The sequence below is a fragment of the Armigeres subalbatus genome, chromosome 1, assembly GCF_024139115.2.
Source record: "Armigeres subalbatus isolate Guangzhou_Male chromosome 1, GZ_Asu_2, whole genome shotgun sequence".
Taxonomy (NCBI): domain Eukaryota; kingdom Metazoa; phylum Arthropoda; class Insecta; order Diptera; family Culicidae; genus Armigeres; species Armigeres subalbatus.
In genome coordinates, this window is record NC_085139.1 from 89,010,145 (window position 1) to 89,298,502 (window position 288,358).

Below are 288,358 nucleotides of genomic sequence, written 5' to 3' on the forward strand. Positions count from 1 at the left end.
TTACATCCCCACACTGGGACAGAGCCGCCTCGCAGCTTAGTGTTCATTAAGCACATCCACAGTTATTAACTGCGAGGTTTCTTAGGCAGGTTACCATTTTTGCATTCGTATATCATGAGGCTAACACGATGATACTTTTATGCCCAGGGAAGTCGAGACAATTTCCAATCAGAAAATTGCCTAGACCGCACTTGACGTTTACACATCGACTTCAAGGGTGGTAACCTCACCACCCGTCGATCGCAAGCTATGATAGTAACCTAACGGTCCGTATCATAATGTCACGTTGGAGACGAGCGCCCCGAGAACAACCACCGCGCATGAATCGCAATGACCTCTATATCTACATACGGAGGTCCCCGCAGGTCACTGCATCACAGGTGCCCTTACTGCATTCGTTGGTTTTGTTCAAGACGCCACCACCACGCTGCAGTTTCGACATAATCTGTTGAGATGTTGTGTTCACCGCATTCCATTTAACTTCCTCCCGGCACATCCTCTCGACGAGGTTGTCCGGGGTTGTATCCATACCGCTAACAAGCAGCATGACATTGCGTTCTACCTCGAACCGCGGTCTGTGGGTCCAACGACCTTTGACTGCGGTGTCCCATGCTCTTTGCCATTTGAGCAGCGAGGCTGCTCTCTTGACACGTCGCACTTGCAACGAGTCCCTTTCGTTGTAGCACTCCACATCTTCCTCTAGGAGTATGTCAATCGGCATCATCCCAGCTATAACGCACACCGCCTCATATGATATGGTGCGATATGCGCTCGCAACACGTAGGCAAATCAGCCGGTGTACTCTGATCAGTTTCTTTATATTGTACTCGGCCTTTAGTGCTACGGCGCATGCCGGTACGCCATAGCGGCTGATAGACAATGCAACGCCCGCTATCAACCGACGCACTTGACTATGGACCGCCGATCTGTTGGACATCATTCGTGATAAAGATTTTATCGCCAATGAAGCCCGCTGACATGCATAATCTACATGGCTCGTAAAATTGAGCTTAACGTCGATCATCACGCCCAGATGCTTAAGAGACCTCACGGAGTTAACTGTGCAGGTCCCTACTCTTATCTTCGCTTGCTGAAACCCATGGCGGTTATGCACCACCACGACTTTCGTCTTGTGATGTGCAAGGGACAACCGCCTCGAGTTGAGACATTCCTCCACTCTGCCAATCGCGTATGAAGCCTTCAGTTTGACTTCGTCGAGAGTGTCTCCTGCTACCTCCAGCATTACGTCGTGCCTTCAATCTTCACACCGGCCGGGAGACTTAAGCGTAATACTCCGTCGTACATAATATTCCACAGAACCGGTCCGAGGATCGATCCCTGTGGCACACCCGCAGACACTACGATCGGCTTTTGACCAGCATCCGTGTCGTATATCAGCACCCTGTTCTGAAAATAACTTTTCAGTATCCTGCACAGGTAATCCGGAACTCTCAATCGGTGCAGGGAGCCAGCAATTGCTGCCCAGCTAGCATTGTTAAACGCGTTTTTTACATCAAGTGTAATCAACGCGCAGTACCTAATACCTCTTCTGTTTAAACCTCTCGCTATCTTGGCCGTATCCGTTACCGCTCGAATTGCTTCGATGGTAGAACGGCCCTTACGGAAACCATACTGGTTGCTGGATAAGCCACCAGCACACTCTGTATAAGCCGACAATCTATTCAGGATGACCCTCTCTAGCAGCTTCCCAGCTGTGTCGAGTAGGCAAATTGGTCTGTATGCCGAAGGGTCCCCCGGCTGTTTGCCAGGCTTCGGTAATAGCACCAATTTCTGCCGTTTCCATCGATCTGGGAAGTTTCCTTCGTCTATGCATCTCTGGAGGCAGCTCCTGAACATATCTGGATTGGCAAGAATGGCGTGTTTAAGGGCCAGGTTTGGAATACCATCCGGGCCTGGCGCCTTATTGAGCTTAAGTTTTCTTGCGGCTACGATAAGCTCTTCGTTAGTCACTAGCGGTACCACGTCAACTGACTCGTACGGGGTAGCGGGCCAGTCCGATGGTTCATGTCTCGGAAACAATCCCTCTACTATTCCGGCTAACATCTCTGGGGATCTTTCAGGAGGTGTGCTATTGGTCCTAGACATCACTATCCTGTATGCATTCCCCCTTGGGGTGTCATTCGCCATCCTGCACAGCTGTTCAAAGCTTGCTTGCTACATTTAATCTCGTAGTTCAGAGCTCTGCTCGCTGTCTGGAATACCCCACGTCTATCGAATCGCTCAGCGTCCGTTCTAGCGCGTCGCAACCTTCTTTTAGCTCTAAGACAGGTTCTACGAAGGTTGGCAATCGTGTCAGACCACCAGTACACTGGTTGTCGATTTCCTGGGGGCTGGGTCTTCCTTGGCATCGCTATATCACAGGCACGTGATAGTACCTCCGTCAGTTCGTTACCGCTCAGTCCTGTAGTCCTACTTTCCCAGCGCAGCGCCTCCTCCAACAGTTCTTGATTGAAGTGTGAGGTGCGCCATCTGGGATCAGTTGCACCACCCCTTCTCGTCGTAGTTTTCCGGGTATACTCGACCATAAACGTACCTCCTGATGGTCGCTAGAAGTATGACCCTCGTGGACCATCCATCCTGGTTCTTCAGTCCATCCTGCGCTGCAGAAGGTGACGTCGTTACATGAATCACCGCTCGGTCCTCTAAACGTTGGCACTTGACCTTCATTCAGTAGAACTACGTTCAATACCGCTAGTGACTCTAGCAGGATATAACCTCCAGCGTTAGTGAACCGGGAACCCCAGTCCACTGCCCACGCATTGAAGTCACCTGCTACAACTACTGGTTTAAGGCCAGTTAGTTTCGCCGCAAGAATATCAACTACCCTAGTGTACTGCTCTATACTCCATCTAGGAGGACAGTAGCAGCTACAAAAGTAAACTCCGTTTACCTTTGCTATGACAAAACCCTCATCGTCGGGAGAAGATATTATCTTATGGATGGACAAGTACAAATTCCCACCATACCGGACTTGTCCGCAATCCAACTGCTGTTCCCAGCAGGGATGCGATATGGGTCGGACAGCAAGGCAACATCAGCTTTACACTCGATAACCGACTGTTGTAGCAGCAGTTGGGCCGCCTCGCAGTGGTTCAAGTTTAGCTGTGTTACTTGCATGTCTGGACCCTTCTAGAGGCCGGACAGGCCTGAGCACCGGTGAGATGCCTGTTGTCTGCTCCCGGAGGACAGATCAGACATGCAAGATCGGAGGACAGATCCCGGTGCAACCTGGCAGGTGCGAGCCTGGTGGTTTTCGGCTCCGCACCTACGGCACAGCTTACTACGGTCAGGTCCCTTACAGTCATAGGATTTATGACAGTGGCCAAGGGACCTGTAACAGGCCTGATTGGGTTGGCTTGTGCTCAGCGAGCACACCGACCAGCCCACCTTCAGTTTTACCTTATCCAGCACTTTCTTGGCCTCGGCCATAGGTTCTTGGAATGAGGCAACCTGCATTCCCGCAAAGCCTTTGCGTAACCGAATCGCGGATTCCTGGATCTCGACATTGCACTGCTCTTTCAGTGCGTCTACCAGGTCTCCGGCTTCGGTTATTTCATCCATGCCCTTGCACTGGATGTTCAAGACTGGGCACAGGGCTCTAACCTGAACCCCGGCACCCAGGACCTCCTCCGTCAACTTTTTATACTCGGAACTCTTCCGAGTAGCATCCCGCTTCAAGACGAGAATCATCTCGCCTTTGCGCGTTCTTCGGACGCAGTTGACATCCCCTCCTAGACTAAAAAGCTTCTCGGTGCCTCTCATTCAGGCTTGTAAAATGTAATCTGCATGTCATTTGACTAAATTGTTCATAACTTTCTTTAGAAGCCAAATTTATTCCATAATTTTAGATGTACTCATAACGCTTGAGTAGGGCTATATTTTTGTCCAAGAGTACATTGCTCTAAATATAACATCTGAGGTTGGAGAGTGAAAACTCCCCAAAATGTCACGTGTCATTTGACATAATGTCATTTAAATGACATTTTGCCTCTCACGCCCCAGATAACATATTTATAGCAATGTCTTGATAGACACAGTTGTAGTCACATTTAAGCGCTATAAGTTCGTCATAAATCATAAATTGATAGCTACCTTCTGGAAAAAGTTCTGGGAAAATTATACAAACGAATCCAAATGACATTTTACAACACTGCTCTAATTATCTTTAGGACTTCGGCATAGCTTTTATCGTCAGTCTTGACAATAATCGCTTCGCCTCTGTCCTTCCGCTTGTCGCTGCCATTGGAAGGCGCACCCTTTTTCACACGGGCTCTACCCTTCTTAGCAGTGACCTGCTCCGCACCTTTGGTCGCACTCCTTGCGGCCTGCTGACGACTTCGTTTCGCCTTTCTTGGATTCACGACCTCCGTCCATGGCAGGTCTTCCTCCCGGCGATCCTCTGGTATCATCCTTGGTGGAGGTACCATTTTCCTCTCGGTCTTATCCACTCGAACCTTCTCGACTGTCCGTACCGAGGCTTTATTAGCTACTTTCGAGTCCGCCTCCTGCGTGACCTTACTTAGCTTAGGAGTTGCTCCGCTAATTGCCATACGCCGTTAAATTTTTGATTTTGATGTGATCATTGCTGTTGGGTCCCCCTTGCGGCTGCTGTCGAATCCTGCTGGTGTAGTCGCCTTCGCGATCCCATGGTTATTTATACATACCTCGTGGCATGCACGGAGGCCATGCGAGGGTTGACACTTTCGTGTTCAGAGCCAGATCAGCGCTAGTCAGGAAGGAGCATCTGAGCCTACTCCCACTCAGGTACCAGCTGAGCCACAGGATTGTACCGCGTGCTACAAGGCCCGCCACGGTTTTAGGGGACGGAAGACAGCCTGGCCATTAGCCCATTCGCCGTTTCAGGTCGGTGTCACCCGGCCTTACTAAGAGAATAGAATAACCAGACTACCAGCCCTCGCGTTCACAATATTTCAATATCCAGATACAAAGTCCAATAACACGCAACCAGTACACCATAATCAGGGTCTTACTGGTATCAACCCTGATGTGCCAGTGGCACTCCCAGGGCTTGTGCTTTTGAAGCGGCACACAGTCGCTTTGATAGAGTCTGCTTACGGACACTTGTAGGAGGAACTAATAAGCTTGATTTATGCACATTCTACAAATCGATAAATTATCTGAAATCTGAACACGTTTTTATTAAGTAAAGTTATTTATCACACAGAACTGAATCCGATTTGAATCCACGGGGCCCTTTCAATAGTAAACATCAATATAAACAATGCTAATGGTTTTTTCTGCACATAGTAAGCACACTCAGTGACAGTCGAATGAATGAGTTGGTGCAGCAGTCGTTTGACTATGTCATTCTATGTTTTGAATAATCATGTTTGTCAAAATTCGGACTGAAGTTGCTTCATGAAGATGAATATTTTATGCTCTGAAAAAGTTCAATTCATTACCGAGGTCTCGGTTCTGAGCGCTTGGTGGCGAAATGTCAATTATTACTGAGCACTCGGTTAAACACTACACAGAAAAAAATACCGTGGTTAAAATTACTATTTTGTAGACTACGCTCTGCTTTTAAAACTACCATGAAATTTCAGTTAATTTTACCATGGTTTCAGAGAAACTTACCACTGTTCCAGTTCACGTGACAACATTCCACAAGGGCCACATTTGATTTTTACTGCGCGCATGGTAAAATCAAACGGGTTTGTTATCTGCTGAAAATCGTCGGTGCATATTCTTAAAATAACCCTCGGAATGGTAATTTTGACTGCAATATTTGTTTGCGTATACCGATTGATCTGCAAAAAAACTGACTTCGGTTATGAGAAATACCAAATAAATTCCGTCGCGGTCCGTGACCGAAAAAGGTAGTTCGGTGAAACGAGCTGCTGAAGAACACAAAGCTCCAAGGAAGACTCTTGCCAAGTACCTGAAGCTCAACGAGAGCACTCCCGGCGCCAGCTTGGAGATGAGTTTGGGTTGTTACGAGCATGTTTTCAACGCGCGGCAGGAGGAGGAATTGGTTAACCACATTTTGGATCTTGAAAAACGATGCTACGGAATTGGTCCTCGTGATGTGCGCAGCCTTGCGTTTGAGCTAGCGGAGCGCAGCAACATAAACCATCCGTTCAACCGAGACACCGAACCGGTTGAACACTGGCCGGTTGGGATTAGTTTTATGGCTTCCGAACCAGGCACCAGGAACTTTCTCTCAGGTTTGCAGAACCCACGTCAGCTGCTCGCCTTCAAGGATTCAATCGAGTTGCTGTTGAAAAAATTTTTCGGTCTCCTTAAGAAAACAGGAAGCCCACAAAAGTACACCCCGAGCGGAATATTTAATGTGAACGAAACTTCAATTTGCACAATAACAATGAAAACACGATTGATTATTTATTTTTACTTAATTTATGCTTCTATGAACTACAAACCAAGAAATCACTGGTTCTGGCGCTACAAGGAAATAAGAAAGTTGGCGGAATAACATCAGCGGAACACGGAATCATGGTAACGGCCTGCTTGACCATGTCAGCGAGCGGAATTTTCGTCCCACGAAGGCTTGAAGAAGGGCGCCCCATCGGAAACATTATTCCATTGCATCAAAAGTGGATGGATGACGGGTTTTGACTTCGACAAATATTTCGATCACTTCCTGAAACATACTCGACCAACTGAATCGAGCCCGATATTGTTGCTGCTTGATGGTCACAGCTCACATACCAAAAACATAGTGTTTTTGGAAAAGGCAAGTCGGAACTACGTGACTGTTATCATAGCTTCCCGCCGCACTGTAGTCACCGGATGCAACCCGTTGGACGTAACCTTTTTGGGGCCATTATAGACACATCTCTCCAGGGCAATCGACAAATACCTTAAGCCTTAAGGAAAATCCAGGCAAGGTCGTTCCCGTAAATGAGCTGAGTGAACTTTTTGGAAAGACATACATTAAAACATGCAACGCAACAATCGCAATTAACGGATTTGCCAAGACGGGATTGGTTTCCCGGAACAGGCAAGTGTTCAGTGACGATCTTTTTGCACCTGCTGATGTTACCGACATCGACCTTTCATGCAGCAACCCGATTACCGTCAACGGCACATCAACTGGAGATGGCGTCGAAGCTTGCGGATCGCCTGACAAAGAAAACGACGAAAACCTGATGGAACTCAGCAGTTATGAATCTGTGGATTCGGTTGCTGCAGTTGATGATAAAGAAAACTGTCCGCCTGGAACCTCGAGTGCTTCATATGAAGGATTTGCAATTTCTTCAGAGGCCATACATCCGCTACCCAAGACACGAACCCGGAAGGTGACCCGACAGAGGAAAGAAAAGGCAACAGTGCTCACATCAAGCCCGTACCGTACGGCTTTGAAGGAGTCCCAGGCATCGAAGGATATAGAAACTATCAAGAAAGCCAACAAGAGACGCCAGAAACCCAATACAAAGCAATCTACGAAGCGCAAACGTGTAGTTGATGACGACTCACTTGAAGATTTCTTATGTGATCTGTGCGGCAAATGTTTCCTTCTATCTGAGCATGGTAAGGGGCGGAACAAGTGTGGTGCATGCCATGCTTGGTTTTACGAATGTTACAAAGATGAATGTCCAACGTGTACCCACTAATCGGCAATGATCCGAAGGTGACTTGACTTTTCTTTAAATCTAGTATGAACTTTGTAGTGAAATGATTGTTTTGTTATCGTTGAAGTTGCGTTTGTTTTGTTTTGCTTTTTTGAATAAAAAGACGAAATCAAGAAAACCAATAATTATATTTCAATCCCATGACACGCTTTTCACTAAATAATGATTCTCCATTTGCAAGGTGGACAATTTTTCCATACAGAAACCAGAACCGTAAACTTCCAGGGTTCACAGATTCAACCGCTGAACGTTGAAAAATGAAGGAAATTGTCAATCCTCCCCGCCATGTCACAATTTTTGTATGAGAGCTCAAAAAACAGTGGTATTGACCATCACGTTTCCTCGCTCCTTATGCGTGACATGATTTATGGACGATCCCAAACGACCATTTTTTACGTTGCTCAATATTTGAATGACACTTTTGCAGGGTTCGGATTTCTCACTCACTCACGCGACAACTGATCACTCCACCATGCATTTTATCCGGATAAATTACAGTGCGATAAACTCCGGCACAAGCGATGGTGCGAAAAATTGTTATCCTTCTTCCCATGTTTCGCGAAAATCAAATGCCGCTTGCTTTGCCTCTCCAAGCTGATTGAATCTGACGATGCGCCACGATAAGCAGAAGGTTCAATACAGCAGTTTTCCCATCGCTTTCAATCAATTTATGTGGTGGCGTGGTTTTAGTGGGCGCTCTGAACATTTTAAAATTGTTTTGGGTTCGAATCCTGATGCGGTCCTAAATTTTTGTAAATATGCTTGTAAAATTTATCTGATGAGGCGACGAGAAGGAAAATTTGTGGATTAAAATTAAATTATCCGGCGATCCGGCGCTCACGAATTTATCACCCGCCATTCTATCCGGATAAAAATGTTGTGTGAGAATACTTCCTCACAGGGGGACCATGAAAAATCACACTCCGCTAAATGGATTAATTGCAGGTTTTTATTCATATGAGTGAGAATTCCGAAGCCTGTTTGCCATCCATGGAGAAAGAACTTCTGCAGCGTTGCCAAGCGATTATGATTTGGACTTTGAAGTATGTTCGTCTCGGATCTACCTATCAACCCAGCAAACAATGGCGTCGGTTGCACTCCCGCGGTACTGATACGCTAGAGGAGGTAGATCCGAGACGAACATACTTCAAAGTCCAAATCATAATCGTAAAAAGCTGGTCCTGAAAAGAGTCGATTTTCAATCCACAATGCATCTTTCGAATCATTCACGTCACAGCAATCAAACGTTAATCCCAACCTTGCGTTAAAAATTCATTGCTGCTGCTGTCCGACGGCCGCACGATGATTTTCCGCTAAGACGCTATAAATAAATGTGCAGCACCGCCAGCACGCCTAAAAAGAACAGATTTTCTTTCCACAAAGCGCTTTTCTAATCACTGATAGAAGCGAAACGATAGTCTGAGCATTGCGTGGATATTTCTCTTGAGTACTGCTATTTTCGGCGACGGCCTGCGCATTCTAATCCATAGTTTTTAATAGTTGGGGAAAATCTTAAAGAGTTCGTCGATTGATTGATACCAAAATCTCGAAAATCGTTACTTTTCGTTAAGGTCTCAAATTTGAATATGCAGAATTACCTCCCTATCTTCGCAAAGGACGTAATCCTACGTCAAAAATTAGCCCCCCCTAGAATTTGTCGTTAGTTACGCCAATGTCTGAAACCATGGTAAAATTAACTGAAATTTCATGGTAGTTTTAAAATCAGAGCGTAGTCTACAAAATAGTAGTTTTAACCACGGTATTTTTTTCTGTGTAGTGTTTAACCGAGTGTTTAACCACCGACGAACCGACGTGTCACCCCATAGAAAATAATTCAAATTTGCTGCCCACGACGCCATGATGAAAAATCATCGAACACTACCGCCACTCCTATAATGGCTCGCGAAGTTTTCGTAGCTCAGCCACCAACCTACGTGTATTAACATTGCAGCGGAGTTGTGTCTTAGCACATTTGACAGGAGCGATCGCCCGCTAAAGCGAATGACCGTTAAAAAGCGTGAGACAATCAGAAAGCGCCAGTGACACGTCGGTTCGTCGGTGGTTTAACTCAGTAATAATTGACATTTCGCTACCAAGCGCTCAGAACCGAGACCTCGGTAATGAATTGAACTCTTTCAGAGCATAAAATATTCATCTTCATGAAGCAACTTCAGTCCGAATTTTGACAAACATGATATTCAAAACATAGAATGACATAGTCAAACGACTGCTGCACCAACTCATTCATTCGACTGTCACTCAGTGTGCTTACTATGTGCAGAAAAAACAATTAGCATCGTTTATATTGATGTTTACCATTGAAAGGGCCCCGCGGATGCAAATCGGATTCAGTTCTGTGTGATAAATTACTTTACTTAATAAAAACGTGTTCAGATTTCAGATAATTTATCGATTTGTAGAATGTGCATAAATCAAGCTTATTAGTTCCTGCCACAAGTGTCCGTAAGCAGACTCTATCAAAGCGACTGTGTGCCGCTTCAAAAGCACAAGCCCAGGGAGTGCCACTGGCACATCAGGGTTGATACCAGTAAGACCCTGATTATGGTATACTGGTTGCGTGTTATTGGACTTTGTATCTGGATATTGAAATATTGTGAACGCGAGGGCTGGTAGTCTGGTTATTCTATTCTCTTAGTAAGGCCGGGTGACACCGACCTGAAACGTCGAATGGGCTAATGGCAAGGAGTGACCACGTCTCGCAGCCGGTTGTATACCAGGAGCTCAGTTCGGATCACTATCCGGTGGTGGCGGAACTGGGCTCCTCGGTCAATCGGCACCAGCAGTTACTGCGGAACTACCACCGAGTGAACTGGCAGCGGTTCCAGCAGTGCGTCGATAACACCGTCGACTACGAGGTGCGTCCGGAGACGCCGGAAAGTATCGACCGCCAGCTGTGCGCTATCGAGGAGGCGATCACGGCGGCCCGAGAGCAACACGTACCGACGGCTCGGCAGGTAAGCAACTCCTTAAACATCGATACACTCACCAAAGATTTGATTCGATTGCGGAATGTCACTCGCAGGCAGTTTCAGCGTACTGGACTGCCTGAGCTTAAGGCACGCTGCAATCGAATCACAAAATTATCAAGGCCAGAATGGTGGACCTCAAAATAACGACTTCTCGAATAAGATCCGCACTCTCCCAGATTATGCTAAGCCGTTCTGGAAAATGACCAAAATTCTAAAATCCAAGCCTCGGCCCATTCCACCTTTGATCCCACTAGACAATAATGGCTCTAAGGATCGCTTGATAACTCCTGCAGAGAAGGTCGCTGAAATAGGTCGTCACTTCGTCAGCTCACACAATCTTGGGCAGAACATCGTCAGTCCACACGAAGCAGCCGTCAACGAGCATGCTAACAACATCCATTTGATTCCCAACGACTTCTCGGAGGAGTTGGAGATCTTAGCTGGCGAATTGACGGCCTATATCAAATCATCGAAGAATATGAAGGCCCCAGGCTTCGACAGCATCCTGAATCTCGAGCTCAAACACATGAGTGCGCCGTTCTTTGAGCACCTCTCGCTGATCTTCAATCAGTGTCTCCGGTTCAGCTACTTCCCATCGGCCAGGAAGTCAGCGAAAGTCATCCCCATCCGGAAGCCTGGGAAGGATCCTTCCTCACCCAAAAGCTATCGTCCCATCAGCCTTCTCTCAGGATTATCCAAGCTATTCGAAAAAGCTATTCATCACCGGTTACTTGAGTCTGCCGAAAATCTCAACATCTTGCTCGAGGAACAGTTTGGTTTCCGACGCGGTCGGTCAACTGTACACCAACTGACCTGAGTTACCAACGTCCTCAGACGGAACAAGTTTGTCTCGAAAACATCCGCCATGGCCTTACTCGATGTCGAGAAGCCATTTGACAATGTATGGCATGATGGCCTGGTGTACAAACTACAACGCTACAATCTTCCCAGCTACCTGGTGAAAATCATCAACAATTACCTGTCGGCAAGGACATTCCGGGTCTCAATCAGCGGAGCGAGTTCCAATGCGCACAACATCGTCGCAGGCGTTCCCCAGGGCAGTATCCTCGGGCCCCTGCTTTTCAATCTGTTCACCTCCGACATGCCAGAACCTCCAGAAGGCGGCATTCTGTCTCTGTTCGCAGATGACACATCCATCGTCTACAACGGTAGAGTGATCAGAGCGCTAGTGGCAAAACTCCAACGAGGCCTGGATGCCCTGACAGAGTACATTACCAGCTGGAAGATCTGTATCAACGCGGCGAAGACCCAGGTCATCATTTCCCCCCACTCCAAATCCCCTAAACTTGTTCCGCCTGGGGACTATAAAATCATCCTCAATGGCACGACTGTGGAATGGGCCAATGAGGCCGACTACCTTGGCTTCACCCTCGATAGCAAGCTAATTTTCAGGCAGCAGGTTGACAAAACGGTGACAAAGTGTAACGTCTTGTTGAAACTACTGTACCCTTTGATCAACCGCCGGTCGTCATTGTCCCTGAAAAAAAAGCTTGCTGTCTACAAGCAAGTCATCCTCCCTGTGATCGAATATGGCATGCCGGTCTGGGAGAGCTGCGCTAAAACCCACCACCTCAAACTTCAACGGGTCCAAAACAAATTCCTGAGGATGATCCTCAACACCCCTCCCAGGACAAGAACATCCGAGGTCCACCGTCTGGCCGGAATAAAAACCTTACATGAACGCTTTGGTGAGTGTAAAGAAAGTTTAGGGTCCGTTGCTTGCACTCGGACCAACAAGCGCTTAGGGCGCTAGTTCCAATCTAGGTTATCAAATTTGAATTGTAAATATTAGTGTACATAGTAGTTAGGTTATCAAATTTCACAAACAAATCGATGCCTCCAAAAGGCTAAACTGTAAAAATAGAAAATAAGTTTCATTATATAAAAATTACATTAAAAAAAGAAATACTCATAACCTAAGATGAAGGGCCAGAAGGCTAAGCACTTTAAATGTAAAAATCACTGTGAAAAACAAAAAGATTAAAATAAATGGATTATAAATAAGAATAAAGTTAAAATAAAAAAAAAAGCTCTCGGTTGAAATTTTATTTTACCGTTTAAAATCAGTAAAAATATTTACCGAGCTGCAATTCTCGATCTAAGTGTGTACGTTCCCTGATTAGATGCATCGATAAAACACGAATTAATTTATTTTATATATAAACTACTATTCATCAATTCTTTTCAGAGGAACCCGTGGGGCTGAGATCAATGAGTAGATCAACTCATAAAAATGGTCAACGAAAACTGTAAAACACGACAGCCACACAAATTTTCAAAATCTCCAACATGATTGGTTTTACGAGAGATTCTACGCCCCTATTTCGGTTCCTTTTTGCCGCCTTTCTCGTATACAAAAACAAACTTTCAGGGTTCGGATTTCTCACTCACTCACGCGACAACTGTTCACTCCACCATGCATTTTATCCGGATAAATTACAGTGCGATAAACTCCGGCACAAGCGATGGTGCGAAAAATTGTTATCCTCCTTCCCATGCTTCGCGAAAATCAAATGCAGCTTTCTTTGCCTCTCCAAGTTGTTTGAATCTGATGATGCGCCACGATAAGCAGAAGGTTCAATACAGCAGTTTTTCCCATTGCTTTCAATCAATTCATGTGGAGGTGTGGTTTTAGTGGTCGTTCTAAACATTTTAAAATTGTTTTGGGTTCGAATCCCGTGGCGGTCCTAAATTTTGTAAAATTTATCTGGTGAGGCGACGAGAAGGAAAATTTGTGGATTAAAATTAAATTATCCGGCGATCCGGCGCTCGGGATCTCCACGGCACGAGCAGCTAACAGACTGCGCTCACGAATTTACCCGCCATTCTATCCGGATAAAAATGTTGGGTGAGAATACTTCCTCACAGGGGAACATGAAAAATCACACTTCGGCTTAATTGGCGCTTTGATGTTGCATGAAGAAGAAGAAGCAGAAAGACGATAATCGACAAAACAACCTCCGAAGACGAGGCTTGAAAACTCTATTCCGAGGGCCGGAAAACAACGTAAGAGGAAGTGGAACCTTATTAATCCAGGGATGCGCCTTAGAAAAAGAATATCTAACGCCTGATTACTAAATTAACATGCTTTTGCTTTTATTCGCCCTTTGGGCTTATTGTGTAATTTATAGGTATGTACATGACGTCATATCAAAAAAGGGTACTTGCTGTTATAGGCATTGGCCAGCCTATGATACGGATCCGTAGAAGGTTTGGGGTGCATGTCTGATGGTCTCTGTCCGCGGTGTATGGGACACGATGTTGCCGGGGCCTGCGGACGGCTGATTGGTCGTATAAAGCTGATTTTGCCGGCAGGCGACTCTTAGGGCTGATGACAGGAAATATGATGGCGGGTTACACGGTGGGCAAGACGATGTTGTGGCCGGGACTTTCACAGTGATATAGTTTCCACGGGATAACAAATGGCGGCTACAGTTTCTTCCACAAAGGCCTTCCAGGCAATGGCGGCTCGGTTGTATGGCTTTCAGGACAATAGCTTCAATATTTGATCTGGACAAAGGGCCAAACAATGGCGCGGCACACAATCGATCTTCACTCGCGCCAAAATTGTCCTTCAGGTGTCCGGAATTATCGACAATTTTACCTGGATGGACCGTGGGAATTTGTTGAGCAGCCTCTTGCAGTGGAGATTTTCAATGTGCGCGGTCTTAACTGTCCGTGGATATAACTTGTGTCGTCGGCGGGGACAACTAAACCTGCCCAGTTGACACGGAAGATAAAAAAGGCCCTTGTGTGGACCTTCTACATGGCATTAATAGCTTCTCTATAATGACGTAATGCAACTTACTACCATCTAAGATAATTACCTTCTTTTTTCTGAATAAACTTCTTTAAATAGCGATTTATAATAACTAGCACTTTGACCGTATTATTATTTAATAAGAATAAATCACAGAAATATTAGATTAAAAACAAAAATCGAAAAAAAGTGCTGTTTTTCAAGATCGGCCCGATTTTGAACGAATATCGGGTGAATTTTTCAGGCCGGTTCACATGTGCAGCACTTTTTCGGTTTTTGTTTTCGATTTTAAAAATAGTTAGAGGCTTAAAAAATATGGATTCTTTGGGAAAGTGGACCTTAAATAAGCCAAAGTATCGACTGAGACATTAAAACGAGATACAATTTTTGACGGGAAAGGTCAGATTAATTCGCGAAGTCGAAGCAAATTCTGCTCTTCCCTCCTATGGGAAATCCCATTGCTATCTGTCAGAGTTTGAGTGAAACATGGCCGCCATCTCCTCCTCTCTGTTGCTCTACTGTAAAACCCCATAAAGAACTGTCATTGTTTGTGTGAAGAATTTTGCTTCGACTTCGCGAATTACAAAAAAATTATGACCCAATGGGATTCGAACCTAAAACATCAACAAAAATAGCAATGAGAACGAATTTTATAGTCATGCTACCAGGTTAACTGCATGAAAGGATCAAGTTGTTTATTCCATAAATGCTACTCTGTTTGCAATTGGTGATGGCACGAAAAGGAAAAGAGGAGAAACGCGACCGATTCACTTGTAGGATGAAATAGAACTCGTTTATTCAGTTTTTTTGTGGAGAATACAAAATGTATTGGAGAGTTTGTTTAGGGATGACTATTTTTATAAGGATGATATTACAGTAGGGGTGGTAAAGGAGTTAACAAGCTTTAATATCAAATCAACTTTTCTCGGCACTGCAGTGCACTGGTAGTGAGGGAGAAATGGTTATATCCCATCACACCTTTTTTCCTTTCCCGCAAACTGATTTCTCGGCGAAATTCAGCGCGAGGGAGCATTCCCTGCTCATGAGAATGAGTGAGAATTACGATCCCTGCTTGAAAGGAATACAACATTATTGATAATGTTCTGAAGCGTTTATACTGTTGAAAAAAATCCATTTGGCGAACTCAATAAGGAAAAAGGATCTTCACATCAATAAAAAAGAAAATACAATATTGATCCGATTTTGTCACTCCCCGATTGTATCACGTTTTCGGCCCGATTTTATCACGTTTTCGACCTGATATTATTCCAAAAATAAAAATAAATTTTAATCGTTATTTTTATTCTTGTAAATAATACCATAAATTGTTGTTGAATGATTTCTGAGTGGTACTTGTCAAGAATATTGTAAGCCTTTCCGACAAAAAATACGGGTTCCGTTAATGTATTTTGCCTTTCCAAGGAATAAACTGATTCATATGTTCACATGTCCTATTTTATCACCCCCAAATTCACCAGATAGGATGATAAAATCGGGATATTACTGTATAACAAACCAAGAATATTAATGCTATTATCTATTTATATCAAGGATATAGGTACGGATTGGATAAATACTTCAATTTGTGCAACGTTAGCACTACTTTACTTTCTTTGATACTGTTGATACAACTTTAGCAAGAAAATCGTTTCATCGATGCCAATCTCCGCACTGTACAAGCTTTTAACTCTGATTTTCACCTTCTGCAGGATCTCCTTCTCCGGCGGCGTCAACGTTTCCTGTATTTCCGCAATATACTCCTCCGACTCACCGCGGTCCTTCATTGCCTCCACGATGCTGTCCAGGCGCTGACTTTTCTCAATCAGTCGTTTGTTAACCGTCTTGTCGTGCGTCGAGCGGGTGATGGAGTTGTACAACGCTTTGTAGCAAATTTCCAACAGCATGGAAACAATTTGCGTCTGGTTCACGTAGAACAGAAAGAAAGACTTTGGGGCACCGGCATTTCCGCCGCCCGTTTTGCGAAATGTCTGAATTTGGAGGAAGTTCTCTTCCAATAACTTGTAGGTTAGCTGTTTGGCTTCCTTTGCAGGGATCATCGCTTCCTTCTGGATGTCTTCCTGCTCGATGTATTTCTTCATCCGAATCACCCGAAAAATTCTGGCGGCTTTCGAGCCATACTTTTCGGTGATGATGTTCTCGATGCAACTCCATGTGAGTTGTTCGAGGATTTTCTTCATATTGACCGTGTATTGGCCACCTCCGGTGTCACCGAATTTACTGACAAAGTTTACCGATTCGATAACGGCGACGTACTGATCAAGAAATTTGATCATCTCCAAATTGTTAGACTTTTTCTCACAGAGTTGCTTAAGTTCTACCATTGGAATCGGATTGGAAACCATTTCCCACGGTTTGGTCCGGGTGTACATGAGTTGAAAGAGGTATTTGAGGCACTCCCCGGCGCTAGGATCGATGAGTCGTTCTGCGGCATTGACAATGATCGAATCACGAAAATCGAGATGAAACTTTTCCAAATTGACCAACCAGTGAATGCCTTCATCGGGAGCTTTAGTAGATTTACCTTCCTGGAGATCCAACAGCTTGCGAAGGTCTAGTTCTGGCATTTGGAAAAGATTCGGGCTTTCGTAATCTAACATCACTAGTTCGTTTGTGGCATCGATCGGTTTGGAATCCGGTGCACGGATGAAGTAATTTTTTGCGACCAGATCGCCAAATTTTTCGCGAAATTTAGTAACGGTGTTTTTGTCTTTCACGTCGGAAATAGCGGTAGCCTTGAGAATTACATAGGAAGCCGTTTGGCAACCGGCCCTTAGCAGTTCCTCCGTCAATGTGGCTGATTCTGGGCCGTACTTGGTCTGGATTAAATGCACGAATCGGGGATAGCGAAGAACCATCAAGACCTTCTCGTAGTCCAGGATGTATTCGGTGACTGTGCCGGCCTTGTTCGGTTGATGGCGTGCAAGTCCGAATTTCATCAGAATGGCAAGAGCCTTGCAAACCTGGGAACGGTATTAAATGTTTAGGAATGAATCGGATCAGTGGCAGATTAAAAAACATACCTCAGATTTGGATAGTCCAGTGCTTTTGATAACCATCGAAAGGGTCTTAGCGACGGCAGAGAAAAGATCATCCGCCACCATACGCACAACATCGCCAAAGTGTTGCTGCAGTATGCAGGAACACAGCTTACCTAGTTGGATCGACATTACGGGATAAAACGGTCCTGTATCCTTAGGTGATCTGATGAGCAACCGAGCATACACAAATTAAAACACGTTTTCAATAGGATGTTTGAATTTTCCAAACATGCAAGCAACAATCTTATTTACTGCACATATTTACTGGCTCATGCACAGCGTGAGCACTGAACTGATCAGCCGGCGACGGAGAAGTTTGATGACAGTAAAGCTGTCAATTGACGGCTTTATCAGCTCAGCTGCATGCAGCTGATTGGGAAGATCCATTAATTACGTAACGCAAAAATTGGGCATTTTCAACTCCCCCTCCCCCCTATGTCACACTTTTTGTATGAAACGTCTGAAAATTTTGTATGGATCGTCACACTTTGGCCAACCCCCCCTCCCCCTCAAAGCGTTACGTAATTTGTGCACGCTCCCATTTATGAAACTTTTCGGGAACAGACCTATGCACGCTCGGCTTTTTTTTATACATTTCTTCTGAGGCATTATAATATTATATTATAAAGAGTTCGCATTTTCGGGAATTCTCTTTACTTTTACAGAATTTTACTTTATATTCAACAGTCAAATTTAAAAAAGTATATATTTTTTGCTTCGAAAACAGTATAGGATGGAATTGAAGGAACAAACCAATTAAAACGATGGAAACCAGTTTACTCATCTGGTGAGTAGAAATACATGAGCGTGTGTAATCAGATGAAAACAAATATTAAGGTCACACGCAGGATTACTATTTTCTGTTTTGTTGAATGTCCATACAAAGTTTGAGTGCTTCAATATAAAAAATACAATGGCAGACGAACGGAATTTCCGTTCAACTTATTACGAAAAAGTGGGCTGTAGGAGCGTGGAAGAGCGGAAATCTCTAGAGATCCTACTGAAGGACAAACCACTGAATGTACTTAAGTTGAAGCAGTTCTGCATTCGGTTCACCGTGCCCAATATACATCGCAATGTATTGTGGAACTTCCTGCTAGGTAAGTTTTCTTTATATGGCATATTAACAATGGGCCCATTCTCAAATTATTTGCGCGTAGGAGAATCATAAAAAAATTATAAACCTTCCCTACAGAAATTTACAAAAGGGTGATCTGGGCTTGGACAATATCAATTTTAGTATTTAGCTACTTAATTTGTAATGGGTACTCAAAATCTAATTACTTGTTTAAGGTGTCACTCCGGCCTATACCGATTCGTGCAAATACGTCATGACCCAACGGGAGGCAGTGTACGAGGATCTGCTACGGGCTTTGCACGTGATGCGAATAGTCGACGATAAAACTCCAAAGCAGAGGATTTTGCACGCGATGTGGCTATTGGAAACGAAACAGCTATGTCTGGGATATGACCTGAATGTAAGGATCGTGTTTAAATCTTAATGTTCTCCAATAATGCTCATAAGCTGTTGTATTCTTGTATTCTGCAGCAAGAGAGCTACTTCAGCAACATAACCGAGGTGTTGCTGCAGATCTTCGAAAACGATATTGAGATCTACTGGATGGCCAAAGGATTCCACGAATACAGTCAGGAGATCCTGGAGGAGATGGGAAAACTGTCGGATTTGACTGGTACGATTTTGGAAAAAGAGGACCACGGTTTGTACATTCACCTGAAATCGTGCGACATATTGCCCGCGCTTCCGCTGGACAAGTGGTACGGGTCGTTTTTCGCGGGTGTCCTGTCAGAGTTGGCCATCATCCGAATATGGGACAAAATCTGCGGAGGATCAATCAAAATAGTGATATTTGTGTTGATCGAAATACTACGTACTCTGCGAGGAAAAGTGCTTCGCTGTATGAATTTGAAGGCTTTGCTAGAATGTTTCGAAACGGTAAGTGGATATTTTCTACAGACCACCTATTTAGGCTTTAGCTAATTAGTCACGATCCCGTTATACACCTTTTGCACTAAATAAGTTAAGATTAACTATTTCTCGCAATAATTGATAATTTTTAACCAACCCTCTTCAAAATGGGGTCTAATCTACGAATTGCACCATAACAATACTAGTGCTACACACAAAAACAAATTTCATTTATGAGTGTTCCATTTAGCATAAATTGTTTTTAAAATCAATTTTCAGATTAAAGATGAGCAAGAAACAGCCGACCTGATTGTTAATAAGGCAATCGAGCTGTGGCAGCAGAATAAAGGCCACAACGAATTCATTCTCCAATCCAAAGTGAAGACTCTTATATGAGGTCATCCAGTTCATAGTACTGATGTAATTTAGTAGGACGTATATTGCTGTACTCGTAAGTATGTTATAAAGCTTAAAATATTATAAGTTACAAATAGTAAGGAATTATACGATTTTGTTCAAACTTTCTGACTATTGATGTGTTCCCGATGACGTTGATCCATTTCGAGCTGCTTCACCCGAGTGTAGAGGGCACTTCCCACCAGCACCACAATATTGGACGTCCACCAGAGAATTGATTTAACTTCGCTGAACCATGTTGTAGCTAGCACAGTCTGGGCACAGGCCTTGGCTGTTCCGGAAATGTTGTGCGTCAATGGCGATGTCACCTTGATCTGCAGTGCTGTAACGTAACCAATTGCGAATCCGCATATTCCTCCAATAGTCATCACACCCCAAAACCAAGGTTCCGCCAGGTGTTCGTAATCCATCACGACCTGAAGTTCTCCGTTGATCAGCATCAACGGTATGAATATGATGGCCGAATAAACATTATTGTAGTAGCTCAACAGCCACACCTCCTGGTTGACAAATTGCAGAGTGCGCTTGGTGTAGATCGAATAAAGTGACAAACTCAACGAGCCCAATACCCCGAAAATCGTTCCGATTAGTGAAAACGATTCCGTCAAACTTTCCTGGTCGACACCGATCCAAAAGCCGACCACAATCAGTAAACAACACAGCACTGCCTTTCCGCTGGTCTTTTGCGCCAGCAGCAGATAAGTTAAGACCACATTGAAGACCGTGGTCAACGACCGGCCAACATAATAAAATGCCACACCGACGTACTTCAAGCAGAGGTTGTTCGTTGCAATCATCGCAGTAAACAAAAGCGAAAGCGGCAACACCTTCCGTATTACTTCTTTGCTCAATGGGTTCCCATCTGGAACGCTGAACACCTTGGGATACCTACGGCTAAGTGCGCTCATTACAAAGCAAATGCTCGACGAGGTCAACACCTGGAACCACGTTACGAACAGTGGAGCATCCAAATCCAAACCACTCAACAGAGCTTTGTTCACGAACACGGTCAGGATAGAGATCACCCTAAAACCAAGTAATAACATTGCTATTCTGCACATAAAGTCCGAAAAACTTATGTACTTACCAGTATGCAGCGACCACCGCCAGTATCCGTAGATACTTTGTAAAAAGGTTTTCCTTGTCGGTTTCCAGGGGTTGATACATGATTCTAGTTTCACCGATTTAGCCGGGCCGGATATAGTTGTACAGCTGATGAATAATACTGAGGCAATCGACTGCTATGGACTTAACCACAAGCGTCTTCTTTTTCCACGATTCTTCTTCTTTTCGCTCGAAAAAATGACATCCGCTGCGGGCCGATGAACATTTGAGTGAATTCGGAGCTTTTAGTTCATCGGATGTTCACGTTAATGTTCATTTTTTGTCAACTTTGCCCTCAGATGAGGTTTTCTTCTTACTGAAAATCGACGCGTGACGTCATCGTGGTTTAGTCCATAGCGATAAGCGACGTAGCAAAGACATCATCGAACATATACAAGCGAAAAAATGGTTTGAGATTGTTGATTGTTTATGTCTTGAGTAAATAACAAAGAGGTCTCCACCGTATCGACGAAATGTTTCAGATCAGCTGATTAGTTCCGTCAATTGACAGTTCTACACGGAGAGAAGCTCGCAGTTTCCCGCATATGTTATTTACTCTCCTTAGGGTCCATCCACAAAGAACGTCACGCTCCTAGGGGAAGGGAGGTTCTGAGAAGCGTGACGACTCATACAATTTTCTTAGAGGTTTAATACAAAAGTGTGACGAAGGGGAGGGGTTGAAAATTGGCAATTTTGCGTGACGTACTTTATGGATCTTCCTTATTGTATACTCCATTGCACAGTGACGTCACACACGACTTTTGACAGGTACTGGTCCTGTTGTTTACAGACGACTTTATTTTAATTTTGAGATACTTCTATCATTATTTGGATTTTCTGATCGTTAATTACCTATAGCTTATCGATAATTACCAATATTTGAATGCGGAATGTACGGAATGTCTTCAACATCGTGAAATACGCAGATTTAATTTGGATCAAAAAAATTCGAAGTCCGAAACGTAAACAACAGGACAAGTACCTGTCAAAATAGTGAGGTTAGGTTTGTCGCGCGCAATGACCTTTATTGCGATGAGCTTGAAATGGATCATTCCAGGGGTCTGATGTTTTGGTAGTGTTTTCGTAGTGTAGATGCAGTCTCGTTTCTTCTACTTGTCGTTTATGGAACTGTCAGTGTGGAACGCACCTATCTCTTTCTTTCCCATGATTCTTCTTATGGCTGTCAGTGCGGAATTTTCTATGTTGGCTACGAAATGAACCGTGGTGGAGGTATACAAGTGTCAGTCTCGTGGATCATTCATCATCTGAGAACCGTCATCAGCAGAGATGCCAGATTTGAAGACATGTCTTCAATTTGAAGACATTTGAATCTCTGTGAAGACATTTATTACGTGAAGACATTTTGAAGACTTTTCAAAATATTTGAAGACTTATCTACTTATTTGAAGACACTTGAAGACAATCAATAAGCCAGCGAATAGAAAATACAATTTCATTACTTATAAGCTTATGAATTCCGCGACCTTTATGTAAACTAGGTATATAAATATTACAAAACTTATAATAGTCTTTGTCTCGAGCGATAGATTCTAATCAAACATAAAAAACATTCACACTAGCCGGTTGATAACTGCAACGCATTTAAGATCTCATACACTTAACTATGAGCTGTGCGCTGGTGAAAGAAATCCCGATGGTAGCATTCGTTTGTATTTTTCTTGGCGGCGTCTTTAAAAAGGTATTTCGATCATTTCGGAACGCAATGACCTATCTAATTTGCGGCAAACATAGACTAAATTCTTCTATGACTAGATTTAATCTATTCAACCTTTGAGCTAGAACCAGTTTTTTTCTAATTTCATTCTGAATGGCATATGCATACCATCATTCCACATTCCGGATATTTAATCCGCCGGGAAACTCTTTGAATTTCCCGTAGATTTTTGAAAGACTTTTCAGTGAAAATTTAAAAGAATTTTTCGTGAATTTTATAAAGAGAATTTCCGATGAGGAATTGAAATTGAAAATTCAGTTAAAATTATCGTGGAAATCTATATACATAAAAATGAATTTCTGTCTGTCTGAACCTTATAGACTCGGAAACTACTGAACCGATCGACGTGAAAATTTGTATGCAGAGGTTTTGGGGCCGGGAAAGGTTCTTAAGATGGTTCGAGACCCCTCCTCGCTTTGGAAAGGGGGGCTCCCATACAAATGAAAGACCAATTTCTTCATATCTCGAGATCTAAGCGAAACGAAGTTCGTCGGGTCTGCTAGTTTATAATAATTTCCGTTAAAAAGAAATAAAGGAAATACTCCAAATATTAAACGGGAAATTCTTCTTAATTTCCACAAGTTTTACTGAGCTCCCACAAAAAATCCCTTTTGATTTCCACAAGAAATTTGCCGCAATTTATTCTCATAGAAAATTCTTACGAATGTCGACAATTGAAATTGTTTTGCCATTCCACTAAAAAGCTCAAAATAATTTTCTTAAAAATTGTTTTGGTGTTAAATAGATATTTCTCAGATCTTCCATGGTAAATTACTACAGGAAAATGTTCGTAAAAGAAATCCGGAGGAAACACACACCTTCGCTAAATTCCTTTGGTAATTCTTCAAGAAATATCTTTGGACATTCTTCCAGTATTTTATCTGAGAATTCCTTTATAAATGTCTCCAAAAAATCGTTCTAGTGTTGTTTCTGAAATTCCACCCAAATTTCCTACACGAATTTGTCCGTAAGTTTCAGGAATTTCTCCGAAAAATCCTCCAGGAATACCTTTGGAATTTCTTCTAGGAGCTGTAAGGTCGTCCGAGAATTCCAGCGAAAGAACATCCAAGAATTCCTTCGGAAGATCCTCCTTAACTACTCCGGTAGTTCCTCCACGAATTCCTCCAGCAGTTCTTTCAGGAATTCCTCCGGAAGTTCTTCCAGAAATTCTTCCGAAAGTTCCCCCAGAATTTTCAAAAATTCCCGCTTAAGCTCCTCCACTGATCCCTCCGGAAGTTTCCCCAGAAATTCCTTCGGAAGTTTCTCCAGGAATTCGTCTGGAAGATTCTCCAAGAGTGATACCGAAAGATTCTATATGACTACGGAATTTCTCTGGTATTTCCTCCAGGGTTTCTTTCGGATGTTTCTGCAGCTATTTCTCAAGAAGCTCCTCCTAGAATTCATCCATAACTACTTCCAAGAATTCCTCCGGATGTTTCTCTAGAAATTTCTTCAGGAATTCCATCGGATATTCCTTCAGTAATTCCTAAGGAATATCGTTCAGAAATTTCTCCAAAAACTCCCTCCGGAATTCATCCCGAAGTTCCTATAGGAATTCCTTCTTAAGTTTCTCCAAGAATTCCTTCTGAAAATCCTCAAGCAATTCCTCCAGAAGTTCCTTCAAAAATTTCTCCAGAAGTTTCTTCTGTAAATCTTCTGGGTGTTCCAACAGGAATTCTTCGGGAAATTTCGTCTGGATGTTTTTCAAGTATTTCACGGTAAATTTTGAAACCTTACAGGGTATTCTTTAAAAATAAATTTGGAAGAATTCCACAAGGAAGTTCAGTTAAAAAATCCGGTGGAATTTTAACCAGACTCAGTATGAAATCCAGGGGAAAATCGTTATACACTATTTCATGAAAATTTTATAGAATATTCCCTTGAATTTTATCAATTTGAATGTTTAAAAAAATAAACATTATTCCTCATCTTTAAAACAAGGACATGATTGAATTTACAAACCTATTGGATTTTGAAATTTCTCGCTAATACCCGCATAATAAAAAACAACATGTTATATGGTCAGAATCATTATTACGATGTAAGATATAGCTTCACAGTTTACGTTGCGGTTATCGAATACTTTTAGATCGATTCAACCATAACTGCTCGACATCATCACTAAATGTCAGCATATAACATGCTGTCTCTAAAATGTTCTTTATTTCCTGCATTATATGTCAACATTTTATCATACTGTTGAGCGAAAATTTTGCACGCGAAAACAGACGATTTTTATGGTGACATAACTTAACAACCCATTCAACATAATGTTATTTGTCAAATAACCGTACCACAAACTGTTAAAACTTTATATGAGATTGTTCATTTACAGTTGTCAACAGTAAAGGATACTGTTGTCGACCGCACGGGAAAATATCCATGTACAGTTTGTAATTATGCGGGTAATCATAATTTTTATATTGAAGACATTTGAAGACATATTTAAACGACTGTGAAGACATTTGAAAATATTCACTGGCATCCCTGGTCATCAGAATAAAACAAGACAAAATTTTCAAAACGACTCATCTGCTTTTGTAAACAAAGATTCAAACGACGATTTGACGAATCTGATAGCTCTCCCACGCAAACCAACACCATCAATAGGTAGATGAAGGATTCCGCTACCTGTTGATGGTGTTGGTTTGCGTGGGATAGCTATCAGATTCGTCAAATCGTCGTTTGAATCTTTGTTTACAAAAGCAGATAAGTCGTTTTGAAAATTTTGTCTTGAAAACAACCATCATCATCATACCAAAACACGGATTGACAGTTAACTGAATGTTTTCGATTTTTGATTTTTCACGCTTGGATTTTTTCTGTGCTGGAACTTTCGAATAAAAAATTGTAATTACACAGAAAATTTTATGAAGTTAACTAATTGTGAAGGATACGAGTGTTGAAGTCGGAAGATCTATACCATTAAAGCCATGGCAAGCTGGGCCAATCGTCCACCGATCGGAGATGGTTCTTTCTCGGGCGCCTCCAATAACAACCCCGCCTCGGTTCGAAAGAAGTGGAATCTTGAAGGTAAACGAGTTTCTCGGCGATGATCTCATATTCATCTCCGATTTCGGCGTCAATGTTGATTGATTTGTGTAATTGACTTTCATTGCAGATAAAAAATCCTTGCGGAATCTAAAGTACCATTTCGCCGAGGACGGGTGCTCGGAAGTTCAGTACACGTTGGCGAAACAGCTATTGGAAGAAAACGCTGAAACCGATCCGGCTCACAATCATGCTCAAGGTGTGCACTGGTTGCTTCGGGCCGCTCAGCAAGGTCACGAGCAAGCGATTGGTTTGCTCAACGATTGCTACCGGAGCGGGCGCGGAATCAACGAAGCTAACGAGGAAGATGTGAGAAGTTGCTTGGCGATGAGTCCCGGAGAACGATCTGCACGGCGTGCGGCACAGGAGCTGTTCGCCTCTTTATCCAATGGTGAGGAGTACGTAACAGCGGCACAGCTCGAAAAACGTATGCGCGAGATTTACAAGCTGGATAAGAAGCGAAAACGTACACGACCGGATGGGGCGGAAGCAGGGGAGGATCGAGTTCAAGCTAGTCCTGACAGAAATGGTTCATTTAGTGGTAGCCGTCTGAATCGAAGCTCTGGGCAATTTCATCCGGTCAATCATATTTCGGAGGCCAATCTGTTGTCAGCGGCTGTGAACTATTCTAACGGAAGGTTACCTTTGGTCAGCAATGCTTTAACGCTATCCGTGCCAAACCCTCAGAGCTTGGACCACGTGCCTTGCTTCCACAGGCCGTTTTTCCATCCGATAATGTTTTTCTCGCTGTTGTACCACCGATTGTTAGCAATGATTGCAGGATTTCCTGGTTCCGGATTCAATGGACTACAACTAGTCCTACTTTTGGTCGCTTACTCACTATTTGCGAGTGAAAACTTGTTCACATTGGTGCCCGTAACAGCGTTTTATGTGAGTTTGATTGTGATGGTTTTGTGCAGCTTCAAAATGCTGAAATCCAAACACGATTTCATTGATTTTCGTATGTGGTCGGGATTGTTCCTGCGGTATGGCGATGAGCATCTCAATACGGATGACTCGGAAAACCAGTTTCTTCGCAACAATCTTCGGCCGTATCTGTACTTTTTTGTGGCGTTCTTCGTCAACATGATGCTCCAGCCTAACATCAACGATCAGTGGCTACCATTTTCGGAAATCACCGTGGTGGCGTTCATGTTGACTTTTGTCACCATGCTAGCATTCATGTACACCTCGCGGGGTCCGTTTCCGGACTATTTGATCCTGTTCTCATTCGGGCTAAACGTGCTGGCCAAGTATCCGTACGAGATGGATTCGGTCGTGACGACCGGGTGGCGGTTTTTGGATTTGAAAGTTCCAGCCTTCTCAACGTTCGTCATTGGAAATGGGATCGAGTTCTGTTTAAACTGTCGAGCGTTGCTGTACCTGATCATCCCAGCGTTTCTGACCTTCATTGCACGCAGAAATAGCTGGCGCGGAATTTACCAGTATCTGATTCCGCACTGCGTGACCCTGGCGTGGCTGCAGATCTGCATCATCGGTTCACAGTCCGCAACGATGTTCGGTTTGGTAAGTGCTTCTTTTATATTAAGTAAACATTTATAAATGACGTAGACTTTGTGACTTTCGGTACATTCAAAGTTAATTGCCTATATGCCGGGTATTAAGATTGGAGGGTAACCGCCCCTTCGATGGGCTTTGATCCCACGACCCCAGTAACTGGGGACAAACGTTTGAGAGGACACCGACTTTTTGGCATACACATTCTCCAGAACGGTCCAGATTTCCTTTGCCGTAGTTTTCTCGCGTATTAGATCCAGAAGGTCATCATGAATGAAGGAAATAATTACGTTCGCTGCCTTGTTATCCATTTTTTGAAACTTTGCTAGTTCATCCGCAGCTACTGGTGGGTCCATGATTGTTGCATCTAATAGCTCAACGGACTTCAGATATCTCTCCACGCGAAATTTCCAATTTTCATATCCAGTCCCGGAAAACGGAACTATTCCGTGAACTGTATCCTTTCAAATTAAAAAGGGTGAATCGAATTTGACATATGCTATGAACTTAATTTAAAATAATTAGGGGGATTCACTTACCGGCGTAGTTTGCTGTGTATCTGTTTATAGAAATGTTTCATAGGCGATTTGAAATATGTCCCTTGTGATTGATTGTGAAACATTTCTATAATCAGATACGCAGCAACCTACGCCGTCAAGTGAATCCCCTTAATATCTTGGTAGCCATGGAGTAGAGTTATGATCTTTCCCGTTACCAACGGAGATTTTAAGGTTGTTTATTTTTAAATAACAAGGAAATTCACACATCAGTATTTTCTTTATTACTAACCATTCTTCTATTTCAGGCATTCGCTAGTTGGGGTAAGGTCGTGCCCTAATTAGCGAACGATCACTGTAGCGGTTTTGATACGTTCATTGGTATCAAAATTGAACCTTTACGAGTTCGTCAGATGCAAATTGAACGATGCCGCGCCTGTAATTTTGAATCGTTCTTGTTCTACGAACAATCCGAGACTCCGTGCGGGGATTTTTTCATCGAATTTTAACACCGGACGATGCACAAACGTTTTCGTAACCAAAAATATCCCCCTATGAAAAATTTGAGCTATATCGGACATGATTTAGGGTTGCCCAAAATTAATCTTTTTTTTTCTTACAAGGGGAAAATTTTTTTTTTTGTTTTTGATGCCAAAGGACTCAAAATTCATGAAACTTAAGGAATTATTTTTTTGAAGAAAAAAATCGACTGTTTTGAGGCTTTCTTATATGGCGAAAACAATTTTTCATCGAATTTAATTAAACTGGACGTTACGCAAACATTTCCTAAGCCCTAAAATATGCCCCTATGCAGAATTTGAGTTCCATCGGACATGATTTAGGGGTGCTCAAAATCTTGCCATCAAATTTTTTGAAACTTTGAAAACTTTTGAGATCAGATTTACGGAGGAAATTGTCAGATTGCTAGGCAATGTTTATTACATTGAGGTTTATTTTTACGCCGTTATCATTACGCGGTACCGCATGAATTCAATTCAATTCAGGAAAACTGATAATGTAGAAACACGATTCATGTCATTGCGGGACTTTGGACTTTTTTTAACGGAATTTTTTTATCGGATTTTAGAAATAACACGATTTTTCACGTCGGTTTTTTTAACAACGCGGTTTTGATTTACATTGAAAAAGATCGACGTAAAAAAAAACTTTTGTGAAATGATCTTAAGTGAAATCTTGATTTGTAAAATAAATAAGTAAAGGAGTTTGAAAAGTAATTCAAGAAATTTCATTAAAACTTTTCAAAACTTTGATGAATCTTAGGCACCCCTAAATCATATCCGATTGGGCTCAAATTTTGCATGAGGTCATATTTTCGGGTAATGAAACTTGTGAGCAATGTCGTTTTTTGAAATTCGATGGCAATTTTTTTCCCATACATTCCATTGGCACCCTATTCAACACATACATGCCGACGGATTCGCACGAAACTGACGTGGTGGTGATAAGCTACCTCAGGCTACCACGCCCTGAGATCCACGTCAGGTTCGACCGGTGTTTTCGAACGCTGCCACAAGTTTTGTCCATTCCGTCTTTGTATCCTTCACGTGGTCGAAGGGGTCACGTAGAACGATTATTTTAACACAAGCCTTCCTATATCCTTTCGTGCTCCTACAGCCAACAGTGTGTCCTTTGAAACCAAATTTCAATATTCCTAATCATCCCTGTGAGATATTAAATTTGATTTTTTACACGGGGGATGCGTTCCGTGTAAAAAGGTTTTCAGATCAAAATTCGATTTTTTTCTTGTTTGCCATTCGATGCCAAATGGAGCAATTTTGCAAAAAGGCTAATGGTAGGATAGGAAGAAACGTAAACTTCTTTTCTGATAAATTCGTTACATTATCTTATTGGGACTGTACAACGATAGTTTAGTCTACCATATTCAATTTCAAAACAAATAGTAACTTTTATAAATTTTAACCACATTGAGTTTTAGTGAACACTCTTTTGAATTATTCAGATCATGATATTCAATTGTTTTAAAAGTAACATCTATTCGTTTCAGGTTCGTGGCGCGTTAGGGCTTTCGGGATTGCTGCTCTTTCTGCCTCTGTTTGGCATAGTGACTCTTCTGATCCCGGTGTTTGCTGCAATCGAGTGGCTCTCACTTACCGATTCCACGGTTCGCTTGTGGTCATCAATAAGTGCAGGTATTGTAGCGATCCTCATTTCGTTCTACATGGCAGCATCGAGACGAACCGAGAAGTATATCACGTTCCTGCAGATATCGATTTGTGTTGTGGCGACCGTTTTCCTAACCCTGCCCCACATGATGTCCAACTTTGAAACGCTCCATGCCGCGGAAGCGGGACTGTACGAATCGAGTACCATTTCCTCACCAGGTGGAGCCGAAAGTCAAAACATGCCACCGAACAGCCTAAGCTGGGAATCTTACTACAAATTTTGCCATCAGCCGGCTTGGGATCGTTTGGGGAACAAAATAAAAACCCAGCTAAGGTGCGCTCATCTGGACGGTACTGCCGTACGTTGGGAGGGCAATGTAGTCGATCTGGAAATAGTCAGTCGAAAAAATTGGCGAGCGGATTTCATCCAAAGTTATGTACCAAAATTTCTAACAGATCGTGTCGCGTGTTTCTACGGTGAACGTGTTGAGCCTGAGTGTGGCCCAGTTGAGGACCCTCAACACTGCGAAGAGATGAAGAGCTTCATGCAACAGCAGTCTCGCTGCCACTTGGACAAATGGACCACCTACGAGTACGAACTCAAAGTACGCATGCCGTCGTTGGGACTTCTGTCGAAACCAGCGGAGATCGTCCTGAAGGCGCAACACGCGTTCGGCAACTTCACCCAAGGTTTGAACAACAGCGACCGGATTTGGTTTATAGGAATACTGCGCAACTTCCTGAAGCCAACATCACCGGTGCACGGTCACGGGACCGGCGATCCTTCCGACAGTGGCAACTTCGATAACGATTTGCACATGGATTTGGGCGATGGTTCAGGAACGAGCAGTCGATCTGATCGGAGTAATATGCGCTTGGGGCGGAAGAATCCGCTGATTGAACTGCTTTCGATTGGCTGCATAAACTGTCAGAATCGCGATCTGTCGGCGATGCACATGTCCGAGGGATTGAAGGTGAATGCGCGGATGCGTGATTTGCTGCGTGGGATCAAGTATCTCTTGAACGTAATGTTCAACCCGTTGGTGATCTTCAAATAATCTGAGTTTTCTCGTCTTTTGCTGCGGCGATTGGCATAACTATCATTTGATGTTAAGTTTTAGGTGAGTTTAACCCATCCATGTCGTACTGAGAGTTTCATACTGATTTATTTTAAGCAATTAAGTTAGATTTAGCATGCGAGAAAAAGGATTGCATTTACGAGTGATAACTTTAATTTTTATGAGCATTCGACATGCAAGAAATGCTGTGAGCAAGAGTTAACACATAATATAGAAATAAATCAATAACTATTTATTATAGCAGCCTTTCACTTTTTTATGATCTAATTTTGTCTACTGTTTTAATTCTGTCTACCTTGCCATAGAATCTAACTGTAGTTATGTATGATATTGAAACCGAATACAATAATGGATGTCTATAAAACAGTAGATTTTCAAATCATTTAAGAAAGAAAACGATGTATTTTTTTCGGATAAAAAAGAGAACCTGATAATTATTTATTGTACAACATATATTAAACTTCGTGTATTCTATAGAATACTTATAAGAATTCGTCAGTCAGTCAGTCAAATTCGATTACGCCTAAAACTATGCTTTTTAAACATAACGTTATTTTAGAAGCACAATGGGGCTACTACAGTCACTTCACATTTATGAAAAAATGGCAGTTATGATGGCTTACAAATTATCTTCCATTAGATCACTCAGTTTTGTTCTGTGCGTTCTTTTCTACCTGTAGAAGTCGAAATGTTTTCGAAAAGTATTTCCACCGGACATTTTAGAATTTTGTCCGGCCCTCGTTATTTCACGATTGTTTAATTAGTTCAGCTTAACTTTTTTCATAATTGTGGAGTGACTGTATCTGACATAGGTTTCAAACTAAGTAACAATAGAAAGCGTACTTTAAGCTGTGCAGGTTCCCTTAATAATCAAGAGACCTTCAACGGACAGCCGGTGCCGCTACTAAAAGCAGTTCAACAGAACTCGATCCGAAAGGTTTCGAGCTACTACTTAACATGGTAGGTATAGATCCTTAGGTACTCTACTATCGCACTTGGTCTACTGGGAACGCTAAAATAGCCCACCGTTGTACTTTGCGAAGGTTTCATCCCAGAAGCGAAGCCTTTCCGCTTCGGGATTGATGCGTGCCGCCAACGTGGACGTGATCTCCAGGTAAGGCAGCTCATCCATTGTGTGCGGTATAACGGAGGGCCAACGTGTGCCGTTTAGTGCGTCTTCCTCACCGTACGGGGTTGGGTTGCTGAAATTGGCCAGAATTAATAGTACATTAATATATTGATGGCATTAAAAATGATTTAATCATATAACAAGATAAGAAATGTTTGTAAGAGGCAGACGAATGTGATACGAGATTTTCTTTTGTTTAGCTCCGCATCAAACCGCTGGTAATTAACGCTGAGATCGATGAGAAGTTTTTCAATGCTTCGGAAGATGAAACAAAAAGCAAATGCCAGGGTCGACGTTGCACCTGAACAGATGAAGCACACTATGCAGTTATGCTATGTTATGCATAGCAATATAGCATAACATATTTTATACGTCGGTGCCGTCGAAGTCATATCGCACGATGAAATACCCAATTAAGCTCAGTCTTGTCGCAGATTGTGGATTGCAGCAGAAGTTTATTATACGGCGATTATTGTATATGTAGGTAGATATATAATAGACGAAAACAATGCTACTTGTTAGTTTTTTGGGTTTTGTCTGTACAATTATTTATCAACTTTTAGCAGGACGTAACTTTCAAAAAGTGTCTTAAAATCAGTTTTTGCTCTAAAAATATCTTTTCGTAAAATCCCTATAACTTTTGAATGTGTGGATGAAAAACTTATATGAAAAAATGCAGCGAAATCGATTGATCCAGTACTGAGCACCAGACACCAGACACTTTCGAATAAAAAATTGCACATATTATATTGTTCAGTAGTTTGTTTAACTAACGCTATTTACAACGTATAAACATTTAGAAAGAGTCATAAATGCTGCTTTTAGCACATAGTACAATAACAAGAGACAAAGTGAAGTGAAGAAGTTTCTAAATAATAAGCAACAAAAAAGAGCTCTAGAGCGATAAAATGTGAAATATATTCGACACAATAGTCAGCTTGTGAGTGCTTATAGATATAGACAGTCGAGTTGAAGTCCAATAGCCATTTATCATTACATATATCGTGTTAAAGTGGAGGAAGAAAATTGAATGTATGGGGATTTACCTCAAGTTATTCTTTATGATATTTATTATTTTTATTATTATAATCTGATAGACTATAAGAGATAATTTGGAGTGGGTTATTTTTTATTCAGCACTAGCAGACCCGACGAACTTCGTTTCGCCTAAAATTGATTTATTCTCGGATTAGTTCTCGAGTTATGCACAAATTTGTGTTTCATTTGTATGGGGGCCCCCCTTTCCAAAAGGGGGATGGGTTTCGAGAGGGGGATGGGTTAAGAACCTTCCTCGGCCCCAAAAACCTGTACATACAAATTTTCACACCAATCGGTTCAGTAGTTTCGGAGTCTATAAGGTTCAGACAGACAGAAATTCATTTTTATGTGTATAGATTGGCTGCTTTTATTCGAATATTATACAGCTTGCGCCTAAAAGATGAAGCTCACAGAATTAAAATTTTTAGTTGGGCACGTTGCTTGGATTTGCAGCCATTTTAGCAAATCGTAAGTCGGCCATATTGAATTCCAAAATGGTGCCAATCACCAAATTCCTGGTCCTTCTCATCCAATCTATTCCGGCAATACTCTTATTGCATGGGGTTTTCGATTTCACAAAACGGAAGACTATTCCAAAATGACGGTTCCCTTTGTTCTCGTTCCGAAACATGTTGGGTACATATCTGTCTAAACGTACTGATGTTTTCTTCATTGACATTTAGTGCCCTACCCTTGCCAGCAAAAGATGTTTCACCAGTGACGACAGCGACAATCTTCCTCTATAGATTATATACTCGATTAAGTTAAGAAAATTATTTTGAGCTTTTTAGTGGAATGTCTTCACTTGTCATAAGACGAGTTTGTACAATCCCATTGAATTCCACCACTTAATTGTATCTTGACAGATACGTATTTCAATCTCGACGTACTTTACTCGACTTATAAAAGTACTACGCTCGTTCCGCTTGGATGCCGTTTTGTTAAGAAAATTATTTTGATCTTTTTAGTGGAATGTCTTCACTTGGCATGTGACTCGACTGTTGTGGTCGAAATACGTATCTGCAAAGATTTCGAAATAATTGGTGGAATTCAATGGAGGTTACTTAACTCTTCTTAGACGGTTCAATATATTCCACTAAAAAGAGCTTAAAATATTTATGTCATGTCGATGTTTGTCAATAAAACAACCTAGCACATAACCTCTTAAACTTGTGTTTATGTTTTGTGCTTCTGCTGGTTTCGCTTCTGGGACTGGCTATATTATAATCGAAAAATGAGTCGCAAATGTAAATTTTATTGGTGCAGCAATCAACAAGGTCACGGCATTTCCTTTTATCAGTTCACAGTTGGCACAAAAATGTAAGTTTTTTCTTGCCATTGAATATACAAAAGTTTCTTACAGAACCTTTTTATAACGCAGGTGTAAAAATGTTGTTTTTCGGAAGCAACACAACTGTTTACTGCAGAAGGACCGCAAGCATTAAGGAACAAACGTATTTGCTCCGATCACTTTCCTCTCAATGTATTCAAAGAAAGAAAGAGGTAATGTTTGCCAAACATGAATCATACATTCTAGTCTAAGTTTGAATTGTACATTAATGTTAGTTCCAAACGCCTACATATGAAGGAAATTCCATGAAGGTCGTCATAACGAATTACTTCCTGTCGGGTAATTAACATAAATCAGGTGAAAATTATCTATTTCAACAAAATATTCTTTTTACTTTATATTCAGAACAACATCATGTCATTACTTGGAGGAAGAAACCGTAGAGTTCACTGAAGGAGACTTGGATTATTTAGAATGGCAGCAATGTACACAGGCCCATGTCAATGTTGACTCCAACAGTTTGGACAGGCGGAAGACAAGCATAAATCTCTTTATTCAGCGCATGGGCGTAGCCAGGATTTCGAGAAGGGGGGCGAACTTTTTTGGTCTTCTAAATCGTAGTTTTATAGTAGTTTTATAAAAACACATGAATATTAACACATGAAACCAAATCGAAACAATAATGGATTTAAAAATGCGTGATTTATTGCTCATCAGATATTTTTAAATAAAGTAAGAAAAATATTAACGAACTTAGTATTCAGAAAGAATATAAAATCGGCTATAACAATTATTATAAAAATCCTGCATTCTTCCATAAGTTTAAGAAAACTAGAACCATGCATCTGAATTTCTAAACAAATCCTCTCTGAAATAATATTTATTATAAAATAGGCAGAAAAATCATTATGCAAGCTTTCTCCAGGAATTCCTTCGACAATTGCTCCTGGCATTCTATCCGCAATTCTATCAGGGATTCTTTAGGAATGCCTCCAGTAACTTCTTCGGCAGTGTCTTCAGGAATTCCACCATAAATTTTGCCAGGAATTGATCCCAAAATTCCACCATTATTTACTCCAAGAAAATCTTCACGAACTTCTTTATAAGTTCTGCAGAATTCCCTGCAATAATTCAAATAATTTCGTGCTGTTTCCCATAATTTTTAGGAATAAGAATATTCCGTGGAAATTCCGCAGAATTGCCAGTAAACATTCCTGAAAATTTCACGAAAAATCTTCGAATTTCTTGTGTAAATTCCATAAAATTTTCCGTGAATTGTTTCGAATAATTTCTTGTGAAAATTTCAAAGAATTTCTCCAGGAATTCCACCGGAATACAGAATTTATGAGCATGAGCATGAGCATGAGCATGATGACCGTACAATTCGTAGTTGCTACTCCGTGATTGATCAGAACAAGCAAAATTGCACAGAGAACCAACAGATGAAGCCGGGACTAGCTTGTCATCCTCAATGTGCACGTTTCGAGAGTTCAAAACTTATAAGAATCAATAACGGCGCCGGCCACGTCCTTACGGTCATCTGGGAGAGGAAGGAATGTGAGTGTGACATCCGTTGTTACTAGAGACCGAGTATACCTCTGCATCTCCACGGTTGTCACAGGAAGGAATTTTGTTAGTGGGTAGGGATGTATTGTTACATAAATCTGGATTCACCTTGGTAAGTGATGCGATCTATGTAACACTTGAATTACATTAAGTCTTCCGGCAGCTGGCTGCCGAAAGAATACAATAAAAATATTGTATACTTGTGTATTTAAATTTAATCATACGTTGATCAATTATGACTGTTTTACCTAGATAGTGAAGCTTATGTTGGATTAACTCAAAACTGGAACGGTTTATCCCGAATATTAGAATGGAATAGTGAAGTCTCAACTCTGTAACATTTTGCATAAGACACTCAATATTAATTAATCAGTAGACCTTGCTAGCTACGTATGAAATTTCACATGCCTTGTTTCAAAATTGAATGGAATTTACTGGTGTACTTTCATGATCGATTACCGAAGCACTCACTTTAGTTCCACGAAACTTTAGAGAAAGATATTCTATGTTGGTATATGCTTTAGTTTCAATCATTTTCTATTGCGCTTAATGACAAGTAATTGTATTGTTATATATGTACCGGAACTCAAAATAATTTTGTAAATCAAACGTTTGTAACTCTTACGTATTTTATTGCTGGATAGATAATTTGAAATGCGATTTTTAACCTTCAGTGTCAATCAAAGTCGCTTATCAAATAACAAAGCCATTGCGCGTCCGTATTTATTATTTTGCTATTACGTTTAATTGACCAGCTCACAAGGGAAAAGATCAAAATAATTTGAAAGTGTATGATTCTTGAAAAACTAAGTCGGTATGTGGGGGCCCCAAAATGTACAAAAAAGGTGGGTTTTGGTACATAAGATTTGTGGGGGCCCGGGGCCATGGCCCCCCGCCCCCCATAAATCCGGCCCTGACCTGGTATATGTACTGTCACAACATCTTTAACCCACTCATCCCCTGAACGACCCCAAAGTTCATCAGTAGTTCCCAATAAAGATTTTTGTTGATACAATTTTTATACAAATTCATAGATGAAGATGAATGAAAAGAAAATATATCATGGTAAATGATCAACCGATTATTGATTTTAATTCACAAAACAAAAGTTAACCTCTGTCATTAGTTCTTCACTCATCCAAGCTAAATTATGAGCACTTGATCATTTATTTATGATTATTAAATTGTTTTTCTCTACCTTGGTGTAAATGCTAGTAAGCCTTATAGGTTTCTGTTACCATTTTCAATTTTTTGCCCCTCGTACGCGATCTCGATCACTCGATAATCCGTTCAATATCGAGTAAGGGAGAATTCACTAAAAAAGTTTAGAAGTTAGGATGTGTCCTAATATAGAAATAGAGATATATTGCAACCTAAAAAAAAATATTTATATAAAATTGAAAACTTGCGCAAACATTTCAAAATAAACTGGACGCAAAATGTGTTTGTTTCTAAACTTAAGTCGTCCTTAATTCAAACCTAAACAACCCTGATTTTAAATGAAGTACCTAATCTTAATTTAATACTGTAATATTGTAAAATTATTGTCCAGTATGAAAATTTCCGGATATAAAACTGATGAGTTCTTATAAGACTCTAATTTTAGGTTATTTCAGAAAAAAAAAAAAAAGAAATAACGGAGGCAATGGATCAACTATGGGAAATGTAAACTAAAATATGTTTCCTACCAGGAAGAATATAAATAGAAGAGATAGCTATATATGTGATTGTGGAATCGAAATCAACTCGTGATTGGTCTACTTTCTCATAAATGTACCTATATGAATACAGATGCATGAGTAATCAGGATCAGGCTTGTAAAATGTCATCTGCATGTCATTTGACTAATTTGCTCATAACTTTCTTTAGAAGCAAAATTTCTTCCATAATTTTGAATGTACTCATAACGCTTGAGTAGGGTTATATTTTTGTCCAAGGGTACATTGCTCTAAGTATAACATCAAAGGCTGGAGTGAAAACTCTCCAAAATGTCACGTATCATTTGACATAATGTCATTTGAATGACATTTTGCCTCCCACGCCCCAGATTACATATTTACAGCAAAGTCTCGTTAGACAAAGTTGTAGGCCCATTTAACCGCTATAAGTTCGTCATACAACATGAATTGATAGCTACCTTCTGAAACAAGTTCTGGGAAAATTATTCAAACGAATGCAAATGACATTTTACAACACTGATCAGGATCATCTCTTTCCAATGTTCTAAGAACGAGATATTTACATATGTGCATATCAAAATAGAATACTAAATACGAAAGAAAATATTTAAAACATAGATAAAAATTATACTTAATAATCTGCACCGAGAAAACGTGCAAATGTCTCAATCGGCCCTTAGAAACAGCGGCAACCACGATCACGCTCGAATTCAGGCCACGACGAATAGGATTCACTAATATTTCACAGCCTTCAGATCATTCTTGATTCGCCCGCTCTATTTCCTTGAATTTCGTCGTATCCTGTAGAAATACATGATCGTGGGTTGGTGACTCGTCAGGATGTCCGGTCGACGGGGTTGCAGCGGCAGCAATTTCGACCATCTTCAAGCCAAGCCATATCTCTTCATGTGTTGGTACTCGGCCGAAATTTTGGTTTTCCGCTGTTGTCAAATCGAAAAAAAATCTGACGCGTGAAAAAAAACGTCTGCGTCGCAGCGCAGCACACTACGATTTCTCCACCGGAATACAGAATTTATACCGAAAATGAAATCAACAATGGAATTTTCGGAGGAATTCCTAGATTAATTCGCAATGAAATCCTGAAAGCATTCCGGTGGAAACTTTAAGATTTCCACTGGTAGATCCTCCAGGAGTTTCTCCGAAAATTCCTCCTGGAATTCTTCCAGGAGTTCCACCGGCATTTCGACCAAGAATTTTTCTAGGATTTCCTTCGAGAATTATTCCGGTAGTTCTATCGGCAGTTCCTCTGAAAATTATTCCGGGAATTTCGGCAGAATTGGAATTTATTTAGGCTTCTTCAGGAATTTATATAGATTTTCCACCAGAAGCTTCTCCGAGAATTTCTCTGCGAGCTCCTCAGGGAATTCTCCGGGAGGTCCTCTGATGATGATGATGGTCCAGCTACAAACCCCAACAAAGGTTTCAGCTAGACGAGATTTGTCTATAAGATGAATTCTCTTGTTTTCGAGAATGCTTCTGGTAGTTTCCCCGGGGTTCCTTTAGAAATTCTCCCGGGAGTTTCTTCACAAATTCTTTCAGAAAATTCCTTCAAGAGTTTCTCCGAAAATTCCTCCGGGAGTTCCACCAGAAGCTATTCCAGGAAATTATTAAGGCCTCTTTCAGGAAATCATTTAGGCTTTCTTCAGAAATTAAGCTGGAAATTCCCCGAAGTTCTTCTTATAGTTTCTCTGGGAGCTCATCCGGGAGGTCCTCTAGGAATTCTTCTAGGAGTTCCTCCTGAGATCTTACGGGAGCTCCTCCGGCAGTTCCTTCGGGAATTCCTCCGGGAGATCCACCAGCAGTTTCTACGAGAATCCCTCCGGGAGATTCACCGGCAGTTTCTCCGGGTGTTTCTCTGAAAAGGAATCCCGGGGGATTTTCTATAGGAATTTCCGGATAAATTATCAGAGGAATTCTCGGAGGAACTACCGGTGGAACTTCTGGAGGAATTTATTGAAGAACTACAGGAAGAATTTCCGGAGGAAATCCTGGAGGAACTCTCGTAAGAATTCTAGGATTAACTCCCAAAGGAACTTCCGTAAGAATTCCAGGAGGAACTCCTGGAAGAATTCTTAAAAAAATCTCCCAGAGGAATTCCCATAAGAACTCCCAGATAAATAATCCGATGAACTTCTGGACTAATTTGTAGATAAATGCCTAAAGAAATGCTAAATGAATTCCTGGAAGAAATCCTGATTGAATTCCCGAAGAAACTACTGGTGGAACTTCAGAGGAACATCCGGTGGAATATCCTAGAGAAAGAGAAAAAATATTTATGAAGGAACTTCCGAAATCCCATTTCCCGTGAAATTCCTGCCAAATAGCGTCCAGGAATTCCCTGTAAAGTTCGTGGAGGTATTACCGGAGAATTTCTTGGAAAAACTCCTGGAAGAACTCCCGGAGGAACTCCCACAAGCACTTCCGGAGGAATTCCCACATGGAAGTCCTGAAATAATTCTTAGAGAAGTTCCTAAAGGAATTTCCGAAAAAATATCTGAAGGAATTCCCAGAAAAATACCAGAAGGAATTAATGCAGAAATTCCCAGATGAAATCCTGAAAGTATTCCCAGATGAATTGCTGGAGAAAATCCCTGCGGATTGTTCCGAAGAAATTTCTGGAAGAACTCCTGGCAGATATCCGAGTAAATTCCGAGTGAAATCCGGAAGGAATTCTAGTACACTTCCGCGGAAAATCTCCCGGAGAAATTCCTGAAGGAATTCCTGGAGAAGTACCTGAAGAAACTCCCGAAAAAATACCTGTAAGAATTTCTGGGGAAATTACTTGGACGAATTCCAGGAGAAATTCATAAAAATATTTCTAGAGGATTTCTTGAAGGATATTCTGAAGTAATTGCGAAAAGAATTCCAGATTGGAATGCTGGATGATTTCGCTATTGAATGTTTGGAGGTATTCCCGGAAAATTTCCTGGAAGTAATCCCGGAGGAATTAAAGGAAGAGTTCCGAGAGGAATACCCGGAGAAGTTCCTAGAAGAATTTCCGAAGGAATTTCTTATAGATTTACAAGTGAAATTATGGAGCTAAATCGGAGGATTTCCGTCATAAATTTTGAATTTCCTAAAAAAAAAATTAGTGGGGGGTTTCTAGATAAGGAGGAATTACAATTATATGATAAGGATTTTCGAACGATTTTCAGAGGAATTTGTGGATAACTTTCCGGAGGAATTCAGAAGTTCCCAGGGGAGCTTCTAGAAGGATTTCAAGGAGAATTTTTGAGCCCGAAATGTTTCGAATTGTTTTGAACTTTGATATATTATGGATCCAGGTTTTGGGAATCTTTTGAATTTCAACCACCTATTTCTGTATATGATTAGATCGTAAAGTGCTCATGTTTGAGGGAATTCATTTCAGTACCCGTTCAATCTTTCCACAATTTAGGGGGGGGCGACGGCCTCACAAAATAAGCCGGATCCGGATATGCCACCAGATTACAGTTATATCGATTCTCAATCAAGCGGCATTGAAATCTCGAGATTTCACACACATGATTATAATTCATCGATTGAACTAATTACAAACAAGCTTCTTGGCGTGTACTGTGACCCATCAATGCTCGTCACTGATCGTTGGTGGCAAGGTATCTCAACTTCAGCTTTGGAACATTCATATACTGTAGTAGCACGCTCAAAAACACCGAAAGTCTGCAATCGTCGTCTCTATAACGATTTACTCTCTCCATCATCCACTACGTATGGAGACGAGCGAGTGGAAGTTGAACATCAAAGTCCTTCACAAACATCTCCAATATCGATGCCGATGCCCTTTGGTGAATCGGGTATTTAAAAAGCGGACCTCACAGCAGTAAATTAAACAACAGTAAAAGAGACTAAGGGTCGTGGGTTCGATTCCCATTTTTAGAATTAATATCTTCCATATGAGTTTTCAGAACATTGTAAATTAATGTCCAAGTCGGGTGGTTCAATCCCCAGAATATAGGCAATTAACCGACCAACTCGTCATGCGATAACAAAAAGTTAAGAAGCTTACAAAATACGTCCGCTGTAAGTGATGTTGAGTGGTATAAAATGAAAGTGAAAGTGCGAAGCAACAAAAGATATTTTAGTTACTAGATAAAGATTGTCGCTTCGGTTCCCTTTGTTCTGCTGTCCGAAACATGTGGTACATACCTGTCAAATCGTATGGATTTTCCTTCTTTGACATTTAGCTCCCCTATCCTCGCCAGCAAAAGATGTTCCGGACAGCGACGACAGCGACAATCTTTATCTAGTAACTAAAATATCTTTTGAAGCAACGCTATTCAATCCATGAAAGAGGAGCTGAGATCTGTGAAACGTAAACAATTGTTCTTTTCAAACCAGGCAGAACAACGGCGATTCAAAAGCTCTATAAGAGCAAAAAACAAAATCAGCCACCTTCGGTAAGCATTGAAAACGGCAAAGCAATTGAAAAACGAGAACGAAATTCTTGGTGCAAGGGCAAGGCGCAATCCAGTAATCCTGGATTTCATAAAAAGTTCAACACGTAAACCAAAAGGACGGAGGTACAATGCGGTTTCCATGAAGTACGTACAGATTCGACTTCAAAGTATGTGATTCTGCCCCACAAGAGTTCAGTTTATAAATACAACAAGCATGTAAGTCCACAGCCAGGAATAAATTCAACACTGCTCAACGCTGTAAAGAAAAAAGTTAGTGAAATAAAACAAAAAAGAATAAAATTGTAACCCTAACTTGTGATGGCATGTCTATTAAAAAAGACCTGTCATACAGCGCGAAGGTAGATATTTTCCATGGTTTTCAGAAGGCGTATTGAAAGGAACGATTATCGCATTCTTGCTACAGAGGCACTTGTTGTCATGGCAACTGGGATGTATTCGAAATTCAAACAGGTGAGATGAGATACTTCTGCACTTATCATATTTTGACGTAAACTACGTCTAAGGGGAAGACTCGGATACAGGGTGTAATGAAAATTTTAAAATTAAGGAACGTCACGAAATCATGTAAGATTTGTAACATTGATAGGTCTTTTATCTTTTAATGGATTTTAAAGATTTATATCGATTCACAAACTGTCTACCAATTTGTTAATAGTATTGAAACTTTTGAATATCAACGCTATACTATTGAAAATTTTAGCTCTTTCATGCATCATGCATTCCCTATACAGCGTTCCAATCCTTGGTAATTGCCTACTTTTAGGATAATTATTAAACTGGGTGTATGAAGGGGTGGCTCAGCTGCTAGACATTGGGGCCCCACTCCCTCACAGAGTGGGAGATGCTTCTAAAGCTGGGTAGTAGTGTCGGTGGGATTGTTCCTTCTCTTCTATATAGAGCGGAATAATTAGTTCAGTGTACTATATTTGGTTTTACGTAGTTTACGTCGAGCGGTCGTGTCTTGTATACAACCCTATTTTTTTTCCTTATACAACTGTTGCTTTTGTATATCCCGTAGGATATTACTTGGCTTACAATAGCCTAGAAGGTAAGCGTCTATTTCAGCCGTTGAAAGCATCGAGTCACGCTGTGGTAAAATGTGGATTAATTCCGTTGGTTATTACAATGGACCAATGCTGCGCTAATATGAAAATGGTGCATGAACATCAAACTTCAAGAGATCCAACTATAGTGACGATCGACGGAAATGAAAACCTTATTATGTACGACTCACCTCACCTGATAAAAAAACACCAGAAACGCGATAGTCAAGCACAATTTCGTATTTGGGAAGCATATTGCTTCGTATGGTTACTCTCAGTGAATCTTCTGCAATCGGAAATGGTCATTATGTTGACACGTGTGAACCTCCAGATGCAGCTCTTGATAAGGCAAAATTTCTCGATATGCACGACAAGCTGTTCGACGTTTTCAATTCGAAGGATAAATACTGCGATTCTCTCCAAGAGAAGAGAAAAGAGAAACTCCAAGAGAAACCGCTGTTAGAAATATATAAATTAGCCACTCCCAATAAACCAAGCGCTAAATCAATTCTTAGCTACTAGGGTCTTAGCTACCGGGTGAGATTGCTACCTATTGGATTGCTCAATATGTAGAAGTCAGGTATAGAAAACAAAAAACAGTAGCATAACCCCTTTCCTAAATGCCCTGTACAACCTCTATCAGGACCTTGATCAGGACCCATCAGTGTTTAGCGCAGAGGTGTGATCCTTCCGTGGTGATCCATGGTGGTGAAACATGATCCTCTCCGGAGGTGCAAACCTGATCTGTCCTGTCCTCCATGTTAGGAGTTGCTCACAACAGCGTCTGTTCCCCATATTAGGGGCGGCTGATTATCGTCCGAGTGCCACCGAGGAACTCTAAACTAAACTGTACACATCATGCTGCATCGTATCAGCATCGAGAAGGCAGCCCCTTCAACGCGATGTAGATAACGCAACCCTGGTAAGGTAGCCTACCGAAGATTCTACAGCTACCAAGAAAGGCAAAAAGTAGAGCAAACGGATCAATTCAACGGCAACAGACCCGGCAACGAATAAAGAACAACGATTGGAAAGTCGGATCTTGGAACGTGAGAACTTTGAATGAAACCGCATGTGTTGGGCTCCTGGCTCGTGAGCTGCAAAAGGTCGGCGTTAGTGTGGCAGCCATCCAGGAAATACGGTGGCCCAGAGCTGGAGAACGTGAATTCCGGGCGGTGGATCCCATAGCGAACACTTCATTCAAGTACCACATCTACTATAGCAGGGGTGACAGAGCAGAACGAGGAGTTGGCTTCATGATCTGGAAGCAGATGAAGCGTATTAGGGCCGATGCCCACGTAGCGTCTTTTCAACGCTGCGTGCACACGGCGTTAAAAGGACGCATGTGTGCATCGGGAAAAAGCGGTAACGCAACGTCGCCGCACCGATGCACACCTGCGTTTTTTTCAACGCCACGTGCACGCAGCGTTGAAAAAACGCTACGTGGGCATCGGCCCTTATCCGGTGGAAGCCGATAAGCGACCGCATTTACGTGTTGAAAATGAAAGGCAATCCCGGTCGACTGGATGCAAGGTATCTTAGTGAAGGTGCCCAAAAAGGGTGACCTGACTGTATGCGATAACTGGCGAGGCATTATATTGCTGTGTACCGTTCTCAAAGTTCTGTGCAAAATTATCCTAGCCCGGATTGAGGAGAAGATCGATGCGACTCTCCGGCGGCAGCAGGCCGGATTCCGTGCCGGAAGATCATGTGTGAACCATATTGTCACGCTCCGCATCATTTTGGAGCAGGTCAACGAATTCCAAGAGTCCCTTTACTCGGTATTCATTGACTACGAAAAAGCTTTCGACCGTCTCAATCACGAGAATATGTGGGGCGCCCTGAGACGCAAAGGGTTTCTTGAGAAAACCATCGGCCTCATCGAAGCACAGTACGAGGCCTTTTCGTGTAGAGTGCTGCACAATGGGGTCCTGTCCGACCCTATCCGGGTTGAAGCTGGTGTGAGGCAAGGATGTATTATATCACCGTTACTGTTCCTCATCGTAATCGACGAGATTCTCGTAGATGCAATTGACCGGGAACCATACCGCGGTCTTTTATGGCAGCCTATAACCATGGAGCACCTAAACGACTTCGAATTGGCTGATGACGTTGCACTCCTCGCGCAACGGCGCTCTGATATGCAGAGTAAGCTCAACGACCTTGCCGAGCGTTCCTCTTTGGCAGGTTTAGTCATCAACGTCAACAAAACCAAATCGTTGGATGGAAACACGGTGACTCCTTCCAGTTTCACAGTAGCCGTGCAACCAGTGGAGAATGTTGAAAGCTTCCAATATCTTGGTAGCCAAATGGCGTCGGACGGCGGTACCAAGATCGACATAGGCGCACGGATAAAGAAAGCAAGAGCTGCCTTTGCGCACCAAAATACGAATTTTCAACCCAACTCTTTTTTTTTGACAAAAGGTCATTTAACCCTATAAAAACTGGTATTCAATGAATAACTTTACATTTTCGAATTTTTGAGGTCAACAATGTTCTAAAAAAATATTAAGCACATAAAAATACAGCATTTTGTTGGTAAATCTCGATTTTTCTTCTAATAATTGGAATTATTGTTATGATTTAGTAGGTGAATGCTGTATTTTTATGTGCCGAATAAGTTTCTAGAATATTGTTGACCTCAAAATTCGTCCATGTAAAGTTATTCATTGAATACCAGTTTTTATATGGTTAAATGACCTTTTATCTAAAATTGGGTCATATTTTGTTCGTTTCAATAAATAGACCCGTAGTGTCTTTGACAAAGTTTAATTCACTTCTAGGTGAATTAATCAACAATAAAATTTTCTCAAATGTTACCCCTTGATGTATGCAACATACTTGCTGAACATACTATGCCATTTAAAACACGATTTCATACCGAAAAAGCTGACGATCACGTTTTTCGGCATTTTAACCACTTACACTGTGCGCTGGAGGAGCATTGTCACTGCCAGTCGGAAAACCGCCACGACACATCACCATCTTTAACAAGCCGTCGAAAGTCGCCCCGCTGGAGGGACATTGCAACTACCAGTCGGTGAAGCCACCACCCCACATCGATATTGTCGACAAGCTGCCGAACGTTGATCTGCTGGAAGGCCATCGCCACTACAAGTCCAAGAAGCCATCGCTAGCGTCTGCTCGTGGGCCAAAAAAAATGCCTGCCGAAAAGCCGATACACCATCGTTTCGACCCGACGCGGTAGAGGATGACGACGAGGCGCCCGAACGAAATACGTTAGCATGCCCGAACACCACACAAGTACTCTCTAAATCATATCCTCTCATAAATTTAATGCTCCCTAATGGGATAAATAAAAATTGAAAATGTCGACATAATTTGGTGATTTCTGTAAGAACGCAATCCCTCATTAAATCTTTTGGTTCGTTCCCATGCCCAATTCGGGTGTTCAAGACTTGGTCTTTTGTAGTCCGCTCTCAATAAGACGACCTCTACCTTGTTTTTCTTCCACTTCGTTCGGTAGAACTGGTTGGATCATTCCTACGCATATTCAGCTCCTAATAGCTCCTGCCAAGGTAAGTGGTAGGTGGTGCAATAGATAACAGTGCTAATTACAATGTACGACCTTGTGATCGACAAAATTCCTTCTGAACTGCCGAGTAGTCTACGTAGTCAAACGAAATTTACTCTATACAAAACTCTGATTCTACCAGTGGCCCTTTATGGAAATGAAGCATGGACGTTAAAAGATGCCGACCGGAGAGCTTTCGGGGTTTTCGAGCGAAAAGTGCTGCGTACAATACTCGGAGGGAAACTCTTGTGTGTGGCGCAGAAGCATGAATCATGAGCTGTATCAAGTATACAAAGAAGAAAATATTGTGAATCGTATAAAATACGGCAGACTTCAGTGGGCTGGTCACTTAGTGCGAATGTCGAAAGAAAGAATAGCGAAAACAATATTTAACAGAGAACCAGATAGAGGCCGGCGACTTCATGGAAGGTCATGAACATGCTGGCTGCACGCGGTGGAATCGGACCTGGGGACCCTGAACGTTCGTTGAAACTTGAGGAACATCGCACAAGACCGACGATAATGGAGCTCTACAATACGCCAGGCATAAGTGTATCGACGCTGTAGGTATCGTGTATCCAGGTAGGTGATCCTTCCACCAGCACCGGATTTGGTCCCCGTATGGCCAATTACTCGCTTGTGTGCCGCTTTCTCCTTATCGGAAAACGCACCACGTCGTGGATCGACTTAGTCCACCGGCAGCCATCTTGGCCGCCCGCTCAATCCAATCTACCTCGAGCATCCCGCCATTGCTGGCCAGCCCTACACACTATATACGAAACACGCCACGCAGTAAGTGACAATAAAAATTATTATCAAATAGTGAAATCGCGGTGTAGTGTTTCTTTGTTCCTTTATCAGCAGAGTAGCGTGGCTGTGACCAGAAGTTAAGGGTACACCTGTGGTGAGACCCTTCTGACCAACGTCACCCCCGAAAGATTAGTATTGTTGGACAACAAATGCACGAACACGGATTTCCGGATAAACTTTATTGTCAAGGTTATCGATGATATCGAGTGATATACGAAGTTCGAGTTTCAGAGGCATTATCGAGTTTCATGTGTGGGCCCTCCTTAGCCGTGTGGTAAGACGCGCGGCTACAAAGCAAGACCATGCTGAGGGTGGCTGGGTTCGATTCCCGGTACCGGTCTAGGCAATTTTCGGATTGGAAATTGTCTCGACTTCCGTGGGCATAAAAGTATCATCGTGCTAGCCTCATGATATACGAATGCAAAAATGGTAACCTGGCTTAGAAACCTCGCGGTTAATAACTGTGGAAGTGCTTAATGAACACTAATCTGCGAGGCGGCTCTGTCCCAGTGTGGGGATGTAATGCCAAGAAGAAGAAGAAGAAGAAGAAGAAGATCGAGTTTCTTCTGAAACGCGCAGAGGGTTACGGCAAGGTCTGATGGTCATGGTTTTTCGTGCCTGCTATTTAACATCGCTTTAAATGGAGTATGAACACGTCACCGGCAGCCATCTTGGCCGCCCGCTCAATCCAATCTACCTCGAGCATCCCGCCATTGCTGGCCAGCCCTACACACTATATACGGAACACGCCACGCAGTAAGTGACAATAAAAATTATTATCAAATAGTGAAATCGCGGTGTAGTGTTTCTTTGTTCCCTTATCAGCAGAATAGCGTGGCTGTGATCAGAAGTTAAGGGTACACCGGTGGTGAGGCCCCTCCGACCAACGTCACCCCCGAAAGATTAGTGTTGTTGGTCAACAAATGCACGAACACGGATTTCCGATTCCGGATAAACTTTATTGTCAAGGTTATCGAGTTCGAGTTTCAGAGGCATTACCGAGTTTCATGTGTGGGCCCTCCTTAGCCGTGTGGTAAGACGCGCGGCTACAAAGCAAGACCATGCTGAAGGTGGCTGGGTTCGATTCCCTGTGCCGGTCTAGGCAATTTTCGGATTGGAAATTGTCTCGACTTCCGTGGGCATAAAAGTATCATCGTGCTAGCCTCATGATATACGAATGCAAAAATGGTAACCTGGCTTAGAAACCTCGCGGTTAATAACTGTGGAAGTGCTTAATGAACACTAATCTGCGAGGCGGCTCTGTCCCAGTGTGGGGATGTAATGCCAAGAAGAAGAAGAAGAAGAAGAAGAAGATCGAGTTTCTTCTGAAACGCGCAGAGGGTTACGGCAAGGTCTGATGGTCATGGTTTTTCGTGCCTGCTATTTAACATCGCTTTAAAGGGAGTATCAACACGTCGTAGACGAAGTACTTGAGGCTCAAGAAAGGACAATGTTAGCCACCCACCACGAGAATTCGTCTACTTGGCCTCCGATAATGATACCAGCAGAGAAATTCGGAGACGCATCATGGCAGGAAATCATACGTACTTTGGACTCCGCAAAATGCTACGATCGATAAGAGTTCGCCGCCTTACCAAACTCACTATCTACAAAACGCTCATTAGACCGGTAGTTCTCTACGGACACGAAATGGACAATCCTTTACTTTTTACCAACAAATTCTTCTCTTTTCTATGCAACAGAAAATATATCGATGGTTTTGATTTACTTGGATTTCCAAATTAAAGTGGTTTTTTTCCACGTTGTAGGGGAACGGTTCGCCACTTCATCTCATAGCTCCTATTTCCATCCTATCAAAAACAAAGCAATGGAAAGGAATTTGGTTTGTTTATTATTTTTGTGATTTTTTTCAGCAGTGAGCACGCATGTTGACAAAAAGAATCGAAGAATTTGGTGCCGTATTTGTTTAGCGATGAGATGGATATACGCTGAGACCTGAGACGAGACCTGCAAAGACGCTGCTTCTTTTCTCTTGTTTTGACACTTGTTCTTCTTTTCATCACAGTTGACCATCGAGTTTCAACTGTTTACTTGACTATTTCACCTAAGCCCCAGGTGGACCCTTCTGAGCACAATAAAAGTGTATCCAATTCACGAAATAGTAAATTCATTTTCATAAGGATTTTTATACCGGGAACAAAACACAGGTTTATTACTGATTATTAACAAGCTAAACGGAAGGTTTGGAATACTCGTTAAAGTAAAAAGTCTTGGTAAAACAAAATGATGTGGAATATTTTATTTGGGATACCAATACTTTCACTCAAAAAGCTGCTGGTTGCACCTGACAGTTCGTGACAGCAGTTGACTGGCAGCAGCCTGAGACGAGACCTGCAAAGAGGAAAAATGTAACTTCAGCTGCTGCCAGTCAACTGATGTCACGACCTGTCAGGTGAACCCAGCAGCTTTTTGAGTGAAAGTATTGGTATCCCAAATAAAATATTCCACATCATTTTGTTTTACCAAGACTTTTTTACTTTAACGAGTATTCCAAACCTTCCGTTTAGCTTGTTAATAATCAGTATTAAACCTGTGTTTTGTTCCGGTATAAAAATCCTTATGAAAATGAATTTACTATTTCGTGATTGATACACTTTATTGTGCCTAAAGGGTCCACTAGCTTAGTGAAATAGTCAAACAGTTGAAACTCGATGGTCAATCAGATGAAAAGAAGCAATGTCAAAACAAGAGAAAAGAAGCAAGCGTCTTTGCAGGTCTCGTCTCAGGCAGCAGCTGAAGTTATTTTTTCCTCTTTGCAGGTCCCGTCTCAGGCTGAGACGAGACCTGCAAAGACGGCTTCTTTTTCCTTGTTTTGACACTTGTTCTTCTTTTCATCACAGTTGATCATCGATTCTCAACTGTTTCCTTGAGTGTTTCACCTAAATCCCGGGTAGAATTTTCTGAGCGCAATAAAAGTGTTTGCAATTTACGGATTTATAATCTTATTTTTAAAGAGATTTTCCTATCGGGAATAAAACACGTATTCATAACTGTGCAATATTAAGCTGTCCGGCTATTCTAGAATACTTTTCAAAGTGAAAAAGTACCCTTAAAACAAAATCATTCGGAATACTTTTTGAGGGATACCAATACTTTCACACAAAAAGGTGCTGGTTGCATCTGACAATTCGTGACAGCGCTTGCTGGTTGCAGATGAAGTTACATTTTTTCCTCTTTGCAAGTCCCGTCCCAGGATATACGTACAATGAGATGGAGATCGGAACAGTTCCCCTACGTATCCGGCGCGTATAAAACTGGGTGTACATCATTGGAAAGGATCATAATCACTATCCTTACATATAGATGAATTTTTTTTTCATATTTCACATCATTACAGATATGACTATTTGTAAGAGGGACAAAATGGATTTATATTTTTCTGAAGTTTGAAAAGACAAGCATACAACTAGTCTACTTCTCCGTGAAACGAATGTGACGTATGTTTTTTCATTAATTAAAAATGTTTTACAAATGCGGTTTTACATCTGAGCCATCACTGTACGGACAATTTTTTGACACATTGTACGATAAAGGAAACAAATAATTATTGAGGATACATATGTTAGATAACGACGAAACAATAAAAAAGGCAAAAAATACTACGACCCGTTAAATTTTTTTGTATAGAAGATCTTTTATTATTATTATTATAATCTTTATTAATGAGGTTTTCAGCCCTAGGCCAGTTCACCTCAATATAGAAGATCGGTTCCAAAACTATTCAACAATGTTCAACAAAATATTCGCATCAATATAAATATGAAGTTACTTAATTGTTTTGGCTGTGAAAAATTGAAAGGTGTCAACGACCCCGCCCAAACTCGTTCGCTGTTGCATCACCACACCTCAATGAGAATTCGTTTTAAGGGGAACTTACCGAACCAGGTCCGTTAATATTTAATGTCTGTCGCGAATTGAGAGCGATCCACTGATATGGATCACTGTCACTCTTGCTCTCGATTGCAGATCTTATTTTTCGCGGTTAGCCATATAGTGTTCGTAATGCTTATCACATACTGTGAGATCATAATCTGTGCGTTAGGGCACCAAAAATGAAATTGTTTTTCTTAATTCAAAAGCAAACTGTAACTCTGACAAACTTTTAAGAGATCCTATTTAAGATACCACCACACCACTGACTTATCGTTCATATAAGCCAGTGTCATGCTAGCCGCTTTGATCGATAACATGAAACCACTGAACCAAGACTAATATGTGTTAATATGGGACTGTTTTCATAATCTTTAAACTCATTCTCATGCTATTTCTTACAACTTGATTTCAACTAAACCCAGTTTTTCGATACAGAGGTTGTAACATTCGAGTCAGTTCGAGTAATTGCTGAGTAATTGCAATAAGCTTTTTAGTAGCGTATCTCATTGCTATGCTGTTTCAATTAGTTTTTGGCTAAAAATTGACAGTTTTTTTTAAATAAAATGCAGCCTAATGCAAATTAATGGAAATTGACTGGAGATAATTGAGTCTACCTCCCAAAAGTGCTATTTCCACCTCTCTAATGTGCTTTTCTCATTGCATTATTTAAGTAGCAAAATAGCCGTTAGAAGGATTAATATGATACTTTTTAAACAGCAACATTTACTGTAATTCAACTACTCGCTGTTGTAATACTTAAAAAAAACACGCAAGGGCAGTGAAAAGGGGATTCATCCGAAAGTTGGCCTAATGATTGCTGATGGTTCGTCGACCAGTAATGATAAGTATTAATGAATATAAACGACCGTATGTAGAGGTAGGCCCGCTTCACGCACTCGGGTATAGGCTATGGTACTGGTAAACTCGATCGCTCGAATTGCTGTCGCGGAAAATGTCACTTTATATGGCTGAGATGCAGGCGATCAACCGAGCCAAAACGTACGCCCGTTCGTACACATATTATACCATGTGACAATAGTTAACGATGATTAGCAAAGGGTGATGCTATATAATATGCCTTTTGCACAGAAAATAGGAAATTGAAGTAATTTTGAACGAATTTATGAGCGGTTTTCTGCTTGATAATAAGCCCCTGATGTTATAAAGACTGTTTCTGGGTCAGCGAGTTGCAAAACATGTAAATTACGTAAAATATAAATTGTGGTCTGGTATACGTAACAATAAGCAAATGAGATACTCAAAACAGTTTTGCAAAATTCCTGCTGGAAATAAACGATGCGGTGGAAGTTTGAGTATGAATTGTAACCTAACCATCAGGTTTCGGTTTCCGACATGCTAGTGTTCTAGATTACACTTCCGCTGAACGTTCAAATCGTTATGAAATCAAAACGTACTAACATTTTTGGAAATAATGGTTTGGTTTAAAAATTAATGAAAACAAAACTAAACTCCACAACTAAAAGTTGCTTCGAACACTAGTAATATGTTTTCATCATAATTTCCATTCTTTTAAGTAACGGTCTGATATCCTGCAAGCTGCCTGTCAAACGCTTTGATCTTATCTGTTTTTCAATACTGATTAATTGTTATATAATTTGCTGGTTTACGTTATAAAACCAATGTGTCTATAGGCATGTATGCTCTATCTATGATCGAAGTGAATGCGTAATATGTATAATAATAATAGGGGAGACTGGGGAGACTTGATCCCCTTTTCTGATTTCCGATGTATCACAGCCAAAAATAAAGAAACATACGCGATTTCCGCATAGACTCTCTAAGAAACATAGTATTTAACTTTACTGATATACGACAGTCCTTAAATTATTGTTGTTATTGATACACAATCGATTTCTTGGAATGCTATAAAAAATCGACTTTAAAACTATTCGGGGGAAATTGATCCTTCTCCAAGAACTTGCTTTGATAAAATTAGAAAAGTGGCCTCAGATTTTTAAATATTTTTCCTCCAAAATACGCGGAATTTTCGAATTGCTGTGCGTATACATGAACGATTTTTGTTATTAAATTGATCCCCTTTCTATGATATCTACGCAGTAAATAATTTTTCCCTCCAATCCTTCATCAAATCTGTCAAATCTACAAACAATTAGAAGCCTGGGAACAGATTCATATATTTTTTAATTTTTTTGCCAAATTTTTGTATGGGTGACTAATGGGGGATCAAGTGTCCCCATATTGAGACAATAACTTCAAATCCAAATATCCTAAAACTTTGATGGAATGTTGACATTTTCATCAGTACAGATCATTAAGCATATTTATGGCTTTGTGCTGTGAAAAAACGAAAGCAAATTTTGCGTAGCCAATAAAAAAATCTTTAAGAAGGTCAAAACATACAAACCGCCCTGCAGAATAAATAAGGTTGTCAATCCAAAAATAACTCACCACATAAAGATCATTTGTCTATAGGGATCTATACTAAAAAATACGCTAGAACAAAACTACTTTAGTTCTCGATAAAACAAGGGGTTATCAAGTCTCCCCGGGGATCAAGTCTCCCCACCTTCCCCTACATATTTAATGAGTAACGATTTTGTATATCCGTAAAGCCGTCTAGTAAAGGCTTTGATCTAATCACCGATTAACTGTTACATAAAATATTGGTTAACGTTACAAAACGAACGTCCATAATCTATGTAAACAAATATGCTTAGATTCTTCACATACATCAAACATTGAACCGCTGGTCCACGTGCCCACAGATGCTAAGAGTCTTGGCCTAAGACACCGCAATCCTCACCTACTATGATGGTGCCAAACTGTATACGACCCGTCAAGCCAACGCTCAAACTTGTTTGAACGGGTTTGAAGGCCTTCGTGCTTCCGTCGCATTATTGCAAAGGCAAATGGTAAGTGCCATTTGTTATCCGTTTATTCAAGAAGAGAAAATTGCACGCAATTGTTCAGCGTGTGTACAGAGCTGCATTGAATACTATGGTGTTGAGATAGGTGGTTACCAGCACATAACATATATGCATATGCATTTTTGCCGTGTAATGTGGTCCTTCCTATAATTCCGTTCTTCGATTGTTGTTACACAAAGAGTGCATTATGAAACTTAGAGTTTGTTCTATGACGTCTATCTGTTTTGTGTTACTAGTCGTAACGTAATACTGAGGAGAATAGTTTAAAATCTAAGATTTAAAACACATCTGTGTGGTACACTCAACCCTCTTTTTACGGATTTTTTTATACGTCACTTCGTTTTACGGCTTCCTTTTTACGGATGGTGACGTAATAAGAATTGTTAAACATTATTGACATCTAAAGATGAATATATAAAAAGGCACTCTTAGAAACCCAATGAACTAAGAAATGTGCATCCAGAACCTGTGCATCTACAACATTTGCCTTCAACAATTGTTTCCAAGAATTTTCTGGAGTCTACTCGCGTAACTTAAGGTCTGTTATCTCTCTTTTTTTAATGGCTCATGTCCTTTCTAATCCATAGAATCAAATTGGATACGCCTTCACTGTTCCGTTTCAGGTCATCCAAGAACTCCTTGGAGTATAGGCCTTAAGTTCTACACGCGTATCCGAAGGGACGATATCTTATTTCATGCTCTTTTTGGCGTTATGAACCAAATTGGATACGTCTTCAAAAGCTGTTCTTTTCCAGGTCATCCAAGAATTCCTTGAATTTTAGGCTTTGAGGTTTACACGCGTAACAAAAGTTCTGTTATTTCTTTTTTTAAATGGATCACGCCCTTTCTAATCCATAGAATCAAATTGGATACAACTTCAATAACTGTTCCGTTTCAGGTCATCCAAGAACTCCCTGGAGTATGGGCCTTAAGTCTACACGTATTACTAAAAGAACTGATAATTCTTATTAAAAATGGTTCATGACCTTTTGATCCATGAAAGCGAATAGGATACGCCATCCACAACTGTTTCATTCCAGATCATCCAAGAATTCCCTGGGATATAGGCCTTAAGATCAACACGCGGAACCAAAGGCCATTTGTCTCTTTAAAGAATGGTTTATGCATTGGCGTAACTAGCTCCGATGTCTAGGGGGGCTATAGCCCCTTCATCTTTTTTCTCTATTTTGAGTTTCTTTTAAAAAATTCTCGAATATTTTACCACCTCATAAAGTTTTCTTGTGGTAAATCCGGTCCAACCACCAGGCAATTGCGGATCAAACACGCTCATCCATATTCTCTTTTCTTGAATACGTACTTTCTGTTGTAGACCACAGTATCGAAGTGTATTTGTTTACCTGCCGATGATTGCTACAACGAATCAAATTGATAGTGTATGGCTATTGCATCTAAGTGTAGTAGCGCTCGGCTTTGTCCCGCACATCCAAAGGACAATATGTGATGGATCACTGTTAGGTTCCCAACGAGCCAGTGAATATATTTGCATATTTCTATAAATATTTTATCTACCTAAAATGATTCCGATGGGAATCTCCAGACATTTCGACGGTATTCCTCTAAGCATACCGAAAGGAACCTTCAGGGATTCTGAAGGCAATCCACCAGGGATTCCAACAAGAATGTTCCAGGGATTCCAAATCCTCCCGGGATGTCCACGGGAATGTTCCAGAAATTCTGAAGGAAATGTCCCAGAGACTCCGACGGGAATGTTCCAGGGATTCTAATGAGAATCTTCTAAATATCTTCCATCCTCCAGGAATACCGACGGGAATATTCCAGAAATTTGAACGGGAAATATTTAATGGATCCAATTAGAATGTTCTAAAGATTCTGAATGGAATCCTTCAGAAACTCCGACAGGAATGTTCCAGGAGTTCCAACGGAAATGTTCCAGAGATTCCATCGGAAATCCTCCAGGAATTCCAACGTGAATGTTCCAGGGATTTCGTAGGCAATGTTCCAGGGATGTAGAAGCAAATCGTCGAAGGATTCCGAAGCAATCTGTCGAGGGATTCCGAAGCAAATCGTCGAGGGGCTCCAAATTAATCAGGGATTCCGTAAAGAATCCTCCAATGATTACAAAGGGAATCCTCCAGGGATGTTGAAGCAATTCGATAAGGGATTCCGAAATAAATCATTGCAGGAGTCCGAACTAAATCTTCGAGGAATTCTTAAGCAAACCATCGAAGTATTATAAAACAAATGGTCAAGGAATTCCGAAGCAAATCTCCGAATGATTCCGAAACAAATCTTCGAACGACTCAGGAGGAATTCCATGGATTATGAAGGGTATCCCCCTCAGATTCCCAAGTGTATCCCTCAACGACACCAAAAGGAATCCAGTGTGGATTTCGTTTGGAATACTTCGATGATTCTGAAAGTAATTCTTCAGAGATTCCAATGAGAATTCTTCGTGGATTCTGATGGCAATTCCTTTCGGATTGTGATGGGAATTGTGGAGATTATCATGCTGCTAGGCAAGCGGTAGTCTGCTGATTATCTGTCACTACAGTCCGTGATGTCTTTGACTGCTGGCGAGTACCACGATTGCTTCGATTGATATGTTGGTGGCACTCCGTTGTTGTTCATATCAAGTTTACTTGGATGCTTTCAAATCAATTGGATATTGCTTTTTCATAATTAACACCAAGTGCAATTTTACTACCACACAGAAATCTTTCTCAGGAATAGGCAACAAGCTCATTTGTCTTCCATTATGATATTATTTATTATTTTATTATGATAGCGTGAATATGGGAGATAACTTCTTTGTCTTCGAACTTTTTCAGTAATTTATTATGCATGTTGAAAATTGATATCACTGCTAACTAAGTTTTCAAATTCTAGGGGGGCTATTTTTTCTAGGGAGGGCTAAGACCCCCCCCCCCTCCCCTAACCCCCTCCCTATTTACGCCAATGGGTTTATGTCCTTTTAATTCATAAGGCCAAATTGGATAACCCTTCCGCAAATGTTTCGTTCCAAGGCATCCAACGTTATGGAAACATCGGAACATCGTGCCACTCAGGTGCACCAATTGCAGTCAGACAACGTGGACGACCCAAACTGCTAGATCAGCAGTTTGTACATTATAAATAACCCGCGAACGCGTGGCGCGTTCTCTTTCCTTTGGCAGCTTTGGACAATCACCGGTGGTGCTGTATTGTGTTAGTATTATTAATAAAAGTGTTTTAGAGTTACTAAGTCTTTTAAAAAGTGAATCCATATCACGATTCCCATTAGTGGTGTCAGAAGTGGGATCGTGCGGTGTTTAAAAAGTGGTAAAAATCCCGTCGCACGCGATCCTGCAACAACGTGATCATCAAACCCCTCGGATGTGGATATCGTTTACGCGAGTAACTCATTTTTATTATCTTTTATAAAATAACCCCTAAAACAATGCCAGAGACCAGACAGTCAGAGATTGAGGCGCTGAAGGCTGAAATTGATCAGCTTAAGGCATTGGTGACGTCGGGAAATAGTAGTAAATTTACTATCCCCGATCCCATCAAGAACCTATCGGAAACCTATCGGAGTTTTCCGGTAGTAAGAAAGAACTTTCAAGCTGGCTACGGGAAGTAGACGAGCTATATGAAATGTTCAAAATAAAGGGGGCCAACGGCCAGCCCGATTCACTAAGCTCTATGTATATTAGAGCGATCAAAAATAAAATAAGAGGAGACGCTCGCGCGATTGTATGCGCAAATGGCGATCCTGATACCATTGTTGGTATCAAACAGATCCTGTTAGAACAATACGGTGATCGATTTGACTTTGCGACAAATGTGTCGACACTGTTTAACATTAAGAAAAGTGATAAAAGTCACCTGAAATTCTTTAACGAATGCAAGGAGATTAACACAAGACTTAAATCTAACTTGAATTCAATCCCATCACAGGAAAGGAAATCATAGATATACTAACCGTTACTCGATATCTTGACAATATCGGAGAACCTTTATCCGCTATCATTAGATTATCCAAGCCTAAAACCTTAGAAGATGCATACGAGTCAGTGTGTTTAAACCAGAACGCGGAAATTAGATCTAGACCCGCGAAATCTCAATTCAACAAATTTCCCAACAAAAGCAACGGCCCCTCGAGTAGCTCCCTAAGCAGCATACAAATTGAAACCCCATATAGGAATCCGATGCAAAAACAACAATTTAAATCAGAGTTCCACGCGAACGAAGTAGACGTAGATAACGATGACGACGACGATGACGATGAGGATGACAATGTGCAAGGTAGAACGATGCAACCCAACGTGTCAAATTTTCACTTAGAGGAAGACGATCTCCCAACAACGTAAACAATTTTATAGGGGAGGGAGGGGCAATATGCCCTAGCTAAGCATAGACTGCTTTAATGCCTTAGCTATAACGATTTCCATGGGTGTTTCTACCTCACGCAACAGTTAAACAATATAGCTAGCTGATGCCATATTAAAATTAGAAAAAATCTCAATCATATTGATAATATTCACATTTCAAAAAAGTGGTGATATTTCGTTGCCGGAAAACTCATGAGGCAAAACGCCTTTTAGCAGGCAGCTCTTAGGGAACAACGTACCATGCGTCGGCACATCAGCATTCTGGTATGGACAGTGCATGGAGACGCGAGTACATTGTAGGATAGTTCCACTAGGGCGTTTTGCCTCGCCGAAACGTAAGATGTTTCATAAACATGTGGAAAACTTCAGTTTTTCCTACATTCCTATCTAGTATTTTGACACTTTTTTCGCCTAACCTACATAATTCCACGTCTATTTTTATTAAGGCTATCTCAAACATGGTAAATATAAGTAAATACCCGAAAGTCATTTTGCCCCCGAGGGGGGGGGGGTCGTTTTGGGGCCTCTTCACCTTACCGTTTATTCGCTACAAGTCTAATGAAGGGATATTGAATTTCTTGATAGACACTGGAGCGAATAAATCGTACATTAATCCGGAGCATGTGTTAAAGTGCCAGGAAACTAATCGACCCGCAATAGTGACTAATCAAAATGGTACATTTGTTATTGATAAAGTATTGCATGTCAATATGTTTCCTAGAAGCTTTGATAAAATTCTACCGTACCACGTATTCAAATTTCATAACTTTTTCGACGGTCTTATCGGATATGAAAATTTGGCTACTATGAATGCCAAAATCGATACCGGTAGCCATGAACTTTCGATTGGAAATATAAAATATCCTTTAGATAAATACTACCCAAGTTCCATGAACTTTCAGGAACAAACGGAAACCCTCATAGAGATACCGACTACTGCAGACGGGGCATTTCTCATTGAGGAAGAAATTAATTTGACGACAGGTGTCACATTACGACCTGACCTTTATGCGGCTAGAAATAATCGTACACTTGTTTACTACTAGGCAAGCCAAACTGGAGAGATTAAAACCTTTTGAGAATGAACGTTTCTTTCTCAACCAACATGAAACTTTTCCGCAGCTTAACTTCCCTGCAGAACATTTGAATAAAGAAGAGGTTAAATTATTAGCCAAAACTCTTCGGCCCTTCAAGAGTGTTTTCTTCCATGATGGACAGAAATTGGATTTCACCCATCAAGTAAAGCACAAAATAGAAACCGGTGAAAGTAACCCCATTCACCAACGAACTTACAAGTACCCATACCATCTACGGGAAAAAGTAAGTGAGCAAATTCAGAAAATGTTGGAGACTGGAATCATAAGAGAATCCTCTTCTCCATGGACTTCCCCGATTTGGGTTGTCCCAAAGAAAACGGATAATTCAGGTATGAAGAAATATCGTGTAGTTGTAGATTATAGGAAACTGAATAAATTAACGCCAGCAGATAGATATCCTATACCCGAGATCAGCGAGATTTTGAACTTAAGTCGTTTCTCGGAACAATCTCCTACTACAGAAGATTTGTACCAGGATTTGCAAAAATTGCAAAACCAATGACTAGCCAACTTCGTGGCAAGAATAAATCAATTAATACCAATCCTGAATATGAATCTGCCTTCGCTAAGTTAAAGGATATTATGAGTACAACACTACTCTTGAGTTATCCAGACTTTAACGAACCGTTCATACTAACTACCGACGCATCAAACTATGCTATCGGCGCAGTATTGACGCAAATGGTAGATGGACGGACACGAAAGACCAATTGCGTACCTTTCGCGAACACTAACAAAAGCAGAGGAAAAGTATTCCGCAACTGCGAAAGAACTTTTAGCTATCTATTTCGCTGCAAAGAAATTTCGACTATATATGTATGGTAGAAGTTTTACTATTTACACGGATCATGAGCCATTGACGAAGGAAATTAAATTAACAGATGCAACAGGACGAGTAACTCGTCAACGGTTATATCTGGAGCAATTCGATTTCCAATTGGTTTACAAGAAAGGGAAACAAAACGTGGTAGCCGATGGATTATCTCGAATACCTCACGTGGATGAATCTGAAATAAATTTACAAACCATTTTAGAAAACGAAGTACATGAAAACGATCCTATAAACGGGTCGGAAATCATAAATAAATTTAGAAATCAGCTCATCATTCATATTACCATTAACAGAATAAAGTCCCCTCACATTTATTATTTTATCTTTTCAGGTTATAGTAGACATGTATTCCACCAGGAGGAATATACCGAAGAACAACTATTAAATATTCTTAAAGCTCATTTATCTCCACAAATAACAAATGGAATCTTTGCCTCACCTAATATTGCAAAATTGTGCTCTAAAATTCTAGATAAACATTTCAAGGGAATGGGAGTACAATTCTGCAATCTTAAGCTACCAGATCTAATTTCTAAAAAAGACCAAGACGAATTTGTTCGTAAGAGTCACAACTTTAATCATAGAAGTTGGAAACGGACATATGAAGAGATTCGTCAATCAGTCTACTTCACAAACATGTCTTCAATTGTTAGGACCTTTGTAAAAAATTGCTGGGATTGTAAGTACGCTAAATATGAGCGTCATCCCTTTAAAATTCCACTCACACGTAGAATTTATGAAAGACCGTTAGAAAGTCTATTCATGGATGTCTACGTGAAGGAAAATAAAAAGTTTCTATCAATTATAGACTCCTCTTCCAAATTAGCACAAATTTACAAAATCATTAACGAAACTTCGGAAGAAATCATTGAAACGCTCATCAACATCAAGCATTTCAAAATTTTTAGCCTACCGAAACAGTTGACTTGCTATCGAGCCACTTATTTCTGCAGTCAAAATTTTAAGGAATTTCTAGAAACCCATAGTATTGTCGTTCACTTTGCTAGCAGTAGCAACAGTATTGGCACCATCGAGAGCTTCCATAATACACTATTCGGAATGTATATTGTATATGGCCAACCGCAGGAAATTCGACCAACTTTCACTTTACCAAGGACTGTCCATGACGACTGCCCTTTACAACGACACAAAACATGCCACAACGAATTTTGCACCGAGACAAATAGTATTTGGAAACTCGACGTCATTAGACTTACAGGACATTAACCTAACAAAACAACGCACTATTATGACAGCAAGAGACAATATTGTTTTGGAAGCTAACAAAGTTAATTCTAAAATTAAAATACACAAAAAAGACTATGAGGATATCGGAGACGATAAGGTTTTAGTGAAGACGAAGGGAAAAGCCTCTCCTTTTAGCAACCGATATAGACTAGTAGATATCAAAGAACAAAACGAAAAAACAATTACGGACGCAACAGGAATCAAAATTCATAAAAAGATACAAAGAAGTAACAAACTGATTAAAACTGGCTTTCCGACTTCCTTACAGATTATGTCTTGGTATACTGACGCAGACGACTCTAACGGATTTGCGACTACACGATGTAAAACAGAATCCAATCATAATGATTCCCTTAGGAGAAGCTAGGATCAGTAACAGCTTTTCAGAATAATGCATCCGATAAACCTTACCACCATTGAATCGACAATAGATGTGTACAATAATGTAGCCCAAACCGGAAAGCTTAATCAGACCTTTTCGAGTTATCTATCAGGAGAAAAATAGGCAGAATTAATCTGTTGTTCAATAGAATTAGGCCACAGCGAATCAAACGATGGGAATCATTAGGTAGAGCGTGGAAATACATTTCTGGAAGTCCAGACGCCGACGATCTTAAAGTCATAAACCCTTCTCTAAACTCCTTGGTAGATGAAAATAATAAACAAATTCAGATAAATCACTTGTTTGAGAAACGTATGAGAAACTTGACAAAAACTTTCAATTCACTATAGGATAACGAGCAGAATATGGAAAAAGTAACATTCGATAGTTTAGACTCTTTGAATTTCATATTTGAGATTGATGAATTATTATACTATTTAGAGATAATTGAAGAATCTATAACACTAGCCGGACGAAGCATCCACCCTGAAGAACTTTCGGTTATTCGGCATAACCTCTACGATAACGGTTTTCGATTGAACTCGGTCGACGATATGTTGAACATTGCTAGCGCATACGCAGTATATAACAACGAGATGTTCATGTATATACTCAAAATACCAAAAATCAAGGATGTGCAATACAAAATTGGTTTGATTGAACCCGTAATTTCCAATAATTTACGAATTCATCTCACGGCACAATTTTATATTGAAGGACAGAACGCATTTATGTCAAAAAACCCGTGTCCAAAAATGAAAGATCTCTCTATATGTTCCTCCAGCAACTTGGAACCGCCTACGGAGTGCATTCAACAATTAGTTTCAGGACAACACACAGCCAAATGTCCTATGGAACGAATTTACGAAGCTAAAACTATTCGTAAAATCACAGAAGGCAACATCATGGTTACAGGATCCAACATTACCCTTTCATCAAATTGTTCATCCGAACGATTACTCAACGGATCATTCCTCATACAATACTCCAATTGTACTGATAAACAATATCCCGTTACAGCATCTGCAAGAGATGCATTTAGAACACAGAAACCAGATAGATCATCTCAACTTAACTACGAACAATCTGCATTGGAAACTACATATGTTTGGATGGTTAACCTCATTATCAACAACAGTTATAATCATATGTATCCTGGGCCTGATCATAGCTATCATCTTTAAAATATTTAGTTGGAGAAAACATCTCACACTTAACACAAAAGAAGATATTCATATCAATTTCAGCCTAGCAACTGATGGATGTCCTGAGTCAAGAGATATACCACTTATCCCACGTCAATAGAAGAAAGCCGAGGACGGCTTTCAAACTAAAAGGGGAGCCGTTATGGAAACATCGGAACATCGTGCCACTCAGGTGCACCAATTGCAGTCAGACAACGTGGACGACCCAAACTGCTAGATCAGCAGTTTGTACATTATAAATAACCCGCGAACGCGTGGCGCGTTCTCTTTCCTTTGGCAGCTTTGGACAATCACCGGTGGTGCTGTATTGTGTTAGTATTATTAATAAAAGTGTTTTAGAGTTACTAAGTCTTTTTTAAAAAGTGAATCCGTATCACGATTCCCATAAGTCAATAATTCTCTGGATCACATTACTTAAGATCTACACGCATAGCCAAAAGTCTCTAATAACATAATTGAAACAGATTTTACGATGATTTGTTTATCGGCTTTATCGGTCAGTTCTACTCAAAGTATGAGGGAGTAGATAATCGAAAGATAATTGAAAAGCATTAAATTGAAAGCCGTTAGGCAAGTAGATTCACTCTTCGATTGTTGTGCTGTTCAACAGATGGTCTTCATGCCCCCCTTTCACACTCTATCGTTTCATACTTGTTCACGCCCTAGCGAACGGCTTTCAATCGGATGATTTTCAATTGTCTTTCGATTATATATTCCCTTATACTTTGAGTAGAACTAACCGATAAAGCCGATAAACAAATCATTCGTCTCTAATAACTTTAAAAAAAATGATTGATGACCTTGTGATCTATAGAAAAACAATGGATAGGTATGTCTTCAACAGTTGTTGCATCCCAGTTCATCCGAGAATTCCTTGAAGTATAGTCCTTGAGCACCTTGAGTGTTGTTAGCTTTTTTATTCGTTAATGCTGTTTGTGATCCATAGAATTGAATTGAATGAGCGTCCATCCAGAGATAGATTTTTCGTTACGCATACTTGCACTAAATGACACATGAATTCAATCCATACCCTATTTGGCTCAAATGATTGCTACGAGCTTGTTGCATTTCTGAACGGAGCAAACGGATCTTTGGTTACGCGTATTGGCCTTAAGGCATGTAACTCAATTCTTATAATTCTTGAATGGCTTGAAATGGAATATGCATTCAACTTATATCCAATTTGGTTCAAATAACCACTAAGAGCTCGTGCATTTCTAAATGGAGCAAATAGATCTCCGGTTACGCGTATTGACCTTATGGCCTGTATTCTAATTCTTGGAATTCTTAGATGGCTTGGAATGGAACATGCATTCAGTTTATATCCAATTCGCTCAAATAATCACTAAGAGTTGGTTGTATATCTAAAAGGAGCAAATGGATCTTTCGTTACACGTATTGACCTGAAGGCCTGTACTCCAATTCTTGGAATACTCGGATTACCTGGAATTGAACGCATGTTGAAGGCATGCCAAATTTGATCCACGAATCGCTTGGAATATTGATGTATGGGAGTATTTACCATATCAAAAAAAAAAATAAATCGATAGATGTTAGTGTACGCGTGTTGGTCTGAAGGAACTCTTGGAAGACCAAGAACATGTGAAATAACATCTCCATTTTTGGTCTTTGTATTGCTATTATTATGTGTTGTATTTAAAAGTGTTCAAAGATCAATGAATTAAGTAAAAAAAACTCGTAATTTAAGCAAAAATTATTTTTACGTCATATTATTTTTAGGTCCCCCCAATAAGGGTTGAGTGTATTGGTAATAATATTAGGAAACACTAAAATATTAAAATAAAAAAGGTAATTTCAAGCATGGTTTCTGAAGTTATCGTGCATACCAAGGTTGTATATTTAAATTTATGCATCGTATCAATATTTAATAATAACAATTAACAAGATAAATCAAAGACAAGATTGGAAGAATACCTCGCCATGTTCATGGCACCGAGTCCGAGTTATATAAATTTATCCACACTATTGATAAATTGACTGTACCTACCATCTGGGTATGCCTCAGACGACAAAGTACACTCGTCCCAATACTTTCGGATTTATATGAATGTTACCTTTCTCGTACACCTAAAGTGTACATAAAGGCTATGGGATCTCTTTGAACTTTGCATTAATCGACATCACTCGACGGAAAGTTCGATCGTTTGATCCCATTGAAATCAAACCAGTTCTGTCCTTGTGTTTTGAAATTGTTTTAAAATCACTGCTCTACATTTAAAAAAAATTAACAAATGTGAATTGATGAACATAATGCTATTCAACCTGCTTGCTAATGTAATTTTCTTATTACATTTTATGATGCACGAGAAAGGCTCGATCACCGCTAGGTGGAACAATATATTTTTTTCATTTATGCAACGATTGTTCGACTGTTAGGGAGTACATATTTTCTAAGCTCGTGAGACTAATTCAATGTCAAGGTTAACCTAACCTCAGCCTAACTAAAACGCTTTGCACCGTGGACCAAGCAAAGACAAACTTGAAAGCCAGCTTGGACCAGCAATACATCATTCATGGAATATAGGTATTGTGTTTGTTCCGCATAATGGAGAATTGAATTGAATTATTGGTACTATTAACACGCCAAATACCGTGAACATAAAATCATGGGAACTAAATTTTCAAACAGCTGGTTCTCAGACGTCGTTTGACCGATTTTAACAAATCTTTCACGGATGGATGCCTTACCCAACTCATCTAGTTTCATACTGTTGCGAACATCATGATCGCCATAAGACACAGAGCAAAATGTATTTTTCTATCTCAGGCGACCAAATGAGAGTATGATGGGTTCTTTGATCTACTAAACTAACTACTCTAAGTCTAAACTCTAAACTAAAATTTCTAAATTGCCAGGGAATTAAAATTAGTGAGATTTTTGTAGCATGCTTTTCATCCTTCGCGTTTCTATTTAGAATAAGAGGGGCAGATATTTACGTAAACCTCACGTGAAATCTCTCATTGAAATTGAGAAATTACAATACTGGTTGAGTTATGTTTCTAGGGATGCCCTTTTTCCTATAGGTCTCTAGAAGGGCTATTGGTTTTGTATCGAGCGTAGTTGACCTGGTAGACCCATCTATCCAAACTTGAGCATACAAACTGAATACGGTTTGAGAAACCTAGAAAATGTGATTTAGACAAAATTTAGTTGAATATCATACGGATGAGCTCTACGGACTTGCGTGAACATGATCGATTGCTGATCTTTTGTGTTGTGCGTAGTTGACCTGGTAGACCAATTAATCCACCTTCTATCAAAAATGTTGCATCATTGAAGACAAATCAAAACAAAACAAATTTTCAAAAAATTGATGTTGATCAACACTTACATGCGAATACAATGAATAACTTAGCATGGTCGAATTTTTGAGGTCAACAATGTTCTAGAAACTTTTTCAGCACATAAAAATACAGTATTCCTGTATTCAATGGAAAAATCATGACAATAATTTCCATTTATAGAAGGAAAAACGAAATTTACAAATAAAATAACATATATTTCAAGGTTGTTAGTAGCATATTCAAAATATAAGCTTCAAATTTGTCTGTTCCAAGTGCTTTTTCATTTGTATCCTCGTCAGATATTTGCAGCTGATGGAAAATCATCAATTTTTATAATCTTAATTAAAGTGATGTTTAACATCTGAATGATAGTTCACCATTTTACAATATTCATCCATCTTCTACACCGCGAAAAACCGATTACGGGGCATATAATCAGAATGTCGGTCGTTAATCCGGTGAAAATGGTTCTCGATAGCGATCCGACGGGGGTAAGAAGTTGAGGTGCGCAGCAAGAAAGATGGGTCGAACACTTGGAAGACAATTTGCGGATCGTCCGTAGCCTGCGTGGATGACAACTAACAGACATGAATCGAGTTTGATGGAGACGACTTTAGGCTTATAAAGTCTGAATAAATTATAATAATAGTCATATTTTTTAGAGTAACTTGATTTCAAAGTCCATACATCTATATTTCACTAGGAAGAAAGACGTTTCATATAAATATACAATTTATCAGCTCCATAATCGTTTGAAAGACGGCCTAACTTCTAGCCCATACTTTCTGACCACTTTTCGTAACGGTCTCATCGCTGAGTAACACCATACGCAATTTACGGTATCAGGCCATTTGGTTGAATGGCGTTTGCCCAAATAGGTAAAAAGAATTACCTTACCATGAGTAGTGAGAATGAGAAATGAGAACTGAAAACTGAGAATTATTTAAGAACTGAAAACTGGAACTGAGAATTGAAGATTGAGAAATGAGAATTGAGAAATATAAAGTGATAAAATGAGAAATGTGAAATAATAGAAGCGAGACATAAGAAATGAGTATTGAAAAATGAAAAAATAATTATTATTTCTTCTTTCTTCATTTTCGTTCTTCTTCTTTCTGCATTTTTCTTTCTTCGTTATTTCATCTTTCTTCATGTTTCTTCTGCTTTATTGCTTCGTTTTTTCGTTCTTGCTGCTTCCTTTTTCGTTTTTCCTTTTTCCTTCTTTCTTTTTCCTTCCGTTTCTTCCTTCTTGCTTTCATCTTCTCCTTTCTTTCTTCTTTCTTCTTCATTCCTCCTGTTTCCATTTTTCTTCTTCCTCTTCCATATTCCTTCATTTTCGTTCTTCTTGATTTTTTTCGTTCTTTTTCTTTATGCCTTCTTTCTTATTCGTTAATACATCTTTCTTATTCCTTAGTTTCTCTTAATTATTTTTTCTTCTTCCTTCTTCCTTCTTCTCTCTTCCTTCCTTTTCACTCGCGATTTCGGGGGCACACCACTCGATACGGAGGCGGCGCACAACTGTCATTTTTGTTGATTTAGCTTTGCTGCGTCGTCAGCATGCGTAAAAAAATAAAAATGACAGTTGTGCTTTGCTTTTTGTGCCCCCGAAAACGCGAGCACTTTGAAACAAGGATTCCGTGAGGAGTGACCTTAATAAGGAAACATATTTCAATTACTTGGTCAAATGGCGTTTGGTTAAATGACCTTTTTGACAAAATGACATTCTACCAAAAGACCCTATATACGAATATTGATGCAAGACTTATTGAGTGTCATAAGACATATACGTATTTAATCTTTTTTTTCTCTCAATGCTTCACCAAACTACGAATTCATAAAATATTCAACTAAATACGTACAGGGCATCGTTTGCTTCTATTGCCGCGGATATTGTGGGAGTCCCAGATATCCGGTTCAAGCTTTAGCTAGCAACGGTGGCTCTTCTCGACCTTCTATTCCCTGAGTAGTTAGTACGAATAAGGGCGTCCTTGTGAAGTTTTGCTGTACCTGTTATGAACAACTAGTACATCCCATTCCCTACACTCACTTAAGAAACTTGCCTTGCTTCAGAAGTGAATCCTTTTTGTAGTACTATTCTTCGTAACAAAAAGGGCACCATTACGGAGCATGAGATCTGATCAAATTATTCGTATTGCTACTTGACCAACACCCCCAGCCGGGTGAGGGGTAGAGGATGACTCACACACACACATAAGACATATACGTAGCCATGCAGGCCGCAAAATGCCAAATGGAAATGAATAAATAAATGAATAAATCTATATACATAAAAATAAATTTCTGTCTGTCTGACCCTTAGACTGGCTTAGACTCGGAAACTACTGAACCGTTCGGCGTGAAAATTTGTATTCAGAGGTTTTCGGAACCGGGGAAGGTTCTTAAGATGGTTCGAGACCCCTCTTCCCTTTGGAAAGGGGGGTTACTATACAAAATGAATTTTAATTTCTTCATAAAATGAGAATTAATCACCAATTTTTGCATGTGAAGGTTTTGGAAGGGAAGATGTGTTTCTGTTGTGGTTCGAAACTCCTCCCTCTTGTGGAAAGAAGGTCTCCCTTGAAATGAAACAGAAATTTCTGCACAACTCGAGAGCTTATCAGAGAATAAATCCATTATAGGCGAAACAAAGTTCGTCGGGTATGCTAGTAAATGAATAAATTAATAAATAAAGAGATTAATAAATAAAAAAATAAAAAAATAAAAAAATAATAAATTAAAAATTAACAAAATAAAAGAATAAAAAAAAATTAAAAATAAATAAATTAATTAATAAATCGATGAATAAATAAATAAATAAATGAACAAATGGAAATGAATAAATTAATAAATTATTCAATAAATAAATAAATAAAAAAATAAAAAAATCAAAAAATTAAAAAATAACAGGTTGAAATCTAAAAAAAACCTAATAAATTAATAACTTGATGAATAAATGAATAAATAAACGAACAAATGAACAAGTGAATAAATGAATAAATGAAAGGGAGTCTCCCTTCCAAATGAAACAGAAATTTCTAGGCGAAACAAAGCTCGTCAGATCCGCTAGTAAATGAATAAATTAATAAATTAATGAATAAATAAATAAATGAGCAAATGAATAAACTAATAAATTAATAAATTAATTAATAAATTAATTAATAAATAAATGAATTATTAAATAAATGAATAAATGAATAACTGAATAAATGAATAAATGAATAAATGAATAAATGAATAAATGAATAAATGAATAAATGAATAAATGAATAAATGAATAAATGAATAAATGAATAAATGAATAAATGAATAAATTCTTCTTCTTCTTCTTCTTCTTCTTGGCATTACATCTCCACACTGGGACAGAGCCGCCTCGCAGCTTAGTGTTCATTAAGCACTTTCACAGTTATTAACTGCGAGGTTTCTTAGCCAGGTTACCATTTTTGCATTCGTATATCATGAGGCTAACACGATGATACTTTTATGCCCAGGGAAGTCGATACAATTTACAATCCGAAAATTGCCTAGACCGGCACCGGGAATCGAACCCAGCCACCCTCAGCATGGTCTTGCTTTGTAGCCGCGCGTCTTACCGCACGGCTAAGGAGGGCCCCTGAATAAAATGAAATGAATAAATTAATAAATAAATAAATGAATAAATAAATAAATGAATAAATGAATAAACGAATAAATGAATAAATGAAATGAATAAATGAATAAATAAATGAATAAATGAATAAATGAATAAATGAATAAATGAATAAATGAATAAATGAATAAATGAATAAATGAATAAATGAATAAATGAATAAATGAATAAATAAATAAATAAATAAATAAATAAATAAATAAATAAATAAATAAATGAATAAATGAATAAATGAATAAATGAATAAATGAATAAATGAATAAATGAATAAATGAATAAATGAATAAATGAATAAATGAATAAATGAATAAATGAATAAATGAATAAATGAATAAATGAATAAATGAATAAATGAATAAATGAATAAATGAATAAATGAATAAATGAATAAATGAATAAATGAATAAATGAATAAATGAATAAATGAATAAATGAATAAATGAATAAATGAATAAATGAATAAATGAATAAATGAATAAATGAATAAATGAATAAATGAATAAATGAATAAATGAATAAATGAATAAATGAATAAATGAATAAATGAATAAATGAATAAATGAATAAATGAATGAATGAATAAATGAATAAATGAATAAATGAATAAATGAATAAATGAATAAATGAATAAATGAATAAATGAATAAATTATAAATGAATAAATGAATAAACGAATGAATGAATAAATGAATAAATGAATAAATGAATAAATGAATAAATGAATAAATGAATAAATGAATAAATGAATAAATGAATAAATGTATAAATGAATAAATGAATAAATGATAAATGAATAAATGAATAAATAAATAAATGAATAAATGAATAAATGAAAAAATGAATAAATGAATAAATGAATAAATGAATAAATGAATAAATGAATAAATGAATTAATGAATTAATGAATAAATGAATAAATGAATAAATGTATAATTGAATAAACGAATGAATGAATAAATGAATAAATGAATAAATGAATAAATGATAAATGAATAAATGAGTAGATTAATAATTATCTGAAACGAGACCTGCAAAGACGCTATTTCTTTTCTATTGTTTGAACACTTGTTCTTCTTTTCATCACAGTTGACCATCGAGTTTCGACTGTTTCCTTGACTGTTTCACCTAAGCCCCAGGTGGGCCCTTCTGAGCACAATAAAAGTGTATCCAATTCACGAAATAGTTAATTCATTTTCATAAGGATTTTTATACCGGGAACAAAACACAGGTTTATTACTGATTATTAACAAGCTAAACGGAAGGTTTGAATACTCGTTAAAGTAAAAAAGTCTTGGTAAAACAAAATGATGTGGAATATTTTATTTGGGATACCAATACTTTCACTCAAAAAGCTGCTGGTTGCACCTGACAGTTCGTGACAGCAGTTGACTGGCAGCAGCTGAAGTTACATTTTTCCCTCTTTGCAGGTCTCGTCTCAGATAATTATTAATTGATAAATTGATAAATTAATGAATTATTAAATAAATAAATAAATAAATAATAAATTAATAAATTGAAAAATAATAAATTAATCAATTAATAAATTGATAAATTAATAAATTAATAAATGAATAAATGAATTAATAAATTAACGAATTAATGATTTAATGCAGCGGTTCTCAACCTCTTTCTTGAGAGGTACCCCTTCGAATTTTTGTATTAATTGAGGTACCCCCTCTCGAAAGCAGGCTTCCAATCCTCTTGAAAACATAATTCCGAGCCCTTTGAAGGGAAGCTCCTCTCAGCTATTGAATCCTTTTAAAGTAGGCTTTCGCGCCTCTTTTTATTAAAGGCTCTGAGCCTCTTGAAAGCGGTTTTCAAACCACTTGAAAAGAAGCTTTCTTTGCATCTTAAAAGGACGCTTCTGAGCCTGTTGATAGTATGCTTCCAAGCCTCTTGAAAGGAGGCATCCGAACCACTTGAAAGTAGACCTCCGAGTCTCTTTAAAGCAGGTTTACGAGCCTCTTTAAAGAAGGCAACCTAACCACTTAAAAGGAAGCTTTTGAGTTTCTAGAAAAGAAGGCTTTTGAGCCTCTAAAAAAGAAGGCTTTTGAGCTTCTTGAAAGAAGGCTTCCGAACCTCTTGAAAGAAGGCTTCCGAACCTCTTGAAAGAAGGCTTCCGAGCCTCTTGAAAGAAGGCATACGAGCCTATAGGAAGGAGCCTTCCGAGCCTCTAGGAAGGAGGTTTCCGAGCCTCTATGAATGAGGCTTCCGAGCCTATTGAAAGGAGGCTTCCGAGCCTCTATGAATGAGGCTTCCGAGCCTCTTGAAAGGAGGCTTCCGAGCCTCTTGAAAGGAGGCTTCCGAGCCTCTTGAAAGGAGGCTTCCGAGCCTCTTGAAAGGAGGCTTCCGAGCCTCTTGAAAGGAGGCTTCCGAGCCTCTTGAAAGGAGGCTTCCGAGCCTCTTGAAAGGAGGCTTCTGAGCCTCTTGAAAGGAGGCTCTGAGGCCTCTTGAAAGGAGGCTTCTGAGCCTCTTGAAAGGAGGCCTGAGCCTCTTGAAAGGAGGCTTCTGAGCCTCTTGAAAGGAGGCTCTGAGCCTCTTGAAAGGAGGCTCTGAGCCTCTTGAAAGGAGGCTCTGAGCCTCTTGAAAGGAGGCCTGAGCCTCTTGAAAGGAGGCCTGAGCCTCTTGAAAGGAGGCTTCCTGAGCCTCTTGAAAGGTGGCTTCCTGAGCCTCTTGAAAGGAGGCTTCTGAGCCTCTTGAAAGGAGGCCTGAGCCTCTTAAAAGGAGGCTCTGGAGCCTCTTGAAAGGAGGCTTCTGAGCTTCTTGAAAGGAGGCCTGAGCCTCTTGAAAGGAGGCCTGAGCCTCTTGAAAGGAGGCTTGAGCCTCTTGAAAGGAGGCTTCCAAGCCTCTTGAAAGGAGGCCTGAGCCTCTTGGAAGGAGGCTACTGAGTTTCTTGAAAGGAGGCTTGAGGCCTCTTGAAAGGAGGCCTGAGCCTCTTGAAAGGAGGCTCTGAGCCTCTTGAAAGGAGGCTTCTGAGCCTCTTGAAAGGAGGCTTCCTGAGCCTCTTGAAAGGAGGCCTGAGCCTCTTGAAAGGAGGCTTCTGAGCCTCTTGAAAGGAGGCTGTGAGCCTCTTGAAAGGAGGCTCTGAGCCTCTTGAAAGGAGGCTTCTGAGCCTCTTGAAAGGAGGCTTCTGAGCCTCTTGAAAGGAGGCTGAGGCCTCTTGAAAGGAGGCTCTGAGCCTCTTGAAAGGAGGCTTCTGAGCCTCTTGAAAGGAGGCTTCTGAGCCTCTTGAAAGGGAGGCCTGAGCTCTTGAAAGGAGGCTTCTGAGCCTCTTGAAAGGAGGCTTCCTGAGCCTCTTGAAAGGAGGCTCTGAGCCTCTTGAAAGGAGGCTTCCTGAGCCTCTTGAAAGGAGGCTCTGAGCCTCTTGAAAGGAGGCTTCTGAGCCTCTTGAAAGGAGGCCTGAGCCTCTTGAAAGGAGGCTTCTGAGCCTCTTGAAAGGAGGCTTCTGAGCCTCTTGAAAGGAGGCCTGAGCCTCTTGAAAGGAGGCTTCTGAGCCTCTTGAAAGGAGGCTTCTGAGCCTCTTGAAAGGAGGCTTGAGCCTCTTGAAAGGAGGCTCTGAGCCTCTTGAAAGGAGGCTTCTGAGCCTCTTGAAAGGAGGCTTGAGCCTCTTGAAAGGAGGCTTCTGAGCCTCTTGAAAGGAGGCTCTGAGCCTCTTGAAAGGAGGCTTGAGCCTCTTGAAAGGAGGCATCCGAGCCCTCTTGAAAGGAGGCTTCCGAGCCTCTTGAAAGGAGGCTTCCGAGCCTCTTGAAAGGAGGCTTCCGAGCCTCTTGAAAGGAGGCTTCCGAGCCTCTTGAAAGGAGGCTTCCAAGCCTCTTGAGAGGAGGCTTCCAAGCCTCTTGAAAGGAGGCTTCCAAGCCTCTTGAAAGGAGGCTTCCAAGCCTCTTGAAAGGAGGCTTCCAAGCCTCTTGAAAGGAGGCTTCCAAGCCTCTTGAAAGGAGGCTTCCGAGCCTCTTGGAAGGAGGCTTCCGAGCCTCTTGAAAGGAGACTTCCGAGCCTCTTGAAAGGATGCTTCCGAGCCTCTTGAAAGGAGGCTTCCGAGCCTCTTGAAAGGAGACTTCCGAGTCTCTTGAAAGGAGGCTTCCTAGTCTTTTGAAAGGAGGCTTCCGAGCCTCTTGAAAGAAGGCTTCCGAGTCTCTTGATTGGAGGCTTCCGAGCCTCTTGAAAGAAGGCATTCGAGCTGCTTGGAAGAAGGCTTCACAGAGGTGGAGAAGGATGATTCTAATCATCTTGCAACGAAGCAACCGAGCTTTAGTGAAAAAAAAATCATTTTGTTCATTCGACGCTTTGTTCGATTGATCAATTGTTCCGCAGCCCTTCATACATTGTCCTGGTTGTGGAAGGCAGGATTCAATTGGGATTTATTGATCGCATTGCATATTATGTACAAAATAAATTTGAAATAGAAAATACGCAATTATCAAAACTTTAACAATGAGTTTTGATTGGAATTGTAATACGTCCGCCATTACGCATTTTTGTCCGAGGTACCCCCAAATGCCGGCGAAGGTACCCCCTGGGGTACATGTACCCTAGGTTGAGAACCGCTGATTTAATAAATTAATGGATTAATGAATTAATGAATAAATGAATTAATGAATTAATGAGTTAATGAATTAATGAATTCATGAATTAATGAATTAATGAATTAATGAATCAATGAACTAATGAATTAGTTAATTAATTAATGATTTAATTAATTGATGAATTAATTAATTAATTAATGAATTAATGAATTAAAGAAAACATAATAAATGAATAAGTAAAGAATTGAATGAATGAATGAATGAATAAATTAATAATGGAATCAATGAATGAATCAATGAATGAATAAATGAACAAATGAATAAATGAACAAATGAATAAATGAACAACTGAATAAATGAACAAATGAATAAAATCATAAATTAATAAATCAAGCCGATAGTGCACGCGGTCAGGTGCGCGACTGCACTATTCTTCGTATAAGGACGCGGAATGTACAATCATCTATGCTATGCTAAATTAATAAATGTATAAATAAATAAATGAAGAAACAAAAAAATGAATAAAAAAAAATTTTAGGAGGTGAAAAAAAAATTACAATCAGTACATTTAAAGTTAATTGCCTACATATATGTCGGGTATTAGGCCACCCGGGTTCGAAAGTGGTTACCTCCAATACATTTTTCAAATAAAAGTGTTCCACATAATATACATATTCACATCTTAGTATAAACAACATTGTAAATTAATGTCCAAGTCGGGTGGTCCAATGCCCAAAAAATAGGGAATTAACTTGGCTTGATTCGAAATAAATAAAATTGAGAACCGCACTATTGGGTGGATAGGCCTATTATTCACATTTAGTTAAACTCGTTTTTAAAAGCCCGTCCAACGCAATGTTGCGAGCAAATCGCATAAGTATAAGTGCCGGAATAGTAATTTCGGTTAAAAATAAGTGGCAGAAAAATAGTGAAAACGTTTGTGCACATACACACACATACACAGAAATCTCCTCCATTCGTCGAACTGATTGGTATATTACAAAATTATATTTAATATATGGCCGGGTTTCAGCCAAACCGCACCAAGCGGCTATTTGACTGACTTGCGATATTTTGTTTGTTAAAGGAAAACGGAAATCATTTCATGTCAATTTATACCTACATTTATTGTAGGATATCTTCAGTTATAAGATTGAGAGATATTTGATTCAATTTGAGATCAATTGAATCTGCTAAACGAAAGTTTGGGCAGAAAAATGGGACATTTTTGGTTGACGCTTAGTGTTATTTGGCAGAACCCCAATATCCTTTACTCGTAATTAGTGTACGAGAAAGGCAAATAATACAAACATTATAATTGAATAATACATTGATAAATTTCCTAGAAATAAAAAAAAAACGAAAAACATATGTTAAAGGAAGGGAATGATATGTAACAATAATAAAATAAAATATATTTACAGTCAAAGCTGTTCCTATCAATCTCGTTTCGTGAAACTCTGAAAGTTCAGAAATCTTAGCAAAGAAAGTAATCTTACGTCAAAAGTAACTGAAGATAATGGACAAATTAAACAAATCAGATAAACAAGACAATTTAGACAAATTAGATATTAGATATTAATATTTTTTCATGTTCTTCTTTAAACGAGCAAAATACCAGAGGACAGTGAAAACGTCGCATGCGATTCAACAGAACTCCGACCATAGACAAAAACAATCGCGATATGTCAGGACAAAATGCACTCGCTTCTCTATAAACGGTTAGTAACCCAAAGGTGCGCAAAAGGTTAGCTACTTGTACATTAAGCATGCGTTAATTTCCCCACATTAGCGCCGTAGCTTATGGCGACTGATGGGAATGTGTTTTATTACACTTACCCAGATGCGAGCCCGCTGCGATTGCAGTAGTTGAAATTAACGCGCGATCATTCAAATCTCTTGCTTTTGTGGCAGTTTCAACATACTCAAACCATGCAGCTTCAAACGCAATTGTATTTGGCGTTGTAGGTCAGTAACCTACTCGCACTAAAAGAACAATTAATTTGACTCAAATCTATTATGTAACGATCAAGATCAGACACTCAAACCTTTAGGATTTCTCAATTTTGCATACGCGTTTGTTTTTCGGAAAACTTTTAAGCTGCAGAGGCGCATAATGGTTATCCAAAATTCAAAGCTAAAGGGTGATTATCTAATCGAGCTCGGCTGCTGATCGGTAGATAATTTAAGATACTGCTTTTATGTGACACAGCGGACAGAGTTGTAAAAAAAGCAATAAACAAGTCGTGCCGAGAGGTTAGCGGTACAACTTACTGTTTGGGACACAAGTACCGACAGTGGACATCGTACAAAATATTGCAGCTTAAAATTGGTACTTACCCATATTTGGCGAAGTTGGTCCATAACCGAGTCATCTTTTTCATGGTTTGCAGCTCTGTCGATGAATTGTCGAGCCGAATATTTAGCACACCGAACCGGAACATATAACCCAGCTCGTCGCCATGACAAGCACCAGGCCAATCGATGCCCAATATCCGCTTGTAGATACCTAAAGACCCATCATACGCGAATCGATAAAGCCAGGTTGAATCGCTGCCGGATGCTGCGGCATTCAACCGCGCTAAATCTGTGATACCATGCAGGAACATGATGTCGGACATCATCTGTGGAATCATGGAGAAAAAGATCTCAACGATAACGTACGAAGCAAACCTGAATTCTCAACTTACATCCATCATGTTCTGAATTGAAGAGTTTGTTATATGCTGATCACCCAGATAGAACTCTCGGATATCCTGTGCTACAAGTTCTCCCTTCTCTGTATCTCGCTGCACGTTTAGATTTAGTGGAAGCATTCGTTGGAAGTCACCGTCAATACTCTGCAGCAGACTTGGATCCTTTCGCAATCCTGAATGAATAAATTACAATCATTTCGCATCAATCAAGACAAATAAATACGCGTACTTACGCCTTAAAAACAGCATAGCTTCATGAGAATTAAAACCAGTGATCAGTGGAACAGTGTTATAATTTCCACGTTTCATTATGTCAATCGGATCTTCGGCTATCAGTGGTTCCTCATCGGAAGCATCGCTTCCAGTCCAGTTCTCTACTGACGGAACAAACGGCAGCCCGATACTTCTCTTTACGTCGTCTTGCGTAATCGTCTGTGAGGCTGCATTGACAATCTTCTGTGGTGTAGCGTTGCGCAAATAACTCAGCAGCTCATCAGTGTTATTAGTGAAGCAGCCAAGTTTTTCACCAAGAAGGAACCCTCGTTCCTTAGGGTTTCGTGCAATCGCCCAAGGATTCAACGCTGACCCACTTTGCGCGATTGCCTTGTGAAATAATCCTTTCGCCAGTGGAGACATCATCAGCAGGTGTACGGAAACCGAACCTGCCGATTGTCCAAAAATCGTAATGTCCTTAGGATTACCTCCGAATGCAACAATGTTGTCGCGTACCCATTTCAGCGCCAATATCTGATCTTTGACACCAGCGTTTCCAGAAGCGTCCCTCCCCACACTCAAAAACCCAAGTGGGCCCAAGCGGTAGTTGATTGTCACCAGTACGACCCCCTCTGGAACCAGGTAATCGGGACCGTACAGGAATGAGTTTCCTGAGCCGAACGAGAAGGCTCCGCCATGTAACCACACCATCACCGGGAAGTTTGGATTGCTGAAAACGTAATATTTTATTTAAAAACTGATCTCCCTCAAATACTTTTAAAACATACTAATCGCCAACGGGTAGATCAGGTGAGTACACGTTCAGAAACAGACAATCTTCGTTTCCTTTGAAGTTGTCCAAGATCATGCTCCTATGCGGACAAACGGATGCTTCCCGCAATGCATTCTTGATACCCTTCCATGGCTGAGCAGGGAGCGGAGCCTTGAAGCGCAGTTTACCCACCGGAGGTTGTCCGTATCGGATACCTTTGAAGGCGAAAAATTCCCCCCGACCACCGCCTTTAACTTTCTGCACCAGACCTTCGAGAGCTCCCATCCGTGTCAGCACTATGGCACGTGGTCCCCGTTGCTTTGGAAGTAATAATGCATGAGAATAAGATCGCGTTCCGACCATGGAAGGAAATGAAGGATGCCTACCCGAAACGAGTTGACCACTTCCTGAACGAATCCCATCGTAGTGCGTGGAATGATTCGCACCAGAGAGTTCAGCGAATCCGACTCGCGTGCGATGCCGGCGAACGTTTTCCATGCTCGTGTTTCCTGGAAAAGGAAAGAAATTGTAAACAAATTAGTTCAGAAATTGTCGCGCGGGACGGGCAAAGCTGGGAGAATCTTAAAAATTTAATATTAGGATGTAATGTAATTTGTAATGGGAATAATAACAAAACACACACAAACCCTGATATCATATTTGATCGAATAAGGTACTTAAGAATACCATTTTTATTTTCTTTGACCTAGAAGTTTATTCTAACTTTGTCTTCATCTGAATCTAAACTGTGACAAATCACCATGGTGGGGCCGAATTTAAATTCCTCCTAGTGGGGACCGAAATCCGCCCATCACTGGAATCCGTCCACCCCACGATAAATAACAAAACTTGATGGATTCGAATGCAATACATTTAATTGGCTTAGGTCAATATTATATATTCTTATGTTTGATGAAATTTTTTTCGACCATTGAAATGGAAAGTAGGCCTTTAAATTGAAATGACAAACATATTAAAAACAAATCACTCACTACACAACAGACACCACAATTCGGGTGCCGTTTTTCATAGTTTGATTAGTATCCTTTTGAAAGCGTATGTTTATCAAGTCCTACAGTGAAAAGTGTTCGATCAACGGAATTTCAGATACATGGACCTCTATTTAAGATAAGATATTATAAGATATTTTAATAAAAGTGTTTTGTAATTTTTATACAGTGCATTTGCTGCATCCCAAAAATGGAGCCCTTTTTTACAAGCGATTGCTGAGTGTGCGTTATTTGCATTCGAATTGTATTTGTTAGAGGCAAATACATAAGTGTTTGTGAGTAGGTACGGATTTTGGTGCCACACTACCAGACGGCTACCAGACTCAGCGAGAGTATCAATTATAACCAACCTTGCGTCTCCATTGAACTAAGTGATCGCGTAGAAAACTGTGAAGAGATTTAAGCGCTGTGAATCGACGAACCCTGTTGTAGTGGTGAACAAACATTAGATACGGGTAGATACTGTTCCCATTTACATCTGACGGTAACCAATTCAACACCAAATTTTCGCGACTTATCTGAATTTGTAAACAAAGATTCAAACGTCGATTAAATGTGATAGCACTCCCACTCCATCCCAAAACAACACCACCAACATGTAGCAGAAGTCTTCACATACGTATTGGTTTGCGTGGAAATGCTATCAGCTTCGTCAAATCAACGTTTGAATCCTTCAGACTGCGTTGTGCTCTTCTACTATGCGGTTGTCTGTTCTCTTTGCTGAATGAAGTCTCCTATAAGATCACGTTTCCACGCTCAGAAATGAGCATTACAAAAACAAATGGAAAGGGGCGTCTATGAATTCTCCACTTCCTTCTAAGAAACAAATTTTCAAGACCGTCCTGCCAAAGCCCGAAAAATAAAAGGAAGTTTGAGCCTAGTACGCAGTTCTCAAGGAAAAAGGTCAAGGAAAATTTGATCAAATTACCAAAGTAATTTTGACAATTCATAAAAGTAGTCCATAAAGTAGGCGAAAAAAATATGTTTTGTGCTGTCACTAAGGAGGTAGGTAATTGTAAATAATAGCTGCAACCTTTTTTTTTCTAAAAACAAACATCTCTTGTAGCAATGTTGGAGCAAATTCATTACGAGGACTTCTGAAGGAACACTGCTCCTCTGAAGTGAACGGATGTGTATTCCTCCTCGTTCGTATCAACGTTGATTGAGGAGCCTCTCTGGGATACTTGCCCTCCATGAATCCTGGATTAATATCTGGATAGTGAAAAAAAAGCATAAGTAACAAGCTGGATTGATTGGGCTAATAAATACCCTCAGCGCCCGTTGTATTGTCAGATGCTTTGTGTTCGACGTCAAGGATGTGGAGATTGTAAAGTTTTCGTTCGGCTTCCAATGCAATTCAACCATGTGTTCAGTAGACCTGTTCTTGTCCAGCTGAAGCCATATCCACGGCCCATGCGAGAACTTCCTTGGATCTAAAAAGCCAGCTCCGTAAATGGAAACCTCCGAGAGAGTGAACATGACTAACCTAGAGCGGCCACCTTCACTGGTTAATTAACGCTTTGCCGAGCTGTGTGTCCGACGGTTTCAAGCATGACATGTAGCGAATACGCCTCAGATCTTTTCTTATTCGCTGTAATTGATGGCACAATGGTTGAGTTTAACCGAGTATCCTAGCCGTTTCACTATTTTCTCATAAATGATTATTTCCGTACAACGTCAGCGGAAGAATACCTATCACTTTCTTCATATTATTAGCTTTTTGCTGCATCCCATTATGTCTAGCTGACAACGATTAAAAACCCGAATGAGTTACGTTCAGTTTCGGTTTCAGTTTTGCTCTCTGAACGTTGGACTCTTCACTGAATCACTGCCGATGTCCTCTTGATTTTTGCAGACAGGACGATACTTCTACTACATACTGTTTGCTCAAAATGCAACCCCAGATGCTTGAGTTTCGTTGCATCCAGTGCTTTTTATGTGAGCCATTAGCCTTGCGTTCTTGTTCGCGTCATTCAAGGGGCTAGGCCACAGAAGGGGTTTGAAAATTGATTCTTTCGTTTTAAATGATAAATTATAAACTGAAGTATTCGAGACAACTGGTTTTATATCCGAGAACACTTTCTTCGCAATATTTTGAGGTATAAAAACATGAATTCTATCGTTAGTCACGTTTTCCTGAAAACCGTGTTTTTCAGGTCGGCCGAAATTAATTCATAAGAAATCATTGAGCAGTAACCCTACTTTTTTCAGGAAAATAATTAGACCTTTGCGCCAATTGAAATTTTATCAGCTGCTGAGTGTTGATGAATCATTTTCAGCCAGCGGATGTGGCGTAGGGGTGTCATGCAGTTGAAGATCAGCGGCGTGGATCGGCGTGAACTTATTTAATGTCTTAGAAATTCTCCGGGAGCAACTCCAGAAGACTAACTAATAATCCCTCTGGAAGTTCCTCCAGGGTTTCGTTCAAAAATTGCTTCATGAATTCGTTCGGAGGACTCAAAGGACTTTTGGCTGGAAAAACTGGGAGAAATTCTGGAACAGTTTACCTGGGAATTTCTCGAACAATTTAATTAGGCGTTTGCGGGGTATTCTTGGAAAACAAAAATCCGAATTTCTGGAAAAAAAATCCTGGAGCAATTTCGGTTAGAACTCCCGGAAGGTGGGTTGAGAATTTCTTTGAGAAATTCATGAGGGAACTTTTGTAGGAACTTCCTGAGCGATTCCTATTGGAACTCACGAAAGAATTCCTGGCTGATCTTTCGGAGGAGTTCCTGAAGGAAGTTTCCAAGAAACTCTTGGAGGGAATTTTCCGAGGAGCTCCTAAGGGATTTTGGAAGAAATTTCGGATGATTTCCTAGAAGAACTTCTAGATGAATTCCTGCAAGAACTTTTGGAAGAAATTCTGAAGGAACTTTCCGAGGAATTCCAGGAAGTTGGTTAGTGGGTTTTGACTGTGACATTTGTAATTTTAATTTTTAGATAGGTTTTCGAAAACGTTGATGATGAATTAAAATGAAATGAAATGAAAACGTTGATGAAACGTTGATGATGAATTAAAATTGAACACGCAATTATCCTTGAAATTCTTCCGAAAGAATTCCTGGTTGATCTCGAGAAAGTCCTAGAGGAAATTTTAGAAGGGTTCTTGGAATATCTTCCGGAAAATGTCTAAAGGAAGTTCCGTACGAATTCTAGGAGTAACTTCTGGAGCAATTCCTGGAGCAACATTCTGAAGGATAACTTTTGAAACAATAACTGGTAGATTTCTTTGAGGAGTTCCTGAAGGATCTTGAGGAATTCTTGCCAGAACTTCAAAAAAAAACCCTAGGGGATCTTCCGCAGAAATTTCCAAAGAAACTTTCGAAGGAATTCTAGAAAAAACCTGTCAGGAGAAATTCTTGAAGGAACTTCCGGAAAAATTCTGTTGGAGCTCCCGGAGGAATTTCTAAAGGAACTTCCGGAGTATTTCTATATAATTATTATTCGTTTGCTATTGAAATACCTGAGCATGTTATGCCTCAAGTATTCTGCATATAAGTTTTTGGTATTATTTTTTGGTATTTTACCTATTATGCAAGGCTTTTTATTTTTTTAAAGTTTTTATTTCTGCAGCTCGGCAAAATTCCGCACAGCCGTGCGCCAGCAAAATAAAAATTCCGGCAAAAATAAAGTTAGTCAGCTGATTTTCGGTAAATATTTTGCTGATTTCCAGCAACTATGACAGATATCTCGACAAAAAACATGTTTGCTGGGGTGCTGGGGCACGGCTGTGCGAATCTCGGTAAAAGTTCTACATTTTGCTGAGATCCCGGTAAAACAAGTTATGTGTGTAGTTCATACCAATTTATGTTATCGAGGTTGTCGCTCCTGCTCGGGTTTAGTTTCTTTAGGAATTCCTCCGGAAGTCATTTGAAAATTCCTCCGGAAGTACTTTTAGGAATTCCTTCGGAAGTTACTTTAGGGATTCCTCGGGAAATTCCTTTAGGAATTTCTCCAAAAGTTCCTTAAAGAATTCCTCCAGAAACTCTTTCGGAAATTCCACCAGAATTCTTCAGGTATTTCCTCTTGGAGTTTCTCAGAAAGTTACTTCTGGAACTATTCCGGAAATTCGTTCATGAATTTCATCGGGAGTACCTCCAGGAATTCCTTCAAAAGTTCGTTCAAGAGTTTTTTCGGAAGTTCATCCAAGAATTTCTCCGGAAGCTCCTTCAGGAATTCACCAGAATTTCATTCAGGAGTACACCAGAATTTCATTCAGGAATTCCTCCGGAAGTTCCTCCAGGAATTCCTCCGGAAGCTCCTCCAGGAATTCCTCCGGAAGTTCCTCCAGGAATTCCTCCGGAAGTTCCTCCAGGAATTCCTCCGGAAGTTCCTCCAGGAATTCCTTCGGAATAATGGAGCAGCCTTCAGAGCACTTCCTGGTGGAATTTACGGAGGAATTTGTGGAAGCATTTCGGAAAATTTCTATTGCTTTAAATAAGCTCACGACGACCCACGCCGCCGCGCGCCTGCTGACGATTACCAACGGCGTGACGCCGCTGGCTGAAAATGATCTATCATGCCACCGCCGATAAATTTTCAATCGGCACACAGGTCTACTTCCTTCTTTCTTCTTCATTTTTCCTTCAGCATTCTTGCTTCTTCCTTCTGCATTCTTGCTTCTTCCTTTTCCTTCTTCCTTCTTACTCTTTCTTCTTTCTTCCTTCTTCCTTTTCTCCTTCATCCTGTATCTTTCTATTTCTTCTTCTTTCTTCCTTCTTTCTTCTTTCCTTCGTCCATATTCTTTCTTCCTTCTTCCTTCCTTATTTTTTTCCTTCTTCCTTCTTTTATTTTCTCCTTCTTACATTCTACTTCTTCTTCCTTCTTCTTTATTCCTTCTTCTGTTTTCCTTTTCTCTTCTTAGAAGAACGTCCCGAAGAATTCCTGGAAGATTTTGGTGAGGAATTCCTCCTGTACGAAAGAATTCTTGGAAAAGCTTCCGAGAAATTCCTGAAGGATCTTCTAATGAATTCCTGATAGAACTTCCCAAGCAACTCTTGGAGGAATTTCCCGAGCATTTCTTGGAGGAACTTTCCGAGTTATCCAAAAGAAATTTCTAGAGATACTTGCGGAGGAATTCCTGGAGAAACTTCTGAATCCATTCCTGGTCGATCTGCCTGAACGATTTTCGAAGGAAATCCTGAAGGAACTTTCTAAGAAACACTTATAGGAACGTCACGAGCAATTTCTCCTGATTTTCTAAGAAAATAACTGGAAGAATCTCAGGAGAAACTCTTGGGTGAAGCTCTGGAGAAAATTCAGGGTAAATTCGAACGAATTTCTGAGGAATTGGCATACGATACTCTACTGGCATTTCCAATTTTTGTGTGGATTTTCCTGCGGGAAATAACGGAGGAACTCACAAAGAAGATCTGAGGGGAAATTCAATTGCTATATAGAGTACCCAATCCCCACTACCTGACCTGTAAAGAGGTCGATAATGAACGGTTTGCTAGTTACTGCTACCGTGCCGCATGATGGCATTTCAGGTTCATAGGCGTCAATGACAGTACATGGGATCGCGACCGGACATTCACTGCCGAATTGCCAGAAACCATCTGCGATAGTACCGGCGAATTTATCTAGAAGTTGGGCAAGTGGTGTGGTTGAGTCAGTGTCTAACAGCAAGAAAGGCTCGGCTTACGCACGAGAAATTCGAGACTCTAAAACTTACGTCTATTGAAAATTATAGCAATGGAAGGGGCAAATCAAGACGACATCGGCTATGCAGGCGTTTAAAAACTTGAAAGGCCTTCAGGTGGACGATTTTCTTAAAATGCAATACGTCATATTCTCATTGGGAACGATAAGGCGTCAATATTTGCGATGGATATTCCAAACAACCAATAGTGGCAAATACTTGGACTTTGCATTATTTCTCATATATCGTATCTGGAGAGCAGTGCGTACAATCTGCATTACTTTCGACCATAATCGATCCAGCCGTTCTGGATCTCATCAGAAGAATTAGTCTTATCTTTAGTCGAACATTACACTTCAAGAACCTACTTGTGCACGTCTCGTTTTATTCAACCAGCTTTTATCACTGAACAAATTCCCATACTATTTAAATGTGTCTTAATTTGAGTTTGGCAGTTTCAGGGCAGCAGGGACTTTGTCCAAGGGCTTGACGATCCCTCCCAGGCCATCTGCGAGTTGTGGCGCCTGCCTAGGATGTGGTGGGGTTTGACAGTGGGCCCTGTTAAACCTCTATAAAAAGCTGCATGTATCCGCAAGTAGGCTCCGCCAAAGCGACCGTGTGCCGCTCAAAGCGCACAAGCCCAAGTCCTGGTGTTAGGTGGGACGCTAAACAGCCCTGACACGACGGCCCTCCGGCGAGACAGGAGGTTTGCGCAGGCCCAATAAGCCGCCTGGAAAACCAATAATTACGAACAATATAAGAGATAATGCGACTCGATATAATCGGCAAAGACCTAGGCGACGAATAAAGGATCACGATTGGAAGCTTGGAACATGGAACTGCAAGTCGCTAGGTTTCGCAGGTTGCGACAGGATGATCTACGATGAATTACATCCCCGCAACTTCGACGTCGTGGCGCTGCAGGAGATTTGCTGGACAGGACAGAAAGTGTGGAAAAGCGGGCATCGGGCGGCTACCTTCTACCAAAGCTGTGGCACCACCAACGAGCTGGGAACCGGCTTCATAGTGCTGGGAAAGATGCGCCAACGCGTGATTGGGTGGCAGCCAATCAACGCAAGGATGTGCAAGCTGAGGATTAAAGGCCGTTTCTTCAACTATAGCATCATCAACGTGCACTGCCCACACGAAGGGAGACCCGACGACGAGAAAGAAGCGTTCTACGCACAGCTGGAGCAGACATACGATGGATGCCCACTGCGGGACGTCAAAATCGTCATCGGTGACATGAACGCACAGGTAGGAAGGAGGAAATGTATAGACCGGTCATCGGACCGGATAGTCTGCACACCGTATCGAATGACAACGGCCAACGATGCATAAACTTCGCAGCCTCCCGCGGAATGGTAGTCCGAAGCACCTTCTTTCCCCGCAAAAATATCCACAAGGCCACATGGAGATCACCTAACCAAGAAACGGAAAACCAAATCGCCCACGCACTATGGGGGATCCCCATACAAGCGAGCGGTCAAAAATAAAATTGGACTTTTAAAGTGATTTTCCACTTAGTTTTAGCTGTGTATGGTCGAAATAGCATGAATATACAATTTCAACCCCCCTTTGGGGATCGTCTATGAATTACGTAATTATTTTTTCATAGGTTCGATTAACGTGACAAAGCAAACCTATTTGGGAAGTTGAAATTTCGTGCGTTTTCTTAAGGAGAAGGAAGGGGCTGTACAAAACTAAGTTCAGCAATTTATGGACATTATGGCGGCGATCATGTTAAATGACATTAATTTCATGACATTCCGTGATATTTTTTGTTCTCACTCTCATGCCTCACAATTTGTATTTAGAACAATTTGTTTGACAAAGTACTAGGATCTGAAGGATCATAAAGCATTAAATGTTAATCAAATAATCAGAATTGAAAATAACTTTTGAAAAAGGGTATTAGCAAATTAGAAATCGCAATCCCATGACATTTTACGTGTACAAGTTATTCAAAAATGAGATTAATATATTCTCAAAAATGTGGACATTCATTGTGGAATGTAAGAATGCTCCATTCTTCCGAAAAGCAAAATTCTTTTAATTTAAATAACAACACTATTTGAATTACTTTTGATTTGTTTTCATGATTTCTACAAGTTATATACAGCATCATTCTTTTTCTGTGTCAAGGTTTAAGTCTTCAATGATATTTTCTTCAATTCCATCAACGATGGAAGATGAGATAAATTCATCTAAAGTATTAGAAGATAAAGAACTTTTGAAAATCTTCAAATATTACAAAATTACGCATGGCATAAGAATAACTAAGTGAAAAATTTTTTTCCAACGTCTCCTCGTTATCCAAATCGAGCTTAAAATGGATCTGATTCATGTAAGGCACGAAGGAAAATGTCAACATTTGCCTCTCTTGATCATTTTCTTGCATTATGAGTTCTAAATTTCTTCAACTGTTTATATTGACTTTCCGCTGGTTGTTCAGCCAGTGAACCTCAAAGTGTAGATGAGTGAATAAATATTTCCCTACCATTAGCCAGACATTCATGAACACTAGCAGGAATTTCATACGCTCCGTTCTAACTAAGATATTGTTCGTCTTTACTTTTGCAATAAACATGTCGGGAATTATTGATTCCAGGAGATTTATAAATATTTACATATTATGAAATCTCATATTTAGTTCTCCATCAGTAGCTAATGAATAGCTCAGAAAATTAGGTTTAGAGAATGACTCAAACCACTCAAGCCCCAAACGCATTTCAGCGGAATGGCGACGGAAACGGTAAAATTTGACAGGAAATATATGAGCGAACTGTTAAATCCTTCCGTTACCGTTGTGCTGCATTGCATTGGGGGTTTTATTCATTTACTCCTTTGAAAAGTTAATTAAATGAGCTCAAATGGTTATAAATAAAGTCGAAGTTATTACCAATAAATGTATTTTGACCATACCCTTTGAGCGCATAGTTCAGTCTGACCCATTTTCAATAGGAAACGATGGGACTAGATTTCCCGTCGAATGAAACTTGTTGCGAGAAAATCGGACACAAATAAGTGTCTAAATGGCGATTGCGTTCTTTTGCGCACATACATACAGACGCGCATGCACACACATACAGACATCACCTCAATTCTTCGCGCTGAGTTAGTTGATATATACCACTAGGGGTCTCCGGGCCTTCTATCAAACATTCGTTTTTGGAATGAGCATTAACCTTGGAGTACGAGAGAGGCAAAACACGGTAAAAAACCCATGAAAAAAAATCAGAGTGACTTAACTCTGTTAATTGCAAATACTGGAAAGACATTCTTTCGGGCCACTTTAGTCGAAGCTTTGTCCTTGATGTGTACCATAACAGAACCTGGGGACTCCTGAGGAAAAAAGTTCTTCACTATCAAAGTTGAAAATAGCGTCGTTTTTGGAAAAATATTGCTTCCGCATTTTTTCAATTTTTTTCACAGTGTAACCATTAGTTTTTGCACACCATTTAAAAGCTTATACAATAACCTTTGTAATGATGTATTAACATTGAAGAAAAAACATTTAAAAAATATTTCAATAAATAGTTGAAAATAAAATATTTTTTCAGAAAATTTGCTAACTTTTTACCCATTTCTGACTTTTGCCACCTTATATCTTTGGAACTAGTGCACCTAGAGACTTCAAATTCAGAATTTCTCTTAATTAGAGTATTGACAATGGAGAGAAAATATTTTAAAATAATTCGGAAGACATGACATTTTCGATTAATGACCGCCTGAAATCCTATAGTGCCACGTTCTTATCGATGGTAAATTCTTCTCCGACATCACGAACTTCCGCATTTACCGCAGTGCGAATATTGAATCCGACCACTACCTCGTTGCAGTATGCCTGCGCTCAAAACTCTCGACGGTGTACAACACGCGTCGAAGTCGGACGCCGCGGCTTAATATTGGGCGGCTACAAGACGGTAGGCTAGCCCAAGAATACGCGCAGCAGCTGGAAGTGGCACTTCCAACGGAAGAGCAGCTAGGCGCAGCGTCTCTTGAAGATGGCTGGAGAGATATTCGATCCGCCATTGGTAGCACCGCAACCGCTGCACTTGGCACGGTGCCCCGGATCGGAGAAACGACTGGTATGACGGCGAATGTGAGCAGTTAGTAGTAGAGAAGAATGCAGCATGGGCGAGATTGCTGCAACACCGCACGAGGGCGAATGAGGCACGATATAAACAGGCGCGGAACAGATAAAACTCGATTTTCCGGAGGAAAAAGTGTCAGCAGGAAGATCGAGACCGTGAAGAGACGGAGCAACTGTACCGCACTAATAACACACGAAAGTTCTATGAGAAGTTGAACCGTTCACGTAAGGGCCACGTGCCACAGCCTGATATGTGCAAGGACATAAACGGGAACCTTCTTACGAACGAGCGTGAGGTGATCCAAAGGTGGCAGCAGCACTACGAAGAGCACCTGAATGGCGATGTGGCAGACGAAGATGGCGGTATGGTGATGGACCTAGGGGAACGCGCGCAGGACATAATTCTACCGGCCCCGGATCTCCAGGAAATCCAGGAGGAGATTGGCCGGCTGAAGAACAACAAAGCCCCTGGGGTTGACCAACTACCAGGAGAGCTATTTAAACACGGTGGTGAGGCACTGGCTAGAGCGCTGCACTGGGTCATTACCAAGATTTGGGAGGAGGAAGTTTTGCCGCAGGAGTGGATGGAAGGTGTCGTGTGTCCCATCTACAAAAGGGCGATAAGCTGGATTGTAGCAACTACCGCGCAATCACATTGCTGAACGCCGCCTACAAGGTACTCTCCCAAATTTTATGCCGTCGACTAGCACCAATTGCAAGGGAGTTCGTGGGGCAGTACCAGGCGGGTTTTATGGGCGAACGCTCCACCACGGACCAGGTGTTCGCCATTCGCCAAGTACTGCAGAAGTGCCGCGAATACAACGTGCCCACACATCATCTATTCATCGACTTCAAAGCCGCATATGATACAATCGATCGGGACCAGCTATGGCAGCTAATGCACGAAAACGGATTTCCGGATAAACTGACACGGTTGATCAAAGCGACGATGGATCGGGTGATGTGCGTAGTTCGAGTTTCAGGGCACTCTCGAGCCCCTTCGAAACCCGCAGAGGGTTACGGCAAGGTGATGGTCTTTCGTGTCTGCTATTCAACATCGCTTTGGAAGGGGTAATACGAAGAGCAGGGATTAACACGAGTGGCACAATTTTCAATAAGTCCGTCCAGCTATTTGGCTTCGCCGACGACATAGATATTATGGCACGTAACTTTGAGAAGATGGAGGAAGCCTACATCAGACTGAAGAGGGAAGCCAAGCGGATCGGACTAGTCATCAACACGTCGAAGACGAAGTACATGATAGGAAGAGGTTCAAGAGAAGACAATGTGAGCCACCCACCGCGAGTTGGCATCGGTGGTGATGAAATCGAGGTGGTAGAAGAATTTGTGTACTTGGGCTCACTGGTGACTGCCGAAAATGATACCAGCAGAGAAATTCGGAGGCGCATAGTGGCTGGAAATCGTGCATACTTTGGACTCCGCAAGACGCTTCGATCGAATAGAGTTCGCCGCCGTACCAAACTGACCATCTACAAAACGCTCATTAGACCGGTAGTCCTCTACGGACACGAGACCTGGACGATGCTCGTGGAGGACCAACGCGCACTCGGAGTTTTCGAGAGGAAAGTGCTGCGTACCATCTATGGTGGGGTGCAGATGGCGGACGGTACATGGAGGAGGCGAATGAACCACGAGTTGCATCAGCTGTTGGGAGAACCATCCATCGTTCACACCGCGAAAATCGGACGACTGTGGTGGGCCGGGCACGTAGCCAGAATGTCGGACAATAACCCGGTGAAAATGGTTCTCGACAACGATCCGACGGGCACAAGAAGGCGAGGTGCGCAGCGGGCAAGGTGGATCGATCAGGTGGAAGATGACTTGCGGACCTTCCGTAGACTGCGTGGCTGGCGACGTGTTGCCATGGACCGAGCCGAATGGAGAAGACTCTTACATACCGCACAGGCCACTTCGGCCTTAGTCTGAAATAATAATAATAATAATAATTTGAGTTTGGTCATCTTTGTTCTCGATGATGTTTATTCTAATTTGTATAACATCGTGATTTTGAAATATGTATTGTTCATGGAAGATTACTTGATAGAATCTGAGAATAGCTACGTTTTAGGCCTTCCTCCTCGAAGAACTGAAAATTATAAATAATCACGTTGATAAGAAATTAAAATAAAGATATCGGTAATGTCACGATTGCGATGGACAGTTTATGAATCCGTCAAGACTTGTCGATACACAAGTGTCCGTAGAGGTTAATCGATGCAAACGGATTTCGAGGAAAACTACGGATTGGCCAGCGGTTAGAGACCGAGATTTCATGAAAGTGCGACTTGAATTTCAGCGCCTGGAATGACGAAGAATGCAGAGTGATAATCATTGGAAAGAGTGTGAGCGAATAACTTGTCCAATAGCAATATATCCAAACGGCAACCAGTCAAGAGCTTGCAGAAGTTAATCCACGTCGAATATAATATTAACTTTTAGGTGTGGTCACGAACCCTATGAAGCAGTTCAAAATACGTATAAGGTACACCGGGGCAAGTTGAAATGCGGGGTAAGTTGAAACGGAAGCTGTAATTCGTATAGGAAAAGACCGAATGCTCTGATAATTTTTTTCAACAAACTACTCACATAAACGCACCTTCTGACTGCCATTCCCGAAAGATTGCAGCTTTCAAAGGCAATCCCTGCCATTGTTTATTTTTCGCCCTTTGCAAAATCCAAAACAACTATTTGACGTGCCAATGAAACAGGTCTCAAAACAATGTTTGGAAGAGTTTTTTCATCAAATTTTTACGGTAGGTAATCATGCAATGTTGAATAAGCATAATGATTATGAAAAATCGATGAAAGAACCGTTTAAATTTTTATATTTTGGTTGTTTGATATTGCTCTGCATGTTCAACTCATCGGGGCAAATAGAAATGCGTGGTGCGGGGCAAGTTGAAACAACAATTCAAAACGTCACCCTTGCAATTAAAAGTATTTTTTTCCAGAATTCAGCATGGTTTCAAAAAACATACATTCGAAAAACACAAATTTATAAAAAATATACAAAGTTCTGAACATAAATTTAATAAATTCCCGCCCATTCCGTCTTGAATGCAACCCTTTTACAATCTCCACTAGATTGAAAAGGGGTTATGTTTAAACTGCACTGACTCTCAGAAAAATAAAACATAGAGTTTAAACATTTCGTTAACTCCACCTTTCACTTTCCCAGCTGCCTTTTTTCCAATCGAAGAGTTTATGAGAGATATGATGGCTGGTTAGTTAATGTGCATTTGTGAAGAAACCACAATCGAATTTATCAACTGCGCAATATACAAGTTAACCAAATAATGAAGCATCCTGAATAAAATCCGAGTCGTCACCAGTAGGAGGAATTCAGCGTAGTGCGTTCTCCAGAATTTGGTCTCTGAAAATACGCTTGTGGCTTTGTTGCACACTGCCCTTATTCGCATAAGAGTCCCATGTCATTTTCGCCGACTTGAGTAATTTGCAGTTGAATTTATCAAACTTGTTTTACATGGAGAAATACAAAAAAAAAATTGGAAAAAAATTGGTATCTTTCCAAAAAATTGACATAATATTCTTTATCCGTATTTATTGCTGTGGGACAATTAAATGGACCATAAGTTTATTTTTTTGTGTAAAAGAGTACCTATCAAAATCTGGAATCTGATTTTTCTCTCTCTCTCTCTCTCTTCTCTTCGTTGGCATTACATCCCTCACTGGGACATTGCCGCCTCGCAGCTTAGTGTTCATTAAGCACTTCCACAGTTATTAACTGCGAGGTTTCTAAGCCAAGTTACCATTTCTGCATTCGTATATCATGAGGCTAACACGATGATACTTTTATGCCCAGGGAAGTCGATACAATTTCCAAGCCGAAAATTGCCTAGACCGGCACCGGGAATCGAACCCAGCCACCCTCAGCATGGTCTTGCTTTGTAGCCGCGCATCTTACCGCACGGCTAAGGAGGGTCCCAAAGGTTTTATGCGAGTAAATATCAAGACGAGACAACAAAAGTGGGATTTGTTTTCAAATTTCTAGAACAAAGTCTACTGTTTCAGCAGTTTTTCTTAAACAGGAGACAATTTTCAGCTAATTTCTGAAAGAAAATTAAAATCGTCAAAAACTTACATGGGACTCTTATGCAAATCCTGGCAGTTTTATAGTCATCTTTACAACCTCGTGCTTCTTGAGTGTCACTGAGTACATACATTTTGTTATTAATACGGCAAAATTAGATTACGTCTGAATATAACACAGTGTTTCAACTTGCCCCGGTTCGCGGGGCAAGTTGAAACGATGCATATAAAAAAATATTTTAAATATAAAAAATATTTTTTAAAAAGTTTGTTAAGGTTGCTTATTTTTTATGTATAATATTTGGCCCGAACTAGCAAACACCGCAAATGGATTCAAAATATACCAAACAGTGATTTTTTTACAGCACTTCGAATATCAACTTTCAAAAAACCGTTTCAACTTGCCCCGGTGTACCTTACTTTGTGATGCAGCAGCAAAGGAGGACTAATACTTCTCTGATAGTAACATTCAACTCCGAATGTATATTCGATGGATTGGGCCACATTTAGAGCAACGTGCTCGTCATATTCAGCACAGTTTCTGAAAAATTAAACCTAGAGAAGCATTTGATGGGCTTTACTTAAATTTAATTGTTTCCAATGTTTACCTGTTTGATGACATTTTGCTAAATTGCTGAATGAGTGAGCACAACAAATGTTTTTTTTCACCTACTTTTTTCACTTTGTTCATTACTTGTCAAAATTATTTTGATAATTACCTATATCGGGTTTTCCTTGAGCACTTTCCTTTAGAACTGCATACTAATTAAATAAAGTTTTCTCTTGAACAGGAATAATTGTCAGAGGCAAATACATAAGTGTTTGGGAATAGGTGCGCATTTTGGTGCCACACTACCAGACGGCTACCAGACTCAGCGAGAGTATCAATTATTACCAACCTTGCGTCTCCATTGAACTAAGTGATCGCGTAGAAAACTGTGAAGAGATTTAAGCGCTGTGAATCGACGAACCCTGTTGTAGTGGTGAACAAACATTAGGTCCCTAGCAGCACACATGTTTCACTGAAGTTACTGCAACTCATATGTAACCAGAATGAGTCACAATCAAGTTGCTGCAACTATTTTAGGATAACTTGTGCTGCTCGGGATACGGGTAGATACTGTTCCCATTTTTATCTGACGGTAATCAATTCAACACCAAATTTTCAAAACGACTTATCTGAATTTGTAAACAAAGATTCAAACGCCGATTAAAGGTTCCCCCATACCTAAGCGATTTCATCGCCGCGACGGCGACAACTAGTCGCTGCGATTCTATCGTTGGGTCGCTGCAAGCAATTTGGTATTTACGCTTACCGTCGACAGAATCGCTTACCGACGACAGAATCGCTGTCGCCAAGCGATAGAATCGCGTCGCAACTGTCGCATCGTGTGTGTTTGGGGGAACCTTAAATGTGATAGCACTCCCACTCCCTCTCAAAACAACACCACCAACAGGTAGCAGAAGTCTTCACATACGTATTGGTTTGCGTGGAAGTGCTATCAGTTTCGTCAAATCAACTTTTGAATCTTTCAGACCGCGTTGTGCTCTTCTACTATCCGGTTGTCTGTTCTCCTTGCTGAAGGAAGCCTCTTAGAAGATCACGTTTCGCAGGCCTGGGGGAAATTTCCAAAACCCTACTCAGTGCCGTAAGTGCCAAAAGTGGGGTCACGGAACTAAACATTGCCACATGGATGCTAAATGCATGATTTGTGATGGAACCTCTCACGCCAAGAACGCCTGCCATGTGAGAGAAGATTTCAATAAATTTAAATGTGCTAATTCTGGTGGCAATCATAAATCCAATTTTTGGGAATGCCTTTCACGCAAAAAAGTTTTGAATTCCCGTGCAAAATTGATGACGGGAAATTCTAATAGGATCCCAGATTCGCCGGGTAAAATATTACAAACGCTCAAAATCCGCTATCATTTGCCGGGCGAGCAATTCATGCCCACCACAATCAAATTTTGCTCCTACATCTCACCGGCTAGCAAACAGTTTGTCGAATTCAAATTTTTCAAACGTGTCTACCGCTGCAGGCAGGCAAAATTTCGTTTCTGAAAATTTACCGGAAATGAACGATTTTCATATCCATTCTTCAACGGAAAATAACGTTCGTTCTGACGACTCAGGTAGCATGTCTGCTTCCGATTTTGATTTTCTAACTGAACAATTGCATCACATGATTGATGCAATGTTCAAAGCGAATACCAAAACTGAAGCTATTCTGGTTGGTACCAAATTTACTCAAAAAATTGCTATTGGACTTCGTTTTAATAGATCCAAAGAATAAAAAAAATGGAATGCCCGCTCTTTAAAGGATTAGGAAGATGAATTATTCAACTTCCTAGCAGTTCATAATGTGCACATTGCCATTATATCTGAAACTTATATAAAACCTGGACTCTTGATCAAAAGAGATCCAAATTATTTTACCTTCCGAAATGATCGTTTTGACAGCGCCTGTGGTGGGGTCACCATTGTCATTAATAGACGTATCAAACATAAATTATATGATGACTATATTAATACGGAAGCTAATACAGAGGTGTGTCCGTTTGAGGAGCCACTGACGAACTGCTCACGATCGCATATTTGTAACGATTGCATTTATGTGTGTTTTATTTAAATTCTGTTTAGTCTGATTTTATCTTTAATCTGATATCTTAAATATCTGCGGTAAGCTAACAGTAATTGAACTTAGTGGGGACGGCTGAGAGACCAAATCAAAAACAACAAAACTATAAATTATTATTACGTCGATATATGCTATCATGGGCAGTGAATGCATCTCCCGCTCTTGAAAATGCGAGACAAAGGCAGGTGGCCTTCTTTGGAAATATTTCAACCTTGTCCTTCACTTCACTCCTCACCGATTTTCCTCCGACCCACTACCAAGTTGAAGGCCCTTATGTGATGACAAGACTTAGGTTGCATAACGACATTTGCATTTTCAACCCAACAAAAGATTATGCAGGTATCTTTTGAGCAACGATCGCAAGCTCGAAAATAAGCTTCGTGTATTATGCTTGATTTTGCTTTTTGATGTACCAACCATCCACTATACGGCTGCTTTGCCGCAATTTATTATTATCTGTATATGAAAACAAGCAGAGAAGCAGTATATAGCAAACCTAGTCGTTTCTTCGATTGATATGTTGATAAAGTTCTGGTACATTGACTCCCAAATTATGGGTCACTTACTAATATGATAAATGTTCATTTGAACGACATGCACAATGATGTAATTAATTACATTGTGTTGGGTAAGCATGAATATTTGTATATAAATATCAGTCCCCAAATCCAAGTCACGACACTGACAGAAAAAAAAAACTCGGAAACCGTTTATATCCGATATGTTCAGAAGCATTTGTCTTCAAGTAAGGATCTCTCTACCTGCATAAGTCGTAGTGATCCTATTCTTATAAATTCTGGATCTAAAACTTTCTATTCATAGATGATAGGCAAATAGTTACTTCTACACAGGTGGAGATAATGAAATTAAGGAAGGGGGATTGTTAATTTGGTTCTAGAACCCAAAATATCCTCTGCACATCCTATGTTGTATTTAAATAGGGGTATTTTTCTGGACTGGAAGAAAAGTTTAAATAAAATACGAGAAAGATTAACATGCATGCGAATTGGGAACGCTTGAACTTACGTTCCAGTCTACTGAAGGGGCATCTATCGCTTTTCAGATGGAACAATCTAACATTCACCAACTGACATATTCTAATTTCTGCTGAGCAATGCAATGCTTTTCCTATTTAATTAGGTTCAACTCCGTGAAAACTCTATGTAGGTATCTACATTGTGGGGACCTAAAACCAACAAGTTGATTATAAACTTGCCAAAGCTGTCGGTTCCCCTTGATGTTACAATGTCAATGCCACATCGATAGTATTAATAAGTACTTAAACAAACGGTGGGCCCGACCTCGATCTCCGCTCTATGCAGCTTGTCAGCTTTTAAAAAACATAATGCCTCTTTCAATTTGACAAATTGTTCACACATATATTTCTAACGATATTAAGTTCGACAATGACAGACTAACTTATCACATTTCCTCATCTACAGTTGCTCGGGCTCGGAACCACTTTTGACATTCTACGCACGCGACTATTTACGTAGACCCCAAGACACTTTGATCATTACCTACTGTTGCTATAATGAATGCGCTTGTGCGTGCTTGCCGGCATCGCGGTGCGTTAGGATGTCTTTTTTTCCAGTTTTACATATTTGTATAGGATTGCTCAAGTTCTGTGCTCAGGTGGTTTGGTGCCCAACGGATGCAGATTAGAGGGCGAGTTGGTCAACCATGGTTCAGCTTCAGACGCTGGTTGGTATTTTATGACCTCCGCTGCAGTCGGCAAATCATATGATTTTGTAACTTTACCTATATGGGAAAATACAGAGCGGAATTCCTATACATTATAGATACGAAACTCTCGTGGACAGTTTGAGTGACACTTGTTGTATTATTTCATGCCTCTCCTCTGGATGAGCCAGTCTATAGGGCTGCAAGTCTCTCTAATGAAGATAAAAAAAAACTTTATGCCAACCCACCCGAAAAGCAGGTTTCTAACTTGACAGGCATCTCAATTTAGTGTTTGATCAAGCATTTAGGAAAATACACTGAATTTTTTGTATGTTATATTATCAAGTTTCATCTAGCACTATGCCTAGGGAGAAAAAATATATCTTCGTTGAAGGTCCTCTTGCAGACAGAATACAGATAAGGTCTGTAGAGTTTAGATGGTGGTGTTTGGGCAGTGTTCAAATGGGTTTTTATCGGTGTTTGTAGTCCAGACAGAATTTTCAAAATGTCGTTTGGTTTTGGAGTGATCATATAGCCTATAGGAGCTTTTGGAGACCCATGGTGTCATATACCAATCGACTCAGCTCGACGAATTGAGGTGATGACTGTATGTGTGTATGTATGTGTGTGAGTATGTTTGTGTGTTTGGAAAAATATTTTCGTAATAAAACCCAATTTTTTACCTTCGAACTATTGACAAACAGAGCCGCGACGATGTTATATACCAATCGACCCAGCTCGGTGAACTAGGCGTATGTGGGTAAGTATGTGTTACATTTTGAGATCTTTATTCCTTACTTGTTGAAATTCACATAGGGTATATGATCCCATCTCCATCTCAACTCCATATTCATCTCATTATGTGTTCGCCGAACTTCAGGACTAGTTTGAATAATGTTTCCAATGCTTACATCAATGGATATTTACTAAAGCTAAATTTTAATGATAAATCAAGCATTCACTTCAAAGGAATGACATTTTTATTTCAAACGAATCATACGCTTCACTTATAGATAAGTCGCAATATGGAACACAAAATTATTGGGGAGCTGTCCGAAGAGTCCATACCACAAACTTAGAAATTATGTTTTATTTTTTTTATTTCTTTATTTCTTAGTTTTTAGGCACTCTGTGTTACTTAACCGCTACTGTGCCGAGATCTACTGTGGTGTTCTGCTGTGCAGAATCCACACAGAATCTATTTTTAGATTTCCATTATCATTATTGTTGTCGTTGCCAGTCCATCTAATCGTGAGTCCATTGTGTCCGTTTGTCCATGTCGTGCATCCAATGATCGTTGCATTATTGTTCGGTTGCCGTTTTTATCCGGGTACGTTGGAGGAATGCCTCCGAGAAGAACAAGTTGTCAGTCGTCATCAGGCAGCCATGACGATAGGCGCGTCTCCCAATACGCCACCGCATGGGCTGCACATCCGCCGACTGACGAGAGTTTGGTGGAGGGGCTGGGAATCGAACCCATGACCATTCGCTTATAAAGCGAACGTATAGCCAACTACGCTACCGCAGGCTTCGGAATTCTCACTCATATGAATAAAAACCTGCGATTAATCTATTTAGCGGAGTGTGATTTTTCATGGTCCCCCTGTGAGGAAGTATTCTCACACAACATTTTTATCCGGATAGAATTGGCGGGTGATAAATCTAATCCACAAATTTTCCTTCTCGTCGCCTCATCAGATAAATTTTACAAGCATATTTACAAAAATTTAGGACCGCAACGGGATTCGAACCCAAAACAATTTTAAAATGTTCAAAACGACCACTAAAACCACACCACCACATGAATTGATTGAAAGCAAAGGGAAAAACTGCTGTATTGAACCTTTTGCTTATCGTGGCGCATCTTCAGATTCAATCAGTTTGGAGTGGCAAAGTAAGCAGCATTTGATTTTCGCGAAACATGGGAAGAAGGATAACAATTGTTTGCACCATTGCTTGCCCCGGAGTTTATCGCACTGTAATTTATCCGGATAAAATGGATGGTGAAGAGATCTATTGTCGCGTGAGAGAGTGAGAAATCCGAACCCTGACGCTACGGGACCCCCCAAATTATGTTTTAGTATGGCATAATTTGCTTCCATGTGTCGACATCGAGTCATAGAGTATCGACTATATGTTCGTCCTAGAGTTTGTAAGTGCACGTTTGATCGTGTTTCGTGGACGCAGAACATTCGCACGATCGACGAAATGTTTCGTTCTGCTTTGTGTGGGTGATAAAATTGATTAAAAAGTACAAACTTCAATGGGCATTTAATTGTGCTTCCTTTCGGATGCAGAACGATCGCACAATCATCGAAATATTTAGTTCTTCTTCGTTCATTCATTTATTTAGTTTACATCTAAACAGATAACACTGAATCAACAATTTGACGCCACAATACACAGCTCGAGGCCGCATCTCTCCATCCTCGAATGCGCTCCACGCTCGCCAGGTCGTTTTGCACCTGGTCTGCCCACCTTGCTCGCTGTGCTCCACGCCGTCTCGTACATTCAGGACCGGAAGCGAACACCATCTTTGCAGGGTTTCTGTCCGGCATTCTTGCAACATGTTCTCCCCATCGTACCCTTCCGGCTTTAGCTACCTTCTGAATACTGGGTTCGCCGTAGAGCTGGGCGAGCTCGTGGTTCATTCTTCGCCACCACACACACCGTCTTCTTGCACGCCGCCAAAGATGGTCCTAGCATTGTCCATGTTTCATGTCCGTAGAGGACTACTGGTCTTATTAGCGTATTGTACATAACATATTTGGTTCGGTGGCGAATCTTTTTTGACCGCAGTTTCTTCTGGAGCCCGTAGTAGGACTGACTTCCATAGATGATGCGTCTTCCTATTTCACGACTAACATTGTTATCAGCCGTTAGCAAGGTGCCAAGGTAGACGAATCCCTCGACCACCTCGAAGGTATTCCCTGTCTATCGTAATACTGCTTCCCAGGCGGGCCCTGTCGCGCTCGGTTCCGCCCACAAGCATGTCTTCTTCTTATTGGCATTTCATCCCCACACTGGGACAGAGCCGCCTCGCAGCTTAGTGTTCATTAAGCACTTCCACAGTTATTAACTGCGAGGTTTCTAAGCCAAGCTACCATTTTTGTATTCGTATATCATGAGGCTAACACGATGATACTTTTATGCCCAGGGAAGTCGAGACAATTTCCAATCCGAAAATTGCCTAGACCGGCACCGGGAATCGAACCCAGCCACCCTCAGCATGGTCTTGCTTTGTAGCTGCGCGTCTTACCGCACGGCTAAGGAGGGCCCACAAGCATGTACTTTGTCTTTGAAGCATTCACCACCAGTCCAACTTTTGTTGCTTCACGCTTCAGGCGGGTGTACTACAGTTCTGCCACCTTTGCAAATGTTCAACAATGTCCATGTCATCCGCGAAACAAATAAATAGACTGAATCTGTTGAAAATCGTACCCCGGCTGTTACACCCGGCTCTTCGCATGACACCTTCTAGCGCAATGTTGAACAGGCACGAAAGACCATCCCCTTGTCTTAGTCCTCGGCGCATCACTTTCTAGGCGGCATTAAGGATGGTGATCGCTCGAAAGTTCTTACACTATAGCTTGTCGCCTTTCTTGTAGATGGGTAATATAACCCCTTCCTTCCACTGCTCCGGTAGCTGTTCAGTTTCCCAGATTCTGACTATCAGTTTGTGCAGGCAAGTGGCTAACTTTCTCGGGCCCATCTTGATGAGCTCAGCTCCGATACCATCCTTACCAGCTGCTTTATTGGTCTTTAGCTATTGGATGGCATCCTTAACTTCCCTCAAGGCGGGGGCTGGTTGGCTTCCATCGTCCGCTGAACTGACGTAGTCATCTCCTCCACTGCCTTGACTTTCACTGCCTGTACTGCTTAAATTATATTAAAATTAAATTAAAGATTAAAATTTTCATGCTTATGCAGTGAACTGGTGCTCTCTAAAGTATAAATAGCGTGCTAATGTGAAACAAGTGTAAAATCTTAAATCTATAGTACGGTTAGTTGTAGAAAATAGTACGGAGTGATTTTATTGTAAACTATTGAATCTTTTGTTAGCATAGTGATTGCAACAATAGCACATCTAAGAAAGTCCACCTTCAATAGGTGTGAATTATAAGAAGAAAAGGTAAATTGTTTGTTGAAGATAGATGGAAAGAGTGGTGTGAAACACGGTATGGAGAGACAATTTGTGACAATTCGGTGTAAAAATTGCTGCAATACAGGCCCGAGTCTGCTTCCGGGTCTTTTCTTCTCTTTTCTTTTCGAGTCCTCGGGTAAGACCCGATGGATATTATACTCCGCAGTACCATCCATCAAGCCGGAAGAAAGCCAATGGCGTGTATAGTGCCAGTTCGGAGGTAAGGCAAGGTGCATCCGGGACTGAAATCGATCGACAACCGCCAATCCAAGTTGCCATCGCGCCCACCTGCTCGTGGATTCGCACACCTCGATATACATCGCTGAGGCAACCGCCGTCACCATCCGCCATCGCGCCAATTAGTATCGCAGGCCCTCCCAAACGAAGATCCTTTGGCGACCGCCGACACCAGCCGCCAATTAAGGTCGCAGGCCGACGAAAAGGCAACCGCCCACTTCAATTCCCGGCCACTATCACGCGGATTGGATCGCAGCCGAGCAATCGGTCATCTCCAGCGGCCGCCACCACGGTGAATTTTCGTGTCTATCCATCGCCACCAAGACAACCACGAATCTCCGAGACGGTCCGAAACACTCCCGGTTCCCCATCGGAAACATCCAAGCCCAACAGCCGCATGATCGCGCCGGCTCGTGACCTGAAATCCTCGCATACCGCTGGAGGTCCCTTCTCCGTCATCGCCGCCACCAATGCTAGCCAACGAGATCATCGCCGCCGGTCACCATCTGCAGTAAAAAGCGCAAGTACACCATTGTCTCTCCATTGAAAATGTCCAAGGGGCGAATAAATTAATAATGTTAAGATGAAAACTGGTGGTCAGGTCATTTAAGAGCTGCGCTCTCTCATTGCATATGCATTGCTTGTTCCGTTTCCGTACCTGAAAGGGGTATTCAAGCCTTGGTCTTGGTAGTCCACTTTGCGAAGACACCTTTTCCTCGATTTTAGTCCACCTTGGTCAAGAGAACCGGCTGGCGACTTCTCCGCAAGGTTTTCAACTTTCATTGCTTCTGCTAAAGGTAAGTGAAGAGTGGGGCAGTTGGTAAAACGGTGTTATATAATTTAACGACCCGGTGCTCGACAATTTTCCACACAAAATTATTTCTGAGCAGCCGAGAGGCTTACAGATGCCTGTTTGATTGTATGTAAGCGATTGATCGTGTTTATTAGTGTTTATATTAATGTTTGAATAGCACTGACGGTTACATTACTTATCAGTATGAATCCAGACCCAACGACACCTACCCATCAACAAAAGTTAATTCCTGTGATTTTTGTGGAGACGCAGAGATAAACACGGTCTCTAAAAGCAGAAATCACCTGTTAATGTTCCTCCCCAGTTCTGAACTGACTGTAAGGACGTAGCCGACGTGTTATCGATCTTCGTGATCTTTGAGTAATAAGGCTGGCTTGCAGGGACTGATACCCTCTAAATGGAGGATCATTTCCCCTTGATTTCCGGTGGACAATGGAACGGTTTCCCTTAGAGTCCCTTGCTGGTACTCGGACTATGATCAGCCGCCCCTAACATGGAGTACAGACGCTAATGTGAGCCGTTCCTAACATGGAGGAGTGACACTCGGTAAGATTTACACTTTCGGAGAGGAGCACGTTAAGTTACTGAAGGCCTCTACGCATGGTCGCCTTCCATGCACTCTCTTTTTCTCACTATCAACTTCGAAACTTTTTGTTCTAATTTTGAAATAAGACATTCGTTCACTTTGGAATAATCTTGGAAAGCGAACGATTTGAGATTCGTCTCCAGTTTCTCAGGGTCATGTCCTCCTTTTTCGTCTCGTCTCATAACGCCGACCCAATTACGCCACACCTTCATTGCTACTTAAAGCTGGTGTCTCTGACCATCTGGTGTTTGATTGGAAGACCACGGCTTATCACGTCCTGCTCTACTGCAGTCGCTAAAGTATTCAAAAATCTACACATAGAGACGGTAAAACTTCCATTCACAAACAATTTACGCATTACACTACATTTACACGAATTTCTAGGAAACATTCATTGCATAACATGACCAACACTTCCAGTGAAGGATCAATTGAGGAAATTTTAGACAAATTATTATCGAAACAAAGATCATCTAGGGTTACTGCTCCTAGACTTCGTCTCATAGCTCCGATATTCATCTCATGAAAAACAAAGCAATGATAAGATTTGATTTGTTTTTTTTTTTTTTTTGTGATATTCTCCAGCAGTGAGCACGTATGTGCGCAAAAATAGGCGGCAAATTTATTGCTGTATTTCTTTGTCTCGCGATGAGATGAATATTTGTTCAGTGAGCGGGAAAACGGAACCTACATTATGTGGTAAATAAAAGATCATTTATACGAATTCATTAAAGTATGAAACTTTGGACGTACATAACTCGATTTTGATTTCCGCTGCATAAATTTAACAGTACAGTAGCTCTAATGTGCTCGAATGAGCGCAAATTATCTAAATCCGATGTTATCTTCTAAAAGTACAAGCCAAATGTGAACTGTGGCAAAACCACTGAATGCAACCTTTTACCTAACTGCCAATTATCACGAATAGTCGTATTCACACGTAAGTCACAGGCTAGCTAAAAACAGATCCACAGATAATTAGATGAGACATGGACCAGGGTCGTCGTGCCATACGTTTCGCATTCATGACACCCCTGCATATGGGGTTTCGTTTACAAATGCACTGTTTGTAATGTGCCCACCGCAAATTCAAAGCGACGAAGGTGCTAATAGGTTTTCAAGTTTATTCCTCCGCGGCGAATGTTACCGTTATTGGCGGAACGGGCGGGGGTGATGTGTCAATTTGACCGGAGTCAGTGTCAGACTAGATATGCCTGCGCGCGTTATTAGGATCACGCAAGTATGGATAAGCGATGTGTCATGTAGTCTTGTTTGGTTTTCACAATACAATTATTTATTCTTTTTGCTCAGGAAGTAACTTTGCAAAAAAGATTTCTATTTTTGTATATTGTGCACAAGAGTTCAAGTTGAAGGATGATTAATTTATATAAAGGCTAACACAGGGGTGAATGCAACTTTTTCCATTCTCGTACACTAAGTGTACGTAAAGGCTACATGATACCCATCGTGTTATTTGCCAATCGGCAAAGCTCGACGAATTGAGGATTACCTACAAGGAGTATTGCTTCATGCACTGGCCCAGCACACGTGTTTAGTAGTTGCCAAACTACCACATGGCAGTGTACCAAAGTGTGTGACTCCTCCAGCTGTTACTGATCCTACCCACTTGGTTCCTTATTGTTGCACTTTTAATCATCAAAGCGTCGTATGTGTGCTAGAGAGTACACTATATTATTGAGCCATTCAGTCGCCTGGTGGCGAGAGCTTCCACGAAACCGACAACCCGTGTCAATGGAAGTTTGTTGCGTAACCTACACTATACTCTCACCAGGCTCTCATGTTCATATATCAACGAGCAAGTCCGAAGCACTTTCTCACTTCAATTGGAAATCGGTTGAGTGCTGAAGTCGGTCCAGAGATTCCAGGTGGAGCATAGCGACCGGTCCAATGGTGCTTCGACTAGCAACAATCTAGCCTACTCTGCATTGAGGCTTCCCGGCTGTGGAACCCGGGCAAAAGCCATGAACAGAATAACAAAACATGATATGGACTTGATTGCTATAAGAGATAAAATAACAGGCAACAATATCAAAAAAATGCACCGAAATATCATTTAAATATCAAGATATGCTATGGATAAGAACAAACTAATGGCACATGAAATTGATCACTTCTTACAAATAGCATAACTTGATCTCCTCATTATATTTTAGTGCAAAATATTGATATTGTCGTCTGATCTTTATTCTCTTATATCAATTAAGTCCATATCTTATTTTGCTATCTACATAATCAACATTTGATATTATTGAGATATTTTCGTCTACTCCGGAAGCTCCCTCGAAGCCTTTCTTCTCTAACCATTGCGTCATTCAGCTTCCAGCTTAATTCTCATGTCATTCCTAACCACTTGATATCTCAACTTAGTCGCGAACTATTCAGATGATTCCCTGCAGATATCCAAAAGGGATTTATCCTCGGAACCAACGACCCGCTTCCATGTAAGGCTTGTTGAACAACCTTCACCACTCCCAACATCTCTGTCAGCGGCGGATCTATTCTAACCTGACAATAAGATCTCAACGGCGGAAGCTCCCCGTTGCTAGCCGTGTTACTGTGCTGCCGTAATCTGAAAAAGTGACGTATACGCCATTTTCCAAAAATGGTGATAACGAGTACTTCTCATCGAGCTTTTTTACAGAAAAATGGAAAACATGCATGTTGTAAAATAGCTGTTACGTCACTTTTCCAGATTACGGCAGTGTGGTCGCTGTCCGTTGCGCTCTAGTCTTCACGTCATTTTCGCTCTGAACACCTCGTACGCTCTACGTAGTCTCGTACTTGCACATTTCTTGCACGATGTTTTAGGGGCTAAAGCTGTGCGTCACCAGGCTGATGATTTTTATGCGCCGCTGCCATCATCATTTTGGCCGAGGCCCCGCTTCAATAGACCGTACCGCCAGTCAATTTAAGGCATTCCGATAAAATTTTCACCGCTTATGCATCATTTTATTTTTTCACAAATGTTAGAAATTTTATTTTATCAGTATGAACAATCATTTTATGTACTACCAGACGATGATGATCACCGTATCAGTTTAGCATTTTCTGTCTTATTTCTTGTGCAAGCCTAAGTGGGTTAAATTTATGACAAAATGCGCCCCATTCAGCTGCCACTAATTATTCATTCATTACAATCTTTTGCGCTTTATATACTACTCTGATTCTTTCGATGACTTTATACGGCCATGAAACATGGACGTTAAAGGAGGATGACCGGAGAGCTTTCGGAGTATTCGAGCGTAAGGTGCTGCGGACAATACTCGGCAGTAAACAGGAGAATGGCATCTGACGGCGTCGGGGATACTCCACCACCAGCAATTCCTTCTGCAAGAATTTTGATGAATTACTCTCCCGAGAATTTTAAGAATCCTTCCTCCAATAATTCTGGGAAATTCTTGCGGGGAATTGCTGTCCCCACTAAATATTTCAAATTTGGCGCAGTCTTCGATTCCCATTCAAAAAATATTATCTCACCTAAATAAGTTCCTACCAGTTTCTTTATTTATTAATGACGTCTCAAGTGCAAGAAAATAGGATGTGAGAAATAGTGTATTAACGGTGTTTATATGAATAGCGCTTCTTCTAAGTAACATGCAGTTGAACGTGTTTTTTTTTTCTTCCTAAATAATGGAGGTGGAATATGCTCAACAGACATCCTGGGTTGTCCAGGAAGTGCGGGGTTAGGGATCACCTCCAGCAGCAAACGAGGGAGGCAGGACTACATCCCCGACCCGCTAAACCGTTTCCATTGCCGCACATAGTCCCTGCGGTACAATCAGAAATTAATGCTTCAAAGGGGGCCAGTGCACAACGCACCCTCGAGGTTAGCTGCGTGTCCTTGCAGCAACGAACATCGTAACTCGCTTTTTAGAAGGCTTTCCAGGTGGCCTTACCACGCCCTATGTCCTTGGAAGGTGGGAAGGGTCGATTTCGCGCATGCTTCCTTCTGCACGACTGGTATCAAGAATGATGATGCCGCGTGCACCCCAAATTAACCTTTTTGCGATAGAGCCTATTCGCCAGCACACAAAGGGACTTGCCAACACGGTGCCTACGTCTGCCCCAGCCTTGACGAGGACCCTTTCCATCCTCGGGCTCAGAGACCGCCCGGTTGACCGACGCCGATACCATGTTGTTCTTCGCGCGGCCACTTGTTCGATAAAAGGATCGAGTTCGACCACAGAGCATGACCACCGGTATGACCCATGCAGCCGACTCCGATCCCTTGGACCACCTCTTATTTTCGCCTGAACTAGCCATCCTTGAGTCCACGCGCCACCTTCTGTGTAGCTTCGAGACGATTTTGGCGATAGCCGATAAAACGGCGTTCCAGCCAACTTCATCTTTACACATCCTCCGAACTAGGTTGTCCGGGGTAGTGTCCAGACCACATGTGGCAAGCATGTGGTCACGCATTGCGCGAAAACGTGAGCACAACACGTGTTCCGCCGTTTCCTCTAAACCTGCGCGCACCTAACACTCGGGCGAGGCCGAGCAAGCCAGCTGCGTTACCTGCACTGTGATTTTGCAGCACGCTTAAACGCCGTTCACATCGAACCCCCCATGGAGTGCTTGCTGTTCACAGCTTTGCTGGAACAAATCAAACAATTGGGAGAGTTCGTGCAGCATTGTGCCTTATGTCCCTCCAATCCGATGCAGTTGGACGTGTGAGCATTTGTATCTGTAGCAGTATTGATCAATTTGTCTTCATAGATTTTATTTTTCTTTAATAGCTGAAATGCTGCAACCGTGATTGTTACGTCTGGCACAAGATACATTCATCCTTTATCACACCAAACTATTAAACCTTTGACAAACTACCGCAAATCGCTACATTCATGAAAAAAAACAATGACAAAGAGAAATTGATCATATTTTATACATATTCTATACATAGGTATTCTACAAATAATAGTTCTTTTAAATATTTAGTCGCTTACCAAGGTGACTTTCCATGAAATACCTTCTCAACTAACCAATTAATGCTTCCCCGTGGCGCATTCCTCGGTCTCTTGTAGCAATGAGTGTCGAACTAATTTTCCTCTCCTAATCCTAAATTGACTGTGAGGACGTGGCTGGCATTGTTATTGGTCTTGAATAGATGAAACTCCAAATGATGTAAAGCAGAGTGTATGTAATTAAGAGTGGCGACATGTGCCGCATTTGACAGGTCTCCTGCTCGTTTGGAACACGATTTTGTATGGGAATGACAGATGAATTTTGTTCCAATTCTGGCAGTGTCGCCACTCTTAATTACATACACTCTGTCTAAAGCCATATCCATTTAGAATCCGGAATCATTTATTGTATTGCAGCGGCACGGAAAGTGACCGCTGCAAGAATTCTTTCACAGCGGTTTGTCTACCTAGGCGCCCACTTGCTATGGTATAAATTTCACGGGGTTTCGTGCATCGTGTCGAAAATTATTCCAGATGGAAGCTGAAAGGAGAGAAAAAAGTCTGCACACCCACGTTGATAATCCAGTCATCGACGATAGAACCTACGTCAAAACGAATTTCGGACAGCATCCTAGCCAAAAATTCTACATGGTGACGGCACGAGAAGTAGTTCCTGCGAAGTTGAGGTTGCTTTTTGGACAAACTTGCAAAAAAACGGATGATTTTGGCAAGAGATATGCAACTGTGGGGCAAAGACCTAAGTGTTTGTGACGAATAAGACGATGGACTCGAAGCTGTACAAGGAGGAATGTCTCAAAAACCGCGGTCGACCTTCCATAAAGCCCATAAAAAGGTCCCGTGAAGTTTTGGCCAGATTTGGCGAGTTGAGACTACAGAGGGGAAGTCATCCAGGTGTACCGCGATAATAACGATGATTTTATCGATAAAAACATAAATCCACGCAACTGCCCACAGTTCCAGCCCATCGAGAAATTTTGGGCAGTAATGAAGTGGGAAAAGTGGAAAAACAGCACGGGACGCGACTCAGATGACCAAAATGTGGAACAAATGTGCCAAGGAAGTTTACTCCGGATATGTGCAACTTTTGATGAGAGGAATAAAGAAGAAGGTGCGAATTTTCACTAGAAACAAGAAGAAATTATTTGTATCAATATTTTTACCTTAAAGTACAGTGAAATACCCTTGTTTTGATGTATTAACCTGACAACCCTTCATCAAATCTGTCAAATCTACACAAAATTAGAAACCTGAGAATAGATTTATATTTTTTTGAATTTTTTCGCCAAAATTTTGTATGGGTGACTAATAGGGGATCAAGTGCCCCCATATTGAGGCAATAACTTCAAATCAAAATATCCTAAAACTTTGATGGAATGTTGACATTTTCATCAGTACAGATCATTAAGCATATTTATGGCTTTGTGCTGTGAAAAAACGAAAGCATTTGGTCATTGTTATGAAAAGTTGTTCAAATTTTACTTGGCCAATGAAAAAATCTTTAGGAAGGTCAAAACATACAAATCGCCCTGCAGAATAAATAAGGTTGTCAATCCAAAAAATAACTCACCACATAAAGGTCATTTGTCTAGAGGATCTATACTAAAAAATACGCTAGAACAAAACTACTTTAGTTCTCGATAAAACAGGGGGTGATCAAGTCTCCCCGGGGATCAAGTCTACCCACCTTCCCCTATGGGTCTCCGAGGCTTCTATAAAAAGTTCGTTTTCGGAGTGAAATAATAGCCTTTCGGTGCAACTTCATTGTACGAGAAAGGCAAAACGTAATTTTAGCAGAAAAACGATAATAACTTTTGATCGGCAAAAGATATTGAGCACACATCAAAAGTTGCATTTTTTTGAGCTCTAAGTAGGTTAAAAATACTGTTACAACCACTACCAACGGACTTCGTACCTACTATCTGAACTACATTACTGGTAGTGACAGACGACGTCTATTGTACGAGATCAACACTATACGATAGTCGTCAATTGTTGAACAACGTGGATCTCTGATGTGCAGATGCAATTAGATTGCGAATAATTGAACGATTTGGAGTGAACTATATTGAATTGCTATAATTATTGCTTCTCTAGAATTACAAAATTTGTGCGAGCTTAGGCAATTTAGGTTAGCCTCTTTAACGATACTCTAATCCTCGAATATCTAATTGAATAGATCCTAAATCAAATGACAGATGTAAGTTGGGATAATCGCTGTTCTCCGAACATTTATAAATCCGTATAGATTCTAGGGATAATCCGGTTATCTTGTAACTGCCAGGGATTGGAAACTAAACATGTGAGAGTGACTAAATAAACCCTATTTTTAACTGTATAAGACGATTTTAGTGCTTTCTATTCAATTGCACTACGTTTTGTTGTCTTTACAGATACGTATTTCGACCTCAACTGTGAGGCCGTCTTCAGTGTCTCGTACTTGACTTGACTCTATTCTTAGTTTGAGCCGATCCTATAGAACGCACTGCTTCAAAACTCTATCCGTGTCCGAACAAATACTGTTTTTTGTGGGACACCCTAATTCAAGTAGGTAAAATGGCTCTAAAGCAGCCAGCTTAAGAGCAACAGAAAAAGCAAAATTTAGTGAAATAAGCTGCGCTACAACTTTGTAGAACATTACATGTCAGTATTCTGTAAAATAAAAAAAAATATTTTTCATTTTTTTTTATATATTGAGCCACCCTATTTTTTTATAGCACCATGATGATGGCCTTACTATTCCGAACAACTTTGTACAACAACATTTTTTTCCCTAAAAATATAGTTTTGTCGTAAAATGCATTTTTCCGCGTAAATCTGTATCCTGGTCCAGGACCATAGTGAATTGGTGATACTTTTAATAATGTTCCTGAAAGATTTCCTGGATAAATTCATGGGGATAATTAAAGACCTTCTTCTTCTTAATAGGTATTAAATTTCCCACCGGGACATTGTCGCCTCGCAGTTTGGTGTTCATTAAGCACTTGCAATGTTATTAACTGCGAGGTTTCTAAGCCACGATACCATTTTTGCATTTGTATATCATGGGGCTAACACGATGATACTTTTATGCCCACAGAAGTCGAGAAAATTTCCTAGACTGGACCGGGAATCGAACCCAGTCACACTCAGCATGGTCTTACTTTGTAGGTGCGCATCTTACTGCACGGCTAAGAAAGGCCCCAGAACCCAGGTCCAGAACGGACTTAAAATTGCTGAAAGTTCTTTACTTATGATTCCTTCTAGCTCGTTCTGTCCTTAACAGTCGCTGTTTCTTGCACCCAACTGAAGGAACTGAGGGTCTTGGGTTCGAGTCCCATCAAAGTGGAAAGTACATTTTTCAAATCAATATCTTCCACACAATGTACTTATTCACATATGAGTATTCACAACATTGTAAACTACAAATTGTTTTAGCCTGATGCGTGTTACGGTTCTCCCAGCTCGTGCTCTTGAAAAATCACTGGAAAAAGCTCGTTGTTTCCAAGATTCCTGGCTTTGTTGTATAATCACCTTAAGATTTTTCAATGTCCAAATATAGGAAACATTATCGTGCGTGCCAACTCCTTTTTTTGGTTTTTTAAAGTTTAAGAGTGTATGTCCACTAAAAGAAATAAAAGTACACTTAAGGTGAATATACAATAAAGCCAGAAATCGGCCATTTTGTAAACCACGTGCTTTTCCAATTTTGTTTTCAAGAGCACGAGATGAAAGAACCATAACGCGTATGGGGCTGAAATAATGGTAGATCGTTTGCTTAGTTATGCTGAACAATCATAATTTGAGTTTCGGCACTGTACGAAAACTATTACGCCAGATTTGAGCTTTTGGAAATGTATGTAGATAAACGTGTGGTGAATTTGAAATTCACCACGGGCTTCATTCTATAATCACCAAAACATGAAGACCGAAGTTTAAAAATAGTTGTGTATAATCTTTGATTGAAATCGAAGTTCGATAATTTCGAAGCTTTCGTTTTGATTTTATGTACCTAGTTACTTTACTGTCAACCAACCCTGATCGCCATGTAAATTGGGGGTGTCCATACATTTGGAGGTCTTGGTCTTGACCAAGTCGAGTCAAGTACGAGACACTGAAGACGGCCTTACTGTTGAGGTCGAAATACGTATCTGTCAAGATACAATTAAGTGGTGGAATTCAATGGGATTGTATAAACTCGTCTTATGACAGGTGAAAACATTCCACTAAAAAGCTCAAAATAATTTTCTTATCAAAGAATATTCTCATTTCGAAAAGCCAAAATGTATCAACAACTGATGTCTATTTCAAATTTCTATTTCATAAGTAAGATTTCAATCTTTGAAATGGTGTCTCCAATTATATCAAACGTGTCATTTGATAAATATGAGCAGATATACTGGTAATCACTTCCTCTAGGGGTCCAAAATCGTACATTTCCCTAGCAAATTACATTATCACTACCCATCGTATATTCAATAGTTTCGCATTTTTTCCCATTGAGCTCGTACTTATAAGTTGCTGGTTTGCTGGAATCGGAAATGCCAACGGGTCAAATGCGGCCATAAGGATTATTTTTCGGACTAGATGCACGCAAAAAAGCGTTCACGAATTCGTGAACTAACAAGATCACGGTGTATTTTGAGTTACGGTTTCATAAACAGCAGTTATGGTTGGGAAACGTGACTGGTGTTCCCGATTCTGTGGTGTATTGTTACTAGTTACACGAATCCGTTTTTTATGTTTGAAGTTTTTTTTTGGACAAAACGAGCAAATTTATCTTAAATCTACACCATTCTTACCCCTACAAAATAAGTCACTAGACCAAAAGGGCCCTGCGTAATTTGGTCATTTGAATAGTGATAGTAATAGTGTCCAAAAATAAAAATAATCCTATTCACAAATTAAAAAAAAATAATAATATGAGAGAAAAATATATTGCTTGTTTAGTGGAATGTATTGAACCGTCTAAGACGAATTAAGTACTGTCCATTTAATTCCACCAGTTAATTTTCGTTATCTTTGCAGATACGTATTTCGACCACAACTGTGTGGTCGTCTTCAGTGTCTTGTACTACCAGTGTCTTGAAAGTCGAGTCAAGTACAAGACACTGAAGACGACCACACAGTTGTGGTCGAAATACGTATCTGCAAAGATAACGAAAATTAACTGGTGGAATTAAATGGACAGTACTTAATTCGTCTTAGACGGTTGAATAATATGAGATTTTTAGGCTCTTTCGGCTCCTAACCGGTTCCAAAAGTTTCAGACTAGCCGAAATAGCGGCCAAATCGTTCGACATGTTTGTTTGGGATAAAAAAAATATTCTTTATTTGCTCCAGATTTCTCAAAATATCGTCACAATAGACTTTTGGACTTTGTTTGTAGTTGGTTTGTTATTAATTGGCTTTGTAACTAATCAAATTGTTCTGTTCCTTGAATCGGAATTCTCTATTTCTATATTGCACGCTACGGCACCGTTTGCATTCTCAAAATTTAGAAAGTACTGTGCATTTTGTTCAGATTTGACTTTTAATCTATCAAAAAATAATACATTTAGGTTTCTGATTGATTATTGTTTGCACAATTTTACTTGAAAAAATGTTATTTTAAATATTTTGCAATGTAGGGTATCTGTTCCATTATTAATGACATGCTCCTATATCAATAACATTCCCCAAACATGCAATTTAGGCTCAATTTGTATCGTGTTTTGTTGTTTTCCGGCGTGCTCACTGCTGAGAAAAATCACAAAAATGAGAAATGAAATAATTTGCGCACCAATTCTTTGTTTTCGAATGGTATTGATTTGGGTACATGGTATGAATTCAAGGAGCAGTTCCCCTAATTGTCATATCGAGATTCTATGTTGACCCGATTTTTAACATGTCCAAATTTTGACTGCCCCTGGAATGAATTTTAAGAGAAGGAAAGAGTTTATAGAGGATGAATTATTAAAAAAAATTGGAGGTCTATATTACAATCAGAAACTTGTACCCAATCCGTTTATAGATTTTCGGCATTAAGGCTCCCCCAGACCTAAGCGATTTCATCGCCGCGACGGCGACAACTAGTCGCCGCGATTCTATCGCTGGGTCGCTGCAGGCAATGTTCTATTTACGCTTCCATACCAACGGCGACAGAATCGCTGTCGCCAAGCACTAGAATCGCGTCGCATCGCGTGTGTTTGGGGGCACCTTTAAGCCGTGCGTTAAGACGCGCGGCTACAAAGCAAGACCATGCTGAGGGTTGCAGGGTTCGATTCCCGGTGCCGGTCTAGACAATTTTCGGATTGGAAATTGTATCGACTTCCCTGGGCATAAAAGTATCATCGTGTTAGCTTCATGATATACGAATGCAAAAATGGTAACTTCTGACTTAGAAACCTAGCAGTTAATAACTGTTGAAGTGCTTAATGAACACTTAGCTGCGAGGCGGCTTTATCGCAGTGTGGGGATGTAATGCCAAGAAGAAGAAGAAGAAGAAGAAGATGAATGAACTTGTCTTGATACATTTCTCGCTTAACTTTTCAAAGGTTAAGGTCCTAAGTAACATTTTTGCCTTTCTCGTACAACAAAGTTGTACCAGAAGGCTATAATTTCACTCCAAAAGCCAAATTTTGATAGAAGGCTCGGAGACCCATAGTGTTATATACCAATCGACTCAGCTCGAAAAACTGAGCACATGTCTGACTGTGTGTGTGTGTGTGTGTGTAGCCCCGGGAATTTTTATTGTTAAACACGTTTCATATAGAAGGACTTGACCGATTCGAGTGCAACTAGTTTCATTCGACGGAGAAACTTTCCTAGTTGGACACTATTGTTTTTGTTTGCTAATATCTCATGCGGTTTGAATAATATTTCTATTTTTCTTTTATCAAATACGCTGTGTACATGCACATTTTAAATCATTAATCAATTTAGCCGTGACGCAATTCATTACTCTCATAGTTGAGTTATTTTTAAGCAGCGTGATACTTGGCGTGATATAATCGCATCAAAGCTGTGAACCGCCTAAATGTAGGCAATTTACGTTGCATTTACCATACTAATTAGAATTCAACACATTGAATCGAGAAAGGCATAATCACCACTGGTGGATAAATTTGGGTTTTGTGAAATAATTTGAATAGCGCAATCAACAGAACAACATGAAAGCTTTTGATTGCAGTACTCAAATTAATTCATGAAAAAAATGTTACTTAGGTCCTTTTGAAAAGTTAAGCGAGATTTTATAATGAACAAGAAAGGCATCATCACCGCTAGACTAGTCTAGTCTAGTCTACAAATATTCTTTGTTTGCTATAGATTACTCAAATAAATAAATGTTTTAAAGTTTAATTCCTTACCTTTACTAGCGCTTTTTTATATTCGCTCTTTGTGTTTCTTCTTAGTCTTTAAACATTAAATCGTCAATAGGATTTGAGCAAATTTAAAGCATCGTCGAAGATCGTCATTCATCTCAATAGAGGCAATAGGAGGGTATACAATCATGAAACAAAATTCAAAGTATTTATTTATTAACGTCACCACACTATTTAAAACTGTGGAGTCAGTGTATTACAACATAAGTAAGCAAGCTGCCAGAAATAAGAACTTTTGATCATGAGTTAAAAGCAAACATTAGAATCAATCTAGCCTTGATCTGGGCCGCCTTGATCACTCAAACCAAAAAACACAAATCGTAAGTAAAACCGGAACAACAACATAATTACTCTCAAATCAAGAGTCGTGCATGGTTGTTCACTTTTTTTTCGATTATTGGATTTTGTGCCACGAGGGCGAGACAAGGTGAGCATAAAAACTAAAACTAACGTAGCTACATGATCGAAACTGGTAGACATGCCGATACACATAATCTTTTCATAGCTACAAAAACAATCTATTTCTTGAGGCTAATGCCAACACCTAATGTACCCACCGCATGCAAAAAGCAACAAACTATGAAACCACTTTATCAGATTCGTTGATTCCATTAGACCCCAACACTCATGGAAAACTGCTCGCCGTTCGTTTTTCCCCCAACAGCTTGTTTATTTGTTTTTCTCTTTCGGCCCCTGATTGTTCATGTTCGAGTGTTCTACCACAAGCAAACAATAATTGAATTACCGGCAACCGAAACCGAAGCCATGCAGATGATCTCAGAATATACACCCTGAGTAGCACGCTTGTCACATATCAGTCACTGTGACTCATATGCGACCAAATCAAGTCACATTGGAGTTGCTGCAACCAAATCGAACTGAAGTGTGCTACTAGGACGTTCCCGTGACCCAATAAATTATCCAAATATTATAGTGGACAAAACACTCTTTTTGTACGTAATGCATCAAATCATTCGACGATGGTCCAAAGAAAGGAAAACCCGGTAGAAGATTCATCCACAAAAAGCTCAGATTAATCCACCTAGTGGTAATAATGATTTTTTCGTGCATTACAAAAAATAGTGTTTTGGCCATGACTTTTGCGCCCATTGTGCGATCCGACGAATTTTTAATAGGAAAATTGGAGTAAAGGAGTAAATTGGTTGAGGGTAATGCCAAAAAAAGTTCAGTTGTGGAGTGATCCTATAAGCCTTTGTCTTTACTTACAGTGCAGTGGTGTACAAGAAAGGCAAAAAAAACGGCAATTGAGAACTTCATGACATTGGCAGTGACAGTGAATGTGTTGTTCTTCCGTCCGGTCCGGCGTCATCGTGAGTCCGGCGCGGAATTCCAAAACCGACTACGACAAAAAAGCACTTATCCTTCGCTTGCCTCGAATGCCGGCACTGGAACTGTAATGAGCTTCTGTAGATGCTAGCGCTGCGATCGCGCTTACATGACGCCAAAACCATATAGATATTACGGGTACGGTTTTCTAATTTCTTGCGGTGTGTGATCTACCGGTGAATTTTATGATGCCTCTTAGATGTGGTCGGGGCTCAACTCAACCGCACCAAACTGACTAACTGACTGTTTGACTGAGTTGGTGAACATTCGAAACAATTTGTGAATAATTGGCGCTAGGTGCAATTTGGCATAACCCCGACCGTATGGTTCTCAAAGCATTTACGTTGACGGAAGTAGTAAGTTAGTAATGCCGCTGTGCAGATGGAAATCTTAGTGCGACTATCGAGTTTGGTCACTTACAGAAGCTAATTGATTGAGCGGTCCGGAAAATTACGCTAATTTAGAGACCGCTTCCTAATGTAATGGATAATTGAACTTGTTAATGCATTCTATCGATCAGGTGTTCATCAGGTCTCAAATGGCAGCAAAATAAAATTTCCATAAAGAATTAGAAATTTTCCATAAAAAATAGAAAAAATTGTCAATAAAGAAATCAGAGTATTAGCAATGGATAATTCCAAAATTTCCACAAATAATGCAAAATTTCCATAAACCATTGAGAATTTTCTACAAAACTAAAAAATAGCACTTCTAAAAACAAAAATTTTAATTATAGAAGAAAAATTGTCCATAAAAAAATCAAAGTGTTCCACGGAAAAAATACAAAATTTTCATAAATAAATCAATATGACTAGCAAGAAACGATTAAAAAAGATTCCACTAAATATTTTTTCCCATAAAAAAATAAAAAAATTCTACAAAATAATCAATAAAGAGCAATAAAAATAAGAGAAAATCCATAAAAAAATACAAAAAAGCAATAAAATTGATAAAAATTTACATTACCATTAACTTTAAACGCTTTTAAAGAAGGGGTCATCTTAGTTCGATTGCTTTTTATATATATTTCTTTATGGAAATTTTCATATTGTTTTATTGCTCTTTACTTATATTTTTTTCGGGGAATTTTTTTTAGAAAAATTCTATTTTTTAGGGGGAGTTTTTATTTTAGTCGGTCTCAAATATGTTCACAAGTCGCTTTGTAACAATCGTCAGTCGGATGTATTTTGATGTTGTCAGGAAACGTTCACAACATGCTCACAACACTTAATTAGCCTTCGTAAAGTATAGAATAATTGGCGAATGTTTTCTTCAAGTCTGGTTAAGTACAAGACACTGAAGATGACTTTACTGTTGAAATTGATATTCGAATCTGTAAAAGCTTCAAGGTCACTCCTGACAGAATCCCAGTTTCAAAGTGCTCGCGTTTTCGGGGGCACACCACTCGATACGGAAGCAACGCACAACTGTCATTTTTATTTTTTCACGCATGCTGCGACGCAGCAAAGCTGAATCAACAAAAATGACACTTGTCCGCCGCCTCCGTATCGAGTGGTGTGCCCCCGAAAACTATGAACAAACAAAACTATGGCTATGAACATTGAACACGTCTAACTTACTACTTCTTCTCAGTCATATCACAGATCATAGCAGCCATAGCATGGTTGAGTCAGATTCAGATAACAACGAGTCATTCACCTAGTCGGTCCACTATGGGGAAAGTGGTGGCCAAAAATAGAAAAATTCACTTGCTTTGAATGACGTGTCTTGTATACCATTTGATAGCCAGATAGTTCAAACCTAGATTCCCAAAATTTCAGCCCTCTGTGATGAAAACTCATTGAGCCACAGACATCAGACTAAGGAAAATTGTAAAAATTGTAGAAAAATGCATTTCAAACAAATGCAATTTTCTCAGCGAATAACTATCCAATTTTGGAAATTAATACACCGTTGGAAAGGTAATTTTCTAAATTTTCAAAAGGGTACGTTGTTGAAGTTGCACGGTTGATAAAAATTAGTGAAAAAACGCAATTATTGAAAAAATGTCTTTTTTGCCTAAGTTGGATTATATCTAACAAGCAGGGCCGAGCTGTCTTAAGAGACCACACCAACGGTTTAGTTTGGGGTCTATACTATCTGCGGAACGAGAATCCAGCTGCGGATGAGCGTCATTTTGGCACAAGGTCGAAACATGTTTTTTTTTCTGCGAGCATAAACCAAAAAAATCATACAAATTAAACACAGCTTGAAATGTGGAACTGTTCAATGAGAAATTTAGTCTTAAAAATGTTACAAACTAAATTATTATATTTGTTAAAAATGGGTGAAAACAGATCGAAAATTATCATTCCAAATAAAAACTGTATCTACCCAACTGGCCAAAAAAGTTTTCAATGTTTTCACGATAACTTTGTTTATATATTCCAAAGGAAATTTTCTCTTCATATGCCATTTTACAATTTCTACAACATTTTCAAATCATGAATTTGTTTTCGGCTTTAACGCTAACAACGTGTATTATGCGTCTCGAGAAAAACACAAATATTGCGGATTCCTGCTGGTTACATCTCAGGTAATCGCAACAGCCACTAAATACAACAGAGTCAATATGAATCTTCCCCATCGTATGCACTTGCCATGAAAAACACTCTCTATATAGTAATACTAATACTCTCTAATATGGTCTGGTGACTCTGGTGGTCTCTTACTAATACAATCGAACACTGCTGTCAATTGGCAAAAAACACGTGGTTTTTGTTTCAGCGGGAAAATTCTCCCTATCTTTTAAGCCGGCGGCTACCTTGACGTTTACCTTCGCAGTCGCGCCTGCGAGCGTAAGAATATTCTAGAAAAAGATAAGCGCGATAATATATTGTGGAGTTGTTTAATCGAAAAGAAATCTGAAAAGAATTGTTTATGATAATAATCGTATTACTTTTTGATCCAAAAGAATCTCAAATAGTCAAGAGTGCTTTTTTGAGTATTTATTACATATTTCCTACAGGATGGAAATTTAAAAGTGAAATGTTACGAAGGATTTAAAGGCTTAAAATATCTTGATTAAAAAAATTTGTTACTAAAAAAATGTAAGAAGCATTCAAAGTAAGAGTTGATCAACCCAGGGCAGGCAGAGCAGGGACCAACACAACAGGAAACGCGTGTCGAAAAGCATTTTCAATTCCTGAATTATTTTCCAAAGTTTTGGACATCGACGAAGAACTTATTGTTAGATTTCGTAATATTTTAATAGTAATCAATTGCCAAGATCCGTTCAATCTTTAAAAAATTGATGACTGTTACATAGAAACATAGGGCTGCAAAATGGTGGGTTGTCATCAAGGAAGGAACGCCCAACAGAGCTCTGGTCCCCACAAGTCCCTATCTCACGCTTCCACGGGTCGTCCGATGACAAAAGACCGCCAGCTAAGGGTTGTGTACTTAGCTGGTAGTGCAGCCTGTTGTCCTTCTGACATCAGCTAGAGTGAGAAGGTACGCCTCGAGCGTCTGTTCACCAGGAGGTGCGGCTCAAACAGCGTCTGCCTGGTACCCAGCGGCTGATCGAAATGCTGTATCGCGTCAGCTATACCTAAGGTGGCAGCCCCATCATCGCGATGTAGGTAACGCGACCCCGGTAAAGTAGCTTACTGAAACCTCTCAAATACCACGAAAAATGGAGATAGAAGAAAAGAGAACGTTATTTTGGCAACCGAACCGGCAACGAAATAAGGACTATGATTGGAAACTCGAAACCTGGAATGTCAGGACTCTAAATGAACCTGGACGAGTGAGCCTTCTGGCTCGTGAACTGCAGAAGGTTGGAGTGAACGTGACCGCTATTCAAGAAGTCCGATGGCCCAGATCCGGAGAACGTGAATTCCGAGCCGTGGACCCCACGACCAACACTGCATTCAAGTATAACATCTATCACAGCGGCGGTGAAAAAGCAGGATGAAGCGAGTGATGCAGTGGAAACCCATTAGCGAACGAATCTGTGTGTTGAGGATACGGGGCAAATTCTTCAATTACAGCCTAATCAACGTTTACGCACCGACAAACGATAAATCCGACGACGTGAAGGACACGCTTTATGAATGGCTTGATAAAGCCTATGGAGAGTGCCCAAAGCATGACGTGAAAACTGTTATCGGAGACGCTAACGCTAACGTCGATGGAGAGGACTTTTTCCGTCCCATAATCAGTAGGGAGAGCCTTCACTCCGCTACCAATGACAACGGCCTACGGCTAGTAAATTTTGCTGCTGCCAGAGGGATGGCCATCAGTAGCACCTATTTTGCACGAAAGAATATCCGAAAGCACACCTGGAGACACCCAAATGGTGAAACTTGCAATCAGATAGACCATGTTCTGGTGGATGGGCGCCATTTCTCGGATGTTATTGATGTGCGGACATTCAGAGGTCCGAACATTGACTCTGATCACTACCTCGTTGTCAGTAAAATTCGATCACGGTTGTCAACTGTATCGAACGAAAGATCACAGCGAACGATGCGTTACAATATCCAGCGATTGTTGGCGGAAGGAGTATCGACTGAGTACCGCCAGAAGCTCGATGAACGGATAAGTGCAATCAACGTTAGCGACAACATCAACGATCTATGGGAGTCGATCCATGGAGTGGTGAGCACAACAGCACGAGAAGTGGTAGGCACTGCACAGAGGCGACCCAGGACGGGCTGGTTCGATATGGAGTGTCAGAGAGTGACAGACGAGAAAAACGTTGCTAGAAGTCGGATGTTGGTATCAGGTACCCGATCGAATAGAGATCGGAACAAGGAGCAGCAAGAACAAGAGCAGCCGAAAAACTAACCCACCGCAGGAAGAAAAAGAGTACGAAGAACAAGTTATTAGTGAGGCGCAGGAAAAAATGGAGCAGAACGATATGCGGAGGTTTTATGAGTCTGTCAATGGCGTGCGGAGAAAGACAGCGCCATCTCCCGTCATGTGCAACGACCAACAAGGGAATTTGCTGACAGATAAAACTGAAGTGGCTGCCAGGTGGAAGCAACACTTCGAGACTTTGTTGAATGGAGGAAGTGACGGTGCATCGGTGAACAGAATAAATATTAGCGACGATGGACAAGCTGTGGAGTCACCTACACTAGATGAGGTTAAAAAAGCTGTCAAAGAGCTGAAAAACAATAAGGCTGCGGGGAAGGACCAGCTCCCGGCTGAACTTCTCAAACATGGCAGTGAGCAGCTTTATGAAGTTCTGCGCCATATTATGTCGAAAATATGGGAAGACGAGGAAATGCCTGCTAGCTGGTTGGACGGCCTCATTTGCCCTCTCTTTAAGAAAGGGCACAGACTGGAGTGCGCCAATTACCGGCGTACAAAATTATGTCCCGTATTCTGTTCAACAGATTGAGACCGCTTGAAGAGTCCTTCGTCGGCGAATACCAAGCAGGTTTTCGTGAGGGCCGATCGACGACGGATCAAATGTTTACCCTGAGACAAATCCTTGATAAATTCCGGGAGTACAACTTGCAGACACATCATCTGTTTATTGATTTCAAGGCGGCGTACGATTCAGTGAAACGGAATGAATTATGGCAAATTATGCTTGAACATGGTTTTCCGGCGAAACTGATACGGCTGATTCGTATAACGTTGGACGGATCGAAATCAAGTGTAAGGGTTGCGGATGAAATATCGACGTCATTTGTTACCTTAGATGGATTAAAGCAGGGTGATGCACTCTCGAACCTACTGTTCAATATAGCGCTCGAGGGAGCGATTAGGAGAGCTGGTGTGCAAAGAAGCGGTACCATTATCACAAAATCGCATATCCTCCTGGGATTTGCGGACGATATCGATATTATCGGAATTGATCGCCGTGCCGTGGAAGAGGCTTTTGCGCCTTTTAAGAGGGAGACAGCGAGGATTGGACTCACGATCAAAACCAGCAAAACGAAGTACATGGTCGCGGGATGGTGAAAAATTTGAAGTGGTAGAAGAATTTGCGTATCTTGGAACATTAATGACGTGCGATAATGATGTTACCCGCGAGGTGAAAAGGCGTATTGCAGCTGCAAATAGTCCCGTAGTCTGCAAACGAAAACAAAACTCGCGCTGTATACTACTCTGATTCTTCCGGTGGCTTTATACGGCCATGAGACATGGACGTTAAAGGAGGCTGTTCGGAGAGCTCTCGGAGTGTTTGAGCGTAAGGTGCTGCGGACAATACTCGGCGGTAAACAAGAGAACGGTATCTGGCGGCGTCGCATGAATCACGAATTGTACCAGGTATATAAAGGGCTGAATATTATTTAGCTTATACAACACGGCAGACTACGGTGGGCTGGTCACGATGGTGGTTGGCTGGTCATGCCGGAAGAACGTCAAGCGAAGATAATATTTAGTAGAGAACCCGGAAGATGCCGCAGGCTTCTTGGAAGGCCGCGTACACGATGGATTTTTGCAGTTGAAGAGGACCTGAGGGCGCTCAATGTTCAGGGCGACTGGAAGCGCCGCAACATGACGGGTGATTATCCGGAGGCGATTCGAAGTGCACAAAGGACTTGCATTATATGTAATAGTTCTTGTCTTATGACTAGTAAAGACATTTCACTAAACAAACTCTAAAACTAATTTTCTATTCTCCGGTAGGCGGGGATAGAAAGAGCACGTGGCTTGTCAACGACTGAATGACGACTGAACGACAACTATAGATCGTTCATTACATGAAATTCATATCAATATGGAACAGTTGTGCTTGCGGCGGCAGCTGGTACATCATCACTTCACCAGTAGGGCAGGGCACTGCTAATACTCTTCCCACGGCATACAAAAAACAAGGCAGGCTTATCACGTGTGTAAACATTCAGTTTGAATGAAAACATGTGACGTCACTGCTATCTTCGCACAAGCTGGACCGAGACGATGCTATACGGTTGCACATGCTCACTCTTGTACACCAACATGTGGCGATAAAATATGCGTCACATTCGAAGCGTCATTTTTCTAACGAGCCTACCTTGTTTTCTGTATACCGTGACTCTTCCAAAATAGTAGCATGGCCAACTGAGAGAGTGGACGATCAGATCCAGCAGCGCAACAACAGCGCTGCTATGATGAAATATGTACTTTATTAGGATATTATTATTTTTGTTTTAAAGTAAACAATAATTAAATGTAAATGCACTTTGTGAAGATTGCCTAATTATGATGCTGAATTTGTCAAACTATTTAAATTTAACTGCTATTGATACGAAACAGAGTTAACTAATTGATAGCGATTAACGGCAACGAGTAGCTAAGTCAAAACAAAAACGATGTGTGAACTATACTAAAATGGTTGAGCCTGGTAATTTGCTCTTTTGTGCGTGCTTGATATTAATCAAAACCATTGTTCCGAGCTACACGTTTTCTCGTGTGAAACACTACTTTAGTACAAAGCAACATGCTTTTTTTCCCGGAGCGAAGCGTTACCACTATTTTAGTTGAATTCTCTTCACCTTACTTGCAGAATGTTGGTCGAGCAAAGCAGATCGATGCTGTTAACACCGATTTGAAGGCTGCTTCTAATCGTTTTAGCCAAACGATTATATTATTAGCAAAACATGAAAAATTAGGCTATTCTCTCAGATTGTCGGCTGCTCCAGTCAATGTCTCAATATTAGACATTATAAGAAGTTCATTGGTATACTATACATCGGCAGTGGCATCGATTGTGAATTTGCCATTCCAGTACCAGTAAAGCAGCAAAACCGGGTTCACTAGATTAACAGATAGAAGTTACCTTTCCGAATATAAGATTCCCGCACCAAAGCCAAATAGGGTTAGCCATTTTGCATTAGTCTACGAATTATTAATCGGTGCAGTTTTTTATGCTGAAGATTGTGTTTTGAGCATTCTTGTACTGAATTGTAGCATTCCGAATTAGGATAACACACTTCACAATTCCAGCATTATTATGAAAAGCAATGGAACCTAATCGGGATTGTATTAAACAAGCCATAATGGAGACGAAGCCTTCTTGATCTCTGGAATAAACGCAACGCTAATATCACGTTTGGCTATCACCTTCTAATTAGCGAGATCCGATTGCGCATAGCTCGAATTCAGCGGCAAAAAAGAAAGACTAGGACGGCGATTCAACACATGCCGAGTAGATGATCCAGCTGTGAAGAGTTCGTTCATTGAAGAACTTGGACATATATCATATATCAACCTCAACTGTCAGTCAACGATACTCAAAACCAGCATTACGAATGCAGCGATGCATAACGGAATGCAGCTTCAAGAAAAGTTAATCGATGCAGGAAGTTTGAGAGACGACAAATTGATGGTCTTGTCAGTGTTACCGAAATCATGGAGTCATCAAGAAGTGATTCAGTATTTAAGTAGCTTTATTCCTCATAAGACAGGCCTTGTCTGGGCACAGTTTGGACGCGGAGGTAAAGAACAAAATACAACAGTTCTTCGACAGTGTCTTGTAAGCAGGGCCAATCATAGAAAAGGATAATTCATTGGGTCTGTCCCCTACAGCAAAAATATGTTACAAGTTTCAATCGAATCAACGATTATCAAGTTTGGTCGATCTGTCGTACTGCGTGGAATCCGTCTTTTCCAGAAAATACGCAACTAAGATTTCTTAAATATTTGTTTTTATTCATTCATAAACCCTGCATACAAAAAAAATCAGGAATCGCGTATGTTTATTTATGTTTGGCTATGATACATCGGAAATCAAAAAGGGATCAAGTCTCCTCAGTCTCCTCTACGCAGAACAATCGCGCGATCACCAAAATGCTCTAATCTGTTTTGTGCGTCGATAAGTCAGAATTCTAATACTGTTGTATGTTGTATTTTGAGAAATCCGTTCTTATTAGAACTTGGAACTCGTGTGGTAGATGTTCCAGAAGGTGGCAGCAAGAACCAGGGCAGCCTAGTACGAGTCCCGACAACGGTAGTCGGCTCTAGAAAAGAAAGTATACTGCTGCAGGCGGTACAAGCGAGCGTTAGTGGACTCCCTGGCCGATGAAGCGCAGAAAGCCGCAACATTTGGCAATATTCGCCCCTTTACGATATCTCGCGACACCTGAATAGAGCAAAGATAAATTCAGTGTAAAATGCGACAGATCAGTTACTCACCGACCAATTTATCAGAAACGTTGGTTCGAGCACTTCAAGTAACTTCATCAAGTTTCAACGTCAGATTAACCACCAACATCTCGGCATGAAGGATTTAGTGTGGTGCATTAGCCCGTCAACTCAGAATAAAAAGCCCTATTACTACAGGAGATCCGAGGCGTGAAATCCAGAAAGGCTCCCGGAGTTGATCACATATCTCCATAGATGCTCAAAGCAGACCTTATGCTAACTGCAAAAATGTTCTATCAACAATATCTGGAACACCGCGAATGTTTCGGCCGACTGAATGCAGGGCGTCTTAGTGAAGGTCTCGAAAAAAGGGAATCAGACTGTGTGCGACAACTGACTGGGCATCATGTTACTGTGCATTATTCTCAAAGTTCTGAGCAAACTCTCCGGCGGTAGTAAGCAGGATTCTGCATCGGTAGATCATGTGTGGACCATATTGTTACGCTGCGTATCAACCTGGAACAGATCGACGAATTCCAAGAGTCTCTCTATTTGGTATTTAATGACTACGAAAAAGCTTTTGATCGTCTGAACCACGATTTTCGAATTAAATTGCCGGCCTCTTTGAAGCGCAGTACGAAGATTGTATGTGCAAAGTCCTTCGATAACAATTAGTCACTTCGATAAAAATTAGAACTAAAAAGTTGCTCCGGAGACGAGCCAGCCTCGCGCTGAAAGTCTCTTTAATAAAGACACAAAAAAAAAAACTAAAAAGTTACAATCAAAATATTGATTTTTAAGGGTCACCCTATCATTATTATTTAAAATTATCATAGCAAATGATACAAACGACGTACAACAATAGTTTCTTCAGCAAAATACCTCAGAATTAAATAAGAAACAACTTTCGAGAACATTGTACAATGCTAAATTTTGAAATATAGAAGTTAAAAGTTTTATCTCGAAATGTAGTGGGACCACCCTATTGCAACAAACTTCAAAATAAAGCTTAAATAATAGGCTTTGACTTTGCTGAAGACACTTTGTTCCTAAATTATCATCTTCAAGGTAAAAATATTTTTTTCCTCCTAATGTGTTACCGACTTCTCGTAATTTGTAGGTTGAACTAATGTAAGCACCCCCAGTTGAACAAAAACCCCTTTTTGCACTACTTTCTTACGCACACTGTTATACGATAGTTTCCGGTGAGATAAAGGAGAGAGAAATATAGATTAACCTAATGAGAGACTATGATTAGAATGAGAGAATAGGAGGAAGGAAGATAGCTTCGGTGATATACACGAGGCGCAGCTTGAGTTCAGTGAAGTCGGAAATACGTCATCTGGTGGCCAACAAGCTCCATTTCGTCAATGTTGGGTGGTAAGGGCCTGGATAGGATCGCTGGGCTTGCCCCGCTCTCTTGGCCCAATACCCTATGCGATACTACCCCGACGAGCCATTCAGACCCATGAAGTGCGAAAGACGGCCTCTTGCATCCAGGAACCCAACAGGGTCAACAAGGAAGTCATCAGTCGCAAGGAAACTAACGGAACCACCTCACGCCACTTTCCAAAACCACGGGTTGTTTATCGGCACCAATACGATCTGTCGCTCTCGCCCACCAAGCGGCAAGTAATATGTAAAACATCTCTCATTCTCGTTCATTGTGCTTTATTAACCCCCCTCCCCTTTAGAATTATGTATTAAATATTGTATAAGTTATTCTCTTGGTACGATCTTGTTGGTAAGAGGTCGGTAAGTTACTCTCAGTAAGTTGACGACGTCCCTGAGAGGCAGATAACGACGGCTAGCCGTTTGCTATAAATTTCCAGGCGGGGCCCATCGTGAACTGTCGACATAAGGCTGCACCAGTGCTCGCCATGCGCATTGACCGAGAAAGGAATGCGTTGACAGACAAGACTATTATGGCAGCCAGGTGGAAGTACCCCAAGTACCACCTATTGCACATATATCAACCTCAACTGTCACTCAACGATACTCAAAATCTAATCATTACGAATGCAGCGATGCATTACGGATTGCAGGTTCAAAAAAAGTTAATCGATGCAGGAAGTTCGAGAGACGGCAAATTGGTGATCTTGTCAATGTTACCGAAATCATGGAGTCATCAAGAAGTGATGCAGTATTTAAGTAGCTTTATTCCTCATAAGACAGGCCTTGTCTGGGCACAGTTTGGACGCGGAGGTAAAGAACAAAATACAACAGTTCTTCGACAGTGTCTTGTAAGCAGGGCCAATCATAGAAAAGGATAATTCATTGGGTCTGTCCCCTACAGCAGCGGTTCTCAACCTTTTTCTTGAGAGGTACCCCTTCAAACTTTCGCATTGATTGAGGTACCCCCTATTTTTGCTGTAAATGAAAATAAACGTAACTCACGAGATCCATGAAAAATGGACCTTGATAACTAACGGGATATATGGCTCTCCATAAGTTGGGCTGACATTTTCATTATTCCGTGAAATTTTCCAATTCAAATTATATCATTTATTAAAATATCAAGCTTCCGAATATCTTGAAAGTAGGCTTCCAAGCCTCTTGAAAGAATAATTCCGAGCCCTTTGAAGGGAGGTTTCCAAGCCTCTTGAAAGGAGTTTCCGAATCTTTTGAAAGTTGATTTCTTGGTACAAGGCCAATGAGCCTTGAAGGGAGGGTTCCGAACCTCTTTAATAGCGGCTTTTAAGCCACTTAAAAGGAGGCTTCTTAGAATGTTGAAAGAACGCTTCTGAGACACTTGAAAGCACACTTCTCAGCCTCTTGAAAGGAGGCTTCCGGGCCTCTTGAAAGTAGGCTTCCGGGCCTCTTGAAAGAATGCTTCCGGGCCTCTTGAAAGGAGGCCTGGGTCTCTTGAAAGGAAGCCTGGGCCTCTTGAAAGGAGGCTTCCGGGCCCCTTGGAAGGAGGCTTCCGGGCCTCTCGAAAGGAGGCCCTCGAGCCTCTTGAAAGGAGGCTTCCGGGCCTCTTGAAAGGAGGCTTCCGGGCCTCTTGAAAGGAGGCTTGAGGCCTCTTGAAAGGAGGCTTCCAGGCCTCTTGAAAGGAGGCCTGGGCCTCTTGAAAGGAGGCTTCCGGGCCTCTTGAAAGGAGGCTTGGGCCTCTTGAAAGGAGGCTTCCGGGCCTCTTGAAAGGAGGCTTGGGCCTCTTGAAAGGAGGCTTCGGGCCTCTTGAAAGGAGGCTTCCGGGCCTCTTGAAAGGAGGCTTGGGCCTCTTGAAAGGAGGCTTCCGGGCCTCTTGAAAGGAGGCTTCCGGGCCTCTTGAAAGGAGGCTTCCGGGCCTCTTGAAAGGGGGCTTCCGGGCCTCTTGAAAGCAGGCTTCCGGGCCTCTTGAAAGGAGGCCTTCGGGCCTCTTGAAAGGAGGCCTCCGGGCCTCTTGAAAGGAGGCTTCCGGGCCTCTTGAAAGGAGGCTTCCGGGCCTCTTGAAAGGAGGCTTCCGGGCCTCTTGAAAGGAGGCTTCCGAGCCTCTTGAAAGGAGGCTTCCGAGCCTCTTGAAAGGAGGCTTCCGAGCCTCTTGAAAGGAGGCTTCGGGCCTCTTGAAAGGAGGCTTCCGGGCCTCTTGAAAGGAGGCTTGGCCTCTTGAAAGGAGGCTTCCGGGCCTCTTGAAAGGAGGCTTCCGGGCCTCTTGAAAGGAGGCTTCCGGGCCTCTTGAAAGGAGGCTTCGGGCCTCTTGAAAGGAGGCTTCCGGGCCTCTTGAAAGGAGGCTTCTGGGCCTCTTGAAAGGAGGCTTGGGCCTCTTGAAAGGAGGCTTCCGGGCCTCTTGAAAGGAGGCCTGGGCCTCTTGAAAGGAGGCTTCCGGGCCTCTTGAAAGGAGGCCTGGGCCTCTTGAAAGGAGGCTTCCGGGCCTCTTGAAAGGAGGCTTCCGGGCCTCTTGAAAGGAGGCTCTGGGCCTCTTGAAAGGAGGCTTCGGGCCTCTTGAAAGGAGGCTTCCGGGCCTCTTGAAAGGAGGCTTCCGGGCCTCTTGAAAGGAGGCTCTGGGCCTCTTGAAAGGAGGCTTCCGGGCCTCTTGAAAGGAGGCTTCAGGGCCTTTGAAAGGAGGCTTCCGGGCCTTTTCAAAGGAGGCTCCCGGGCCTTCTGAAAGGAGGCTTCCGGGCCTCTTGAAAGGAGGCTTCTGGCCCCTTGAAAGGAGGCTTCGGGCCTCTTGAAAGGAGGCTTCAGGCCTCTTGAAAGGAGGCTTCCGGGCCTCTTGAAAGGAGGCTTCCGGGCCTCTTGAAAGGAGGCTTCGGGCCTCTTGAAAGGAGGCTTCTGGGCCTCTTGAAAGGAGGCCTGGGCCTCTTGAAAGGAGGCTTCCGGGCCTCTTGAAAGGAGGCTTCCGGGCCTCTTGAAAGGAGGCTTCCGGGCCTCTTGAAAGGAGGCTTTTGGGCCTCTTGAAAGGAGGCTTTCGGGCCTCTTGAAAGGAGGCTTTCGGACCTTTTGAATGGAGGCTTCCGGACCTCTTGAAAGGAGGCTTCCGAGCCTCTTGCAATGATGCTTCCGGGCCTCTTGAAAGGATGCTTTCAGACCTCTTGAAATAAGGCTTCCGGCCTCCGGACCTCTTGAAATGAGGCTTCCGGGCCTCTTGAAATGAGGCTTCCGGGCCTATTGAAAGGAGGCTTCAGGGCCTGTTTGAGGAAAGCTATTGACCCTCTTAAAAGTAGGGCATCCGAGCAATTGGTAGGCGGCTTCCAAGCCGCTTGAAAGAAGGCTTCTGGGCTTTGGAAAAAAGGCTTCCGGGCGTCTTAGAAGGAAGCTCCTGGGCCTTTGAAAGGAGGCTTACGTGTCTCTTGAAAGGAGGTTTCAGGCCTCTTGAAAGGTGGTTTCAGGCCTCTTGAAAGGAGGCTTCGGGCCTCTTGCCGTAATTTATGGATCTTCTCAAAGAGGCTTCCGAGCTGATTCGAAGAACATAGCAAATAGTTTTGAAAATTCAACGACGTGTAAAATTGCATTCCATATTCAATTAAGTTTGACTGAATTTTACAAGCAAGAACAATTTAAATTTATTTCGATTTGAAAGAACAGTAAGATCGATTGATTGTTACGCTAATTTCCATGCTCCAAATATGTGCATGGAAATACATCAAAAACCACATATTTTTATCTGTGAATGCTTCCTAGCTACTTGGAATATGGCTTAAGAAACGTTAAGAAACGTAGAAGAATGCTTCCAATCCTTTTCCAACGTGGCAACCAAGCTATTTGACAAAAAGCCTTCATGCCTTTCAAATGGAGGCTTCCGAACCTTTAGACTCTAGTTTTAGTTCAGAAGCATATTCTTAACATACTATTCAACATTTTATTTCGATCAGGTAGATTGCATTGAAGAGTTTTTTTTTAATTGGTAATTCGAAGTTTTGTCCTTCTGATCTATTGTTCAACAATGTTTCATACACTGTGCTGGTTGTTGAAGGCAGGATTCAATTGACTTTGATTTATTGATCGCCAAGCAAATTATTTACAAGTTTAAGACAAAGTTATGATATAAAAAAATACACAAGTATCAAAACTTTATAAATGAGTTTCGATTGGATTTGTAATACGTCCGCCATTACTGTTTTTTGTTAGAGGTACCCCCTAGGGCCAGCGAAGGTACCCCCAGGGGTACATGTACCCCAGGTTGAGAACCGCTGCCCTACAGCAAAAATATGTTACAAGTTTCAATCGAATCAACGATTATCAAGTTTGGTCGATCTGTCGTACTGCGTGGAATCCGTCTTTTCCAGAAAATACGCAACTAAGATTTCTTAAATATTTGTTTTTATTCATTCATAAACCCTGCATACAAAAAAAATCAGGAATCGCGTATGTTTATTTATGTTTGGCTATGATACATCGGAAATCAGAAAAGGGGATCAAGTCTCCTCAGTCTCCTCTACGCAGAACAATCGCGCGATCACCAAAATGCTCTAATCTGTTTTGTGCGTCGATAAGTCAGAATTCTAATACTGTTGTATGTTCTATTTTGAGAAATCCGTTCTTATTAGTAGAGTAGAAGTTACGTGATGGTGAATCCCGAAGTTTCCATGGTGAATCCCGATCTATGTTTCTGATGTTTCTGAATCCTACCCAACTAACACAATCTCCTTCTCGTGGTTGTTGTGGAGATGCAGAGGTATTCTTGGTCCCTAGTAGCAACAATAATCACACTCTAATATTCCCTTCTTTTCCCAACTGACTGTAAGTACTTCGTCGGCGCCGTAATTGGTCAACATTTGCGAGCTGCTGAAACGTGCACTTCGAGAATAGATGGAAAATCCCAACACCTATTCACTTGGGTCGCAGTGCAATTTACACCAGTTCTGATCTAGGATAGGATGTGCCAATTAGTGCCGATTTTCTGTCAAAATCGTACCGGTTGCTGATTGGGTGAAAATGACAATCGATTACTTCGATCGGCGGTATCACATTTTCAAAAGGGCAGCTTGTTGTTACCCTGGCCGTGTTGCTGGGTAAATAAATAGAAATTTATGAAAAAATTCAAAAGTTTGATTTTTGATTTTTTGGGTATAATTAATTTATGCTAGACTACAAATGATGTATGCATGATTCTCAAGTGTTATGCTAATTCAAAACACTTGATTTGAAGCATTATTTATCAACTTTTTACCCATTTCACTATAAAACTCATTTAATTCCATGTTGAAACTTTTTTCTGATAGTACGTAGCATCATTTATTACGAATAATGAAAGAAATGAACGAGAAAACATGAATTTGTTACATATATTGTTTTACGGATTTTGCATAAAAAATATTCGGAAGCACTGGCCACCACCTCGTCGAAGCAACCAACTGAGGAAACAACAAGGCAGTCGCAATTCAATAGGAGATCGTCAGTTGCATTCTAGCAAAAATTCCGCTTGAGGCCCTTCCTAAATATTTTGACAACAGCCACTACACCTGATGGTATAATTGCAATATTTCCATTATCAGGCGACAGGTGGTGTTGCTGTGTGTTTGCATCAACGTAATATTGCATATACACTAGTGACATCTGCTGTTCGATATCGTAAGCTTTCAATGTTCCTTCCACACACACGAGGTGGAGAACAGTCTTGAAGAAATTGAAAGTATACAGCTAGAATTTAGTATGGAGGTACAATGAAATCTCTTTTATTGTTTAGAACTGTAAAACAAGTCGTGGGAACAAAAATCTAAAAATTATTTGTAGCTTTTGACCTAGGTTTCATATTGATCCGATGCGTAGTTAATGAGAACGGATGATTTGTCCATACAAGAAAATTCATTTTACTTTAAATGTTGTGGCGCCATCTCGTTCAAACAGCACCTTTGTCTTTGCCTTATTGTCACATCCTATCCAAGGTTCTGATCAATCACGGAGTAGCGACGTTCCTGGAAACTTCAATATTATAATCATTTTGAACAAAATTAGGCACAGTGTAGTAGTGTTGAAGAACAAAAAAAATGCCATCACAACCTTCCAATAATCCTATAGATAAGTATCTAGGACGAAATTGAAAGCATTATTATACTCAAGGCTTAGCAAAATACTATCTCTGAATGCATCTTCAATGTTTCAATACACAAGCCACCACTAAAACAAAATGAATAATCATTGACAGGGTCACTTATTTCACGACCAGCTGAGCCGGGTCGGGGGGTAATGACAAAAAATGCACCTTTTTAGCAATTCTTGATCATACTGCCTGGTTTATAATTCGCCTTTTGTGACAAAACGACCTACGAAATGAGTGCTTTATGCAATTCAAAAAAGTTGCATAAAATCCATGACTATGACTAGTTAAATGACTACATTTTGCTGAATTGGCTTGGGTAAGTGTTCAAACGGTGTATTCTCTGCGTCGCAGCTTGATGGATATGACATCAAAATTTTCGAAAGGCAAGTTCATCTTTCGCCCAAGTAGCACAAGTCAATCTAATCTGGTTGCAGCAACTTAAATTTAACTGAATCTGGTCATATATAAGTTACTGTAATCTATGTGTAACATATGTGCTGCTCGAGCGCTTCATGGCTTGTCGAGCTATATAATGGGGCACGATAATATGGAATCTATGTTCTATGTAGCAACATAATTTATTGATAAGAATGATCTATAGTGTAAATTAGACTGTACAATTTTAGTACAGATTTATCATATTAAAGTCCATTTTTCATTGCAATAATAGAATCATTGCAATAGAAAGCCTCTCTCTACTTTCATTCTCTTTCGACATTTATATAACTATACTGAAGTTTACTAAAAAAAACCTAAAGTTGTCTAGCGTGCTGAAGTGGAAATGCAGCAAAAAAAATGCAAAACTAGCTTATCTATTAGTGAAAGGGCACATTCGACCTATTATCAAAATGCCGAAAATAAACGTTGAAGTCATACCTTTCTGATTTTGAAGGACATTGAATCATAGTAATTGGAATATTCTAATGAATTGTTTCCATTCGGACAAAGTTATAGTTCTTTGAAATTATCACTTTGTTTTAAATTCCAAACAGCACTAAATGGCATACGTTCGATGGGATGTCCATGCTTCACATAAATAATGACCCCAAACTGAAGACCTAATTGTGAAAATATATGTTTACCTGGTTCGTTTCAGACCACCCTCCCCCACTCTACTGATGCACAATCAAACTATCGAACAACGAACCGGTAAACCAGAGCAGTAGGTAGCGTACCTTCAGAAGCACAGATAATCTATCTCTATACCGAACAAAACGAGAAAAATAAAAAGACTGCAATGCCAGAGACGACGAACCTTGAATATTTGGCAAACGCGCGTGAGTTCGTCACGGTGTTCGTTAGTGTGTCACTTTTGATTGCATGGTAAAGCCGTTAAAAGCCACAGAAGTATGTATGTAGGTACACAAAACTCTGAGCGCAGTCAGTGTTTTGCGAAACACCTTTCCGTGCAACATCAAACAATTCAATATACACATCATACACGGTTTATTTTTTTTTTGCGACAGAAAATAGCATCGGACAATAAGACTGGTATCAATCTATGGCGTCTGCGAGAATATAAGCTGGATGAAATTTTGAAACGTAATCGCAATTTCGTAAAAAAAAATGTGCTTCATCTAAACAACTTGGTACAATCAAAATATTATCTTACCATAGTTCTGATGTTAAGATTTGTTTTAAGTGGTTGATGTGCGAGAAACTTTAACGTGAGTTTAACCGTAAAATTGGTCGCTTTGTTGCAAGAAGGGAAGATCTTTCTACCCAACTACATTCTACCCCAAATATGTACATTGTAAAATTTATATGCAGACAGATACACCTTGTATACATAACGATTATAAACTTACCTTTAATTTGTTGGACAGCTCACCGGCACTGGCCAGAGCATCGCCGAACGTTGACGGTGCCAGTCCATAGCTCGAATGAACGCCTATCAAAAGCAGTGATAATATTAGCAGTCTGGTCGTCATTGCGAGCATTTCCCCGCGTGCATCACTTGTGTACAGCTGCTGCGCGATGTTGAGGAGCGATCACCTTCTGAATATGTAGACCCGAGATTGATTCTTCAGAACACTTCGGCAACAGTAGCAGAGGGACCCCTACAAGTGAGTTGTTGTAAGTAGTGTGTATGCCGACGTTGGTGTTTGCTACGTAGAAGGGTATAGATTGAATATTTGCGTCACTTAAACTCGTCGAAGTAAAATTAATGGAATTTGTAAAAGCTGATCGCTTCTGACTGACGATCGGAAGGGTGGCAAACGGATTTTACGACTCATGCTAAAGGTGCAGAAGCTGAACGATAGCATAAACCACATACACTCTAACTTTCACTTACTCAGAGACTGAGTAAAATGTATTGCTATCTCTTTTTTCTCATGGAAATTTTACTCAGTTTTCGTCAAAAGCGGGACTACTCATAGCTATGAAAAGTAAGGTAAGAAAAGAGAGGGCAATACAATTTTACTCAGTCACTGAGTAAGTGAAAGTTAGCGTGTAACATGTTATTCATAGTCCACGAGCGAGATACGAGTTTGAAAGAATTGATTATAATTTGATTATTTTAGTTTAAATTGTCACGATTGCTACAAAATAGTGAGTTTTCATCTGGTAGGGATAGTCCACCATAGCTCTAGCCCACACATGTTGCAATACTCATGCGTTATCAGGTCTTCAGATAAATATCAAAAACCAGTGATTGGTTGCATTTTAGCAGGTATAGTATTTGGAGGGGTAATAATATCGAAGTTTACTCTTTAATCCGCGCAAATTAAGTGGGAACCTTTAATTAAAGGGATAATCGTCGCCAGATTCAAAACAAGGACCTATTATAGGACTATAATAGTCGTTGTGGAACGCCTTGATGCTGCAAATATGTATGCGGGTGACTTCAATGCAAAGATCGGATCCGACAATTCAAACTATAAGAACCATATGAAACGCCACGGTTTCGGGGGAGTAAGAAAAAAAGGGAGAAAGCTGCTCGCAGAATCCTGTGAAAACAACTACTTGGAGATATTGGTATTGCTCTCCCCTCATCCGGTTCACAAGGGTACCACATCCATCTCAGCAGAAATCGGAAACGGGCCTTTTTGATGGTCGGAATACACGTAGTGCCGATATCGCATCTGATTATCACCCTCTCATCGACGAAATACGCCTGCATAATTGCTCGAATTCGTTGGCCGGAGATGAGAGTTGGACAACGATTTATAACACATCAAATAGAAGATGTCACAGTGAAAAGGTCCTTAGTCCTGGTGACTCATGCTATCAGGCTTCGGAATTCTCACTCATATGAATAAAAACCTGCGAATAATCCATTAAGCGGAGTGTGATTTTTCATGGTCGCCTGTGAGGAAGTATTCTCACACAACATTTTTATCCGGATAGAATGGCCGGATTTAATCCACAAATTTTCCTTCTCGTCGCCTCACCAGATAATTTTTACAAGTATATTTACAAAAATTTAGGACCGCAACGGGATTCGAACCCAAAACAATTTTAAAATGTTCAGAGCGCCCACTAAAACCACGCCACCACATGAATTGATTGAAAGCGAAGGGAATACTGCTGTATTGAACCTTTTGCTTGTCGTGGCGCATCGTCAGATTCAATCAGCTTTGAGAGGCAAAGTAAGCAGCATTTGATTTTCGCGAAACATGGGAAGAAGGATAACAATTTTTCACACCATCGCTTGTGCCGGACTTTATCGCACTGTAATTTATCCGGATAAAATGCATGGTGGAGTGATCTGTTGCCGCGTGAGTGAGTGAGAAATCCGAACCCTGCATGATATAGAAAATTTCCCGGTCGACTGGATGCAGGGTATCTTAGTGAAAGTGCCATTGTGCCAAAGTGCCACACTGGAGCAGCGGGAATATCTGTTACGTCATAGGCGTCCGAAATAGAGGTTAAACGACGTCGACATCTCCCACAGCCACATATGTCTTCAAGGAAACCGAAAATATTCATCAAAGTAGCCAAACATGAAAACCAGAAAAATTTTGATACTTTTTAAGAGCTTCAAGCCGTCCAGAAGCAAATAGTCGTAGGTGGGATCCTGAATGTGGCCAAACCTGAGGCTCCACCTCAACGCACAATATATCGAAATCGTACGGTCTTTTCCCCGCCAAGGGAGTTGGTGTGACGGTGCTTCTGTTATACCGTTTGTTTACTGAGATCGTAATTTACATTGGTCTTTCGGAAGACACCAACCGGCTTTATGGAAAAACAAGGAATTTTGCTCTATAGTCGTAAGAATTTATTTATTTATTTATTTATTTCGTCAAACATAATGTAGACTACATTAAAAAACTTATAACTATGTTCTATTGTAACTAATGTTCCCAAAATATAAAATATATAAAAATATATATACGAGGCATGGTTAAATCAATTGCTTCACAATACTGATTGTAAACAGACATTATTTGATTCATTGGACTAAATTTTGCATAATTTGTTCGATGATGACAGGTGGCAAACAAGTTTCGATTTCTCAATTGCCGAGTAGGAGTGTAAAAATTTAAACAAGACAATAGTTTGGTGGAATCAATGCGGTGCGAAACAATATCATTCACAAATGAGATCATGGCAAACTCACGACGCTTTTTCAATGATTGGATATCTATAAGCATACATCGCGCCTCGTACGACGGAAGTGGGAATGTTGTCCACCCTAATTTGCGTAAGGCATATAAAAGGAATTGCTTTTGAATTGATTCTATTCGATCATCATGTGATTTCATATACGGAGACCATACAATGCTACAATATTCTATAATTGATCTGACATACGCAACGTACAAAGTTTTAATTGTATAAGGATCTTGAAAGTTATAACTAAATCTTTTAATAAAACTGAGCATATTTGTTGCTCTATGGATAATGGTGTTGTAGTGGTCAGTAAAGGTTAGCTTAGCATCTAAGATTACACCCAAATCTCTAACCCTTTCACATTTTTGTACTGGTTGATTTCCTAGAGTTACAGTTATCGATGGTGTGCTCCGTTTTCTACTGAAAGTGATCAAATTACATTTCTTGACATTAAGTTGTAGTAAGCTTTTGTTACACCAGTTATCAAATATGCGTATTTCGTTCAAGTAGATGTCATTGTCAACAGTATTTTTGATTTCCATAAATAGTTTCATATCGTCCGCATAAATAAGGATTTTAAGATGCTTGAGAATGAGTGATATATCGTTTACAAACAATATGAATAGAAGAGGTCCTATATGCGAGCCTTGGGGAACTCCAGATGTTACATTGACTGGAAGCGACTGTTTCCCTTCAAATCGTACCATTTGTTGGGGGTCAGTTAAATACGATTCAATCCACTTACGGAGTCCCATCTCCATTCCCAATTTCTCAAACTTAAAAATTATCATACGAATATCAAGCCTATCAAATGCTTTGCTAAAGTCTGTGTAAAGCGCCTCAACATGACTACCTTTGTCCATAGCATTCAATGAGTAATTTACAAATTCTAAAAGATTGGTTGTAGTCGAACGTCCTTTAAAGAACCCGTGTTGTGCATCTGTTATTATATGTTTTATTTGGTTGAACATCCTTCTATTGATGATTGATTCAAAAGTTTAGGAATACATGAAATAATGGCCACTCCACGATAATTTCTAATATCAGATTTTTTCCCTGATTTAAAAATTGGTATTAGAAAAGACTTCTTCCATTCTTTTGGAAAGCTACTGGTTTCTAAAGATAACTTGAATAACCAAAATAAAGGTGTCGTAAATTCGCTTGCCAACTTTTTCAAAAACATAGGTGGAATTCCATCTGGTCCGGATCCTTTTGAGGCATCCAAATTCTGTAGAGCTGCCAAAATCTCCGTTGCATTAATTTGGTTTACACCAACACTGCTTAAATAGTCAGGAAAATGTGAAAAATATTCATAATCACGATCACTTTCGGAAAATTCGGTATATGTCTCTTGAAAAAAGGTTGCAAAAAGAGTACAAATTTCATCAGCATTATCTCCTAATTTTTCATCTAAAGTCATTTTCGATGGAAAATTGCTGGATTTTAGCTTGGTTTTGGCATACTTGAAAAAGTTTTTTGGACATGATTTGATTTCATTTTCAGTTTTAGCATTATACTCCGTAAGAGCCGAAAACATGGCTAAACTAAGTTGATCGCAAATATTCAAATAGTTTTCTAAATTTTCTTGACTTGTGTATTGTTTATAAAGTTTATGAGCCTTTTGCTTTCGGTTTTTCAAATTTTGATTTGTTTGTTGAACCATATTGGGTTTTTGAGTTATAATTGCGACGTTTCCTCACGAGTGGTACTTCATTCCGAACAATGTCTAATAAAATTGCATAAAAGTCTGTAACAGCACATTCAATGTCAGTTTGATTTTGTAAAATTTGTTGCCAATTAGCTCTGTTCAATTTTTGTTTAATGTTGTCAAAATTTGCATTTTTATAATCGAGAATATTTTCGAAATCATAGCCATAAGGATCATGGTTCCGATGCACAAATACAGAGTATTCTATTGCTGTGTGAAATGCTTCATTTTTCCATAACGGCGATAGAGACTCATTTACACAGAAATCATCGAGAGTGTTTGTGAATAAAAAGTCCAAATAGCAATTTTGTCGATTTTTCACATGATTGATTTGATTCAAGCCTAAACATGCAGTTCTTTCAAAAATAAATTGTAAAGTCTCATTTTCACCGACAACTGGCAGCAAAATACTTTCATTCTCAGAATCTGGAATGAAGTCTGCATTACGTTGGTTGAAATCGCCGTAAATGTGAACTTTGAATTCAGGCGGAAAATGGGAAATAATTTCATCGGCATTATGGAAGAACTTTTCATATGAGGATTTACAAGCTTGATCTGGAGGAAAGTACACTGTTGCAAAAATGTGAGTTTCACCATCAATATGCGTTTTTACCCAAACATGCTCAAATTCATTAAATTTGGTAGGATCAATGAGTCTGAATTAATTTTTGAGGAGATTGAGATGAGAACACCTCCGCCAGACATTCTTTGCGCTAGGACGAAATCTCGGTCATCTCTAAAAACATTATAATCTCTATCAAAAATGTTTTCGCTTTTAACGCTTTCTGACCAACTTGTTTCAGTTCCTAAAATAACCGAGAAAGAGGAACTCAAAATTTGTTTATGTATTTCGTTCATTTTGATAGCACTTTTCATACGATTGAAGTTCTGACAGTATACAAGTAGTTCTGTTGCCTGTGCGTTTGATGAAGTTTTTGGTAGTTCGTCAATACCATTACAATTTTCTACGACTTCCTCCAATGAGTGCGTTAAGTTGATCGGAAGTACTATTTGTTGGTCACATTCTGCATCTCCCGACTGCGTCAATTCCTTTAAAAACCCGTCTGTTGGCAGGAGCACGAAGAACAGTGATTTGTGAATGAGCTCCTTAGCGCCGGTCCAAATGCCCAATTGGGAGATGATGAACTGTCATGACTAGGGTTCAGTGTTTCTCCTCGTTGAAAATTTATGCCGCGGTTGTTTTTAACTGGTCCCGAAAACATGGCTTTTGCTGCTGTAAGCAAATCCTTATCCGGGGAGAAATCCATTACGATTATGATTATGGTTGTGCGCGTTATGGTTGACATTCTTGTTGCTATTATTTCCGCATTTATTCCGGTTCATAAAGCTGTTCCGATCATTGTGGTTCATGCGATTATGGTTGTAATTATTGTCGTTGTTTCCATTGAAATTGTTGTTTCTGCTTCTGTTAACCGTTTTTCTGCTTATGTCGTTGTTGTTGTGTCTTTTGTTGATGAAGTGGTATTAACTACTACTAAATCGTGGTAACTGGTAACTAAATCGTGGTATTGCACTCAAACGGTTAGACAATTCCGTCGTCAAGATACCGAAACTCGGCGAGATGCTTCGTACCTGAAAACTCCTGGAATATGGACGTCGTTACTACCACGGACATAACAGGTGAGCAGGTCGATGTACCGGCGGAGAATAAATCGGCTCGGACACGACCGCCGCATAGTACGCCGCAAAAGGAGATACTAAATCTGGATTAGTATCTAATAGATCCCGAACCGAATTAAAGCAGCAAAACTGAGGAGACAGTGCTGCGAGCTCCTATGTCACGAGACAGAATGGAAGAAGAAAAACGGCTAGCTTAACTGCACATTCTACGTGATCTGGCATTGAAAACGGAACAACGGAAAGCTGAACCGGAAGCAAGAAAGTGGTCTGAGAACGATCGATCTGCAGTCCAAATCCTGTCACCGCGTAGGGAAACTAGGTTTAAAATGCGCCAGTCAGCTAATACGAGTCATTGCATTTTCTGGGTTAATATGCCAAATAAGGTTAGAAACCCGATGACAGCTGAAGAACAAACATGTTTTTAGATCAACATAATAAAAATAAAAAAAAAATTGTTTTTTTTTCGCCTTTTGATAAAATTTTAGCTACTGTTCCCTTAAGGTTTTTTTTTGCTAGATTAAAATATTTTTCCAATAATCTTTGTATATGTCTGGAAAAACAAATTAGTAAAGATTGTGCCAAGTTACTAAAAAGTTAACATTATTACATTTTTCATAGAAAAACACACATTTTAATATAAACTGTGTATGCAGGATAAAACGCGCTCATCAGATATGCTTGACTATAGATGACATAGTAGGATAAAAGCGTATGCCACTAATATTTTTTTTTTAATTATCAATTAAAAAGTGAAAAAGTAGGAATTGAAAAGTGAGAAGATTAAAGTGAAAAGTGATGAGTGAGAAGTTTTATGAGTGATGAGAAGTTAGAAGTGAGAAGTAGAAATTGGAGATACCACTAAAAAGCACTAATTTTATAATCAATCGGAAATTGTACACTGGGGTATGATATATGGAAAGTGAGGAGTGAGATGGGAGAAGCGAGAATAAAGAATGAGAATTGATAAGTGAGAAGCGATACGCAAGCAGTAAGAAGTGCGAAATAAGATGTGATCAGTGAAAAGTTAGAAGCAAGAAGTAGAATGTGAGAAATATTAAGCGAGATACTTTGTGTGAGAAATGAGAAGTGAAAAAGCAAGAAAGCATGTGAAAAGTTAGAAACAAGATGTGAGAGGTACGAGGTGGGAAGCAAGGAGTAAAATTGGAGAATAGAGAAAAGAAACGCGTGAGAAGAGTTGAAGGGAAAGAAGTGAATAGTGTGGAGACTACTCAGAATAGAGTTTTTCTCAGCATAGATTTTTGGGCATCCAAGAAATCCATGGAGTAAGGGCTAAAGATCTACACGCGTTACGAAAGATCAATCAAACTGTTTTAAATATGGCACATGCCCTTTGGATGTGTATAATATAATGTGTCAACGGCAGAGGTTTTCAGTCATCCAAGAATTCCCTGGAGTTAGGACTTAAGATCTACACGTGTAACTAAACATCAATCGGACTATTTTAATTATAGTACATGTGTAAAATAGAATAAGTCAATGTATGCGGTTCTCAGTCATCCAAGAAATCCCTGGAGTTAGGTCTGAAGATCTACGCGTGTAACTAAACATCAATCGGAATGTTTTAATTATGGTACATGCCCTTTTGGGTGTGCAGAATAGAATGAGCCAACGTAATAGGTTCTCAGTCATCCAAGAAATCCCTGGAGTAAGGTCTTAATATCTAGGCGTGTGTCATTCAAGAAATACCCTAATTTCCCCCTTGGGGGCAGCAGGGACTTTGTCCAAGGGCTTGACGACCCCTCCCCATGGCCACTGCGAGTTAGACCAGGGGCCATCGTCCCTAACCCCTAATCCCAAGGCGTCAAGCGACCCGTGCCGAGGGGATGCATGGCCAAGGGGTGAAATAATAAGCTAGGCCTTTAACGGAGCCTGTGGGGTACCTGGGCACCCTCCACAGTAATTGTCCCTTACCGCGTCATGCTGGGCTCTGGCGTGGTGGACCTCTTTTCCCGAGCATCTCGTGGGACCAAAATGGAAAACCAAGTCAATTCTTCAATTAGTGGTAGTAGTGTAGGCGACAACCCCTTCGCAAGAGGTGGGTTGTTCAGGTCTCCGCCTAGGAGGCCAGAGGCAATAGTCGGCAGCTCAGTGCGCAGCGCCAGCGTGGGTCACTCAACCTTCCTCTCGGCTATAAAAACGCCGGTAGGGGTTATTGACGGCCCATGGCTTGTGGAGGCGATGAACCGCAAACGCGATGGGCTTTCGGCCTTCGAGGTGGCGACGGAACAGCTGGACGCCATCATCGACTTTGCGTCATCGAAGCATAATATCAGCAAGGACCTCAAGAGGAGCTTGCAGAAACTTCGAAAGTCGATGCTGGACGCCAAGCTGGAGAGGGCGGTCAGGACGGCCAAGTGTAAACCCGTGAAATCGGTGGAGTCGAGGTCTACCCAGACTGAGGCCCAAGGATTCGCGGACTCGGGCAAGGTCGAATCGACCGAAGGCGTGCCAGCGAAGACGGTGGTGCCAAAGTCTACCCAGACTGAGGCTAAAGTATTTGCAGGTACGTCAGGGGTGACTGCTCCAACGGAGCAGCCCAAAAACAGGGGAGACAGTCTCCAGGGATGAGCTCCTGGGGCCGCTTCAAAACGCGGAGGGTTACTACCCGAACAAGGGTAGTGGGGCTGGGAAGCTGAACCCCGGTCAGGTACCTCCAAAACCGGGGGAGGAAGGACCTGGAAAGGTTCGTCCACTCAGGAAAGACGGTGATAAGGGGTTACGGCAGGCTGAAAGTTCTCAGCCGCACCAGACCAGGGAAATAGAGGGGGGTGACGCCTCCTGGACCCTGGTCAAGAACAAGAGGAAACCGAAGACGTCAAGGGCCGAAAAGAAGGCCCAGGCGAATGAGGGTAGCAAGAAGTCTAGGGTAGGCGCCAATCGCTCCAGGGGCGATGCCCTAGTCATCACGGCGGACGAGGCTAAGTACTCGGATGTTTTGAAGGCGATGAGGAGTGACGTCAAGCTCGGTGAACTCGGCGCCGACGTACGTCGAATAAGACGTACCCGGATGGGCGAGATGATACTCGAGCTGAAGCGGGGCGTCTCGCAAAAGGGCGCCGCCTACAAGAAGTTGGCGGAGGAGGTCCTAGGCGAGACGGTCAAGGTGAGGGAGGTGAATCTAAGGGTTAAAGACCTGGACGAGATCACTGAAGTCGAAGAGCTCGTCACGGCACTGCGGCGACAGTGTGAAGTGGAGACGACCACCGCAGCCGTTCGGCTACGGAAAGGTCCGGCAGGGACGCAGGTAGCATTGGTTCGGCTATCTGCAGTGGACGCCTCTAAGGTAGTCAAGTTAGGGAGCGTCAAGGTGGGATGGTCGGTATGCCCTGTGCGCATATACGAGCAACCCGAAGTTTGCTTCAAGTGCCTGGAACCGGGGCACAAGCAATGGGACTGTAAAGGCCCTGACAGAAGCAATCTCTGCCGACGCTGCGGATTGGAGGGACATAAGGCAAAATGCTGCACGAACCCTCCTAATTGTTTGATCCAGCAAAGCTGTGAACAGCAAGCACCCCATGGGGGGTTCGATGTGCCCGGCGTTTAAGCGTGCTGCAAAATCAAAGTGCAGGTAACGCAGCTGGCTTGCTCGGCCTCGCCCGAGTGTTTGGTGTGCGCAGGTTTTGAGGAAACGGCGGAACACGTGTTGTTCGTGTGCTCACGTTTTCACGCAATGCGTGACCACATGCTTGCCACATGTGGTCTGGACACTACCCCGGACAACCTAGTTCGGAGGATGTGTAAAGAGGAAGATGGCTGAAACGACGTTTTATCAGCTATCGCCCAAATCGTCTCGAAGCTACACAGAAGGTGGCGCGTGGACTCAAGAATGGCTAGTTCAGGCGCAAATAAGAGGTGGTCAAGGGATCGGAGTCGGCTTCATGGGTCATACCGGTGGTCATGCTCTGTGGTCGAACTCGATCCTTTTATCGAACAAGTGGCCGCGCGATGAACAACATGGTATCGTCGCTTTTGCGGCGTCAGTCAACCGGGCGGGTTCCGAGCCCGAGGACGGAAAGGGGTCCTCGTCAAGGCTGGGGCAGGCGTAGGCACCGCGTCGGCAAATCCCTCTGTGTGTTGGCGAATAGACCCTGTCGCAGAGAGGTCAATTTGGGGTGCATGCGGCATCATCATTCTTGACACTGTTACCGCTCAATAGACGTCACGACCCTTCTAACCGAAGGAAAGGACACGGTAGGAAGCGAAATAGACGGAAAGTAGAGAACGGATAAAAGCCAGGGGAGTCAGTTAGCGTCGGTTCGTGGTAAGGGATAGAGAGTGTATCGAGCTCGTTATTCGGAATTCTCGTAGTCAGTACCACCGCGTGGCGCACATATCCGGAAAAGAAGTAGCCAGGACAATTTCAGTGACGAGTGACCGGAAAAGTTCCAAGACGTCGAAGGAACATCGAAAACCTTTTTCCGTACCAATGGCCAGCGAGCCCCAATAGTTATTTCGTTGGACCACACGCGGCGGAATAGAAGAACCAACGATATTGAGGATCTGATCCACAAAGGTCCGGAGGGTTCGTCCACGCTTTTGGATCCAATCCGACGTGTTCTCTATCCGTCAGCGGGTACTAGGGCGGCTACCTTTAATTTCCTCCCAAAATGGAGCCATCGAAGTAGAAAGGCCATTCGTTGAGCGTCGCCACAACGGACGCCATCTTGAAACCCGTGACCAAACAGCGAGGGTCACGAAACGAACGTCCACAGGTCCCAGTCGCGGAACCTTGACGACTCAATCGACATCGACACGCAAGCGCTGGTAAGGATCGGGAGAGCGAGGAAGATAGGCCCCCTCCCATCCCTTGCTTCGCAGAACCTTGACGACTCAACAGACATCGACACGCAGACACTGATAAGGATCGGGAGAGAGAGGAAGATAGACCCCCTACCGGTACTCTACGTCCCAAACTGCTGCTGCAAGACAATCCGGACCCAATCGGTGTATCAACGGACCTATCGCACCGAGAGAAACGCAAACCCCCCCCCCCCTGGGGAAAAAGAACACGTGAGATAATGCATGTACATTCTGACCCATTTCTATACACCTAAATGTAAGGGCCCCAACGGTTCCTGTAACGGCCGCATCGATCGCTAGCATGTTCTAAATTATGATTAAAACCAAAAATTGTTAAGTAAAGAGATATATATATATATATATATGTATATATATGTTAAGCTAAATGATTTGTTATTCTGTAACTCTATATTTGGTCTATGGTGTGTCCCTGATTGTTTTCTGCACTGTGACGTCATCGAATCTACAGTTTCCACTTGATTGGTGAGGTGAGTAGCCCGAAGCAAGTTTCGCCGACCCTGAGAGGGTGTAGCCGCGGGGCTAGTCGGTCATCACAATACCAGTCGTGCAGAGGGAAGTAGGCGTGAAGTCGACCCTTTCCACCGTCCGAGGACATAGGTCGTGGGAAGGCCACCGGGAAAGCCGGCAATGCGCTGGCACGATACCATGGTGTTCTTCTAAAAAAGCGAGTCACGATGTTCGGTTCTGCAAGGACACGCAGCTAACCTCGAGGGTGCGTTGTGCACTGGCCCCCCTTTGAAGCATTACTTTCTGGTTGTACCGAAGGGACTATGGGCTTGGCGGCAATGGAAACGGTTTAGCGGGTCGGGGATGTAGTCCTGCCTCCCTCGTTTGCTGTTGGAGGTAGTCCCTAACCCCGCACTTCCTGGACAACCCAGGATGTCTGTTGAGCAGATTCCCCCTCCATTGCTTAGGAAGAAAAAAAAAACACATACTGTCATCATCTCAGTTCATCGAGCTGAGTCGATTAGTATATGATACTATGTGTCTCCGGGCCTTCTATCAAAAGTTCTTTTTTGGTGCAATCATATAGCCTTCGGGTACAACTTTGTTGTAAGAGAAAGGCTAAAACAACTATAACAATTTGTTTTGTGATGTTTCTATTATAACATTTGAGCAATTGGGGAGGGGGGAAGATTTATCAGTGAGCTTCACACAATTAAAGGGGGAGTCGCACTTGTTGTTACATGAGGGAGAACGGGGTTCAAAATCCCGATTTTTCGCGTTACGTAATTTGTGCACAAAGCCAAACTTTCAGCAAACAGATGTGGGTTCCAAACAACGAGACCGTTTTGATGAAAGAAGGCGAAGTCATCGAGTTCAACACTTTCTCTTGTGGGTTGGAGGATGAGAAGGACAACTATTTTGCAAGCCTCAACCCTGTGTTCAACTCCAAATAGTCCAGCTACTAATCGAATCAAAAATCTATGGTACCTTACATTAACAATCGCAATAGCGAGGAAACCAGAAAATGTCACTTGTGCTCGGCGAGTTCTCATTGTGATCTGGAGAAGTGTGAACAGTTCCGTAAACTATCGTTTGCTCAGCATCGATCTACAGCACACTCCTGCAAGGGTTGCTATATATGCCTGATGTTGGACCATGCAAGACGGAACTGTAAGTCCGAGAAGAAGTGTTTGATCTGCAAGCAGTGTCATCATGAGTTAGTACACTCTAATGATTCCACAAGAAGGCGGAGGAACTACTGAACCGAATGTCAAGATAACGTGTGCCACGTGAACGAAAAGAACATGATGATAACTGCTCGGCGTAGGAAAAGTGAAAATATGAGAATCGCAAGGTAGAAGAGAAGAGGAAATGTTTTCGCTTTTCAATGAAGGCTCGATTATGTTGATGATGGTCGCTACTGTTGCTGTGCCTATTGGTCTAATGGGAAACGAAACCCGTGTCTCACAGAAGGACGAACAAGCAGGAGGAGGAAATATCGATGGTGTTTTCATTCCATATTTCTGGACCATCGGAATAACGAAGTGAAAAATATCTAAACTGTAAACAATACATATCTATTTTCGCTGAAATTCGACATGGCAAAAATAAAGCGATTAGACATCAAAAAGACTGCGAGAATAGAAGAACGTGAACCACTTAGGAAAATCAACGTCCTGGACGCTGCATTTTTCAACTTCGTTTTACAAATTTATTACAATTCTTACAAGCTTTACAAATATTTTTCCATTTTTTTGGTACAAAATCTATGCGAATTTGTGCATTTTGAGGATCCATTTTCAAGCCGGTGACGCAATCCAGATAGGCGTCCCGCGTTTCGCAGGACGCTGGCTGGTCACATTAGGTATAGCTTGAAGATCAACGTGAGAGGCTCCAGCTTGATGGAATACTTTAGTAGTACCGATCTCGGTTTATTTTACAACCTGAGGAACCCCATGGTTGAATTCAGATTTGACTAAGCTCAGGAAGCAGTGCAGAAGGAGTTGGAACAGACGCCATTTAGCAGGGACAAAGTCGTTCAAGTTGGCTCGGAAAGCCTACAAGAAGGATCTGTGATCTGCTGAGTTTTTTCCGGCTGGAAAAAAAAACTTTGTGCAAATGTTTCCAATTTACGTGAAACCAGTCGGTTTGACACTGAACAGTTTTGCTCTTTTGCTCTTTTTGCTCTCCAGGGAAGGATGTGGTTTATCCCTTTCTATTTCAGAAAGGTTTTGAGCATATGAGACATGTTTTGAACAAACTTTAAGTATGCAGTTTTACTACTGGGTAATATGCCCATGTCCTGTCACTGTAAAGTTAATCCCAAAAGGAGGAATTGCTTCGTATAAAAAAGCAAAGAGTTTTAGACCCATGAGTCTGTCATCTAACATTGATAGTGGGTTTGTGTATTAGGGGGGACGTCCAATATGCACCCCTTAAGCTTTTTCGATGTTATCATCAATATAGTCAAAAATGCCGATACATTTCAGCGTGCAGATGCAAAATTTACAAAACCAGCTACATTTCGCAATGGTCTCATATTTAAAACAACAAGGTTTTTCTGACTTTTTCACTCTTTTAAAATAGACCTGGGCGCCGCCGCGCCACGCCGCAGCCACCGTTGATTTTTTTTACGCCGCCACCGCCGTCAAAAATGAGTCGGCGCGCTGCTGCATGAAAATTCTTCACGCCGCCGAATATTTTTTACCACGCCGAAGGCTATTGAAGGACTATTAAACCAAGAGTTTATTTGGTTTCGTACATTTTGTTCGAGTCATTCGAGACGCAGAATAAGCCTAGGGATCCTATAATGAGAGATATGCGAAAGCGGCCATTGTAAGCCAATCGAGCATTGAGAACTGTCAAAACGTGAGCCAAATGAACGTTGTTATTGTTGCAGATTGATCGAACGACGAGGTTGAGAGGTATTGAGATAGATTTTAAGAAAAGTTTCATCGAATAAACAATTTGTTTTACTTTCGCGAGTAGAAGTAATCTAGTTTATGTATCGTGTTTCGCCTATTTGTATTGCACTTTTATTTTAGTGATAATGCTTATTTAAACACTGTTAGTGGACAGACAAACATATTCCAAATTGTTATCAAATGCAAAGTCATATACAAGCTTCAACATTTTGCGCTGCGGCAAGTGCTGGAAGCGTTTGCTAACAAAAGTAACAGCGTTGCTAAATCGTCTGGAAAAGTATTTGCATATCTCTCATTATAGGATCCCTAAATAAGCCTAAATGGGTCATCGCTCTCACCGGCAGTATGGAGGTCGGATATCAAAATCCTTCAAAAAGGTCTTTTATAATTTGGTTTTCTTGTCCTAATTAAAATCAGTCTATTCTACAGGCATTCTAAGTACTTGAAACAGTGATCCATTCTCACCCCCATTTGACCCATTGCCACCTCCGACGATGGTAATTTAATCCTATTGGAAACACATTTTTTCAGTCAAGTTCATATTACATTTTTCTACTTCCAAGTATGCAGAAATTAACTAACTATATAGAATTGAGCTGATTTTTATATAAAAGTATGCTTGGTGAACATCAAAATAATTTCTTTAACAGTGACAATTGAATAATTTCCAAATAACGCTGCTCACACAAGATTATTTTGGACAGACATCAAATTGTTTTTGACAGATGTCTTATCGGTCTTTTTGGAAAGCACCTGCGATTTTTATGACCGGTTGATTTTTAATTTTCGAACTAGGGGAACAGACGGCTTTGGCAGGTTTTGTTCTATTATTGGCAGGGGGTTTTTGTCGACCGAATTTTATGAAATTTGGCCACAATATTCTTTGATATGCAAAGAATGTTTGGGCCAAATTTGAGCATAATCAGTTACCCATCGAGCATAATCAACCCCCTGCCAATAATAGAACAAAACCTGCCAAAGCCGTCATTACCCCTATCACTTTTAAGTTTAATTTGATTTTAAATCAGGAAATAAGCGCAGCTCAAGAAATCAATTGTTTTTTCAAGAATTTCAGAAACTGCTCCTAGAAAAATTTAAGAAACTCCTATCAGAATTTCTTTCTGTTTTGGACTAAAATTATTTCATATTTTCATTTAAAAATTCAATAGTTTTTATTCGGAAACTCAGATTTTTTTTTAAATTTACTCTATTGACTCCATCAAAAACGGTGGAATAGGTGGGTCTTATAAAGATTCCCTACTCTTCCGGCCATCTCTTATAAGTATAAACAAAAATAGTGTGGTAGATCTTACTTCGTAACACACCATGAAAACTTCCCATTTCCTCCCATCCACATTCCTTTCCCGTCAGGTGTGTGATAAAAAGGCTGTGAGGGTGATGGCACAAATCTCCCAAATTAAGGTGAACGTGCCCCTGCAACCGACGTTCTGATACCTGATACCTGAAGATGCTGAGTTTTTATTTAAACAAGTTCCAATCTGGCGCTCTCGGGCTTACTTTCCTTTTTCACACTTTCACTTCAGTTATTCATTACCGATTGTGCCATAACCTAATCAATCACCAATTCCAACAATGACCAACAAATGTTGGGGAAGAGCTTTGATACAACTGATTTCTACACCAGCCAATGTGCATCGTTTGTAGAATGATAAATTATTGGCAAAACATTTAAATACATGGGCTTGGAGATTAGTGTCATGTTTTGTGCATATTTCCAATGATAAGCATCATATTTTATTCATCTGGGTTTAACAAAAAATAAAAGGGGGCCTACTTAGCCTAGCGCTAAGATGCGCGGCTATAAAGCAAGACCATGTTGATGGTGGCTGGATTCGATTCTCGGTTTTCGTTTTGGAAATTATCTCGACTTCCCTGGGCATAAAAGTATCATCATATTAGCCACAGTCCGAATGCAAAAATGGTAACTTGGCTTATAAACTTCGCGGTTAATAACTGTGGTAGTGCTGAATGAACACTAAGCAGCGAGGCGGCAATGTCCCAGTGAGGGATGTAATGTCAATAAGAAGAAGAACTTCACAAAAAATAACAAACGATTCTCTCTAGCAGTCAGGAGTCTCAGACTTAGGAAAAGTTCGTTTTGTGTGACGAATAATCATCTGCGCGTTAAAAAACTTAAGCGTGCGCCATGGTTTCGCAATCGGCATCAGAAGAAAGTCAACCGGTTTCGTGAAAGATAGCCTAATCGACCCATGATTGGGTTACTACAACCAAACATGAATATTGATAGCGTAAATGTGGCTTTGCACCCTACAAAAAGGCAGAATCAAATTAAGTCAAGTTTTCCTGCCTACACGAAGTTTACGTATTACCGCAAAACCCAGGACTACTTTCACATATAAATTTCAATCCACACCTATTTGAGCATTCAAATCTATGCCAAAATAATCGAAATCTAAACAAATTGACCAACGCAAACAAATATCGTTTTCACCGTGACAATGAATCATCATCGCAATTCAAATCCGTCTCGCGAAACCCGCCAGATGTCAATAGTAAATGTAGCGAATCCCCATTCGGTCTCTGGGTCAATCAGCTGGTTGCTTCTCCACTGGCTGTTTACTATGGAATGTTATCGAATGTGTACAGACTGCATTTCTTCTTTTTCGCTATTCTTTTTTTTGCGATCTTCGACTTGCTATGTTCATGTTTTGTATAGTATATACAACCACACTCAGACCGCTATTACTTAATCTTCGACGAAGCGCTACTTTACAATTAACACAATTTTCCGCTGTCGTTTTCTCTCTTTTTCTTCACCGGCTTTAACCGTATAGGGACCTCACGACAATACATATAACTATTTTGCTGGTTGATTTCTTCGGGGTCACCTTTTTCAGTAACATACAACCCCACAGCTTCACTTTCAGTGCAGTTATTTATACTGGTTAAATAAAAGGGTTGTACGTTTTTGCACACTGCATGGCTATATCAGAAAAGACCTAATTTAGCGTTCAAAATAATACTGCAACCGATGTTTCTCCTCTTCACCGATGCGTTCGCTTTGGACTTCTTTCGCGCGCACGGCACTGCCTTCTAGCCCAACACTAATTCAATCTCACGCTGCAGACGAAAGTGCCAATTATGCCACAACACCAATTTCAAAACTGCTCATTAATGGTGAAATACGGTTGAATCGGCCACAACCATTTGAACTACCATCTGTTCATATCTATTTCTGAATGATTTAACCCCAAAAATGCGCCAGAAGGGAAGGCTTCCCCTCGCGAACCAAAAGACGTTTACCCGAAAACTGGGAGCACCACTGAGAACAACCGACAACACAAAAGAAAAACGACCGTTCCGACTCGCGGATCGCGTGAAACTGAACAGCTTTTATCGTGCGCAGATGCTTAGTATAGTTATCGTGCAGAAACCTTCGAAACCAAACTTTACAGCTTCAGCCCATGCATGCGGAGAACACTGAGCGCGATTTGTCTACTAACTATTTTTGAGCTCCCTTCAGCTTCAACCACGCAGTGCTCCATCCACCAGCAGCAGTTGCCCATACTCTGCACGCTAAAGCTTCTCAACAAACGGATCAGTTTGCTTCACACAATATGGGCCTCACACATAGCAAATAATCACAAAAGTTGTCGTATGTATATTCTGATAAGACCAGATCCGAGTTTTTGAAACAAATTTGGATCGAAAGGGGAGGCTTTGTTGCTGAATTGAAATCATCAGCGTGATCCAAGCACTCTAGCGTGCCAAAATGACGCGACGCTATACTCCGAACCCGAAGCACGTGGTCATCTATCTTCATGCGTGAATGTACTCAACTACGCAACAGCTGCTTAAACGTGCTTCATGTATGTTGTCATTTGTCATGTATAAACCATTCAAATGTCATACTTATGTGTAGAAAATATTAAACTAACGATTTCTCGGTACTTATTCAAAAGGACGTATGTGATTTTGTAAACAAAGATTCAAACATCGATTTGTCCAATCTGATGGCACACCCACGAAAATCAACACCACCAACAGGTAGCTGAAGCCTCCCCCTATCTGTCTATGGTGATGGTTTGCGTGGGAGGGCTATCAGATTGGACAAATCGACGTTTGAATCTTTGTTTACAAAATCACATACGTCCTTTTGAATAAGTACCCGAGATTTCTGAATATTCGGATTGGGAATATGTACCTATATACAGTCATGAATAGCAAGCGTTGGCGACTGCGATTATTATGTTGCTTTTGCAATGTTTACAGAAGGATAAAAAAGGGTACATACAAAGAGCAAAACCCAAAAGCTCTGTCGATGGGGCGACGCCGACGTCGCGTCGTTAGCACGTTCTTATGTTGAGAGGGCAAACGATCCAGTTACACGCCCAAAATTGCACAAACAAACAGAAATAAGAAATCTTATTGTCTTATTCGACTGTTATAACCTGGACTGCAATAATCTTACAGAGAATCTAGTGGAATGAAAGGGAATAGTGCTAACTAACAGTCTTATGACAGGTAATCCGACTGTTTTGACGTAAGCTACGTTTAAGACTCGGATACAGGGTGTAAAATGAAAATTTAAAAATTGGGGGCCGTCACGAAATCTTGTAAGATTTGTAACATTAATAGGTCGTTTATCTTTCAATGAATTTTAAAGATTTATATATCAATCGATTCGCAAACTCTCCACCAATTTGCCAGTAATATTAAAACTTTTGAGTATCAACGCTAAACTATTGAAAATTTTAGTTCTTTCATATATCGTGCATCTCACATGCAGCGCGTTTCAATCCTTGGTAAATGCCTACTTTTAGGGTATTATCAATTGTTCAACTGGGGTGTATGGAAGGGGCGGCCCAGCTGCTAGATAGTGGGGTCCCTACTCCCTCACAAAGTGGGAGATGCTGCTAAAGCTGGGTAGTAATGTCGGCGGGATAGTTCCTTCTCTTCTATATAGAGCGGAATAATTGGTTCAGTGTACTATATTTGAGTTTACGTAGTTTACGTCGAGTGGTTGTGTCTTGTATACAACCCCAAACATTTTTTTATATTTCTTAAACTTGCAAAGCTAGTCCATGCTTTGTCGATCCGTGCAGCTATGTCGATCTTATTACTACCTGCTACCGTCTAATGCCACTTGGCTGCCATCAAGATGTTGAAAGTCAACACCATTTTTGCAGGGTTGCTGTCTGGCATTCTTGCAATATGCCCTGCCAATCGTACTCTTCCCGGCTTTAGCTACCGTCTGGGTACTGGGATCGCCGTAGAGCTGACGAGCTCGTGGTTGCTTTTTCGCCGCCATAAAACGCCAAACATGGTCCTAAGCACCCGTATCTCTAATACTCCAAGTGCTTGCAAGTCCTCCGCGAGCTTTGTCCATGTTTCATGTCCGTACCGGTCTACCGGTCTTATCAGCGTCTTGTACATGACACATTTGGTGCGTTGGCGAATCTTTTTGACCGCAGTTTCTTCTGGATCCCGTAGTAGGCCCGCCTTCCACAGATGGTGCGCCTTCGTATTTCACGACTTTTCCCATGGGAAAACTGTCAAACGCAACGCAAACGTATCCTATGTGCGGGGCTCTTAACATTGTTATCAGCCGTTAGCAAGGATCCAAGGTAGACGAATCCCTCGACCAGATCGATGGTATCCCCGTCTATCGTAACACTGCTTCCCAAGCGGGCCCTGTCGCGCTCGGTTCCGCCCACTAGCATGTACTTTGTCTTCAATGCATTCACCACCAATCCAGCTTTTGTTGCTTTACGTTTGAGGCGGGTGTACAGTTCTGCCATCATTGCAAATGTTCGGCCGACAATGATGTCCATGTCATTCGCAAAACAAATAAATTGACCGGATCTGTTAAAAATCGTACCCCGGCTCTCCGCATGACACCTTCTAGCGCAATGTTGAACAACAAGCATTAAAGTCTTAGTCCTTGGAGTGACTGGAGTGTTCGCCCGAAATCTTCACACAGTGTTGCACACTATCCACCGTTGCTTTTATCAGTATGGTAAGCTTCCCAGGGAAGTTGTACTCGTCCATATATTTTTCATAGCTCTACGCGGTCTATACTATCGTATGCCGTTTTGAAATCAATAAACAGATGCTGGTTGGGACCTGGTATTCACGACATTTTTGGAGGATTTGCCGTAAAGTAAAGATATGATCGGTTGTCGAGCGGCCGTCAACGAAGCCAGCTTGATAACTTCCCACGAACTCATTCACTAATGGTGACAGACGGCGGAAGATGATCTGGGATACCACTTCGTAGGCGGCATTAAGGATGGTGATCGCTCGAAAGTTCTCACACTCCAGCTTGGGGGCAACAGGGACTATGTCCAGGGGCTTTACGCCCCTCCCCATGGTCTCTGCGAGTTAGGGAGCTGCCTAGGACGTGGTGGGGTTTGGCAGTGGGCTCTGTTAAACCTCTACAAAAAGCTACATGTGTCCGCAAGGAGGTCCTATCAAAGTGACCGTGTGCCGCTCAAAGCGCACATGAGCCCAAAGAGTGCCAATTAGCATGGGGAGTGTCCCTACTTCGGTAGGGTACTGCGTATGCTGCTTCAGCAGAGAACGAATGATCTGCTTGTTTTGAGGCAGGGCGTCACCACTATTATCACTTCGAAGCACGGCAGAAGTTTGAGTGTGGACTGTGCATGCCGAAGGAGTGTCGTATCGTAGTATCTTTGATTGGTCCTTACATACCGCTAATGACACCTCGAGGCATACCAGTGGAGTGTTAGGGTGAGCACTCAAACAAGACTCACATGGTACGATTGACAGTTGGAGAAACTGCTTCGGCGGCAGGGTGGTAGTGGGTTGAATCCACACATCCACAGTTAGGAGAGTGCCCTTACTTCGGTAGGGTAGCGCGTGGTCTCCTTCGGTAGACCGTAGCGTAGTATCTGTAGACCCAGGTAGTTACCGCTAGACTCCTAGAGGCATGGCAGTGGAGTGTGAGAGTGCGCACCCAAGTAAGTCTCAAATGGTGTGAGTGCCTGCGTGAATGTGTAAGTTCTGCCTATCCTCCAGAAGTAATGCTAGAAAGCTGTTCCGGGTCGAAATTAGGGTTGGTGCCGTAGGAGGGTTTAGTGGGTGAGAGTCCCACACTCCGGTACACTGCCATGTGGTAGCTTGGCTTTATTGGTCTTTAGCTGTTAGATGGCATCCTTAACTTCCCTCAAGGTGGCAGCTGGTTCCCAAGTAACCAAAAGTCCCTTTAAGAGTACGTTTTTCGCTTAAGCAGCTCAGTGAAGCAGATTAAGTGAAAAACGTATTCTTGAAGAAACTTTTGGTTACTTGGGTTGGATTCCATCGTCCACTGAACTGACGTAGTCATCTCCTCCGCTGCCTTGACTTTCACTGTCTGTACTCTTAGCGCCATTCAAATGTTACTTGTAGTGCTGCTTCCACCTTTCGATCACCACACGTTCATCCGTCAAGATGCTCCTATCCTTATCCCTGTACATTTCTACTCGCGGTACGAGGCCTTTGTGGGATGCATTGAGCTTCTGATAAAACTTGCGTGTTTCTTGAGAACAGCACAGCTGTTCCATCTCCTTGCACGCCGCTTCTTCCAGCCGGCGTTTCTTTTCCTGAAAAAGGCGGGTCTAATGATGTCTCCGCTTCCGGCTATAACGTTCCACGTTCTGCCGGGGACCTTGCTGCAGCGCGACCGCCTGCGCTATGTCTCTCTCCTCCAGAATCTGTCTGCACTCTTCGTCGAGCCAATCTTCCCGTCGACTTCGTCCCACATACCCGACGTTTTTCTCCGCTGCGTTATTAATGGCTGCTTTAACTGTATTCAAGCAGTCCTCAAGGGGCGGGGCCCATCGAGCTCACGCTCTTCCGGCAACGCAGCCTCAAGATGCTGCGCGTATGCAGTGGTGACATCAGGTAGGTTCAGATGCTCTAGGTCGTACCGCGGCGGTCGTCGGTACCGAACATTGTTGATCATGGATAGTTTTGGGCGCAGTTTATCCATCACCAGATAGTGGTCAGAGTCGATGTTAGCGCCACGATATATCCTGACGTCGATAATGTCGGAGAAGTGCCGTCCATCAATCAGAAAGTGGTTGATTTGTGATTCTGTCTGCAGTGGTGATCTCCAGGTGTACCGATACGGAAGGCTGTGTTGGAAGTAGGTACTGCGAATAACCATATTCTTGGAGCCGGCGAAATCAATTAGTCGTAGGCTGTTTTCGTTCGTCAGCCGGTGGGCGCTGAACTTCCCAATAGTCGATCTAAACTCCTCCTCTTGGCCAACCTGAGCGTTCAAATCTCCTATGATGATTTTGACGTCGTGGCTTGGGCAGCTGTCGTACTCACGCTCCCGCTGCGCGTAGAATGCGTCCTTATCATCATCAGTGCTTCCGGATTGTGGGCTATGGACGTTGATTATGCTGAAGTTGAAGAACCGGCATTTGATCATCAACCTGCACATTCTCTCATTGATCGGCCACCACCCGATCACACGCCTTTGTATATCGCCCATCACTATGAAAGCTGTTCCCAGCTCGTGTGAGTTGGCGCAGCTCTGGTAGATGGTATGATTACCTCTAAACGTTCGCACATTGATCCCTTCCGACAAAGCTCCTGCAGCAGCGCTACGATGAGCACATTGGCGAGAGATTTCCAGTTCCACGAACCGAGTTTCCAATCGCTAGTCCCTTTTCGTCGCAGTGGTCTTCGCCGATGGTTCCGGTTCGTACTCTCTTGCTGATTATTCATTGCGTAGGCTTTTTAAAGGCTGGCTTGCAGGGCCTGACACCAAACCCCCTAAATTTCCGGAGGACCATTCCTCCTTATTTTCGGTGGACCATGGTGCACAGTTTCACTTAGGTTCCCTTGCTGGCACTCGTACGATGATCGGACGGTGTTGTGAGCCGCTCCTAACATGGAGAACAAACGCTCAGTCAGATTTGCACTTCCGGAGAGGAGCAACCCCCCCCCCCTTCCCTGTCAGTATTAGACCATAGTTCCCACCAGGGTTGGTTACCAGATTTTCCTTAAGGTTGCTCGTATCCCGGCCAGCGCCACGAGGAGGTAGGGATAGGAGTTGCTGGGTAAGAGGCTAAGGACCGCGAGATAAGGTCTATTTTATTCCTTCATTCTGCGTGCCATGTGCCATTCTGCGTGTAGGTGAGATAGAATTGGCAGAACATGTGATGTTTGCATGCCCGCGATTCGATGTTGAACGCAATGCCATGTGCACTAATCTAAATACTATCATGCGCACTAATATAAATGAGTTGTGACGTCTGATAACTGCCGATATTTAAATTTTATTGAAAACAAATTTCCGATTTTTTACCATACACGGAATATGAAATGCGGTGAACCAACGTCTCAACAGATTATCTCGAAACTACAGTCACCTGGTGGCGTCTTGAACAAACGGTACAACTTTGTTGTGCGAGAAAGGCAAAAAGAGAGAGAATGATGCGGGAAAATGGCGATCTCTCCAGTCCCCTGATTAGGCCTTATGAAATCAGAATTAGATTTTTAGGGGTAATGATATTATTATTATGTGTCTTAAATGTGTTATTTATAAAAACTGCGGAGTTGTTTCGAATAAATAAAAAAAACTCCGAATGTTTTTCAAAATATTATTTTAAAAAAACCCAGATTAATCCACCTACAGAGAGATTTTGACCCTTCCTTAGTCCTAAGAAATATTGTTCGACTTCAGTATATAAAACGAGATAAAAGTACTCAACTTCCCACGGCGATTGAACGTATAAAGTGACAAATTAATTGCCTACTAAAAGGCGGATTTCATGGGTTGAGTGACAACAAAATGAACGAATACGCACTGTACATCATGCTGCCTATCTATCAGGCGCTCGTCGGATTTAATAGCTATTGTAACATGGTTGGTAACAATGTAACATGGTTAGTAACTATCGTAACGTTGGTAGCATATACATAACTCGCAATTTCCAGAGACCTCGATATTAATTAATCCAGAACTAACTAAATCAGTCATTGATCTGAACGAAACTCAATAGCGTTCAATAATAACATATATTTCGCCTTATGGATGCCTAATAGGATGGTTAAAAAAATCGATTTTGCTCCACAGCGCTCATCTGATTCTATATCATGTTCTGAGTGTCCTCTGAAAATTTGAGCTCATTTGGATTAAAACTGATTTAGCACAAGCCGTTTCAAGTTTGCATGCAAATCAGTATGGGGAAATTTATTTTTTCATTATACTGTTAATGACGCTTCCCTATTAAGCGTAGGTTAAAAGAAAATCTACATAGCTAGAAGGAAGGCTCAACAGCTCTCATCCAACGAAAACCGCATGTTGATTAATCGCCCTAATAACACAGAGAACAGACATGGAAGCTCAAACAAAATTTATTGCAAAACATGTGTAAACAAACACACCGAACCTCAACGCCATCGACGTCGACATTGCAACTCACAATCTCATTTTGACAACACGATGGCGCTGGTATGCTCTTGCATGCACATGTCGTTGCAACGACACTAGCGCACAGTGGCATTTTTTAATGCCGCTAGCGCTGATTATGCACGGGATAACGGCGACATTCCAAAGTTATTTGAAAATGAACAGTACAAAGTTATCACAACATGGCGAGTGCAGCTTCAACGTCTGTTCTCTGTGCTAATAATTAGTAATCGAATTTAATCTATACCGTGATTTTCAGGAGCTAATTGCGTAACTCCTCAACAGGCAACATTGCTGCTCGTGGCGCGAAAGCTTTTCTGCTTTTCTGAGAAGATTATTTGGTACATGCTTCTATATGTTCCTCAATTAGAATCAATTGTATTTTTGAAACAAATCAGAAAAATAAGCATATTCCCATAATATCATATCATTTTTTATAATTATATTTTCAATATTAAAGTGAATTTGTTCCAAATATCATACATTTTATTTATTTGAAAATTTAAGAGATTTCTCGGGTACTTATTCAAAAGGACGTATGTGATTTTGTAAACAAAGATTCAAACGTCGATTTGTCCAATCTGATAGCACTCCCGTGCAAACCATCCCCACAGACAGATAGGGGAAGCCTTCGGCTACCTGTTGGTGGTGTTGGTTTGCGTGGGAGTGCCATCAGATTGGACAAATCGACGTTTGAATCTTTGTTTACAAAATCACATACGTCCTTTTGAATAAGTACCCGAGATTTATTGATAGATTAAAGGCTCCACCAGACCTAAGCGATTTCATCGCCGCGACGGCGACAACTAGTCGCCGCGATTCTATCGTTGGGTCGCTGCAGGCAATGTTCTATTTAAGAGCCCCGCACATAGGATACGTTTGCGTTGCGTTTGACATATTTCCCATGGAAAAACTGTCAAACGCAACGCAAACGTATGCTATGTGAGGGGCTCTTTACGCTTCCATACCAACGGCGACAGAATCGCTGTCGCCAAGCGATAGAATCGCGTCGCGTGTGTTTGGGGGAACCTTAATTCGTAACACGCCTGCGTAAAGGGGGAAACGCAATGGAGTGCGGCAACGGAACGGCAACGGCAGGATGCGGCAGCTGTCACTTTTGAATACACGGCACGCAATGGTGCGGAACGGCAGATGCGGAATGTACTAAAACCGCATATTTTTTGAAAATTTTCAAAAAATACGGCGGCGGAAAGATTTGTTTACTTTTAGCATGAAGTGATTTTATTAAAATTTGTATTATATTTTCAGTAGCAGAGAACTTCAGAGAAAGCATAATCAGGACCACTTGATTAAACTGGATTGCTGAAAATGAATAAAATTATTTATGGAAATCGTGAAAACCTCGAAGAAACAATAATGATTATATTATTAATCATAAAATCGTCGTTCTACTTGTCTTTATCCATCAAGTAAATCCAATTTCAATAGAACATCCACTATTCATCCAAATTAAATCCCTGGAATTGTGAGTTTGAGTTCCCAGATCCTTTGTATTTCCGAGAAAAATTCCATGTAAAATTTTCTCTTAATTTATTGTACGTGGATTTCCCTATTGGACCCGACCGTTCGAAATAGTCGCTCCTTGAACGGTCGTTGAAATCGCCGTTTTTACCTTCACACCCATCTTCATAGTAAAATCTGTCAAAACTGACAAGTCTGCCACGTGCTTTTTGCTGTTTCCCTCGGACTTCTCTTTCTTTTTCCGATGTTTTGACATCTGTTTTGATAGACAAGGAGCAAAAAACAAGGTAATCTACCAAACGTTTATTGAGTTTGGCAAACCTTGCTGGAAAAACGAACGTTTGAAATAGGCAAGTGAACCGACCTTCGAATCCATTGGTCAAGTAAATCCACAATACCATGAAAATTAACTTAATTTACCATGAAAATTAGCTTTGTTGGCTAATTATTCTGAATCTACAAGGGATTTCCACTGATTTTTAATGAAAAATTCCTATGAAATTCCAAAAAAATACCAAGAGAATTCCTCTCAAATATCAAGAGAAAACTTTCTGAAACTCCGAAGGAAATTACTCTGAATGGAAATGAAAATCGAAAATTAAACAAATTAATTTGAAAAAAAAGTTTCTAATAAATTAAGTAGTTCCGCTAGGAATTTCCACTTCCTTCGAGAGCTCCTCCAGGAATTCCTTCGGAAATTCCTCCAGAAATTCCTTCGAAAGCTCCTCCAGGAATTCTTTCGGAAGTTCCTCCAGGAATACCTTCGGAAGTTCCTCTAGGAATTCTTTCGGAAGTTCCTACAGGAATTCTTTCGGAAGTTCCTCCAGAAATTCCTTCGGAAGTTCCTCCAGAAATGTCTTCCGAAGTTCCTCCAGGAATTCCTCCGGAAGTTCCTCAAGGAATTCCTCCCCAAGCTCCTCCAGGAAATCCTCCAGAAGTTCCTCCAGGAATTCCGCCGGAAGTTCCTCCAGGAATTCCTCCGGAAGTTCCTCCAGCAATTCCTCCGGAAGTTCCTCCAAGAATTCCTCCGGAAGTTCCTCCAGGAATTCCTCCGGAAGATTCACCAGGAATTCCTCCGGAAGTTCCTCCAGAAGTTCCTCCAGGAAGTTCCTCCAGGAATTCCTCCGGAAGTTCCTCCAGGAATTCCTCCAGGAATTCCTCCGGAAGTTCCTCCAGGAATTCCTCCGGAAGTTCCTCCAGGAATTCCTCCGGAAGTTCCTCCAGAAATTCCTCCGGAAATTCATCCAGGAATTCCTCCGGAAGTTCCTCCAAGAATTCCTCCGGAAGTTGAACCTGAAATTTCTCCAGAAGTTCCTTCAGGAATTCCCCCGAAGTTCCTCCAGGAATTCATCGGAAATTCCTCCAGGAATTCCTCCGGAAGTTCCTCCAGGAATTCCTCCGGAAGTTCCTCCACTAATTCCTCCACTAATTCCTCCGGAAGTTCCTCCAGGAATTCCTCCGGAAGTTCCTCCAGGAATTCCTCCGGAAGTTCCTCCAGGAATTCCTCCGGAAGTTCCTCCAGGAATTCCTCCGGAAGTTCCTCCAGGAATTCCTCCGGAAGTTCCTCCAGGAATTCCTCTGGAAGTTCCTCCAGGAATTCCTCCGGAAGTTCCTCCAGGAATTCCTACGGAAGTTCCTCCATAAATTCCTCTGGAAGTTTCTCCAGGAATTCCTCCGGAAATTTCTCCAAGAATTCCTCCGGAAGTTCCTCCAGGAATTCCTCCGGAAGTTCCCCCTGAATTCCTTCGGAAGTTCCCCCAGGAATTCTTTCGGAAGTTCCCCCAGGAATTCAGGAGTTCCTCCGGAAGATCCTCCAGGAATTCATCCGGCAGTTTCTCTAGGATTTCCCCCGAAAGTTTCACCTGAAGTTCCTCCGGAAGTTCCTCCAGGGTTTTTCCGGAATTCCGGTTCCTCTAGGAATTCTTCTCGAAGTTTTTCCAGGAATTCCAAGGAGAACTTCCGTTCGAAATATATATAGGAGTAGCTTCCGGGGGAATATCGGGAGGTCCTTCCAGGTTAAATCTTGGAGGAATTTTTGGAGGAACTCCTGGAGAACTTTCGTGGGATTCCTGGAAAAATTCCGGAAAATTTCCTGGAGGAACTTCCGGAGGAAATACGGGAGAACTTCAGGAGGAATTCCTGGAGGAACTTCAGGACCAATTCCGGGGAATTCAGGAGGAACTTTTGGGGGAATTCCTGGAGGAACTTCCGAAGGAATTCCTGGAGGAACTTCTTAAGGAATTCCTGAACTTCCGAAGGAATCTAAAGGATTTTCCGGAGGAATTTCTGGAAGAACTTCTGTAGGAATTTCCGAAGGAACTCTTGGAGGATTTACTGGAGGAACTTCCGAAGGAATCATGATCAACTTGCGGAGAAATTTGTGGGGCAGCATTCGGAGGAATTCCTGGTGGAACTCCATTAGGAATTTCTTGAAGAACTTTTGGAGGAATTTTCTAAAGAACTCTTAGAGGAACATCCAGAGGAACTCTTGGACCAACTTTCGAAGGAACTCTTGGGGAAACTTACGAAGGAACTGCCGAAGGAATTTTCGCAGGAACTTTTGAAGGAATTCCTGAAGGAGCTTCTTAAGGAACTTCCGAACAATTTACTGGAGGAACTTTCGAAGGAATGTCCGATGGAATTACTGGAGGAACTTCCGAAGGAATCTTAAGGAGTTTGCGGAGGAATTCCTGGAGAAATTCGTGGAGAAGCATTCGAACTTCCAGAGGATCTTTTGGAGGAACTTTCGAAGGAACTTATGGAAGAATTTACGGAGGAACTTCCGAAGGAATTTTTGCAGGAACTTGCGGAGAAATTCCTGGATGAATTTCCGGATGAACTCCTGGAGGAACTTCCGGAGGAACTCCTGGAGGAACTTTCGAAAAAACTTCTGTAGGAATTTCCAGAGGAACTCTTGGAGGAATTTCCGAAGGATTTCCTAAAGGAATTTCCGAAGGATTTCCTAAAGGAATTTCCGAAGAAAGTTTTGGAAAAACTTTCGACAGAATATTGAGGAACATCCGGTGGAATTCCTGGAGGATTTCGTGGAGGAGCTTTCGGAGGAATTCCTGGTGGAACTCCATGCGGAATTTCTTGAGGAACTCTTGGAGGATCTGCCGGAGGAATTCGTGGAGGAACTTCCGAAGGAATTTTGCAGGAGCTCCTGAAGGAATTTCTGAAGAAACTTAAGGAATTCCTGGAGGAGCTTCTGGGGAAATTCATGGAGGAACTTCCAGAGGCATTTTGGAAGAACTTCTGGAGGAATTCCTGGAACAATTTCTGGAGGCACTTCCGAAGAAACTTCCGTAAGAAGCGCTAGAGGCACTCCGAAGGAATTTGTGAACAATTTGGAGGATGTTCGGGAGGAATTGCTAGACAAACTACCTGGGAATTCTATAAGGAACTTCCGAAGAAATTTCTGGAACATCTTCATGTAGGAACTTCCAAAGGAATTCCTGGAGGTTTCTCCAGAGAAATATCCGGAGCGATTTCAGCAAAAACTTCCGAAACAATTTCTTGATGAACTTCCGGTGCAATTCCTGAAGGAACTTTCGAAGGGATTTGTGATGGATCTTCTGGAGAAATTGGTGATGGACCTTCCTTATTGGAATTATGTACAATACTTTTGAGCCTCTGCAGTTCCTGCAGGAACTTCCGGCGGTTCAAGACATCAAAAAATAGTATTCCTACTGTTCTGATCGAGGTTCTGATATATTTAAAGCAGTCACTGAATCAATTAGAATTAATTTAAAAGTTTATTTAAATAATTGAAATTAAATCGTCTCTAGAAATAATTAAAATCATCTTTGAAAAAATCAGAATTCCTTTAAAACTTGAAACGTCATATAAAATCTGTCCGGCAAATCCGCATGCATTGCGTTTTGCAACTGCGGCAATGATGCGGAATTTTTTTAGTACATACCGTCGACAAACCGCTTGCTGTTGCCGTTCCGTTGCCGCACGCCATTGCGTTTCCCCTTAACGCATACAAAGCACAGAGAACAGACATGGAGGCTCGAACAAAATTTCTTGCAAAACTTGTGTAAACAAACACACCAAACCTCAACGCCATCGACGTCGACATTGCAACTCACAATCTCATTTTGACAACACGATGGCGCTGGTATGCTCTTGCGTGCGTAACGACGCTAGCGCACAGTGGCATTTTTTGATGACGCTAGCGCTGATTATGCACGGGATAACGGCGACATTCCAAAGTTATTCAAAATGAACAGTAAAAAGTTATCACAACATGGTGAGTGCAGCTTCAACGTCTGTTCTCTGTGTACAAAGCGAAACCACAGACAAACAGACGTAACTCTTCATATAAACTGTTCGAAAAATTATCGTCATTCCCCTTTTCAGAAAACACTTCTGCCATCTGTTATCAGAATCGCGAGAAACGTTATCAACCATGATTATTTCCTATTTGACGTTTGCTCCTAACGCATACTTCTATATCAATCATCATCATCGTCATCAACATAGAAAACATTCAGCAGCATATAGTGCCTCTTTTGGCACAAACGCGTAGCACAGATGTAGTTCAAATCAACCGTTGAACACGTGAACGATGTTGAAATGAGAAGTTTTACTTCTGTTTGTCTGTGGCGAAATTATAGACACTTCCCAATGAGAATAAATAGAAGGTGAGGAAGAAGACCAAATGCAAGTGTATTAGTGGATGATGAAAAATGTAAACAGCAAATGGTGACGTACATATTTGCACGGCTTCTTATGGGAGCTCGTTCGAATGTAGTAGTGAAAGATTTTTCGCCATACACAAAAGGCACGCATACAATATATGGATTTCCATACCTTAGTATTTATTTACATTGGACACTTCCGAAGGAAGGGTCAAAAAAACAATTTGTTGATCGTTAGTCGATAGACGAATCCAAGTAAAAATAAGAAGAAGACACACGACGGTGTTAACTTTGACAGATCCTACAGCACAGCATAGGGAGATCATTTTAAAATGCTTATAATAAATTCTAGACAAATTGTAATTAAAATCTGATTGATGTACGGTACGGAAAAAGTTCTGAATTACATATCTGGAAGCTTATCTCAATTTTTTGAATATTTTCCAAAAATGTATCTATCATACAGTTCGGAACTTTTTCGGTATCATACATTGATCAGATTTTAATTACATTGTGTCTAGAATTTATTATAAGCATTTTAAAATGATCTCCCTATGCTGTGCTGTAGGATCTGTCAAAGTTAACACCGTCGTGTGTCTTCTTCTTATTTTTACTTGGATTCGTCTATTCTGAGCTCTTGTCTCATTTGGAGAATTAAACTTAAAAGTGACAGTTCGAAAATTAGCACATAAGACGATCCCCACCGATGTGTATCCAAATGAGTGTCTAATATAGGAACGAAATTAGGGTCTCACCGACATTTCTCACCAACACGAACGCAGGTTCGTGGTTGCAAACAATCCCATTTGATTTTGCCGTGACAGCTGCTCGTGGTTGCAAACAAACCGAGTAAAAGTGTGAGTGAAACGTGCGTGTACGTACACGATCGCTGAAAGCCTAATGCGTTCATATTTTATTTATGCACTTGTTCTCGCACCGGTTGTTTCTATCAAGGTTGTTGAAGTGCAACCATGCTTCGCACCGGTGGTGAATATCCGGTTGCTATTGAGGCACGGAAATAAATAAAATCAGGAAAAAAATATTATTTATTTTCAAATCTTTCAGAACGCGCTCCAACTTTTGTAATATAAATATGTGCGTAATGCATTTTGTGATTATCAGATTAGCTAGACACACATCTGCTAGGTGGCGCTAGCTCATATGCAATAATTTAGTGAGGTGGATATCTCGAGATCTATAAGACTTAGAAAGATTTTGTCTTCTATAAAGTTGTTCGGGTAGCCATAACATTCATGATGGAGACTAGTTTAGTTTGGAATTCAACTAACTTCAACTAACGAACAACTTTGTAGAAGGCGGCAATATTCTAAAAATTACATATTTTGAGATACCTGACGTTTCAGGTTATTTCCAATACACTAGCGCCGCCAAGCGGTCGTATTATTAACTAAACTTGCTTTCGTCATGATGGTTTTAATCATCCGAACAATTTTGTAGAAGACGGCAATATTCTTAAGATTTCAACTATCGAAATATCTAACCTTTTAGGTTATTTCCAATTCACTAGCGCCGCCAAGCGGTTGTATTTCAAATTAAACTTGTCTTCGTCATGATGGTTTTGACCACCCGAACACCTTTGTAGAAGACGCCAATATTCTAAAAATTCCAGATTTCGAGATATCTAACCTATCAGGTTATTTCATATGCACTAGCGCCGCCAATCAGTTGAAATCCAAACTAAACTGACCTCCATCACAATGGTTTTGATGATGAGTACCCGAACAATTTTTCAGCAGACGGCAGATTTTTTTTATTTATGGGTTACTTTATTGTGGATTTACTTGACCAATGGATTCGAAGGTCGGTTCACTTGCCTATTTCAAACGTTCGTTTTTCCAGCAAGGTTTGCCAAACTCAATAAATGTTTGGTAGATTACCTTGTTTTTTGCTCCTTGTCTATCAAAACAGATGTCAAAACATCGGAAAAAGAAAGAGAAGTCCAAGGGAAACAGCAAAAAGCACGTGGCAGACTTGTCAGTTTTGACAGATTTTACTATGAAGACGGGTGTGAAGGTTAAAACGGCGATTTCAACGACCGTTTAAGGAGCGACTGCTTCGAACGGTCGGGTCCAATAGGGAAATCCACGTACAATATATTTCCGTGTGATGGTTTGGCAACGGTTGGAGCGGGTCGCCAAATTTGCCAACTCGCTATTCACCGAAGGTTGCGTTTACATTTCCCAAACCCGTTTACCAACGGCCGATGCGAGTTTGCGTCATGATAGAGGTTGCTATTTTGGCTTTATTTACGTACTGGTGGGGATCGTCTAACCTAGCCACCCTATAACCAGAGACCGGCGGAGTGAAAAACTGTCGAAATGGCAACGTATGAAAATGCATGATATAGTGAAAATAATACCGGCATCACTTGAACTTTTTGCTTGCTTCTTATGGATGCAAAAAGTAAACAAGTCGAATTGGAACCGCTTTTGACGGTTTGATTGGAAACAAGATGGCGTCTTCGCCGATCTCTTATTGTAGTATTTCTAGTGCTACCCAGCAATTCCAATAAGACATCGATGCAAAATGATTCGATATCTGTCAAAAGTAATCTCGCTCTGCGAGCAGGGTTATTTGATAATTATTGAAATGTCACTTTTAGGTTTAATTTCAGTTTAATTCTCCAGACAATTCTGAAGACTAAAATAAATACTCCCCTAAACAATTAGAAAATTCCCATAAGAAAATAGAAAATTGCCAATAGGGCACTGCACGGACTGCTTTGTCTCTTTCTCGCTGCAAAGAAATTAGAAAACAACAAGGCCAGTAAACGTCAAAATTTATGAGGAACGAAAGAGAAGGAAATGTTTCCGTGCAGTGCCCTATAAAGAAATCAGGGTATGAGCAATAAATAAATCTAAAATTTCCACAAATAAAACAAAATTTCCATAAACAATTAAAAATTTTCCACAAAACAAAAATAAATAAGCACTTTTAAAAGCAACATTACAATTTTAAAATAAAAATTTTCCATAAAAAATAAAATGTTCGACCGAAATAAATACAAAATTTCCATAAATAAATCAATATTAGCAATAAAAATAACAAAATTTTCCACAAAATAAATATATTTTTTCCATAATTTTCACAAAATGTTCAATAAAGAGCAATAAACAAATAAGAAAATTTCCATAAAGAAATATAAAAAAGCAATCAAATTTTGTTTTTTTTTTCATAGATGACCCCTTCTTTAAAAGCGTTTAAGGTTGATGTAAAATTTTATCAGCTTTATTGCTTTCTCGTATTTTTATGGAAATTTTCATAGTTTTTATTGCTCTTTATTATTTTTTTTTCGTGGAAAGTTTTAAATTTTTTGTGGAAAAAAATATTTATTTTGTGAAAAACTATGTAACTGTTTATTGCTGCTATTGATTTATTTATAGAAATTTTACATTTTTTCCGTGGAACATTTTGATTTTTTTATGAAAAATTCTCTGTTTATAAGTGCAGTTGTTGCTTTTAAAAGTGCTTATTTATTTTTGTTTTGTGGAAAATTCCTAATTGTTTTTGGAAATTTTGCATTATTTATGGAAATTTTATATTTATTTATTGCTCATTCCCTGATTTCTTTTTTGGTAATATCCTATTTTTTCTGGAAAATTTCTAATTTTAAATGGAAATTTTATTTAGCTGCCATTCTGAGACAGATCCTGAACAGGACTGTTTTTTCGTCACGGGAGGTACTAGATTAATGTTTTTGTCACTTTCTGATAGCAATTGTAAGACCCCCCGTGTTTTGTTTTGCGAAAAATCGTGCGTGCACGAATTTGTTGTCATTCAAGTGTATTCAACACCTCAAGCACGTTGTTGAATGATTTTTTAAGTGAAATTTGTCGCTAAAATAATATGAACGATTGTTTTGTTCGTAATTTATAATAATTGCTGTTATAGTTGCTATTTACAAAAATATTAATCAGTTATGGTTAAAGTTGAGTTACCCTCATCAGGTAAGGTCATTGTTTTAATATGTGAAACAAAAATATCTACATTCAAGATCTGTTTCTGGTCTGTTCGGTTACACAGGTACCGAGAGTGATACACAGCTGACTCCTCTCGCTGCTTCTACGCAGAAGACACCTCCAAAAAAAGTAAAACCAGATAGCAGTCACGAAAGCGATGATGACGACGACAGCGCGTCTTCTGGATCAGAAGACGTCCCAAATCAGTCATATACAAGTTCCATTTCAAGCATACCGAAGTCGGTGCAAAACACTAAGGAAAAGTATCTGGACAAGTTTCCTTCCGTCAGACTCAGTAAGCCAAAATACAACGTGGACATAGATCTAAGCGACTCAAGTGATGAGGTCTGGATTATCAAGTGCCCCTCATCAATAGAAGCTAAAAAAGTTCTTCTGGGATCCAAATTTGAAAACTTTTCGTTAGGATCGGTAACAAAAATAAGTTCGCCTAAACAGAACTACCAGTTGGAAGGGGTTGTAGTAAACAATGATAGCAAGAAACCAGTGACAATCATGGCCGGCACCGAGTTCAAGTCATTTGTCCCGGTGGGAACCATTCAAATACGCGAAGCCATGGAAATGGATGATGTGTGTCCACTACCAATAAAAGGCGGTACGCACATATCTGCACTGGATGACAACCAGGAAATACCATTCCCGGAGGATATCCGAGACATACATCCACTACTGGGGTTTGATTACAAGCGGACGCAGAAATTGCCCAAACACGTGAAAAAAGCTTTGTCACTGGCACGACAACGTTCCGAAGCATTTTATCTTCAGAAGGAAGAGGTAACTCTAGAGAAAACAATCAAAAAGGAACCGAATTTGACACCACCGACCGAAGGAAAAATGTCAAAAAAACGAAAGCGCGATGAAGCGCTTTTGGATATGGATTTTGTGGATTCCACTCCGGCTGATGATGCAATTCAAATGATGATCAAGGAAGAAGCGCAACCCGACCCGCTTCGGAAGAAAGCAAAACGAGAAAATACGGCTGCCGCAGAAGATGATTTGTCCTGGTTGAACGACATGTGAGGTGTGGTAATAAAACCAAAAGGTATGTTGGAGATTTATGTATTTGGAACGGAAAAGAACTGTCCTCTACATGTTCCTACGACATGTCATTATATTATAGCTGGTAGCGAGATTCTTTTCTTTTCCTTTGATGATTTGACTTAACATGAGTTCTACTGGAGGTCGTCTTCGATATCCGCAGCACATCGGAAGCCAAGATTTCCCGCTGAACTGTCCTCTGTATTCTGCGATCTAGCTGCACACCTGTACCTGTAGCAGTATGACTCGTGACATAGATACGACCCGCCTTTCTTAACCCTATTTGGTGGTTTAACATTTTCCTTCCCGTCCCACAAATCGGCCGTCCATTCCCACACGTTTCCAACCATGTTGTACAAATCATAGTTGTTCTGTTTGAACTTATCTACAGGGCAAGTTCCCTCACAGTCATCGTCCACTTTATTTCCATCTGGAAATTCCCCTTGCCAGATATTCATGTAATGTTCGTTTTTCGGCATCAGTTTATTCCCCCACGGGAATAATTTCCCTCGGCGTCCGCCTCGACAAGCCACTTCCCACTCGGCCTCGGTTGGCAGTCGCTTTCCCAGCCATTTACAGTAAGCCACAGCATCATTCCAAGACACGTGAACCACCGGATGGTTCATTCTGGTCTCGATTCCTCTTTTTTTGTCACCCTCCGGATAACGCCAACTTGCTCCGGTTATTTTGTACCACCACAATGCAGCAGCCACTCTGTAGTCCTTGTACTTCTCTCGAACTTTCGCATTCAGAAACGTTTGGAAGACAAAACTATCTCCGAATTGTTCCGCGTCTGTTATGTATTCCGTTTTCTTAACAAACTCTTCGAATTCTAGATTTGAAACCTCGTATCGATCCAGATAAAATGCTTTAATTTCTATCTCCTTTTCCGGTCCCTCGTGATCGCTGATGAAAAATGGTTCGTTGGTTCCTATGAAATATTTCCCTCCTGGGATCAAACTCATTCCCTCGATTATTTTCGTATGCCTTATCAGGTCCAACAAATCGTCGTCGTTATGATGGTTCTTATGGTGCTTTTTATCGGGGAAGATTACGATGTCTGATGGTTTCTGATCGTCTGGTATGGTTCGCTTCAGTTTGTTGCAACCACAATCGGAAACGACTGAGCTCGCAGAGCACAAGACCAATATAAGAATTAATTGTCCCTTCATTCCAATGCTGCAGAACCGCAGTGAGTCACACATAGTACAAAATTAAATGTAGAATATTTGGTATTACAAAAAAATAATTACGAACAAGCAAATTTGTATACAACAAAACCAGAACAGTAACTGACAAAATTTTCAAAACGACTTATCTGCTTTTGTAAACAAAGATTCAAACGACGATTTGACGAATCTGATAGCTCTCCCACGCAAACCAACACCATCAACAGGTAGCGGAAACCTTCGCCTACCTATTGGTGGTGTTGTTTTGCGTGGGAGAACTATCAGATTCGTCAAATCGTCGATTGAATCTTTGTTTACAAAAGCAGATAAGTCGTTTTGAAAATTTTGTCTTGAGTTCTTCAGGAGTTACTCCAAAACAGTTTATTTTTACAAAACAGCACCGCTCAAACGTCATTGTGTTCATTCGGTGCACGTCCTCATCATCTTACACGCTAACCTGAAACAACTCAGTGGCTGGGTCGTTTGTACTAGCAACCCTATAACCAGAGACCGGCGGAGTGAAAAACTGTAGAAATGGCAACGTATGAAAATGCATGAAATCGTGAAAATAACACTGGCAGCACTTGAACTTTTTGCTTGCTTCTTATGGAAGCAAAAAGTAAACAAGTCGAATTGGAACCGCTTTTGACGGTTCGATTGGAAACAAGATGGCGTCTTCGCCGATCTCTTATTCTAGTATTTCTAGTTTGTACCCGAATTTTTGACGTTGGACTTACGTCTTTCTTTACTATACTGGGTGTCATTTAGATTTTTGGAAATCGAGAGCGTTACGTTGCAAGGGAAGATTTTGAACGTTACTAGCGCCTTTATCTTTCGATGGATTTTGAAGATTTATATTGTCTATGCAGGTCATCGCTGGAACGTCGCGTCGCTCAACCAGTGAGCGCTTTCCAGTTTGGTGCTGTAGCGATGCATTGAATCTGCCTGCGTCGCTGAAGCACTCACTGAAAAGGGTCGCCAGCGACCAGTTCAGTCGAGCGACGTAGTTGAGACAAGGTCATACATGTTCTTGATTTTATCTGCATCGACAATATATCAATCGACTTGGACACTCTCCAGCATTTTGCTTATTTCACTGAAACTTAAGATTATTAACGATAAGCTATTGAAAATTTCAATTCTTGTCAAAGCCAGCAAAAATTTCATATGTAACCAATCCCGTGCATTCCTAAAGGCTACTTTACACCTCGGGAAAATTTTCCGCCGGATTTTGGTCCCCGTGCATTTTCAATGGGGCCGGGATTTTGATTTTCCGTGCCCAAATCCCGAAAACATCGCATATGCAAAAATGCATGGGGAAAAAATCCGCGGACCAAATTCCCGAGGTGTAAGGTGGCCTTAACACGGACATCAGAATGCGATATGTCACAGGCCTTCGGGTCCGTCGGAAGATTTTCTTTGTGTATAAAAGAAGCAGTGCCTGCCGCGTGCGAGTCATTACAATTAGAGATGTCGTAAAATCCCGATTAATCGATTAGCAACTAATCGATTATTCTCGATTCCTGTCGATTATTGAATCGATTGATCGTTGGATAGTAATCGATTCAAAATTAATCGATTATTACAACGATGAATCGATTAATCGAAGTAATCAATTAATTTGTGACATCCTTATGATGTCGTAAAATCCTGATTATTCGATTAGTAATAAATCGATTACTCTCGATCTCTCTCGATTATTGAATCGATTAATCGTTAGGTAATGATCGATTCAAAATTAATCGATTATTACAACGATTAATCGATTAATCGAAGTAATCGATTAATTTACGACATTTCTAATTACAATTTGTGACAGCAGCGCGTACTGACGTGCTTTTAGCTCGCGCATTTTTCGTTTCGTTCGTTCGTTCGCTGTGTTTACCTACACAGCGACAGCATGCAGTCACCAGTTCTGATTTCATATAAAAAAAATCAACTACACTGATGAAAATAAAAATTTATTTGCATTTATTTGCAGAAGGTATTAGCAATTAAAGATGCACGTTCAGCAATAGTGTTAATATCCATTTTAGATTAGAAAATTTTGCTGAATTACAGTATCCCCCCGCTTATCCGAACCTCGTTAGTCCGACGACTCGTTAATCCGGATCTCGCTAATTCGGAATAGTCCGGCCATACATTTGTCGGATCAGCGGGGTATACTGTACATGTAAATGTTTTAAAAAAGTCCGCAAAAATAATTCCCAGAACGTCCCAGAAGAATATTAAAAACTTTATCTTGTACTTTGTTTTTATTTTCTGAGAAATTGTATCATTAAACTTGACGTAGACATGGAGTTTGGAATCAAAACATTAAATAATTTTTCGTTGATGTATTAGCAGTATCTCCTCTATTATAGTAGGGTCACTGCTCCTTGACTAGTGTCTTATTTTGCGTTTTTTTTTCATCATTTTTCATCTTTGTTTGGAAAACGGGACAGTTCCCCCAAAATAGCACATTTTGCCCAAGTCTGAAAATTTTATAAATAGAATTGTTTAACTTCAAATACTATCATCAATAAGAGATCTATGAATACCCTACACTTGCTTGAGTAAATAAGGGCTTAATAGTTTTCTAACAAAGCAATTCTTATTATGTATTTAATTATTAGTTTTATTTCCAGAAGTTTTGAATACACAAATTGCAAATAATTCTACACAGCATGGAAGTTCTCTTTCCAATATCAATACCTATAATCAAACTCTATAGATACAAAAGTTAAAAGTTAAATGTAAATACGTTACGTTTATACAAGTCCTACGTCTACTCGCGGTTATGTTGAAAACATTACCCATTGCTCGTTTTTCAATATTAGCAGTTCTATGTATAATCTGAGTATGTCAACAAAATGGATCTGAGTCAGACGAACCCGAAATTTGGGTAACCGGGGACCTCGCCGGGGACTTAAACATTTTTGGATATAACAACATGGCGTATGCGGGAGTAAATGCTAGGTGATTTCGCTGAATGCAGCAAGAAAAAGGTAAGTATGGTCAAATTAATGGCGGCGAAGCATTGTCGGCACAGCCGGCAAGTGATTGTGGGAAATTATTTTTTCTAACATTTTTTATAATTTAATAACAATAATAATTTTCTGGAGCGAAAATAGCTGGGTACTAGTTACTCAGATTTTTTTCGCTTGTTCGGTTACTCAGATTTGAGTGGACCCCCTAGTAGCGAAATTTGGCTCTTCCTGACGTAAGGAGTGGAAATATTCAGAATATTAATTTTACGTGATATCTAATATCAAGCTCCTGCATCTCCTCTTCACGATACATACATGAAACACGCAAATACTCGACGTTATTAGTTGAAATTAACATTTTAAAGTCTGACTGAATTCGCCCTATAGTAGACCCCCTGGGGGTCCATAATAGGAAATTGCTTCCGTATAGTCGACACTTCATTTGATTTTTATGTTCCGGGGACGTTTCGACCCGGCAGACGTTGTCCTGCATAGTAGACGAAAATGCGCGATGCAAAATACCCGTACGAATCTTTATTTTAATGTTTCACGATTTATTCAACCATACTCGTGATTTTCGCATGAGAAAATATCATATAAACCCGTCGGAAACGATAACGTACATATTTGCTGAAGGAATGGAGAAATAATCCATCCAGTCGTTTTCTAGTTATGCGGATACGAACACAGACCATTTCATTTTCATTATATAGAAGATAGAGAAGATAGATTAACATTGCCGTTCCCCTCGATTTTTGCGCTTACTCTGAGTAGCCGTAAAAGTAATCGGGAAAATCTTGATATCGAGTAAATCCACAATAATACTATTAGAGCAGTGCAATTAAACGACTTGCTCGTATGGTGGTTGATAAAAGAATGAATTGAATTTATTATTTGTCATTGTTGGCATTAATGTACGGCTTACTATGATTAACATGATTAACATCACAACACTCCTCCTTAAGACGATTATTGGGAAACTCCCATAGCTTGTCGATTTCGATCCAGTTTGATTCGTTGTAGAGCTTTTGTCAGTCCATCTGCCACCTGTTCATCAGTGCTAACATAGTTGATATTTACTATCTTTCGATCCAGAGCATCACGAATATAATGGTGCCGAATGTCGATGTGCTTTGTCCTTGGAGTGTACCCGCCATTTTTTGCAATAGATATAGTGCTTTGATTATCACAAAACAAATCTATTGACTGATTTGGGCCGAACTGTGATAGGAGTCCTTGCCACCATGATGCTTCCTGTACCGCTGCAGACAACGCCATATATTCTGCTTCGCAAGTAGATAATGCTACGGTTGACTGCCTTTTACAAGACCAAGATATCGCACCGCCTTGTAGCAGAAATATATATCCACTAGTTGATTTCCGGTCATCTGTGTCAGCGGCCCAGTCTGCGTCAGAAAAACCAATGATCTTTTTGTTTCCTGATGCTGAATATTGAAGTTTCATTTTTGAAGTTCCTCTCAGATAGCGCATCAAGTGTTTCACTGCCTGCCAATGATTAGATCCAGGATTTGTATTGTATCTGCTCAATTGGTTTACAGCAAACAGGATATCAGGTCGTGTGCACTGGGCAAGGTACATTAGGCACCCAACTGCCTCTTGATACGGTACCGTTGCCATTTGTTTAGCTTCTTCCACATTCTTCGGTGACATTTCTTTGGTTAGCTTGATAGTAGTGTTCATTGGTGTTGTAGTGGCTTTTGAATCTTGCATGTTGAAACGGACTAAAATCGATTCAATATAGACTTCTTGATCTAGTGTTATACCATCTTCGGTTTGCGTAATCCGGATCCCCAAACTACTTTTCGCTGGTCCAAGATCCTTCATGCGAAACATACTGCTCAGCTTTACCTTTACTTCATTTTTTATGTCTTCGTCGTTGGAAAACAACATTAGATCATCTACATAAATTGCAACAAACAGAATCTTGCCGTTGCAGATCTTGTAATATAAGCATGGATCGTAATTTGATGCCTTCAAGCCTAACTTCTTGAGTGCTGCATCTAGTTTTGCATTCCATACGCGGCTTGACTGCTTTAACCCATATAAAGCTTTCTTCAATCGGCATACTAACGGTCGCTTTCCAGGTTGCTCAAAACACGGAGGCTGCTCCATATATATTTCTTCTTCCAGATCACCTTGCAGAAAAGCCGTGACAGCATCCATTTGATCGACCAGAAGATTATGCTTAGCAGCGAGCGCGAATAAATACCGAAGCGAACTGTGACGAACCACTGGCGAATAGGTTTCATCGTAGTCCACCCCCCGTTTCGCTGAGAGTAGCCTTTGATAACGAGTCTTGCCTTATAGCGATCGATGTTCCCGGCAGCATCAAGTTTTGTTTTGTAAACCCATTTACATTTTATAGCCTTCCTTCCTTCAGGGAGATTTGTCAGTGACCATGTATTGTTATCCAGTAACGCCTGGTATTCCTCTTGCATTGCTTTCTTCCAGCGTTCGGAATCGTTCCGTGACAGTGCATCTTGATGAGTGTATGGATCATCAACTGTTGAACTTCTATCGTCTAACTTGGGTGCTGCGATTCCACTAAACTCACCCTGGCTCAAAAGTTCCATAAACGCTTGTGAACTGCAGGTCTCTTGTTGGAATGTTTCTGCAACATCGGGTTGATCATTGCTCTGCGATTCCGTGGATGAACAATTATTTTGGCTGTGACAGTCAGTTTGATTCTGAGAAGGAATGCAACTGGGAAGACCTTTTGGTGGAACTATAAAATCGTTGTACTTGCCTGGGAGTTTGTGCTCCCGACCGCTGCGCCTCGACACCTGTGACCTAGGTGGATATGAGAATTGTCGCGGTGGGAGCACAGGGGTCATGTCTACTACAGTGTCATTAGCAATATCAGCACTATCCTCATCGAACGTGTCATCGGAAGTTTCATCATTAACGTCGGTAAAGAACTCGTCATCCTCGTCATCGCTTAATACTGCTTCATTTTGAATACATTCTTGCGGAGTTAAAGAAATCGCTTCCTCGTGCTCTAGGAGAATAATCGTTTTCCGGTTTGAAGTTTCATGAATTGGGACAGCAGCATCAACGCCTTCGTTAATGAAATTTACTTCTCGACTTATTACGATTTTCTTGGACTGCAGATTGTACAATCTATATCCCTTTGATTCTTCGTCGAAACCAGTCAAGATGCATTCTTCAGACTTGGCATCCCACTTTTTGCGCTTTTGCTTCGGAACGAAAACCATTGACAGATTCAGCTTCCTACCCGTCCATGCTTCTTGAGGTGTAACATTGTGACCTTTAGTTGGAGAACGATTTAACAAGTACACTGCCGTGGCCACAGCTTCTGCCCAAAATGCTTTGGATACATTTGCCATGTGCAACATGCACCAAGCACGTTCCACGATCGACCTGTTTGCACGTTCCTCCATACCATTTTGCTCCGGAGTATAAGCATTTGTCGTCTGATGAATGATTCCGTGGCGCTTCAAATAGTTCTTGCAACCAGCGTTGACGTATTCTTTTCCGTTGTCTGTTCTGAGTATCTTCAACTTTCTTCCAGATTGTCGTTCCGCCATAGCGTGGAAATCCCGCGAAGTGTGAATGACCTAAGCTTTCGATTTCGTTTTCAAAAATACGTCCACATTCTACGCGACTTGTCATCGATGAAAACAATGTAGTAGCGGCTTCCTCCTAGCGACTTGACCTCCATTGGCCCACAAATGTCAGAATGAACTAGATCAAGTATCCCATCAGCACGAGAACCTTGCTCGCAGAAAGGATGTCGACTATGCTTGCCCATTGGGCATACCTTGCAGTCCGTCATATTACCTCCAACAATATTGACTCCGGTCACCAATCCATTGGCCAGGCTACGCACGCCATTAATATTGAGATGTCCCAAACGTTGATGCCAGACTTTCAAGCTTGCTGCTGATGAGCATACCATAACGCAATTCTTAGATTGTTTTCGTTCTTCTAGCTTGAACAGATCATGTTGATGACTACCAGTGGCTATGATGTCGCCGTCTTGATTTATCACCTTGCATCCTTCATTGTTGAAGATGACAGAGTGGCCCTTTTTCACAATCTGGTTGACCGACAATAGATTCGCTGATAGATCCGGCAAGTACTGAACTTCGCGAACAGGAATCTCGTCGTCACTACATCTAGGCTTCAGTAATATTGATCCAGTTGCTGCTATTTGCATAGTACCTCCGTTCGCTGCTACTACAGTACCACTTGAAGGCTTTGCGTTTGTCAACAGGTTACTGTTTCGCGTCATATGTACGCTAGCACCGGAGTCGAAAAACCATACTTCATCTTCCATCAGCCCGAAAGTAGACAATACGGCACAGAATGCGTTCTCCTTTTCAAACTTCGGCAATCTTTAGCTATATGACCATACTTCGCACATTTTCGACACTTTGGTCCTTTAGGTGGATCCGGTTTCTTTATTTGCTTACCGGGGTTACCATATCTTTTATTCGTAGCGAACGCCGATTCACTTGACAAAATACGCACCTCTTGAAGAAGTTTCGTTTTGATAATGTCGCCAGTGATGGCTATGCCCGAGTTCTCCAGCGCCATGATCATTGGACGATAATCGTCAGGTAAACCAGCCAACAACAGGGTTCCAATCCATTCTTCGCTGATTGCAAAACCTATTCCGTTGAGTTGATGTGCAGTCGATATGATTTGATTTACGTAAACTTCCAGAGATTCACAAGATGATAGTACGACTTGCTCGTATGGTGGTTGATAACAAAATGAATTGAATTTATTATTTGTCATTGTTGGCATTAATTAACGGCTTACTATGATTAACGTGATTAACATCACAACAAATACATAATGCGAAAATGGGTGGAGGGTCCACTAATGGTTTGGGGTTCACTATTGGGCACTTTACCCTACTCCCACTGGTTCATTTGATGCACGTCCTCAGACGATCCCCACCGATGTGTATCCAAATGAGTGTCTAGTATAGGAACGAAATGCGTTCATATTTTATTTATGCACTTGTTCTCGCACCGGTTGTTTCTATCAAGGTTGTTGAAGTGCAATCATGCTTCGCACCGGTGGTGAATATCCGGTTGCTATTGAGGCAAACACGGAAATAAATAAAATCAGGAAAAAAATATTATTTATTTTCAAATCTTTCAGAACGCGCTCCAACTTTTGTAATATAAGTATGTGCGTAATGCATTTTGTGATTATCAGATTAGCTAGACACACATCTGCTAGGTGGTGCTAGCTTATATGCAATAATTAAGTGAGGTGGATATCTCGAGATCTATAAGACTTAGCAAGATTTTGTCTTCTACAAAGTTGTTCGGGTAGCCATAACATTTATGATGGAGACTAGTTTAGTTTGGAATTCATACGCATAGTGGCGCTAGTGTATGAGAAATAACCTGTTAGGTTCAATATTTCTAAATCCGTTAGAGTTAGAAAGTGGCCATCTTCTACAAAGTTATCCGAATTATCTGTTAGGTTGGTTATGTTATATAAGATTTAAAAGGGTAGTCAAAACCAGAAGTTTAGTTTGAAACCGCAATACTCGTTGGCGCTCGAGTTGAGTTGAATCGAGTCAAGTACGAGACACTGAGAATGGCCTTACTGTAGAAGTCGAAATAAGTATCTGTCAAAGGTACAACCAAGTGGTGGAATTAAATGGAATTGTACGAACTCGTCTTATGGCAAGTAACTTTGTACAATACGGCAATATTCTGAAAATTCCAGATTTTGAGATATTTAACCTATCAGTTTATTTCTTATACACTAGCGCCGCTAAGCGATTGTGTTTAAAACTATACTTGCTTGCATCATGACGGTTTTCACCACCCGAACAACTTTGTGGAATACGGCAATATTCTAAAAATTCAGTTTTCGAAATATCTAACCTAGCAGGTAATTTCCGAGGTAATTTCTTATACACTAGCGCCACCAAGCGGTTATATCTTAATCTAAACCTGCATAGGTCATAATGGTTTTGACCACCCGAACAACTTTGTAGAAGGCGGCAATATTCTAAAAATTACATATTTTGAGATACCTGACCTATCAGGTTATTTCCAATACACTAGCGCCGCCAAGCGGTTGTATTATTAACTAAACTTGCTTTCGTCATGATGGTTTTAATCATCCGAACAACTTTGTAGAAGACGGCAATATTCTTAAGATTTCAACTATCGAAATATCTAACCTTTAAGGTTATTCACTAGCGCCGCCAAGCGGTTGTATTTCAAATTAAACTTGTTTTCGTCATGATGGTTTTGACCACCCGAACAACTTTGTAAAAGACGACAATATTATAAAATTTTCAGATTTCGAGATATCTAACCTATAAAATTATTTCTTACACTTTCGGCGAGAATCAGTTGAAATCCAAACTAAACTAACCTCCATCACAATGGTTTTTCTGATGAGTAAACGAATAATTTTAAAGAAGACGACACATTTATTATTTATGCGTTACTCTATATTTCCGTGTGATGGTTTGGCAACGGTTGGAGCGGGTCGCCAAATTTGCCAACTCGCTATTCACCGTAGGTTGCGTTTACATTTCCCAAACCCGTTTACCAACGACCGGTGCGAGTTCGCGTCATGATAGAGGTTGCTATTTTGGCTTTATTTACGCACTGGTGGGGATCGTCTCAGTATTTGCTTAATTTTTTTTTGTGTGTAAATTCATCTCATAAGCTCAAATCTAGGGATCCTATATTAAGAGATGTGCGAATACTTTTCCAGACGATTTAGCAACGCTGTTACTTTCGTAAACAAACGCTGCCAGCACTTGCCGTGGCGCAAAATGTTGGAGCTCGAACATGACTTTGCGTATAATGGCTTTTTCAGATTTCGTTATCTAACGTCCAACAGTGCATTATCACTAAAATAAAAGTGCAATACAAATGAACAAAGTACCATGCATAAGCTAGACTACTTCAACCTGCCAATATAAAACAAATTGTTTATTCGACAAAACTTTTCGTAAAATCTTTTTCATTACAATCACAATACCTTTCAATCCGCAACAATAACAATGTTCATTTGGCTCAGATTTTGGCAGCTCTCAATGCTCGATTGGCTCAAGATGGCCGCTTTCGCATATCTCTGAATGTAGGATCCCTACTCAAATCTTCAGTGATTTTTTTCAGTGCAAACATTTACCTTTGACAGCTGTCAAGTCATTCTTTCACCGAGTTTCAGCCACGTTAGAGAGTTATTTTCTTGAAGTCTGGTCGCGTAAAATACCAGATAAAACGGTTTAAATTCTGCGGAAAAGTCCCTACGCGGTCTATCCTGTTGATGATGAGTGAGACCATCGCATGTACGCCGGATTCGGCAATTTTCGATGCCCCACAGCTGCAATTTAACGAAGAAGGATGGGGTGAGTAGCTATGCACCAAAGCAGCAGCAGTGGCTTCTGCTTCTTTTTCTGTGGTGTTTGGTCGTGCGCGGTGTGAAAGTGATTTACCGACGTACCACTTTTGCAGGTCCCTGTGAACTTCCGGATGCGTTTAAGGACATTCCGTACCAGCCGTTCAGCAAGAGCGACCGTTTGGGCAAGATTTCCGACTGGACCGGCACGGCCCAGACCGATAAGAAGTATCCCAGTGAGTATTCAAATTTTGCGAGGAAAAGATAACCTCAAAGGGAGTGTAATATTAGGGTGTAGCACAAAAATATTAGAATCTTGTTTGTATTACGAGTTCAAAATAATGAATTTTCCTTAAAACTTGTTTTTATATTTTATTTGTAAAAAACAGTTTCTAATTGTTTATTAGAGAAACGTAAACCAGGTGGTTGAATCTTTTGTCAGGTCAGGAAGTTTTGAAGAAACTTTACATAGAAAAGCTAATGGATCTACCATTAAGATGAATACATCATGTATTCCTCTTGTCTATAACTGTCTTATATGAGATAAAATTATGTAAATTTATTATATTCTTTGGCTATACAGTTTTATTTAAAATTTGTAATCAGGTTATTTTGAGGGACATGAAGAATTAAAACATTATCATTAATAGCACTAAAGCAAATATGACCGTGAATATTTATTTCATTCTCAGATAAATATGCATCGCAGTTTGGAGGTGGTAACCAATACGCGTACTACCATGAAGAGGACGAGACGACATTCCATTTGGTGGACAGTGCTAGGATTCAAAAGCAGCCCCATCAACGCGGTCGCTTCCGTGGCAATATGAGAAACCAGCGGTAAGTAAACAGATTGTTTTTAATACCCTCGATGAAATGCAGCTCAAAGTTATTTTAAATTACGTGTTCTGAACGTAGTTAAAAAACTGTAGCTCTGTTTGAACACTCAATAATACCAACACAATTGAGTGTAAAAAAACAATCCATTTAGCGGATTGTGTTTTGTGGATGACGGTCAGAAGTCATCAGTTATTTGTTTTTACTAATTAATAATTTATTCAATTGACTTTTTTTTGTAGTGGACGCGGACGTGGTGGCCGAGGAGGTGTACAGGCCGGTGGAATGACAACGCTGTCCAAGAATGCCAACAAGGGACGCGATCAGCGCAGAGGCACGACCCGTAAATGGGGTGCCCGTCCGCCGCCGAAAATTCGCGACGCATCTGTCGCTGTCCGTCCGGATTGGGTTACGGTGGAAGAGATGGACTTCCCCCGGTTGAGCAAACTATCGCTTCCGAATGTCGAAAAGGGCGAAGATATTACCACTTGCGGCACGCTGGAATATTACGATAAGACTTACGATCGTGTCAATGTCAAGAACGAAAAGCCACTGCAGCGTGTGGATAGAATCTTCCACACAGTTACCACCACCGATGACCCTGTCATTCGTCTGCTGTCGAAGAGTCACGGAAACGTCTATGCAACCGATGCAATTTTGGCTACAATTATGTGCTGCACAAGGTCCAACTACTCGTGGGATATTGTCATTGAGAAGATAGGCGACAAACTTTTCATGGACAAGCGAGACAACACCGAGTTCGATTTGTTAACCGTAAACGAAACCGCTATTGAACCCCCGAATGAAGATGGAAACTCTTTGAACTCCCCTCGGAATTTGGCCATTGAAGCCACCTTCATTAACCACAATTTCAGCCAACAGGTATTGAAGAGTGGTGAGAAGGAACCCAAGTTCAAATTTGACCAACAGAATCCATTCATTGGCGATGATGAAGACGGTGAAGTCGCCAGCGTTGCTTACCGATACCGAAAATGGGACTTGAATAATGGTATTGAGCTGGTAGCCCGTTGCGAGCACGATGCTGTTCTGCTAACGCCTCAAGCAGACACGCAGTTTTTGACGATAAAGGCCCTGAACGAGTGGGACTCCAAGGTGGCCAACGGTGTCGAATGGCGTCAGAAGCTGGACACCCAGCGTGGTGCCGTATTGGCGAACGAACTGCGAAACAATTCCTGCAAATTGGCTAAGTGGACTGTGCAAGCTCTCCTGGCTGGATCCGATCAAATCAAGTTCGGATATGTATCTCGTGCCCACGTGCGAGATTCATCGCGTCACGTTATTCTTGGCACGCAGCAATTCAAGCCACAAGAATTCGCCAACCAGATCAATCTGAGCATGGACAACGCCTGGGGTATTCTGCGCTGCATCATTGACATATGCATGAAGCAAAAGGATGGCAAATATTTGATCATGAAGGACCCGAACAAACCAATGATCCGGTTGTACGATATTCCCGACAATACGTTCGAGTCGGATGGCGAAGAAGAGGAAGGTGACGACGGTGAGGCATTCCAAACGTATGCCTATGGGCCATCGATTACTACGACGACAGAAGCGAAAGCGGCTGCCGTCGCAGCAGCAGCAGCTGTTGCTGCTGCTGCTGCAGCTGCCGCTGCCGCAACATCGACTGCTGCTGCGACTGTTGCTGCAACGACTACTCCAACTGTACAGGCTGTCACGGAAACAGCCCCTACTTCTACGGAAGCCATTATTCCAGCAACTGCTATTAAGACATCTGCCGCAGTGGCAGCACAAAAGTAAGATCATTTTAATTCACTACACATTATTTATGGTAAAGAAGAGTTCTATCCAGTTAAACCGAGTAAACATTAGCCTTTTCTTGATTAATCAACATAAAATTTAGAAATCATTTTCAGTTGTAATGTACATCTTGCGCAAACTAAAGGGAATGATCAAATACTACAAAGAAATTAAAAAAGTTCTACCGGCAACGGGTGCAAACCGCTGTTGGAAGGGCACCAAAAAACAATGGACTGGTAATTTGGATCCGAACATCTTGTAGGTTGTAGGTAGCATGTACCGAAATGCCTCATACACTGGAGTACGTTACGTTTGAATCAAACGTGAATACCATATTGCCAAGTAAATTATACTTACAGCTTATCATTCGATCGAAAATTCTTAATTTGAAGCAGTAGATTGTCGAACAAACTGGATAACATGAGGTTCTGTCCACGATGTGATGAATGGTCACATAATCACTCGATTCTACCACATACACCCCGGAAATAATTATTAATTATAAGGGATTCGCTGATTTTCATACAATCCTAGTCTAAAATGGCTTAAATTTTCAATTAATGATGGTTTTATGTATGCGTGGTGGGCACGGCAAATGCTGGATAAAGCGTACCATTGGTAATTCGCGTACCTAAAGGAATAAAAAAGAACCCATCTCGAGCTCCTTAGCCTCATACCCAGCAACTCCTATCCCTACCTCCTCGTGGCGGGGGTTTGCTCCTCTCCGGAGGTGCAAATCTTACTGAGCGTCTGTTCTCCATGTCAGGATCGGCTCACAACAGCGTCTGATCACATAACATAAGTGGATCTTCGAACAAAATCCCTATCAAAAAGTTGACCCCCTTTCGGTGGGCCAAAACTGTTATAACGAGCGTCGGGAACATCGTTCTGTCATTCTCAAATGTAAACAAATACCATATGATCAGAAAATTAGAACACTTTGTTTCAAAGAGTACAAAGGTCAGGATAGGCAACCGATGTGTGGAGTAATTCAGTTTTAGCATGCATATATTTTAAACATTATCGAGAAATGGGAGATAATATCCAAAAATAAATATCTTCTGCGCTTTTGACAACAATGGACAACATATAAAATCAATATCGACATTTTCTTTATCTAAAACAGCTATTTTCAGGCGATTTTATAACAATATCTTTTTTCTACCGATTACTAGTATCGAAAAGAAATGATCCTAAAACTGGTTCAATATGTTTGTGTATGAATTGAAGAGAATTGAAGTTTTTTTTCAAAAGGTGGTAATTAAGATGTCGTTTAAGGTGATTATAGAATGAAGCCCGTGGTGAATTTCAAATTCACCACACGTTTATCTACATACATTTCCAAAACCCCAAATCTGGCGTAACAGTTTTCGTACAGTGCCGAAAATCAAATTATGATTGTTCAGCATAACTAAGCCAACGATCTACCATTATTTCAGCCCCATACGCGTTATGGTTCTGTCATCTCGTGCTCTTGAAAAAAATATTGGAAAAGCACGTGGTTTTCAAAATGGCCGATTTCTGGCTTCATTCTATAATCACCTTAAAACTGTACTACATTAGAAACTAATCTGTAAATATGCAGTTTTAGGTTTTTTCAAAAGGATGGCGAGGGATACACCAATGTTGGTTTTCAAGTTGCAAAAATGAGTTGCGAAATGAAATGAGTAAAAAACTAAACAGTTTTCAAAACTAAAGTTTTATTATTGACTAGATGCCATTCTTGTTAATACTTTTATACCGTATAGACTGCAATGTTGAATATATGTAAATCCTCTAACCTAAATCATTAACCAAGTATGCGAAAACAAACTCGCGGGACGGCAACGGGAGACGTTTTTAGTTTGGAATAACAATGAACTATATTAACGATGTTTCTGATCATTTTGAGAATTGAAAAGCTGTTTAAACACTAATTTACTTAATACGCTTTTACTATGCATTAGATTAGTTTGAATAACTTGACAAATTGCTTGATAATATTCTGGTAATAACGTTTCCAAATTTGTACCGATAAGGGGAAACATTGATTACGTTTATTGTTCAAACAGCAAAACACTGATATTGTGAACCAATATTGTAATACTTCATTCAAAAGTTTGGTGTTACCACAGATAACAGATATTGAGGCTGGCATCCGATACGTGTGTAAACATCCGCAACCGTTAATTCAAATGTATTTTAAATTGGGACCGCGTTTGGCAATCGATTGGAGATGGCGCAAGGATCATTGTTATTGAAAACGCAGCCCAAATGCGGCTGTCAAACGCATTGGCTGCGTTCGACGGTTGTTAATCAGCTGCATCCTTATGTACTGCCGCAATCAGTTGAGTAGATGGCAGTAGTGGGCCAACGTATATCAATTCAAAAGTTTACACAGGATTTTCAATAAAATTTGTTCTAGCTTCAATATCTGTTATCTGTGGTGTTACTGTAGTATGATAAATCGAAGTTTTATGTTCAAAATATTTCATAGTTAATTACAGAGTTTCAAAAGTGTATTCGTATAATTATGTTAATAATTAATTTTTTTAAAATCATATCATTTTATAATGATTGTAACTGACCTTCATGAGTCGGTCTTGAAAGGAACAGTCGATTCATGGAAATATCGAGATGTGGAATATAAAATCCTTGGAAAGCTCTTTGGAGGGACCATCACAGTAACCCAGAAAATATTGTTTTCATATGGCATAATTTGCTTCCATGTTCCGTCATCGAGTCATAGAACATCGACTCATGGAGGTTTGACTCTAATAATTTTAATGGTCCATGTTAACTATTTGAGGCAACGATTCTTTTATTTGACATTTTTCTCATGGTTATGCAGAAAGAAAGGTTTGAGCTCAATAACAAAAAGTTTCTTTACTATGTGCGTCTTGTTCTGTGTCTAGTGGGCTTGGTAGTCATATTGTTACCGTTTCTGCCTCATACGCTGTGTCGTTTCCTATATCTCCATCTTGATATTCTAGCAGTAATTTTTTTTTTTTCGTAGTTGCTACTCCGTAAATGAGTTTATTTTTTTTTTTTTTTTGTGGTTTTATTTGGCTTTACTTATATACACATAGCCTGCCAAGTGTTAGCTACAACCTACTACATATCAATATTACATTCAATTACAAAATTTGTTAAAGTAGTAAGAATGTCAATGTCTTTTTCCTTAAGTATAGTTTTCAGATCTGGTATTACATGTTTTCTAGTTAGAATTGCCCATAGTTTATGTCTCTGATTTACAAATCTGACACACTCGAATAACACATGACCTGGATCACCACGCGCTTCGCCACAAGAGCACGTGTCGTCGTCTATAATCCTGTTACGTGTGAGATGAGCCGGGAGGCGGGAGTGGTTGCTGATAAGTTTACACAGAATGACTACCTGTCTTCGATTGAACGGATCGTCCATGAACCAGGGTTGCTGAGAGACAGTGCGCAGAATACTATTGCAGAAACGACCTTTTGTTCCTTCGGACCAGTTATCCTGCCATATACGCAGTCCTTTTTGCTTCGCCGGGAAGCTAATATCTAGATGAGTCAGCTGATGTTGTTGTTCCGCTCCGCTAATGCACGCTTCTTTTGCCAGTTCGTCTGCTTCTTCATTCATGACAATGCCACTGTGGGAAGGAACCCAGAAGAATGTGATGTCAAAACCCTCGGACTCCGTTAAGTGTACTGTTTCCTTAATTTCGAACCAGGCCTTTGGAGTTGATGAATTAATGTCTCTCGATTGAAGACCTTTCAAGACACTCATGCTGTCTGTCATCACAACGTACTTTCCCCTAGCGGAATTTTTGATGAGACGCACTGCACTCAGTATTGCGAGAAGCTCTGCCATGTACACAGATATGCTTTGCGGTAGTCTCACACAAATACGGGGCGCCAAGAAGTTATTCACAACTGCGTATCCTGTTCCATTTGAACCCTTAGATCCATCGGTCGCACATACATGGGCTTCACCAAAGGATCTCCTTATTTCTCTCACTACTAATTCGTTTGCGGACAGCTCTCCAGGTTGTTTCATGATCGACTGCATTCGAAGATTGATGGAGAGTTGCTTTTTCCTCACTACTGGGTCGAAAAGAAAGCAAGGTAGGTTTGGAAGGCTATGATTACAGTGGAAGAAATCTTGCAAACAGGAAATAGGTTGCGAAAATATCGAGGTGTATCGAGGATTACATCTTCTAAGCCAGGATTCTAAGCCCAACCTCCTGTTGACAAACCGTAATCTAGCTGTGTCTCTCCGAATACCCAGAGGTGTTAATCCGGCCATCACTTCCAATGAACCTGTATGAGTCGTTTTAGTAGACCCGAGGCAAATACGAATACACGAGTACTGAATCCGATCTAGAGTCAAAGCGTCTTTTCTCGGTATCCGTTCCAAAAGAACTCCACCATATTCGAGAATTGGGCGGACACATGATTTGTATATTTGGAGCATGGTTCGGGGGTGCGCTCCCCAATATTGTCCAGCTATACTTCTTAGAAAATTAACATACGGAAGCGAGCGTTGTTTCACATAGTTTACATGGCGTGACCACGACAGGTTTGATGTTAGCTGTATTCCAAGTAGCTTCACAGATTCCACAACTGGTAATATTTGTTCATCGATGCGAATTATTGGAACTTCGTCGAATTTAACCTTCGAAATAACCATGACGTGGCATTTCGTCGATGATAGTTCAAGGCCAATGTTAGAGATGTCTTCTACCAAACAATTTAAACCGGCTTGCAAGACTTCACTCGTTTCTTCCAGAAGATTACCACAAACAGCTATGGTGAAGTCATCAGCATACCCCACTCGAATGATACGTCGAGGAATATTCTTCATCATTCTGGTTACTAGAATATTGAAGCAAATAGGACTCAACGGAGATCCTTGAGGGAGTCCTTTCCACGGATTACGGATAATTTCCTGCTTGTCATTAGTTTTGATCACAATTATTCTTTCTTGGAAGAGCCAATACACTGCCCTGATCATGCACATATCAATGCCCATTACTCTCATTTCTGCAACTAAACAGTTGATATCCACATTATCATAAGCACTTTTAATATCGATACTGCACAGAAGAACATGTTCACGTCTTTGAAATGCCCGATAAGATTCCTCGATAATAATGCTGACAGCGTCAATCGTGCTTTTCCCTTTTCGAAATCCGCACATCTCGAATGGAAAAAGTTGTTTATTTTCGATATACCATTCTAACTTTTCTTTAATCATTGCTTCATATGTCTTACGGAAACAAGACGCTAGAGCAATTGGACGAATCGTTGAGGCAGAGCTTATCTGTTGTCCCGGCTTTGGTATGGCTATTATTTGAAAAAGCTTCCACTCACTAGGCAGCTCTCCGTTCTCAAAAATTCGGTTGTAGATCCTAAGCAATGTCTGCATTCCAATAGATGGAAGGTTTGCAATGGCGGAATATGAAACGCCATCAGCACCAGGTGCCGTATCCTTTCCAGTCTTAATAACAGCTTGTAGATCACACATAGAAAAGTAATTGCCTCTAATATGATCTCCACAAGTGCATGCTGGAAACTCAATGGGAATGTTTCGAGAACAGCAAGGGGCAAGTTTATCCAGTAAACCCTCCAGAACGGCATTGGAGATACTTTGACGACTCCTGAAGCAGTTCGACCTTTGTAGCGACGTGCCATTTTCCAAAGTGTGTTGATTGAGGTAGAGCTATCGAGACCATCACAAAACACTTTCCAGCTCAATGTTTTCTTCTCCTTTATCATTTCTCTAAATTGGTTTTCAGATTTCCTGTAGGCTTCTGTAAGCTTCGTATGTTAACACTCGTTTCCATGTTTTGAATGCCGCTCTGGATTCCTGTTTGGCTGAGGTGAGTTCTTCGTCCAGGTACGGTGGCGGAATCTTCGTATTTCCAGATCTTAATGGAGGATTAGGTGCGGAATGTACGAGAGCATTCCATACCATCCCAAAAATCCGACATAGTCCAACGTCTCTCCAGTTTGTTCGAAAGCTTCCAAGTCATTAGCTATTTTGCTAGTATATGTTTCCCATTTTATTTTCTTCCAATTTAAAATTGTCTGAGTTTGTTGGATTGTTGTGTCTAGTAACCCGAACACGATAGGAAAATGGTCACTTCCTGCAGGATTGTCGAGAACTTTCCAGCCGAACAGCAGACTTACTTCTGGTGAAGTTATAGTGAGATCGATAGCACTCCATGAATGATTTTGGTCGAAACGTGTTGATTCACCATTATTAAGAACGATGAGATTTTCCGAATCCAGAGCTTCATATAAGTAACGACCACGTTGATTTTCACTATGATTCCCCCACATCTGATGCTTGGCGTTAAAATCTCCACCAACGACGTAGGGTTTTGGTATCGAACGGAAAAATTGAATAAAATTGTTCTCCGATACGTTCGCTTGAGGGTGTATGTAGATGGATACAATCGTTATAACGCCGACACTAGTTCGAACTTGACAGGAAATATGCTGGATATCAACGTGAGTATTCAGTTGAAAGGCCGAAGGGTTCAATTCTTTCCGAATCGCAAGTGCAACGCCCATTGAGTTTCTACGATGATCTTTACGAAATGTTACATAATGCGGGATGTTTAGATACGTAGTTCGATCGAGATGAGTCTCACTTAAGAAGACGATACTAGATTGGAGTTCGTTAATAAGGTCAATCAGCACCGAGCGTTTGCTGAGCAAACCTCGGCAATTCCATTGCAAACATCGTATTGATTCAACATCCATTGTATCCACTAGCGTGGATTATTATCATAAGCGTAACGTATTGAGATACTGCTTTACGTGATTATTGACCATCTCGGAAATTCTGTCAAGAACGAGATCACGAATTTTGATTCTTGATTCCACATCTCCAGGAGCGACCTCCAGGACTTCGGCCATTACATCCACTACCTCATTTGAGACCATACCGGACTGAATAGATTTGCATACCCCTTCCGAAATGTTTACCTCGAGTTGGGGAAGCTCATCGTGCCAGTCGGTGTCATTCAAACGGCGTTTCGGTGCAGGAGCAGTCGTGACGGAATTATTCAAAGAAGGTGAGACGATTGACGATGCAGATTCTAGAGAGACGGTTATTGATGCACATTCCATAGATTGAGTACGCTGATTGTTTTCTTGATGAATAGTAGTTCCGGATTCTTCCTGTATCACGGAACAGAACCAGTCAATATATCCTTGAGAATGAGAGTGTTGGCGTTCAGCATCTTGCTTCTTCTTTGTGATGATTTTTTGACATCTTCTGTGATCATTTGCTTTATGAGCACCCTGACAATTGACACACTGGGGATTTTCCTGCATACATTGATGTTCGGGATCATTATTTCCTTCCAGACAGTTGGGGCAGCGTATAGCACTTTTACAATTCTTCTTGTCGTGTCCCAGTTACCACATTGACGAGTTTGGTACACGTAAGGCACTAGACCATCGAATGTAAATATGACAGTATACAACGATTTGATTGAGCCATCATTCGTTTTTTTGGTTATGGGACGACACTCAACTATCGGTGGATTTTCTGTTTGGTACATTTTAGCTTTATCGAATGCAACAGCCGTTGTTAATTCCTCCGTATCCACTTCGGGCTCGATGTAAGCCACACCGAGGCACTCCACTAAACGTTGCGGGATCGAGAATTTTACGTTTTCTTGCTCTGTTTCCACCAGTAGGTTGGCGGCCCGAGCTGAGCGCATCAAGATTTTAGCTTCTTCTTTGACATCGGAATAGATCGGATATAATCGCTTCCGAACTTTTGGATTAGCATTTTCCTATTTTAGTAGCAACAATGTTGGCACCGTTTCTTGATTCTGCGATTATCAAAAACGGACCGGAATTTGCCTCGTTGTATTTTCTTATCCGCCGCACGGGCAGACTATCATCGTTGGGGACCGGCATTTGCCGCACAATAGTTGTGAGCGTAGGTAGAGAAAAAGAGATGTTATTGACTTGCTTCACAGAGCGAACAATATCGATGTGATACGTACCAGTGCACAAACAAGACAGTTCTAGCAGTAATTGCTAGAACTGTAAATAAACAAAAAGATAGTTTCCTACATCAAACTAAAATTCCATCAATTGCTTTCTTCTGTCAACTCGTTAACTAAGATGAACCCGTGCTACTCGAACCTTCTCCAAAAATGTCAATAAAGTCCGCATGAACTCGTGACAAGTGCAATGTATATTCGGCTTGCAATGGTTTACTGTTTAGAGTTGCATTGCTGCTCACTTTTCTGATTCACAGTGCCCGGTAAACGGTGACATCAAGATCAACGAATACAAAACGAGCTGTCTTTCCTCAAGATCGGTAAATTTTTTTACCAACTAGTTGACCCGGCAGACGTTCTACTGCAAAGTAGGCAAAAGTGTGCGTTGTGAACTGCCCATGCGAAATTTCCATACGAATCTCATTATTTTCGCATGAGGATATATCATGTGAGCCCGTCGGAAACGACAAAGAATCTGCTGAAGGAATGAAGGAAATCCATCCAGCCGTTTCGAGTTATGCGGATACGATTTAATTTTTATTATCCAGAGATATTATTTACATCAACATCAGCACTTTAAACCATCAATATGGAAGAATTGGGTTACAAAACTTTAAAACAATAAGAAAATTATTAATCTTTTTTGTGGATTGTCTTTACCGGTCATAAGACGAGTTTAGTACTATTCAATTTTATTCCATACTAGTCGACCCGGCAGACGTTGTCCTGCATAGTAGACGAAAATGGCAATATGGACTACCCAAGCAAAGTTTCCATACGATTCTTAATTTTAGTTATTCACGGTTTGCTCAACTTTACTCGTAATTATCCCGTTAGGAAATATCATATAAACCCGTCGGAAACTATAACGAATGTTTCTGCTGAAGAAATGAAAAAATCCATTCAGCCGTTTTCGAGTTATGCGGATACGAACACAGACCATTTCATTTTTATATATAAGATTTGACTAATTTTGGTGTGAATAATAATCAGATAAACAGTAAAAATCACGCGACCCCTTGCTAATTCAATACTGTTATACCATATCTTTTGACGTTTCGATGTTCCGTATAACACATTTAATCTGTTATAAGGGTACAACTTTTGCTACCCGAGTTACACATATGTTATGTGGTCTGATCTCCACGTTAGGTGCGGCTGATCATCGTCCGAGTGCCAGCGGGGGACTCTAAATGAAACTGTGCAGCATGGTCCACCAGGAATAAGGAGGAATGGTCCTCCGGAAATTTATTACGCATATTCGACGATGTGCTCAAGAAGCGTGGATTCGGCAGCGTAGCGATGCAGGAGGTTTGTAGGAAGGGATCAATGTTGCGAACGTTTAGAGGTAATCATACCATCTACTAGAGCTGCGGCAACACACGAGCTGGGAACAGCTTTCATAGTGATATGCAATATGCGATATGCAAAGGCGCGTGATCGGGTGGTGGCCAATCAATGAAAGAATGTGCAGGTTCAGCATCAAAGGCCGGTTCTTCAACTTCAGCATAATCAACGTCCATAGCCTACACTCCGGAAGCACTGATAATGATAAGGACGCATTCTACGTGCAGCTGGAACGTGAGTACGACGGCTATTTAAACCACGACGTCAAAATCATCATAGGAGATTTGAACGCTCAGGTTGGCCAAGAGGAGGAGTTTAGACCGACTATTGGAAAGTTCAGCGCTCACCGGCTGACGAACGAAAACGGCCTACGACTAATTGATTTCGCCGCCTCCAAGAATATGGCCAATCGCAGCACCTACTTCTAACACAGCCTTCCGTATCGGTACACCTGGAGATCATCACTCCAGATAGAATCACAAATCGACCACGTTCTGATTGATGGACGGCACTTCTCCGACATTATCGACGTCAGGACATATCGTGGCGCTAACATCGAATCTGACCACTATCTGGTGATGGTTAAACTGCACCCAAAACTATCCGTCATCAACAATGTTCAGTACCGAGGACCGCCGCAGTACGAAATAGAGCGACTGAAGCAACCTATCGTCGCCACTGCATACGCGCAGCTTCTGGAGGCAGCGTTGCCGGAAGAGGGTGAGCTCGATGGGGCCCTTCTTGAGGACTGCTGGAATACAGTTAAAGTTCCATTAACGAGATGGAACAGCTGTGCCGTTCTCAAGAAACACGCAAGTTCTATCAGAAGCTCAACGCATCCTGCAAAGGCTTCGTGCCGTGAGCCTAAATGTGCAGGTATAAGGATGGGAGCATCTTGACGGACGAACGTGTGGTGATCGAAAGGTGGAAGCAGCACTACGAGGAACATTTGAATGGCGCTGAGAGTAAAGGCAGTGAAAGTCAAGACAGCGGAGAAGATGGCTACGTCAGTTCAGCGGATGATGGAAGCCAACCAGCCCCCACCTTGAGGGATGTTAAGGATGCCATCCAACAGCTAAGGAAATCCTTCAAAAATGTCGTGAATACCAGGTCCCAACGCACAATCTGTTCATTTATTTCAAGCCGGCATACGACAATATAGACCGCGTAGAGCTATGGAAAATTATGGACGAGAACAGCTTCCCTGGGAAGCTTACCAGACTGATCAAAGCAACGGTGAATGGTGTGCAAAACTGTGTGAAGATTTCGGGCGAACATTCCAATTCGTTCGACTAAGGGGACTAAGACAAGGTGATGGACTTTCGTGCCTGTTTATTTATTTATTGTTGCTACATCAACAGACTAATTTGTCCCAATGATGGTGTGACAAAAAAAAATATTTGGGCGAATATAAAACAAAACTAAAAGTAAAACATTTTACAAAAACATATCAGTCTTTACGTAGTCTACTGTGCTGAAAAGAACTGGTAGAAACGGCGGCGCAGCGTCTGTCGGGGAATGTTTAAAGTCAAACAAAGCTGAGACACGATTGAAGTATCTCTGCAACCCGCTGATAGCGCCATGCATGCTGTAGTTAGTTCGGCTGAAAGGCATTCTTAGCATTGCGCTGATTCGTAGTGCGCTGGGAGGGACGTTGATGCTAATTTGATTCAGGATAGAGCTACAGTCAATTCGGCCTTGCAAGATGTCAGCAATTAGAAGAGCTCGAGTTGTCTCCCTACGGTGTCGAAGCGGTTCCAAATTTATCAACTGACATCGCGATTCATAGCTCGGAAGGCGTTGTGGATCCCTCCATGGAAGTTTACGTAGTGCGAAACGTAAAAATCGGCGTTGCACCGATTCGATTCTGTCGGAACCGTTGTTATAGTTTGGGTTCCAAACTGCGGAGCCGTATTCCAATATAGAACGTACCAGCGAGGAGTACAAGGACTTCAGACAATAAATATCGGAAAAGTCCTTTGTAGTGCGAAAGATAAATCCTAACACTCTGAAAGCGTTGTCCACGACATATGAGATGTGCAGCTTGTACGTGAGTTGGGAGTCGAAGATAACACCCAAATCTTTCACCTGAGTCCTCCGTTCGATCGTGGAGTCAAGTAGCTTATAATCGAAATTAATTGGTTCTTTTTTTCGGAAGAACGTAATCACAGAGCATTTTATCGGGTTGACCACCATTCGGTTGATGGAACACCAGCCAGAAAATATTGCCATTTCCAGCTCTCGATGGATTTTGGGAAAATCATAGATCGCACTTTGAGCAGTGATGTCAAATATTTTACAATATCTATTATTATTCCAAGCTTCATCTAAATGCATGAAACTTGGAAATAACCGTCTGTTGAACCACTATTGCAATTATTGTAATATGCTTCCGCAAAGAATTCAAATTATAACTAACTTGAAAGTAGCGAAAAGATTAACTTTCACTACAAATCATTATTATTTTTCTAGAATTTGATCAAACAAATGTACTGGCAACCCTGCCGAGCCCACGTGTTCATTTGAAAACATAAACAACTTTCGTTGGCGCCAACCCGTTTCACCCGATTCAGCAGCCCGCCAACCGGGAGAACAAAGGATTTTGACATCTCGCACTTATGACTATCTCGCACTTCTGAAGTGCGGAGTCCAACGAGGTGGGAAGTGCGCAATAATAGTAGTTGATTCTGCAAGAAGCGACAATCGTTTATCGAGTTGATCCGGAGGAACATCTTCAAATCGTCAGCATATGAAAGCCTTGGACATTTAATTATGAAGTTCACGTCATTGAAGTATAATAAGAAAATCAGCGGTCCTAGGTGGCTTCCTTGTGGTATTCCCGATGAAGCCGGGAAATCGTCAGATGTGCATTCGCCGACGGAGACCGACAGCCGGCGTCCAGTCATGTATGTACGGAGCCATTCTAAGAAAGAACCACATATTCCAAGCCTTTGGAGTTTTGCTATAGCGATAGAGTGGTTCAGCTTGTCGAAGGCGGCGGATAAGTCGGTATATATTACGTCCGTTTGCGCCCTGTCATTCATGCATTCCGTAATATATGAAGTGAGGCACAACAAGTTAGAAGTTGTGGAGCGGCCGATCGTAAACCCATGTTGGTCTTCGGACAAATAATGTTTGCAGTGAGAAAGCAGAGGTTCCATGATTACAAGTTCGAACAGCTTAGAAATGGAGCTCAGAGACGTTATTCCTCTATAGTTATCCACGTCTCGTCTATTTCCCTTTTTGTGAACAGGAAACATGTTAGCAGTCTTCCAGCATGAAGGAAAGTGACCATTGGAGATAGATAGCCTAAACAGAGCAAGCAGAGGTGTTAGCAAACTAGAAATGTGTTTCTTCAGGAATGCAGAGGGGACACCATCGGGCCCGGGGTTAAATGAAAGCTTGAGTCGTGAGTGAAGCCGCAGTCGAGATCATTTCGGCGTCGATGTCGATATTGCTCAGTGCTTGGCCGAACAGTGGGACGTTATTCGCTGCGAGAATAACTTCAGCGTCGGACAGCTGCTCATCGATGAAAACGTTCGAGAACTTCAACGAAAAAAGACGACAAATGTCCTTAGGAGTTGAAGCGGTCTCACCGTGTAACGTCATTGTCGAAGGAAGACCAGATTCTTTCCGTTGTTTGTTCACAGAATTCCAAAAAGTCTTCGGATGGGTTTTAAGCTTCGATTGCACGTTTCTTAGGTATTGCGAGTAGCATAAACGACTGAGTCGCTTATAATCGTAGTTCAATCTCACATAGTAGGATTTAAGTAGAAGTGTACGATGTTTCGTGTATTTCCTAAGAGCAGCTCTTTTGGTGGATTTCAGTTTTCTAAGCTCCTTTGTTTGCCAGGAGTTGTTCAACAGTACACCCGCCTGAAACAATTTTAAAATATTTAGAGCGCCCACTATAACCACGCCACCACATGAATTGATTGAAAGCGAAGGGAATAACTGCTGTATTGAACCTTCTGCTTATCATGGCGCATCGTCAGATTCAATCAGCTTGGAGAGGCAAAGTAAGCAGCATTTGACTTTCGCGAAACATAGGAAGAAATACACAGGATTTTATGTTTACACGTTTTTTTTTCGCTCGTATTTTTTATCGTGTGACTTCAATTTACCACCAAACTCTTCGCAACATGTTTAAAAAAATCCAGGATAAATCAAAGAAAAATCACATGATAACTGATATGCGTTAAACATATAGAATGAGTGGAAAATTGAGAAAATATAAATCGTGTAAAAACAGAATCCAGTGTATAAAATTTTTTCGCACCATCGCTTGTCCCGGAGTTTTATCGCACTGTAATTTATCCGGATAAAATGCATGGTAGAGTGATCAGTTGTGGCGTAAGTGAGTGAGAAATCCGAACCCTGCGGGTTATAAATTCGTGAGCGCCGGCTCGCCGGATAATTTAATTTTAATCCACAAATTTTTCACGTCGCCCCACCAGATAAATTTTACAAGCATATCTACAAAAATGTTCAGATTAGAGAACAGGATCGTCTATCCCAGTACTTCCTTTGGCGGAAAACTGGATATGTGGACCGATTCGATCACAGTGTTGGCCTGTGGGGCGAAATCCTCACCCTTAGTGATCCACAAGAAAAGTGGGGAAACGGTCCTGATTTCAAACAAGCAAATTCTTGGTTTAGTGGTCCAGCCTTGTTGCATCAATCTGAAGAACATTGGCCTCAGAGTCGTCAAAATATTACTACTCAAGAAGAATTGCATCCAGTTCACGTCCACTGGTCACGTTGATCGATGTGACTAGGCTCAACTAGAATTCTTCGTACAATCCCTTACGTCCTACGGTTAATCTCAAACCTGCGTCACAAGCGGAATGGAAAGAGTTTGAAAATTAACTTCCTCGAGCAGGAAGAGTTGCAAGAGGAAGCTTTATGGCAAATAGCTCAAGTTACCGGAGGCGCGACGTGCTCGAAGGCAATCCCGATTAACAAGGTGAAGAAAGCGATCCCTAAGCCTCCTGCAGTGGCTCCGCTCCCATTGGCCCCCGTTTGCAGTCATTTTCGGGCATTTGCATTCGTTGGTGTCGACTACTTCGGGCCAATCTTGGTCAGAATCGGGAAAAGCCAGGTAAAACGTTGGGTGGCTGTATTCACGTGTCTAACAGTGCGTGCAGTGCACATTGAACTTCCACACAGCCTTTCCGCAAAATCGTGTGTCATGGCAGTTCGACGGTACGTGGCACGTCGTGGCGCTGAGATCTACAGTGACAACGGTACGTGCTTTCAAGGTGCTAGCAAAGAATTGATTTTCACCTTTACGAGTACCAAGTGGTTGTTTATCCCACCGGCAGCTCTCCGTGAAGAGACGGACCAACTGTACCGTGTTAATAACGCATAAAAGTTCTATGTGAAGTTAAACCGTTCACGTAAGGTACACGTGCTACAGCCCGATACGTGTAAGGACATAAACGGGAGCCTGAACCTAGGAGCACGTGTGCAGGACATGCGACTTCCGGCTCCGAATCTCCAGGAAACCCAGGAGAAGATCGGCCGGCTGAAAAACAACAAAGCCCCTGGAGTTGACCAACTAACAGGAGAGCTGTTTAAACACGGTGGTGAGGCACTGGCTAGAGCGCTGCACTGGGTGATTACCAAGGTTTGGGAGGATGAGGTTCTGCCGCAGGAATGGATGGAAGGTATCGTGTGTCCCATCTACAAAACGGGTGATAAGCTAGATTGAAGCAGCTACCGCCCAATCACATTGCTCAACGCCGCCTGCAAGGTACTCTCCCAAATTTTATGGCGCCGACTAACACCAATTGCAAGAGAGTTCGTGAGGCAGTACCAGGCGGGATTTATGGATCAGGTGTTCGCCGCGCGTCAGGTATTGTAGAAAAGGCAGCTAATGCACGAAAACGGATTTCCGGATAAACTGATACGGTTAATCAAGGCGTTAATGGATAGGGTGATGTGCGTAGTTAAAGTTTCAGGGTCTGATGGTGATGGTCTCTCGTGTTTGCAATTCAACATCGCTTTGGAGGGAGTAATACGAAGGGCAGGGATTGACACGAGTGGTACGAATTTCACGAAGTCCGTCCAGTTATTTGGTTTCGCCGACGACATTGATATCATGGCACGTAACTTTGAGAGGATGGAGGAAGCCTACATCAAACTGAAAAGCGAAGCTAAACGGATTGGACTAGTTATCAACATGTCGAAGACGAAGTACATGATAGGAAGAGGCTCAAGAGAAGTCAATGTAAGCCACCCACCACGAGTTTCTATCGGTGGTGACGAAATCGAGGTGGTTGAAGAATTCGTGTACTTGAGCTCACTGGTGACCGCCGATAACGATACCAGCAGAGAAATTCGGAGACGCATCATGGCAGGAAATCGTACGTACTTTGGACTCTGCAAAACGCTCCGATCGAATAAAGTTCGCCGCCGTACCAAACTGACTATCTACAAAACGCTTATTAGACCGGTAGTTCTTTTCCGAAACCTGGAGGATGCTCGCACACTGAGAGTTTTAGAAAGGAAAGGGCTGCGCGCCATCTATGGTGGGGTGCAGATGACGGACGGTACGTGGAGAAGGCGAATGAACCACGAGTTGCATCAGCTGTTGGGAGAACCATCCACACCGTTGTTCATACCGCGAAAATCGGAAGACTGCGGTGGGCCGGGCACGTAGCCAGAATGTCGGACAGTAACCCGGTGAAAATGGTTCTCGACAACGATCCGACGGGAACAAGAAGGCGAGGTGCACAGCGGGCAAGTTTGATCAATCAGGTAGAGAACGATTTGCGGACACTCTGTAGACTGCGTGGTTGGCGACGTGCAGTCATGGACCATGCTGAATGGAGAAGACTTTTTTATGTATTGCACAGGCACAGTCGATTCGTCCCTGCAGGGAAACGGCGATGATCATGACATTATCCATTCTTGTTGAGTGGAGTAACTCCAGCGGTTTTTATAACTCGGTAGACGAAACGCGAATCGAAGTAAACGGCGTTGAACAGAATCGATTCATATGCTTTCGGCATTGGTGTACGCTGGGCTCTAATATCGAGTTTATGACAGACACACACATTCTTAATCAATAACGGCACTGTTCAAGAATTTTTTATAAATGGACCGAGTAAAATTAAGAAGCTTTTAAGAAGTGCATAAACCACTGGTTATCTTTCCTTTCTACGTCGATGATACAGTCGTGTCTCGGATATCTCTAACTTTGCTATTCTTTATTAGAGTAATTTCCAGCTATCAACTATTGTTTACTACCATACAATAAAAATTGTAAGTCTATCTTTATTAAAAAAAAAACGTTCAGTCAATTTATGTTTGTACAACTGATTAGTCCCTAGTGTTCTACTGATGAAATCATTCAGTGGTCCGCCTGCTTATGATAGTACAGGCTTTCTTCCGTTGGAAACGGCCTTCGACAGATCTCACATTCTACCATCGTGCACCCGTGACGCGCATTGTAGTGATACTTAAGACCGGTTCGATTCTTGAAATTCTTCTTACAGGCCTCACAACGATAGACCACAGACTTGATACTGTCATGGGCATAGTACAAATGCATGGACAAGCTTATGGCTGTGGCAAACACCTTGGCGCTTGGACACTGGGTGCATATAAATTTCGACGGTCGCCCGGAACAGGTTTCCCTATGGGAATGCAACTTCTGTTCATTATTGTAGGACATTCCACAATTGTTACACCCGTGACATAGTCGATGTTCCCGCACCACATGCTGGGCCAACATTCTAGAACTGTACAGCTGCTTACCGCATTCCGGACAGTCAAACTTTTTCAGTGATATATTAACCTCCGAAGCCGCCTGTTCCATTACTACCCCTGCCTGTTCATTCATCTGTCCATCGTATGGTGTTCCAAGCCCATTTGGCTCATTTCCCGCCCCAATGGTGGACTCCTCACATTGAACCTCCTGGACTGAATACATCTCCTGTGGTATCATCGTCGGATGCACCTGCCCATGATTCTGACCAACCAGAACTTTCTGCTCTGTCGAGGAATCCAAATCGGAATCAACCAATACCACGGACGAGGCTTGAGGAGGAACCGCCGAGCGCTGACTGCGGAGGTAGAAGTCGCACTGCTGGCAGTTGTACCGGAATTGACGAATCGCTTCCAGCGACATCGAACAAGAGTGGCATATGGCCAGCGGAAAGTCCTCCGTCACGGTAAGCCATATCGAAAGGCACTCGCTGATGATGCTGATCAGAGATTCGTTTGCTTCTTCCGGAGTTTGAGCGACTATTTCAATTGAATCGGTTTTAAGGCACAGCCGACAGAATGGGCTATTGTCGGCACCCACGCTGGAAAGGTACACATAATGATGACTTTATTTATACACTAGCGCAGTTTAACAAGCGGAAAAATATGGAAAATATCTATACTTACTGAGCGTTTTCCGTACCAGCGTCCATTTTCCGATTCACAACACTTATGACAGCGAGGTAGTTTTTGCTTTTTGTTTACCTGACGGATGCTTTAAGGTTCAGCTGCAAAGTAGAAGAAAGCGGCGCGGTAAACTTGCGTCACAAACGCACAAGCCAATAGACCTTTTCATGTGACACTGTGATTGTAAACAAAGTGCAGTCTCGGCAGTGTTGTAAATGAGTGCAGTATCGGCAGTGTCACATGAAAAGACGTATATAGACCTTTTCACGAGACGTTTGAAAACAGCTGATTTTACCGTCAATTGACAGTTCTTCTATGGACTTAATCACGAGCGTCTTCTTTTTCCACGATTCTTCTGGGCCAAACACAATTGTTACGTTTGCGTGCGTTTTGACAGTTTTCCCATGGGACAAACCCAATTGTGTTTGGCCCATTCTTTTCTTTTTTTTTATCATTCCGTTTATTTAAGGCTCACTCGCCGTATCCAGCTTTACAGAGCCGATATTCATCTAATCCAGTTTTCCGCGAGCGGTAATGGCCGTCAACTTGCCTGCGGGTTAGTCTCTGATTTGACATTTGTGGAGGTCAACTGCACCCACCGCTCTGAGAATTCTGACCAATGTGGCATATAAGAAGGTGCTGATGAATCGAACTCAAGCCTTTTTATATACCACATTGATCAAAATGCTCGTACGGTGGGTGTAGTTGACCTCCACAAACTAGCCAAATCAGAGACTAGCCCGCTGGCAAGCAGGCGGCCATTACCGCTTGTGGAAAACTGGATACTACTTAGTATTACAACCCTTCCCATTTTTATTTCCCAAAATTTTTTTAACCTTCTCCATCTGATCCGCGTTGAGGAAACACTGATCCGTACAAGCTTTTTTTGCATCCATCTCTCTGCTTCGCTTTGACCGCCGGCGTTTGTTCGTTACTCTTCGTTATTGTGGATTTACTTGACCAATGGATTCGAAGGTCGGTTCACTTGCCTATTTCAAACGTTCGTTTTTCCAGCAAGGTTTGCCAAACTCAATAAATGTTTGGTAGATTACCTTGTTTTTTGCTCCTTGTCTATCAAAACAGATGTCAAAACATCGGAAAAAGAAAGAGAAATCCGAGGAAACAGCAAAAAGCACGTGGCAGACTTGTCAGTTTTGACAGATTTTACTATGAAGATGGGTGTGAAGGTAAAAACGGCGATTTCAACGACCGTTCAAGGAGCGACTATTTCGAACGGTCGGGTCCAATAGGGAAATCCACGTACAATATATTCGGACGATGTATTAGATGCATTGTCTTCGATGTCAGTCCACTCGTCATCGTTTTGCGGTCGTTCTTCTGCTGCTGCTTTAGGAGTCGTTGATGGTTTTTATTTGTGTTTAACGGTGGGAAATCGGCCTGGTCAAACAACTCGTCTTGTGAGGAAAATGTTGATGGAACTGCCGCAATATTTCTATTTGACCGTTCACAGGTTTTGTTTGGATGCGCTGGTTTATTACACCGGCGACATATTTTCGGCTGGTTATAGTAAGTTACCATAAAGGTTGTACTCGACAATTGATATGAAAGACGGAATGTGTTGGAGTTAGTTCATACGCAAAACTAGTACACCTTTCGGAATCCCCGGGAAGTAGTGCTTCCGTGACTCGTTCCGAATATAAATAGCTTCTCCATACTTGAGCATATGCTCGCGTACGGTAGCATGGCTCATCGGAGCGGGTAAGTCGTGAACTCTAACGATTACCGCATCACTATCCATATAAATTGGTATCTTGTATGACTTTCCTTCACACACAATTGATCGCTTGCAATTGTGTTCTGATTGATAGCGATCGGCAGTGTCACGCATGAAAAGACGTATATAGACCTTTTCACGAGACGTTTGAAAACAGCTGATTTTACCGTCAATTGACAGTTCTTCTATGGACTTAATCACGAGCGTCTTCTTTTTCCACGATTCTTCTGGGCCAAACACAATTGTTACGTTTGCGTGCGTTTTGACAGTTTTCCCATGGGACAAACCCAATTGTGTTTGGCCCATTCTTTTCTTTTTTTTTATCATTCCGTTTATTTTAGGCTCACTCGCCGTATCCAGCTTTACAGAGCCGATATTCATCTAATCCAGTTTTCCGCGAGCGGTAATGGCCGTCAACTTGCCTGCGGGTTAGTCTCTGATTTGACATTTGTGGAGGTCAACTGCACCCACCGCTCTGAGAATTCTGACCAATGTGGCATATAAGAAGGTGCTGATGAATCGAACTCAAGCCTTTTTATATACCACATTGATCAAAATGCTCGTACGGTGGGTGTAGTTGACCTCCACAAACTAGCCAAATCAGAGACTAGCCCGCTGGCAAGCAGGCGGCCATTACCGCTTGTGGAAAACTGGATACTACTTAGTATTACAACCCTTCTCATTTTTATTTCCCAAAATTTTTTTAACCTCCTCCATCTGATCCGCGTTGAGGAAACACTGATCCGTACAAGCTTTTTTTGCATCCATCTCTCTGCTTCGCTTTGACCGCCGGCGTTTGTTCGTTACTCTTCGTTATTGTGGATTTACTTGACCAATGGATTCGAAGGTCGGTTCACTTGCCTATTTCAAACGTTCGTTTTTCCACCAAGGTTTGCCAAACTCAATAAATGTTTGGTATATTACCTTGTTTTTTGCTCCTTGTCTATCAAAACAGATGTCAAAACATCGGATAAAGAAAGAGAAGTCCAAGGGAAACAGCAAAAAGCACGTGGCAGACTTGTCAGTTTTGACAGATTTTACTATGAAGACGGGTGTGAAGGTGGAAACGGCGATTTCAACGACCGTTCAAGGAGCGACTATTTCGAACGGTCGGGTCCAATAGGGAAATCCACGTACAATATATTCGGACGATGAATTAGATGCATTGTCTTCGATGTCAGTCCACTCGTCATCGTTTTGCGGTCGTTCTTCTGCTGCTGCTTTTGGAGGCGTTGATGGTTTTTGATTTGTGTTTAACGGTGGGAATTCGGCATGGTTGAACAACTCGTCTTGTGATTAAAGTGTTGATGGAACTGCCGCAATATTTCTATTTGACTGTTCACAGGTTTTGTTTGGATGCGCTGGTTTATTACACCGGCGACATATTTTCGGCTGGTTACAGTAAGTTACCATAGAGGTGTACTCGCCAATTGATATAAAAGACGGAATGTGTTGGAGTAAGTTCATACGCAGAACTAGTACACCGTTCGGAATCCCCGGAAAGTAATGCTTCCATGACTCGTTCCGAATAGAAATAACTTCTCCATACATGAGCATTTGCTCGCGTACGGTAGCATGGCTCATCGAAGTGGGTAAGTCGTGAACTCTAACGATTACCGCATCACTTATCCATATAAATTGGTATCTTGTATGACTTTCCTTCACACACAATTGATCGCTTGCAATTGTGTTCTGATTGATAGCGAAAAGCGACTTCTTTGTCTATCAACCCTATAAAAACACAATTGCGGGTGTTATGCAATAGGGCACTGCACGGACTGCTTTGTCCCTTTCTCGCTGCAAAGAAATTAGAAAACAACAAGGCCAGTAAACGTCAAAATTTATCAAGAACGAAAGAGAAAGAGATGTTTCCGTGCAGTGCCCTATTGGATGCTTTTGACATCCGCATATTCGATCTTTAGCTGATCATCCAGAAAACGCTTCACTTTTCCGACATCGGGACGAATAGGGAGGACACTGAAATCCACTACTAGTGTTGATTTCTGGGTATTGTTCATTGTTTTCACGTTAGCGAGAGACAGAAAACCAGAACGCGTCCACCGTGTGCGATAGCAGAATTAACACTGAGGCCCATTCTTCGTTCCGCTCGAAAAAATGACATCCGCTGCGGGCCGATGCACATTTGAGTAAATTCGGAGCTTGAGTCGTTTTGAAAATTTTGTCTTGATTTCGGAGCCACCCAAGAGGTCTGTGCCACGAAAGAAGAAGTTATACCTGATGATGATATGCACTGTGCCACCAAAGTACTCTTTAATGGGTAAAAAAATGCCCATTATGAAGTTAAATAGTTCAACTCATTAAAAGAGTAAATAGCCTTTACTCATTAATGAGTAAAACGCATATACGTCAAATTGAAGTGTAATTTTTACCCATTATGGCATTTTGAAAAAAAGTCGAGGTGGGTAAATTTTGCTCATTTTATTATTTGTGTTTAGTAAGCAGATCAAGTAAAATTTCCAATCGATGATAATAATGTTTCAAAAACGTGGAAAATGAGTGAGCAAACGAGTTTTATTTATTTAGGTACTTATATGTAAAGGAAAAACAAAAGAATAAAATGACTTAATGAAGTTGACCACAGTTGGCGACGACGATTTGTTTTGATGTCTTGCCAAAGGATTCGACTTTCCAGTTCCAGATGCTTTCGACGACGCTGTCGGAGACGCTGGTCATCGAGTTACGGTGGTGATGAGATATTGGGATCCTTCCGTATTTTGTCCAACGTTTGCCATGGACAGAAATTCGGGACCGGTATGTCGCAAGATAAAGTTCCATTCTGGTGCCGTTGCGTGTGGGAATTCGCCATCCTGTTACATGAAATCCGGAATCACACGAATATGGAACACTTGTTGCCGAAGCCATTTCCGATTCAGAGAAGTTAGCATATATTCGATGTAGGGAGCGAGAAACACCAACAGAAAACGACGAGTTACTACATCCATTCCCACAAACGATCCGATCCAGCTCATCGTTTATCCCGTACACATCCCTTCTTTTCCACAAAACAAATTCAGCTCTTACGTCGTCCACTGACTGGCATTCATCGACAACATTGCATTTTGTGGCCAGGATAATTCTTGTAGCACAAACTAAAATTTAAGATAAATATTTTTACATTAGCATTCGGTTAGACTGAACGGTATTAAAGTTCAAAACTTACCGTATTTGAATATTATTTATTTTAAAGCCTCGTTTGAAACTCTTATGATTGTTTTTAAGAATTTAAAAATTTAGCCACACACGGCCTGCTCGACCGAAACTGAAATGAACACTGTGACTTATAAGATGTTTTTCACCCAATGGGTAAATGCTTTGTACAGGAAAATGGATAGAAAATCGCCATTATCGAAAAAAATTATATACCCATTTTTTGACAGCTCCATATACCGCAAAATTATGTATACCTTTTACTCATTAAAGAGTATTGTCAGGTTTACAGTGTGATGTACTTTGATTGACTTGTCAAAATCGAGTCAGTCGCATCTCTTTTCTCTTTCTCACACATGCCTCCGTTGAATCGCATGATTCGTGTTTTGCGTTTTTTGGCAAACGACGACGACAGTCAGCCAAACGGAGAAAAGACAAAAGCGATTGTGCATTCATCAAGGCCGCTGTATCTAGCACCGCATTTCAAAATAGGAAAAAATTGGCGTTTGAGTGAGAAAAGTTTTCGATACAATCTGTGATTGGCTTGATAATTCACCTAGAAATTTAGTAGTGATACCAATTATTGAGAGAAAATGACGGATACAACAGTGTCGAGTAAAGCGGCCGATGCACTCGGATCGGATTGGATTAAAAAAGCCGAAGATCAGGAAATTTCAACACTGGTAAGCGTTTGTTATCATACGAATGGGTAATAGCCAGCTCCTGACCTGAGGTTTACGTTGCAGGTCAATGAGTTGAGTATCGATAAAGGGAAAAAGGATGTTGAAAGCCCAACAAAGGAAAAGGACCCCTCTTCAGAAGAGGCCAATACTAATACGACTTCAGTAGCTGCTGCGGTGGCAGCTGCGGAGCCGGCAGCTAAGGTGGAAGTAGCGGCTGCTAGTGAAAACGGAGAGACTGCCAGTTCTACAGATGAATCCGAGGCTTTCAAGTGAGTATCAATATTAGTATTCGGATTGTCAATTGATCGGTCATTTTTTTTTTTAGTCCTGCAGATGCCAGCTTGCTGATGAAAATTATTCGAAAAGGTTTGGTGGAATCCAAGTTGGATTTGGAGGTACAGCGAAAGGATCCCACTTCCCCACTGTATTCGGTTAAAACATTTGAAGCTTTGCATCTGAAACCAGAGCTCCTACAGGGAGTGTATGCTATGGGATTTAACGCTCCGTCGAAGATTCAAGAGACTGCGTTGCCAACGCTGCTGGCTGATCCTCCGCAGAACATGATCGCTCAGAGTCAATCTGGTACGGGTAAAACGGCTGCTTTTGTGTTGGCCATGTTGAGCCGAGTCGATCCCCGAAAGAACTATCCACAGGTGATTTGCCTATCGCCGACATACGAGTTAGCCATCCAGACCGGTGAGGTAGCCGCCAAAATGGCTAAGTTCTGTCCGGAGATTAAGCTGCGGTACGCCGTTCGAGGAGAAGAAATTGCCAAGGGTTCGAAGTTAACCGATCACATCATCATCGGGACGCCAGGGAAATTGTTGGATTGGAGCATCAAGTTCCGTGCGTTTGATCTGAAGAAAATTACGGTTTTTGTGCTGGACGAGGCGGACGTCATGATTGCTACCCAGGGCCACCAGGACCAGTGTATCCGAATACACAAACAGCTGTCCTCGCAGTGCCAGATGATGTTTTTTTCGGCCACGTACGAACGGGAGGTCATGGATTTCGCCGAATATATCGTTCCGAATCCGATCGTCATTCGGCTGGCAAGAGAGCAAGAATCGTTGGACAACATTAAACAGTACTACGTGAAGTGTCGCAACCAGGACGAGAAATATCAGGCCATTTCAAACATTTATGGAGTAATCACCGTTGGACAGGCGATTATCTTTTGTCATGTAAGTGAAATTTAGGTGATGACAGCAACTGTTATGAAGTGTTTCTAATTTCTTTGATTTCACATCATTTTGCTTTATCTATTTCTAATATTGCCTTTTGATTGGTCAATACAATTGCGTCCAATCTCTGACATTATATTTATTTTTTCCTATTTCAAATAATTAAACATCATTGTATTTTTTCAAAACAATTCTTGTGATTATTAGGGTAGACGGATTTATTTTATTTGCACGATGTTTTTGTCAACATTATTTTTTATTATGTTTATAACAAACGAAAATCAAACTTCACAGACGCGCAAAACAGCCAGCTGGCTATCGGGAAAGATGTCAACGGATGGCCATTCCGTAGCAGTCCTGTCCGGTGAACTGACGGTCGAGCAGCGGCTGGCCGTGCTGGATCGATTCCGTGCCGGTCTGGAGAAAGTTCTGATCACAACGAACGTGCTATCGCGAGGTATCGACGTCGAACAGGTCACCATCGTGGTCAATTTCGATCTACCCATGGATCAGCACGGTCGTGCCGATTGCGAAACCTATTTGCATCGAATCGGGCGCACCGGTCGGTTTGGTAAGTACCGCAATAAATTTTGCTCATCAGAACTGTGTATTCTATACAATTTTTTTGTCTTCAGGTAAAAATGGTATCGCGATTAATTTGGTGGACAGCGACCGAAGCATGGCGATCTGTCGATCTATCGAAGCACATTTCCAGAAAAAGATTCATTTGTTAGACGCTGAGAATTCGGACGAAATTGAGAAGATTGGATCATAAGCTGCTGCAAACCCTCCAGTTCACTTGATATGGTGAAAATACGCATACGAATTTGATTCCACTCAATTTTGACTACACGATTACGGAGTCGAGCAGAATATATTAAGTTTATAATTTCAGCAGCAAAATGTTGTTTAACTATGATGAATGAATTTTTTTTTGGAAAAAGTTTTCAAAATTTCATTCCTTGTTTTCCCAAATTTGATTATGTCACAGAGATATCATTGAAAAACTACACAGAACGTACACTAGGCATGTTACAAACAGTCTACAGTTTAGACGCTGTGTGTTACTCCCAAATAAATAGAAGGGTATTTACTGAACCCAGCTTTTTAATGTGCCTAGCTATATCGGTATTTCTCTCGTGTACTTGAATGTCAAGTTCTGTCAAAATAATGTTCCTTACATTGCATTTCGAGCCTTAGTCGGTTATAGGATCCCTGTCGGAAATATAGCTTCAATAGTTTGATTCAAAATATTCACACTTTGTTCAACTACATTCGGTTGTTTTTCGCATGAAGAATCATGCAGGATCGTAGTTCAAACTTATTTTTACCATTATTTTGATGTTTTTATGTTAGTTATTTCTGCAAAGTGAAAGCAGAGCAAGAGGATATTTACGGAAACCTAATATTAAAAAATGCAGAAAACATGCTTAATGGAAGCAAACTAAAATCGTATTTGTTTTTCTCTAATATTTTGTAAACTGTGAAAATATTCTCTATAGTACAATGCTTACTCATATAGAGGGAGATCCGACAACCTTTATGGAGGCTTTTATTGTATCGATATTAGCATCTGGTTCGTTGTCTTGTTGGATTCGGGATGAGGTCAGTTCAGCCGCACTTTTGTTCAGAAACACACCGATACTTTGTAGGGGGCTTCAGCAATGTTTTTTTTTCTTGAGCAAGGGTAAACGGAAATCTGCAACCAGACACCTGAGGAGGTAACTCAGGTAGTGTTTTTTGCTAACGCACTTGACGCTTATACACACAACATCGACTTCAAGGGTGGTAACCTCACCACCCGTCGATCGCAAGCTATGATAGTAACCTAGCGGTCCGTATCATAATCTCACGTTGGAGACGAGCACCCCGACAACAACCACCGCGCATGAACCGCAATGACCTCTATATCTACATACTGAGGTCCCCGCAGCCCACCCGCGACATATTGGTTGTCGGGGTGAGCAAAGTGTTCACTGCATCACAGGTGCCCTTACTGCACTCGTTGGTTTTGTTCAAGACGCCACCACCGCTATAGTTTCGAGATAATCTGTTGAGATGCTGTGTTCACCGCATTCCATATAGCTTCCACCCGGCACATCCTCTCGACGAGGTTGTCCGGGGTTGTATCCATACCGCTAACAAGCAGCATGGCATTGCGTTCTACCTCGAATCGCGGGCATGCGAACATCACATGCTCTGCCGACTCTACATCACCTACACCGAGTCCCTTTCGTTGTAGCACTCCACATCTTCCTCTAGGAGTATGTCTATCGGCATCATCCCAGCTATAACGCACACCGCCTCATATGATATGGTGCGATATGCGCTCGCGACACGTAGGCACATCAGCCGGTGTACTCTGATCAATTTCTTTACATTGTACTCGGCCTTTAGTGCTACGGCCCATGCCGGTACGCCATAACGAATGATAGACAATGCTACGCCAGCTATCAGCTTACGCACTTGACTATGCACTGCTGATCTGTTGGACATCATTCGTGATCAAGATTTTATCGCCAAGGAAGCCCGCTGACATGCATAAATAATCGACGTGGCTTGTAAAATTGAGCTTATCGTCGATCATCACGCCCAGATGCTTAAGAGACCTCACGGAGTTAACTGTGCAGGTCCCTACTCTTATCCTCGATTGCTGCAACCCATGACGGTTAAGCACCACTACGACTTCCGTCTTGTGGTGTGCAAGGGACAACCGCTTCGAGTTGAGCCATTCCTCCACTCTGCCAAGCGCGTATGAAGCTGTAGTATAATAGATTGAACTGTTATAAATATTGGAGTTCTCTGTTATAGTGAAACAGTATTGAGTTGGTTGCTATGAAAAATATGAAATGAAAAATATATAAATTATCTTAGATGTTATTCGATTAAAAATGCTGTTTACCCCAATATTAAATAACAGAAGCGCCCAATATTGTATAGCGCAGACATCTGTCAAAAAAATTGGAGGGGAAATTGAGAGTGTCGCCAACTATAAATCTCGGGTACTTATTCAAAAGGACGTATGTGATTTTGTAAACAAAGATTCAAACGTCAATTTGTCCAATCTGAGTGCACACCCACGCAAACCATCACCACACGGACAGACAGACAGGGGAAGCCTTCGGCTACCTGTTGGTGGTGTTGGTTTGCGTGGGAGTGTCATCAGATTGGACAAATCGACGTTTGAATCTTTGTTTACAAAATCACATACGTCCTTTTGAATAAGTACCCGAGAAATACTGCATCCATTTGGTCGTTTGGATCAGTTTATCAACGGAAGTAGATAGCGATAGACATCCGCAAACCAGCAGCAGGCAACCGCACGGGTTCCGATGGATGAGCAAGCGGGTGGCACCGCCCTCTGTCCATCGGCGCCTCGGTCGGAAGCAGAATAGCTGGCTGCAACAGTTGCAGCAGTCAAGCTCCCGGTGGCATCCGGAGGCTTTCGCTCTGACGATGAGCGAGTAGAGGAGGACGACTGTCCGTCGGAACATCTTTCGGAAGCAGTAGCTTTCGTTTTGGCTCGGCTGTACCTACGATCACGACAGAAGCCTTCAGTCTGACTTCGTCGAGAGTGTCTCCTTTTACCTCTAGCATTACGTCATCCGCGAAGCCTTCAATTTTTACACCGGCCGGGAGACTTAAGCGTAATACTCCGTCGTACATAATATTCCACAGAACCGGTCCGAGGATCGATCCCTGTGGAACACCCGCAGACACTGCGATCGACTTTTGACCAGCATCCGTGTCGTATATCAGCACCCTATTCTGAAAATAACTTTCCAGTATCCTGCACGGGTAATCCGGAACTCTCAATCGGTACAGGGAGTCAGCAATAGCTGCCCAGCTAGCATTGTTAAACGCGTTTTTTACATCAAGTATAATACCTCGCCTGTTAAAACCTCTCGCTATCTTGTCCGTATCCGTTACCGATCAAATTGCTTCGACGGTGGAACGACCTTTACTGAAGCCATACTGGTTGTTTGATAGCCCACCAGTACGCTCGGTATAGGTCGACAATCTGTTCAGAATAACCCTCTCTAGCAGCTTCCCACCTGTGTCGAGTAGGCAAATTGGTCTGTATGCCGAAGGGTCCCCCGGCTGTTTGCCAGGCTTCGGTACAGTGATCGTTCGCTAATTGGGGCACGACCTCACCCCAACTAGCGAACGCCGTTCGCTAATTGGGGCGTTTTGACAAGTGTCAACGTTGTTTTCTTTTTGCATTGAACAAAGGAAAATTTTACGCGCCAGAAAATATCGATCCCGCCAAACACGGAAACAAAACGTCAACGCGTTTTTGACATCACATTGTGACGTTTAGCTGCTTTTTAATTGGGTTTCGCCCCAATTAGCGAACCCCCAACTAAAAAGCGCCCCAACTAGAAAAAACCCAATTAGCGAACGTTCACTGTAATAGCATCAATTTTGCCGTTTCCATCGATCTGGGAAGTTTCCTTCGTCCATGCATCTCTGGAGGCAGCTCCTGAACATATCTGGATCAGCAAGAATGGCGTGTTTAAGGGCCAGGTTTGGAATACCATCCGGGCCTGGCGCCTTATTGAGCTTAAGTTTTCTTGCGGCTACGATAAGCTCCTCGTTAGTCACTAGCGGTACCACGTCAACTGACTCGTACGGTGTAGCGGGCCAGTCCGCTGGTTCATGTCTCGGAAACAATCCCTCTACTATTCCGGCTAACATCTCTGGGGATCTTTCAGGAGGTGTGCTATTGGTCCTAGACATCACTATCCTGTATGCATCGCTCCATGGGGTGTCATTCGCCATCCTTCACAGCTGTTCAAAGCAGGCTCGCTTGCTACATTTAATCTCGTAGTTAGAGCTCTGCTCGCTGCCTGGAATACCCCACGTCTATCGACTCGCTCAGCGTCCGTTGTAGCACGTCGCAACCTTCTTTTAGCTCTAAGACAGGTTCTACGAAGATCTGCGATCGTGTTAGACCACCAGTACACTGGTTGTCGATTGCCTGGGGGCTGGGTCTTCCTTGGCATCGCTATATCACAGGCACGTGTTAGTACCTCCGTCAGTTCATTACCGCTCAGTCCTGTAGTCCGACTTTCCCAGCGCAGCGCCTCCTCCAACAGTTCTTGATTGAACTGTGAGGTGCGCCATCCGGGATCAGTTGCACCGCCCCTTCTTGTCGTACTTTTCCGGGTATACTCGACCATAAAACGTACCTCCTGATGGTCGCTAGAAGTATGACCCTCGTGGACCATCCATCCTGGCTCTTCTGTCCATCCTGCGCTGCAGAAGGTGACGTCGATACATGAATCACCGCTCGGTCCTCTAAACGTTGGCACTTGACCTTCGTTCAGCAGAACTACGTTCAATACCGCTAGTGACTCTAGCAGGATATGACCTCTAGCGTTAGTGAACCGGGAACCCCAGTCCACTGCCCACGCATTGAAGTCACCTGCTACAACTACTGGTTTAAGGCCAGTTAGTTTCGCCGCAAGAATATCAACTACCCTAGTGTACTGCTCTATACTCCATCTAGGAGGACAGTAGCAGCTACAAAAGTAAACTCCGTTTACCTTTGCTATGACAAAACCCTCATCGTCGGGAGAAGATATTATCTTCTGGATGGGGTATCGCCCACAAGTCCAAATTCCCACCATACCGGACTTGTCCGCAATCCAGCTGTGTACTTGCATGTTTGGACCCTTCTAGAGGACAGGTCAGACATCTTGGTTCAGCCTGGCAGGTGCGAGCCTGGTGGTTTTCGGCTCCGCACCTACGGCACAGCTTACTACGGTCAGGTCCCTTACAGTCATAGGACTTATGACCGTGGCCAAGGCACCTGTAACAGGCCTGACTGGGTTGGCTTGTGCTCAACGATCAGCCCACCTTCAGTTTTACCTTATCCAGAACCTTCTTGGCCTCGGCCATAGGTACTTGGAATGAGGCAACCTGCATTCCCGCAAAGCCTTTGCGTAACCGAATCGCGGATTCCTGGATCTCGACATTGCACTGCTCCTTCAGTGCGTCTACCAGGTCTCCGGCTTCGGTTATCTCATCCATGCCCTTGCACTGGATGTTCAAGACTGGGCACAGGGCTTTAACTTGAACCCCGTCACCCAGGATCTCCTCTGTCAACTTGTTATACTCGGAACTCCTCCGAGCAGCATCCCGCTTTAAGACGAGAATCATCTCGCCTTTGCGCGTTCTTCGGATGCAGTTGACATCCCCTCCTAGATTAGCTTCCGTTGCCTCTCATAGTCCTTAAGACATCGGCATAGCTTTTATCGTCAGCCTTGACAATAATCGCTTCGCCTCTGTCCGTTCGCTTGTTACTGCCATTGGAAGGCGCACCCTTTGTCATACGGGCTCTACCCTTAGCAGTGACCTGCTCCGCCCCACTCCTTGCGACCTGCTGACGACTCCGTTTCGCCTTTCTTGGATTCACGACCTCCGTCCATGGCAGGTCTTCCTCCCGGCGATCCTCTGGTATCATCCTTGGTGGAAGTACCATTTACCAAATCAATATCTCGCGCTTAGAATCATAAGGGCGTAACTGCATTGATCGATTTTTAGTTTAAAGTCCCACCCCCAGATCCGTAGCGCGGGGAAAGTTCTTCAATTATAATTCCTTTCAGCTCATACCTACTGTCCATAACATCTTTGCACTCAATTGGATAATCTGGCGTACTTGACATCACGGACAAGAGGGATTTGAAAATCGTGACAAATCTTATTCAACTTTCAGATGGTTGTTGGGTCAACAAAATTCAACTGGTTCCGGAAGTCTCAGAGAAATCAAAATAACGATCAAAACGAAAACCAAACTATTTGAAATGCTGATTCGTGGATAAACAAACGTTTTGTGATTTATTTAGATTACTTTGAAATATCGTCCTTATAGTCGGATTGTTATTATTGGCCCTGCTACTAATAAAATTGACCTATTTCTCATGCCGTATTCTTGATTTCGACGCCCCCTGAGGGCTGGCGCCCTTGGCGGGGGCCAACCCGGACAACTACACTGGATTCTGTTTTTACACGATTTACATTTTCTCAATTTTGCACTCATCCTAAATGTTTAGCGCATATTAATTATCATGTGATTTTCTCCGAATTATTCTGAATTTTTGAAACATGTTGCGAAGAGTTTGGTGGTAAATTGAAGTCACACGTTAAAAATACGAGCGAAAAAAATCGTGTAAAAACAAAATCCTGTGTACACGCTACGGCGCTGCCCACCCCACATGAGGTCTAGGCTAGTTGCGCTTTGATCGGCACACGGTCGCTATGGTAGGGCCTGCTTGCGGATATATGCAGCTTTTTATAAAATTACAACAGAGCCCACAGTCAAACCTCACCACATCCTAGGCAGACCCCACATGACGTACCTTTTTACGTGCTTTTACTCTGGCGATCGATTGCCATCGGCAAACCCGTGAAAGCGTGAATATTGGAACCATTTTGTAGCCCTCTATAATGAATGTCCATAATTCATTTTTTTTTAATTTACCTATCGTCCACACTGGGGAAGAGATAGCTGGAAAAGCTATAATTATAAACCTGATCAAAATCTGTGCACGTGGTATAAAGGCAGACCCTCTATTCTACTAGCACGAACATTAGTGAGAGTAATAAATATGACGATATATGTAAAGTCTCAATACATGCCTATAATTGCTATCTTGGACAGCTTTCAGATTTTGTTTAAGTTGCTTTTATAAAACAAACCAGAAAATAAGTATAAAATTTATATAAAAATCATAAAAATATAATCGATCAAGCGCTAGAAAACCACTGCTCGATTTAATCGAATGCATTCTAAAGGAAAGATGTTGGTTTTCTCTTTTTATCCCTCTTTCTGCGCGTGCGCTCTGCTAAAAATAGGCTGTGCTGTAGGCTATTTATATACGATGTCGATGAGAAAGGGTGTGGGGAGTGTGTGTGATGAACAAACAGTATGTTACAAAATATTAGTCTTTGAAAATCTGAAGCAGAGAGAAGATCTGTAGCATTCCCATTTTCTTGCATTTATTGTTTATTCAATTTATTATTTATTCAATCAAATGACTCGTTTTTTGTCCAAATAGCTTGTTGTTGTGTTGAAGTTCACAGAGTGGTGATCAATTAGATCTATTTTCTCCGTATATTTAATTTACTCGAATTTCATCATGCCACGTAATTACTCACAATGTGACTATTGAAATTGATACATTGAAAAAAAAAACATATCTACAAAAAGTAAAGCATCTATTTAGCTAGAAAAAAAAGTTATCTTCACCGTGACAGTGTTTTTCACACTGCCGTGACCAGGATTCGAACCTGGGTTACTACGGCCACAACGTAGGGTCCTAACCACTAGACGATCACGGCTATTGAAGGAAGGTGCTACATGAGGTATTAAAAACACTACAACATCGTCATTCTTATTTACGTTAAAACATATTTCAATAATAGGGGAACTATTTCGTTTTCCAATATAATTCATCTCATCATCAAATAAAACAAAAACCCAATTTCGTCGCTTCTGTTTGCTAACATGCGTGCTCACTGCTAAAAAAAAAATATTGAGGTTGTATACAAGACACGGCCGAACGACGTAAACTGCAGTAAACCGCTATATATTGAAGAGAAGGAACTATCCCACCGACACTTCTACCCAGCTTTAGCAGCATCTCCCATTCTGTTTACACATTAATAAAGTTCAAAAAAACGCGCTGCATATGGGATGCATGATGCATCATGCATGAAAGAACTAAAATTTTCAATAGTTAAGCGTTTGTTAACTTTCTGCAAACACTTTAACGTTATAGGGGCAGTAGGGGCAATACGAGCCACCCTCATTTTGAGCTTATTGACATGTTTTATCATGTAAAAGTTATTTGATCTTTAGGAGAATGCTCCACATATGCCTCAACGTGAAAACGGCAATTAAATTTCTGATTCGTTTGAATTGTTTATTTATATCTATTTGATTTTGCTAACCTAAACCGGACTTTTATTAACATCATACAGGTGCATAGCATAACATAAAGTTCCAAAAAACACGACGTTTCAATTTCAATTAACAACGTTGAAGCCTGGGTTCGAAGTTTAAATAAATATGTACTACGCTACGCCACCAAAAACAGATACGATTGTTCCCCTTGTTACTGAATATTCTTTTTATTCAGCATTTTCTTCAACAAATCAACAACCTTCGCCATGTGCACCTTTTGCTCCGTAGCTTTGGCAATCTCACCGGCTAGTGCGTACAGCATCTTTTCCTTCCCTTTGCGGTACTTTTCCACCACTTTGGGATTCTTCTCGATCACATCTCTGCACAGTGCCTCGATACGGTTGGGATCGGTTATCATCAGCCAATCGTTAGCCCGTGCAATTTCTGCAGGACTTTCCGTGCCTTCCCGCTCTAGCGAGTGTTGCAGAATTAACCTGGCCAGGTGGGGGTTTATCATGTCATCTTGCAGCATGTCAGTTAACTCGGCTAAATGAGACCAAGGGATTCGACAATCTTCGATGGCCATTTTGTTCTTGTTTAGAATTGTGAGAAATTCATTGATGAGGAAATTTGCTACGGTCTTGGGAGAGCGCGTTTTGTTTGGTTCGCTAACGATCGAATGGAAATGGCTGTGCAGCGTAATGTCGTTCTGAAAGTAAAATAAAACAAATCAAAAAAGGTAGGTATTACAAAGTTCCTATGTGCAGATGGTTTCCAAAAATCAATTCTACTGTTGTAGTTGTAGCTTGAATAGTCATTGAAGTAGATTCGAAGCTAAAAACAAAACCCCCAATGACTTACCACGAGGATGATGGCCATTTCCGGTGTAAGACTATGTACTTCCACTATCTGTCGTCGGGTTTCCTCCGGTAGTTCCGGTAAACTGGATGCGATATGCACGGCGTCTACTAGGACATCGACATCGCATTCGCCTTCGACGTTCACGTGTAATGGTGGCAGATTTGGCTCCGGCATAAACCGATAATCTTGCACCACTTCCTTGTCACGCATGGCTATGGTTCGCTTGCCGGCTGCATCCCAAGCTCGTGTTTCATTCGTTATTATTCCACCGCCGTCCAGGATATTAACCTGTCGTTCAATTTCGAATTCGATCGCCTGGGCAACAGCCCGGACAGAACCGATGTTCTTTACTTCCGTTCGGGTTCCCAAGGGAGTGTTTTCCTGATGCACGGAAATGTTAGCATCGACTCTAAGAGCACCCTCTAGAAAAAAAAAAGATTGGACAAAGGATTAATCTACCTTGTGGACGTACATGAATAAAAAAGAGCAGATGGGTTTGTTTTCTTTATGCTTTTCTCGTACTTTATTTGAAATGCGGCTGAGTGATAAAGGCTTTTTGGCAGCATTATGGAGGGCACCCAACTATTTGTATGTACATTCCAACCAAACGTTCATCCGTCCATGGTAGTTACATAAATTCTGTTTTCCGATTTTCTCGATAAATTTTGAGTTTTCCCGGTTTTTATTGGGCATGGTACTTTCCTGTATACCTGATACATGGAGCTATAGAGAGCTCCAAAACTTCATAATCGTCGTTCTTGGGCGATGTTCCTCCAGTTTCCCCGAACGTTTAGAGTCCTCAGGTCCGATTCTGCCGTGTGCAGCCAGCGTTTTCGTGGCCTATCACGAAGTAGCCGGCCTCTATCCGGTTATCTGTTAAATATTGTTTTCGCTATTCTTTCTTTCGATATTCGCACTAGTGATCAGCACACTGATGTGGTCAGCTCCAGCTCAGTGACGCCTCTTCCTCCTACTGCACGTGGCAGGATGACTCTCTCAATGGGCGATTTTGGATTTTGCATGAGATGCTTGGCGAACGCTACTCATATACTGCTCGCTCTAACGCTTCAAAGTGGAAACTGTATGTTAACAAAGGCACGGCAAACGTGTTTATTGCCTTCACTCAATTGTCGGCCGACAAAAAGTTCTTCAACATATTGCAGACACGATGCAAGAGCTTTTTCCTTTCAGTTAAACGAAACATAGGAACTAGCATATTTCGCCTTAAACCATGTTTCGAATCTCCTCCTGACACGTTGCAATTGCTTGCCGAATATCATCCAGGCCTGAATGATGGACCTAAGAAATAGTGATTTTTCCAATTAGATCCGCGCTCTCTTAAACTGTGCTAAGTCGTACTGACTATTGATAAAATTCTAAAAAAGAAGCCTGGGCCCATTTCACTTTTGATCTCATTAGACAACAATGACTCAAAGGATCGGTCGATAACTCCTGCAGACATGGTCGCCGAAATAGGTTGTCTTGTCACTTTGTCAGCTCATACAATCTTGTACAGAACATCGTCAGTCCACACGAAGCAGCCGTTAACGAGCATGCTAACAACATCCATATTACTCCCAACGACGTATCGGAGAAGTTGGAGACCTCAGCTGGCGAATTGACGCCAAAGCCAGCCAAAGTAATCCCCAGCCTTTGAAAGATCCTTCCTCTCCGAAAAGTTATCACCCCATCAGCTTCCTCTCAGGTGTTTGAAAAGATAATTCACAGCCGGTTATTTGAGTCTGCCGGACACCACAACATCTTGCTCGACGAACAATTTGGTTTCTGACGCGATTGATCAACCTTACTCAAATTGTTCCATGTAAACAACGTTCTCAGATGGAAAAAGTTTGTCTTAAAAACCTCCGCCATGGCCTTAGTTGATATTGATGATTTAGTAGTGTACTGCCCATGATCGCATATTTATAACATTTTCATTTTTGTCAATTTTGAGATAAGCTCATAATTATTTATTATTTACTTAGACTTAGGCCGGAGTGGCCTGTGCAGTACATAAAAGTCTTCTGCATTCGGCTCGGTTCATGTCAGCATGTCGCCAACCACGCAGTCTACGGAGGGTCCGCAAATCGTCCTCCAGCAGCGTTTCGAAGGGACTCGAGAATGCCCCTGAAACTCGAACTACGCACATTACCCGATCCATCGTCGCCTTGATCAATCGTATCAGTTTATCCGGAAATCCGTGTTAGTGCATTGAATACCATAGTTGGTCTCGATCGATTGTATCATATCATATGCGGCTTTGAAGGCGATACACCTGGTCTGTGGTGGGTGGAGCGTTCGTCGCCCATGAATCCCGCCTGGTACTGCCCCACGAACTCTCTTGCTATTCTGCCATAATCCGGCAATGTGACGTATGCGCCAAATTACAACATACGTGTTTTTCATTTTTCTGTTAAAGAGTTCGATGTATACTATTCGTTAACACCATTATTGGAAAATGGCGTATACTTCACTTTTTCAGATCACAATAGCGACCACTTCCCGATCACGGTTTCCATCCAGGGATGGTTGAATCAACGGACAGCGCGGCAGAAGTGGCTCTACGACCAAGCTGTCTGGCCATTATATGAACAGCTCACGGCAGAAACAATCCGGCCAGATGTCAAATGGGTTGTAAGGAGCTTTTACGGCTCCGTGGTGGTGCCCCGAAGCGAAAACGGCAATGCGATGAAGAAGAAAGTGTCTTCGCTCCCTTCAACGACTCCAGTCATCCGACCCGGATCACCCCGAAGCACTGGCGAGATTTCAAGAAGCAAGGGCAGCAGCACGAAAAGCGATCATTCAGGCAAAGCAGCAATCGTGGATAAAGTTCGTGGCGAGAATATCACCCAGCAGCACGACGACTGAATTGCGGCGGACCGTGAACAGCGTCCGGTAGTCCTCTAGCGATCGGACGGGTTTACGGATGATCCCGAAGAAGTAGCAGAAGAACTAGCGAAAGTTTATAGCGAAAGATCTGCGACCTCCAGCTACCCTCCCTCGTTCCAAATGGCGAAAGCGGCGGCTGAACGAAAACATTGATGATGTGTACAACATCGATATCACCCTCCGCGAACTTTTGTGGGCCCTCGACAAAGTGCCTCAACAGGCCCAGATATAATAGGGTATCCTCTACTGCAACATCTGCCTCTGTCCGTGAAGACGTGCCTGCTTGAACTGCTTAACAATATCTGGCGCAGTGGAGAATTTCACGAAAGTTGGCGGAATGCTATAGTCATTCCGATCCCGAAACCTAACTGCCACGAATCCGGTGCCAACGCATTTCGACCAATCTCACCCATCAACATGGCTAAACTCTTCGAACGGATCATTAATCGCCGGTTGATCACCGAACTAGAGTTGAGTGGACGACTAGATAAGCGCCAACATGCTTTTCGGACAGGACACGGTACGGACACGTATTTTGCTGAGCTTGAAAGGTGGCTACCTACCACTGACGAACACTGTCTTATTGCATCTCTTGATCTGTCGAAGGCGTAAGACACCACCTGGCGACATGGCATACTACGAACCTTAAAATCTTGGCGAATTCGAGGGCGCTGCCAGGCGGAGTTCAAATTCTATTGTACGCGGGTGACATCCTTCTCGTAGTACGAAGGTCAAAGGGAGAAGGTTTGCACCGGAAACTGCATGCGGCAGTCAAGGCAGTGGGTAAGTGGGCGAAGAGTGTTGGATTCACCATATCAGCGACGAAATCGCAAACATTCTATTGTAGCCCAAATGCACGCCGTGAGCCGACACAGAGCATCACCATAGACCGATCACCCATCCCGAAGACCAATCGCCTGAGGATTCTAGGTGTCACTCTCGACCGAACACTTACGTTCAAACCGCACTGTAAGATGGCCAAGAAAGCTTGCGAATCGCGACTAAGGATCCTGCAGATGATCGGAGCGAAACTTCCGCGTGGCGATCGCAAGACTCTTCTGCAGGTGGGCTCGGCTTTAGTCACCGCAAAGCTGACATATGGAATAGGATTAGTTAGCCGAGGAGGTCCGGAAACACTGCAAAGTCTCGCTCCTGCATACAACACAATGGTCCGCTACGCTTCCGGAGCATTCGTAACTAGCCCGATTAACTCGGTCATGGCTGAAGCTGGCAATCTACCATTCGAACTATTGGCCGTTCAGTCTATCGCATGGACGGCCATTCGGATGTTAGCTAAAAGTCGACACAACAGCATCCTCTCGCTGGTTCGTCAAGCTTCCGACCGTGTATTCGAAGTAACGGATACAGCGCTTCCGGCTGTTGGCCAGCTCATAAGGCATAGCAATCGTGTTTGGGACGCACGTAAACCGTCGATAGTATGGGATGTAAAGAACAGTGTCCGAGCCGGCGACCCACCAGGCAGAGTTCGTCCAGTCGTCCAACAGCTACTTTCGATCAAATTTCACAGGTTGACAGTAATTTACACAGATGGCTCCAAGCATGATGACAAGGTAGGGTCCGCCTTCCACTCCCATGGCCTAGTCCGAAAGTTTAATCTCCCGAAAGAATGCAGCGTCTTCTCGGCGGAGGCGTATGCCATCAAGAAGGCGGTAGCTATGCGAAATATCAATGACGACATGGTGATACTAACGGACTCTGCAAGCTGCTTGTTGGCGTTAGAATCGGGAGCATCGCAACTTCCGTGGATCCAGGAAATAGAACAAATAGCACAAAACAAACCTGTCCGTTTCTGCTGGATCCCCGGGCACACTGGTGTGAACGGAAATACTGTGGCTGATCAACTAGCGAACGAGGCCAGGGAACAGCCTGTCATCAACACGCCTATCCCTGGCGAAGATGCGCTACGAATGGTGAAACAGGCGATACGACTCCGGTGGGACCGCCAGTGGTATGAGTCTAGAGACGCTAAGCTGAGGGAGATAAAATATGATACGAATAGGTGGGCAGACCAGGGTAGCGTAGCCGACCAGCGTGCCCTAACTCGGTTGAGAATTAGCCACACGCGGCTAACCCACTCTTTCCTGCTGAAAAAGGATCCTCCGCACACCTGCGATTGCTGTGGAACCGTAAACCATGTGCGACACCTTATTTTGCATTGCCGGAAGTATGAGGATGAACGACAGGAGAACGACATCAGCACTACTAGTCTGAGAGATGCCCTGAGTAATGATGAAGGAAGAACGAAGAAACTGGTGGTCATTTTGCACCAAACACCATTATACGAGCAACTCTGAATGGTGGGAGGTCTTAAAATAATATCAGCAAAATTATCTCATCGGCAGAGCTACACGAAGCCTTTCCCCAGTGCCGGCTGTTGCCGGTAGATCGGTATACAATCGTGTAGTAATTTCGGCAACGGCTGGCACTGTGTGACAAAACGTCCTACAGGTCAGTACTCGTATTTCAACCGATACGAACCGTATTTCAACAGATATTGTCTCGCAAAAAATTCCTACCAAGCAGCAGCAGTCCTCTCATTCGGGAAAGGGCCCCGACGAATCGTCGAAGAAATATTACACAAAGCGCTTCCCCAGTGCTGGCTGTTGTCGGTGTTTTCAAGACTAGTGTAATGGTTTCGACAGCGGCTGGCACTGTGGGGCAAAGCGTTTCACAGGCAAGTCCCAGCTCTGAGCTAATATCCTCACAGGTTATCGTGGCACGTTTTCTCCCACAGATGACCAACCAACGCAGAGCAGAGTTTGCTGCAGACTTCCGGCTGGGACGCTGGGTTGTCGTTATGGCGGCGCATCCGGTCTACAGTACCACATTCTTTACACAATTATTTGTTTGCACAAAAGAAGGGACTGACAATTTATTCGTTAGGACGAGAGAAGGAGAAGGTGAAGCTGCACGCTTAAAACCAATAACACAGAGATATGTTTGCTTCACACAAAACGGACCTAATGCAGAACAACACATAGATGAGCGATAGTTACACAGCCACAAAAATAGCTCGTATGGTTTTATTGAAGCTTGGAGTTCAATATTTTCAATAGTATTTGTTCCCCATGAAACAAGGAATCTGTACAAATGTTTACATGTTAAAAAGGACCGTTATCACGACCGTACGAGGCATTTTTGTGCCTGTGTAACTGTCGCTCATCTAGGGGTTGTTCTGCATTAGGTCCGTTTTGTGTGAAGCAAACACATCTCTGTGTTATTGATTTTAAGCGTGTGAAGAGAAGAAAGATTATGAGATGGTTTCCTCTCTCTTGAAGGAAAAGGATGAACATTTCTGTATTTCGTTTCGATAGTTGTAAATCAAAATTTTATGCAACGTACACACCAGTCAAGCAGTTGGACGAACATTGACTCCCCCAAGAAAACGCTTCGGTTGCTGATTTGTTTGAACGTGTAAGAAGTTGTTTGAACAACCATTTGACAGTTGGCGGCTCGGTTGGAAAAAATTAAAACGGTTTGATTTTGGTTTGAGTTGTCGGGGGTGGAGTCAAGGTTTGCCGAACATGTTTGAGCATTTGTAGTGAAGTTGCACAAACCCCCATATATTTTTTGATGGTTGGTGCTCAAGTTGGCGCTTCGGTCGTTCGTGTGTGATATTGTTGGTCGAATAAATTGATTGTTCGTGCCGCTGTATCTCATCTTCCCAAATCTTGGTAATTACCCAGTGCAGCGCTCTATGCAGTGCCTTACCACCGTGTTTAAATAGTTCTACTGGTAGTTGGTCAACTCCAGGGGCTTTGTTGTTTTCAGTCGGATCCGTAGTACGCCACCATGCCGCCATCGTTTTCTGCCACATAGCCATTCAGGTGCTCTTTGTAGTGCTGCCGTCACCTTTGGATCACCTCACGCTTTTTCGTGAGAAGGTTCCCCGTTTATGTCCTTACGCTTACACATATCAGGCTGTGGCACGTGGGCCTTGCGCGAACGGTTCAGTTTCTCATACAACTATCGTGCGTTATTTACGCGGTACATTGCTTCGTCTCTTCACGGTCTCGATCTTCCTGCTGGTGCCTATTTCCTACGGAAAATCGAGTTTTGATTGTTCCGCGCCCTTTTGTATCGTGCCTCGTGTTCCCTCGTGCGGTGTTGTAGCAATCTCGCCCATGCTGCATTCTTCTCCTCAACTAACTTATGTTAAATTTAAAAATATCCCCCTTAAAAATAAAACTTTCCCTGTTAAAAATACTAGCATAGCATACTTACGGTGTACTTCGTAGATTGGACACTAGTGTTACTCATGTTTTTCTTTTGAAATCCTTTTTCAGATTGCTATCAGAAATCAAGGTGGGTGTGATCCTTGATTTAAATCTAGGATAAAAATCACAAAAGTATGAGGATTACTTCTCCTGGCCATGCCCATCTTCACAGTAACTTGGACGTGTTGATGTAGTACTTACTCAACGAGAGGCCCTCGACTCAGCGACACCCCCATAAGTACCACGAAGTTGGATATTGGGGAAGGTACTCGTTGGGTCAGGATTTGCCTGTAGCTGACAATGTGACCGTGGTAGATCTTACACCGTAAAACACCACGCAAAGGTGTCTACCCCGCGTTACGGGGGAGGTATAAAACTTCCCACTTCCCGAGTTTATTTGTGGACGCAGTAGCGCCCGTGGCAAGTGTTTTTTTTTATTTCAAAATAGACGGTTCGCATTAAAAAAATCAAAATTTTCAACGTCTGTTGTCTGTGATTTTTTTCATCAAATACTGTGTCTGGTTGCCTAAGGTTGTCATTGGTTTCGTTTTCTCCATCTAATAGTAAAAAAAATGAAGTGTCAAATATTATATTTTTTTTGAGAATTTCCCCGCGTGCTGCGTCTGGTTGGCTAGTCACCGGACAGCCAAACAGGGCTATATACTGAACAATAAAAGTTTAAGGGCGTTGTTGCCAACATCCTAACATGTAAATTATTTTAACGTCAAAACGAAACAAACAAAAAATAATTAAATACAAGTCACTGTTCAGACTTCGTTCACTAAACAAAAAGCACAAGTGCTATTAAAAAGTCACCCTACCAAAAGCAAGCAAGCTTTGGAAAAAAAACCCAGAATATACCACCTAGCGGTGATGGTGCCTTTCTAGTGTATTATAAAACAAAAAAATCGCATAAGAGAGGTCAAAAATGGACTTTAGGGAGATAGATTCAGCTATTTCCATCAATTCACATTAAATTGCGTTCATTTGAATGCAATGCAAAGGTTTTCGAAAAACCCAGATTAATCCACCTAGCGGTGATGGTGCCTTTCTCGTTCGTTCAAAAGGTTTGGAAAAATCTCAAATAACACCAATATGTGGATTGGTCTTATTTTTCATATTTGTTTATATCCATAAAAAAAATTATCGCAAAACGCAATTTGTTGCAAACAAATCGGCTGAGCAAGAGCAAAAAACGGCATTTTATTTTGTAGTTTTAAAATTAATATTTTCGCCATAACTTTTGACCCAATTGTACGATCCGGCCAAGTTTCTATACGAAACAATGGGACAAGATTCTGCGTCGAATGCAATCTGTTGCGAGCGACCTGAGAAGCACACATATTGCACATCAATCACAGTAACTTATATATGACCGGAAACCAGATTTGTTGAACTAGTTTTGCTTGGGGAATAGATGAAGTCTAAGTGCTAAAAAATGAGCTAGACTTTTTTGAACTCTTTTTCACAATAAATAGTAATTTGACCATAACTTCTAAGCCCATAGTCCGATCTGGCCAATTTTCAATAAGAAACAATGAGACATTCTGCGTCGAATGCAATTTAATGCGAGCAATTTGTTTGAGGAAAAGTGCCTGAAAAATTAGTGACATTTTTTTAGCGATTTTTCCATAACAAAAAAATGGTATAATTTTCGATCCCATAGTTCGATATGGCCAATTTTCAATAGGAAACAATGGGCCAGGATTCTACGTCGAATGCAATTTGTTGCGAGCAAATCGGTTGAGGATAAGCGCCCGAAAAATGAGTGACAATTTTTACCCGATTTTTTCGTAAAAAATTGTATTTTGGTCATAACTTTTGATCCCATAGTCCGATGTGGCCAATTTTACATAGAAAACAATGAGACAGGATTTTGCGTCGAATGCAACTTGTTGCGAGCAAATCGGTTCAGGATAAGTGCCCGAAAAATGAGTGACATATTTTACGCAATTTTTTTGTATGAATTTGTAGTTTAGCCATAACTTTTGTTCCCATAGTCCGATCTGGCCAATTTCAAATAGGAAACAATGGGGCAGGATTCTACGTCGAATGCAATTTGTTGCGAGCAAATCGGTTGAAGATAAGTACTCGAAAAATGAGTGACATATTTTACGCGATTTATTCGTATGAATTTGTATTTTGGCCATAACTTTCGATCCCATAGTCCGATCTGGCCAATTTCAAATAGGAAACAATGGGACATGATTCTGCGTCGAATGCAACCTGTTGCGAGCAAATCGGTTAAAGATAAGTGCCCGAAAAATGAGTGACATTTTTTGAGTAGTTTTGCGCACACACACACACACATACACACACACATACACACACACAGACATCACCTCAATTCGTCGAACTGAGTCGATTGGTATATAACACTATGGGTCTCCGGGCCTTCTATAAAAAGTTTGTATTTGGAGCGATCATATAGCCTTTACCGTATACTTAGTATACGAGAAAGGCAAAAAAATTCGATTTACATTTTTTTTAAATGTTTTACTAATAATTCCGGAACGCAATGGCCGATTGGGCCAATTTTCAATTAGGAAAGATTCCGCGTCGAATGCAACCTGTTGCAAGCAAATCGGATGAGGCTAAGTACAAAAAAGTGTGTCTCACATTTTTTTGTACACACACACATACATACATACATACACACATACAGACATCACCTCAATTCGTCGAGCTGAGTCGATTGGTATATAACACTATGGGTCTCCGAGCCTTCTATCAAAAGTTCGGTTTTGGAGTGATCCTATAGCCTTTACGTATACTTAGTATACTGCCGTTCTACGCATAAATGTCCCATGTACATAGGAAATCCCAGCAAACATGGGACATATATGCGTATGACGGCAGTATACGAGAAAGGCAAAAAAGAATTACCTTCCGTGACAGTGCTTTTAACACTGCCGTGACCAGGATTCGAACCTGGGTTACTACGGCCACAACGTAGGGTCCTAACCACTAGACGATCACGGCTAACAGGATGTGCTAAAATAGATTGCAAAAAGCGTATCTTGTAAGCTTACCAATATTGAACTTCGTTTCGTGATATAATGCAAATAGAGTAATCCACTATAAATTGAAACAATTAAAGTCGTGATAAAATTTTATAACTTCATGAAATCTCGCTTAACTTTTCAAAAGGACCTAAGTAACATTTTTTTCATGAATTCAAAAGCTTTCATATTGTTCTGTTGATTGCGCTATTCAAATTAATTCATGAAAAAAATGTTACTTAGATCCTTTTGAAAAGTTACTCGAGAAATGTTTTTGAAAAATCGAAGATTATATGATACATTAAGAATCATGTTTCACAATTATTTAAAATTGGTACGACCGATAATTTCGAACGAATCCATTTCCCGATTTAATTTTGCAGTCGACGACGCGACATATCAACTCTCTTTTAAATGAGCCTTCGAATAATGAAAACAAACTCCCACGCAAACCAACACCACCAACAGGTAGCCGAAGTTTCCCTCTATCTGCCTATGGTAATGGTTTGCGTGGGAGTGCCATCAGATCGGACAAATCGACGTTTGAATCTTTGTTTACAAAATCACATACGTCCTTTTGAATAAGTACCCGAGAAATATCTATATTATTGATATGGAGTTCATATCAACATGGGCTGGCAAAAAATCCTGCGTCGGCCGGGAATCGAACCCGGATCAACTGCTTGGAAGGCAACTATGCTGACCATTACACCACCGACGCCATATTAAACGGGTAAAAATAGCATATCAGTTCCGGAAAGGGTGACAAAACTTGTTTATTATTTGTTAAAATTATTGTAGGGTCACCGTAACTGCTTTGGACATGGCTCTTAAATTAGCCAATTTTGCGAATGCCTAACTTAAAAAATAAATTTACAGGAGTTTTACTGCCGTTATACGCATATTTGTCCCATGTTTGCTGGGTTTTCCCATATGCATGGGACAGTTATGCGTTTAACTGCAGTTTATTAGTTCCAATCTTTTCGTTGTTATTCTGTTATTTAAAGTTATTATCAACGTATTCCCGGGCCTCGACCAATCTGCGATCTCTTAACACTAGGCAATACGTCTTGTCTACCGTTAATTATTGTTCAGTATCTCTGAGCTAAACCTTTTAGCCCAGTCTGAACAATGGAGCAGGATTCCACGTCGAATACAACCTGATGCGATGCGTTCAAAAATAAGAGAAATGTTTACGCACTCTTTGCATGAAAAAAAAAAAGAATTTTGATCATAACTTCTGAGCCTATAGTCTGCTCCGGCCCCTTTTCAATAGGAAACAATGAGACAGGGTGCCGCGTCGAATACATGCTGATGCGAGCAAATCGGTTGAGAATAAGTATCGAATAAAAAGAGTTCTTGACTATAACTTTTGATCCCATAGTCCGAATTTTCAATAGTAAACAATGGGACAGGATTTCTCGTCGAATGCAGCTTGTTGCGAGCAAACCGTTGCAAACGGTGTATAGCGAATCAACCAACTAAGCTTATATGGTTAATATTTTTTATTTTCTCGGATTTGTTAAAAACAATTAAAACTGATATACCCATTCATTTGTTATCTGATGCTTTATAACCATTTGCTTCAAACAGTATTTAAAATATCCTTTCGTAAGCTCAATGCCTTTTTTTTTTCAAAAGGTTTTCAGTTTTTGATCTGTTGCACGAAACTCTCCAAAACTGTTCAACATTCTCTCGCTAGGGTAAACTCAAGGACATTGGATGGAATTGCAGAGGGTCTCGATCATCATGAAGGTGATGACAGGGGCATCCAGCTTAGCTTAGCTTAGACTAACTGTACATATCAATGGTTGCTACTCCGCGATTGATCAGAACTGGTGCAAATTGCACTACGATTCAAGTGAATAGTGGTTGGGATTTACCATCTAATATCGAAGTGCACGTTTCAGCAGCTCGCAAATGTTGATCAATAACGGCGCCGGCCAAATCCTAACAGTCATTTGGGAATGGAAGGGAAAGTTAGTTTGTGGTTATTGTTGTTACTAGAGACCGAGAATAGGTACCTCTGCATCTCCACAATTTCCACGGGAAGGAAGTTGTGTTAGTTGGGTGGGGTAATCAGTCAATCGCTCCAAGTGAGCAAACGTTCTTTGAATTCCGGATTAGGCGCCCGCGTCATCATTTCTTTAACGTGAGGAAAGTAATTCTGATGTGTCAGTTGGGACTCGTGTTGGGCTTGTGCGCTTTGAGCGGCACACGGTCGCTTCCTAGTCAACATAAACTCGTACGTGGTGCAATACAAGATGCTAATTTGGAAACGATATACGTAAATGTTGTATGGAGAAGTACCTCTATCGCCTTCACTTCAGCGTTCTACACGACCCATATACGTTCATGTGTTGACTGGGTTTGATAGGGTCTACTTATAGACACATGCAGCTTTTTGTAGAGGTTTAACAGAGCCCACTGTCAAACTCCACCACACCCTAGGCAGGCCCCCTAACGCAGTGGTTATGGGTAAGGGTTGTCAAGCCCTTGGACATAATCCCTGCTGCTTCTTGAAGATGATGACACGGGCATCCATGCTTTAAAGACATTTTCAAGCTCTAAGAGAAGTATACCCGTCGACCAGGCGTTCAGGCTAGGTGCAACGTACTTTAGTCTTAGAACCATTTCTTCCGTGAACGAAACGAAGATCATTCTGCTGATACCGGCACACTTCACTAGCGGAATGACTTTAAATGTAAATTCGCATTGAACACATTCTTTAAGAGTTTTTGATAAACTCGCATTTCACGCTAGAGTGAACCCTTGAGAACCAGAACTGCTTATAGTGCTTTCGATCCAGTTTTATAGAAAGGGATGCGAGCTTGGTTTACCGTTGGGCAAATAGTCACAATCATTTTCATGTATTGATTTTAAAATACCAATTGGCCACGATGACAAACCAGCACTCATGCGTCCGTTTTGCGATTTATTTGATAATCCGGGCACCTGACACTTGACAATATAAGTATCTGAATTTGATGCATTTCATAATTTTTGGTTCTCTCGTTTGATTTTTAAATTCGAGATCGGGTTATGTTGCAGTGGTGGATATCTTTTCATTGCTCCTTCCAGGATCAACAATGTATTTTTTCCTTCCCACTCTTGCATCAAAATGGATTTCATTAAATTTCCAGTTATTGATATCCTGAATTCTTCAATGACAAATCCATTTAATGTAAGCAAGCTTAGCTTCATATAAATAAAAAATACTTGTATGAAGAAAAAGTCTTACATACGGGGATGTTTGAAATGCAGATTTTTTTTAAACGTAATAAGTGGACGTCCCCTAATTCCGATTTCTTAGACGCAACAATTGATGAGAAGAGACAATAAAAAAATCTACACGCAAGCAAAAACAATCCTGCGTCGGCCGGGAATCGAACCCGGATCAACTGCTTGGAAGGCAACTATGCTGACCATTACACCACCGACGCCTTGTAAAAACTGGTCCTAAAAGCACTTTATAAATCTTGCCTACTTACCTTCCATCTTGCAAGAACAACTCCCAAGTCGAGTCAGTATCAGTATCAACTCTTTAACCAGAGCAGCTGCTTCTTCTCCCGTTTCCAGATCCGGTTCAAAAACCAACTCCATAAGAGGAACTCCAGCACGATTCAAGTCTACTAAGCTCCTGAAAAACATTCATATTCTATAATAATTCATGATTTTTTTTCCTGAACGACATACTTCCGTTCGATGGGATCGTGTAGCGATTTCCCACTATCCTGTTCCAACTGCAGCTGATGAAGCCGAGCAGATTTGTAGTAGGGCTTTTGAGCTACACGAGGTACGAGCACCGGAAACGTCAACAGACCACCCTTAGCCAGCGGTGCCCGTTGTTGCGTTATTTGATAACCGGCAGGCAAATCCGCGTAAAAATAGTGCTTCCGGTCGAACATCGATATCGGGTTTATCGTGCAGCCCAAAGCCAGTGCCGTTCGCACACCCATTTCAACGCACTTGCGGTTCAACGCGGGAAGTGTCCCGGGAGTGGAGGCATCGAACAACGAAACACACGAATTGATGGGTGACGAGAAAGCTACTTCTGCGCCGGAGAACAACTTGGAGGTTGTTTGGATTTGAGCGTGCACCTCCAATCCGATTACGCTCTTCCAGCGATTAGATCTGGCGAGGATGTTTGTCTTCAAAATGTGTGTTAAAGGCAATACAGAATCGAGTGTACTTACCGGGGATGGGCGGCTGCTTTTGTTGCGTAATTCCGTCGACTGATGGTAAATAATAATTGACTGCTCCTCAAGGGTAGGTTCCGGGACATTTTTACTATCAATTTATGGTTAATTGATTACAAAATAGCGCATACGTAAATACTTTCAAATCGTCAAACAAAACGCGACTTTTGTTTGAATTGATTCGCTGGTCGCGTCGCGCGCCTGTTGGTCCACTGTTCACTGCACATATGCGGGGAAACATAAAAATCGAGTAGTTTTTTATTTGTATCACTTCTCTGTCGCACGACAACATTGGTCGTGTTACAATACAAAGGTTACAAAAATAAACAAAATGCTTTTTAGTTCTGAAACTACGTGCGTCCGCGCGGGCAATCAACGTGTTGCGTCTTGCGTTCGAGTTTGAAGTGCAAAATTAACGATAATAATCACTAAAGTTAGTTTTGATAGCAATCGAAATGAATTGCATATTATTTATATAAAAATTTAGTATTTTGTGAATCTACCTATATTAGAATTTTATGTGAAAGTCTTTAGTTTTGCTGTGTGTACTCGTATTGTGTAGTGTTCGAAGGAAAAGTGATATGAAGAAAAAATATTGTGTTCATGTAATACCAACAAAATGCTATAATAGCGTGGAATGTAATTAATAGCATCAACTTATAAGCAATAGGTAAGTAATTAGATATACCTTATTTAACGATAATAGGTTTAATAAGGTATTAAATACATATTTTGTTTCTTCCCATCATTTCATTGAGCCGGTCTTTTTGTTTTGAAAATCGCTGCCAACATTACGGAAACAAGCTTAATTTTGTTTTGCAACAAGTTTTAGTTTTGTTTTGTTGCAAGCAAACCCAAAAAAAGTGTAAGCAGCTTGTGAAATGAATTATTCTGAATAAATCGAATAAATGAATAATAGTTATTATTATCAACATAATGTTTGAAACCGAAATTATCTAACTTTATTCTATTTACACTATTTTCAGAAAAATTCAATGCTTTCAATGACAGTATGGGGTGAGTTATCTATAATATTTTATTTTCATTATATAAGTAGACTTGCTAAATTAGGGTGACCATATGGTATCCTAAAGGAGGATATGTCCTCGTGTCCTCCCTTTTCAACTAAAATCGGTTGCCTTTCTTTCGCGCTAAAATATACTCCTATTGGAATATTTTAAGAAAAATCAATTTCAAAAGATATTTTCTTTTAAGCTCTATATTAAAACATATCATGACTTTTCTCGCCAAAAATTATATTTGGCTTTAATGTTTCAGTAAATTCTTTGACTTATTTAGGGTCCCAAATTTTGAAAATACCGTATACCACCGGTAATATAACCGTTTTTAATCTGAATACTTTTTAATTTGAACGTTCGTTTGAACAACGTTCAAATTAAAAATAATTCAAACGTCATTCAGCATGTGGAATCGAGAAAAAAAAAATGGAACATCGTGAAACGGAATGCAGAATTAAAATAAACCAGAAAAGAGAGCAGCCAGAATCCAGTTTTTCTTATGCAAATAGAGTAACCAGAAGTTCAAATTAAAAATGAACCCCGTTAATTTGAATGAGGTACCGTTCAAATAATCGGGGGTCCACGGTAGTAGGGGTAGGGTAGGGGCAGCAGGGACTATGTCCAAGGGCTTGACGATCCCTCCCCAGGCCATCTGCGAGTTGTGGGGCTTGCCTAGGATGTAGTGGGGTTTGTTGAATTGTTAAATTCCTATAAAAAGCTGCATGTATCCGCAAGTAGGCCCCACCAAAGCGACCGTGTGCCGCTCAAAGCGCACAAGTCCAAGTCCTGGTGTCAGGTGGAACACAAAACAGCTATGACACGAAGGTCCTACGAGGAGACAGGAGGTTTGCGCAGGCCCAATAAGCCGCCTGGAAAACCAATAATTACGAACAATATAAGAGATAATGCGACTCGATATAATCGGCAAAGACCTAGGCGACGAATAAAGGATCACGATTGGAAGCTTGGAACATGGAACTGCAAATCGGGAATCGGTTGGACAGGACAGAAAGTGTGGAAAAGCGGGCATCGAGCGGCTTCTTTCTATCAAAGCTGTGTGTCGTAGCCAAGCAAATCCGTCTTTCGATTTGCCTCTCACCAACGAAAACAAGCGCGGAACACCGAAGGATAATTCGCATGTTCACGCCTCAAAAACAGAACACTGAATGATCGTTTATTTTCACCGTTCCTGTCAGCCTACTGAGATTGAATTTCAAATTTCTTCTCATTAGCTTCTTAGTATGCTGGCATTTCAAATGCCAACTACGATTGAATTTCAAATTCGTTATCATTTTTTCTATTAATGTCATTTTTAAATATTTTAGTTTATTCCATTATTTTTATCATGAAATAAGAAATACGTTCCACTTTATCCATCAATGTAACCAACAAACGCAAATGCATTTTTCGGACTCACTTTATTCCCCACACATGTGGAACCACCAACAAGCTGGGAACCGGTTTCATAGTGCTGGGTAAGATGTAACATCGTGTGATTGGGTGGCATCCAATCAACGCAAGGATGTGCAAGCCGAGGATTAAAGGCCGTTTCTTCAACTATAGCATCATCAAAGTGCAATGCCCACACGAAGGGATACCCGACGACGAGAAAGAAGCGTTCTACGCACAGCTGGAGCAGACATACGATGGATGCCCACTGCGGGTCGTCAAAATCGTCATCCGCAAACTTTGCAGCCTCCCGCGGAATGGTAGTCCGAAGCACCTTCTTTCCCGCAAAAATATGCACAAGGTCACATGCAGCAAGGTCCACAAGGTCACCTAACCAAGAAACGGAAAAACAAATCGATCACGTTCTAATCGACGGTAAATTCTTCTCCGACATCTCGAATATCCACACTTACCGCAGTGCGAATATTGAATCCGACCACTACCTCGTTGCAGTATGCCTGCACTCACAACTCTCGACGGTGTACAACACGCGTCGAAGTCGGACGCCGCGGCTTAACATTGGTCGGCTACAAGACGGTAAATTAGCCCAAAGATACCCGCAGCAGCTGGAAGTGGCACTCCCAAGAGCAGTTAGGCGTAGCGTCTCTTGAAGATGGCTGGAGAGATATTCAATCCGCTATTGGTAGCACCGCAACCGCTGCACTTGGCACGGTGCCTCCGGATCAGAGAAACGACTGGTATGACGGCGAATGTGAGCAGTTAGTGGAAGAGAAAAATGCAGCATGGGCGAGATTGCTGCAACACCGCACGAGGGTTGACGAGGCACGATATAAACGGGCGCGGAACAGACAAAACTCGATTTACCGGAGGAAAAAGCGCCAGCAGGAAGATCGAGACCGTGAAGAGACGGAGCAGCTGTACCGCGCTAATAACACACGAAAGTTCTATGAGAAATTGAACCGTTCATGTAAGGACCACGTTCCACAGCCTGATATGTCAGTGTAAGGACATAAACGGGAACCTTCTTACGAACGAGCGTGAGATAATCCAAAGGTGGCGGCAGCACTACGAAGAACACCTGAACGGCGATGTGGCAGACGAAGATGGCGGTATGGTGATGAACCTGGGAGAACGCGCGCAGGACATAATTTTACCGGCTCCGGATCTCCAGGAAATTCAGGAGGAGATTGGCCGGCTGAAGAACATCAAAGCCCCTGGGGTTGACAAACTACCAGGAAAGCTTTTTAAACACGGTGGTGAGGCACTGGCTAGAGCGCTGCACTGGGTCATTACCAAGATTTGGGAGGAGGAAGTTTTGCCGCAGGAGTGGATGGAAGGTGTCGTGTATCCCATCTACAAAAAGGGCAATAAGCTGGATTGTAGCAACTACCGCGCAATCACATTGCTGAACGCCACCTACAAGGTACTCTCCCAAATGTTATGCCGTCGACTAGCACCAATTGCAACGTAGTTCGTGGGGCAGTAACTGGCGGGTTTTATGGGCGAACGCTCCACCACGGACCAGGTGTTCGCCATTCGCCAAGTACTGCAGAAATGCCGCGAATACAACGTGCCCACGCATCATCTATCCATCGTCTTCTGCCGCATATGATAGAATCGATCGGGACCAGCTATGGCAGCTAATGCACGAACACGGATTTCCGGATAAACTGACACGGTTGATCAAAGCGACGATGGATCGGGTGATGTGCGTAGTTCGAGTTTTAGTAGCATTCTCGAGTACCTTCGAAACGCGAAGAGGGTTACGGCAAGGTGATGGTCTTCCGTGTCTGCTATTCAACATTGTTTTGGAAGGGGTAATACGAAGAGCAGGGATTAACACGAGTGGTACAATTTTCAATAAGTCCGTCCATCTATTTGGCTTCGCCGATAACATAGATATTATGGCACGTAACTTTGAGAAGATGGAGGAAGCCTACATCAGACTGAAGAGGGAAGCCAAGCGGATCGGACAAGTCATCAACACGTCGAAGACGAAGTACATGATAGGAAGAGGTTCAAGAGAAGCAATGTGAGCCACCCACCGCGAGTTTGCATCGGTGGTGACGAAATCGAGGTGGTAGAAGAATTTGTGTACTTGGGCTCACTGGTGACTGCCGAAAATTATACCAGTAGAGAAATTCGGAGACGCATAGTGGCAGGAATCGTGCATACTTTGGACTCCGCAAGACGTTCCGATTGAATAGAGTTCGCCGCCGTACCAAACTAACAATCTATAAAACGCTCATTAGACCGGTAGTCCTCTACGGACACGAGACCTGGACGACGCTCGTGGAGGACCAACGCGCACTTGGAGTTTTCGAAAGGAAAGTGCTACCATCTATACCATCTATGGTGGGGTGCAGATGGCGGACGGTACGTGGAGAACCACGAGTTGCATGAGTTGCTGGGAGAACCATCCATCGTTCACACCGCGAAAATCGGACGACTGCGGTGGGCCGGGCCCGTAGCCAGAATGTCGGACAGTAACCCGGTTAAAATGGTTCTCGACAACGATCCGAGGGGCACAAGAAGGCGAGGTGCGCAGCGGGCAAGGTGGATCGATCAGGTGGAAGATGAAAATTACTTGTGGACCCTCCGTAGACTGCGTGGTTGGCGACGTGTGGCCATGGACCGAGCCGAATGGGGAATACTCTTATATATTGCACAGGCCACTCCGGCCTTAGTCTGAATAAATAATAATAATAAGACAACCAAATGTACATACAAAATAAACATAAACACCGGATCTGTTGAAAGTCGTACCCCGACTGTTACACCCGGCTCTCCGCATGACACCTTCTAGTGCAATGTTGAACAACAGGCACGAAAATTCATCACCTTGTCTTAGTTTCCGGCGCGATTCGAACGAACTGGAGTGTTCGCCCGAAATCTTCACCAGGCTGTTCTCGTCCATAATTGTCCATACCTCTACGCGGTCTATATTGTTGTATGCCGCCGATCGTTTTGTAGAACTTCCGGTTTTGTTTATTACCGATAGCTCATGACAGGATCTTATCTACTACAGCTATAACCAAAACCTGAGACATCAAAACCATCCATAAACGATAGGACAATATTTATTTCAAGCTTGTATAGATTTCCTCGTACCTGTATATAAGTACGCTGTACAGGGCCGGATTTAATCGGAAGGGGGGCCCAAAATGTACAAAAAAGGTTGGTTTTGGTACATAAGATTTGCCGGAATCCGGAGCCATGACCCCCCCCCCTTAAATCCGGCCCTGACGCTACCATTCAACTTCAGTGTGCCTGACCATGACACTTCAATTCATGCTTTTGCTAATTTTTTGACTGATATACTACATCCTTTACATGTAGTGTAATTCCACTTTTTTTTTCGATAACACCCACTTGTTTGGCCTCCTAAAATTGAACATCCTTCCCGAAGTTTATGATCACCAGCTGGTATACGAATTATAGGAATGTAAAATGGGCTTACGTATTAATAAGATGACTCGATCCAGAGTGAAACTTAAACACGATCTTCCCGACGCTTTCTCACACGAAATTTTCTCGCAATTATCCCACTGCTTTGGAAGAATTTGCTACATTTGCATTGCTTTGCTTTTTTTTGCTAATTTGCTTTATGTGGCCTTATCTTCCTTTTTGCCTGATTCCACATTGCTTCTAAAGCGGCCTAATCCCGGAACATCCAAGATACTCGTCAGACAAGATGCCCACCAATAACGCTTTAGCCTTGCTATCCATTTCGTTGTATTTGACCGCGGCAGCCACCTCGGAGCGTTCTTTTTGATGAGAGAGTTGGGCGATTGCTACTGCGTTAATAAGATTGATAAAAAAAATCTAAAATGGTGAAATATATTTTATTTTTATTTTTTTCCAATCTGTCTCCCTTGGGGAAAACAATTTAACTTACTGCAAGAAATTTGGATATGTTATGCCAAGTATCAAAAAGTGTGTCTTACCTTTACACTTACTTGATACTTGATGGGCTACAGCTCTTCGATGAACCTACGCCGAATGGAGTACTCTTCTCCACTGGATTCGATCCTGGGCCAATCCCTTCCAGTCGCCCTGAACAATGAGCGCCCTCAGGTTCTCTTCAACTGCAAAAAGTCATCGTGTACGCGGCCTTCCACGAAGCATGCGGCCTCTTCCGGGTTCTCTACTAAATATTATCTTCGCTTGACGTTCTTCCGGCATACGAACAACGTGACCAGCCCACCGTAGTCTGCCGTGTTGTATAAGCTTAATAATATCCAGCCCTTTATACACCTGGTCAATTCGTGGTTCATGCGACGCCGACAGACACCGTTCTCCTGTTTACCGCTGAGTATTGTCCGCAGCACCTTACGCTCAAACACTTCGAAAGCTCTCCGATCAGCTTCCTTTAACGTCCATGTTTCATGGCCGTATAAAGCCACCGGAAGAATCAGAGTAGTATACAGCACGAGTTTTGTTTTCGTTTGCAGACTACGGGACTTAAGCTGGTTACGAAATCCGTAATAAGCCCTATTTGCAGCTGCAATACGCCTTTTCACCTCGCGGGTAACATCATTATCGCACGTCACTAATGTTCCAAGATACACACATTCTTCTGCCACTTCAAATTTTTCACCATCCAGCACCATTTCGCTACCACCACCACTAATGAACCCACGTTGATTGCCAACGACCATGTACTTCGTTTTGCTGGTATTGATCGTGAGTCCAATCCTCGCTGTCTCCCTCTTAAAAGGCACAAAACAAGGATGTTAACGATCATTCAGTAATTTGCGTTCGATCATTTAGTAGTTTGTCAATAACACATTCCAGAAGCTGAATTTAAAAATATGTTGTATGGTGGACTTCTAGTGCGAAGGTTTTTCTACAACTTTGCCTTATGGTTCGTTATTAGAATTCAACTAATAACGGAGTTAGAGGGCTAGTTGCAGTAACTCAAACTAAATGATTGGAATTTTGTTATCATTTAGTCTAAGTTACTGAAACTATAGCTAGAACTCCGTTACTATTGGAATTCAAACAACGAATCATTAGACAGAGTTGTAGAAAAACCTTCGCACTAGAAGTCCACCATACCACATGATTTGAAATTCAGCTTCTGGAATGTGTTATTGACAAACTACTAAATGATCGAACGCAAATTACTGAATGATCGTTAACATCCTTGGCACAAAAGCCTCTTCCACGGAACGGCGATCAATTCCGATGATATCGATATCGTCCGCAAATTCCAGGAGCATATGCGATTTTGTGATTATGCGATTTAGTAAGTAAGTAAAAAAAGAAGATCTCCATCCTGAGCGTTGCCCGGCTATCGCTTTAACCTGTTGCCAGGTTAGATTTCGGTCGACTTCTTTTATTTCTTTATTGAGGCTTCGCCGCCATGAGCCTCTGGGTCTGTCTCTGCTGCGATGTCCTGCTGGGTTCCAGTCTAATGCTTGTTTACAGATTTCGTTTCCGCCCCTACGTAGAGTGTGGCCGACCCAGCCCCACTCGATTCCGAATTTCTGTTGCTATCGGCCTCTGGTGACAACGACGATGGAGCTCGTTGTTTGAGATCCAGTTGTGAGGCCACCAGGCCCGAATTATATACCGCAGGCATCTGTTAATGAACACCTGCAGCCGTTGAGTGTACACACGTTAGAGTTGAAAATTCGTATTTTGGTGCGTTCACTTATCTGCCTGTTTTCCAGATATTTCTTAAACTCGCAAAGGCAGCCCTTGCTTTCTTGATCCGTGCGCATAGGTCGAGCGTGGTAGCGCCGTCTGACGCCATTTGGTTACCAAGATATTGGAAGCTTTCAACATTCTTCACTGGTTGCCCGGCTACTGTGAAACTGGAAGGAGTCACCGTGTTTACTTCCAACGATTTGGTTTTGTTGACGTTGATGACTAAACCTGCCGAAGAGGAGCGCTCGGCAAGGTCGTTGAGCTTACTCTGCATATCAGAGCGCCGTTGCGCGAGGAGTGCAACATCATCCGCCAATTCGAAGTCATTTAGGTGCTCCATGGTTATAGGCTGCCATAACAGCCCGCGGTTTGGTTCACGGTCAATCGCATCTACCAGAATCTCGTCGATTACGATGAGGAACAGTAACGGTGATAGAATACATCCTTGCCTCACACCAGCTACGACCCGGATAGGGTCGGACAAGACCCCATTGTGCAGCACTCTACACGAGAAGGCCTCGTACTGTGCCTCGATGAGGCCGATGATTTTCTCAGGAACTCCCTTGCGTCTCAGGGCGCCCCACATATTCTCGTGATTTAGACGGTCGAAAGCTTTTTCGTAGTCAATGAATACCAAGTAAAGGGACTCTTGGAATTCGTTGACCTGCTCCAGAATGATGCGGAGCGTGACAATATGGTCCACACAGGATCTTCCGGCACGGAATCCGGCTTGCTGTTGCCGGAGAGTCGCATCGATCTTCTCCTGAATCCGGGCTAGGATAATTTTGCACAGAACTTTGAGAACAGAACACAGCAACATAATGCCTTGCCAGTTATCGCATACAGTCAGATCACCCTTTTTGGGCACCTTCACTAAGATACCTTGCATCCAGTCGACCGGGAAAGTTGCGGTGTCCCTGATAATACGAAATAAACGATGCTGTAGTTAAGCGGATGTCATGAGGTCAGCTTTGAGCATCTCGGCTGATATGCGGTCGACCCCTGGGGCTTTATTCTATTTCATGCTTTGGATGGCTGTTTGAATCTCTAGCAGTGATGGAGCTCGTTTCAGCTGGTCAGTTGGGTCGGTCAATAACTGATCATTCGCGTCTTTCACAGGCATCGTTGCATTCATCTTCGCCCCGCTTAAGCGTCGTGAGATATCGTAGAGGAGGCGAATGTCCCCGGTTGCGGCGGCTCTCTCTCCTTCGTCGCCCAGAGAGTCTGCCCACGCTCACTTGTCCCGTCGACATAAGCTTCCTTCCAATACTTCCTTCTCAAGAGCCGCGTATGGTTGACGGGCTAAGACTTTGGCTCCTTTGGTTTCGATCGCTCTATCGCGGCTCTCGCTTCTCTTCGCTCCTCTATCTTTCTCCAGGTCTCATCGGTGATCCATTGTTTTATCTGGGTGCGTAGTTCGCCCAGATTGTTCTCGCTGGTGGTGATGAAGGCATTCTTGATGGCGGTCCATTGGTCTTCCACGCTGCCACCTTCCGGAATATCTGCAGCACGCGTCTCCAGTTCTTCAACGAAGGACCGTTTCACCATGGCATCTTCCAGTCGGCGTGTGATGAATCGTCGTCCAACTCTTTCCTCCTGCCGACGAATCCGCGCAATGCGCAGGCGTATTTCGCCGATGAGGAGGTGATGATCAGAAGCGATATCGGCACTACGTTTATTCCGTACATCAAGAAGGCTCCGTTTTCATTTTCGGCTGATGCAGATGTGGTCGATTTGATTCCCTGTAAAGCCGTCACGGAGACCCACGTGACCTTGTGAACAGGTCGATGAGGAAAGAGCGATCCTCCGATCACCATGTCGTTATTACCACAAAATTCTGCGAACAGCTCTCCGTTTTCGCTCATTTCTCCGAGACCATGGCGTCCCATAATGCGCTCTTGATTCGAGTTGTCGGATCCGATCTTCGCATTGAAGTCGCCCAACCATGTTCAAGCATAATTTCCCATAATTCGTACACCGTACACCGCCTTGAAATCAATAAACAGATGATGTGTCTGCAAGTTGTACTCCCGGAATTTATCAAGGATTTGTCTCAGGGTAAACAGTTGATCCTTCGTTGATCGGCCCTTACGAAAACCTGCTTGGTATTCACCGACGAAGAACTCTTCAAGCGGTCCCAATCTTTTGAACAGAATACGGGACATAATGTTGTACGCCGAATTAAGGAGGGTTATTCCTCAATAATTGGCGCACTCCAGTCTGTGCCCTGTCTTAAATAGAGGGCAAATGAGGCCGTCCAACCAGCTAGCAGGAATTTCCTCGTCTTCCCATTTTTTCGACATAATATGGTGCAGAACTTCATAAAGCTGCTCACTGCCGTGTTTGAGAAGTTGAGCCGGAGCCTGGTCCTTCCCCGCAGTCTTATTGTTTTTCAGATCTTTAACAGCTTTTTAACCTCATCTAGTGTAGGTGACTCCACAGCTTGTCCATCGTCGCTAATATTTATTCTGTTCACCAATGCACCGTCAGTTCCTCCATTCAACAAAGTCTCGAAGTGTCGTTGCACATGCCAAGAGATGGCGTTGTCTTTCTCCGCACGCCATTGATAGACTCATAAAACCTCCGCATATCGCTCTGCTCCATTTTTTTCCTGCGCCTCACTAATAACTTGTTCTTCGTACTCTTTTTTCTTCCTCGGTGTGTTCGTTTTTCGGCTGCTCACATCACCTAAATTTGTCAAGCTGAGTCAATGGTATATAGCCCTTCTATCAAATTTTCGCTAGTGTAGGAGAAAGGCCAAAAAACACTGATTGAATCAATAATAAATCGTTATTTCGTAATTCAAACATGAAGGGTCCTTTTCTTACCGTTCTACCGTAAATAATAAAAAGCGTGTTATAAACAAAGTATGTAGGGGAAGCCGGGGAGCCAGATCGCAGAAAAATTAGCACTGCATATTTTTATCGTTATTATATGACAAAAATTAGGCGTGCTGCCCAAATACATCTTCTCCACAATCACCGAACTTTGTTAGGCAAACACTTTCGAGCTTGAAATATTTTAATATTCACTTGCACTTTCTCTATGATAAAAAAAAAATCAGCATGTAATAGCGCTGTCCGCTGTCGCTTCGTCGAAACTCGCACAAAGAAAGGCAGTGCATCATGATCCATACTACCTATTCATACATACCCACCTTTGAAAGTTGTGCAATGTAGCTCTGGGGTCCTTCCAACAAATGCAATTCAAGGTTTTCCTTAACACAAAAGATATATTTTTTTCTGCAAAGCAATCAACACTTAATGCTTTTGATACATCGACGACAATCTACTTTATTAGTTAAAACTATACTCTTTTATCTTTGTTTTACGTGGGGTTAGCTCTATGCACTATATAAATCTATAATATATGTAGGTATAAGTTTATTATATAGTTTTATAATTTTCTCCTTCGCTTCCCTTTGAACTATCCTAAAATGTCCCTCGTTCTCGCTATAGCTCAATCGTTCCTTCTTCTCCTGCGTTCCGTTCTTAAAGCCTCTCAGCCATGGCCCGTCCGATGATTTTCTCGCAGTAGCTGGTCTGATGCCGCTTCATATCCAGTATCCGGTCGAACTCTTTCCCACAGTAACTGCACTTGCGGTCTTTTTTGCGCATTTCCCGGTGCACCCGGTACATGTGATTCCGGTGCACACTGCCGGACGAGAAACTAACGTTGCATAAACTGCACAGGAACGGCCGCTCGCCGGTGTGGTACCGCATGTGGTCCTCCAGGGTGCGCTTGCTTTTGAACTGGCGGATCGGATCGGTGCACACCTGGCACTGGTAGCTCCGAATATTCTCGTGTACGGTTTTGATGTGATTCTGTTGTACGTACTTTGTTTTGAACTGCGCCAGGCAAATATGACACTGAAAAGGTCTTTCGCTGGCGTGCAACGGAAGATGCGACATCCACGAATCGCGAGTGGTAAACTTCTCGCCGCACACCATGCAGCGGTTATCCTCCAAGTGGCTGCTTGGAGGTCCCGTTGCTGTCGTTGATTTGGAACCACTCGAACCGGTCGATATGGTACGAAATTTGAAGATGGCTTCCAAGTTGGGATGCTGAAATTCTTCATCACGCATTTCATCTGCCGTGAGCGTACTGCTACCACTTCCGATATCATGCTCGTCTTCATCAGCGTCCTCGGTTTCTTCTTCGTCCTGACGCTGTTGTTGCTGCTGCTGATCGGCCAAGTACTGCCGGCGGACACTTTCCAGTGTGTCGTCCTCTAATGGCTCCTGTTTGACAATCAACACCTCCGGTTCAACTCGAACGATTGGTTTCGTTCGGATGATACGATCATACTCCTTGGTTCTCCTTCGGAAGTGGTAGAATTCCTGCAGCACTTGGAGGCAGTTTTGACAGGCTGAAGATGGGAAATCGTTGTTTGCCGTCAGCTGGATGTCGGTACACTCCATGATAATGTCGAGCAGCTGTCGATTGACTGGTTCTAATGTTGCCGGATGAAAAATAGGAACCAGCTCTGTCTCCCGGAAACAAAATCTACAGTACGACCCGGGGGTCTCGTTCGGTCTATTTCGACATTCCACACAATCGAATTGATTTTCATAAAACGAGAAAAAAAATCTGTAAGTTGCTTACCCTTTTCAGCGGAATCCCTTTGGGGAAAATCACTCACACATCACTGTAGATTGTCAGATCCATCGAGATCTATGCGGGCCGATGGCTATGGCCGGCAACACACCACTGGAACCGAAGAAAATTCCGAGTTTTCCGTTCTCCGAAACAGCAGAACCCTCTCCGTCTGTTCTTGTTCTCCGCGACCGACCGCAATAATGGCAGGCAACGGTTTGTTTACATTAGACTGACAACCAAAATGGGGGCGGGGAAGCTTGCTGCTGGGCTTTTGCCACGGCACAGGGGAATCGGTGCCGATGCTGTGATGTATCGCACTCCCCGTATCCTTGAACAGATTCCTCTCTTTGATTTAACGCTTTGGTCCACTGTTTTGCACATTGAATTCTGCGATGTTGTTTTTAAACCGATACGAAACGAATTTTTTGTGCCAGAAAACAAGAGCTTATTTTTTCGGCACCACACGAAGGCAACTAAACAGAGGACAAACTGTCAAAGTTGTTTGTTTCAGGAAAAATCGAATAAGAAAAATGTGAATGTGTTAGTGTTCATTTGGAAGCGATGCTTGATTTGGTATGCGGGACGTTAGCTTTTGATTCTTCTATATCGATCTAATAAGAAAGTTATATCTAATTTTAGCATCAATGAAATATGGAACGCTATAAATGTGATTCGTTTACTCGAACTGAAATGAACATCTGAACACCGAATAAACAAATGTTTTGAAGTGAGGCGTAATCATACAAATGTTCAATCACATGTTGTGCAACTGCATAATCGAGTTTCAGCCATAGTAAATACAAATGTTGTTCAAGTAGCAATATAACTTCGATCGGAAATAGCGTGAATAGCTAGCTGCTAGATTTTGAGCTTTTGAATCAAAACTTTAATTAAGTTAGCGTTTTAATACATAAGTTAAAGAATATTATTTTTAAATTTAAAATATTGACTTACAAGGTAGTAACGAAAGTTAAACATTGTAGAGAATAATGTTGAAGAAAGTTGTCTTTTTGTTCTTCAAGTGAGTTGAAAGATGTTTAGACGTTCAATTCGAGCGAAATGTTCAATTCACTTGCCCTGTCTAAACGTAGCCTAATATAAATATTTTATTCAGCTCGTACTGCGGAACTAATATTGATCGGTGGGTTGTAGGTGAGCCAAATTTCGATTTTTTTTAAACTATTATTACACGGCATAAATGTATAGCGTGCTATTGTTTATGTTACCGCAAACCTTACTGCGAAAAAAAGATTTCTTCCATTTTTGATCCTTCAAATGAGTAAACATTAAATTGCATTAATAAATTTTGCGAAAATGAAGCGAAAAAAAAAGTTTCCCGCAGGTTCCACCGAGATTTGAACTCGGATCGTTGGATTCAGAGTCCAAAGTGCTAACCATTACACCATGGAACCAGTTATGTGTGGGGTGACAGTGAATGGTTTCGTGATTGTAATTGGCATATAAATCTGTTTTGCTTGTATTCCATATAGTTGTACCATATACAAGATCATCCTTAAGGTACAACGGAGTAAGTAATTTAAAAAATAACTAATCCACTGACTAATATTGCAAAATGGTAAATGTTTTCTATTCACTGCAGTTTTATACAGCGTTATCAAATTAAAATCTATTTTGATTGTAAAATACCTAAGCATTTAGACCTGTGCGCCGCCTCCGCTGACGATTTTCTAGCATACCGATGCTAGCATACCGTCCACAAAACTTGCACTGGAACACTCAGTTGGGCTGCAAAATAACTTTTCTCAGTGGTTAATATAAAATTGCTTCCAATGTAACGTTTTTCAAAAATATGTTTCATTGGTCATGGTCAAAAAGGCCCAGTGTAGGCGTAGGCTGACCAGATCATTTAGGTGAAAAAACGGGACAAACGCGCTTGCAAAACGGGACATCTCAATAAACCTTTTGATTAAATTTAAAAGTTGTGGGCATTTGAAAATTTATGAGCTTAATTTCCATTTTCCGTTTAAGAAATCAGAAATATTTAAGAGTCACTCATCACCATAACATTCTATTGAATTAAGTTAGTTGTGGAAAAATACGCATCTAAAAATATTTCACTCTTCAAAGGAACGCGGACAAAAACACAAAGGAACAGAAAAATACGCAATTTTCAATATTTAAAATAAAGTAGAATATTGAAATTTTATTTTGATCTACTCTTAGACATGCATTAAGGATTTTATTTTTGACCAATATAATTTTTTTTTCCAATTCTGAACAATTGAAAATAACAAACAATAGTCAAAGTACTCTGCCTAAGGTTTTGCGAAAATTTCGTTATCATGAATAAAGGTGGGAAAATCTACAGATAAGAAAAACAAGAATCCAAACAAGAAAATGTAATTTTAATTATTTCCATGAATATTGTTGGCGCATGAGAACAAATGCAGGGATGTTCCGACTACGCGGATTTCGCAGTTTTCGCGGATTTCGCGGTTTTCGCGGATTTGGTGCAGATTTAATTAACGATTTTAAGACTTCGCGCGGATTTAGTTTAAGGTGAAAATTTAATAATAAAATGCTAGATCTCAGGATTCTCCGGCAGTTTATTTGAAAATTAGTTTTATGGTCTATCTAGATGGGCTTCATTTTCGTTAGCGTTTTGAATCAAATCCCCGAACATGACTCATATTCCGAATACTGGCGTTTTAGCGCCCTAACAATATAATTTTCATCGGTTTTCCAAACTGAGCATAAGGATTACAGACGAACTCAAGCTCCTTTGGATGAAAACACACGAAAAAAGCCAAAATGGCCTTTATGAAACGAGTGTTTGGAATATGAGTCACATTCAGAATTTGAGTCAAAACGGTAAGTGCATTTACAGGAATATACACAGAAAAATTACGAAAGCCCCTAAGAAATTTTAACAAGGATTCTATGAATTTAATAAATAAATGTCTACAGCCTAGAGAGGATTTCTGCAGCATTTAGAATCCGTTAAATTATAAAAAAAATGGGGGAATTTCTACGTAAATGACGGCAGCGCTGACCGCAGCAATTAATTTAATGTTGCCTTGAATTTACGAAAGAATTCTTGGAATGTTGTTCACCGGCATTCACCAGAGGAAGTCTTCAGAAATTTCCAAACCGATTTCCACAGGAATTCATGAAGGAAACTCCGAATGTATTTCCGGAAGATTTTTTCCCAGATTCCCAGAGAAAATTCCGCAAGAATTCACGTTGCGATTTTCTCAAACATTTTATTAGCGGTAATCATAGGAATATCTGTAAAAAAAAAACTTACAAATTGAGCCTCGAATTTGACGAAAGGTTTTTCGGAAGTTTTTACGCAGCAAGTCAGCCACAGTCAATTTCTGCATGAATTTCCAAACCGTTTTCCACAGGAATTAATGAAGGGATGTCCGCAAGTAGTCTCTAAAGATTTTCCGCAGGTTGTTTTTGAATAATTTACTTGAATTTTCATCAAATTATTATCAATTCAATTTATAACAAAATTCCAGAATGAATTTCTGCATAAGTTCCCTGGGGAACTTTTGCAAGAATACCAGGATGAATTTCGACAGATATTCTCGGGAATATTCGAAGCTCTTCGCAATTTTATAATTACAACAAAGTTGCATAATTTTTTACTTTAGAAGATTTTTGGTTATTTGTTATTTTTTTTTTATTCATCTATTCATCAATTATGATCTGCATCTTTGTGCCGAATTCCACTGACAATAACGGAACAAAAAATGTCAAAATCATTTCATTTAAAAAGCGGTGCGTATTGAAATAGTTTTGGCTGTTTAGTTCTTGTTTTCTTAACTTCAGTATTTCTAGTGGTGAAAACTTAGATGGTCGGTGGGGGTTGTTAAATTAACTGAGATTTTCTTAGTTCTTTTTTTAAATTTGGTACAAACAAGTGCAAAATTGAAGCTTTTAATCATATTTAAAATCAGGAATATTAAAAAACGATCTCGAAGAGAAGACGTTTAGTAGATTGTGGAAACCAAAATTGATATTTCACGTGTATTTGCTTAAAATTTAGTTCTGGGTCGCGCGGATTTGGCGCGAAATGGATTTCATGTCGCGCAGAAATGGCGCGGATTTGGCGCGGAAAATATTTCAAGATCTCCGTAACAACCCGGCAGATGTTAAATCTTATCTATTCACGTTTTTTTATCGAAATTGATTTAAATGATGCTTAAAGTAGCCTCACACCTTGGGAATCTTGTCTATTGATTTTGTTCACATGAACAAAAAAAAATAATTTCCTACTTCGGAAGGTTCAAAAATAATAATCTAAAATAAACATTAATTGCCTAAAATAATGTATTTGTTTGAATAATATTTTGGAGCTCTTTGAAAGAATCAATAAAAATACGGGACAAATTGAGGATTTTTTAGATTACGACGAGACAGCACAATTAGGTCTAAAAAACGGGACTGTCCCGTTAAATACGGTACGTATGGTCAGCCTATGTAGGCGGGACGATATGCCCTTACCAACTGGACACAAGTGCGGCGAGCTTGCAGCAGTATTTCGCTACAGCTTAGTATTTCGGGTTGTGTGCTTGGGAAAATTATCATGCCGAAAGATGTATGTTCCCTGTAAGTCCAATTTCTCAGCACTGGCGTTCAAATTTTCTTTCGAAATGCGGAAGAACATTTTGTGATACATAATTCCTTCATTAATGTGAAATTTGTCCACACCGATTGCGCTCATGCACCTCAGAGATCATGACGGAGCCCCCGCCATGCTTTACTGCTGAAAAGAGGTTCTGCGGCTGTATCTTGATATTCCTTTCCTCCATACCATACATCGGCCATTTGATCCAAATATGCTGTACATGATTTCGTCAGATAACATGACTTTATTCCGAAAATCATCCTTCTTCCAGCGATAGTTTTTGTGAAATCGAGCCGTTTTTGATATCTTTATGGCTCACTTGAAATTTCTTCCGTGATACTCGTCTATTATCGTCTATTATTTCTGTTCGTATTGGTTAATATCTTAGCACTTCTTCTCTCCAACTCACTTATAGGGATATAGGGAGAGATCGAGGAATGGAAGGAAAATTTAAATGGGTACTAGATCCAAAAAAGCTTGTTGCTATGAAAAACGACAACAAAACAAATGTCATTACTTATTGTTGATGTGTATTGTTATCGTCCAAAGATGGTCTAGTTCTAGTAGGATAGGTCTAGTAGGATGGTCACATCGGGATAGAGAGATTTCGAGATAGGGAGGTTATAGAGATGTAGAAACCCAAAATGTACGTTGATTGAAGGGACCGAGGAAACCATCGACATAGGGAGAGATATCGAGATATAGAACATCGAGATTTAGAGAGTCGACTATATTTTGCATTCTTACTGTCAATTGTTGAACCGTTGTTTTGATACGGTTAGTGCTAAATGAGTTACCTTGATTGATTCATTCAAAATTTAGTTCAATGTTCATTTTATAGTCGCATTATTGCAATCACTTTCAAGAACATTTAATTATTAGGTCAAGCCCGAGGCCAAGCCAAATACCACCAACAGAAAACGCAATCACAAAATCTGGATGATTGGAATCGGGGTCGTTTTGTGAAAGATTTTCAAAAGTTTGAATTTTTAGTCAGAAAAGGGATGAATCTGATGAAAACAAAATTGTCCCACACTTCAGAACAGTGAACCAATAAACGAAAATTATACTTCAAATGCTTTTTCTTCTAAACGACTCTTATTGCCATGATTCTTGGTACACCCTTCAGACTTTGAAGTGATCGATGTGCTTCACTTCCATTCATCTACCTAAAGGAAAAAATCTAGATCAACAATGATCAGAACCGTAATTTCAAAAAGCTTTACCAATCATTAAGCCCCGCTAATATTTGTCAAAACTCAATAAAACAAATTCCGTACTTTCTAAACAAAAAAAAACATCCCATCATGCCAAGAAAATATATAACCTAAAAATTTCCTACACCAACCCGGGGATACAACTCAGCCACCTCCAGCATGGTCTTGGCATGCTCATCTCACAAGTAGGTAAAATATTTTGATAATATCATCCTTGAAAATGTGATAAAAATCGTCAGGTTTTCAAAAATCCTTAAGTCTTGAATGTCGGAATTCCATCGTTTTTTGAGCTCAAACAATCATTTTTAAAACTCTTATGCATCTATATATCTGTAAATCATAAATCTATAAATCTCTACGAATTTTGCTAATTTACATTTAAATTCAAAAAGCGTAACAAAACATAAGTAAATTGATCAGGGTCCCTCCCTGCTGTTAAAAAATACCAGTTAGTTTAACCATTGCGTAGCGGTAATGTTTGCTAGCCAAATGTTGAATTTAATAATTTTGGCTCCGTAATGCTTGTCCACATCTGAGCCCTTGAAATTAGGTTTGAAATAGAAGAATAAGAAAAACATTCATTTATTGCCTTTGATTCATGAAGAATGGTTGAAAAAATGAATGAAATACTCAACTTGGGAGTGACTCGTGACTGGCGGCTGGTATTAGATAAGAATGCAGGTTCCATTTGGAAAAGAAAAAAAAAGTTGTTCGGAACCCCTCGGTAGATTTTTTTGAAATATCCAGGAAATGAAAAAAATATTTTCCCGTAGTTGAAATTTTAACAATGCTCATTTTTGTGAGATAATATTGTTCTACCAAACACGCCGTGTAATCCTGTCGTCCTTTCGGTGGCAAGCACAATGGATACACTATGCCTCGGGTCGGGAACTCCATACCTCTTTACTCACAAGGTTAACTAAATACAGTAAAAGATTAATTATTCATTTTATTTTAGAAGTGAATTTAAAATTAGTTTACATTTGCTATCGACGAGTACTGTCTCCAAATTTCTAATATGACATCAGCATTTAGTCGAATAGGATTTTTATTGCACAGTTCTGTTTTCTCATTGCGTCCGTCCGGCATATGAGCAAGTCAAACCACCTTCCTTTTGCCAGTGGAGATATATCAGCTTCCACACTGATATTCTTCCCTCCCCCTTCAGACGGGAGCTTGGCAGAAGGAAGGTCGTGCGATATGTGCCATCACAAATATTGCCCTCCGCTCGCTTTCAAATCGACTTCTATAAAAACATTCTCCATGCCTGCCGTATCCTAACGGAACTATCAATTCTATACTTTCGCCTCTAATGCTATCATGAACATGTACGTCCAAGTTTGGAAGATGATATTAGCATTTCCATATCATTGTAAATCGTTTAACTTCACGTAGAAGTAACACACACGAAATCATTAATTTAGTGTACTACCCTTGGTGGGGGCATCCATCAATTCAGCTGTTATTGGTCGACGGTACAGCAGCAGTGCCTTTCTCTGCTTTGTTCTCTCCGAGGCAGCCAAGTTGGTTGCGACGAGACGGACGCAATGAGAAAACAGAACTGTGCAATAAAAATCCTATTCGACTAAATGCTGATGTCATATTAGAAATTTGGAGACAGTACTCGTCGATAGCAAATCCTTCCGCACGCGATGGCATATGAGCAAGTCAAACCACCTTCCTTTTGCCAGTGGAGATATATCAGCTTCCACACTGATATTCTTCCCTCCCCCTTCATACGGGAGCTTGGCAGAAGGAAGGTCGTGCGATATGTGCCATCACAAATATTGCCCCTCCGCTCGCTTTCAAATCGACTTCTATAAAAACATTCTTCATGCCTGCCGTATCCTAACGGAACTATCAATTCTATACTTTCGCCTCTAATGCTATCATGAACATGTACGTCCAAGTTTGGAAGATGATATTAGCATTTCCATATCATTGTAATTTTATTTGCTAATTATCTAATACATGCACTCATCTCTTAAAGCTATGTCCATTTAGAATCCGGAATAATAAAATTACCTGTATCTCGGTAACGGATTGACGTACAAGTAAGGTTTATACATCAAAATAAGGGTAATTCACTGTACTTTAAGGAAAAATTATTGATACAAATAATTTCTTCTTGTTTCTAGTGAAAATTCGCACCTTCTTCTTCATTCCTCTCATCCAAAGTTGCACACCTCCGGAGTCAACTTCCTTGACACATTTGTTCCACATTTTGGTCATCTGAGTCGCGTCCCGAGCTGTTTTTCCACTTTTCCATTTTTCTTAAGCTTCCGCTTCATTACTGCCCAAAATGTCTCGATGGGCCGGAGCTGTGGGCAGTTGCGTGGGTTTATGTTTTTATCGATGAAATCTTCGTTATTATAGCGGTACCACTGGATGACTTCCCGGCTGTAGTGGCAACTCGCCAAATCTGGCCAAAACTTCACGGGACCTTTATGGGCTTTATGGAAGGTCGACCGCGGTTTTTGAGACATTCCTCCTTGTACAGCTTTGAGTCCATCGTCTTATTCGTCACAAACACTTAGGTCTTTGCTCTACAGCTGCATATTCCTTGCCAAAATCATCTGTTTTTATTTGCAAGTTTGTCCAAAAAGTAAACTTAAACTTCGCAGGAACTACTCCTCTTGCCGTCGCCATGTAGAATTTTTGGCTAGGAAGCTGTCGGAAATCTATCTTGAGGTAGGTTCCATCGTCGAAGAGCAGGATTATCAATGTGGGTGTGCTGTGCAGATTTTTTCTCTCCTCTCGACTTCCATCTGGAATAATTTTTGACTCGCTTCACGGAACATCGTGAAATTTATACCACAGCAAGTGGGCGCCTAGGTAGACAAACCGCTGTAAAAGAATTCTTGCAGCGGTCACTTTCCGTGCCGCTGCAATACAATAAATGATTCCGGATTCTAAATGGACATGACTTTAGACTAGGTGTTCCGTGTTTTCTTAACACTATCATCCTTATTTACTATGTTACAGTTTTAGTTATTATTAATACATTTCAATGAATCGCCTGCTTTGAGCGTGCTTACAGCGGCACACTAGGAGTTAAGTTTCTGAAACCAGTATGGCGAAAGCCATATCTATGGTTCGATTTTTCAAAATTAAGCACCCTTATCGAAAAAACATTTGATAGGCGTAGTAGCGGACACCATCCTTCATAACTGGTACCAAATAGTTTTTCACGAAGAGTTCCTAATTTTGAGAAAACCCGCGTTAGATGTCTTTGCCATACAAATTTCTGGCGGTTAACTCATGCTGGCTATTTTGCGCATATACTGTAGCGCCTGGATGTAGCAGCGGCGAGTAGAAAACCAGCCACTGCCAATAATTCATTGCCTCTGGCAGTTAGAATTTTTCTTCTGGTTGAATTGAACCATGTAGGAATTACAATGTTTTTAACTTAAACTAAACTTACCCTATTTTATACTAAGGGTACAAGGAGTTAATCGTTGCAATAGAAGATTGCAACGATTTTTGTCTAAAATTGGAAATTATTTTGTTGGACATTTGTTGCAATGTCTCAATATTAGAAATTCTATGAAGTTCATTGGTACTATACCACGGAGGCAACTTCAGAATCATTTTCAAAATTTTATTTTGAATCCTCTGAAGTGCCTTCTTTCTAGTATTGCAGCAACTAGTCCATATTGGCACAGCATACAACATGGCTGGTCTAAAAATTTGTTTGTAAATCAAAAGTTTGTTCTTAAGACAAAGTTTTGATTTTCTGTTTATAAGTGGATATAGACACTTAATATATTTGTTACATTTGGTTTGAAGGCCTTCAATGTGATTTTTAAAAGTTAATTTTTGATCTAGCAGAAGTCCTAAATATTTAGCTTCGCTAGACCAATTAATTGGAACCCCATTCATAGTGACAATATGTCTGCTAGAAGGTTTCAAATAAGAAGCTCTCGGCTTATGTGGGAAAATTATAAGCTGAGTTTTGGAAGCATTCGGGGAAATTTTCCATTTTTGCAAGTAAGTGGAGAAAATATCCAAACTTTTTTGGAATCTGCTACAAATGGCACGAAGGCTTCGCCCTTTGGCTGAGAGACCTGTGTCATCTGCCAACAAAGATTTTTGACACCCTGGTGGTAAATCAGGTAAGTAGTAAAAATGTTATACAATATGGGCCCCGGTATGCTGCCTTGAGGGACACCAGCCCTTACAGGTAATCTATCAGATTTAGAATTCTGATAGTTTACCTGCAGTGAGCGATCTGATAAATAATTTTGGATCAGTTTAATAATGTACAGAGGAAAATTAAAATTCATCAATTTTACAATCAAACCTTCAAGCCAAACACTGTCAAATGCTTTCTCTATATCAAGAAGAGCAACTACAGTCGAATATCCTTCGGATTGGTTGAGCCGAATTAAGTTCGTAACTCTTAATAACTGATGAGTGGTTGAATGCCCATGGAGAAAACGAAATTTCTCATCAGCAAAAATATAATTGTCATTAATATGAACCATCATTCTATTTAAAATAATCTTTTCAAACAGTTTGCTTTCTTCAATAAGCGGGGCGATAATAATAATCAATAAGACTGGGCGATAACTAGAAGCCTCAGCTGGATTTTTGTCCGGCTTTAAAATTGGAACAACTTTGGCGTTTTTCCATTTATCTGGGAAGTATGCCAATTGAAAACATTTGTTAAATAAATTAACCAAAAAGGATAAAGAGCTCTCAGGAAGTTTTTTGATAAGTATGTAGAAAATACCATCATCACCCGGGGCTTTCATATTTTTAATTTTTTTAGTAATAGATCTCACTTCATCCAAATTAGTTCCCAACGAAGGGTCAAAAACATTCTCTTGATTGAGAATGTCTTCGAAGCTCCGTGTAACCTGATCCTCAATTGGACTAGTGAGACCTAGACTAAAATTATGGGCACTCTCGAACTGCTGAGCAAGTTTTTGAGCCTTTTCGCCATTTGTTAATAAAATTATATCTCCCTCTTTAAGCGCTGGAATTGGCTTTTGAGGTTTTTAAGAATTTTCGTTAATTTCAAAAGGGTTTCGAATTGGGATCCAACTTCGAAACATTATTCTCAAAGTTAGTATTTCTCAGAATAGCGAAACGTTTTTTAATTTCATTTTGCAAATCTCGCCAAATAACTTTCAAAGCGGGATTGCGAGTTCTTTGGTATTGCCTTCTTCTCACATTTTTAAGACCGATCAGTAGCTGAAGATCGTCGTCAATAATAATGGAGTTGAATTTAATTTCACATTTAGGAATTGCAATGCCTCTGGCTTCGACAATTAAATTTGTCAAAGATACGAGCGCATTGTCAATATCACTTTGGTATCCAAAGGAATATCAACATCAAAATTCCTATCTATATATGTTTTATATAAATCTCAATCAGCTCTATGATAATTAAAAGTAGAGCTGATTGGAATATAAATGGCTTCTTGGGAGATTTCAAATGTCACAGGAAGGTGATCAGAGTCAAAGTCAGCATGAGTTACCAATTGGCCACACAGCTGACTTGAATCAGTTAAAACCAAATCAATTGTCGAAGGATTTCGAGTGGATGAAAAACAAGTTGGGCCATTGGGATATTGAATAGTATAATATCCCGCAGAACAATCTTCAAATAAAATTTTGCCGTTGGAATTGCTTTGAGCATTATTCCATGAACGGTGTTTGGCATTGAAGTCACCAATTACGAAGAATTTTGATTTGTTACGAGTCAGAATTTGAAGATCAGCTTTCAACAAATTCTTTTGCTGCCCATTGCATTGAAAAGGCAAGTAGGCTGCAATGAAGGAAAATTGTCCAAAATTTGTTTCAACAGAAACTCCCAAGGTTTCAAAAACGGCAGGTGTGGCACAATTTGTATGTGGATTTTGGTGGGTATGAATTGCTCGACCGGTAACTGGTTTCGAATTTTGAGCGTTTCAAAAATTTCTACCTGTCGAATCTGGGATCCGATTGGAATTTCCCGTCATCAATTTTGCACGGGAATTCAAAACTTTTTTGCGTGAAGGGCATTCCCAGAAATTGGATTTATGATTGCCCCACAATTTGCGCACTTAAATTTATTGGCATCTTCTTTCACAGGACATGCGTCCTTGGCGTGAGAGGTTCCACAACAAATCATGCATTTAGCATCCATGTGACAATGCTTGGTTCCATGACCCCACTTTTGGCACTTACGGCACTGGGTGGGGTTTTGGAAATTTCCTCAGGCCTGCGGAAATGTTCCCATGTAACACGGACATGGGACATAATACAGGCCTTTTCCAACTTTTCATATTATTTAGTTCACTTTTGTTAAAATGAACTAAATAAAATTCTTGAGAAATGCCCTCTGGGAAGTTCCACAGTGAGATTTCTTTTTCATCTTAATTACTTGTACTGGTAAAAATCCAAGTAATTGAGAAATTTCAAGGAACAACTTTTCCTGAATTTTGTATAGAGAATAGGATGTTGAGGATTCGAGTCCCTCCAAGACACGTGGATTCTTTTTCGCAAATTTCATATCAATTTGTCCATTTTCGAAACATGTGCTGTGCATATGCACAGCCAAGATATTTTACAAAAACAATTTTTCATGTTTGTTCTATGTTCTATAGAACATGCTTTATGTTGCAGAAAATCACCAATTTCTGAGAAAATTTGATTTAAAAATATAATTCCCCATTCGGTGAATACCGACAAATACTGCAGTTCTCAACCTCAAAATGGGCTGCACTGATTGCTGACCGGTAAATGCAGCAGCAGCTCTTCACCTTTGTCGATAACCTCAAGGTTATTTGTTTCCTGCTTGCTGCATTGCATACTGATTTCGTGCAGTCGCCAAGCCAGTCAAATATGTTCGACAGGCCTTCTTGTTCATTGGTCACCAACTAATGACGCAAATCACCGTCTTTTGATCCGTTTTGGGAAACTCCCGGGATGTATTATCATATCTCATAAAAATGGGCGAATATCTAAGAACAAATTTGGCAACAACCATGATTAGGATGCTTCTTCGAGTTGATATGCAATGGAGCGATTATCATTCTCAAGAATTATAACAAAATTTCAAAATAATTACAAGGATAATAAAACGTGTTATCGATAAAAAATCATCTCATCACGATGAGATATTAGGCTTTGCTCATGCTATTGCAATGGAAGCATATCGGACCGATAATGCAATAAACCTGTTAGTAAGTGGCGGTGATACAGTCGCCTCTCCACATCTCGATATTGAAGGGACCATCGAGATAAGGAGAGATCAAGGAATGGAAGGAAAATTAGAGATATCGAGATTGACAGGGCAGTCATCGAGATGTAGAAAGTCCAAATGTATGTAGATTCAAGGGACCGAGAAACGTATCGACATATGGAGATGGAGGGATATCGAGATATAGAACATCGAGATGTACACACTCAGTTTTTATTTCTGCAGCTCAGCAAAATTACTCGAACAGCCGTGCGCCAGCAAAATAAATATTGTGCCTTGCAACAAAATGACAACTTTTGTGATAATTTTCCAAGGCTCTCATAGATGTGAAAATTTTCCGCAGTACAAAAAGCATGTGCTGTCAAAGCATTCATCGCCACAATCCATCACGTGGCGGCCAAATTATCAAAAACATCAAAATAGCTTTTTTTCTGCAAGTATGTTTTACTGCAGAACGATATCTGGCGCTTATTTTTCATTGCGACTAAAAGTAAGCGGAAAAGTGGATTTTTACAATATCCTGATACTGATGATGTGACTCAAACGGCAAATTTGTTTTGTTTAAATGTGCATGTCGACAAACTAGTCGAGCCGACAGACGTTGTCCTGCAACATAGTAGGCGAAAATGCGCGTGTGAACTACCCATGCAAAATTTTCATACGAATCTGAATCTTAGTTTTTTACGATATAGGTACTCAACCCTACTCGTTAATTTTTGCATGAGGGAATATCATATAAACCCATCGAAAATGATATCGAACATATCTGTTGAAGGAATGATGAAAATCCATCCAGCCGCTTCCGATTTATGCGGATAGGAAGAGGCCATTTCATTTTATATAGATAGATAGATATGAAAATGCCTACGAATTTCAAGTGAAATGTTGAATCATCCATTTATTTGGAAGACATGATTATTAAATCCGCAAATATCATGGTTTAAGTGACCTTACGGAATCCAAGTTTCAAAGTGCTCGCGTTTTCGGGTTCACACCACTCGATACGGCAGCAACGCACAACTATCATTTTTTAATTTTACGCATGCCGCGACGCAGCAAAGCAAAATCAACAAAAATGACAGTTCTGATTGTGCACCGCCTCTGTATCAGTGGTGGGCTCCAACAGAGACTTACATTCCTGCTTTGCCTCTATGATTAAAGCTGCTTAAAGCCCCAACAGCGATTGTCCACGAAGGACATGATCACATTCGTGATGTCCGTCCGTAATCTTCTTCTGGGCCGTTCTTCCATGGCCGGTCTTATTCATCTTAATGTTGATAGGCACATCCTCTGTCCTGTCATGCTCCCCACTGTCGCCTATCCCTGGCGACCTTTGGGGTGACCTGTTAAGGCCATTTCGTTGGGCGAAAGGATCCTTAGGGGCAAGCCAGAGTAAACGCGACGTAAAATTTAAAAGAATAAAAATCATTATCAACGGGCTGTCAAATTGCACTGTCGCGTCGCGTCGCATCGCATGTCGCGTTTACTCTAGCTTGCCCCTTATTGTTGTAAGAATGACATGCTACTCGGACGCGTATCTATAACAAACTGATTTATTGATGATGGCTTTCTCTTTAGTGTCTTACATAGGAATAAGTGTTTGTGTGTGTAACACTAATAACTGAATAAGGGGCTCTACAATGGCTAACTATACTCATGTTACATCTCCCTTTCCAAAACCGCATTAGGGCTGATGCCCACGTAGCGGTTTTACGCTGCGTAGACGCCGCGTTCACGCAAGGTACCAAGCATCAAGCATCAGTTTTTGAAAACTAAAGCGAAATACAGCCAAATGAAGCATCCACCGGATATAATCAGTCTTCGCTATTGGAAGATGTAGTTTTGAAACAAAATACTTCACCCGTCCAGCTGGAGACTGCTTTTTCTCCTCGGTGGGTGTCTTTATTACTGGGGGTGATACGAGCACGTGGCTGTCTTTCTCGTCAATGACTGGATGACGGTAATTTGAGCCTTAATAATATTCGAAATCGTCGTTTCTTCTGCAACGAATCAGCCTACCACTTCTTGTGCTTTGTCCCACCTGTGCTTCGCTTTGATGATTCTCTACGCCTATCTCAGCGAGCATGTGTGGTATCCTTTCCTTTTCAGGATCGGTATCCGGAGGTGGAATCTTAATTCCGAAGTCGTAGGTTCAATGTTCATCGGCGACGAGATTGTTCTTCTTATATCACGGGCGTTTCTGCGCACTATCTGACCATCTGAAAGATTCACCAAGTAAGTTCTCGGTTGTTCTAGTTTTCTTTCGATATCACCCGCTTTCCATGTCCGTGACTATGTATTGCGTATCATTACATGCTGCTTTCCTGTAAACTCCGGAGCATATACTTTTTGCTGTACTCGTTTGGCTTCCAGCTTCTCTGGAACCCTGTCGACAATAGATGGTTCCAAGGACTTCTGCGTGCTCGGTAATGGTGTTCGCAAACGGCGTCCCATGGGCCGCTGACTTGGTGATTGTCACTCGTTGTCCCTTGGGTGTTCCGTAACAGCATCATAGCTAGATCAATATCTGTTTTGTCTTTTGAACATTTTTTCAACAAATGTTTGATAAGAAAATTATTTTGAGCTTTTTAGTGGAATGTTTTCACCTGTCATAAGACGATTTTATACAATCATTGAATTCCACCACTTAATTGTATCCTGACAGATACGTATTTCGACCTCAACAGTAAGGCCGTCTTCAGTGTCTCGTACTTGACTCGACTTAAGACTTAAGTCGAGTCAAGTACGAGACACTGAAGACGGCCTTCTTTGAGGTCGAAATACGTATCTGTCAGGATACAATTAAGTGGATAATGGGATTGTATAAACTCGTCTTATGACAGGTGAACAAATGTTTGGCTGTTTGGACGAATCTTTCTGACAATCCAACACTTAGTGTGGAAAAGGGGACTAGAGCTTACGTGATCGAAACACCATTCCTTGCTGAAGTTGGCGAATTCTCTTGAAGAGTACTGTGGATCATTGTCAGTATTTAAGATTCGAGGAATTCCATGACAAGCAAACCATCAAACTGCAATGACTGAGCTACACGAAGTTTGTTTCAGGCGCTTAAAATCAAAATATCCTGAATAGCTGTCTGCAATTAATACATAGTCATCTCCATGGAAGTGGAACAGATCAGATGCGACGATCTCGAAAGGCAAAATAGGAACTTGATTGTTGATAATTGTATGCCTCTGATTCGAACGTCGATACGTTTCACAAACAGTGCATACTTCCACCATCTGTTTTATCTCAGCCGTCATTCGAATCCAGAATACTTGTTGCCTCGCTCGACTTATACACCCTTGGATTCCTGTATGCCTTGAGTGGATTATCGCTAACATCTTGATTCTCATCTTTTTGGTATGACAATTTGGTGCGATTTGAATACCATACCTTCGCAACAAGCCAATTCATCACGAAAGTTCCAATAAGAGCGTAGTTCGATTGGAACGACTCGTCTGTCATCTGGCCAACTGAACATAATGATCTTCGAAAGGTGTATTGGTTCTGGGTCATTTGCACTTTCTTTCTCTAGTTCAAGTCTTGCAGGTTGAGACATTTGGAGCAAGATATGAACCTCCAATTCATTCTGGGGCATCATGTTTTCTACATACCCGCTAAGGATGTCTGCTAATGGAATGACCTTCCCTGTTTTTATTAGATCCTTGGATCGAGTTGCATAACATTCAACAGAATTCTCTTGAGTCGTGGAGGAGCCCTATCCAAAGACTTCTCGTAAATCGATTCAAGAGGCTTATGATCAGTTTCAATGACTAGATCTTTTCCATAGATATACTTATGGAACTTATTGCAGGCGAATCGGATCGCAGCAGCCTTCTTTTCGATCTGTGGATAGTTTTCTTGTGCCGATGTAAGGGACACTGACGCGTATGCTACAGGTTTTTCGTTTTGCAACAGTACCGCCCCAAAAGCTTTGGAACTCGCATCTACAGGAAAAGTTACTGGGGCATTGACATCGTAAAAACATAAAAGAGGAGGTGAAATCGTCAATTGCTTAATTTTACAAAAAGCATCCTCTTACTCATGATCCCAGAACCATTCAACATTCTTCGTCAACAATTTTCTCAGAGGCTCCGGTAATGGCTGAAAGATTTTTGATGAATTTCCCCACGTAATTGACTGTCCTTAGAACGCGTTGTGATTCCAATCTACATGTTGGTGATTTGCGCTGCTGGATAGCTTTCAACTTTTCCGGATCTGCCTGTAGACCTTGCTGTGTTACAATATGCCCAAAAAATCTAACTGTGTTCGATTGAAAATATATTTTTCTTTATTCAGTTTAAGTCCAGCCAATTCGATCCTTTTCAAAACAATTCTTGTCAATTCCTTTAACCTGTCTTCCGTTTTGGCATACATGAGTACATCCTCCATCAAACTCTCAACGCCCTCTAGTCAAATAAGTCCCATTAATTTTGAAAAACTTCCAGGGCTGACGCTGTTCCGGAGGGAAGTCTTTTGCATGTATATCTACTCTAAGGAGTTGAAAAAGCCAGATATTCCATCGATCGTTCCGATAAAGGTATTTGCCAAGAACCTTTTTTCGTATCGAGTATAGTGAAAAAATTGGAATGAATGATACGAACAGATATCGACGATACGATTGTCGACAGGGGGTGCATTCGACGGAGGAGGTTACGGTTAACTTGAGAAGTGTCGCTACAGATTCGCAGGTTACCTTTTTGCCTAACGATAACCATTGCGTTTTGTTATCGGTGTTGGTTTACTGATAGGATGAATGACACCCATTCGCTCCATCGTATCCAGTTCGTCCGTTATTGCTCGCCGTAATGCATGAGGAATTCGTCGTGGTGGAAAGGTGACGAAGGTAGGGTCATCTATGGTCTATGTCGTACACGAAATCTTTGACGCAGTCGCTTCTCCCTTCACGCTTGAATTTGTTTATTTTTATTTGGACAACATTTTCATTTGGGCAACACTAGTTGCGCGAGAATTACCCCAACAGGTGATCCATTTGCCTTCACCAAGTACCGTCTTCCACCTGTATCCTTTTGAGCGTTTTGTGTATGGTCATGGTCAATTGACACGATGGCGAACTCTATTCGATCGAAGTGTCTTCTGGTGTCGTTTCCGACGGTAAGCCCCTCAACCAGCTCTATTCTATCATCCTTACATACCATAATGTCAAACATCGTCGGCTAAGATCCTATCCTTATCTGGAAATCCATATTCGTGCTTTAACAGCCATAGCTACGGGTTATGCCGTATGCAGCTTAGAAGTAAATGAATAGATAATGTGTGGGCACATCGCCTACGCAAATTTTATGCAGTACCTATCTGACGTATGGCGAATACCTGATGCGCGGAACAAGTCTGCAGTTGATGCTATCCGACGGGATAGTACCTTTGTAGGCAACGTTCATCAGTATTGGGGGCTCTCCTTAGCCTAGCAATTAGATGCGTATATACATAAAAATGTGCTATTTTCTAGCCAAAAATTTTTGCACTTTCTTTCTGATAATTTACGGATTTCGATCTGTTTTAGTATTGCACGAAACCGTCGATATTAACCTTTCCGTTTCCGCATTTTTCATTAAACAAAGCGGAATTTATTCAAGTTTCAGGAACCAGTTTCCAGCCTCATGGCTCCGGAGTTATTCCGGATTAAACATGGGTGTTAGCATTTGGCCATTTTCCAGCATACTTTGGAAGTGACTATTTTAGATAATTTGAATGGGAACGACGCAAAAACCATGCCAAATTTGATCGGCCCAAAATATGGCCTATATTTCGGATTCCAGACGTTCCGTCGGTACCTGCTACAGGGTCACTGCACGGAAATAGGCGAATACCATCATGCGACATATCAAACTTCATGATTTCACAAGTTAAGTCATTCCATGGTAGTTTTGTGCTTCCGGGGCTATATTTTTGAAACCAATTGAAAATAATGCGGCGGCGGTGGCGTGATATATCATTTTCAGCCAGCGGCAGTGGCATGGAGTCGGCATGAACTTATGTCATGCACTAAAAATCTTCAGAAATTTGGCAGGTTCTTTGGAATTCGTTCCTCCGGAAATTCTTCTAGGAATTTCTTCAAAGTTCCTTTAGGAATTCCTCCAGAAGTTCCTATTGTATTTCCTCCGGAAGTTTTTCCAGAAATTCCTTTGGAAGTTCCTCCAGGAAACCTGGAAACCTGGACCCCTGGATGTTACTCCAGATATTCCCCCGAAAGATTATTCCAGGTATTCCAGAAGTTTATCCGGAAGTTCCTCCCGGAATTCATCCCTAATTTCCTACTGGAATTCCCCTGGAAGTTCCGCTGAAAATTCCCAGGAAGTTCCTCCAGAAATGTCCCCGAAAGTTCCTCCAGGGATTCCTCCGAAAATTCCCCAAGCTCTTCCAGGATCCCCGGAGGTTCCTCCATGAATTCCTCCGGAAGTTCCTCCAGCCTAGTTCTGGTGTTAGGTGGGACTTAATACAAATTTGACCCGAGCGTCTGTTCACCAAGGAGGTGCGGCTCCAACAGTGTCTGTTCTAGCATCCAGCGGAGGAGTATGAAATGCTATTCCCCGGAAGTTATACCTAAGATGGCAGCCCCATCCCGGTGGATAGGAAACCTTGGGACACCAACCTACTGTTCCCGAAACATCAATTTGTTTGAGAATCCGATAATGAAAGAATACGGTCCGATTTTACGCCAACGACTCTTAGCGCGAAACAACAAAAGGGACATGGTACATTTTAACCCTAGCCCAGCAGGGTAAATTGGGACAATTTGCCAATGAGGCACGCCGCATGAAGCTTGTGATTCTGGGACTGAGTAAAGTCCGTTGGCCAAACGTTGGAGAACACAGAACGCCGTCAGTTCTGCTATACTCTGGTTTACGAGGTGAACACGCTCCCCGGCATCGTGTAGTTGGCTTCTAAGCGCCCAGGCACAATCTGCGCTTATTAAGTGGGAACCTATAAGTGAAAGGATAATCGTTGCTAGTTTTAGAAAACGAGTCCGAAGTCTTACTATAATCCAATGTTATGCGCCAACCGATGCTGCCGATCTGCAACTCTTCATGCGATGATCGGATCCGCCAACTCGAACCATGAGGATCTCGGAAAAATGAGCGAAAACGGAGAGCTGTTCGCAGAATTCTGTGGTAATACTGCCATGGTGATCGGGGGATCGCTCTTCCCTCATCGACCGGTGTACAAGGTCATGTGGGTCTCCCGTAACGGCTTTACAGAAAATCAAATCGACCACATCTGCATCAGCCGAAAATGGAAACGGAGCTTTCTTGATGTACGGAGTAAACGTAGTGCCGATATCGCGTCTGATCATCACCTCCTCATCGGCGAAATACGCCTGCGCATTGCGCGGATTCGCCGTCAGGAGGAAAGAGTTGAACGACGGTTCAACAAACGCCGGTGAAACGGTCCTCCGTTGAAGAATTGGAGACGCATGCTGCAGATATTCCGGAAGGTGGCAGCGTGGAAGACCAATGACCGCCATCAAGAATGCCTTCATCGCCACCAGCGAGAATAATTTGGGCGAACTGCGCACCCAGAGAAAACAATGGATCACCGATGAGACCTGGAGGAAGATACAGGAACAAAGAGAAGCTAAAGCCGCGATAGAGCGATCGAAAACCAGAGGAGCCAAAGTCTTAGCCCGTCAACGATACTCGGCTCTAGAGAAGGAAGTAAAACGCTCATGTCGACGGGACAAGCGAGCGTGGGCAGACTCTCTGGCCAACGAAGGAGAGAGAGCCGCAGTAACCGGGGGCATTCGCCTCCTCTACGATATCTCATGACGCTTAAGCGGGACGAAGATGAATGCAACGATGCCTGTGAAAGACGCGAATGATCAGTTATTGACCGACCCAACTGACCAGCTGAAACTCTGGTTCGAGCACTTCGAACAACTTTTTCAAGTGCCAGCCGGGCCACCACCACCTCGGCATGATCTGCCTAGGATCCGACGTATAACACTCGTCAATACCGAAGCTCCATCACTGCTAGAGATTCAAACAGCCATCAAAAGTATGAAATCGAATAAAGCCCCAGGAGTCGATCTCATGTCAGCCGAGATGCTCAAAGCTGACCCATGACATCCGTTCAACTACTTCATGGTTTATTTCGTAATATCTGGGACACCGCAACTTTCCCGGTCGACTGGGTGCAAGGTATCTTAGTGAAGGTGCCCGAAAAGGGTGACCTGCTGTATGCTGGCGAGACATTATGTTGCTGTGTATCCTTCTCAAAGTTCTATGCAAAGTAATCCTAGCCCTGATTCAGGAGAAGATCGATGCGACTCTCCGGCAGCAGCAGTCCGGATTGCGTGCCGGAAGATCCTGTGTGGACCATATTGTCACGCTCTGTATCATTCTGGAGCAGGTCAACAAATTCCAAGAGTCCCTTTACTTGGTATTCATTGACTACTAAAAAGCTTTCGACCGTGTCAATCACGAGAATATATACGAGGGCGGGGGGGGAGGGGGTTCCTGAGAAAATCATCGGCTTCATCGAGGTACAGTACGAGGCTCTCGTGTAGAGTGCTGCACAATGGGGTCTTGTCCGAACCTATCCGGGTCGTAGCTGGTGTGAGGCAAGGATGTATTCTATCACCGTTACTATTCCTCATCGTAATCGACGAGATTCTGGTAGGTGCGATTGACCGTGAACTAAAATCATGGAGCACCTGAACGACTCCAAATTGGCTGATGACGTTGCACTTCTAGCTCAAGCGTTCTCTGATATTCTGAGTAAGCTCAACGATCTTGCCGAGCGCTCCCCTTGGGCAGGTGTAGTAATCAATGTCAACAAAACCAAATCGTTGAATGTAAAAACGGTGACCCCTTCCAGTTTCGCAGTAGCTGGGAAACCATTGGAGAATGTTGATAGCTTCCAATATCTTGGTAGAATAATGGCGTCATACGGTGGTACCAAGAGCGAAATAGGCGCACGGATCAAGAAAGCAAGGGCTGCATTTGCGTATTCAAGAAATTAGAAATTTGCATTAGACTGGAACCCAGCGGGACTTCGCAGCAGAGGGAGACTTAGAGGCTCATGGCGGCGAGCCTCAATAAAGAAATAAAAGAAGTCGACCGAAATCTAACATGACAAGTGATAGCTGGACATCGCTCAGGATGGAGATCTTTCAAGTCGGCCCTTTGTACCACCGGAGGTGACAGGACCCATTAGTAAGAAAGTTCCTCCAGGAATTCCTCCGGAAGTTCCTCCAGGAATTCCATCGGAAGTTGCTCCAGGAATTCCCCCGGACGTTCCTCCAGAAATTCCTCCGAAAGGTCCTCCAGGAATTTCTTCGGACGTTCCTTCAGGAGTTTCTTCGGACGTTCCTCCAGGAATTCTTCCGGAAGTTCCTCCAGCAATTCCCTCGGAAGTTCCTCCAGGAATTACTTCGGAAGTTCCTCTAGGAATTCCCTCGGAAGTTCCTCTAGGAATTCCTTCAGAAGTTCCTCTAGGAGTTCCTTCGGAAGTTCTTCCAGGAATTCCTTCGGAAGTTCTTCCAGGAATTCCTTCGGAAGTTCCTCCAGGAATTCCTTCGAAAGTTGATCCAGGAATTCCTTCGGAGGTTGATTCAGGAATTCCTTCGGAAGTTGATTCAGGAATTCCTTCGGAAGTTCCTCCAGGAATTCCTTCGGAAATTCCTCCATAAATTCCTTCGAAAGTTCCTCCAGGAATTCCTTTGAAAGTTCCTCTAGGAATTCCTTCGGATGTTCCTCCAGGAATTCCTTCGGAAGTTCCTCCAGGAGTTCCTTCGGAAGTTTCTCTAGGAATTACTTCGGAAGTTCATCCAGGAATTCCTTCGGAAGTTCATCAAGGAATTACTTAGAAAGTTATTCCAGGAAAAAGCAAATAAGCCTGATGAGAGATAACTATTTTTTCCCTCACTGTCAGTGCCGGGATAAGTTGATTTGCTCATTTTCTCACTTCTTTCATTATTTTCGTACCTTCACCAACGCAAACAAGAGTAGCCTTCATGGAACAAATAACCTATCCCCAATCGACTGCTTGATCTAGATGTGTGTTCTGGTTTCGAATCCCATTGCTGTCATAAATTCTTTTTACACTGACATTTTTCCTGAAAAATAAGTTAGGCGTAAGAATGTTGAAAGGAAAGAATTTCATCATGTAGGCATGTTTTTCGTTTATCTTTCTGGCTTGTTCTAGAGAAAAAAAAGTAGCGAGTGAAAGTTGTTTCTCTCTTTTATTCTCCTTCGGCTCGAAAATCGCTTGTTTTCGTCTCACCGAAACGAAAAGTATAAACCCTGTAATTAATTATTTCCGCAGCATGCGTTTTGGAAAATGTGCAAATGCTAAAACACATTTTAAATTCGGAATAACTCCGAAACCAAATGGCCAATCCTAGAATATAACTAAGCTCCTGAAACTTTCATAAATTCTGCCTCTTTTGATGAAAGTTGCGAAAAAAATGAAGACAAAACCGTTACAGCAACAATGATTTTTATTTTCATTTCCAAAAGAGACTGCGGCTCTCTTCTCTTTTCTATTTTAAAACCCAAGATCCCATTGAATATTATTTCTTTCGGTAAAAACGTTAATGCCAGAGTCACAATTCGTTTGTTAGAATATAGGTTTCCTTTATTTAATTTGTACTTGAATTCTTAAGACTAAAATGCACTTTTTTGAAAAATGTATTTCTTTTAGTATCAGTGGTTTATTCATTCTATACAATGGCTTCTCACTTATATTATCATGTGTGCGTAGCTGCTGTGATCCATTTCTGTTCAAATTTTTTCTCAAATTGAGTATTTTATAAAAAAGCGGATTTAAAAACAATATATTGAAAAGAAGTTATTAATGTGTTAAGGCAAAATCGCAACAAATAACGTTGAAATATTCATTCTTTGAGAAATGTTAACGAAGAAGAGAAAGATGAAAAGTAATCGAAAACATTGCAGCTACGACACTAAGCATGAGATTAATTCCATACAATCTGTTGCCCAGCAACAGAACCAAAACATCTTGTTTCCAAAGTATGCTTTTCCATTTTTTAGTAAGTAGATTTTAAATTATAAAACATAATTACAAAGAATCCGGATCCTTAGTTGTAAGTCCCATTCATTCAAACACTCACCGCAAGTCTGTTCCTTCTCTCTCCGTACACAAATTAAAATTATGAATAATAAGAACTAACTAATAATCGATTATTATAAAAAGAAATTCTTAAAACAACCCAACGATTCACCGTCATCTCTGCTGATAACCCGGAATCACTCGACAGGCTCGTGTCATTATTGCACTGGCGCAGCGGCACGTGGCATGGTTCGCGCTCGCTGCCGCTTGTGCAAGAAGGTCTTGACAGAGTTGAACGGCAGCTGGAAGTGATAGTAGGCACAGTACGGCAACGGATCCCAGTACACGAACAGTGCTTCCCGCTTGTCGATAACGGTTCCAATGAGCTGCTGCACTGCATCTATGCTTGGCCGGCGAACTGCCTGCATGACCGTATCATGAATCCAGTAACGTCCACCATCCTGTACCAGTGGGCCGGAGTTTTGCCGGTTGAAATGCGGACAAGGCTTGCAGATTACTTTCGAGTGGACTCCTGTGTAGCAGATGTAGGGAAGGGACACCCCGACTCGAATGCCAAGCGGTAGGATCTCTCCGCTGGATTGACATTTGGCCAAGCGAAAACTAATGTGCCCATTCAGCGGTCTTTGGAGTCGAATTTTGCGGAAAAAATCGCGCAACCAATTTTCAATTTCTGTGTTTTCTTCCGGGACCAAGCTTCGTGTGTCATTTTGAATGATGCAGCTCACGTTTGCCACCACTTGGGAATCTTTCACTGTGGTGCAGGTTACATAATGCGTTCCGATTACATCTCTGATTACTACCCATTTCTGCATTTCACTTATCTCGTAGTTCAGCTTTAGTTCTCGACGGTTCATCGGCAAAATGTATTTGGTACGCTCCAGGACTCCAAGCAATCCGGTGGAGACCATCACATTACGATACCCGGATAGCCACCCATTCTCATACAGGCGATACAAATCTTCCTTGCTGTTGATCACCTGATGCGGGGGCAGCGCAATCTGGTTGAACTCACATTTCTTCATCACCTGAAGAATGTCGTCAAGCACCGAGGTTTCCTGCGCTCCAGGGATAAAACTGGAGCATCCTCGGAGCTCCAGATGCGGTTTTGAAAGGGCGTCGTAGTGAGCTGCGCTAGTCGCACATACTGGGATATAATGTGTGGGTTGTTCCTTTTCGACGATTTCGCAGAGGGCGGAAATATACTCATTGGCTGTTTCCGGTGTCGGTCGTTGAATTGTGTAAAATTTGCTCACGGCTGTGGAAAATCTCGCCAACCCAAACAGTCCTTCGATCTCAAAAACGACGACCCGAGCGCCAGATTTATAGAAATTACGGGCCAAATGGAGCGTTTGAATTGTACTTCCACAGCTTATCAAAATGGTTCGCTTTTTACGATTTCGTTCATGAGCTGGAGTGTGCATAGCGACGAGGGCCCATTTGAGAAAAGTCAGCGGCAAAGCGATGATCTTCCAAAACATCCAAAGACAAGCCGAAAGCCAGAAAGCGGGTGCCGCCATCAGAAACGGACGCCAGGACAGTTGCATCATCACGCCAAGTATCCTTTGAGCGATGGCGATCAACAACAGAGGCCACCAAAGAACGAGGCGAAGTATGATACGTCCATTAGAAACACGGTACTTAGCCGTTGGATCATCCTTGTGGTGAACCCCATTGCTGAGCGTTGTCGACGGTGGTGCTTCCGGCATCGACACTTGATCTACGGCACGGTCTTCCGGGATCAGCATGAATGTGCTGGAATAGTTGCGGCGCAGTGTCGACGGCGGCGATGACGATAGCGGAGAGCTCGGCATCGGTGGCGAGTTGTGCCGGGAAGTGACTGGGGTCCAATGGGGACTGGTCGGAGCAGTGCGGGAAAATAGTTTCACCAGGTTGTCGGCATTGTTATTGTTGGCCAAAAACATGCTGCCACTGCTTTCACTACGGCTCCAGGGGCCGATCATTTTATTCTTGCCAGCAGATGGCATAGCACTTTTTGGGTAATTCCTTTTTTCGCACTTCACAAAATGTATCGGATTAAAAGTTCTGAGTCTTTCTTCTCGCTAATTTTTCGGCAAAAAATCTTTTTTCAACACATCACACAAATCCGGAGCGATTCCGCGCAATCACAACCACCATAGTCGGTTGCAGACCTCGACGATCAATACCAGACTAAATGAGCTGCAGCTCGAGAGTGCCTATTTAAAATCTTGGAAAAGGGAAAGCGATAACGCGATCGCAGGCTAGAACGACAGGACGAAACCTTAGCACGAAGAAGACGAGCAGGTAGACGGTGCCTGTAGTGGAGGTAGCGACGACCGAGTTGATACCGTTCGAACATCGAATCGAAGTGTAATATGTTCAATAATAAAAATAATCTTGCGCTGCCATAGACCAAGCAGGCAGGAGAACTGTGGAGCAGTCGAAACAGCAAGGGCTGACAGTCGGAGAGACAGAGACTTATCATGCACTTTGGACTAGGTCTTATCTCCTTTCGACACTGTAAACTCTGTAGGATGTAGTAGCAGAAACAATATTGATTGACAGTGGAAACAGATCCTGTTGTATATAAACGATCGACTTTTCTGTTTTAGCGTTATCCTAAAAATGATGAATGATGGATGATGATCCGTCGCCGAGGTAAGGAACCTCTACCCCCACAGCGGGAATTTTTCCAATGTTCCTGTAACTAAACAAATGGTCGTCGTCACCAGCTGAATCACGAGGGTGTTCCGTGATTTTGGCGTTCGGTGTTGATCATGAACTTGAAAAATGTGGAAACAAACAGAAGAGACTTGTGTGAGGGACCGGAGTTAGTGAATTTGCTTATCAGTTGGTCGACGAAGCACGGTGGGGGCCAGGATGGGTATGTTTTCCTCTCAAGCCTATATTTAGCACCTTTCACCGGTTGTTGCTGATTGACCAAAACGACTCGTGGATGAAAATGTTTTTTTTTTCAATTACAGAATACTTATTTGACCCAGAATAATGCGCTCCAAACTCGGTCAAAATAAAGTTATCAAATATTTTGACTTGTTTGGTATTGATTAATTGCTAGAATCGACAGAACTGTTTATTTGTTGAATGTAAACTATGAGCATGCTGCTAAGGCGTGCATAAGCTGAATTATCTGTTTGGGAATAGTTTTGATCCTACCTATTATGATACAAAAAAATCTTTTCTTAGATACCAATAACGTTGAATAAAATCCTTTTTTACGTTCAATTTCTTAACCGTTCTAATAATTTTACATATTATTTGATTATCTACGATTACGCTTTGTTTCCTTTCGATGTTTGACTTATTTTTGGTTTTACAATCCGTGTTTTACATTTTCCATGATTTTATCACTGTCAGATTATAGAATAATCTAATTACTGAATCAATCCTTTGGAGTTTCGATTTCTCTAGTTGCCTGATTCGTCTTCAAAAAAGGAATTGAAACACGCATAACAAACATAGAATATCTTGACATTTTTTTCGTTTATTTTTATGCGTTTTCTTGTCACACTGCATTATAATCCTTCGTCAACCTTTTCTGAGGTGGATAACTTTCTGTTAGCCTGTAATGTCTCGGTTTGGGCTCGATTCTTATACCGGTGGTTTTTATTCGTTCTTCTTTTCCACATTTTTATGTTCCTATGGCTTTGACCAAGCGACAAAGAATATTTATTGTCAGACTAAAGTTGAATTGTGCATTATATTAAAGTTTCCACTGCACGTCGCCAACCACGCAGTCCACGAAGGATCCGCAAATTATCTTTCCACCCAATCGATTCACCTTTCTTGCACCTTGCCCGTGCAGATCGGATCATTACCAGGAATCATTTTTGTTTGTTGTCTTTTGTTGATTATTCTTTGCTTAGTTTTTTAAAGCTAGGCTTAGTGGGTCTGACACGAAGTCCTCAAATCTCCGCAGGACCATTCGTGATATTAGTGGCTAACATTGTTTGCTCCCAAGCTTCTTCCTGCTTCATCTTAATTAAGCGAATGTATCCTTTCTCTCTATTCTCAAAGCTACGTACCATAATATCAATGTCTTTGGTGAGGATATCTGTGATATAAAATCGAATGCAACGGGGCTTGACGAGTTACCAATAATCTTCGTTGAGATCATTTTTCCGCTGGTTGTCCAACAAGTAACGCATTTGTTCAACTTGATCATTGAGACGTCTACATTCCCGGATTGCTAGAAGCATGCGAAGGTTTCTTACAACAGGCTTTTGTCGGATTTCCAGGCAGGATTTCGCCGCAGGCAAAGCATCAAAACCGCAGTTCTTCGAGTGCACGATGACCTGGGAAACACCGGCTCCAAGGCTTTTGATACCATCCCTTACAACAAGTTAGTTGATAAACGTCAAACTCAGTTCAACTTCTCCCCTGACGCCGTAAACCTAAAGGCTCCCCCAGACCTAAGTGATTTTATCGCCGCGACGGCGACAATTAGTCGCCGCGATTCTGTCATTGGGTCGCTGCAGGTAATGTTATATTTACGCTTCCATACCAACGGCGACAGAATCGCAGTCGCCAAGCGCTAGAATCGCGTCGCGACTGTCGCATCGCGTGTGTTTGGGGGAACCTTAATGGGGTCGTATCTGTATGGCAGAACACAAACGGTTTTCTTTGGCGATTGTTGCTCTGGCAGCGTTGAGGTGCCGTCTGGTATACCGCAAGGCTCAGTCCTTGGTCCACTACTCTTCAGTTGTCACATGTCACATCAACGACTATAGGTACTGAAGTATCGCTCAATTCAATATTTTGCTGATGATCTTGAGCTTTATATTACTCGGCTTGGCCTTTGCGCACGAGAACTGGTCATAATGGTGAATGAGGACCTTGAATATGTGGCAAACTGTTAACGGCGAAACAATCTTCGAATAAATCAAGCTAAAAGCAAGGCCTTGTTCGTCACAAGCCGACGCCGTATTGTTGGTGTATTTACTCCACCCGTTCATGTAAACGTAATGGATGGTCAGATAAAGCAAACAACCACGGATTCGTTTTCAAAGCGATTTTCAGTGGGATGGACTGATTACTCAACAATGTGGCAAGATCTATGCCACCCTGCACTCGCTGAACTGCTGTACTACCGCTTCCTCATCTTCTATCAAGCTGAAGCTCTCCAAATCCCTGATTCTGCCGCATTTCATGTTCGGCGATATATTTCATGTCCATCCGAGTGCAAACTCTTTAGAACGACTTCGAGTGGCGCTAAACTATTGTGTACGCTACGTCTATGGATTAAACCACTACGATCATGTGAGTCACATGCTACGTAACCTTATTGGATGCCCTTTAGAGTACTTCTATGCGCATCGCTCCTGCATTTTTCTGAGAAACATGGTGACAACTAAGTCTCCTGCGATACTTCATGGGAGGCTTGCTCAGTCTCGTGGTAGACGTTTGCAGAATCTTGTGGTCCCGGCTAACAATACGCCAGCGGTTCTCAACCTTTTTCATGAGAGGTACCCCTTCGAACATTTGAATTAACTTAGGTACCCCTTGAACAGAGGCTTCCGAGCCTCTTGAAAGAAGGTTTCCAAGCCTTTTAAAAGGAACTTAAAAGAAAGCTCCCAAGCCTCTTGAAAGGAGCGGTCCAGGCTTCCGAGCTTCTTGAAAGGAGGCTTCCGAGCCTCTTGAAGGTAGCCTTCCGAGCCTCTTGGAAGCCGGCTTCCAACACTATTTAAAGGGGCCGGCCAGGCCACTTAAAACGAGGCTTCCGAGCCTCTTGAAAGGAGGCTTCCGAACAGACTCGTGGTGAGATGAGGCTTTGGAGCCTTTTGAAAGGAGGCTTCCGGGCCTCTTGAAAGGAGGCTTCCGGGCCTCTTGAAAGGAGGCTTCCGGGCCTCTTGAAAGGAGGCTTCCGGGCCGCTTGAAAGGAGGGTTCCGGGCCGCTCGAAGGGAGGGTCCCGGGCCTCTTGAAAGGGGGCTTCAGGCCTCTTGAAAGGAGGCTTCCGGGCCTCTTGAAAGGGAGGCTTCCGGGCCTCTTGAAAGGAGGCCTGGGCCTCTTGAAAGGAGGCTTCCGGGCCTCTTGAAAGGAGGCTTCCGGGCCTCTTAAAAGGAGGCTTCGGGCCTCTTGAAGGAGGGCTTCCGGGCCTCTTGAAAGGAGGCTTCCGGGCCTCTTGAAAGGAGGCTTCCGGCCTCTTGAAAGGAGGCTTTCGGGCCTCTTGAAAGGAGGCTTCCGGGCCTCTTGAAGGAGGCTTGGGCCTCTTGAAAGGAGGCTTCCGGGCCTCTTGAAGGAGGCTTCCGGGCCTCTTGAAAGGAGGCTTCCTGGCCTCTTGAAAGGAGGCTTCCTGGCCTCTTGAAAGGAGGCTTCCCAGCCTCTTGAAAGGCTTCCCGGCCTCTTGAAAAGGAGGCTTCCGGGCCTCTTGAAAGGATGCTTCTTCTTGAAAGGATGCTTCCGGCCTCTTGAAAGGAGGCTTCCGGGCCTCTTGAAAGGAGGCTTCCGGGCCTCTTGAAAGGAGGCTTCCGGGCCTCTTGAAAGGAGGCTTCCGGGCCTCTTGAAAGGAGGCTTGGGCCTCTTGAAAGGAGGCTTCCAGGCCTCTTGAAAGGAGGCTTGGGCCTCTTGAAAGGAGGCTTCCGGGCCTCTTGAAAGGAGGCTTCCGGGCCTCTTGAAAGGAGGCTTGGGCCTCTTGAAAGGAGGCTTCCGGGCCTCTTGAAAGGAGGCTTCCGGGCCTCTTGAAAGGAGGCTTCGGGCCTCTTGAAAGGAGGCTTCCGGCCTCTTGAAAGGAGGCTTTGGCCTCTTGAAAGGAGGCTGGCCTCTTGAAAGGAGGCTTCCCGGCCTCTTGAAAGGAGGCTTCCCGGCCTCCTGAAAGGCTTCCCGGCCTCTTGAAAGGAGGCTTGGCCCTCTTGAAAGGAGGCTTCCTGGCCTCTTGAAAGGAGGCTTCCTGGCCTCTTGAAAGGAGGCTTCTGGGCCTCTTGAAAGGAGGCCTGGCCTCTTGAAAGGAGGCTTCTGGCCTCTTGAAAGGAGGCCTGGGCCTCTTGAAAGGAGGCTTCCGGGCCTCTTGAAAGGAGGCTTCGGGCCTCTTGAAAGGAGGCTTCCGGGCCTCTTGAAAGGAGGCTTCCGGGCCTCTTGAAAGGAGGCTTCGGGCCTCTTGAAAGGAGGCTGGGCCTCTTGAGGCCTGGGCCTCTTGGAAGGAGGCTTCCGGGCCTCTTGAAAGGAGGCTCGGGGGCGTCTTGAAAGGAGGCTTCAGGGCCTCTTGAAAGGAGGCTTCCGGGCCTCTTGAAGGAGGCCTGGGCCTCTTGAAAGGAGGCTTCCAGGGCCTCTTGAAAGGAGGCTTCCGGGCCTCTTGAAAGGAGGCTTCCGGGCCTCTTGAAAGGAGGCTTCGGGCCTCCTGAAAGGACGCACCCGGGCCTCTTGAAAGGAGGAAACCAGGCCTCTTGAAAGGAGGCTTCCGGGCCTCTTGAAAGGAGGCCTCCGGGTCTCTTGAAAGGAGGCTTCCGGACCTCTTGAAAGGAGGCCTGGGCCTCTTGAAAGGAGGCTTCCGGGCCTCTTGAAAGGAGGCTTCCGGGGCCTCTTGAAAGGAGGCTTCGGGCCTCTTGAAAGGAGGCTTCCTGGCCCTCTTGAAAGGAGGCTTCCTGGGCCTCTTGAAAGGAGGCTTCCTGGCCTCTTGAAAGGAGGCCTGGCCTCTTGAAAGGAGGCCTGGGCCTCTTGAAAGGAGGCTTCCTGGCCTCTTGAAAGGAGGCTTCTGGCCTCTTGAAAGGAGGCTTCCTGGCCTCTTGAAAGGAGGCTCTGGGCCTCTTGAAGGAGGCTTCCTGGCCTCTTGAAAGGAGGCTGGCCTCTTGAAAGGAGGCTTCCGGGCCTCTTGAAGGAGGCTTCTGGCCTCTTGAAAGGAGCCTTCTGGCCCCTTGAAAGGAGGCTTCCCGGCCTCTTGAAAGGAGGCTTCCAGGCCTCTTGAAAGGAGGCTTCCTGGCCTCTTGAAAGGAGGCTTGGGCCTCTTGAAGGAGGCTTCTGGCCTCTTGAAAGGAGGCTTCTGGCCTCTTGAAAGGAGGCTTCCGGCCTCTTGAAAGGAGGCTTCCGGGCCTCTTGAAAGGAGGCCTGGGCCTCTTGAAAGGAGGCTTCCTGGCCTCTTGAAAGGAGGCCTGGCCTCTTGAAAGGAGGCTTCCGGCCTCTTGAAAGGAGGCTTCCAGGCCTCTTGAAAGGAGGCTTCTGGCCTCTTGAAAGGAGGCCTGGCCTCTTGAAAGGAGGCTTCAGGGCCTCTTGAAAGGAGGCTTCGGGCCTCTTGAAAGGAGGCCTGGGCCTCTTGAAAGGAGGCTTCGGGCCTCTTGAAAGGAGGCTTCGGGCCTCTTGAAAGGAGGCTTCGGGCCTCTTGAAAGGAGGCTTCCGGGCCTCTTGAAAGGAGGCTTCCGGGCCTCTTGAAAGGAGGCTTCCAGGCCTGGGCCTCTTGAAAGGAGGCTTCCGGGCCTCTTGAAAGGAGGCTTGGGGCCTCTTGAAAGGAGGCTTCCGGGCCTCTTGAAAGGAGGCTTCGGGCCTCTTGAAGGAGGCTTCCGGGCCTCTTGAAAGGAGGCTTCAGGCCTCTTGAAAGGAGGCTTCAGGGCCTCTTGAAAGGAGGCTTCCGGGCCTCTTGAAAGGAGGCTTCCGGGCCTCTTGAAAGGAGGGCCTGGGCCTCTTGAAAGGAGGCTTCGGGCCTCTTGAAAGGAGGCTTCCGGCCTCTTGAAAGGAGGCCTGGCCTCTTGAAAGGAGGCTTCGGGCCTCTTGAAAGGAGGCTTCCTGGCCTCTAGAAAGGTGCCTTCCGGGCCTCTTGAAAGGAGGCTTCCGGGCCTCTTGAAAGGAGGCTTCCGGGCCTCTTGAAAGGAGGGCTTCCGGGCCTCTTGAAAGGAGGCTTCCGGGCCTCTTGAAAGGAGGCTTCGCTTCCGGGCCTCTTGAAAGGAGGCTTCGGGCCTCTTGAAAGGAGGCTTCAGGTCTCTTGAAAGGAGGCTTCCGAGCCTCTTGAAAGGAGGCTTCCGAGCCTCTTGAAAGGAGGCTTCCGAGCCTCTTGAAAGGAGGTTAGCGGGCCTCTTGAAAGGAGGTTAGCGGGCCTCTTGAAAGGAGGCTAGCGGGCCTCTTGAAAGGAGGCTAGCGGGCCTCTTGAAAGGAGGCTAGCGGGCCTCTTGAAAGGAGGCTAGCGGGCCTCTTGAAAGGAGGCTAGCGGGCCTCTTGAAAGGAGGCTAGCGGGCCTCTTGAAAGGAGGCTAGCAGGCCTCTTGAAAGGAGGCTATGGGCCTCTTGAAAGGAGGCTAGCGGGCCTCTTGAAAGGAGGCTAGCGGGCCTCTTGAAAGGAGGCTAGCGGGCCTCTTGAAAGAAGGCTATGGGCCTCTTAAAAGTAGGCTAGCGGAGCCTCTTGAAAGGAGGCTAGCGGAGCCTCTTGAAAGCAGGCTAGCGGAGCCTCTTGAAACCAGGCTAGCGGAGCCTTTGAAAGCCGGCTAGCGGCGTCTTTTGAAAGGATGCTAGCGGAGCCTCTTGAAAGGATGCTAGCGGAGCCTCTTGAAAGGAGGCTAGCGGAGCCTCTTGAAAGGAGGCTAGCGGAGCCTCTTGAAAGGAGGCTAGCGGAGCCTCTTGAAAGGAGGCTAGCGGAGCCTCTTGAAAGGAGGCTAGCGGAGCCTCTTGAAAGGAGGCTAGCGGAGCCTCTTGAAAGGAGGTCTTCAAACTGTTTAGAAGAACGCTTCCGAGAAGCGTAGAAAGATGCTTCTAATCCTCTTGCAACGAAACAACCGAGCTTTTCAGAAATAGGCCTTCATGCCTCTCAAACGAAGACTTCCGAACCTTTGAATTCTATATTTTAGTTAAGAAGCATATTCTTAACATATTCTTCAACATTTTGTTTCGATCAGGTAGATTGCATTGAAGATTTTTTTAATGTGCTCATTCGTTCGATCTTTTGTTCCGTAGCCCTTGGATATGAAGGGCGGGCAGAATTCAATTGGCTTTGATTTACTGATCACTATACATATTATGTACAAGACAGTTTATAAGTTTTGAAATGATAAAAATACAAAATTATCCAAACATTATCAATATGTTTTGATTGGAATTGTACTACGTCCGCCATTACGCATTTTTGTCCGAGGTACCCCCTGGGACTAGCGAAGGTACCCCCAGGGGTACATGTACCCCAGGTTCAGAACCGCTGCACTATGCTATGCTAGTTCGCTGTTCGTTCGAGGTGCGGTAAACTGGAATTCGTTACCGCCCGTTGAGAAACGTTCTCCGTCGGAAGCAAGTTTAAAGAGTGGCTGCATCGATTTTTGGAACCGCCCCTACTAAATGTATTTTATAAGTACAGGTCGGACTCGATTATCCGGAGACTCGATTATCCGGGGACTCGATTATCCGGGGTTCGATTATCCGGAATTTTAGACTCGATTATCCAGAGTATTTTTTCCTTCAAACTTTTTAATTCTAAATTTTTATTTTCAGTAGGATAATATACACTATGATTATTTTAACAATGTGGCGTATCTAGGTTGTAGGAGGATGAAAAAGTGGTCGTTTTGTATATTGAAATTTGACTATAGGCTTGTATATCAACTTCATGAACTCAAATGATTATATTACTATTATATTCATACAAAATAGGTTTATATGAATAAATATGAACGTAGCTTGTATGGGAGGGACTGAAATAGGGGTGTTCTACATATTTATTTTATTTGTATGAATCAATTATTTTCTTCAGAACATGTCCACAAATTTCTCGCTTCAAGAACTTTTCCGTGGTCGGAGACGAGCCAGCATCGGGCTAAAAGCCTCCCTAATAAAGAAAAAAACATTTCCGTGGAAGCCTTGCCACCATGAAACGATGTGTTTGGATGTATAACATTGGTTGCAGAATTCGCTCTCAATTTATAATTAACGACGATGGACATAAAGCATAAGGCTTTTTCTTCATCATATCAAGACATGAAAACAATTTGCTCGTCACCTGATACAAATTCGAGAAAAGGGGCAGAGAAATATTTCCCCTACCGACGTTGTGATAAAACGCTTTGTTCTAGTACAATTGCCATTGAAGATGATGCAAAACAAGTCAAAATGCTCCATCAGTACCAATAATGACCTTTCAATTGGAGTTATCCTAAAGGAATTTATCAAATCCCATTGTTTTCTTATGGGACTGGCCAAATAGGGACCACTAGTGCGACAACTGGTGCCAAGGACATCAAAAATTAAGCAAAATCATTTTTTACAATTATGCTTTGCTTGTTTTGGAGGAGATCAAAGGTTTTATCGTATCATATGAATATGCTTTATCGATATGAACTTGGTTTGCGGTGATTTGATTGGCCATTTGTCATATACAGCACTAGTGCGACAACTGGTGCTATAGCCACAACTGGTACATCTAGCCTATTTGATGCGCGGATCATTGCCTAATGTTTGATTCGAAAGACCACTTTTTGTCTCCCTCGGACACAAAGTATACCGAAAGGCTATTTGTTTTCTCCAAAAACAAACATATTTTAGATGTCTCGGAGCTTTATTTACCGACCGTCTAAGGTCGGCGAATTAAGCCCATTTTTGGCACTTATCCTTATCCAATTTGCTTGCGACTGGTTGCATTTAACGGAAATCTTATTAAGTTCCCCTAACACACGTGACTTGACCGAAAAATTGCGACGCGATTCTAACGCTTGGCGAATGCGATTCTGTCGCCGTTGGAGTGGAAGAGTAACTGGAACATTGCCTAAATACAGCGACCAACGATAAAATCGCGGCGACTAGTTTTCGCCGTTGAGGCGATGAAATAACTCAGGTCTGGGGGAGCCTTTATATTGTTTCCTATTGAAAAATGGATAGATCGGACAATTGACTCAAAAGTTTCATGGCTTTTTGTTGAAAATTGACTAGATCAAACTCTGGGTTCATAAATAATGACCAAAATACTATTTTTGTACAAAAAGTGCGTAAATAGTCTAGTTATTTTTTGGCACCTATGCTCAACCATCAAGTTCGATTCAAATGGGAATCCTGTCTCATCATTTCATATTGAAAATTAGCTGGATCGTACTATAGACTAAAAAGCTATGGCAAAAATACTATTTTCCATTGTATACCAGAAAATCACCGATACCATTAGGCGGATTAATCTGAGTTTTTTCAAAATAATTTCTGACTACACCACTGCAAATACAATAAAACATAATTTTTTCGTCATTTTATTGCAGATTTGATTTTTTTTTCTAGTAATTCGATTATCCGGAGGATTCGATTATCCGGAGTGAAAAAAATCGATACTCCGGATAATCGAGTCCGACCTGTAGTAGACTAATCAATGATGATAATTATATACAGTTTTGTATCTTTTCCAAATCGGAGGTAGTAATTTTTAAAAGATTTATATCTTACACTACTGGACAATAATAAACAAACAAACAAATAACTGTCCTTCGTATTACCTCATTTTTTGAAACGATGTCCAATGCCATCACCTTGAGAGATGTGAGAGATAATAAATGGGAAGGGAGCAGTAACGGGAAATGTCATTTCGATGTCATGGGTCTAATTTGCTAATAACTTTTTTCACAAGTCATTTACAATTATATTTTCTATACAAACATGTAGTCCTTAAAGGACACGAAAACTTTTTCTGACAGGTAATTTCTCTAAATATGATCTTGGCGGCGTGAGAGCTGGATTTGTCTCAAATTACATTAATGTCAAGAGATTCAGTGACATTTTTTAAATCTCGCTTTCATGGCACACACTTTGTATTTGAAACAATGATTTGTTCGACAAAGTTCTAGGACTCTTTAAGTACTACATGTTAACCAAAAAACCCGAACTGTAAATGACTTTAAAGTCAAATTTATTAGGAAATTAGTAATAGCAATGCCATGACATTTTTTGACATTTCCCATCACTGGACTGGGAGAAGTGAGACCCAAGGAAGAAGTTAGAAATAAGAAATAAGATAGAAGAAGGGAAAGTAGAAAGAAAGATAAGTAAGAAAAAGAAAGGAGATGGGAGGTAGAAAAGGAAAACGGTGGGTATGAGAAGCAAATCCCAGATTAATCAACCTAGCAATGATTGTGCATGTCCCGTGCGTTATTTAACAATCCAATAAATTATTCAAATACATAATCGGAAAATAATAAAATGATAAAATATGCGGATGTGTCTTCGCATATGCTGTGAAAAAATCTTAGCGTGCGTTTTATTTGTGCTTTTTCATTGAACGATGAAGCTTTTAACATACAAGTCAAAGCAAACGGTTGGCGGCGTGCTTTTTGTAGTATAAAAAAGTTTCATCAAACGATAGCTGGACAGCAATAATTTTGATTGAAATCATTCCCGTATTAAAAACTATTTTTTACTATTTTTTGAATACCGCATGATTTATTTACGCGATTTAACCCTTTCCCGCCCACGACTTTTTTCAAAGATTTCAATAGGAAGGAATCATCTTTGAAAACAAAATGCTAGAACAAAATTTATTTGGCATAGCCAAAATATAGTGGTAAACAAAAAAAACTTGATTGTAAATCAATAGTTAATTGATTGTTTTCAATAGTTTCACTATTTGTACTCAAAATTGATTATATTTGCAGTCTAATGGAACCATAAAGATGTGTCAAATATTCCTCTTTGTTGTTGAAACAATTCGATGAAGGTGAGAAGGTGCTAAATTTGATGGTGCTCCACAGACACCATGGGCGGGAGAGGGTTAAGCAAAAATCAATAGCGACCAACTAGAGATCATACTGCACTGGAAAATTTTTGTTGAACGTAAATCTGTGAAGTCTCAGATGTAACATTCTTGATCTACGTCGATCCGGCTCTGAACACGGTGCCATAAATCACCTGTGTCAACCCTTGCATGGACCTCACTGCTTGCATATGTACCAATGGGATCATTACATGCGACTATCTACAACGGGCAGAAATAACGATCCGGAGGGAGGACCCTTTCAACATGAAGAACAATCTAGAACTTAATGAAGGAGCAAGTGTGATGAATCCGTTCGTCAGAAGTGGTTTTACGAGGTCTCTGCCTCAGCAGACCAAAAAGGCGGAATAACAGCGTCAAGCGGTAATACCACCAAGGCCAATGCAACCAAGCCGATGATAATGAACAGCAGCTACCCACGAACCATGGCTGGAATGTTCATCAACAACAGCTGAAGATACTAGCAGCAAATAACTGGGCAGAAGAGCTCCACGAGTTCGTCGACAAGAAGCATAATGTGCATAAGGACATCAAGGAGCTGGTGTTAAAGATCCGGAGGGCTCTTGGGTCGGCCATGACGGAGAGAACATGAGCATGAGCATTATGACCGCACAATTCGTAGTTGCTACTCCGTGATTGACTAGAACTTGCGAAATTGTACAGAGAACACAATAAATGGGGCTTGGGACTAGGCAGTCATTCTCAATGTACACGTTTCGGGAGCTCAAACATCTTAAGTCAATGACGGCGCCGGAAACGACCGTAAGGACATATAGGAAGGGAAGGATTGTTAGTCCGACTCTCGTTGCTTCTAAAGAAAAGCCAGCTGGATGACAGATCGTTTATTTACTATATCTTCTTCTTCTTTGTTAGTGTGGGAACCTTGGAAACTCAACAAATCTAGGTGACATTTCATAATGTCGTAACCAAGATTTGGCACTTAATTGAAAACATGTGTGAATTAATCGTTGTCAATGGTTGTGTGCTTCCTGTCGCGAAATTAAAATAATTATTTATAAAAAGGAATCATGAACATTGATAGATACCGGTTCAATTACCAGTAATAATTATAGACGAAAGTTATGAATATAAATCACCAAGCAGATAATTTTAATTACTATTATTTGGAAGTGCTTTGCTGTGTTTGCTTTTCCGGTTCGCGGTGACATTAGGATGAACGTAAATAAAACGAGCTGTCCTCTCTCGCTCTCAGGTTTTGGCTTCCGCACAAAGCAAAACTAAATTTCGACGACCGGCCGATCCACTTACTGAAGAAACACGACTGAACAAGAATCAAATTTTCACTCACTGATTTGTTTACTCACCCGCGCAAAGCAGAACAAAATTACGGCGACCGGACGATCGTTTTGCTTTCCGCACAAAGCAAAATAAATATCAACGACCGGGAACACATTGACTGATTGCGGAAGAGCCCAACAAGAGCAGAAAAGAGAAGCTAGTGCAACCGTGAAACACACCGGCATTCGTGCCAAAGAGACATAGGTCCTCGCCCGGAGACGAAAGACCAGGAGGCTCCAAAAAACAAAGAGACGGTCTACTCAAACGCATGGCTGTCGCAGAGCCGGAAGAGACCGGCGATAGCAACAGAAGGTCACCCTGGCAGGTGGTCCAAAAGAAGACAAAAAAGAATCGGATCAATGCGAGCGAAAGACAAAATGTCATCAAAAGAAGCGTGAAAAGAAAGGCGAGGCGATTCTAGTGAAGACTAGCGAGGAAGGATATCTGGAGGTCCTGCGGACCATTAGTACAGCTCAGAACTGAAGGACTTCGGTGCCGACGTACAAAAATCCGGCGCACACGGGCGGGTGACATGATCTTCGAGTTGAAAAAGACTCGGAGAACAAAAGCTCATCATATAAGGAGCTCACAGAGAGGGTAGTGAGAGATAAGGCGCAAATGAGAGCTATGGTGTCTGAAGCGAACTCCAATGCGTGGATCTGGATGATGTTACAACGGCAGACGATGTAATTGCCGCAATGAAGGAGCAATTTAATCTGGGAGACGTCGAAATGATAATCCGGCTAAGAAGGGGGCAGGTCGGTACACAGGTCGCAGGAATAAAGCTTCCGGCAGATGCTGCGATAAAGCATTGAACATCGACAAAGTTTAAGTCGGTTGGTCGGTGTGCTCACTGAGCCTCTCTCAGCAACCAGAGGTGTGCTTCAGGTGCCAAGAATTTGGCCATCTGGCACGAAATTGCAAAGGTCCAGATAGGTCGAAACTTTATAGAAGGTGTGGAGAGGATGGCCACAAAGCGCAAAGCTGCAAGAGCCACCAAAATGCCTAATCTGTAGGAATGATGGATGTAGAGACCACGTTACTGGCGGTCAGAAATGTCCAGCGTATAAACAGGCGATGTCTGGTAAATCACAGTGGAGGTAATACAAATTAATCTCAACCACTGTGATACCGCACAGCAACTGCTGTGGCAATCCGCAAGAGAATCGAGGTGCGACATTGCGATCATTTCGGATCCATACCGTATTCCATCAGGAGACGGGAATTGGGTAGCAGATGACGCTGGAACCGCCGCAATATGTACAGTAGGGAGATATCCTTTCCAAGACATCGTGTACCGTGCAGCTGAAGGCTTCGTGATCGCCAAAGTTAACGGAGTCTATATATGTAGCTGCTACGCACCCCCACGTTGGACAAGTGATCAGTTTAATCAGATGCTGGATACGTTAGTAGCGGAGCTTACCGACAGGAGGCCAGTCGTCATCGCTGGTGACTTTAATGCCTGGGCGTTAGAGTGGGGCAGCCGTCTCACTAACCAAAGAGGTTGGAGTCTGCTGGAAGCACTTGCTAGGCTAAATGTAGATCTGGTTAACGAAGGATCGACGAGTACCTACCGGAGAGATGGCAGAGAGTCCATAATTGATGTTACCTTTCGCAGTCCTGCATTAACGAGGAACATAAACTGGAGAGTATGCGAAGGCTATACACATAGCGATCATCAGGCGGTCCGATACTGCGTCGGAGAGAAAGTAGCGATACAAGCACGTGAGTGTGGTACCAAAGAGCTTAGGTGGAAGACAGAAACCTTTAACAAGGAGGTGCTAGCAGAGGCAATTAGATTCGAGCGCAACCTGGTAAACCTGAGTCCAGACGAGCTGGATGCAGCATTGACTCGAGCCTGCGATGCAACTATGCCGAGTAAAGTACAGCCACGACATGTCCGCCGTCCAGTCTACTGGTGGAATGGAACGATCGCCGAACTCCGTCACTACTGTCTTCGAACAAGGAGGAGAATGCAGAGAGCCCGCAACAATGTCGAGAAAGAAGAGCGTAGACCTGTGTTCAGCGCAGCAAGAGCTGATTTCAAAGAGGAAATTAGACTCAGCAAGCCAGCCTGCATGCAAGAGCTTTGTCGTAACGCAGATGCTAACCCATGGGGGGATGCATACAGGGTCGCTATGGCAAAGATTAGAGGTCCATCGATACCGCCAGAGAGATGCCCAGAAAAGCTTAGGACAATTATCGAAGGTCTGTTTCCACACCACGAGCCAACGGTCTGGCCACCCACACCGTATGGCGAAAATAACACCAGTACGAATGAAGCCCTGCTTACGAATCAGGAACTCATCACTGCTGCGAAAAGCCTAAAAGCAAACAAAGCTCCTGGACTAGATGGTATCCCCAACCTGGTCTTGAAAGCAGCGATCCAGGCGAACCCGGATATGTTCCGTAGCACGTTGCAGAAGTGCATCGATGAAGGAAACTTTCCCGATTGCTGGAAGCGGCAAAAACTAGTATTGCTGCCGAAGCCGAGTAAGCCACCCGGAGACCCATCGTCCTACAGACCTATTTGTCTGCTAGACACGGTCGGAAAACTCCTGGAGAAGGTCATCCTCAACAGATTAACTATCTACACAGAAGGCGACAACGGATTATCGTGCAAGCAGTTTGGGTTCCGAAAGAGCAGATCCACA

The 288,358-nt window shown here is 41.8% G+C and overlaps 13 protein-coding genes, 1 long non-coding RNA gene and 5 other non-coding genes across 21 annotated transcripts; 6 read left to right on the forward strand and 13 right to left on the reverse strand.

The window, feature by feature from the left end:
* Positions 1-15,929: 15,929 nt before the first annotated feature.
* LOC134221183 (DNA-directed RNA polymerase III subunit RPC3) lies at positions 15,930-17,777 on the reverse strand. The gene is made up of 2 exons (XM_062700409.1): positions 17,447-17,777; positions 15,930-17,386 (listed from the first exon to the last, which is right to left on the reverse strand). The coding sequence occupies exons 1-2, from the start codon at positions 17,591-17,593 to the stop codon at positions 16,010-16,012; spliced, it is 1,524 nt and encodes a 507-aa protein (XP_062556393.1). The 5' UTR covers positions 17,594-17,777; the 3' UTR covers positions 15,930-16,009.
* Positions 17,778-18,287: 510 nt separating this feature from the next.
* LOC134221360 (TBC1 domain family member 7) lies at positions 18,288-19,911 on the forward strand. Its single transcript, XM_062700579.1, has 4 exons — positions 18,288-18,564; positions 18,758-18,942; positions 19,014-19,418; positions 19,671-19,911. Exons 1-4 carry the CDS (start codon positions 18,378-18,380, stop codon positions 19,785-19,787), a joined length of 894 nt encoding a protein of 297 aa, XP_062556563.1. The 5' UTR covers positions 18,288-18,377; the 3' UTR covers positions 19,788-19,911.
* On the reverse strand, positions 19,813-21,205 carry LOC134221268 (GDP-fucose transporter 1). Its single transcript, XM_062700498.1, has 2 exons — positions 20,896-21,205; positions 19,813-20,834 (listed from the first exon to the last, which is right to left on the reverse strand). Exons 1-2 carry the CDS (start codon positions 20,973-20,975, stop codon positions 19,907-19,909), a joined length of 1,008 nt encoding a protein of 335 aa, XP_062556482.1. The 5' UTR covers positions 20,976-21,205; the 3' UTR covers positions 19,813-19,906.
* Positions 21,206-25,414: 4,209 nt separating this feature from the next.
* LOC134228061 (wolframin) lies at positions 25,415-31,179 on the forward strand. Its single transcript, XM_062709833.1, has 3 exons — positions 25,415-25,680; positions 25,769-27,225; positions 29,740-31,179. Exons 1-3 carry the CDS (start codon positions 25,581-25,583, stop codon positions 30,913-30,915), a joined length of 2,733 nt encoding a protein of 910 aa, XP_062565817.1. The 5' UTR covers positions 25,415-25,580; the 3' UTR covers positions 30,916-31,179.
* Positions 31,180-31,370: 191 nt separating this feature from the next.
* Positions 31,371-153,120, reverse strand: LOC134228067 (juvenile hormone esterase). Of its 3 annotated transcripts, none has more exons than XM_062709853.1 (8): positions 152,983-153,120; positions 135,387-135,686; positions 78,928-79,050; positions 78,558-78,859; positions 77,790-78,499; positions 77,551-77,729; positions 77,201-77,484; positions 31,371-32,138 (listed from the first exon to the last, which is right to left on the reverse strand). In XM_062709853.1, the coding sequence occupies exons 2-8, from the start codon at positions 135,516-135,518 to the stop codon at positions 31,949-31,951; spliced, it is 1,920 nt and encodes a 639-aa protein (XP_062565837.1). In that variant the 5' UTR covers positions 135,519-135,686; positions 152,983-153,120; the 3' UTR covers positions 31,371-31,948. The 3 variants fall into 3 exon arrangements, with proteins under 3 accessions (XP_062565837.1, XP_062565843.1, XP_062565828.1); XM_062709859.1 differs by having other exon boundaries at positions 135,387-135,638; positions 152,983-153,108; XM_062709844.1 differs by lacking the exon at positions 152,983-153,120 and adding an exon at positions 152,453-152,644.
* Positions 34,116-35,202, forward strand: LOC134228089 (uncharacterized). Its single transcript, XR_009983832.1, has 3 exons — positions 34,116-34,423; positions 34,485-34,733; positions 34,800-35,202. It is a non-coding gene; the product is annotated as an uncharacterized LOC134228089 (long non-coding RNA).
* A 16,887-nt stretch (positions 153,121-170,007) lies between the features above and the next one.
* Positions 170,008-171,279, forward strand: LOC134228099 (uncharacterized). The gene is made up of 2 exons (XM_062709886.1): positions 170,008-170,204; positions 170,281-171,279. Exons 1-2 carry the CDS (start codon positions 170,177-170,179, stop codon positions 171,252-171,254), a joined length of 1,002 nt encoding a protein of 333 aa, XP_062565870.1. The 5' UTR covers positions 170,008-170,176; the 3' UTR covers positions 171,255-171,279.
* Positions 171,278-172,660, reverse strand: LOC134228092 (formylglycine-generating enzyme). Its single transcript, XM_062709875.1, has one exon. It carries the CDS (start codon positions 172,475-172,477, stop codon positions 171,407-171,409), a length of 1,071 nt encoding a protein of 356 aa, XP_062565859.1. The 5' UTR covers positions 172,478-172,660; the 3' UTR covers positions 171,278-171,406.
* A 9,918-nt stretch (positions 172,661-182,578) lies between these two features.
* LOC134228108 (eukaryotic translation initiation factor 3 subunit D) lies at positions 182,579-185,632 on the forward strand. Its single transcript, XM_062709893.1, has 4 exons — positions 182,579-182,794; positions 182,901-183,020; positions 183,477-183,624; positions 183,864-185,632. The coding sequence occupies exons 1-4, from the start codon at positions 182,713-182,715 to the stop codon at positions 185,401-185,403; spliced, it is 1,890 nt and encodes a 629-aa protein (XP_062565877.1). The 5' UTR covers positions 182,579-182,712; the 3' UTR covers positions 185,404-185,632.
* Positions 185,633-201,931: 16,299 nt separating this feature from the next.
* LOC134221440 (zinc finger and SCAN domain-containing protein 25-like) lies at positions 201,932-203,261 on the reverse strand. Its single transcript, XM_062700654.1, has 2 exons — positions 203,144-203,261; positions 201,932-203,058 (listed from the first exon to the last, which is right to left on the reverse strand). Exons 1-2 carry the CDS (start codon positions 203,167-203,169, stop codon positions 202,101-202,103), a joined length of 984 nt encoding a protein of 327 aa, XP_062556638.1. The 5' UTR covers positions 203,170-203,261; the 3' UTR covers positions 201,932-202,100.
* A 5,144-nt stretch (positions 203,262-208,405) lies between these two features.
* LOC134228118 (DEAD-box helicase Dbp80) lies at positions 208,406-210,816 on the forward strand. The gene is made up of 5 exons (XM_062709901.1): positions 208,406-208,729; positions 208,793-208,998; positions 209,055-209,913; positions 210,208-210,484; positions 210,549-210,816. Exons 1-5 carry the CDS (start codon positions 208,640-208,642, stop codon positions 210,686-210,688), a joined length of 1,572 nt encoding a protein of 523 aa, XP_062565885.1. The 5' UTR covers positions 208,406-208,639; the 3' UTR covers positions 210,689-210,816.
* Positions 210,817-218,187: 7,371 nt separating this feature from the next.
* Positions 218,188-218,259, reverse strand: Trnah-gug (transfer RNA histidin (anticodon GUG)). Its single transcript has one exon. It is a non-coding gene; the product is annotated as a tRNA-His (tRNA).
* Positions 218,260-219,032: 773 nt separating this feature from the next.
* Positions 219,033-234,230, reverse strand: LOC134228281 (glutamyl-tRNA(Gln) amidotransferase subunit B, mitochondrial). Its single transcript, XM_062709999.1, has 5 exons — positions 234,011-234,230; positions 233,511-233,948; positions 233,306-233,454; positions 219,686-220,107; positions 219,033-219,533 (listed from the first exon to the last, which is right to left on the reverse strand). Exons 1-5 carry the CDS (start codon positions 234,097-234,099, stop codon positions 219,036-219,038), a joined length of 1,596 nt encoding a protein of 531 aa, XP_062565983.1. The 5' UTR covers positions 234,100-234,230; the 3' UTR covers positions 219,033-219,035.
* On the reverse strand, positions 229,723-229,794 carry Trnah-gug (transfer RNA histidin (anticodon GUG)). The gene has a single exon. It is a non-coding gene; the product is annotated as a tRNA-His (tRNA).
* Trnag-ucc (transfer RNA glycine (anticodon UCC)) lies at positions 230,464-230,535 on the reverse strand. Its single transcript has one exon. It is a non-coding gene; the product is annotated as a tRNA-Gly (tRNA).
* Trnag-ucc (transfer RNA glycine (anticodon UCC)) lies at positions 233,186-233,257 on the reverse strand. The gene has a single exon. It is a non-coding gene; the product is annotated as a tRNA-Gly (tRNA).
* Positions 234,231-245,309: 11,079 nt separating the features above from the next.
* LOC134221510 (zinc finger protein 211-like) lies at positions 245,310-247,186 on the reverse strand. Its single transcript, XM_062700735.1, has 2 exons — positions 246,740-247,186; positions 245,310-246,633 (listed from the first exon to the last, which is right to left on the reverse strand). Exons 1-2 carry the CDS (start codon positions 246,763-246,765, stop codon positions 245,589-245,591), a joined length of 1,071 nt encoding a protein of 356 aa, XP_062556719.1. The 5' UTR covers positions 246,766-247,186; the 3' UTR covers positions 245,310-245,588.
* Positions 247,187-248,036: 850 nt separating this feature from the next.
* On the reverse strand, positions 248,037-248,108 carry Trnaq-cug (transfer RNA glutamine (anticodon CUG)). The gene has a single exon. It is a non-coding gene; the product is annotated as a tRNA-Gln (tRNA).
* Positions 248,109-270,281: 22,173 nt separating this feature from the next.
* On the reverse strand, positions 270,282-272,942 carry LOC134228129 (uncharacterized). Its single transcript, XM_062709911.1, has one exon. The coding sequence runs from the start codon at positions 272,746-272,748 to the stop codon at positions 270,961-270,963; it is 1,788 nt and encodes a 595-aa protein (XP_062565895.1). The 5' UTR covers positions 272,749-272,942; the 3' UTR covers positions 270,282-270,960.
* Between the last annotated feature and the right edge of the window lie 15,416 nt (positions 272,943-288,358).

Coding starts and splice junctions, on each gene's coding strand:
- LOC134221183 (XM_062700409.1), bottom strand. CDS start 17,593: ATGTCGATCCAACTAGGTAAGCTGTGTTCCTGCATACTGCAGCAACAC. Junction 17,387..17,446: donor CTGGACTATCCAAATCTGAG/GTATGTTTTTTA, acceptor TACCGTTCCCAG/GTTTGCAAGGCTCTTGCCAT.
- LOC134221360 (XM_062700579.1), top strand. CDS start 18,378: ATGGCAGACGAACGGAATTTCCGTTCAACTTATTACGAAAAAGTGGGC. Junction 18,565..18,757: donor ATTGTGGAACTTCCTGCTAG/GTAAGTTTTCTT, acceptor TACTTGTTTAAG/GTGTCACTCCGGCCTATACC. Junction 18,943..19,013: donor GTCTGGGATATGACCTGAAT/GTAAGGATCGTG, acceptor TGTATTCTGCAG/CAAGAGAGCTACTTCAGCAA.
- LOC134221268 (XM_062700498.1), bottom strand. CDS start 20,975: ATGTATCAACCCCTGGAAACCGACAAGGAAAACCTTTTTACAAAGTAT. Junction 20,835..20,895: donor GCGGTGGTCGCTGCATACTG/GTAAGTACATAA, acceptor ACTTGGTTTTAG/GGTGATCTCTATCCTGACCG.
- LOC134228061 (XM_062709833.1), top strand. CDS start 25,581: ATGGCAAGCTGGGCCAATCGTCCACCGATCGGAGATGGTTCTTTCTCG. Junction 25,681..25,768: donor AAAGAAGTGGAATCTTGAAG/GTAAACGAGTTT, acceptor CTTTCATTGCAG/ATAAAAAATCCTTGCGGAAT. Junction 27,226..29,739: donor CCGCAACGATGTTCGGTTTG/GTAAGTGCTTCT, acceptor TATTCGTTTCAG/GTTCGTGGCGCGTTAGGGCT.
- LOC134228067 (XM_062709853.1), bottom strand. CDS start 135,518: ATGCTCGCAATGACGACCAGACTGCTAATATTATCACTGCTTTTGATA. Junction 78,500..78,557: donor GATCTACCCGTTGGCGATTA/GTATGTTTTAAA, acceptor TTACGTTTTCAG/CAATCCAAACTTCCCGGTGA. Junction 77,485..77,550: donor CAATTCAGAACATGATGGAT/GTAAGTTGAGAA, acceptor ATGATTCCACAG/ATGATGTCCGACATCATGTT.
- LOC134228099 (XM_062709886.1), top strand. CDS start 170,177: ATGGTTAAAGTTGAGTTACCCTCATCAG. Junction 170,205..170,280: donor AGTTGAGTTACCCTCATCAG/GTAAGGTCATTG, acceptor TCGGTTACACAG/GTACCGAGAGTGATACACAG.
- LOC134228092 (XM_062709875.1), bottom strand. CDS start 172,477: ATGTGTGACTCACTGCGGTTCTGCAGCATTGGAATGAAGGGACAATTA.
- LOC134228108 (XM_062709893.1), top strand. CDS start 182,713: ATGATGAGTGAGACCATCGCATGTACGCCGGATTCGGCAATTTTCGAT. Junction 182,795..182,900: donor ATTTAACGAAGAAGGATGGG/GTGAGTAGCTAT, acceptor CCACTTTTGCAG/GTCCCTGTGAACTTCCGGAT. Junction 183,625..183,863: donor GGCAATATGAGAAACCAGCG/GTAAGTAAACAG, acceptor TTTTTTTTGTAG/TGGACGCGGACGTGGTGGCC.
- LOC134221440 (XM_062700654.1), bottom strand. CDS start 203,169: ATGGACGCTGGTACGGAAAACGCTCA. Junction 203,059..203,143: donor GCTGGTACGGAAAACGCTCA/GTAAGTATAGAT, acceptor GTACCTTTCCAG/CGTGGGTGCCGACAATAGCC.
- LOC134228118 (XM_062709901.1), top strand. CDS start 208,640: ATGACGGATACAACAGTGTCGAGTAAAGCGGCCGATGCACTCGGATCG. Junction 208,999..209,054: donor GATGAATCCGAGGCTTTCAA/GTGAGTATCAAT, acceptor TTTTTTTTTTAG/TCCTGCAGATGCCAGCTTGC. Junction 209,914..210,207: donor AGGCGATTATCTTTTGTCAT/GTAAGTGAAATT, acceptor CAAACTTCACAG/ACGCGCAAAACAGCCAGCTG.
- LOC134228281 (XM_062709999.1), bottom strand. CDS start 234,099: ATGTCCCGGAACCTACCCTTGAGGAGCAGTCAATTATTATTTACCATC. Junction 220,108..233,305: donor TTGTTCTTGCAAGATGGAAG/GTAAGTAGGCAA, acceptor TTTTTTTTCTAG/AGGGTGCTCTTAGAGTCGAT. Junction 219,534..219,685: donor AAATGGCCATCATCCTCGTG/GTAAGTCATTGG, acceptor TTTTACTTTCAG/AACGACATTACGCTGCACAG.
- LOC134221510 (XM_062700735.1), bottom strand. CDS start 246,765: ATGGATCTGACAATCTACAGTGATGT. Junction 246,634..246,739: donor CTGACAATCTACAGTGATGT/GTGAGTGATTTT, acceptor ATGTCGAAATAG/ACCGAACGAGACCCCCGGGT.
- LOC134228129 (XM_062709911.1), bottom strand. CDS start 272,748: ATGCCATCTGCTGGCAAGAATAAAATGATCGGCCCCTGGAGCCGTAGT.